At 42.9% G+C, this 237,549-nt stretch overlaps 12 protein-coding genes and 1 long non-coding RNA gene across 23 annotated transcripts; 7 read left to right on the forward strand and 6 right to left on the reverse strand.

Annotated features, from left to right (window-relative positions):
- The first annotated feature begins 11,450 nt into the window (after window positions 1-11,450).
- LOC143152178 (kynurenine/alpha-aminoadipate aminotransferase, mitochondrial) lies at window positions 11,451-19,556 on the forward strand. The gene is made up of 8 exons (XM_076322004.1): window positions 11,451-11,834; window positions 12,317-12,504; window positions 13,357-13,527; window positions 14,986-15,246; window positions 16,290-16,469; window positions 17,409-17,535; window positions 18,326-18,534; window positions 18,887-19,556. The coding sequence occupies exons 1-8, from the start codon at window positions 11,741-11,743 to the stop codon at window positions 18,959-18,961; spliced, it is 1,305 nt and encodes a 434-aa protein (XP_076178119.1). The 5' UTR covers window positions 11,451-11,740; the 3' UTR covers window positions 18,962-19,556.
- Window positions 19,557-47,561: 28,005 nt separating this feature from the next.
- On the forward strand, window positions 47,562-83,719 carry Otp (orthopedia homeobox). The gene is made up of 6 exons (XM_076322076.1): window positions 47,562-47,610; window positions 55,751-55,891; window positions 56,753-56,934; window positions 76,729-76,906; window positions 77,712-77,891; window positions 83,394-83,719. The coding sequence occupies exons 1-6, from the start codon at window positions 47,565-47,567 to the stop codon at window positions 83,717-83,719; spliced, it is 1,053 nt and encodes a 350-aa protein (XP_076178191.1). The 5' UTR covers window positions 47,562-47,564.
- A 4,524-nt stretch (window positions 83,720-88,243) lies between these two features.
- On the reverse strand, window positions 88,244-93,547 carry LOC143151902 (peptidyl-alpha-hydroxyglycine alpha-amidating lyase 1). Of its 2 annotated transcripts, none has more exons than XM_076321395.1 (6): window positions 93,290-93,547; window positions 92,967-93,156; window positions 92,233-92,862; window positions 91,739-92,149; window positions 91,494-91,598; window positions 88,244-90,084 (listed from the first exon to the last, which is right to left on the reverse strand). In XM_076321395.1, the coding sequence occupies exons 1-6, from the start codon at window positions 93,383-93,385 to the stop codon at window positions 89,876-89,878; spliced, it is 1,641 nt and encodes a 546-aa protein (XP_076177510.1). In that variant the 5' UTR covers window positions 93,386-93,547; the 3' UTR covers window positions 88,244-89,875. The 2 variants fall into 2 exon arrangements, with proteins under 2 accessions (XP_076177510.1, XP_076177509.1); XM_076321394.1 differs by having other exon boundaries at window positions 91,389-91,598.
- Window positions 93,548-106,660: 13,113 nt separating this feature from the next.
- LOC143151965 (NAD kinase 2, mitochondrial) lies at window positions 106,661-110,559 on the reverse strand. 3 transcript variants are annotated; one of them, XM_076321525.1, is made up of 6 exons: window positions 110,211-110,559; window positions 108,841-109,138; window positions 108,438-108,761; window positions 108,258-108,342; window positions 107,913-108,177; window positions 106,661-107,850 (listed from the first exon to the last, which is right to left on the reverse strand). In XM_076321525.1, the coding sequence occupies exons 1-6, from the start codon at window positions 110,242-110,244 to the stop codon at window positions 107,618-107,620; spliced, it is 1,239 nt and encodes a 412-aa protein (XP_076177640.1). In that variant the 5' UTR covers window positions 110,245-110,559; the 3' UTR covers window positions 106,661-107,617. The 3 variants fall into 3 exon arrangements, with proteins under 3 accessions (XP_076177640.1, XP_076177643.1, XP_076177641.1); XM_076321528.1 differs by having other exon boundaries at window positions 110,215-110,558; XM_076321526.1 differs by lacking the exon at window positions 110,211-110,559 and adding an exon at window positions 109,547-109,761.
- Window positions 110,560-111,437: 878 nt separating this feature from the next.
- Window positions 111,438-154,965, forward strand: LOC143151879 (uncharacterized). Of its 4 annotated transcripts, none has more exons than XM_076321356.1 (11): window positions 111,438-111,945; window positions 126,563-127,070; window positions 143,114-143,422; window positions 144,145-144,369; window positions 144,633-144,941; window positions 146,582-146,881; window positions 147,502-147,807; window positions 148,424-148,726; window positions 153,828-153,972; window positions 154,052-154,212; window positions 154,456-154,964. In XM_076321356.1, exons 2-11 carry the CDS (start codon window positions 127,001-127,003, stop codon window positions 154,791-154,793), a joined length of 2,466 nt encoding a protein of 821 aa, XP_076177471.1. In that variant the 5' UTR covers window positions 111,438-111,945; window positions 126,563-127,000; the 3' UTR covers window positions 154,794-154,964. The 4 variants fall into 4 exon arrangements, with proteins under 4 accessions (XP_076177471.1, XP_076177470.1, XP_076177468.1 ...); XM_076321355.1 differs by lacking the exon at window positions 111,438-111,945 and adding an exon at window positions 122,752-123,169; XM_076321353.1 differs by lacking the exon at window positions 111,438-111,945 and adding an exon at window positions 122,752-122,904.
- Vlet (COMM domain containing 10 protein valette) lies at window positions 154,942-156,261 on the reverse strand. The gene is made up of 4 exons (XM_076321362.1): window positions 155,933-156,261; window positions 155,772-155,832; window positions 155,336-155,699; window positions 154,942-155,249 (listed from the first exon to the last, which is right to left on the reverse strand). Exons 2-4 carry the CDS (start codon window positions 155,798-155,800, stop codon window positions 155,049-155,051), a joined length of 594 nt encoding a protein of 197 aa, XP_076177477.1. The 5' UTR covers window positions 155,801-155,832; window positions 155,933-156,261; the 3' UTR covers window positions 154,942-155,048.
- Window positions 155,778-157,978, forward strand: LOC143151881 (putative methylthioribulose-1-phosphate dehydratase). Its single transcript, XM_076321361.1, has 5 exons — window positions 155,778-156,303; window positions 156,528-156,622; window positions 156,697-156,965; window positions 157,048-157,249; window positions 157,332-157,978. Exons 1-5 carry the CDS (start codon window positions 156,274-156,276, stop codon window positions 157,450-157,452), a joined length of 717 nt encoding a protein of 238 aa, XP_076177476.1. The 5' UTR covers window positions 155,778-156,273; the 3' UTR covers window positions 157,453-157,978.
- On the reverse strand, window positions 156,582-159,480 carry LOC143151880 (CWF19-like protein 1). 2 transcript variants are annotated; one of them, XM_076321359.1, is made up of 4 exons: window positions 158,695-159,480; window positions 157,949-158,603; window positions 157,555-157,879; window positions 156,587-156,923 (listed from the first exon to the last, which is right to left on the reverse strand). In XM_076321359.1, exons 1-3 carry the CDS (start codon window positions 159,306-159,308, stop codon window positions 157,580-157,582), a joined length of 1,569 nt encoding a protein of 522 aa, XP_076177474.1. In that variant the 5' UTR covers window positions 159,309-159,480; the 3' UTR covers window positions 156,587-156,923; window positions 157,555-157,579. The 2 variants fall into 2 exon arrangements, with proteins under 2 accessions (XP_076177473.1, XP_076177474.1); XM_076321358.1 differs by having other exon boundaries at window positions 156,582-157,879.
- A 603-nt stretch (window positions 159,481-160,083) lies between these two features.
- On the forward strand, window positions 160,084-162,345 carry LOC143152456 (protein phosphatase methylesterase 1). Its single transcript, XM_076322599.1, has 8 exons — window positions 160,084-160,308; window positions 160,471-160,663; window positions 160,725-160,834; window positions 160,919-161,155; window positions 161,392-161,457; window positions 161,547-161,869; window positions 161,948-162,080; window positions 162,162-162,345. Exons 1-8 carry the CDS (start codon window positions 160,163-160,165, stop codon window positions 162,178-162,180), a joined length of 1,227 nt encoding a protein of 408 aa, XP_076178714.1. The 5' UTR covers window positions 160,084-160,162; the 3' UTR covers window positions 162,181-162,345.
- On the reverse strand, window positions 162,309-165,949 carry LOC143152455 (kelch-like protein 5). Its single transcript, XM_076322598.1, has 9 exons — window positions 165,197-165,949; window positions 164,890-165,051; window positions 164,470-164,783; window positions 164,233-164,328; window positions 163,966-164,155; window positions 163,515-163,902; window positions 163,226-163,438; window positions 162,990-163,161; window positions 162,309-162,902 (listed from the first exon to the last, which is right to left on the reverse strand). The coding sequence occupies exons 1-9, from the start codon at window positions 165,423-165,425 to the stop codon at window positions 162,822-162,824; spliced, it is 1,845 nt and encodes a 614-aa protein (XP_076178713.1). The 5' UTR covers window positions 165,426-165,949; the 3' UTR covers window positions 162,309-162,821.
- Window positions 165,950-166,590: 641 nt separating this feature from the next.
- Window positions 166,591-196,280, reverse strand: LOC143152454 (mucolipin-3). 2 transcript variants are annotated; one of them, XM_076322597.1, is made up of 4 exons: window positions 196,228-196,280; window positions 169,470-169,743; window positions 168,565-168,850; window positions 166,591-168,473 (listed from the first exon to the last, which is right to left on the reverse strand). In XM_076322597.1, exons 2-4 carry the CDS (start codon window positions 169,610-169,612, stop codon window positions 167,007-167,009), a joined length of 1,896 nt encoding a protein of 631 aa, XP_076178712.1. In that variant the 5' UTR covers window positions 169,613-169,743; window positions 196,228-196,280; the 3' UTR covers window positions 166,591-167,006. The 2 variants fall into 2 exon arrangements, with proteins under 2 accessions (XP_076178712.1, XP_076178711.1); XM_076322596.1 differs by lacking the exon at window positions 196,228-196,280 and adding an exon at window positions 169,838-170,020.
- LOC143152458 (uncharacterized) lies at window positions 170,157-215,004 on the forward strand. 3 transcript variants are annotated; one of them, XR_012993577.1, is made up of 6 exons: window positions 205,673-205,723; window positions 205,823-206,109; window positions 211,742-211,996; window positions 212,093-212,142; window positions 212,229-212,370; window positions 214,644-214,777. It is a non-coding gene; the product is annotated as an uncharacterized LOC143152458 (long non-coding RNA). The 3 variants fall into 3 exon arrangements; XR_012993578.1 differs by lacking the exons at window positions 205,673-205,723; window positions 205,823-206,109 and having other exon boundaries at window positions 211,566-211,996; XR_012993576.1 differs by lacking the exons at window positions 205,673-205,723; window positions 205,823-206,109; window positions 211,742-211,996; window positions 212,093-212,142; window positions 212,229-212,370 and adding an exon at window positions 170,157-170,245 and having other exon boundaries at window positions 214,644-215,004.
- On the forward strand, window positions 171,005-183,219 carry Ktl (BTB/POZ domain-containing protein Ktl). Its single transcript, XM_076322600.1, has one exon. The coding sequence runs from the start codon at window positions 171,529-171,531 to the stop codon at window positions 172,267-172,269; it is 741 nt and encodes a 246-aa protein (XP_076178715.1). The 5' UTR covers window positions 171,005-171,528; the 3' UTR covers window positions 172,270-183,219.
- Window positions 215,005-237,549: the final 22,545 nt, after the last annotated feature.

Genomic DNA, 237,549 nt, shown 5'->3' on the forward strand with positions numbered 1-237,549 from the left:
CTAAGTGGCGATGTTCAAGTAGTTAGAGGAATATTCTCACATGAATCTCGATAAAATTATTCTCTCGTTGTAGAACGTTGAACATTCGGAGAAATTCGTTGAACATTGAGAAATTTACCCTTTCACAGTTGAGTAAAATGATCGCAGTTGAATAAAATGAGGGTTTTGAGGAGCGCGCGTTTCTTTTCGGGCTTGAAACTTTTGTGTTCCGTGTCGACCAAAATTACGTCGTTGTAGCTGCGAAGAATCGAAACGCATCGCGCAAACAACCCCCTCTATAGAGGGGGATGGGGGGCACGTCGATTCGGAGTGTCGCGAATCAAAAGTGCTTCGAAGAATCGATTCGTACACCGATCCGTTTGATTGCCACCTCTCTCTCTCTCTCTCTTTCTCTGCGGATGAAAGGAAAATAGTTTCTTGCTCTTTCGAGGGAAAAAGCAAAGCCGGAAAGAAGAACGCGAGAGGGACGACTTGGAAGCGTGTTGCCTCATTGTCGCAGTCGCTCGAGGGGGAAGCGAGAAATAACGGTCCCCCGCCCCTCTTGTCAGCCTCGTGGTGCGGCTTAGAAGAGTACAATGCTGTAAAACCGCCAGCAATCCGCTTACCAACGTGACATCTTTACGCAATTACCAATAATTGGTCGGTGCTCGGGCCAAAGCCTCGTAAACCTAATTAGGATAAAGAATGCAATCGGAGACGTTCCGAGGGGAAAGCTCGTTTCGTTTGTCGACGACGATAAGGATTCGAATGCTTCGCGGCTGCCGGTACGCTCGCGCAGGATTCCACGATCAAAAGGGTACTTTTGTTATTTTATCGCGATCATTGTTGCTCTCGTTTTCGATTTTTTTCGTTTTAAGATGTTTTTGTCTCTCGTTTCTCGATACGAATTTTTCGACGTTTGGTTTTATCTTTAGGTCGAAATATCAAGTCAGTTTTACCACAAGATATTCAGGTGTTACAAATGACCGATCTGTTCTCCTTTTGCAGTTTATGTAATTCTTCGTTCCTCGTTTCGTTCGTCAACGAAGCTCGTTATTTCAGAGTCTTTGAAAACTAATTTTTCTTAAACGTTCGAGATTTCCGATTGGTGCATCATCGACGTATCGACCAGTCTTGTTCATTACCGATACTTTGCGAAATTCAAGAACCCACGTTTCGTCGCGCGACCTACATCGATTCTCGCGAACGAAGCGATACGATTCGGAGCGCGATTCTCCTCGCAGTTGATTAAAAACCGGACCGGTGAGATTAAATACTCGAGCTCGAGTGCCGCGACGTAGTTCTTGATCCATCGTTCTCGTCTTTTAGTTAATAATAACGACGATCTCGCCCACGCGTGCACACGAGGTCGTCGTCGAGGAGCTCGATCGATTCACAGGGCGCGAACGTGATAATCGCATTATCGAAATCGAGTAATAATCAAATGAAAGCATTTCGTCCCGACCCAGATGAGCGTCTTAACGAAGTTCCACCGAATGATCAGCAATTATCGGTCCTTCGGTGTAATTCCGTTAGCCAAGCCGAAGTTGGAAAAGGCGCGAACTAAAAGCGTGGTTCCGTCGAAAGGTCAAATCAGATTTCACTGCTCGACGACCGGGAAATCCTCTCGATTAAATCAGAATTTTCCCCTTTCGCGCGGCGCCAATTTCGTAATTACTCGAACAACGCTGGAAAACTTCTGGTCTCTGGACGACGATTGTCTCGGGCCACGAACAACGCTGGAAAATCTCGAGTCTCTCGTCCCCTCGAATACACTCGTACCGCGGTGCCATTTTTCTTTCGTCGTTACGCGACGAATCGAGACGTAAATTCGTGATCACCCTTTCGCGAAAAACTCGAGCAATCTCGGGACGTGGTGTCATTTTTTACCCGGTTATCCGAATACGAAATCGCGTGGCGCGCGACGTTGAAAAGTAGATCCGGAAAGTCCATAAAACCCGAAGCGAAGAGATCCTCTTCTCCGTTGGTACGAGAAACGCGAGTTCGCGCTCGAATTGTAACCGATACGCTCTCGTAAGGGAAACCGAGATCCGTTGATACCGTCATCCGTGTCCCCGAGCACAATAAAATTGCCCTTTGCTTTCGTTCGCGGGTCCTAGACGCCTCGCGTCTACCATACCAGCGACGAGGAAACGGTTGACCTAACAAAGGAGCGTGCGCGCGTTCGCGCGACCGAGAGAGAAATAGAGGAGTCGTGAAAAGGTGAAACGAGGGAATCGACGCGTAGAACCGAGACGAAAAGACAAACGACGAAAACTTTGTCGAGGAACGACAAAGGTCGAGAAAGGAAGACGGAGCGTGAACCTGGTGGGGGAACGGTGTGACGTACCGGGTCGTAGGGGGGTGGGGTGGGGTGGGGTGGGGTGGGGTGAGAAACATACGTAAACACATGTTGTTACACTTGGGAAAGCACTTCTGTTGGAGGGTCTCTTTCTGAGACGGCTTATACCGTGTCAGACGAGGCGAAGAAAACCTCTCTTACTTCTCGAAACGACGTGTGGCGACAATTCTATTGTGCATTCCATTCGGTCGGTCGCTTTGAGATACAAGCACGCATACCACCTCCCTTTGTCCCCGCCGTGAACGCGGAGAAGGTCAGGCCCGCCGCTACGGGGTGGAGTGGGGTGGACGCTTCACGGGGAGTGGGGAGAGGAGATGTGTATAGCTGCCCCGAGGATTACCAGAAGGTGGATAAGGTATTTTGACACCCCGTATAATGGCGCGACCGCGGGGCGCACCCAATTAGGTAACGTCGGGGCGTGAAGGGGCCCCGGTTCCCCGCAAGAATAAAGATACTAAACTATCTCGGCGGCCGCGGGGCACCCGGTGAATGCACGCAAACTTTCGGGCCCATTCACCCGCTTCGTTTGGGATTTCTTCGGGAGAATAACCGATGTTTAGAGAGACTACGCGATTTTAAACAATGTGCGTTTTGTCGCCACGAAAACCTGCCACGGTTCCATGGGCCATTATTCCACCGGGAAGATTTACCCAACGGTCGCGGGATGGGAAGACAGATTTTTTTCTCGAAATATCTACGCCAGGGCCCGGTTTCTCCTCCTCTTCTCGTAATTTACCGTCTCGCGGCCGTGGAACGCCATTTTGGATCTTCGCGCTCCGAAATCTGGTAGAGGGAACATTTCTATCGACCACCCCTTCGTAAGTTGTCTATTTTTGTACACGATCACACGATACGTAACACGTGTCTCTAAATTTATTCGCAAACGTTACAGTATCTTACGAAACACGCTCGGTTCGAGCAAACTCTAGATGTCGCGAGTGAACGAATCACGAGATTGAATATCTTTCTCACGAACGTTAAAAATACTCCGAATCTCGTGCGTGGAACTCCGACAACTCCTCGTTCCGTGTACATCAGTGTTCCTCTTCACCGGGTACCGGGATTCTTTCCGCCAATCGCGTCCCGTGGCTACGGAAGGAAATTTCTTCGAGAAGTCTCGAGGAGCGTCGTGGAATACTCGTGGAATCCAGAAACGGCAACGCGACGAGGCTGCTGCTGCTGCAGCGGGAAAATAATGAAATTTGCAGGATAATCGGTAGGCAATTCATAGTCGCTGAGTGGTTTCTATTAAGGCTAACGACAGCCGTCACCGGAGGGGCCACGGAGTCCTCGAAGGAAGACAATCTCCCGTGAGGAGATGGGCCTTTTTTTCGTTACCCTTCGCGCGCCACGGCCTCACCTCCCGATCCTCGTCTCGCTCTGCTGCCAATCGCGAGGATCTATTTCCTATCGACGGACCCGTCTCTTTCTTTTTCACCTCTTTGCCCGAGCGAACCACCTCGCCAGCGACGCGATTCCTCCTCCATCACCTTTTCTAGCTTCTTCCCTCCTTTCCGTGTCAGACCTCCTCCTCCCCCGCTTCGTCCACTTTCTTTCGGTCTCTTTGTCGAACCTTTAGCCTCGTCCGTCTGTTCCTCTATCCGTGTCCCCGTCGTCGGCTCTCTTCCTGTCTCACCTGTGGAGCTGAACGGGGTTCAGGTGGGAAGCAGGCGTAAGCGGAATCGTCGGAGAGTTGATTTTAGGTCGGCTAATGTCGTTTCGCTTTTAATGAACTTCTCCGTTCGTTAAGTACGTTTCTCCATCTCCGTCTTGCCAATCCGCGGAACAACTCCTTCGTCGGGGATCGGGATTGGCCGATTTGAATTTTTATCGTCCGGGGATCGCGCGATCCCTCGTCTAGCGAGAGTTTTTACGATACTCGATCTCGAGACTCTTCGAGAGGATTCGGGAACCGGAGGATCGTTTCGTACGGAGTTTCAACCTCGAAATTTGCAACGAGATCGTTCAATCGATTGTTGTAGGAACGAACGATCAGAGTCTTGAATACTTTGTACGATAGGATTTCCTAGTAGCTAACGTTTTGCGCTCGAGAGTTTCGTTGCATTTGTTTCCGCTCGAGTGGATCGTTGGAACGTTGAGATTCTCTTGGGAAACTTTCCGTGAAATTTAAAATAATTATTTTGAAATTGTGTAGCAATGATCCAGGAAGATCCAATCGTTTTCCAAACGGTTGTTTCAAGAAGCAGAGTTCTAGGCTCACCTAAGCAGCATTGGAACCTTCTATACTTGTTTCTAGCAGCTTGTTTCTCTCTTGCAGCCGTTCTTGATGCAACAACAAGATGTCGCTACCATGGAAGCTAGGATCGATCTCGACATCGGTAGCTTTTACGGAAGACATCGATCATCGGAAGACCTTCGAAATTAATTAAGACATCCAAGGCGAGCAAACGTTTGCAATAATCTTTCTAATCGTACGATACGCAACTCGACGAAGGTTTCCTTCTGTTATCGTGAAATTGTCAAGTAGCGTCGATCGTTGCATCACACGAAACGAATAAGTATCTCGTACGCGCCTGTGAAAATACACTATCGTCGAGACGAAAATCTTGTGCAATTTTTCACAGGGTCGGTAGTGTCTGCAGTTATTCCTAGTCTGCTGACAAAACTATTATCCATCGGGGATGACGAAACTGTTACTCGTTGGGAATCATCGGGATCCGTTGAACAGAGTCTTATGAAAGAATTGTATACTCTTCATAAAAAAAAAAATCCCCTCGATCGATCCTCTCCACTGTACCCTCTCATGGAAGAATCTTTGAAAACGATCGAGATTCACCTCGATCTCTTTCGTACGCTCTAAATATTTGATCTTCGAGTATCGCGATAGGTATAATTTCCGTATACCGATTATCAACAACGATGTCTCGTCTCAATGATAAATTCTTGTCACTCGTGAACCCGATAACCCTGTAACACCCACTAATTCACGATCCTTTTCAGAGATTAGATTAATTATCGCTGTAAGAAGATTAATACTTCTCATCCGCTGGTTGCGTTTTCGAAAACATTACTTCGTTCGTGAAACGTGATTCTGGCCTCGTCGGAGACCTATATTCGGAGAACGAAAGTGTCGCGTGGAAACTAACGCTCCCGAGTCGAGAGTTGGTGAAGATTGTACGATAATTCTGTCGTGTGTGTGCGTGAAAAAAAATTATCGTTCTGTCCGGTTCTTGTGTCAAAACGTGTTTCGAAAGTACGCCAACTATCACGGGAATGACACACGACGTGGAATGCTCGAGATCGGGCCAGCTGTCGGCACGATCCTCTGTCATTGATGAATCGGTCGAAGCTTAATGAACTTTTTCAATCGATACGGCTAATCAATGGAAGAACGCGATAACCCGGACTCCGTGTACGTGTGTATTGTTCCTTTTGGTACGGTGGTTATTATGATCGGACGCAATCTCGCCGACGTCCGCTTAGATTCATCGAAAAACGAAAGCAGAGAAACAGGATCGTCGCGGAGCGAGTACCATCGTTCTTGTTAGTGGTTACTTCGAGTTCCACGGTCGTTGAACGTCATCGAACTCGGGAAATTCGTGCGCGTTCGTAAATTACAGAGGGTAGGTCATGGACACTTCTCGATGAAACATATGCAACCTCGGAAAACGCTGAACGAACAAATAAACAATCGAAAGGAAACTTGTAGCTCGCTGGTGTTCTCGAAGTTCTGTCTGAGAATTCTGCAGACTCTTCGAAAAATCTTCGAAGCTGTTTCTCGCTTTAATTCTCGATCGAATTCCGGGAAAACTTCGCAGCGTTTTCTTCGTAGCGATGGCACGATTCGTTGGAAACACCCGCGAGAACGATTTTGATGTTTCGCAAAGATGACATTCTTTTTTCTTATTCGGAATTTTTTTGAACTGCGTCAAAGTGGCGCGATTCGGAAAATTTCGCGCGAGCGTTTTCAGTGAAATTATTTTGATCAGTGTTCGTGGACACGCAAAAACTTTCTGGTGTACACATGTCCGTTGGTGTGCGAAGTAAAATTATCGAGTAAATTAGCGAATCGGTAAAAATATGAATGATTTCCCTGAACTTATCTAACCGATATAATTTAGGTGTGACCGTAATGCACTTTTTACCATGTGAACCGCGATATCTTTATTTTGCCGTTACGCGCGTTCCCCGAGTTACATAATCTGTTAAATTATTGCGATTCCATATTACTAAGGTAAACAAATATATCTGCTGTTATTTTGCATATTTAGATTATTTTGATGTCTTATCGCTGCACTTTTTCTATTTTCGAACGATTCACGTGCCTGCGTTTTATTTATCGTGACGAACGCTTCGACTGTTACCAAACACTGCGTACGATTAAACATTGCACCGGATCGAGAGAAAATTATTTCCTACTCTTTCACATTTTGACGAATCTTATTTTTTTTCTTTTTTTTTTTTTTAATAAAAAATAAATACCCGTCGCGCGTCTAGAAATTCAAAATCGTTGCACGAAAAGTGTACGATCGGTTTCTCCGAGGTGTATATAAACAATTGTTGCTATATGCATCTTGTACTCGTAGATAGCCTCTCGAGTTGTTTTCAATGGCATCGTTTAATTATCTTTGTAGTCACCCTATTTTTCTTTTCCCGAGCGATAGTCACCGATACATTTTAACCTTATTTGGTTATCTGGAATTATCTATTTATAAGAAAAAATGCCACCGAGACAAGAAACGAAACTCTGATGTCGCAAAGGTTACACAATGCTCTACTTTAGTCCTAGTGAATTAGCTCATTTTTAAGTTTCACTAGGCAACTTCGTTCTATCATCGAACGAAACAATTCTTTTTTCATTTCGTCGGTTTGAAACAAAGAACGAACATTTGGAATCGTTATTGCAATATTGTAACAAAATTAAACTACGTTATCTTCCTTGCGTCGTTCTTGTAATTGTCTAAATATTACTCGAGGGTCTTGGACAAGCATATTATTGTTCTCGGAGGATGGTGAAAGAAACTGTAGGGTTGAAAACTTCACACGATAAACTTCTGCTCGATTCGACCGACAATGTCTCTTTTTGTTTTCCTACAATAAGCTCGCTTACTAATCGTGAATATTCTTAATGTATGTATCTGTTTTGTTAAATAAGGACATACAATGTTGTTCGAGGAAATGTACTGTTCGGATAATGTCTAAGTTTACTGCAGTACGCAGATATTTATGGCGATAGGACTTTGTTACTTTCGCTCGAATATTTTCAAGCAAGTCGTGAATATTGTATAATATATCGAATATATTGCGTGTCTCGAATATTTTGGAAGTCTCGAATACTTTGACAGTCTTGAGTACTTCGATGGTCTTGAGGTACTTGATGTACTAATCTTAGAGGTCTCAATTGTTTCGACAGTCTAGAACACTTCGACAGTCTTGAATATTTTAAAGATTTCAAGTATTTTCACAGTCACGAATACCTTGAAAACTTTGAATACTTGAAAATTCTCGTCTATTTTGAAACTATCGACAATTTTCCTAATCTGGAATACTTTGACAAGCGTTTCGAAAGTCTCGAGTACTTCGAAACGTCCAAACATTCGTCAAACCTCGCACTTCTCGTTGCTACTCTCGCAAATATCGAATTGTTTCGTCTGGCGCTAAAAATTGTCGATCGAAAGTACGCGAAACGTCTTCGAGTATTTCGAGATTTCGTTTCTCAATTGGAGACACCTCGAAAATGTTCCAAATCAATCCTTAGTTATTCCCCTTGAAGCGTCACCGGTCCGGGAAAAACGCAGTCGCGTAAATCCTGCTCGTTTCTTGCATCAGAACGATGCTTACGAAATTGCAAGCGATAAATTAACGAAGTAAGAAAAATAAAGAAAGCGGCGTGCTGCCGAGATTTAGGTGGGAGTTGCTGCGAGGATACACGCGTATGTCAGTAGGGTGACCGATACGCGGAAAGAGGGAACTTATCGACGCAGATTAATTAACTTTTATTTCTTAGGCGTGTGTCTGGCACGAGAACGCGTGTCACGATTCGTTGAACGTGCGTCGTGAATCTTCCTCCTTTGCTAGCTACCAAGAACTCGACGAGTACTTCACGTTCGAGTGCTCCAATAACACGAAACAGATACAATCGACAGGTCTGAAAAAATAGTAGTATACTTGAATATACTCGAATAATTTCTTGAATATACTACAATATACTCGAACGATTTCTTGAATGTACTAGAATATACTCGAACGATTTCTTGAATATACTAGAATATACTTGAATGATTTCTGGAATATGCTAGAATAGACTCGTATAATTTCTTGAATGTACTAGAATGTACTCGAATAATTTCTCGAATATACTAGAATATACTTGAACAATTTCACGTCACCTTTTTGGCAATTCGTGTGGTCCAGTGTACAATAATTTGTCACTGTTAAGGACTCGATAATTGCTTCAAAATCGAGTGCTCCAATACTCTGAGATAAATAAAATCGACGAGGTCCGAACATATGATAAAATGTAAAGTACAATTTTATATCGCGACGAGAGAAACAGTCTAACTGTAAATATTTGAATAATTTCGCATTAACGATCCTTTGTCAACTCGCATCGTTCATCGTGGTTTGTCGCTACTTATCGTTCAATTGCGTTCGAGAATACGAGTGTTTTTCAAATTCCCCCTTCGTCGTTGTATCGAAACGCAAAATAGCGTTTCGAAGCGTTCTGCCCCTTTGTTGTTCACAATAAAGTGTTTCTGTCGAAACGTTTAAAGGTACAATCGAAACAGGATACAAATTTTTGCCTTGGAACATCGATAAGTCGTTCCGCAAGAAACGTCTTCGCGATTCATTTCGTAATCGGCAATTAATTTCGCGCGGATGGGTTACGAGTGTTATCTGCGAATGAAAGCAGAAAATTTTTGATCAAACTTTGACTAATAACGGTCACAGTGCTCGCTATAGCGACTAATCGCTCGTGGTCGTGCCGCAGAAATATGGAAATGAAAATTAATATAGATTTATTTATTATCATAGATAAATATATGATATATTTCGAAAGGATTTTGAGAAATTGTCGAATGGAACTAACCGAAATTAACGAGAACATTTCCATAATAGAAATTTACGTATCGGTTGTTCTTGAAATATTCAATCTTTCTAATAAGCCGCTACTGTGTTGAAATAATACATATGTACTTCGTTTAAATACAAATTTCACAATATTTTATATATTATAATTCGCTATTTTAGACTCGTCATTTTCGTAATACAATTTTTCGGTGTTATTATCTCAGTAACGAAGCAGCCATTATCTTTCATTTATCGACTAAACGTCCATGTATTCGATATTTTCTACTTTCGGTTGTAGATTTATATAATTCTATTATTGAAAGCAAAACTATAATTCTACGATAAAAACTATAAATCGTCGAGTTCAGATTTTGATTCGTTCAATTATTGTCTCTTTCCAGCGACGTTAAACTTTTTCAGCAAACGATTCAACGAGTACGACAATATCGAACACGGATGTGGCAAGTTTTACGATAAGAACGAAAGTTTCAATTTCTTTTTTTTAAATTTCAGAAACATTTTTGTCTTATCGGGTATTTTTTTCCATTCATTGATTATAAATATTTATTTCACGCAAATAGTAATACGTACACCAAATAATTTATTCGTACACACGATAATGTACAGAAAAAAATTGACTTACAAATTGTTAAAGTAATTACCCGAACGACGATCAATTTTCTGGGTTACGGTTAACAATACACGGAACACTTTTGCGTTTCGAACATTTAAATACGTAATATTGAATATGTTTTTCCCCATATCACCCAGACTCGATATCTACGGAGTCTTCGTGAAAAGTTGGTATCGTTTATGCCCCGAAGGTGATTTCATTCCTCGTTATCAAAAACTTTCGAAAACAGAGAGAAAAAAAAAGAAATTTTCATTCCAGTCGTAAACGGTTTAAGCCCGTTTCGTTGTTGCTACGTATCGAAACAATGAAACGAAGCGATCGCGAACCTATTAATTTTTCTTCGTCGAAATCGATCTCCACGATGAAAGAAATTTTTATCGATTCGTTCGTTTCTTACAAGTTCTACCCACCATTTTAAAGTTGTACTTAAGGGTGTCGCAACGTCCTCTGCATTTTACGAAATGCACGAATCGTTTCGGTTCGATATCTTCGGCGGGGAAAATTTCGTCGATTCTTATTTTTTCTTTCTCCTTCGACGAATTCCGATTACCAGCTTAAATTCATACCCGTGATGTCGCAACGTACGAATCTTACTCGTACGATTGCAGCTGTAATTACCGAGAAACAACATTGCGCAAACATTGAGAAGTTCCGTTTTCATATGCGTCACGCAGCTCGGAAAAATTGAGAAGCGACACATCGCCGGGAAGGAGTCAATGTCGCCATCATTTTCATCATTCCATTCACTACGACGTAACACGGATGTGTATTACATCATGGCCGACAATTATTGGAAATACTTTCGTCAGAACTTCGTGGAGTCTCTATCGATCAGAAAATTGTAAACTGTCCCTGAATCGGTTGTAAGAAAAAAAAAAAAGAAAGAAAATACGTAACTTTCGTTGACGTAACCGATTTCCTTGAACCGTTTATTTATCAACACGTCGATGATTTCCCCGCATGAAAAGGGCCTTGGTTTCGAAGATTCGATCGATCGAAATTTGCATTCGAACCCTTGGTCGTTGATCGTGGTCACGAATGTTCGAAGACTCCTCGTAATCGTTTCGATCGCAAGACGTTCACGAAGAGTGCACCTGTTGCACGGAAATTGCATTCTCGCGACAACAGGGCTCGTTGATTATTAATTCGTTCCAACGACGAGGTGATTCTTTCGGGAAAAATTCCGATCGAATTTCAATTCTATACAGGTGCGTTCTCCTCGGGTTTTAGACCATAGGTACACGTGTTCGAGGTAGCCAGGTACCTTCAAGAATTTTCAAATACTCGAAACGTTCGAACAAATGTGGAAATGACCGGTCACGTTATTAGTAGTAAATAATCCGCTAATATCTAAGTGCGTTCATTTTCGAATACATTAACATTATCTGACGCAACCAAAGCTATCGCAAAATATAAAAGCCGGGTGAACGCGGGCGGGCTGTCATTGTTGATAGTACCGGCGTTGGTATTTCATTGAAAAGAATGAGTTGTTGAGCGTTCTGTTTTCTCTATCTTGGGGTAGGTTCGCAAACGTGTATCAGATCGACGACGAGGAAAGAAGAGAATTTTTATTTTTTCACGCGTATCGAGTTTCATTTTCGCAACGTTAAATTTCTATTCGTTGAATCGATCAGTTTCGTTCGCGGTAGACGAATTCGTGACACCTCTCTGATCGACACACCGAAGATCCAAGTGTTGAGAACAGTGTTCGGAGGGTACGTCGCGAAAGAAACATGCACAAAACTAGGGATAAATTCCAAATGGATTATTCGTCATTCAAAACGGAAGTCTCTAAACGGAGGAGATCCGCGACCACCAGGGAATTAAGTAAGAAGATTACTTTAACGATATTATTCATTGTTGATGAGACAGTTTAACCAGTCGGTCGCTTACCGGAGTTTTCTTTTAAAGAAACGTTCCCTTGTTTCGTTTGTTAAATATTCAGAGCCGAGTCGAGAAGATCGCATTTAAGTGTCTCTATTCTAAATTTCGTATACACGGTTTATTTATTTCAATCTTTGTTGTTTCGATGGCTGCGCATATTTTTCGCTCGTTTGTTCGGTAGCAATATTTGTTGAATATGACATTTCCTTTCGCTGTTAAGGAAGTGTGTTTCAAATTTTCTACTTCGATAGATAATTATACTTAAAGGCAGATAGGGAAATGTGTTTGAAATTGTTTTTTTAAATTCTTGTCGTGTTTTTCCCGGGACTTTTCTACTCCAATTAACTCGAGTGCGAGAGTCGAGCAGCTAAGATGATTTTCAAGAGAAATTATTAACGAAGGTTCCTTTATTTCGTTTGTTTCAGCGAAAATAGCGTATTCCATGCAAAAAACCGCGGTATCGTTGGCGGAGGGAATGCCAAACGAAGAAACGTTCCCTTTCACAGAAATTTCCATCAAATTGAACGATGGATCTTCCTTCACCCTCAACGGAAGTGAACTGACCGACGCTTTGCAGTATATTCCTACTCAAGGCTATCCACCGTTCTTGCAGGTAATTAAAAAGTTGAATTCTATTAATCGAACAGAGTTTCCAATCTTTTCTGCCGAGTAATCAATTCTTCCGAGTCCCTCGATCGATCGTTAAGATTTTGTCAAAAGTGTTGCGAATCACTGTCGTTAATATTTTGACGTTACTTGTACATCGCTCGTTCGATGATCAAGAGCACAAAAAGAAATGCTTATTACGATAATAAACGACTTAATACACTGTAAACGAAAAAAAGATTAATATTTCGATTAAACGCGTCTAGTGTGTGTTATAACGAGAATATTGGAAATTGTAAAAAGATCTACAAAAGAAAATTTATATTGGCTCGCCGAGAGTTGCACGGATTTAAGTTTAATATTACGAGTGAGTTAAGTTTAAAGTTTCTCTCTTTCTCTCTCTCTCTCAAAGAAAAAAAAAATTGTACTCGAAAAGAATTACACGGTCGAGTTTGAGATCTCGAAAGAAACTGTATTGGCTCGCAAAGGGTTGCACTGAAAAAAAAAAATAAGACTTGTATCAGCTTGTGAAATGTTACAAAGTTTAAGATCGCGAGAAGATTGTACGCGTGTCGTAACAAGGACGGTATTATTTTAAGTATCCTTATTCGCTATTATTAGCTGTTAGTGTATTCGCTGTTATTATTTACTTATTCGTTGATTATTAGCTATCAACGATGTCAAAGCTGACGCGAAACGTGATAAAATCTTGCATACGATGGAATCTCGATTCCTGTTTATCGTCGACCGCGTGCCGGATAATCGCTCCTCGGTCTCTTCTTCGTTCTCCTTTTTTGCCCCGGAATAATGCAATTGCCTCCAACATGTTTAACGACGTTGGACATTAAATTGGTTTCAGACCCTGAGGGAGTTCCAGAGAAGGGCGCACGCACCTCCCTTGTGGGAGAGCCGCGACATTATGATCGTCTCCGGATCTCAGGACGGATTAAGCAAAACTCTCGAGGCTATAATCGAGCCTGGCGATCCGTTTCTGGTGCAGGATCCTTTTTATCCAGGCGTGGAAGTTGTGGTCAGTAATTCTCTGTTGTTCCCTGTTTACCTTCGATCTACTTTAAGGGTTTTTCTCATCCCCCTAAGGATCCCACCACGATACAGGGAACTATCAACGATGTAAATTTCATCCCCCTCGACGAAAAAACGATTTCTTCACCGAGATCAATTAACTTCTCGATGGTTGATCGTCGTACAGTGTACGTTTCGGAATAGTAATTTATAGCTAAGCAGTTAAAAAAAGAGAGCTCGAAACATTTATTGTAAGTAACAAGTGTTTAGTGATTAATGACTCGTTCTTGACGAGAATAATTAGATGTTTTTTCATTCTTGACACGCACTTGTCACGGTTTTATCGGTTTTATTTCCATGCTGTTGTAACTTTGTTTAAATTTTATGCCCATCGATCGTATAATTGTGCTTGTTCGTCGTCGACGCGCTGATATTGAAAATAGCTCGTTTAAAACCGATAATTAATCGTTTCTTCTTTTTTTTTTTTATCATATGGACGTATCCGTGCTCTCTAGAATTTTTTGTCACGATTCTGTTGACATATGGCCGATAAGCAAATTGCAAATTGAGCGTTTATGCTGATGTAATTCTGTGACTGAGTTATGGTACACACGGTTAACGATTAAATTGTAAGGCAAGGGGTTGAGAAACAAAAAGTGGAGGGTGTGGTCCCGGGTTGCATCGTGTCGTAGCTCTTGTATTTTAACAGGCTTGAACACTTTGATAGTCTTGAGTACTTTTAAAGTCTGGTATACTCGAATACTTTTACTATAGGGTACCATAGTTTTGGAAGTCTTCGATACTTGCAATTAGATACTCTCAAATACTTTTATAATCTTGAATATTTCAAATGTCTCGAGTACTTCCAAAGTTACGAATACTTTGATAGTCTTGAATACTTAAACAGTTCTGAATACCTTTATAGTCACGAATACTTAAAATGTTCTGAATACCTTCATAGTCTCGAATACTTAACAAATTCTGAATACCTTTATAGTCTCGAATACTTAAAAATCCTTGACTTTGAAAGTCTGGAATATTCAAATGTTTGGGTACTACAGTTTTGGAAGTCTTCGACACTTGTAATTAGCTACTCTCGAATACTTTCATAAACATGAATATTTCGAATATCTCGAGTACTTCCAAAGTTACGAATACTTTGATAGTCTCGAATACTTATTAAGCTACGAACACTTTGCCAGTCTCGAATACTTAAAAATTGCTTCACACCTTCACAGTCTCGAATGCTTAGAAATTCTTGAATTGTTCAAAATTTCGAATCTCTCGAAGGCCTTGATCATGGTAGCGTACGATTACCGATTGCAAGGCGAGAGGTTAAAAGAAGAAGAGGAAGGGTCTAAGAAACAGGGGGTGTGAGTCCAGGGTGTATCGTATCGTAAATCTTGTTCACCGAGGAACGCCTATCATCGAACGAGACTCGAGTGGAACCGTTTCTCGATTACAGGTTACCCCGCACAAGGCCGAACTGATCGCCATTCCCCAGGACGAGGAGGGCGTCGTTCCGGAAATTCTACGGGAAACCTTGAGGAACAGGGAGCTCTCTGGGAAGAAAATGCCGAAGATAATGTACATAAACGCCACCGGGTCGAATCCCACCGGCGTTGTTATCCCACTGGAGAGGCGGAGAGAGATCTACAGGATAGCCTGCGAATACAACTTCCTGATCGTGGACGATGATCCTTACCATTTCATGCACTTCGACGACGTGAGTAGCGTTTTTTGCTTTCTCCTTCGCGATACCAGGAAACATCCGAAAGCGATTCGGAGAACGATTCTTGAATTGTTCAAAATTTCGAATCTCTAGAAGGCCTTGATTATGGTAGCATACGATTACCGATCAATTGCAAGGTTTAAACGGTTCGATGGTCCCCTAAGGTGTCACTGAAATTTGCAACCACCCTGATTTTTAGCTTACTTTGAAGTTCTTTCAAAGCGAATGAAAAAAGTTAGAGTTTCGGTAAAATTTGACGAACCACGGTTCGAAATCGGGGAGGAAATTATGTCGAAACGAAACGAATATTTCGAAAGTGCTCGAATAGGTTGATAGTCTTGAATATTTGGAAAATTTCATAATCGTTCGTGTGTCGATGTCATCGGTGACATTGTTTTCCGCGCGGGAGGGAATGTAACGAGGATTTTTTTCGTAAAATCGATTTAAATGAATTACGGTTACCAGAAGAAGAAGAAGAAGTAAAAAAAAAAAATTCGCGTAACACCGGCGGTCCACCGATAATGGAAATGAAAAAAATACGCGATTCGAGAATTTTCATTGTCTCTGAAAACGAACACTTTACCGCTCATAATGTCCCGCGTCACTTTGAGTTTCCACCGCCGTGTATTATTTCACGTCTGAGAGCTCGCAGTTTGGAATAAAAAAAACTTTACCGCGCGTGGAAGAATTTTATTTCAACGAGGCCGCTTTCACCGTTCGTATCTATACAATTTCATAAAACGGTTCGTAAGCGATTCTCTAATTGCTCCGACAATGAGCGGTGCAAATCCATAAAATTACTCGATTCCCCATTATACGTTATTAATATTTGGCGAAATTATTGAAATCGTCGGACAAAATTCAATATAGAATTTCGAGTAATTACTCGGCGCATTGTTTTCGAACTGTTTTTAAATCAATCGTTTTCTGGATAATCAGAAGGGACGAGTGTTTGAAACGACAATTAAATTTTCAAAGAGAAGCGGAACCCTGTTCGCGGCCATGCCGTGTAAAAATGCAACAATTTTTCTTCGTAGACGGAACCAAAATCGTTTCTATCGCTCGACACGGAGGGCCGTGTGATCAGGTTGGACTCGTTCTCGAAAGTGATAAGCAGCGGCATCAGATTAGGATTCGTCACAGCTGCAGCGCCACTGATAGCGAGCATTGAGCTCCATTTGCAGAGCAGCCACCTTCACGCCCCTACGTTATCGCAGGTTGGTAGAATCGTTTTTCGTTTCAATCGCCAGTAAAGTCGTTTCGTCCCCTTTAAATAGAGAAATATCAACCCCTACGCGAAACAAATTTCACACTCGGTCTCGATGTTATCGAGGATGGATAAACTGCAACGAAAAGTGCATCGAAATTCTCGATCAATGATTTCCCATTTGTACTTCGAGTTTAGAATCACGGACGTTTTCCAAATTATACTTAAAATTATCGGAAGAAATACTTTTCCTAACAGAGAACAATCACCCTTTCCAGTTTACATAATTTTTGAATCGATAATGTTCGATCAAAGATAAAATCCTTTCTCAGTGACCCGTCCGGCTTCGAAAAGTGAACAATTTGTAAACGAATAAAATTTCAACCCTATCTATTGCATAAATTTCTTCCATATTCTATCAATCTTGTTAGAGACATACTTTCCCAAACGTAGGAAATAGAAAAGAAAAAAAGAACATTTAGATACTTTCCAACGTATTTAACCGACACCGAAATAGTTAAGTGACCCCGAGAACTCGTTATCGTTTCGCCGTAAACAAAAATTTTTTAACCTTGATCGTTATAATTTTCGCGGAAGGCGAAACCTCGCAAGATGGCCAAGTAGCCAACGAATAAACGTACACGCATCGATATCGTCAATAAAATACATGTCACTGCACGCTTAACGAAGATATCGTCCGGAGAGCACGCGTTCGCCGTAAATATTATTCTACCCGGTTGTGACGAAACACGGTGAAAAAAAAAAGAAAAAAAAATATATGTGACTGCCTCGCACGACTTCTCGCCGATAATCGTACGACGCGCGTGTACGCAGTGTCGATCGTGGCGCGTGTCACTCTTATCGCGAATATTAACACCAGATCGAACCTTATCGACCCGTCACGTACCACCAGAAAACGATAACGCTCGTTTCACGACTCTTCTTCTAGGTGATAATGTACAAGCTGATGAAAATCTGGGGTTACGACGGATTAATGAATCACTTCAAGTGGATAAGGTGTTTCTACAAGAAACGAAGGGACACTATCGCCGCCTTGGCTGAAAAACACTTGAACGGTACGCATTCGTATAACAATTCGCTTATCGTTGGGGGAAACCCCTATTGAAAATTGTATTTGTTCCTTTTTTGATCGATTACCATTTAACGAATCCTTGAAACGGTGTTTCAATTTACAAGTAGTGTACCAATACTGGTATCAATGGGAAATAATCTGCAGAATTGAATATACGATAGGAATAATATATTTTTTAATTTGTTCTTTATGTGGCACACATTTACCGGTTCGAAGTGGAGGGTTTCCTTCTTTGTTTCTCTAGCTATGGCTTTCGTTCGATTATTATTTTTTATTTCGGTTTTTCGGAACCTGTAGAATTTTTTTAAATATGGTAGGGAGACACGAAAATTGAATCGAAAAAGCGATTGGCTCTTTCTCCGCCATAGTACGATTTGACGAAGAAATATTGGAGACAGTGGAGGATACGTTGACGATCAAAATTTATTGTTTAATTTTTCGTATTTCGAAAAATGCTCACGAGTCTACGGATCCATTAAATCTGCGTTAATTAACGTTTCACGTAACTCAACATCGATCGAGTAATTAAATCGTTCTCGCAAAGTTGGTATCCAGGATTCGTAAATATTCTTAATATTTAATTCGTTTCATTGGCTCTTGAATGGCGGCAAACAGGCAACGTTTGCAATCTATTTAATCAATTTAATTACAATTAATCTCCCGTGCGCGGCGAACTCTCGACAGTCGACTCATAATCTCTATCGATACACGGAGTTTGTTCAGAGTTAATTGATATTACGACAAAGACGATGACGTTTAACTCTGCTCCGTAGGTCTGGCAGAGTTCACCCTACCGAAGGGTGGCTTCTTCCTGTGGATCAAAGTGCATGGGATCGAGGACACTTGGAAGATGATCATGCAACGAGGAGTCAAGGAAGGCGTCATCATGGCTCCGGGAGGAGCCTTTATGGAAGATCCCAGCAAACCTTGCAACGCTATAAGAGCGAGCTTTGCCAAGGCTACTTATGAAGAAATGGACATTGTACGTTGCATCTCGATTGTCTAGTTTAAATCCACGAAATATTTTGTCTCTTTGATACGATAAAAAGTTAATTTAATTTCTCGAAGCTTCGTTTCTCTAACATTTGCGAAGATAAAAACTGTTGACGAAAATGAGACAATTTTTTATTTTTAATAATAAGTTTAAGGAACTTTGAGGAATTATTCCAATTTTCGGTTTTCAATCGGTACTGACAATTTATCATTAAGAGATAACGCAGACGTTCGACCAATTTCTCTCGGTCGATCACATCGAACAAAATCTTTCGTCGTTCGCGATCATTATCCTTGGTCGGTAAATGTTCATCGATTTTTCATTCGTATTCTCTTTTCAGGCGTTGGAGAGATTGGCAGAATTGATCAGATACGAGTTGCAAAACAAATATTCTATCACGTGTAGAAATGTATAGCGTTGACAAGTAGTATTATTATTTTGTATGTAGGTATCTAGCGTTTACGATATTACCGATAGTATCTAACGAACGACCGTATCGATAAAACAGGAGGTAGAAAACGAATCATCGTTGGTAAAAACGAGATCGTGTTATCGAACGGGCGGGAACATTTCGACGTATATTAACTCGGAAGATAAACAACTACTTTTACCATTCACGGTGCTAAAAACTACTTAAAAATATTATTCACCTCGTCCTACCGAGGACGCTGCAAGACCAAAGTTTCTACTTTGCTTTAATATTTATAATTGCGTATTATAATTTTTTTTTTTAAATCATCCAACAAGACGAAACCAAATTGGCGATATTTCATGGTAATCTTTCGGGGAAACTCATCCTTTCGTCCTTTCAAAAATTCATCCCTACTCATCGACATCATCATCTGTTTAGTAACTTCTTCTAAACATTCGATATAAATTTCACGTGCACTTAACCAGCGTTGAAATTACCAGACATTCGTTATCGACGCGTATATGTATCAGCGAGATTTTCTTCAAACGTTAAACTTCGTGTAAAATTACCATTTTGTAATAAAATTCCATTGATTATACCCCACTGTGTTCTCTCGCTTCTCCTTCTTCTCGAAAAGCGTTCCTCCGATTTACAAAAATATTAAAAAACGACACTTTACGCGTAACTTTCTCGACTGGATCGGGAGAAACAAATGGCAGATTGGAAAGGGTGAAACAGCGCGAGGACGGAAAGAGGTAGTTAGGGGGAGTGCAGAGGGATTGGGGTAAGGCGGACAGGAACTAGACTCTTTCACTTAACGCTAAACATCTTAACTACCAATTAATTGGAGCAAATTAATTCAATCTGGTTCGATACAAGCCGTGGAGATCCGTCCTGCGGCGGACACGCTCCCTCGACGTCCTACTCGCGTGCTGTTTGCTCTACGTAGGATTGGTCGCTCCGGTTGCGAAGTTTTCGAATAATCTTTACCCGGTCGCTCGAAATAAACGGGAACAACGAGTTTCAGCTTGACAAATTTTTGACGGCAGTTATTCCTCCGTATTCGGGAGCCGCTAAGAATAAACAAGAAAATAACGCCGCGTCCCTCTTTCCCGCGACGATCGTTCGCCGCCGCGGTTTATCGATTTCCTATGAGGAATATTTTCCAAAAAAATGAAACACCGAGTTTCACCAACGCGTCGCGATGACAGTTATGGAATTCCACATCGGCCACCGAATCAATTTGATAGAAAAATTAACCAGGTTTACCGCGAACGCAGTCCGAAAGGAAGACAAGCGAATACAGGGAACGTCAGCGTAAGCACACGTTTCGAAAAGCTCGATCGCACGGTTTTTATTCTCATTCTCGAACAATCTTGTTCCAATGTATCCGATACAAACGCAAAAATCTTTAAACAGTCGATGAAAGAATCTTCCGGAAAGATCTTTAATTTTCTTTAAAAAAAACTCGGGTTTTCGTATTCCTCGAGAAAAGTACTTTTCGTTTCCTCGTGACTTTTCCAAAATTAACAACGTCCAATATACCTGATACAAAAACCAATTTTCCAATAACAAACAATCTAGCTTTGCGTTTTCTTCTTCCGAAGACTGTTCTTCGTTGTTTCTCCTCTACGTTTCTAAAACTTATCGAAGTCGAAATACAAGACACTCCACCGTGATCGAGTACCGAAATGTATAAATAAAGAAAATAAATCGCACGGAACGTGAGGTCGCAAGCGTTCGGTGTTATCGGTCAGAGAGGAAAACCAACGAACGAGGTTAATACACGCGTAATGATGGATTTAAGGCGGCCAAGCTGTATGTGTTTTCCCTGACAGGGTGAACGAAGGGAAATCCCCGGGCCCTTCGAAGATATAGTGTATATTAAAAGACGTTTCTGGGGGCCGTTACAGGGGATGCACAGATACGGCCGATCATACGAATGGCCACATTTTCAGGAGTGGGATTTCGGCGCTAGAGACCGGTTCACTTTCGTTTTCCTAGTCGGGGATCATCGAGGTCAGTTCTGCAACTTTACGACCCTCGATCGACCAACAAATACGACTCGCCGATAACGCGTTCCTCGTGGTATCGTCCTGCGATGATAAATAACGATTTCGGGCCTCGAGTTTGTATTATCGAAAAAACGGATGCTTCGGAAGCTTGTTCCTTCGAGCGTTATATTTCATCGGTTCTATTGTATCTCGATGGACAGATCAGGATCTTTGGAAAAGTTCTTGCAACGATCGTTGCTGCAAAATTCACGTGCATCGTTACCACGATGCGACGAGGGTGATCTTGAGAATGATTATAGGGTAGTGTCGTGGATACCTGGATTTACTAATCGTGGATACGCGATTTTGAACGATGAGAAGTGTCACTTCTCTAAACTCTAGACTACTCTAGATTTCTACTCTAAAATTCGACTACTAGAGTACTCTAATCTCTAGAGTACTATGATGCGAATAAATGTGACTCGATGCAATTGGAAGATGAAACACTCGTAGAAAAATTTATCATAATCCGTGACTATAATCGCGACAATTCACCCGAGGAAATGTTCTTCGATTTTTTTAGACAGTACTCGCGGTAATTACATTACACTCGTTACCGGTTTTGCGAAACGTAGTTACTCAATTTTTTAATTACGCGTCAGCTTCTTCCTATTCACTGACAATAACTTTCGTATTTTATTATAATACCAGAGCGGTTGGTGCGTAATAATATTTTCTACCTAGAGACTTAAAGAAGCAAGGCTCCGTTACGCGTTTAACGTAAATTACGGTGGCCATTCGAGACTCACCTATGTCTACACACCGTGTAAAAAGCAAAAATTGAAGTTAGAACGTAACTTGTCCCGACTTCTACGACCAAAACACATTTACCCTCGGATGAATGTTTTTTTTTTCGAGTATCGTTAATGTAATACCTATTCTCAGATCATTGCACAATCTGTATCTTTGGTATTTCTTTGCAACGATTAAATCTGCATTTATACTCTGCAATTTTATATTACACATGCTGTACGAATATTATCGGTGATTACAACTCGATTCTTTTTACAATCGATCGATTACGAGACGGTTCGAGAATAGAGCATCGAAGATACCGAACAAGATCACCCGTGACGATCGAGAAACGTTTAAAATCCAATCTCGGTGGGAAAACCGCTCGAGATTCGTGCACCGCGAACTTCCGCGCGCGGTTTCCACGTTTCGAGCGTTTCGTCGATCCCGCGTCGGCTCGCTCGGAAGCGTTATTTTTCCAAATCTAGTCCCCTCCTCGTTCCCGTCGTGGACTCTTAAAGATGTGCGGGTTATCCAGCTAGGAATCGTGAGTCTCCGGGCGGAGGATTGACGCGTCGTCGCGAGAAGGGCGTTGAAAAGAAAAGAAAAAAAAAAGAAAAAAGAGAAACGAAAGAAACGCGCGTGGAAAGCACGCTGTAAAATTCTCTCTCGCGGATTCGAAGCCGTAGGCCGCGACGAAGCTCTCGTATATACTCTCCGCTTCTTTCCGTCGCTCCTCTATTCCGCTTCCCGTGCGCTACGAACAGGAAGGGGGTTATTCCCCGGGGGTAGGTGAGATCGCGAGAGGTGAGATGCGGAGGCGGCAGGAGGGCGAGTCTTCGAACGAAGGGAAGAGAGCGGGCGAAATGAGAGCGAAACCTAGCCGAGGTGGATGAGAACGAGGATGGAGAGTAACAAGGGGGCGGTACGGGGGTGACGGGGGTGATCGGAGACAGAGAAACTCGCGCGTCGAGGGAGCGTGAGAGAAAGAGGAGGGGACACCGGTGAACGGGGAGGAGGTGGAGGAGGAGAAGGAGGAGGAGAAAGGCACGGGAACGAACCGAGCGAGAAAGGAGAGAGGTTGGCAAGGGTGCGCGAGGGGTAGTGCAGTTTCGTGTTGGCATTACTCTTGATTTCCGTGGTGACGTCGCTACCTCGCCTGGCCTTTCCTCCTCCCCCCTTATTCCTCCTGACTCGCCCTCTTCCACCCGCCTTGACTTCTCCGCCGTAGTCGGTCTCCACACCCCCACACACCCTCTTGTGTCTTGTGTTTTGCCGTTTCTACCCTGAACGGGGTGGGAGGTTGCCACCCAACCAACGATACGGAGAAAGAGCCACCTGGACTATCCGGTGAAGATAGATCTTCCCGAGACGCCCCCCTCCCTTTCGACCGACCGACTCCCCTCCCCCGACCTATACGGGGGCGTCCGGCCACGAAACAGAGCGCGCAAACACCCCAGCCCTTGGGTTTTCTCGCTTGGAACGAGGGAGCGAAATAAAAAAAGAAAGAAGAAAAAAAAAAGAAAGAGAAAGAACCCTTTTCGCGCACACCACGCGCTATTATACATCACGCTCGAACATCTACGGGCCACCCGAAATCGCGTTACACCGGGGATAATAAAAAATTAAGGGACCCCGGGACCGTCTATCCCCGGGGTTGCTTCTAAGCGGGCCACGTCTCCGTGACACGCGGCGCGGAGAGCTAACCGGATAAATGACGGGTAATGAGCCCGAGGTTGAAACGAACCGGATGTTACCCGCGTAGATTTCAAGAGTTTTGCCAGATGAGAATCGAGAGGGATTCGGGAGGTTATTTGGAGATGCGAATACTGATTTTTGAACGTTGGAGTTTGAAAGAATGGAGGTATCGAGAGGGTACGGTTGGTTTTTGGGAGGGACGAAGACGATTGGGGCTGAGAAGAAATGATTTCTGGAAATGATTTCTCGACGTTGGAATTCGAAAGAATAGAGGTATCGAGAGGGTATGGTTGGAGGGACGAAGACGATCGGAGCTGCGAATTGATGATTTTTGAAAATGATTTCTCGACGTTGGAATTCGAATGAATAGAGATATCGAGAGGGTATGGTTGGTTCTAGGAGGGACGAAGACGATCGGAGCTACGAATTGATGATTTTTGGAAATGATTTCTCGACGTTGGAATTCGAAAGAATAGAGGTGTCGAGAGGGTATGGTTGGTTCGGGGAGGGATGAAGACTATTGAAACTGCGAATACTGATTTCTGGACGTTGGAGTTCGAAAGAATAGAGGTATCGAGAGGGTATGGTTGGTTCTAGGAGGGACAAAGACGATTAGAGCTGCGAATAGATAATTTGTGGACGATGGAAAGTGCACGGAGTACCACGAAAGGGTTAAGGGAATACCGAGTTAGCTCCGAGTTTAATCGAACAAATATTACTCGACGAATAGAGACTCTGCTGGCACCGATCCTGACGATCGATCAACGGTAGCCTAGATGTCCCGTGACAACCAGTTTCAAACCCCGTAACATCTCCCGTACCGTTGCATTTAGGGGAAAAATGTATACCGGCGAATTTATCGTGAATTAAATTCCGAAACTTTTCAATCCCGTGCGGACTTTCGATAGAATCGATAATAACCGAGATACAGACCCCTCCCGCGAATCGGTGGTCTCTGTCCCTCGTAAAAAAAAGAAACTCGAACACGGCGTTGCGCAAAGCGCCGAAATAATTCTTACTCGCCTGAGCAATACCCTCGTTCCGAAAAGTACTGTTCACCCGATCCCTGATATCCTCCAGAATCGTGGAAAGCGAGCCTCGGGCGCGCGATATTTAATTTTCCGCATCGAGAAGGTTACCCGAGGTTTTTCCTTTGGCACCGACGACGTCGTCCTCGAGATCCAAGGGATAGGAGGTTGCCGCAGACGTTATATCACGCGTAAAAATATCTCCGGTGTCGAGGGGTGTGGGAGAGGGGTGAAGAGAGGAAAAAAAAGAAGCAAAAAAAAAAACAAGAAAGGAAGAGGATCCAGCTATACACGGGTCGCGCTCCGAGGTAAACTCAAAGAGTGGTCGCTACCTGTTTCACCTCGGAGACGCTATCTCTTATCCCGGCTCCGTCGTTAGTTTTCCTAACGTCGACGGAAAAGGCGGGTGCGTGTTACGAAGCCTCTTTATTTGTCCGGGGTGCACGTATCTCTCGCCACCCCCTTTATCCACCCAACACACCCCCGTTCGAACCCCCTAGTCGTCTCCTCGCGGTAACTGATTTACGTCCTCCGACGTTACGTCGCGATCGCGATCGTTATGAATTCGTCCAGAACGATACGGACAGCATTCGAGACGTACTATTTTCGAATCACCGGTTATCGAGTGCTATTTACGAGGCTCTCTTCCGATTTTTAAGTGCTTTCTTGCGTCGTTATTCCGCAGACTTCTTCTTGAAATTGAATTAAACCGTTTCCTGTTTGTCGTTCGCTCGGAATCGAATTTCGTACCGTTCGTTGATCACGGTTACACCGAGACGTTCGTTTTCATAGAATCGATCGTGTATCCACGGCTGGCTCGGTGCTAATGCGACGTTCGGTACAGTAAATTAAATACATTAACCGTTACCCGGCGATGAAACGACCAACGCTCGGGAAACACCTTGGGTCTACCTTTAATAGGTGGACAGAGTTAATTGAGAGCCCGTGGATTATACACGGTTTCTTTTCCATCGTAATTAGGTACATTGAATCGTTCGTACGTTTCTTGGAAAGTACGCTCGATCGGAGCGAAAAGTTAGACATCGATCTTTCATCGGTATTTGGCTGTTATCTTTTCACGATGACAGGTGTTATTTCGAGCGTAGACTAAGCGGAAGAGTCTAATTTGTAGTATTCGTATTCACGAGTGAGATCATCGAATCTGGAAGATGTTCATCGTTTACAGAGAACGGTGATTATAATTTTCATTTCACGGTGACGAAGGAATTGAATATCGGGAGAGCTCGCGACGAGTCGTTTGAAAAATTTAACGCGACCGTAGTCCGTTGTAAAATAATTGCGATCCGCTCGTGGTTCGGTCAATAAACACGTCGAAAATATGCTAGTTAAAATTACAGGTTTGTTCGTTGGTGGTTCGTCGACCAACGATTCGACGATAGTTTTCGCGAAGCGCATCAAAGTTTCAAGCGCGTGCAACATTTGCGATCGATCCACGGTGAGATACTTTCGACAAATTTCACTCTGCAACTCCAAGGACACCGCGAGTACCTAAGATAAACTATCGACGATACAACTCAAAATGAACATTTGCGTTTGTAAATTGTTTGCTGGAAAATTTCAAATCGAAGTATTTACTCGACGATTCACCGATTAACTTCCGATTAGGAACATCTTCGATTGATTTTGGCTTCGTGATCACCAATGACGTCATCGGAGCCCTAAACGTAGAATTTCAATCGCCATTTATCGTCGATACGTGTCGAATAAAAATAATTACGGATATTTTTCAAATTCAGGAGAGAACGATTCTGCTTTTCACTTTCTTTGAAAACGATGCTGATAAATATTACGTATCGTTGAAATTGTACATCGTTGTTCGTATTATTTTCCCTCGGAAAGCATACGATAATTGACCAAGGAACTACTCTGGGTCTCCAATAGTTCTCCAGTACCAAAGAGTCCAAATTTTGAAAGATAATTCCATCGTTTAAATCAACTCGGTTAATTTCCAGTGCAGCCGTACAGCTTCGTATTTAGAACGACGAAATAAAATATTACCCCGCTCCATACTTTCATATCTGCGAATATAAATTCCTTTCCGTTTAGTATAAATAGTGAAAGATCATTTAATAACTCCTGAATAAAGCAGAGGATATTACCATCGGTTGGGTAGATGTTACCTGGGCGATAAGAGCGTCTTTTTAACACTGTCCTTCGAAAATAACAATACTTTCGTCCAAATTCATTCAAATACACATTCGAGAATATCAATGGTCTCGCCTAACACGTCGAAAGGTAAATCCCCCAACTTTGGATTATACCAGCGGTCTCCCTTATTTTTAGCCCGTCTATAAATCCGCACAGTGATGCCAAAATCTGCATCCAAGACTTTGCAAGTGTTCCGTAGTGTGATTCAGTGGTACCGAAATCTATTCCAGACACTTTGCCACTGTTCTCTGTAAATCCAACGACAGTTACCAAAGACCGTGTCGAGCCAAACACTCGGAAGGATAAACTCCCTGACCCTGAATTAAACCACTCGTCCCCCTTGTTTTTGGCTCGTCTATAAATCCTCGTAGTGTGCATCGGATGCTGTCCAAGTGTTCTTTAGACATCTAACAACAGTTACCAAACAATGCGCCACATCGAACACTTCGAAGGTTAAGCCCACCACCCTAGATCGAACCAGGTGTCTTTCTTCCGTTTGTCCGGTTCACGAATCCACAAGGTGCGCTCAAAACTTGCACCCGTCACTTTGTGAAAGTGTTTCACCCTCGTTTCTATCGTCCAACAATCCTCACAGACGATTGACGTCAACACACTATCGACGAATCAAAAGATCGACGTCTTTATCAAAGACGAATTCCTCGAAGCGAAAATCGGCAGGTGAAACGACCGATACGAAACGGGGCCTTAATCGAAAAGCCGATCGGGAAAGGTTCACGGAACAACGTGGAACGCAACGATAGGACGAAAGGGGTGTGGGTGGGTGAGTCAGGGGGTGGGCAGAGGGGGTTTGGATCGGTGTACAATATAGCCCCGCGATTGCCCAGTAAATATCGGGGCGAGGTTATAGCCGGCTCCGCGGCCCGTAAACCAAGACATTAAATTTTATAATATTGCGTCCCGTCTCGCTCCCGTCCCTCCTCGACATCGGCCCCCCTGCCACCAACCCCGGCACCCTCTCGCTGGTTGTTCGCCTACCTGGCCCGCGCCCCCCCTGTTCGCGAGCGGCGGGTAGCGCGCGCTCGCGCGCTCACCGTGCTTTTATTGGCTATTTACAGAGGAAATGGCCTCTAAATTAACTGCAGACTGCCGGATTGCTACCTATATCGAGCGGCCTCGTATAACGCCTCGCTGCTCCCGCCCGTTAAGATCAAAATCGAAATGACAGACCGGCGACGATTAATTTTCCCGCGCGCCGAAATAGAGATACCGCACTGTGTTCGGTGCACGCGCGCCAGTTACATCTCGGGAAGGTGTCGCTTGCGGCAAAGGTGAGAAAGAATTGTGACTAATTCCAGGAACGAGAACGAAGAAGTTTAATTAATTTGCGATTTTTTTCTTTTTTTCGAGCGTTCGATTTTTCCCGAGGAATTCGAGGGAACAGTTTTGAGAGCTACCAGCACGAGGGTTCGAAGGAACTCTTTCGAGGGGGTTGTTGAGATTTTGTGGAAGGAACGAAATTGATGTCGAAGATATTAAGTTAAAGATGTTCAAGATATTAGTCGAGTAGATACGGCGACTTGTGTATTATTATTTTTTTTTTTTGAACGTTGAATGCAATCTATGGTGCATTTCGGTCGATGTCAGGGGTGATTCTTGTCAGGTGCGAAGAGAACGATCTTCGAACGACCTTTTGCCATATTTTGATACAATAAATTACAGGTTCGAAATACTGGGTACTACCTGGAACTTATTCCAAAGTACGATTACTCCATTAACTTCGGGCGTCAATATCGAGGGTCATCGTTGCGTCGAGGGCCCGGTAGCCTCCTTTAATTGCACCGTGAATTTTTTATCATCTGGTTAGAAGAAAATTCACGAGGTTTAGGTTCTTCGGCTTAAAGAATCGACTGCGTCTGGTGTACTTAAACTTTTATGGCGAGTAACAAGTTTGATATTGTTGGGTGGAATTTCTCTCTTTCTCTCCCTCTCTCTCGAAGCTTCTGTATTAGGTGAACACGAGACGATTGGCGAAAACTGACGTTCAACTTTTCGCAAGCTCGATACGATATTGCGAACCCGAATCGAGCACGGAAAAAAGTAAATCGTCGTCGATTTCGTTGTTTATGATCGGGAACGCGGGGCATAAATTTGCACGAAACGAGCCACGAAGTTTCCATCGAGAATATCGAAGTGGACAGAACCCGGTGCCAAATAAATTTCATATCTCAATTAGTTTTTCGGCCACGCGCCGTCACGTGGCCCGAACGTTCGGCCCGCTGCTCGCTCCATTTTCTCCCTTCTGGTTCTTCGGCACCCGTTGGCAGGGGCGTAATTCAAACGCAAATATATTAAGTGTTGTCTACGCCGAGGCACCGTTTGTCCGTTCCGTTTAGCTCGATAAGCATCCGTTTCACGTGCGAGACGCGATCCCAACTGACAGGTACGAGCGCAGGTAACAATTTCGGGGGCACGGTTTCCGTCGATCAATCGCAGCCATCTTCTATACGCGATTATTAATGAAACGAGATAAGATTCGACGCTCGTCGAGAACGCGTTTATTGAATTTTATTCATTCTCGAACGAGGGAGTCTTTTAAATTGAAAAAAAAAATGTTTCTGTGTCTAGTTGGGCGCAATGTGCAATTATTGACAAAATGAGGGAAGACTCGAACTCAACGATCGTGGATCGAATAGAAAAGTACGTTGATTTAAAAAGAAAATTTGTACGTTTATGGAAATAATTTCCAGGTAGGCATTACCGATATTTTCGATTAGAAAAATTGGAGTACAACGTGTAAGATGAACTGTAGGAGAAAAATAAAAATAGATTATCGATCGATAGGTCCGAATTTCTCTGATAAGCGTTTATCGCGATCGATCGATGATATCGTTCCAAGTACAAATCGAATGATCTGGAACGCAGCCGCAATCTCTGTATTCCCTACGCAAACACGATCAGAAAAGACATATGTTTGAGCAGTGTAATATATACATAGTTCCTCCTCGGACACATAGTCCTACAACATATTAACAGCTTAGCCGGTAAGCCTTTTATATTACATTTTTCCCTCTATGGGGTCTCCTAATCCAATGGGGTAGCTGCTCGCCCTATAACACGGGGGCGCACATAGCGAATTTGACCTGAATCGAAGTTTAACCCAGCGAGCGTACAGAGGAACCGCAACTTCTAAGATTCGTCTAAATAGATACGTAAGTGGAAACATATTCTACGTTGCTCGTTAAAGCTACGAATTACTATCGATTCGTACGCAATGTACTCCAACTGTTTGCAGAAGTTTGCCACCGACTGGACTTTAGAATTATTCACTGTGCACCGATTGAATACTTATTACGTTCGTGTAATATTCTTCCAAGACTAATCTGCATCGTCGATTAGATCTTAAAATCGCGATACAAACTCGATACTCGTAATAAGATTCACTTCGTTCAACTACCTTACGGTCACCAACCATAAACTCCTGTGGGGTTAGACCTTGACGATTCAATTCCTCTCCTAACCAGAATGGACGTAATCAGAATTTTTCTTCATCGCGGAAATTTGATTTTCCACGCGCCTTTTTTTCTTTATTCAAGCTACGGAGACCTGACCTGCCTCTACCAAAGGCAATAATCTCTCTCTAAATCTTATCGAGAATAATATCGTTAATTATAAAAAAAAGAAAGTTTTATATTCGACAATGGTTCGAAGATGACCGGAGTAACGCACGCTAAAGAAACGTTCAACCAGGTCGAGTTGGACGAACAAAATTACCTCCATGTTTCTACATGGCCTGGAACACTACGTGTGCAAGTTTGACCACTCATTGCGCGCCGATTTCTCGCCGTGCAGAATAGACGTTCTCTCGTGCACGATGCGTCCTGCTGTGTTTGGCTTTACAGGCACGTAAGTCACGCGTCGAGGGATGATTCCGCGTTGCGTGCATTTCGGGGCAAACAATGGGCCAACCCCGGTCAGGGTGCGCCCCGCAAACACTGCCCAAGCGACGAAGTTATGTCCATGTTGTTCGAACACCCCCAACGAAGAACCACGGACAATAAATTCACGGTGGCGGGGTGTCGGGTCAGTCATTCTACTTAATTGGGGCTTCGGGCGTGAAACGTTCGCAAAGTCAAGTCGGAGGAAGCGACTGTCGGATCATCGATGCGCGGACAACCATGGGAAAAACACCACACCGCGATGGTGGATCGCTCGTGAAGGGTTCTTCGCTGTGGATATCTTTGGTTAACCACACGGGGCACGTTTCAAACATTTCTTGAATGGAAAGTGAGATTTCAGTAGGAGAACGATGAAAAGTTTCCTCGATTTTGTTACTATGTATTTTTAATCCAGTAGACAGTGGAATGTTGAAGTACGAACACCTATTCACGAAGTTCTCTGCACGTAGAACGATCATCGTCCTCCGAGGAAATAGTTTCCGAGGACCTGTCGTAACACGTGAGATACAATTTCGGGCGATACGAATAAATAAGGATTGTTCTGGAGAAATTTTCCCACGGAGAGCACAGTGGTGCGGGTTACTACGCAATGGTGTTGATCTCTTATTCGTATCTCGGTCGCAGGGTTAACGAAGAATAGTGGTTATCGCGTTTGGAACAACTCTGACTGCATCTTGGTCGTTCTTGCGGATACCAGAGGGACAAGTAACACTTCTGTCCGTATCTGGACGATTCTGCAACGATGGATGCGTTTGAAAGCACTCGAACTACGTCTCGATCGTTCTTTCGAAGATTAAAAGACAATACTTCCGATCCGAGTGATTCGGCGACGATAGTGGCGTTTGGAACTACTCCGATCCGACTTAGTCGTTCCATCAGGCACTAAAGAGACAATTAACACTTCCGTCCGTGGCTGGACGATCCGTTGCTCCGCGCCGTGTGTAAGAGTACATCAAAATGCAGAGCATTGCATCCGTGCACGTTCAGTAGTCAAGAATTTGACGATACGGAGGGGCCGGTAATAAATCTTTAGCCGAGACTTAAGTTTCGAAGTAAATCTTGCCACGTTTTAGCAGTAAGTCCAGAGCTCACCGTGGAAAAGGGATCAGGTATACCGACTTGCTGGATAACAGTCTCGCGCGATCTCGCCGACAGTGTGGCGGCTGCGTAGGCCAGTAAAGGTGCTAAATCCACTTGCGACGAGTTTAAAATCGCCTCTATCGCCCATACTGATGTGTCTCGCCTTAATCCGCTCGTAGTGGCGAAGCGGGCAACTCGCCCGGCTCGCGAATGCGTTATTCGGACGCGAGTCTGCCGGTCGATGTCTTTCGAGACGAGTTCTCGTTTTCGTCCTGCGAAATTCCTCGAGACAATTGATTACTCTTTGCCGATCGAAGAACCGTTCAATGGAAAATTCTCCTCGTTAATTATCAAGTGGACGAGATCACGGGAGAAACGAGTACGGTGTTGAATTTGATTCGATACGGGATTTTAGCAACACCATCGTCGAGAAAATCTCGTACGATTGTTCTCTTTCGGTAAACGTTGGACGATGTTGGTAAATTTATTTTCTTAAAGTCGCGTCGGACTTTGTCGGCATTGTTAACGCAAGACACGGATCTTGATTCAACGAAACAATATACCGATACTCGATTATAATCGGCACCGTGGAAAGTTTCGAGCGTTTGGTATTTTTAGTTTCGGGTTATCGTGTTCCGTATAATTGTATCCACCATTTACGATATATTATCGGAACGCTAAATAAAACAGGGTAATTCGCATCGGTAAATTGGCGTTGATATCGTATTTCGGAAGGGTTCCCGCCGCAACTAGATCAATGATTACATCCCCTGGAATTTCGTTAATTGTTTACCACCGACGCGAAGATTAACCGATTGAACAGTTATTTCGATTTCCGATCCGTGAGCGTTCCGTCGGAGCGCTTTCGATCGAGGATCCGTTTCGAAGTTTGCGCGAAAGAAAATCGTCGAAAGTGGAATCGCGAATAATCGGCGAATGGATGGAGGGGGATAATGTTTCGGCGGGTTAGGAGAGAGAGCAACGTGATTCAGATATCGCCTTCTTACGGTAATCAATTTCCATTAACGAAGTCTCGGCGCAGTCGAGGGGGTAGGAGGGCTCAGGGGCGAGGATCGAGGAAACGCAGATAAAGAAAAACCGAGAGACAGGGGACAAATCTGATACTGCTACCTCGTAATCGAGTATCGGACATTTTTATGCGAACGTTCGTCAGCAATACCGAATACGTTACTCCTGGGTCATTCGATGTCGCATCGATCATTTTTCGTAACCGGGGTCAGGGATTTCGAAATCGCGAAAGGGGCGTACGTCATCGTTTTTCCTTTTTTTTTTCCGAATTCGTTCGAAAAAATACGACACCAAACCGTGCGGATGAATTTTTTATCACCGAAACTCATCGATCGTATCGAGTCCCCCTTCACTTCGTTCTCCTCGAGAAGAATCGATCTTTCGAATTCGATAAAAGAAAATCATCGAACGTACGAAGATACGGAACGGAATTGAAAAGTATCGAAGAATGAAATTAATCGGAGCGACGACCTATTTTATTTAACGTCAAAGGTAACCGAAGTCGTTCGAGGAACTCGGTATTTTGTAGGAAATTTCCTCCGGCCGATCTTCTCTCGGATTCTTTAAGATAGCAATAAACAAATCTGGGATAACAAGAGAAGTGTCGGAGCGTCCCCGATCCTTTCACGGGGAAGTCCGTGAGCCGAGAAAATTGAAAAACTTCTCGGTAAAATTGTCCCGCCACTACAACTTGCACTAAACTTAACCTGTCCCCCGCTCAATACATTCTAAAAACTAATTAAACTTTGGACATACACAAGAAGAGACCCGACCACAAGTTTCCGTTGAACGATTCTCAGGGGTGGATTAAATGGGAGTTCTCGCTCGCAAAAATGCTTGTAACTGAAGGCTACGGGAAACAAGTATAATTATTGAAATAATCAGGATTTCGATCGAATCCTGATTTTCCAATCGTTGGATAAAAAGTTGAGGAAAATTACAATTTTGTCTCGATCAATTTACGATTCTCGTGTTCGTCGACTGCCCGGTATTTAACGATGTATATTAAGAACGAGCCAAAGTGGAAATATTAATTCGGTCGACATCTCTATCGGTCTGCTTGGAAAATCCCTCTCCGATGAAAATAAAAATGAATAAAATGTTCGATTAAAATTCATAATATTCGAAACATTCGTAAAATTAAGAGTTCATATGAAATTTTAGTTTGTACAATTTGCACAAACAATATTTACTCCGGATATTTCCCAGTACGTGGAGCTTAAACTGAAACTTAATTTGTTCAATTTGTGTATTAATTTTTACACGACCCTCGACAGAAGAACCCCTTCCCGATAAAAATCTTCTTAATGAAAATCTATAATATTGGAAATTTTCGCAGAACGCGGAGCTCGAATAAAGTGTTTGTTCCGTCAATTTACCAGTTTTCCCGAATCGACGATCCGCAACCCGATTAGAGAGGTTCTCGTTCGAAAAATAGACGTTTATTTCATCGTATATTATCGTAACTTCGATACCTTCGTCTACCATTGTTACATATCGTTGGTACTTGGTAGATGAATATTAATTTACGTTCTTCTACCCCGGTGTCTCGATCACCGAGCACAGTGATTCGCTTTATTGATAGAAAAAGATGTCCACAATTTTCCTACGTTACAAATTTCCCTTCGCGTTCCCCTTGAACGCAAGATGCTACAAGAATCTCGTCTGCTACTTCGAAACTCCCTATCTGATCGATCCTGTAACCAAAATAATATAAACCACTCCTCAACGACCATGATGACCGGTGATTCGATTTTGGACTGCAAACATCCCCCTAAGAATCTCTCCTTGAAACACAGTATATTGAACAGATAAAAAAAAATATCTATCCAAGGAAACACGACGCCTTGTTATCCTGTAACCAGAACCAAAATGATCTAAACCACTCAACGACCATGATGACCGGTGACTCGGTTTTGGACTGCAAACACCCCCTAAGAATCTCTCCTCCTTGGAGCACGGTATCTCGAAACGCTAAGAAAGAAAATAAAAATACCTATCCAAGGAAACAAGGCTCGACCGGAAGTTGTCCGACAGGAGGCGCCGTCGCCGTAAAGCCAGGAGCAGCTGGTTCCAGCCACCCAACACGCTCGCGTAAACGCGCGCAGAGCTCCGGGGGCCCGGTGCGGCAATTAAGCAAAAGCTGGCCGTTCGTCGAGTGGCAAAATATTTGCAGAAACCGTGGCATCGCCGTTTGGAAACTCGTTGTTAGCCGTAACCGGAATGTGAGATATGGCTGGAACTCGATCGACGTCCAAATGAAGCACGCCAGAGAGTCGAGCAAGTGCCTGGTCGGATATTATAGACCTGTGAACGAGGCTGAGGGGGCGGTTGCCGCGTTAAATTGAAACGCTCGAAGGTAACGTCTAATGAAAGCATACGCGCGCAGCTAATATCCGCCCCACTAGAATGTAATAATTTCGGAATGGTACTTCAGAGAGTGGCCGTACTTCTCCGACAAAGGTTTAAGCACGCGTGCGGAGCTATTCGGAATCAGCGCGTTGCCCGGAATCACCTTTTACCCTTCTCCGCTCCTCCTCCTCCTCCCCCTCCCTCTTCATCCGTTCGACGAGCGTAAAAGCACCCAGCCACCACCCCCACCGTCCTCCCGTCGTCTCTACGCCTGCCGAGCTATAGGCGATTTATTAAAAAGTTCATTCAATAATCCAGCGCGCTCCGTGATACGCGCGTTGATTTCGTTAACCCGTCGCGCTGGCTTAACGAAGGGCAAAGGCCAACCGGAAAATCAAAATTTGCACTTCGATCCGATTCCTCCGATAATCGCACGTTTCTCTACGTTTCCACGCAGAGGGTACGATACCGTTGCGTTACCTCGAGCCTCTTCGCTTAGTCCCGATTTCGGAATCGTTTTAGTCGCGGTGCTGGAGCTCGGATATGGATTGAAATTGATCGCGGAACTACGATCAATGCTCCCCTTGTTCGCTCGTCCCCTTTCTTCCATCTTGGAAGAAAATTGCCACCGATTGGGAAAACGTAGTAACTCCATTTTGGCGATCGTAGAGCGCCCCTGTCTCCGGCGAGATTTCGTTTCAAATTGGATGCCAAAGTCGGCTAGGAGTCGACTCTCGGGCACCAGTTGGGCTTGCAATCGGATATCTATATCGCGTGGAACGAGAGTTCCACGATGCACTCGAGATCTTAAGGAGAGATCATTTTTGTCGATCTTTCTTGTCCTTTGGACAGAATCTATAGCGATACGATATTTCTATTTCTCGAAGCTTCTTTCAAGGTGAACTTTAATTCCTCCGTAGGTCATTCCAAGGCGAAGATTGTTTCCAGGTGACCTTTAATTTCTCCGAAAGTAATTTCAAGGCGGAGATTACTTTAGGGTGGACTCTAAACGCCATTTTCGTTCGACCGTGTAGAAAAAGGTAGATTCGATTATTCGTAACGCGATAACGCGTTGAAGATGATCCAGTGATTGAACGTTGCGCGGATGGGTAATTGGATTGGTGGAAATCTATCGCGGGGAATTCGACGATCAATCGCGATCGGATATAGACGAGCGGGCATTTTGGAAACTCGGCGTTGAAAAGAGTTTTCAAGTGTTCCAGGTAGAAGCGCTCGCGCGCGCGCGTGCTGGCGCACGTAGAATGAATTTCGTTGGAGGACCGTTTCGGTGCGATCGTGTGCCACCGTGTTTGTGTGTGAACGCGCGAGTGCGCGCGCGTTCGCACCTCTCGTCCGTGGCTCGACGGCGTAGGGTGGGGGCACGAGAGCATGTGGGTGCTGTAAGCACAAATTGCCACAAATTGGAGAAAATTGAATGAAGCTTACAGCTTAACGAAGGCACTAAATCCTTGTGGAACGACCTATCTTAACATGCAGCCCATTTTCGTGATAAGTGGGGAGATGTCGTGCGTTTAAAACACTCCATTGACAAATCGCGATCAACTCGATTCCTCGCGATCAGTCCACGGGACGCGTCTAAGAGGCTGCTTGATCCCGCCCGCGGCGGAACTAACGCCATTTTTCATTTTGCTCGCGAGCACGATCACGTTTCTTTTCAGTGCCCTCTTCGTGATTCTCTTCCTTTCTTCGATCTTTCGACGTTTCTACGGTATGGTTGTACGGTTCCTCGCCTTTCTCTGTATTTTCAAATGTTGTCAGAGAACGACGATAATCCATAGAATTGGCCAAAGTGATTGCGCTCGACGCGTTTGCTCTCTTATCGGTAATGCGACAGAAACGAAAGTAAAATTTAACCATTTCGTACCTACCAATTACGTTCTTCTATCTATCGTCTGTAACAATGTCGACCATCCGAACCAAACGGTAGAAAACTGCTCATTTAAAAAAAAAAATAGGATACCACCCTTCCGTAAAAATGTCGTCTCCGAAAGAAACCCAAGTTCTCGATAAAGAACTGTATTTAAGATGTCGCGGTTTGAAACGTTAATTCCTGCTACCTGTAACTTTTCCACGCGAGTGGACGAAATCGTCGTCGAGATTAATATTGCTCCACGGTAAGAGATCTCCTCGATCGTTGAACAAATCGAAATAACGTTCGTTCGGAATCCCCGAGGTGAGCGTTCGAAGTTCGATAGAAAGTTTCCCAGGCCCCGGTTCGAAAGGAAGCATTTTATTGGAGTACCGGGCTCCTTCGTTAAAGAAGCCTCCAGTGTTCGCGGAGGATCGAGAATCGAAGAGGAGTAGAAGAGGAGAACAACGAGCAGGGAGGGTGTAAGAGGGAAAGAGGCAGGTATAGACGGAACTGTTCCCTATTTGTAGCAAACAGGAGACACTGACGAGAGCCGGGCAGGCGTGCTAGACGTGGAATATGTCTGGCGTATGTGGAGAACCTCGTACACTCCCTCGGGATTGTTATGGGGGCATTCCGGCTTCTGGTATGTAATATCAGAAATTCCTGTCTACCTGTGTGTCGCCTGTTGCCTCGTGCACGTTGTTCCAATTCGAACAGGCGGGGCACACGGTGCGTCGCGAAAGTGGTATTACTTCTGCCGGCATGGAGGCCCAGGAGGGTGAAGCTTGAGTGCTCTGCCCTCTGATTCGTCGAATATTCGGAAGGCGAAACTATGCGGGTCCTACGGCAAAAATTAACTACGAGCGACGTATCGCGGATTTTTCGTTTAAAACGCGACCAAACGAATACGCGCTACCGCGAGAGAGACGGCGAGGGGTTTCTTTTTAACACGATTTCGCTGCAACGTTTTCGACCGTTTCGCGTCGCTCGCGACAACCGCGGAGAATTGATTCTTCTAGGACCTTTCCGCCTCTTTCTTCTCCGCGAGTAACTTTTTAAGCGTTTCAAACGTACCGCGTTAAGTGGTGGTACATTTACGATCGTGCCTCGAATACTGGACTTTGTCGCGACTGGAAGAGTACTCCGATAGCTTTGAAGTTTATTTTTTTTTTTTTTAGAAAATTAGATCGAGTGTCTACCGTATTCCCTGTGATTTCTATTATTTGTCTTTAATAGTTAGTTCGAGAAAGGTACTTCGAAAGATTCTGTCGATCGACTGTGACAAAATTACAAAATTAGATCGAGTGTCTACCGTATTCGCTGTGATTCCTATTTTTGTTTAACAGTCACTTCGAGAAACTTACTCCGAAAGTACTTCTGTCGATCGACTGTGGTCCGTTACAAAATTAGATCGGGTGTCTACCGTATTCGGTTCGCTTCCAGTACTTTCACGGTAGTTCTTCGAACTGGGTACCGAGTTCCTTCGATATTATCGGCATTGAATTTGGCTGAGCGTTAAGTTGTAAAAGTTCCGCCTGCGGAAGAAACGCGTGCTGGATCGGTTGCAGCGAGGCCTCACGGGACGCAGAGAACATCGTTGAACCGAAAGCGGACCACGGTCTCGCAACGCGGAAGGGTAGTTTCAGCCAGAGGCATCGGTTGTCTGCATTCGACACATTGTCAATTTGCCGCCGCTCGTCTCGCCTATTTAAAATCGATCGCGTACAGACACATATGTCTCCGCTCGCAAACACATTTCCCCAAGTGTTTCGTCGCTGTTGCCATTCATCCCCCAACGACGCTACGAAAAAAAAAAATAAATAATAAACGAAAATACAACGCGTCACCTTGCACGAAAACGCATCCCCCTCAATGTTTTGGAATATTTTTTCATTTACTCGCCTCGAAATTAATTCCAAACGTCCACCGTGGATCCCGATCAATCTATTCGTAGTTCGTCGAGAGCGCGGCAATATTTCAGCTGTTCCTTACGAAAACATGTTGATCTTCTCTATAAAGAAGTTTCGGTGTCAACGAGATCTCGACAATTTCGTCACGATCGCGAAACTCGGCTGCTCGAACGAGAACCGAGTGTATTCGTGATCTCGAAAACGTTTCGATTACTAGCCGAATCTAAGTTGCACGCCACCGAGATTATACAAAGTGTCGATCGACGTTTACGAACGTTTCTTGGTTGATCGAAAATTTGAAACCTTCTCTACCCAGACGAACGTTACTTTCGTGAACTTTGCACAACGTCTACCATGAAACGAAAACCTACCCACGTTTTTAATCACTGTACAAAATTCGAACGATTCGTTGTCAATCGACGAGATCGCGCAAAGAGATAATCGTCACATTCGAGAACCTTTTACATCCGTATACCGACCTAAACGCGATCGCATCGTTTCCGCGGCGAATCGTTCCCTCCAAGAAAGTAATCGTTCGTTCGAGGTACATCGAAGTTGCACGGGCGTGGTTTGCGGGAATAATTAAACGGTAATCAACTTTTTCCAGGATGGAAATACTACCGCGCGTGCACGTCGATGATGAAAAAAGCTGGCGGCGACGAATATTTGAAATATGTATCGCCGGCGAGGATTCCTGCGGTGCACGCGCGAATCGCGGCGCGCATTCCCCGTTTATGTCTGTTTCATTAAACCCGGAGAATTCCGGGGTATTTTTGGAAACGCTGGGAATCGAGCGAAACCGCTGGTTACACCATTTTCCATGGACGGCTGGGTTCGTTTCGTCGAATATTGTCCGCGACACAGGGTGAAAATTTCTCCACGTGATCGAATACTGGGAACCGGCGACGTTAATTATCCTTAATATGATTAGCGATGTATTTGCATATGCCGACCCGAATGTTTTCGATGCGTGCCGCCTGCACTCGTAAACGCTGCTCGAAAGGGGGCCGCGGTGGATAGTACTGGTGAACCGCGATGCAAATGAGATCCAGCGAAAAGAATCGGTCTTCTAATGGTCCTCGATGCATCTAATTATCCGGTCGTTCCGGTGGACAATTCCCTTCGATTTCGAGGGTTGTTCGAACGCGCGCGAGATCCCGCGTAATACGTACACGCGCGGACAGTGAACGATTTTAATATCGATTCGGAAACGATTCGACATCGATGGCTACGAACGATTCGTTTCCTGTACTTCCATCGACGCGATCGAGAAACTTACGGTACGTGGACACGATAATTGGAAATACAACAATAGCTACTCGAACGGTAGGAAATATTCGAATTTTGGTACGATAGAGAAAACATTGATTTTCAAGGAGTCGATACTTGTACATTATATTTTACGAATCGTACGAAAGTAATCGTTGCGTTCGATTCGTCTGTCATTTGTCCGGTGGGAGTATAAATAAAGTTATCGAAATAGTATTCAGATCGATGCACTCTGCGGTTGAGTGCATACTGAAAAGTACTATGGTTCTTTTCGGTAAAGTCAAAATGGTAGTTTTTCCTTTTCTTTTTCAACGCAAAGAAGCTCCGAGATGTAAAAAATTAACGATACCGGTCCGCTTGGACCATCGTCGTCGATCCTATGGAAAATTAAACTACACGTTTGAACGTGTTTCGAGAACCGAATATTAATATTAACGTTTCCTTCTCGTCCGTTTCGTCTGACGTTGAACGTAAGGCATCGAACGCGCTCTCAAAGCGCGACGTCTCCGATATTAACTCCGCGTTGTAAATTATTTTCATATTAATGCAAGAATGCCGAACAGTCGGCCAACGAAGCGTTTCCGCACCGTGTTTATTAAATTTCTTTGACATTCGCTCCCTTCCGTGCAATATGGCGCTTCTTGGCGTGTACGCGTGGACGTTCTCCCGTGATCTACTTGGCGAGGAGTCGCGATTTTTCTGGCGAATATTTCGATCGGGTATTATCTTTCTTTTTTCTCTTTTTTTTACGTCAAATTAACGACTCGCGCGCGCAATTCGTAAGTCGGGTGCTGATCGTTTTGCGAAACCAACGACGATTACGCTCGCCGCGCGCGAATCGTACATTTAACAGCCCCGACAAAAACAAATTTCGGTTATTTGTCGGCCACGTAGTATTTCACGTTTATTACGAACTTACTTCCACGCTGAAATAACTGTACCAACCGACAGGACGCGACGCGGCGCGCGCGTCACCGAACAAGTATGAATTCTCGCTTCGACGTTCGTTGTATAAAGCATTTCGACGTTTTTTTTTTTTTTTTCTTTTTTTTCGGAAGTGGATACCACCGAAGCGGAAATGTGCCAAACCGAACGAGAGCGATTGAATGTTTCCAGCGTCTAGTTCCCGGATCGAGTGCTTCTGATAATCGAATCGCGTAGCGTTCGACGCGATCGAAGGAAATAAATTAACGACGATTGAAAGCTTCTACGAACGTTTCTTTTTACACGATCTTTTGATATGTGATTACACGCGATCCGAGTACTCGTGTCGTTCGAAATCAAATTTAACGCGTTGATTTCAATTCCTTTTACCATGCGTTTGTATTTACGGTTCTCTCCCGGGGTGAGGGAATTTTCAGCGTTTCGAAATACAAATTACGCGAACGAACAGTCTGAAAAATTGTTCTCAAAAATCTGGTCGCGTAATCGCGCGGAGAACCAAAGTTCCGGCGGACGTGTGCTCACGAGCGTGCGTGTACACACACTTACGGGCTAAAGTTAAAAAAAACTTTAGATTTACACGGGTTATCACGAACGGTTGCGTTCAAATGAAAATATTACGAGTTATATATCCGCACCGAATGCAAAGTTCGTGTTGCATTGTTGCGAAGAACGTATTACAATTATCGCGACATTCGTTTCACTCGATGCGCTCGATAAATGTACGAAAATATTCCACTTTTTCGATAGACGTGCTTCTCCGCGATCCTCGAATTGTAAAATTAGATTTGTTGTAAAGTTCAGATTATAATATCTAGTTTATTATAATATGCAGGGATCTCGCGTATCTAGTAGTAGTGACAGACCATAGTTTCGATAAGTATTAACAATTTTTTGGTATAAATAATGGCCAAAAGTATCGAAATATTCAAAAGTATTCTAATTTAGAATAGTTATTTAAGATAAGAACAAGTAGAATACTTTAACAAGCAACACTTTTGTAATGCGTATGAAAGTTTGAGACTGTCGATGGAACGAAAGAATGCGATTGTATATCCGATATATTAGCGTATTTAAATAAATTCATTTTGAGCGAAAACAGAACTTTTTCTTTACCCGTTATACTCTTCCGTTTCCGTAACTCACTCCCATCTTATTGTCAAATGTATTGCGCATGTTCCTGTAATCGTGACGTTATGAATAAAAACATCATAGTTACCTCTTTCGCTGGGCTATGATATTCCACTGATACGAACATCGACATTCGAAAAAATTACATAAAACGGAAAAGGGAATACCACGAGGACGAGCATGTTGATAAAAACGTCTGAAAAAAACGCAAACTTTAAGAAAATTTTCGATTTTGGAACTTTGGTATCAGTAGAACATGATATGCGAGGAGGAAACCGATCGCCTTTGCAAATTTCTCAATATCTTGATGTTTATTTATCATAATTATTAACAACCATCGTAGGACCATAGTTTAAACAATTATTAACAATGTCCAAGTATAAATAATAGCATAAAAGCCATCAATTTCTTGAAATATCCGCTTAAATCGTACAAATAAAATCGAAGTAACGGTAAGTCACCTTGTCGAGGGTATAAATAGAACCCCGGCTGCCGAAATTGTCATTCGCCCGGGAGCCTCCGCGGCGGACGGAGCTCCCCTCTGGGGGACCTAGACCCTCTGGGCCGGGGTGGCATGCCGCGGAGAGGGGCGGTACCGCAGCGTACTCGCGGAGGATCCGCGGCGGATCTGCGCGGACCAGCGAAGAGGAAGTTGATGTAACGATATATTTCAATAAATTAATTAAGTAAAAAATAATTAACTTTTTTCTTTTTACACTTTATTTACCTTCCCTCTACTCCCTCTACAACTTTTGCTAAAATTTTTCCGAAAATTCTCAGAAAAGACGTCATTTTCGCGAAATTCCGAAAATTCTCAGAAAAGACGTTATTTTCGCGAAATTCCGAAAATTCTCAGAAAAGACGTCATTTCCAAGAAGTGGCACGATAGGAATACCTCCTCGCACATCATGTTCTCCTGATACCAAAGTCCTGAAATGGGCGAAAAATTTTGGCAAAGTTCAGAAGTTTTCTAAAATTTTGGTCCGAAATTCAGACTTCGGTATCAGGAGAACATGATGTGCAAGGAGGTATTCCAATCGTGCCACTTCTTGGAAATGACGTCATTTCCAAGAATTTCCTCTAGGCGCGAATTTTAAACGAGTTTCTGTACTGTTTTCGAGACTTTGGTATCAGGAGAACATGATGTGCGAGGAGGTATTCCAATCGTGCCACTTCTTGGAAATGACGTCATTTCCGAGAATTTCTGTACTTTAACTGGAATTTTTCACGGTTTTCGAGACTTTGGTATCAGGAGAACATGATGTGCGAGGAGGTATTCCAATCGTGCCACTTCTTGGAAATGACGTCATTTCCAAGAATTTCCCCTGGGCGCGAATTTTAAACGAATTTCTGTACTTTAACTGGAATTTTTCACGGTTTTCGAGACTTTGGTATCAGGAGAACATGATGTGCGAGGAGGTATTCCTATCGTGCCACTTCTTGGAAATGACGTCATTTCTGAGAATTATCGGAATTTCGCGGAAATGACGTCATTTCTGAGAATTTTCGGAATTTTGCGAAAATGACGTCATTTCTGAGATTTTTTTGAAAAATTTTAGCAACGTTAGAAATTCTTGGAGTAGGGGAAGTGGAAATAAAGTGTAAAAAGAAAAATTGCTAATTACTTTTTAATTACATCGACTTCCTTCGCGCTGGTTCCCCACAGGAGCAGCTCCGTCCTCCGCGGGTCCTCCGCAAGCCCGGCGCGGGTCCGCGGCGTTTCCGCCCTTCTCCGCGTCGGGCCACCCTCGCCCTGAGGGTAGAGGGCCCCCAGAGGGAAGCTCCGTCCGCCGCGGAGGCTCCCGGGCGAATGACAATTTCGGCAGCCGGGGTTCTATTTATACCCTCGACAAGGTGACTTACCGTTACTTCGATTTTATTTGTACGATTTAAGTGAATATTTCAAGAAATTGATGGCTTCTATGCTATTATTTATACTTGGACATTGTTAATAATTGTTTAAACTATGGTCCTACGATGGTTGTTAATAATTATGATAAATAAACATCAAGATATTGAGAAATTTGCAAAGGCGATCGGTTTCCTCCTCGCATATCATGTTCTACTGATACCAAATTTCCAAAATTGAAAATTTTCATAAAGTTTGCGATTTTTTCAGACGTTTTTATCAACATGGTCGTCCTCGTGGTATTCCCTTTTCCGTTTTATGTAATTTTTTCGAGTGTCGATGTTCGTATCAGTGGAATATCATAGCCCAGCGAAAGAGGTAACTATGATGTTTTTATTCATGACGTCACGATTACAGGAACATGCGCAATACATTTGACAATAAGATGGGAGTGGATTACGGAAACGGAAGAGTATAGTGGGTAAAGAAAAAGTTCTGTTTTCGCTCAAAATGAATTTATTTAAATACGCTAATATATCGGATATACAATCGCATTCTTTCGTTCCATCGACAGTCTCAAACTTTCATACGCATTACAAAAGTGTTGCTTGTTAAAGTATTCTACTTGTTCTTATCTTAAATAACTATTCTAAATTAGAATACTTTTGAATATCTCGATACTTTTGGCCATTATTTATACCAAAAAATTGTTAATACTTATCGAAACTATGGTCTGTTGGAATGAATGCGATAACGATCTTAAGGGTGCCAGATGTCGATGTCAGTTTTAAGAACTGTCTTCGTATTGGCAGGGAAGGATCGTCCACCATGCGGTCAACGGTTTGGCCGTTTTCCTTTTGGTTTTTCTTTTTAGTCGAGTTCCAAGTCCAGAGTCAGAAAGACCACACGACACTGTCGTCGTTCACATCAAGTCATATCACTGTTTATGCATTTGTTCGAACTTTATATTCTTATATATACAATAACTATACTACTAGATACGCGAGATCCCTGCATATTATAATAAACTAGATATTATAATCTGAACTTTACAACAATATTAACGGTCGAATATCGCTGAAAAGTGTATCTACGGTACCGTAGCATCCGTTGAACACTTTCTGTTGGTGTATCGTTACTTCAGCTAGTGCAAAAAATACTTCGCGACACTTTTCGAATTAGTCTCCGTAACTGTCAAAAGATCTCGTAACGGTAACGTTCTTATACCTATTTTCATTCTCACGATTTCACGTTACAGTAACACCAAGAGTATCCCAAGTGTCGAAATTAAAAAATGTTGTTTTCGGACAAGTGTTCAGTCTACCAATGGTAGTACCTCGGTATACATTTGAGCGCACTTTCGTTTGTTGAGTGTTACTACTCGTTTCTATCGTACAAGTGAAAACTTGGCGAAGAGTCGCGTAGACGCGGTTAATTCTACGAAATGAGTAACCGAGTAACGCGTAAATTTCGTAAACTTGGCGTTAAAAGAGCAAGCTACACTAATACACACCGGTACCAACGTGGACCTCGATATTGGTCGGCGAGAGTCCCTCGTGAACGGTCCGCGAAATTTCTGAAAATCCCCGTCGCCGAGACGACAGGTCTCACGCAGTTTTCCCGTTTGGTTCGAGACAATGATTCCCGATCGTCCCGATAAATATCCCCAGCGAACGTGCGGCCGCATTATACCGTCCGCGCTCGACGTTACGGGCTCGTCGAGGCGATGAACGAAGCCGATGGAACATCGAGCGCGTCAATACCGCGAGCGGGGCAAAGGGAGCGAGCGTTTCGCGGGCATATCGTCGGGGCGGTCTGACGTCGCGTCGGGGCGGCCGACTTCCGTCTTCGCTCGACGCCCGCCACCTTATAAAAAGGGTAGCTATTGAATTAAAAGGACGCAGCGAATAAAGCGACCGGGAGAGCTACGCGGGAGAGCGTATAGCGTGGAACGCGTGGGAGGGAGAGTGATACAGAAACCTGGCCTGTGGGGAGGAGAGCTGTGGGGATGGTGGGGGAGATGAAACGAGGACGGTGGAAAACGTGGAAAAAAAGGTTGGAGGAAACGAGAAGGAATCCTCTTCTCTTCTTCGCCCCCACCCCCACCCCTCCCCATACCGCTCTTCCCCCGTCTAGCCCCGGCGCCACCCTATACATCCTCCTCCTCCTCCTCGTCCTCCTACACCTCCACCTTCCACCTCCTCCTCCTCCTCCTCCTCTCTCCCTCGAATCCACCGGACGCCGTGCTCACCGGCCATAAAAATAAAATTTCAATAAATCTCCGACGGGAGGTAAGCTAGTGGGGCATCCAGAGGGCGGGCTACTCGCTCATTGGAGCCCGCGTCCGCGGCGGTTACCGCCTACCGCAAAACAGAGACAGCCAGACTACGGCGTAACCTGGATAGAGTTTACGCTCGGATATGGACAGCCCCGCCAACCGCCGTGGTCCGCCAAGCGGAGAACTCCGCTTCCACTGCCGGCTTCTCGATTTCTTTTCGCCCGGCTTTTTCCCCTACCATCTCTCGCCTTTTCTTCCTTCTTTAGTTCTTTTCTTTTTTTTTTCTTTCCACTCGCTTCCAAACCCCCCCGCAGCAGTTCCCTGCGCGACTCACGCGCGGGAATAGACAGGCGCGCGCGCCTCTTCCGCCCGTTCTTCCGCGACTCTTCTTCGCTCGAGCGTACCCGTCGTCTCGCTATGACCCCCACCAGTCCCCCTCTGTGGATGTACCTCGTCATCGGTCCCGACCGGTGTTACCGGAAGTCCACCGATTCGATCGAACCAGTTTCGCGAACTGGTTACCAAAGACTTTACCAACTCTGCCCCCCTCTCCGCTCGGTACGAAGCGAGGTGAGGGGTCGAAGGAGCTTCGCGAGACGGTCGTCAACCGGACGGAACGAAAGATTGAAATTTTCACGATCGAGCTACCGAATTTCGTACCGTTCGAATCGTACACCTACCCGTTGTTAACCAAAACTTACCCCCGGATGGAAGTTCGTCGTTGGTCAGGACCTGCCAGGATTCTCCCCGACGAACAATGCTCCCCGATAGACCGAGTCGTTGTTCGCGTACGTTTTCAGGCTTCCCTCGCAGCTAGCTACGTTCCTGGCCCCTGCCGCCGCCGCCACCGGCGAGTTCGAAGCAGCGGGCGATTTAATATCACGCCCACAAGCCGGGGGCAGGAGCGAGAACTGGCTGGTTCGAGCCACGGTGGAGACGGAGAGGACGACGTTGGAGGGTGGTTCGCGACTAGAGAGAAAGAGAGACAGAGAGAGTGAGAGAAAGAGAGAGAAGAGAGAACGAGAGAGAGAGAATCCGCGTCGTATCGGTGAGCAAAAGGTGGGGGAGCTCGGATATGGCAGCCAGGCAGTCCGCTGTTTGCCTTGCTGAGGCACAGGCCGTTCTCTCGGTTACGTCTCGAGTTTATACTGTCGCGCCAAATTCAGTTTAAATCGCAGTATCCCCAGGTGGTGTACGGTCCGGGCGCCGCTTCTCTCGAGGGTGATATTCGCGGTGACACGTGGGTTCCCGGTACCGCGTTCTCTGTGTGGGGGTTAAACACCCCGGGAAACGGCATGCTCAACAACATCTCCACCGCCGGTTCCGTACACGGTATTTCCGGTAAGTATCGGCACGAACCGCGCCGAGAATCTCGTTTACGGACGAGAACGATTCGTCACGGAGTTTCCCTGTCCAGAAGCGTCAATGGAACATCGGTTAAGGGGTGTTGATCGTCACCGAGGTTGCACGGATCCTCCGTTGTACCATGATTTTCTAGAGAAACTTTGGTCGCAGGATTCTCTTCGTTTTGGAGTTATCTAGAAGCATCAATGAAACGTTGGTTATCGAGGTTGCACGAATCTTTCCTTGTCCAATGATTTTCTAGAGAAAATCGCAGGATTCTCTTCATTTTGGAGTTATCTAGAAGCGTCAATGGAACGAGGGTTAGTTGTCACCAAGATTCTATAGATCCTTCCCTACTGATTTCCTAGATAGTTTAATCGTTCGATCCTCTTCGTTTTGGAGTTAACCTCTCCAGGAGCGTCAATGGAACGTCGGTTAACGGAAGTTGATTGTTATCGAGGTTGCACGGATCCTCCGTTGTCTCATAATTTTCTAGAAAAGGTTTAGCCGCGTAAACTTCTTCGTTTTGGAGTTAGCCTGTCGAGAAGTATCGATGGAACACAGTATCGGTTAACAGAGGTTAATTGTCACCAGGTTGCGTAGATCCTTCGCTACTGATTTTCTAGAATAGTTTAATCCCTCGAACCTCTTCGTTTTGGAGTTAACCTGTCAAGAAATATCGATGGAACACAGTATCGGATAACAGGGGTTAATTGTCACCAAGTTGCGTAAATTCGTGATTTTCTAGAGGAGGTTTAACCGCGGAGTTCTCTTCATTTTAGAGTTTATCTTTTGAGAAACATTAATGAAACGTGACGAGGGTTAACAGCGGTTAATTGTCATCGAGATTGCGTAGATTCATCGTTATTCCATGATTTTTTAAAGAAGATTTAATCGTACGATCGTCTTCGTTCTGGAGTTACCCTGTCGAGAAGCATCGACGGAACAGTGACGTTGGTAAACAGGGGTTGTACACGGGGATGATCATCATCCAGGTTGCACAGATGCTTCACTGTTCCACGATTATCTGGAAAAGTATACTCGTAAGATCCTCTTCGCGAAGATTCTCCTCTTCTGGAGAGAGTATTGGAGTTTTTCCATTGAGAAACGTGGTACCGGTAAAAAGGAGTTGATAGTCATCGAGGTTGCAGAGATCCTCTGTATTATTCGTGATTTCGTAGAAAAGGTTTAGTCGTGACTTGTAATTACTTGTTCCATGATTTTGTAGAAAAGCTTTAGCTGTGATTGTATCCACCTGTTCGATGATCGTTCAGTTTTTAATCGAATGTGAATTAGGGAGATGAAACGATGGAAAATGGTACATTGATTGGAAGTCATCGGATGAGAAGAATTCGAATCAAATTTTCAACAAATCTTTACCTATTCTTTAAAAAGTCTGGTTCAACGGTTGTGGACTATACAATTGTGCACTATTCGAGAAAAGATACTCTGTGCCTTGGTAAACACGAGTTTCTCAGCTGGAGGGTGCTGGAGGCTAGTTCTTAATGTTACTCGAACACGTATTTCTTTTCCTTTTGTCCTTGTGCAATAGAAATTGTACGCTCACGAATGTTCAAACGCCAGTCGTCGCTTTAATTGTTCGCAATTCGTAGAAACGCATCGATAGATAGAGCGATAGACGTTTTTCACTGTTGATCGATGGAGCTGGGTGCTAGAGATTGATGTCGGATTTGCACGGGTCTCTCTGTCGTTCTTTCCGCGATGTTATTTCCGAATACATAAATATTGCTCGTTGTCCCGACTGTTCAGCTCGTAGGCGAAGATCTCGAGTCTTTTCACCGAAGAGGAACACTTAATGAACAATGATTTCGGTTATATATTTTTCACCCAGTGAGAGTGTTAGACGGTTCGAACGAACATCGAATAGTAGCGACGGAAAACGATGGACCTCGTCGGGGATGCTGCGATCCTATTTGCGCCAATAATTCCAATGATCCATGTTATAGATCGTACATCTCGAAATCGACCATTAAAATACCCAATTCCCGTTGGAAAATATTTTCGGAACGCTCCGTGACAAATTTTTTAAACACGCGTGTAATTTTCTGCCGCTTAATTATTTTACGACGATTCCTTGAACGAGAAACGTAATCGCAATTTAGATGGAAGATCGAGTGTTGCATCGAACGCGCGAGACTTGAAACGTCACGAAATTGAGACATTATTGTCGCGCGTGAAAAAAAATCTTTCATGAACGTTTAAAGAGCAACATTTACCGAAACTGCTGGAATTGCGCAGATAATACGACCGTCCGCGTTTAAAATGTTGTTAATTATGAAAGAACGATTCATGTAACACCGACGTAAAAATTTGTTACAATGTATTATACATAATCCTGTTGCTTCTATTAGCGAGCTTCTAATTCGCGGTTATAATTCACGATTAAGCAATTGTATTTATTAAACATTTACATTTTTTTTACGTGGCGCGTTAAATTGTCGAAACGCGCGCAAACATCGTCAAGAGTAAAATATCGATTTCATTATTTAATCTCGTCGCGAAATTTCGAGACACGCACGAGGCGCGTTTCGACCGTCGGTGCGGGTTCTCTCGCGCGTTTCGTGATTGTTTCTCGAGGATCGGATAATAATTCCTTTTTTGATAACCGAACGACGATAATTCATAAACGATAAAAGTTCGATCGTTTCAGGCGACACGTGGCGCTTCGAATTTTTTCGCAGAAACAATCATTTCGAGGCACTCCGTTGCGATTCCAGACCGAATTAGATTATCGAATTCCTCGTTAAAAAAACTGGTCATATCGAATCCAAAATCAATACGGTTGTTTCCTATTTAGCGAACCTATTAAATACTTCATTCCGTCCAAAATCATCGGGTCGTGTATCGCCCACACCTTCATAAAATATACAAATCCGAGATCAGACATTATTCCATCTCCACGTGACTCTTAATCGAATTAACAAATGTACATAGTGTATAAGATTTTATTTATACGCCACGTAGCTGAAAATTTCACGCGATTTTTCTTCGGAAAATGCTATGCAAAATTACTATCGCCGTTACACGAACGCGACTAATTCCCCTGTCGTTATTTCGTCCTCGATCGCGATTCCACCTTCACGATTTCCATTCTTTTCGGTAATTGTTCGTCCCGACAACTTTCTCGACGTGGACTCTCCCCCGTGACGTGATCCACCGATGAAACAATCGTCGAAAGTCTTCCAAGTTGTGAAAAGTGTGCTCAATTTGCTATTCGTAGCTACCGGAACGAAAAGTTATCCGGTAGAATCGCGCGTCGTTCGATGACGATCCGTTGTATTTTCTCGAATACTCGTAAAACGAAAATGAAAAAGTTTACCCAACCGGGCTGAAAAAGTAAAAACTTGGCACCGATAACACGTGGCGTCTGCGGCGCTCGTTCTGCTTCTCTCTCGCTCAAGGAAACCGCTTCTCGAGTTTGATGACCTTAATTACCTCAACACTGATTACATTAGGCGGGAAGTTAAGGAACGATTTAGAGTTGGGATGTTGCCAGTGGTGGAAACTGAGAGCAGGGCTACGCATCCGAACCTCTCGAAACGCGACGATCGAACCACGGACTTTTTTTTATAGATTTTCAAATTATCGGGAATCTTCGAGAAATTTCCACGGTTTTCGTAGAATTTGAGATTCTTTTTAAGGACGCGCTCGAGACTCGTCCCGATATTTCTCTCGTTTCTTCGAGTCGACGAATCATAGACACGGTAATCGTTGCAAATGTGCCCGATCTCGAGGAAGAAACGCGATCGGAGTAATTTCATTACTCCGGTTTAATCGCATTTGGTGCAACGTCGATGCACTCGCAACGCACCGAGGAACGATGCACCGATCGGACCCGCGACGTCAGAATGGCGTTCGTCCGTCACGGTCGTTTCCGGATCGTAATGTGATTTATGAATTTATTAATCAGACGTTTTCGAGCCGGCGGTCCCCCGTCAGTCATGAACTTTTTAAACGCCCGTCAATGCATACCGCGAGCGTCGTTATTGAAGTCATTCTCGTCGGCGCGACGCAACACTAAAACCGCGAGTATACGAATAATTTAATATTCGAGTATTTTTCACCTGTTCGTACTCCGAAAACGAAATCCAAGCGTTTGAGTGTTCGAGTATCGTTCGTTGGATTGTCGTGTATTCGAACGTCTCTCGGTATTCGAGTATCGGTCGTGGAATATTCGAAGGTTTGAATATTATTATACGAATATTCGAGTAAGATTTGTAGAATATTTTGATTCGATTGTTACTCTTCGAATATCACCGTTTGACTATTTGAGTATTTCGAATTTCGTTTTTCGAATATTTCAATACTCGAATATTGTTACGCTAATATTTCAATACTCGAACATTGTTGCGCTAACATTGAACGTATCTGAAACGAAAATAATGTTCAAAAAAGAAAGTTGCGCTTACGGAATCTAGTTTTTACCATTCACGTTACACTACTCGAATAGAATGAATCTCCGAATAGGTAATTACTCGATCGGTGTACAAAGTATTCGAACAGAGTGTTCCATTGGTGTAGGAACGATCAAATGTTCCACCGGTATCCGAACGGTCGAGCATTCGAATCACCAGATAGTGCGAATATTCGAAAGAATTCTGAAACGAAGGAAATGAATTCCGAACGAAGAAAAGGACAAGGAAAATAATCGCGAGGATGTTACCTGGCCCGCGAGAGCCTCGGTCCTTATCATTTTAATTCGATTATAAGATCCGATAATCCGATCGGCCGGTATAGGATTAAACAATCATTCTCCGCGCTAATAAGGGGCAAAGCACCGCGAAACAAACACGGAAGGTGTATCCGTGGACGCTAATCCTTGCGTAGGAACAACCTACCGTGCCTCTCGTGGCATTGTTTATAAATTTTCGCCGAACGGCGTGCAATTAAGCGAATTAAATTCGTGGACTCGCGGGCGCGTTTATCTCCCTTTTATTTTAAAATTCGAGAACGTCAACGTCGGTATTCGTACGCGGTGTTTACGCTTAGTGAACCTCAAAGGGCGGAATAGTTCGCTGCCCCGTCGCGTTCTTTGAATCAAAAATTCGTGCATTTTCCCGCTGAACAAATTGATCTCAATCGAGACGAATTAAATTACAACGGGATCGCGACGCGACCCGCATCGGGACAATTAAATTTCCCGCGTTCCTTTTCCCACCCGGCGGTGTCCGCGTACGCGTGTTCTACAGCGTAATCGCGTTAGGAAGAAGCGGTGAAGGGGTTCGCGGATGAAAATAATTATTAAAAAAATTGACGGTAAAAATCTGGTATCGACGCGCTTGTTAACGGTGTCCGTCTCCCTGTGTTCCCGCTGCACGAGCAAAAACAAAAACCCGCGATGAAGAGATCAAAGGAAACCCACCGAATTTCGGGGCGAGAGCGAGGGTGCTCGTAAATACCGGGTCTCCCGGTAAAATCGAAATAAAATCATCAAGAGCCATAAAAGTAAAACGGAAATAAAGACCAGTCATAAAGTTCATTCATACGGAGCTACCCATTGAGTAAACTTGCGAGCTGCACGGTGGTCGGGAGCCTCGTCGTCTCGTTTCTTTAAAGGTACGCTCACGAGCCGAGAAACGTCAAAATCGTTTCACGATTTATTCGATTCGACGTTCGGTGCGTGTCGTTTGTTTCTTACTCGTCGATAACGCGTTCCCGCGATACGGTTTCCACCTTCGAATTTTTCATCTTCCTCTTCCTTGCACACCTTCGAGAGGATACTTCCCGTACGCTCGAAAATAATTTCTCTTCGAACGGAATTGGACGAAGAAAGAGCAAAGATAGGAATTTTATATCCACGAGACTTTAACGAGAACGAAAGTCATTCGAATGCACGAGTTTGCTCGATCGTTGATAAAACACTCGATAAGGGTGGGAATAACTCTTCGTAACGATCCATAGAATTTAGAGAGACACGCGTGTCGTTCGATATTCCTGAGATACCGCGGATCCCATTAACGCTGTGCACGCACGAGCGGAAAATATCGAGCCGATAAAAACGAACGGATTTCGGGGGCTGACATTTGCATAAGTTAGGAAAAAACGAGGCTCGCGCGGTCGTTCGTGTTCTCGAACCCGGCTCGATTTTCCCACGAAAATATGGGACCAGTGATCGCGTAACTATTTCCGCGATGGCGCTGCGCCATTGAAATTCCGGACTGTTAACGTTATTATGCATGTGCGGCTGCATTAAACATTTTGGATACGAGGCGGACACACCAAACCCCCCGAATGTATCACTATTAACGACCGTGGATTATAAAATATCGATGCAAAACTGCCGGGTTCCGGTCCTCGTATTTATGTAACCAATAAAATTCCACACGGTTAGTATATTATCGTTCCGAACGCGTGTAACTTCATAACGCCCCGACGTATGGGTTTGGGGACCTAATTAACAACCTCCGAGAAATCGTGTGCGCGCCAATCGCGGCGCACGCGATTCTTATGTGAAAATCGCGTTTTTAATCGGTTTGTGGAGCGATCGTAAGATCATTTTATCAAGTTTTTAAACGGAATACTCATTGTGTCCGAGTGGTACCGCTCGATCGACGCGCGACTGTGTATTTTAAGTAAAATTCATTCTGCGTTCAAAATTTGAAAGACGAGTGACAATTTTTGAAAAGAAATTTCTTTTTCAATCGCGCGATAGTGTACGTATACACGTCGGGGTTGAATCTACTGCAGAATGCTCCGAAGAATGCTTTCGAATAATGTTCGCGATCTTCAATTTCATTTCCACGATAGCAATTCCGCGACTCGTCGTTTCACGCGATACTAAATTCCGATCAATGGTGAAATAAACTTTATTAAAAATTCTAATCGGTGTACTCGAATTCCATCCAGGACCATACTCTCCAGATCCCCGGCACAGCAACACCGTGACCCAACCTAAACTAAACCCATACTGCACAATTTTGTTCCCACCGCGCTTCAACAGCTCCGAATTAAATTCAGAGTCTTTTATGGAAGCGAAATGTAAAAGAGCGGTCGTCAAAATCTCGCTAAAAGTTTTACAATTATCGTAGTCTATTCTCTATTACACAAACTGTCGAGTTTTCATCGTATTCGTCTTTCTGTCTGTTGCGACTATTCTAATTTCTACGAAACGTACCGGAATATTTCTACAGGAATTGTTACATTTCCTAAATTATGTATTACTTTTTCAAATAATATTCGTCGCTCGCTAGAAGGTTCGCCATCCGTACCCTGTCCCTCGCAACTACTCCAATTTCCAAAAAGGGAACCGCAATACTTCCACAAACATTCCCCAAACCGAAAACTACTTTTAATAAATTTCCAAAATTCTTCGCTCGAATAATCTCGTCGATCCAAAGATCAGTCGCTTCTAATCTCTGGAAATTACTCCAATTTCCAAGCAACACAACGATCGTTCCTGGAAAACTTATGAATACTTTTGATAAATTTCCAAAAATTCTTCGCTCGAATAATCTCGAGCGAGTCGATCTTTCGCAATTGCTCCAAATTCCAAGCAATCCGAATACAATACTCGATACAAAAATGTATATTCGACTTTGAAAAAATGTTGAAAATTCTTCTGTCGATCTGGTGGATCGAAAGATTCTCCACCCCTTGCCTTAGACGGTCTCCAGGCCTGGAACTAGTTTACCCGGTTGCGTAAGCGTCTTCGGCGAAGGAGCGCGGACGACGAGCGATGGCCGCCGCGGCGAGCTCGCGATCGCAGTGACGGGTACCGGGGTACCGGCGTGTGCAGGCGTGTTCTAGCGGTCCTCCCACACGCTCGTGAAATTTTCTTACGAGTACCGAGCGATCGAGAGCTCGTGTTCCTCGGGCTCCGTTGCGTGCGTGTGTTTGCTCACCTAGAAGCCGGAGGCCGGTGACGATTCTCGCACCTTCGTGCTAAGTGGTCCGCGCTCCCCTCGCCGACGTTCGGCCGGCTTCTGCTCCTATACAAATTTAAACTACATAGAGCAGCGAAAGGGAGCGAGCGAGAGCCTTGCGTCCAGGGGAGGGGGGCAGGGAAACGAAGACGAAAAAGAAAAAAAGAATTAAGAAATAGAAAGAGAGAGAGAGACGGTAGAGAGGAAACTGTAATGGCTCGTCTTTTTTTTTTCTCCGCGTTTCGCGTTCGCAGGAGCGAAGGATCTTCACGCGCAGGACCTGAAGAGGCACGACAAGTTGGACGGTGTGCTGGAAGTGAATTTGGGGACCGGATTGTCCGCCGGCGGTGGCCTCACGCTTCATCAGGAATTAATCATGACCATGCCTGGCGCGGGTAAGCGTTTTACCGTGTTCGTGTTCGTGTTCGTGTTCGTTTTCGCGCGTGTGTCTCGCTTATTTTTCTTTTTTTTTTCCTCCTCTCCCCCGTCGACCGGCCCTCCTCCTTCGTCACCGAGAGACGAACACGAATTTCGAGCGCGCGGTTTATGAATTCGAAATTTTTTTCCCGGACGGTCGCGTTCGCGCGCGGTATCACGGACGAGGCTCGTGAAGTATGCACGAGTCGTTCGATACGGAAAGTTAACTTCGCGGTGTACGGTATATCGCTCCGCGTTATCGCGGAAAATGAAACGGAACACTCGCAAATGAACACGATCGTGGTTTCATTTGTTCGTTCAACGTTTCGCGCGTTTATATTCTGATTTACGCTTTGACGATATTCTCGAAATGGTTCGAGATCGGTGATGCGGAATTTGGAAAAAAAAACGGTGGGAGAATATAAAATGAAGGTAAATTTCTTAGAGAATTTCTCGCGTCTCAACGATCGATTTGGAAGCACTTACCAAAAAAAAGTTGAAGAAAACTGAATTAAATCGGATCTTTTCGATGCATCTTTTGCATTGTAACCTGAAGTCTCTTAAAGAGAGTGCAGAGAATGGGCGCGGAGAATATATTCGAGAATAATTCGAGATGCAGAGAAAAATGTACCGATGGTTCTCAGAACCTATTTCGGTTCTTAGAACCGTCTGGTTGAACCGTGTGGACAAAAATGGACGCAAATGTGTCGCGTGACGATTGATTTCGTATTATCGTGAGGTACCGTAGGCGTCCGCGCGGCCGAGTTTCGATCGATCGGATTAATAAGACAAATTAATCGGCCGCGACGAAGTATTAAAGATTCACCCGAACGTTCTAGGAAACACGACGGGGCTCGGGCCAGGCGATGCTAAACCCGCGAAGCAGAAACGACATCGGACAAGGTTCACCCCGGGTCAGCTGGATCAGCTCGAGAGGTGTTTCAATAGGACCCACTACCCGGACATCTTCCTCAGGGAGGAGATCGCCGTGAAAATCGGTCTCACGGAAAGTCGAGTACAGGTAAGTGTCACGAACCAGATTTCAATTATTTTTTCACAGCTTCGTCATTACGACTTCTCGCGGACTTCGAGATCGAACGACACTGTGATTTTAATTTCGATTCAACCCCCTCAACGTTTTAGCGAATTATAATAGTTTATTGTAACGAAAACGTAATTTTGTTCCGTATCTTAAAACTATACATTAGGTTGTTCCGAATGTCATTTTGTTTTTTTCGGTGAAAATGAAACACGATTTTTTCAGAGTGTACAAACATTTTATTAAATTACATATTCTCCATTTTGGAAAACGAAATCACTTGAGGAACAATCCAATAAAATGATCCACGTGCTCGTAACGTACTACAAAACAAGTGTTTTCGAACAACGAATATTACTCCAAAGATATTACTCTGCGAGGACTATTATCGAAGTTACTATCGGAATATTTTATGTCCTCGATTACACTGTTTTACGTGTACAGTTTCGTGTGCACTACTTGTACGATATCACTGTTCGAGTAACACTACCCTTAAAATCGTTCGTAGAATATTTCCCTTGTTTAATTTTACTTTCTCGACAAGGAACGCGTTTAATAAGCGTAACTAGATGCTACCGCGAGTGTCTCGAAATCAATTTCACCGGCCTACGGTGGCTTTTCGGATTAAAGTGAAACTTGGAGTAGCACTAAGCCGTCACCCTACGGGGTCTCGAATTTTGGTGGACTCCGGCTCGCTGCGGAGTAACCGCAAAACTTTCCGGAATCTTTCCCCTCCTCCGTGAACATTCCCGTATTCAAAGATCGCCGCCGGATGACCGTGGAATGTTGCTCAATTTGCAACCACCCCCGATTTGCAGCTAGCTTCGGTCGAATACGATCGTACTGGTCGCAAGATATTCTACGATTGAATTTCTAAGATCTTACTGATAATCTAACATCCCTTTGTACGTTTCCACGTATCTCCGATCGCGGTTAATCGCTCGCGAGATTTAATAATCGAGTAAATATTTCAAGAGAAAAAAAGTTCATCCCAGGAATTCTAAACGAATATTCGTAATTGAATATCTCGATATCGCGACCGATCGTACGATCGATGGATACCGTTAATCGATATCGATTCCCTCAAAGGGCCCGAGACTCTCCTGTAAAATTACGAACAAAAAGACGAGGTGTTTTCACAACTGCGAAATATTTGATACTTTATCGACAAAATTCGAGGATACCATCAAGCTCGGTTATCGATCTGTATTCGACGAGGAGTTTAATGTCTGCACTTTCTCCAGCGTAGGCATTGAAATCTATTAATTCTTGCGTAAAAATTCGATACCGCGACAATCGAGAATAGACGAGCTAGACGACACCGTACGAAAATATTCCGCAAAGTTTCTCGACCTTTCCGTCCGATGTAAATACCAATTTCGTCCGGTTGAATAATTAATTTCGATCGCATTTAATATTCCCTTACGGCGGGTGGAGAAGAGAAGAAAAAAAAAGAAAAGAAATATATCTCGCGTTGTTACGGCGACAGAGGGACTTACGGTTTCACGACAGAGGGACGAAATAATGCGAGTTCGTTGCCGTCGGGGCACTGGAAAACGATCGAGAAGTCGCGGAATTCCACGAGTGATTGGCGTTTAAACGTTGTTAAAGAAGAAAAGTTGGCCGCGCGTTTAAAGTGGAAATTGATAAAGCCGATACTCGGTCTTGGCCGAGCGGGGTTGGTTCACGCGTTCCCCTCGACCGTCAGCCGGAGCTTTTTTAAGTCTCCGGGGCACGTCTAGAAAAACGAAGCTAATAGAAATTCATGAAAATTTTATTCGGAACTTGGAAGCGTCAGTCAAGCCGGGCGTCGCGTTGCATATCAAGCAGTTCCTGCTCGTCTTCTTTTCCCGTGTCGACACATACGTGGAGACCGGTATACGCGACGCCTTCCGTATGGAAATTCTGCCATGCGCTTCGTTAATTGTGCGAAAATTCACCAACTTTTCCTCGATCCTTTAAAACTACGTTTCCACGTTTGTAACCTGTGAAGTATAAAATATTTTCGACTATACCTACGCAGTCGTTGCTTTCAGAATACGATAAATCGGTTTCAATATCTTGTTGTTCGAGAACGTTAAATTTCGTTTGAAAAAAAAAAAATGGCGCGCGATGGATGGATGATGCCGACTTCGCGAAACGACGCGTCTGAACAAATTCGAGCGTCCAACGCGATCATTAAGAAACAAAGGGGACGTTTATCGGTGTAGAGAGAGAAAGAGAGAGAGAGAGGTGGATGTCGAAGGCAAAGGCAGTACGCAGGTAGTCGAAGCGTTTTCGAACAGGCGGCCTGGACGAACAGGCAAAGGAGAAAGAGAGAATATCCCGGTCGGTCGGTGCTCGGGGTGGCTGGTTGCCTAATTGAAAGAGGTTTTCCGTGGGCGAGGGTAGACATCAGAGCGAACGAAGCGTTTCCAAGGAAACCTGGCGGCGGGCTCTCGCGTGGAGAGGGACTCAGGCACCAATGGGGACTGCCAGGGAAAGGCGCCGGCGCCCAGCGTCGCTATACTATCGAGCGTCGCTATCAAAGATTTCTTGACTCGCCATGGCGGACTCCCGTTGCTGAATATTTTCAGGAGGCCACCCCCTAGGCCAGGCCGTTTTCGGACGATACCGCGTGCACACGTGGCGCGACCACGTCGTGCAACCACTCTGTCTTTCACCAGAGGGTTGCAGAGGAGGGGGTGATCCGTCCACCAGAGAACAATTTTTATCATTGTAGAGAAGATAGAAGTAATAAATGCGAGAGAGTAACGGAGCGAAGATTTAGGGATGATTGTTAGGGGGTGCAGGTGATCTGTTCATCGGTGAACAATTTTGATCGTCATGGACAGAGTAAGGGTAGTAAATGCAAGAGAGTAACGGAGTGAAGATTGGAGGAGATGATCTGTTTACCAGAGAACAATTTTTATCTTCATGGACAGAATAACAATAGTAAATGCAAGAGAGTAACAGAGCGAAGATTTAGGGATGATTGTTAGGGGGTGCAAGTGATCTGTTCATCGGTGAACACTTTTTATCGTCATGGACAGAGTAAGGGTAGTAAATGCAAGAGAGTAACGGAGTGAAGATTCGAGGAGGTGATCTGTTCACCGCTGAACAATTTTTATCACCGTGTATAAAATAATATTAACAAATGTAAGAGAGTAAGAACGTGAAATTGGGGGACGCAGGTAATCACCAGCGAACAATTATTATCGTCACGAATCGGGATATTTATAGTCGTACGGTTCGAATAAAATTAAGAAATGTAGTAACGAGGTATAGATTCAGGGATGTATCATACATACATTAACGAAGTTAATTATTTAAGGCGGCCGAGAATGGGTTCGACGAGCTCGGGAAAAAATCTGAGTATATTTTTAGGCTGTCAATTTTATCGACAAGGGTCCAAATTGGGACGAATTTAAACTATACTCCGGAGGAATAATATTTTTCTGCTAAAAAATTGATCGATCCGGGAGAAAAAGTACTAACTGCTCTCTGGATAGTAATTATACGTGTCGTCGATTCTTTTTGAACTTCGATAAGTGAAATAAATAATGCAATCTACTTAAGATGCAGACATTTTTCAAGAATCGAGAAGCTCTCTTAAAAAGTATACGTAACGTAAATTTGATAACCGATAAAATTCAAAGTTCAAAATATTGAAAATCCCCCTACGGTGATATCGATTCGTTTGTTTCCCTACCGGATCATTTTCATTCGAAACGCAACGGATAACATTGTTGCGCGTTTTCGTAGCTACGCTTGCACACGATCCGCGCGAATACGTATTAAACACCGTGGAATCATTGACTTCGAAATACCGGGAACGAGCGTCGAATCGATACTGGTAGGAAAAAATTTGACTTCTTCGTTCGGAACGAAACGAACGAAAACGCGCTCGACGCTCGCACTCTGAACGATGGTATTGCCGCGATAACGAGCAGAAGCGGCGATGCAAAACGCCCCGCTCGCGCGGATACATATTTCGTTAAACGAAAGAAACAGTAAATGCAGATCCGCGGCATGCACCGGGAACCCGTTACGAAAATAATCAAACGGTTCTAATCGGGGAATCGGCGTAACCTGCTCGCTATTAAATTATGTTCTCCATCCGGCTAATTGGCGATACCAAGGATCGTCGAAAGAACGAGTTTCCGCGCTTATAAAGTTTCGCGGGAAATTTTCCGCAGCGAACGATCGGAGACTTTTAATCGGGGCGAAATAGTCGGAAACGGAAACGCGAGGTTTCCCGAATGGATCAGCCAGCCCACGGTGGTAAAAATTAACCGACGGCCGTTTTAATGGGATGATAGCGTTAGTTAACGGAGAAGAGCGGGGTATTTCTAATTACCAGGAAAATACTCGGTACCACCCCACTCCACCCCCTCCCCGCATCCCACCACCTCACCCCATGGTATAATGAAATATTACGATTTATCGATCTCTTGTAATTTATTACTACTCGAAAAGAGATGTAATTGCCGTTCCGTCTCTAATTGTCGTTAATTAACAACTATTATATTGCTTGCACGATAACACATCCCCGGGACTGCTTTACAATCAACAATTACTACGGCGTTGAGCATCCGCGTTGGCCGATTTCGAAATTATGCGAGGCATTTAATTACGCTCTAACGTAATAACGTTTTCAATTGTACGGCACTCGTTTAACGTGGCCGTGGCCAAGGTCGCCGTCTCGAGAGTACGGGAGGAGGGGGAGGGGCACGGATGCAATTTTTATCGCGATAATTTTACGTATAATAAACCCCCTTTGGCGCGAGATACAACTTGAACCCCATCCCCCGGTTCGCGATCGGTGGAAATAAAATAATCAAAAGCCGGCGACTGGTATCGTTGAAAAATTCACGCACCGCCACGCTGACCTTTCGCTTCGTTTAATTATTAATAATGGGTGTAATGAATATTACGTTAGAACGATTTTTATTATATCGGGCGAAATATAGACGCTCTCTATTTATACCCTTCCTTTCGTTTATTTATCTTTCGCGATCGGAAAGCGTACGGAATAAAAAGTGTCGATGTTACCGGCCAGAATTTCTCGCAAAAATTTACCAATAAATTTCATCATCTTGTTCAAAGAGAGTCCATTACCCCTTTCGCTGCGTATATATTTTCAACCCCCTCCCAGAGAAAAAATAAATAAATAATAAAAATACGAACCGTAACGCGGAAAATAATTAACGAAATTCTCGCTAAAAAGGTTTCATCCACGAAACAAAATTGTTGGTGTTGCGCAACAAGCAATATCGGTGGATGAAATTTCGACAAACGAAAATTAACCCCCGCGGCGCCGTGTACACTTCATTAGTACGTTCCAGATTCGCAACGTTTCCGCGTTACATCCGCGAAACGATCGCGCACCTCTCGAGGAACTTCCGCGAGCTTTGTATTTTTACAGCGGGGCGCGGTTCAAACGTTTCAACAAGAAAACATTTCTATCCAACGAGGCGTTCACGCGACGCCATTCCTGGTGATTTTACAACCACGAGGAACACAGCCGACCTAGGGGTGGTGGAAATTTTTTAAAACACCCCCCCGCGGTCGAGTATCGCGAGGAAATAATAAAATCGTCGCGCCGGAAAGGGGCAGGAGGGATACCCGGGGGGCGAAAATGCAGCGCCCCCGCCCCCGACACCGCCTCCCACTCCTGTGAAAAAATCCAAGCGATATTCGAAAATTATTCGCCGTTAAAACGGCGATTCGACGGTCATAAATAATTTCGGGAGGCTTGTGGAAGCGCGAAAAAAAAGAAAAAAAAAAATGCTATCGGGTTGCGAGCTCGCGTCCGGTGGTCTTTTTTCCCTACCACCCCCTTCGGAACCCCCATTGCGACCAGGGGTCAATGGCTTTTTTGCGCTCGCACTCGCTCGCTCGCTCGTTCCGCGATGTACAATTTTAGAAACGAAACGACGCGTTGTTCCTTACCGTCAATCATTTCTAGAATATTAATTAACCGCTCTCGATGCTTCGAATAAAGCTCAATCATCCGTGGGGGTCAACGCGGGCGTGCAGACAAAAGCTTTTTTCAGCCGGACATTTATCGCAAAGCCGACAGTCTATTTTCGGGGGACACGTATTGGCGCTTTACGGTTTTAATTACGCGTATTTTAATCCACGACCAGGAGACATTTTCTGTTTTCAGCCGCGCCGCCGCCACCGCCGCCACCGCCGCCACCGCCACCGCCACCGCCACCGCCACCGCCACCGCCGCCGTCGACGCCGACGCCGCCGACGCTGCAGTCGCCATCATCGCCATCGCGGCCGACGCCGCGGAACGAGCTTTATTAGACCTGCACACAGCCGATTTAAATTTAATCATAATGAAGGGGCGATTAAAATTGCAATCGTCCACGGAATAGAACCCATAGCGGCGGGCAGTTAACGTCTGCTAACAGGCATTTAACTTAACTGCCTCAGGTAACTGGTCGTTTCTAGGCTGTGAAGGGTCCTTTCGATTACTGCTGCCCGGAAATTTTATGGGGTACGACCTTCTCGTCGATGGCCCGGACCTGTGCCGAAGCTACGGCCCGTTGCCCGCCACAGAGAGAGGGGCTGGAAAAAAAAAAGCAAACCGGGGGTGGTGGTGGTGGTGGTGGTGGTGGTTGTTCGAGCGGAAACGTTGTCTCCGAACTGCCCTATTCCATTTCGCGCTCGTTTCCAGCTCTCTTTCGTACCCCGTTATCCTCTGTCGCGATGTCTTCTCTCGCGAGCGTGAATTAATACACCGCTTAATGGACGCAGCCTCGACCGAAAGGAAAACTAATGGTTTCTTTTTTTTCTTTTCTTTTTTTTTTTTGGAAGGTTGTTTTACGATTCGCCACGAAGCGATAAGATCGGTAGGAACGCTCTTCAGCGAAAGATTGCCCGGTTTGGTGAGAGAGAACTCTTTCGTCTGTAAACAGAGAGAGTGTTTCCGGTTTTAATGGATAAAGTTCGCGTAGCACGTGCACACAACGTTTCGAAGAATTTACACAAAGTTACGGTACACAGGAACGTTAGATAGTCGGCGATTAGCATCGCGTGTCGGTCGAAAAACAGACGAAGGGGCAGGGGGTGGGGAATTTTTTTACGTGGATAAACATTTCAAGGGACGGAGGGAAAGTAAAATTCGTTGTTGCGGTTTTTAGTACGACGATCTGACTCAGACAGGGTTGGGGAATTTTCTTTTTTTTTTGCCCGCGCGAATAAACACTTTAAAGGGCGCGAAGAAGGTGAAATTCGAGGTTGTAGGTTTTAATTAGCCGAGAATCTGACCCAGACAGGGTCGAGGAACTTTTTTTACGCGAATTGGTGCTCCGAAGGACCGAAGGAAAGCGAAATTCGAGCTTTGTTAATATCTCAACGAACACTGCCGTACATTGTATTATTCACGGGAAGCTTAATCCGTATCAAAACTTATTTATTATCAACGAGTAAAAGCTGTTCCTTATTTTTAAATCTAGCACGGACCAAGGTTCCACGAATTAAACGTTACGAAGCCGTTTGTACTTCCATTAGAACTCGTTTCTCGCTCGATGCACGTTCCTCGCAGACAGTTTAACTGTACTCTCACAAACCGAGATTAAAACGTCAATTAGTCCAACGCGCGAATAATAATTATTTCTCTCGTTCCGGCACGACTGTACCCACTTTCGTTAAAATCGGAAACGTGCTACCGCATCGAGAGACACTGCGTATCCGTTTCCGCATATCCGAATGATCGACAATCGTGCGTAAAATTCCCTTTTAAAATCTTCCAGAGACCTGTCCCTTCGCTAATCGATTTGGTTTACTTCGGCGGAGTTCGTTCCCTCGTTTCGTTTCACGGAGAAGAAGTATTAAATCCGGATAACGGGGACACGAGGAAGTTTATCCGGGTGTTCGTTGTCCCGATTCATTTGGGGTGGGTTGGGGGTAGCCGATCGAAGTCGAAATCTGTGTCTGTAACCACCTACGGGGGCATTTCGACTGCTAAAAGTCACATATGCCGTCCTGGGAGACGGTCCACGGTGGCGAATGTTGGGTATTGCTTTCAAAGTATCCCACGGGAGCTGGACGAATGGCGGTGTCATTCGACCATCCTCGGGGACAAACAAGTGACTGCACCGGGGGTAAATGTAGTTCGTTATTGTGTTGTCCTGAGAAATGGGAAATGGTTTCAGCGTTTCGCTCGAAAAGTTGGAGAACGACGACGACGACGACGCTCGAAACCCGAGGCGTCTTCGCGCTCGCATTTGCAAACTTAATTCCTCTCCGTCGTCCGCGAGGATCCGTTTCCCGGTTAATAGAGTTTTTATTTTTAATAATACGCCGAGATACAAATTTTCATCCCCTGTGATCGCGGGATGAATCTTCTCTCTCCGACGATCGGCGATGCCTCTCTCAACGTCGAATTTTCTTCTCGCGAACAATAGAGTTTTCATTTTTAACGATACGTAAAAAAGCGCGTAGAGGGCTCGCGAGTTTTGTGGAAATTTTCCAAGGAGATTGCAACGAAAACTTTTCTTGTCATTTTCTACGTTACTCGGGTATTGTTCCAATTATTCATCGATACGGATCATCGTTGCATCGCGGATAAGTTTCTCCTTATATCGATAACCGCAGCTGTGCATATTGTGTGCAACTTTACGAACGTAATACAGAGATTCGTTAATCAAGTTGAAAAGAAAAATTCTTCGAGGGATCATTCTCCGGGTAGAATTTTTAATTACGCGCTACGGGCACGTGATGGTTGATTCCTTTCTCACGGTATTTCCACGGTTCGCGGGAAATAATTCGTTCGATTGATCTCACTTAACGCGCGCGCGCAGTAAACAATGGAGAAACAAAAACTGGTGAAAAAAAGAAGAGGAAGATGAAAAAAAAAGAGAGAAACGGGGGAGATAGGATAATATGGAATTATGGCCTCGCGTTGAATCAAGTATCGAGAGCACACGGCGGTATGATCGATATGCAATTTTCCATCTGCAAAATTTCCGACCGTAAACTATCACTGATCATTTACGTGGATGCGTCCAGCGTATAACCAGACACGTGTACGCGGCAATCGAGTGTTTTACGATGGCGCATCAAACACGCGGCCGACAAGTTTCGTCGCAACGCGAATCACTCTCGATCACTGTTCTGTCTCGTATTAAATCACTGCCACATTGTTTCTGGCCGAGTAACGTATGAAAGCCATCGAACGAATATCGAACACACACCCGATGGTCGAGGCGAGGCGTAAAAAATAAATCAACGTCCATGCCTACGGCTACGAGAATAAGAATACACGAGCGCAACAGACATCGGTCTAATATTAGAAAGGAAACGATGGAACGCGCGAAACTCTTTTGCACGCGTTACGGATAAATTATCGTGTCACCGGGAAAACAAATCCGAACCCAGAGTCGACGATAGATTTGAAATATCGATGCCTGATTGACCCACCCCATCCCATCCCCTATCCCTCCCAACTTCGGTTTCTTCTGCGTTGAAAATTCTATTTCCTTTTCCGTTATTTATACGTCCGAGGATAGATTTTGGTGTAAATTTTTACGCGAGAGACTCGATCGAGACCGCAGACAACACCGTTCCTATTTATACGCGATCGACACCGAATCCTAAAAATTCACGCATAAATTTAAAAGGACAAGAGAGCTAAGCTCGACAAATTTTCAGGACCAGATACATAATTGGGTGGATATTAACGTCCGCGGCGAGAATATTTTATCGCTCGCCACTGTCCAGATATTGGCAAACTATTACTGTCAAAATTAGACACACTTGTGTCAGTCATCCCGGGCATTTATTATTAGAGACTGGACGTCTTCGAGGCAACTATTTCGGGCATTCTTTGCGTTAAGATTAATGTAGTGTTAAGATTAATGTAACGGCAAAATAGAGAGCGCATTGTTTTATTGTGCAATAGCTACTGCGTTCGTCGAGTCGAAATAATTCTACACTTGCGTAGAGATAATTTTCTTCTTTTACTAATATCCTTCCACATCTTTCACCGACAATCTTTTACGAGTATTAAATTCGTAGAGCCATGATAATTCTCCTTTTCTAATTTCCAACCACATCGTTGGAAAGATTGTAATAATATCATCCTCGATGATCATAGAAGCAAATTCGTAAAGTCGTGACAATTCTCTTTTCTTTTCAAACTTTCTCCTACACCTTCTACCACACTGACGCGCACACGTTACGTTCTAAGATACCCCCTACTATCGAATAACCGAGTAAATCCAAGCAATATTATTATTCTCAGACGATTCGAGAGCACGAGCGACGTCGTTTCTCGAATCGGAGGGATCGTCTCAATGAAATAGTAAAAGTTCAAAGGGAACGTGGCGGCAACTTCTGCTGCCTGCGACCCCTCCAACGTGACAAACGCTTCGGCCTACGCGGCTCGACGAAGATTCAACGCGTCTGCTATGCAGCAGCCTATGCATTTTAAGGGAGGGGTGATTTTTAATGCCGTATAAATATGCATAGACCGCGATATTAGCTCTTACGTGTCGCCGGCCGAAAAATATCACGGCCGGCTACCGCACGCATACGAACGCCACCGCGCGTATCACGCGAGCGCGTAACCCAGCTCGCGAGCGTACACGCGGAGAGAAAAGCATCACCGTGTACACACGAAGCGGCCGGCTGTATAGAGGAGAGAACGTGGGGTTCTCAATGGATAAACTATGTCGCCGCGATCACCCTCGGGAGCATCATCTAACGCCCATTTTGTTATGACGTCTACCGGCCCTGAATAATTTCACACCGCGCGAAAATACACGACCGTGAGGAGGAGCGGGACAGCAGGGGGATGAAACCGATCACGAGTCCCGATTTTCACGGCTGGTTCGTCGCTGGAAGCTCTCGTTACGTAGTCCCTGGAAATCGCGACATTTTTTGCGCGCTCGAAGCGTACAGTGTCTCTCGAAAGTTTTCAAGCATCCCTCGAACTTTCAAACAAACAACGACCGGGTCTCCGTAACGGTAAGACTTATCTTTACACCGTTTACCGAACTGTGTGTATAATTTTCGGAAGGGTATCGATTATTAGAAAGAGTGTCTCTCTGAACTTTGAAATATATAATAATAATTTGATTGTGTATTTATAGATTTGGTAATTCGCGAATTGTAATTGCTATTCTTTCGACATCGTTCGGAATGTGTATCTTTCGTAAGATCAGTCCATCGATTTTGTAAAGGGCGTCTCACGACGAAACCTTATTAACGGTGACTGGTACTCTATTGGAAAAGAATGAAAAAAATATCAGATATAGGAGTACGCGTAATTTTTGCGAATACTTTTAAAACCCAAGCTCTAAATGCGAAACGGGCGAATGGAAACGGATTCACCTGTTCGTTATTCGAGATCGACGAGAGTGATGAATGAAACTTACCGTTGGCTGCGCCAGGATACGAAAGGAGAGGGATTCCTCGCGAGGAAATGAAATCGTAGAACGAAATGTTTCTCGCGCGAGATGCCTCCCACGGCTTTCAAGAAAGTCGAGACAGTGGACGATTGATAGATCGTCCCGTGGTGAACGTACAGCGCCGTAGAGATTTTTGCGATCGCACTTACCCCGTGGGCAGATAAATCCAGCTCCACGAGCAATTCGGGCTAATTTCACGACAGCCATCCCGTGGCAACGATATTGCGTCCGTGAAACCATAATAAGGTATAAATGGATCAAGTTCACGGTTCACCGTCACACGCGGGCATCCCGCGTCTGCACTTTATCGGCCGTTTCGCGAACTTTACGAAGCTACGCGGCCGGACATTTTATTTTTGCAACACCGTCGACCGTGTTTCTTTGAACGTTTCGAGAGAACCATTTGGGATCGTTCACCATCGCGAGTTTACAAAATTAATTCGATCGATCGGTAACGGTGTTCCGTAAAAATGTTAAAAACGCATCGGTCCGTGATTCATACGAGGCGAACAAGATTTATCAAAAACGTCGCGCACCGAGCACACCGTGAGGGAGATCCGGCGAGAAGTTAATTTCAAAAAACAACCGTTGCTCGAGTTTTCGAGGGTGATCCTCGAATTTTAATTCCGCGTGACGTTAGATCACGACGACCCACTAATGGCCCAACGAAAATGTCCCTACCGACGACGTAACGCAGCGTGAAACAGTAGGCGGTCCGGGTAATGCGTCTTGCCACCCTCGGACAGGAGCCCGACCACCGTCATCAATCAGGCTCGCATCGCGCAAACTTATGTAGTATTTATTTTCATTAAATATTAGCCACCCAGCGCCATCTCGAATCGGTTTTTTCTTCCCTCCGTGAAATACGGGAAAGAATATGGTCAATTTTTAGCCGATCTAACGGAAAGGAACCTCGACGCAACCATTAGGCCAAATAATCGCGTGTAACCGTTCCTTAAGATTCAATGTCCCGACAATGACTTTAGAATGCATCGGTTCTGATACGGAACGCAACGCTGCGATCGCATCGGGTAAAATTAAAAATAAAAGTCCCGATTCTTTTATTCCCAATCGACTGTACTCTCGGCCAAGCGTTTCCCAAAATATCTAAAGTATCGTTATCTTCGATCCCGTGATTCTTACCCGTGCGAAATAATTCAAAGGAGAACTTTCCTTTTCCATTAATTTCGATGTCGTCGAAATTCGAATTACTGTTCGGATATCCGTCCCTTGTTTTCGTATGTGTATCGTACACGTTCGAAGATGTATCCGTCGCGTGGTAACGTACCATTTTCCATAAAATTGTTCCACGCGTAGAAGAAACGAGTTAAAATTCCACGCTCGGCGAGCCGTCTGACTCGTGGTCCTCCCGTACCACTTCCGGCGCCCGAAGATTCGCCGGGATCCGTTCTTGAGGGATGAAAGAACGACGAACGATGAATTAAGTTTTCATCCCGCGGTAACGTTTCGGCCCTCGGCTCGTGGAAGATCTCGCAAGAGAAACGTTATCCCGCGCTGCGGCGATTCGGGGCATTTTTCCGCGAAGCGAGTCGAACTATTCTTCAATGGCGTGCTGAAAGCTACTTCTATATATCTTGGGGTCTTGGCCAGATCCCGCCGCTTGCCTTGATGGCAAGCTCAATTTATATCAGCGCCCGTTGAAACCCCCTTTACGAGCTCTCGCCGCCTCTCCCTCCTTCTAAACCTCGCCCTAACCTTTCGACCAAGCCCCCTTCGTCCCGACTCGACCGCCCCGAACCTTTTCTTTTTTTTTTCTCTCGCCACCTTCGGGGCCCCTCCGAAAGCACGGAAACTCTTTCTTCTCGAGTTAAACCGGGGCTATTCGCGATTGGCGCGGAGAAACGGTAAGGAAGAAGCAGTTCTACGGATTTCTGTCCCTTATCGTGCCCGTATCCAGCGTTCCCGGCGCTTGGTAACCCGGGTTGCACGGTATTTTCGGATATTACGTCGGTGAACGCGCCGGATCGTTGATTAAAGTCGAGGAGAAATTCGTGGAACACTCGTCGAAACGAGGAAAAATTTGTCCGGGAGAAAAGTACGGGACGATATTAAATTTAGCACGGTGAAAGAGCGTTGTATTATTATTTCTAAAGAGCCAACGATGCGCGTAATTACACCGTACCCGTGAAAATAAATATTTGTAACGTATAAAGGTTGGTAGACTCGTGTCCGGTGGATAAAAATTAATTTTTCCTTCTTTTTTCTCTCGCTCTCCATCGATCATTGACGTAAATTTCTGCTCGCCGTGTGTTTTCGCGGGTTCTTAACAATGTTTCTCGCAGAACATACCACGTGAACGTGATTCGTGTTTCCTTCGACGACGCAAGAAGCGTGTTTATCCGACGATGGAGGTATACACCCACGCGGTTGACATTGAATTTACATAAACGATTATCTACGCGCGTGTATCGTTACACGCGAATCCACGGACTGGTGAAGAAACTGAAAGAATTGATTCGCGTGAATTTAAAATTGCAAAATTGATAATCCGTTATTCGCGCGCCCTTTGTCAATCTGAACCGTTTCGACGTTTCTTTATTCGAACAGGATTTTCTTTTATTTTATCGTCCCCGATCGATTGAATTTTACGGAGCACCGAACCGTCCCCGCTTCCACGTGAATCAGTTTTTAATTATCGTTTGCATTAAGCACACCTTGCGGTAAAATTTAAATCGTATTACGATCGTTCCCGAATCGACGGAAATTTTACCGTTCGATTATGAAAATGTTTCGTTGCGCAACGCGTCCCGAAATGCCGGGGAACTTTGCGCAATTTTCGTAAAGCGGGGACACAAATCCAAGGGGTGGGAAGTTCGATGTTTCGTAAAGTGAATAAATCGAAAAATACTCGAAGCATTTTAAACGGGGAAAAATGTGCACCGAATGTCGTCGATTGCATCGCGACGATCTCCACGATGAAACGAGTCTCTCGTTCCAGATTCGACCGGCGAACAGAAATAAGTTTCCACGCCTGAAACATATAATTGCGAATTTTATGCATTTATTGTGCTCCCTGGTGTAAAAAAAAAAAACGTGTGAAAAATCTACGTTTCCGTCAACATTTTATCGTTCCTTTCCCGTGCTGCCATCATCCCTGAAATTACACACACATTTTAATAGATACCCTTAAAGTCAGTGCTAGAAATTCCCTTATGTATGCAGGAACACGAGGCAATATTTTCAGATAGAATATTCGCTCGTAGATTCTGATCCAACGTCGACCCCGGTGATCATCGCGACTGATGCTGATTATTCGAGAGCATTTGCGTTCGCTTCCACCCTCGCCGTGATTCCAGGTGTTTCCTGGGAACAGCTGCCTGCGCGGCGCACGCGCCTCCGCAGCGTGCGGTGATTGATCAATTTTTAAAAAGCAATGTTCCTAATTGACCGACCGACCCGTCTCGAACTGAGGTATTATAACCACGAAAGGCATCGGTCTAGCCACCTTAGTCATCGAAAGGTGTGTTCCGTGGTGTTCGATCGAGCCGGTTGGCTTCGGGACCCTTTGCCTTTCGAAAACTCGTCGATACGTTTGTTAACAGTCGATCCACGCGTCTGGTTAACCGTTTCGACGAATTCTCGACCCATCGAGTACCAAATTTATCCTTTCCTCGAAATTATACTTTACTTTCCCCGGAATACACTTCAGCCGAATTTGGAAGAATTATTTTATTCGTTAGAAAATATTTCTTCTTTAAATTATTACCTATCGATAGAACCGATGTCTAGCGTAAAGCAACGGTACCGCGCAAGCTTCCACGAACATTCTTTTCGAGTGGAAAATTATACCGAGGGCAGATTGAATCGATTTTACGTAATATTCGAGAGCAGAGAGATCGCGAAAATTATTACGGAATATTACAAAAAGAAAATTACGGTACACTTTACCGGGATCTGAACCTCGTATTTTTAAGAGCACGTGATATCCGAATAAAGTTTCATAACGGTACAAAAATGTTCTCTCGGATAAGTAGGACATCGGTATTTAACGGGTTAAAACGTTTCGCTCCTTACCACGTGGTATAATTTTACATTGCGTTTTCGTGGTACGCTGGAACCATTCGACGATCGCGTCGATGACAGTATCGATGGGGACCATCGATTTCCCGTCTTTCGACAGCGGTGGTGAGTGATTTTTAAGGTATATGAATTTAATGAACGATAATTCATCGAGCACGCCAGGCACGCAATTAACGCTGAAACATTTCGTACGAATCGTCTTTGTCCCCGTGTCATCATAGGGGACAATAGTTCCATTCTCGTCATAGCGCACGCCGTATCGTCATACGCGTAATTAACTTCGAATTAACACAATTTCATAGGTATCTACGATCCAACGGTGATCATCGATATAGGGGTGCTTCAACACGCACACGTAGAACGATTCGATGATCGTTATTAACGGAAGCGCGATACTATTTTATCGGCTTGAATGGAACCCGAACAAAAGATTATAATAACGATTAAACATCTCGATGCGCGGTCGAACGTCAGAGCTGCTACTACTCATCGAAATTTCCTGGATTCGAATATTTTGGAAAATATTATTCGAGTATTTCACGCGCTAATTAAATATCTAAATATTAAATACCTAAATAGCGTGACGCGAACCACGAATTTCTTAAGTACATCGTTCTCTTTTAAAGATTCTTCTCGTTTAACATTCGAATTGTGATATTCAACAGTTCAAGTATTAGGATAATAATATTCGAATACCTTAATATTCAAAGTTCATTGGTGACATTTGAATTCTATAATATTCAAAGTTTATTCGTGACATTCGAATTTTCTAATATTCAAAGTTCATTGGAGACATTCGAATTCTCTGATATTCAAAGTCTATTCGTAACATTCGAATTCTCCAATATTCAAAGCTCATTGGTGACATTTAAATTCTCCAATATTCAAAGTTTATTCGTGACATTCGAATTTTCTAATATTCAAAGTTTATTGGTGACATTCGAATTCTCTGATATTCAAAGTCTATTCGTGACATTCGAATTCTCCAATATTCGAAGTAACTCTCCACACTGTTTGAATTTCACAAATCGACCGAATTAAATCTCCCCGAAACATTTCGAGAAAGAGATGGAATTGCTCGAAACTGGCCTTCGAATGAACAATTAACAATTTCGTATTCGGGAACGCGTTTTGTTGGTTCGGTGCTCGAAAAGTTCGTATTTCGGGAAGCCCCGTGACCAAGGGAGGTTAAAACTCCATCGCGTCAAAGCGCTCGAAACTTCTTTGACCGGTTCCGACGCGCGGCAACCGATATCGCGCGCGCTCGACGAAAGCTCGCGTTTTGCGTGCAGTTATTTCGTAACAGGAGTCATTAGCATTCACCTGCGTTAATTAACGGAAGTTCTGCCGTACGTGCACGTAGGCTGCATCAGCCACTGAGAGAGGAGGGGCGCGCACGTGATAATGCGCGATATATGCCTCGACAGTCCCTTGGTGCTTTTTCCCTCTTCTGGTTCGCATCGTCGATGCTCACGCGGCGTGTAACAGCGAATTATCCACGGGCTTTTAGCCGTAGCTCTGCCGTAGTTGTACCGTGAAATCGACGCAACCACACCCACCCACGAGCGCCGCAAGAAACATTGACATCGCGAGCAAGACGAAAGGGATCGAACCGGGGGACTGATTTTGCATATCCACTTCGAATCGATGCCCGTCTCGCGGGAAGAAACGAAACCTGTACTCGTTTCGCGAAATATCTCTCCAGATCTCACGATCTTCGATTTCGAGAAAAAAAAAACGGATGTAACCATGGAAAAATATTAAACGGGTATTTCTTTTCTCATCGACCGATATTCGGAGAACCGATTTACCGAAACGTTTCAAAGGCTAACGAAGATGGAAATATAACACCGAATGCGCGATACGTTCGATTTTTTACGAGCAATAGGTGCGAGTAAAAATTTCATCGAGTTACAGACGGCGCCGCAATAACCGAGGAGGTATTTATAAAATTGAAATCCGTGTCAATTACGAGCTCTATGAAATTTTCATTCAGACCTCGCGATAGCTCGTCAAAAATCAAACATTTCTTCTATTCGACATTTTTCCCGTGTCGCTCGGTTCATGAAATATTCAAATATTATAAACAGGAAACCCATCCGCGACTTCGATCCCGGTTTCACGCTCATTGAGCGCGAACATCGACCGATTGAAAAAGACACGTGTCGGTTGATCACCGATGCTCTATCACGTTTGATCGAGATCGGGGATCAATCCGTGCTCGGACGGTTTCATCGATGAACGGCTGCGCCAATGGGCTGATCTATAGACACCGATTCGATCCCGACGCACTTAACACCACCCACCTCCGATGTTTCCCGTCACGAGCTGCTATCCTTGAGAGACAGCGGATGCGACAGATGTTCCTAAGATTCAACGAACACGAGACCAGCCGCCACGGAAATTTCTACGATACGAAGAGGACAATGCGCATCGTTCGTCGCTTCGTTAAATTGGAATCTTCTTTTCGCGAACGGGGTTCCAAGGCCCCGATATTCGCTACCATTCTCGAAAAACAGCGAACGAGACAGACGTTCCCAGTAAGACGCACCGAAGTCTAATTACAAATCGAACACCGGGCAAATTTCTACCATTCGAGGGACAATGCTCGGTAAATCGTCACCTCTTCGAGAGAAGTGTGTGCCTGGAGGCGAGGTTTCCCTCTTGGTTCGTCAAAGTCGCTTACCCCGACAACCACGTAACACGACTTCCGTCCGTACGACTGGCATCGTGGCCAACGATGGCAGTTTTCCATTCTCTCGAAACTTAGTGGCTCATAATAAACCGCCTTCGCGCGTAGAAATCCGACGATCGCTTTCCGTGGCAATACCTGGAGTACACCGTAGCCTGTAAATCCCATATATCCAATTAGATTCGTATAATCCCTGCATGTTAGCAGAGGGTGTCTCCACCCCCGTGGCTACACGAGCGTCTCGTTCGCTCCTGGCCGTAGAGGCGAGACGCGGTCGCTGTTGCTCTCGCGGGTGTACGCGCTCGGTACGTGCGCGTCGGAGGCGCAAGCGCGCATCGCGCTCTAATGCTAAAGTACTAATTTATGGGCACATATGAGATGGCTATAGCGCGCTTTACCGCGCCAGGAAAGGGACTGTAGCCGCACGGAGCCAGACCGGCCGGGTAATGGTGGAGCAGGGGGGGGAGCGGCGGCGTACCGGCGAGGGGGTTGGGGCAGCGGGAGGGATGTAGGACGAGGGTATATCGGAGAACACAGGGGTGGGCTTTGCATGCGATATCAATAAATCAAGTCCCCGGGACCCGGGCAGCTTAGGGGGCCACTACGTGGCCAGAATCAACAGCTCATAACGTCGCCTAATAGCTACTCGCCGTGGGGTCGAAGATATTGTCGTAACGCCCAGGGACATCTTAACGTCTTCCGTCCGAAATTTGCTGTCGCGCGACACGTGAAAAAGAAAAAAAAGAAAGAATCACCCACCGAGAGGAGCAGATACCGACCGAGACCGTGGTTCGGTTACGGGGGGGAGTTCCAGGAAACATTCAGGATCCTGCAGTTCTCGGATCTAGGCAGTTCTGGGATAATTCTTGGAATGTTACTCTTCGCTTCGCGCTTGTTACTACTAGAGATGTTGCTGTTATATTGCGCGAAAGACTCACCGACGAATGAACGGCGACGAAGACTCTGGTTGGTTCGTTGCTCTTGGATTATGGGGTGTTCGAGAAACGGTTGTTCCCGGATTCCCTTTTTCTCATACCTGCAATCATTATTATTCCAAGTATACATCGTGCAATGTTTGTACGTTTCGTTTTTTATCTACCGAGGTCCGTAATGCAAAAGATATTTTCGTAATTAGAATGAAACATTTTGATAGACAGTTCGGGAATAACGGTAAGCCGAGCGACTGAAATGCATAATAGTTTCTGGAACACCCTAATAATAGTATCTCGCTGTTTCACCCGGTGAAACGGTATGTTTGTTCCTTTCCGAATTAAAAAGCTTCTGTTTACCGAAATACTGCGCGACAATTATAAGCATACCGTGAATAATCGTATTACATCTAAGGATTAGAAAAGATTCCTTAATATAGCTTCCGAAACCCGATGTTTCTATACTCGGACAGAAGCGTATCTAATTCCGGGTTTCGAGCGATTTAACTCCGTCGTAGGAGAGTTCGATCGGAAACGAAGGAAACTTACTTTGCTTGATAAAAATTACCGACGAGGAATCCAATGGGCGTAATCGATAACGGAAATCGATGGACGACTCGGTATCGATAACGAGACGGTCGATGGCCGTTTGTCGTTCGCTCCAGGTGTTTTCATTCGCGGTCTCAGCGATCGAAACTTGTTCCAGGTGTGGTTTCAAAATCGTCGGGCAAAGTGGAAGAAAAAAAAGAAGCACGCGCCAGTGTTCCGGGCACGGGGTACGTTGCTGCCCTCGCACGGTCTGCCACCATTTGGCCCGATGAGCTCCGACCTCTGCGGCGCTGGAATGTTTCACGGACCCGCTGAAAGATGGGGAGTGGGAACAGGTCAGCCCGTCAACGTTACCCCGCAATTTGCATATGTCAATGAGCCGAAATTCTCGGGAAAAAGGCAACGGCCGTGTCCGTGTTCACGCGCCGACAGAAAACCCCCGCGGTCGGTCTTTATCAGATTTTATTGTACCCTGGAAGATGTCAAGGTCGCGGTTATAAAGTAATATCGTGCTAATTGTCCCTCGTAAAACGCGGTATCAGGCTCGCCAAAAACGACGGGGGTGGAAACGAACGGGGGTGAGTTATTCTTTCGAACGCAAACGAATCGCTCGATTTTACATTAATTCTATTAAATTCCTCGCGTTGTTTCGCTCGCACGCGCGTCGTCTTATCACCGGGGGGTTCCACTTCGGGGTACACCGGTGTCTTACCAACTTTCGACAACGGAATGCTTCTAATTTAATTCCGTGTGTTTAATTATCCACCGGTAGGTATCATCAGTTCTGCGAACATTCGATGACACGCGTATCGTTTCACGAACCCCCTCGTCGCGTACGATCGACGAACCTCTGATTTACCGAACCGAGATGCGTTTTTATACCATTTACCGTATTGAAATCGGTAGTTATTCGTAAAGAAATTATCGTAACACGTTTAAAATAATCGAGACGCGCAACTACCGAACCTGGAATACCCTCTCTATTAAATATCAATTGGATAATGAATTACATCAGCGTTCGGTCGGAAGTAGAAGGATTCGATAGATTCGAATCGTCAAATTTGATCGCTGGCCGAGGTCGTCCTTTTGGGACGAGCCAACCCGATTCGCCTTGTTTAATCGAAACCGCTTGTTTTACAGGTCTCGGACAATTGGGGCAGGGGGGCATGGAAATGGGCGGTTTCGGGCAAAGTTTAGGGCAACTTGGCCAGCAAAGCGCGAGGTGCCTCGGCTCGAGCTTGGGTCTTGGTAATTCTGGCCTCCCGATCAGCAGTCCGTCGCAGACCGTCTATCAAGCTAGTTACGGACTGAATTCCCTTGGTAAGTTAATCCCGTGCGTGGACCCTAGAGCTGCGAACGGACTCCAATGCTCCAGCTTTCGATTACACCACCAAGAGTAAATTACTTTTCACGTTTTACCATCGATTCCTCGTTTCTTACGCGCCAACGTTTCTTAGGAAGGTTAGAGGTGGCTCACAGGACCCTACAGACCACCACCGTTAGCGCGATACCACGATTATCGATAACTGTACGAAAGATTTTCTATTTCTATCGATCTTTCAGCGAGTTCGTACAAAGCCAGATTAATCTTCGGGTATAACGAATCTTCAGGTCGCAATTTCGAGAAAACGATCGACAGATTAGTAACTCCTCGCGGATGAAATCTTGCGATTTTTGTAACTTAACTTTTTCATCGAAACAAATCGAAAGAAGCGAAGGTACATCGTCGATCGTAACGAATCTATTTACGCGTAATTAGTCTTCCTTCCTGCGAAGCATTCGACTTAATAGAGACACCTCGGTAGTTCGTGATACAAAGAGAGAAATCGATAATATTTTATGCAGTCGGATAGGACGACAGGTTGTTTTATAACACCGTGATTCTACGAGGTGTCGTTAAGAGGAGTGTTCTAGGATAATAAAGTTTTATGTGTTGGCCTTTAAAGCGCGATTTGGGCCGGCGAGGCGGCGGAGGTATCGGCTGCGAAACGGATCTTTAGGAGAGGAATATTTTCTATCCGGGAAGAGGCGAATATTAACGCGGCGTACAAACGCAGACGCTTATGGGCGGTTCGATAATCGTCTTGCCAAACTTTTGGACCGTGGCCCCTCTAAAAAAAGAAGACGACGTGCAAACAGTATCGAGGAACCCGGTACCTCTTTGACGAAGTCGTTAAACGTTACGGTGCATTATCGCTCGAAGGGGTTATGCGCCTGCATATAAGGAATTTGAGACAGAAACATAAACTCCGTCCTCTCGTCTGTTTACGCAGGCAAACTTCGAGCCCGGTCTCGCACCTAGGTGCGAGATCTTTCGCTGTATGTTTACCATAACATCCCGATGCAACCTGTCTTGGTTGAGTTACGCTTCACCTTATCCAGGGACCTTGTACCTTCGAAGGTGCCCGAGAGACGAGGCGTGTGTGAAATTCTTTGTCTCACGAAATTCTGTCCGTCGCGCGGCCCGATACGTCCGAAACGTTTCGAAGAGAACATAGACGCCGAAGAACCGAACAAGTAAAAGACCAACTCTACTCCCGAGCCCTCTTCGTTTGTTTTTTAACAGCTCCGGTGTGTTAACACGCGGCCGGTACGAAATTTTCTCGGTACGGTTGACTTTCTTCCTTGTAATTATTAGACCGAAGAATGGAAAATGGTCCGAATGGTATCTATTCTTCGTGAAAGAAGTATCGATAAGGAAATTGACGTTTCGAGACATTCGCGGCGAATTTGGACGAAATTTTTACAGCGAAAAATAGATACATTCAAAAGAAGAGGCAATTCGAAGTTTCAATAGAAACCTAGCTAAAAGGAGATTCGTAAATGAAAAATTTACTCGTTTTCTGCATCGATCTTCGCAACGAATAATTTTGATTATCAATCGTAACACTTGACTATTTTAAGCTTCGAGTTTCTCGAGTCTGTGTCATCGAATGCTAACTTCTTTTCGATAAAATTCAACTCGTCTAGGAATTCGTCGAATATCGATGAACGCTCGTCGTTGTTCTCGGAGTCTCGAAGAACGAGCCGGTCTCAAAAGAACGATAATGAGAATTTCGATAATCCGGTTAAAGAAATGTTTCTGACTAGTGTCTTTCTCACTTAACCATTTCTATATCCGTTTCGATAACTCATATTTAAAAACATCATGTCGGATGCTGCCGTCACCGAATCCATATTGACACGTATAAATGGATTAAATTCGAGCGGATATACCGGCACCGTCATTTTCCGAGGTCAACAACTCCTAAGATCAGTTTTTACGATATAAATTTTCAACGGACGGGCATCGAATTCCATTCGCTTTCGAATTTCGCTTCGTGTCGTCTCTCCGTTTCGGAGTGCTTATTTATAATGGATTTTCTTGAGCGTCTGACGGATAATTGAAAAGCAATATCTGCAACAAAGACCAGCGGATCGGAAATAGACGCCGAGGGACGGTTGAAAGAAAAAAAAAGAAAAAAAAAAATACTCGTCCAAGCTGGGCACGATTATTTTGCTGAAAATGTCAAGTATACGCGATGCAGTGCCCGGAGGAGACTTTGTTTCTATTGATTTTTTACGTGCAGAGCGCAATCCGGTTCGACGGGTGATTGAAACCGGAAAAAAAGTACAGGGAACTTTGGTCGAACCTGTGATTTCGAAATGGAATTAAACAATACGTTATGCGAGTTAGGAACTAGCGCGATTATCGAGGAATACCAATGTACCGCGAATTTATTTTTAGATTTGTCAACACGATTCCAAACTAGATTCGATTATTTTCTGCAAATGTTCTGCTCACGTATTATCGTTCCTATATCCGATAAATATTCTAACGATATTATATTTCGTTTAGATTTTTCGCTAAACCGTGAATCGACGGCAGACTTTATTTCTGTTAACTTTTCCACAAAGCCGCGATTGCTTCGATACGTTATTGAAACTAGAAAGAAGACTCCAAGTATGATCGATAGTTCGACCTCGAATCTAATCAAACATTGGCCAACACAAACGGATAGTAAACTCACGTCACGGTAAAAGAGTCGAGAAATATTATACATAACTTTGTTGAGATTCCTTGTAAATCTGCGCAGACTTCGTTTCCATTAACTTCTACCTGCAGAATTGGACAGCCTCGAGGCATTATCGAAACTAAAGAAGCCACCTAAAACACAATCGATAGTTCCCCCTTGAATCTGATCAAACATTGTCCAACCTGAACTTGTAAATCCAAGCAGACTTTTCGTTAACCTCTACCTACAGAGATGAACAGTCTCGTGGCGTTAATCAAACTAACAAATAGACCCAAAACATGCGCCAGCTGGCACGTTCGATGATTCGGCTCTAAATGCAATCAAACATCGACCAACGCGAACTGGCTTTCAAAGATCGCCGAGACTCGCGAATTCGCGCAGACGTCGTTTCAATGGACTTTTACTCGGAGGACTTCGACTCTATTTATCGAAAAAAAGGACTAGAAAAAATCCTCGAAGCACGATCGACGGTTTGACCTCGAATTGGAGCGAACATCGTCGAACGCGAGCGGATGTGTCTCGCGCGAAAAACGGGGGGGTACTCGCGGACCGTGTGGCGAAACTGCCTTTAGTTGTAGCACAGTTTCACAATGTACGCGGCAACGTGAGCGTGTCTGAAACGCGAACACGTACCTGTGTACACACGTAACACGTACAAGGTGTCAATTATCACGTATTATCGCCGCGGGGCAGGTAGCGTCAACCGAGAGGAAAAAAAAAGTCGCCGTTCCGCAGCCGCGATTTACCATCCGCGCGGTTCGTGTGGACTCGGTTTAAGGTGGTCGCCGATACCCCGGTGCCTGGACCGTGGTTATCCGCTTTTACTCGTTGGTAATGTCCAGGGCAAACACCTTTTAGAGAAACGTCTTATTTATCGGTTTTCGATGATGATTAGCATCGAACGGTAGCGCGACCGTGGCACGCCGGTTTTCGAGTCGATTACGGAGTTCTATTTTGTTTATCCCCGTTCACCGTACGCCCGGGCAAACTGACGTCTACCAGGTGTGAATTAACTGTGCCCGAAAATGCCCGATTTTCGTAGTCGCTCGCCCGCGAACGCTTTTGAAATCGGTGGACGACCGACGAACTGGTTTCACGAACTGGGTGTGTACCTCTACGAGGAGACTTCACGAGGAGGGCGCGAAGTATAGGAATCGTTAACTCGAGTATCTTCCAGAAATAGATAACTCTTGTTGGACGGTTGAGGGTTTTTTTTACGAAGGATTTGTTGTTACTTTTAGTAACGATCTCGTGGTTTCGATCACCTGTCGAAAATTGTAAAAAGCAGTGTCGGAAATGTTCCAAACGAGGGACGAATTTATCGATATTCCTGGAACGAAACTATCGGTGGAAAAATCGATCGGAATTCTCGCGAAAGCGACGCAAAGAATGTTACGTTGATCAATATTTGATCGAACGGTTGTATTAGAAATTTAAATAATTGTTTCGGATTTTTTCTCTAATGTAAGAACGATTCCGTGAAAATCGCGGAGCTTGGAAAGGTCGCGCGACTCGGCCAAGAAAACGCTGTAAAATGACACTCACCGGTGCCATTAGTTATTCCATTCTTTCCGTGGAGGCTGCTAAAAGGGGCGGCACCATAGTCCTCCGCAAACTTGTGCTCTCGCCGCGATACCGCCATAAAAAGATCCCCTTTCCCCGTTGTCTCTCGGCGTGGCCACCAACGTGGTGCAGGAAGAGGCGGAAACGACTTTACGACACCCGGTAGCGCACCCCACGCACTTTGTGAGCCTACCGTATTAATATCTCCTGCGAAGAAAGGGAAACGTTCCTTCCTAGCGCACCTGCGGTCGGTATCGCACCTGTAAATTACGCTACCTGACCGAACCAAGGGATTCGTGCCTGACTATTCGACGAGCAGCTAAGAACAATGTTGCGTCGACGACAATAACCGCGATCGCCTTCCAAACTCAACAGCTTCGTCGCGACCTTTGTTCATCCTTCGTAAATTAAATCGTCCGTAAACAAACCCGTCTTCGCCCGACGGAAGCCGAGAATAAAATAAACGCGAACGTTCACGGTTGTTCGTTGTTCCGTCGTTCGATGGTTCGCGAAAAAAGTATACCATAAACGCACGAATCGTAATGTCGACGTTGTTTTTAGTCGCGGACGATTCTTCGCAGATTGGACCGTGTTTAGGTGATTCGAGGAGGGTCAGATTCTCGGGGGATTCCGATAACTTTCGGTGATGCAATGTTTAGGGACACAACGGAGAGAGCCATTAGTATGGGAGACTTTAGTATGTATAGCGCGACAACTTGGAAATGATCCCTGCGATAGAAGTCCCAGTGGAGTTCGTTTCGCTTTAGAAATTGTGCCACGGATTTTCTTCGCGAGGTCGACGATCTTTGATTTGAAAACATTAGAAGGGACTGGTCGGATTGTTAAACAGTGTCGTCAGTTCCCTCGCTCCCGCAAAGTTGACGTTCGCTTAGAAAACTAGAAGGGAGAAATTACTCACCGAGTACTGTCCTTGGAAACAAAAACTGGTGAAGAAATTATGCTCCAGACTTTGAAAACCATTACCTTCTTCTCTCCTCGCGTATCGAGCATCCCCAGTCGTCATCGACAACGACAGAAAAAATCCCCGAACATCACCACCCGAAAGAAAAACGTCGTACCGTCCAAGAGGAAAATATCGCAACGCTTTTGTTTCCCGACGCATGCGTTAGGTGTAAGCTAGGTCTGGGTTAGGTCTGGGTTCAGCGAGGATTTAATCGGCATTTAGCTGAGGAACACAGGGACGATTTCGACACTGAGAGGTATGTTATTTCCGACTTTGCAGGAGGTGTGCACGTGACAGCGTCCCAGGGCTCCCCTCCGGGTGGTTCGAGCGTGGGTCAGGGTGGCGGGCTGAGCGCGGCCTTGAACTGCGGCCAGGGCTCGCCGGGCACGACTTCCGGAAGCGGAGGCGGTGGCGGCGGCGGTGGTGTATCCTGCGTGGCCGGCGACGTGAACGTGACCGAGGCGTCGGATTGGAGAGGCGCCCACAGCATCGCGGCGCTCAGGCGTCGCGCCTCGGACACGTCGCAGCAGTACAGCCCGCAACCACCGCCACCAGGTGGACAGCCGCAGTACGCCGACAACATGCTGTACAATTCCGTTTACTGAGGTGCTTACGGTTTACGCCCGGTATTGACTCTACGATAAGTTCTTTCGGGGAAACAGTTCGGAGGATGGTGTACCAACCGTCTCCGATGGACAACGGTTCCGAGCGGTCAATGTGCAGGGTAGCGGGTCGAGGTAGACGCGTGACGAGACGGAAGACACACGTTGTTCGTACGACGAGGAGCCACGTCTTCCGCTCGAGGAGAGTGGATGATCGTCCCTCGAGAAGCATGCATTTACGTTCGCGACACCGGGTGTACGCTTCCATTTTCAGCGATCCCGACGATGGACAGCATCGTGGCACGGGATTCTGTCCGTCGTGTTGTGTCTCCGATTCGGTACTGATCAGAGAACGAGGGCAGGCAGGTACGAGGACTAAACGCGTCGACACGGCGGATCGGAGCGATTCGACGACGAGGACGCGCGTATTTATCGTGACTCTGTCCGTAAGTCGACTCCTCGAAGGATCCAGACTCGCTCGTAAATACCGTACGACCTATCTAAACACGATCCCAGTGCGCGTTCGCGTTTGTTATTATCCAGGCCTGAGACGCGACCTCCGAGCCGTCTTAGTCGCAAACATACGAGCTGCGTGTATTATCTACCCGCCTGTGGACCACGTTCGAAACGGTATCGAAAACAGGGACACGGTTCGCGGAACATGGTCGAATTCTGGGATCGAGGAAGCTACAACGACAACGAATTTTTGACGATTTCTTATAATCCGTAATCGCGGGGGACACGTACTCTCGGCGCCCGGGGGCTGATAAATCGGTTCTCGAGTGGTTGCAATCGGAGAGGGGGAGTGAATTGTTTCTTTTTTTTTTTCTCTTTTTTTTTCTTATCGGCCTCGGCGGAGGCGACAGACTCTCGCTGAAAGTACGTTTCTTCCTTCGACGATACGTGTGATCGTGAAGTCCAAGTAACGAAAGAGAGTGAGAGAGAGAGAGAAAGAGAGAGAGAGTGAAGGTTTCGATCGTTAACAAGAGGTAAACTCGAGGAACCATTGATAGGGAGATAAAGAAGCTTCGTTACGCGAACACGTAACGCGTGATGCCATCTTCAAGAGGATTCGTGGTCGCATCGAAGCTGTGCAATGCTGAGAAGACGCGGTGGTTACTTGATATATGCATGTGTCGACTTTATCACCGATACTCGTCGGACGATTTGCCGCGGTCCATGTATTCGTGACGTTTCAATCGAAGATTCGAAAATAAAAGTCTCAATTATTGCTCGGTGTACGGCAATTATTACAAAGGTGGAGTCGTTCCGAGGATTTTTAACGTTTCGATCGTTTTATTCCGGTCCTCTTCGAGAACGGTACAACGAGCGAACGATCCGAAGAAATAACGCGGTACAACGTAAAGAGGAACGTACGAAGAAGCAGACACGTTTGTACAAATGTGCGCGATAGAGAAACTGTAAAAATTATCCACGATTGGACGATATACTTGCGTAATAAAGTGTAAGAAGTTATCGGTAATATTATGTACAGTTGTGTGTTCCTCTTTTCTTTGACGTTTGTGTTGATAAAAAAAAAGAAAATGTTGACGTAATATTATACACTATTGTTGAGCGTTGTCCGACCATGGGTAAAATTTATCGTTTTTCTATCGTGCGCATTCACACAAACGTGTTTACCTTCCTTCACCTTTCTCTAATCCAGAGGTGTGCGCCAGGCCTCGAAAATTTCGAGTCGAGACGAAACGAGGGACTCGAACGACTTAAATAAATGACAGATATATACTTGTATTATATAGGTATATAGGTATATAGATATATAGGTATATAGGTATATAGATATACAGGCATATAGATATATAGGGATATCATATATAGGTATATAGGTATATAGTATATAGGTATATAGGTATATAGTATATACCTATCATTTACGCAAGTTTTCAACATTTTCGAGAATATACGATAGAGATCTCGATACATTCGAGATTTTGCGCACCCGTGGTTTCGCCGCGTTAATTTTTCAAAATTAATTCGACGTTACATCGTTTCCCAAGAGGATCGGAATCGGATGATCGAAGCGCTCGGATGTGCGCTCGGGATGACTCTGCGTTACGATAACGAAGATTCCAAAAAATTTGCACCGGTACGATTGCATCACCGGTGCACCGAAACGATTTAATTTAATCCCGTGACCGTACACCCAGCGCGAAAAGGTTTCTCCGTCCAACGACGCGTGAATTCCACCAATCGGAACGCGTGTTTCGTAATTCGAGAGGCTCTTCTCGCGCGAGGTTCGAAATCTTCGCCCTTATTTCGTCCACTGTCTGGTGTATCGATCGTACGTAAGACGCAAGTATAAACGATCCGTTAACGTTTTGTATTATATCTAATTTCCCCTCTGTAACGACGAAAAACGACTGCTGCGAGCTTTATTTACCATGAGGTCTGAACGAACGATCCGAGCGTCGAGCTCGGCGTTTAGACGACGAATCGCACGCGTCGCGGAAACGGTGTAACGAAAAAAAAAGTATACGACAAGTTAATATAGTATTATGTATGGCATTGTAAATATAGGAAAAAAAAATTGGCGTGACAGATATTATATAGATTACGACTAATACGATTAAGTTTTGCATACGACGAGGCGGCCGGTTGCTTATCGCTCGGCTATCCGGGTAACAGGATACGTACACGATTCGTGGTGAACTCGCTTCCGGAGAACCTCGATTCGATTTTGTTTACGCCCCCATCCACACACCCCCGCCAACCCCCTATTCCGACACACACTTATTTATATCTATGTATAAAACGTAAGGGAGGAGCGTGTTCGCGCGCGACGTCCCAGTTCCGAATCTTTTTGATCTTCGTGCAAGCGGAATAAACCACCGTTCAACGATCGCATTGAGCTTTAATAAACGACGAGTCGTGTAGGTTAAATCGCGAAAAAAAAAAGAAGCTAGTCTTTCTTTGCTCGGCTTTTGTACTTGGAGCGCGGACTGGATCGATTCTCGGGGCGGTGAAATCGAGGGAAACCCCCTCTCGAGAACGCGAGGAGGGGGAGGTGCATTGAAACAAGGAATTCTATTCGCTTCGGGAAAGCCAGTGCGCGGTACCTACGTAACGTCGCATCTCGCGCGAAAGGGATAGGTACTTTGTGTAATTGAAATGCAGCTCCGTATATTGCATTCGCGAATAACCTCCACTAGAACGCTATAAATATAGATTGTTCTGTTGTTGTACACCGAGGCGTAAGTTTTGTAAATAGAGTAATACGTCTAATAATTAATAATAATTGAACATTGTAAGCGAACATCTCCCCCGGCCCCCCCGTTACGGTCGAACGAACGCGAGTATACTTGGACGTATTGTGATATTTTGGGCCCCGCCGCTGTTCCCGTGTTCTTTTTCTTTTCTCTCTTTTTTCTTTTTTCTTTTTTTTTTCTTTTTCTTCTCGTTCCGTTTCACTTCTCGTTTGTCCCCGCAAACAGCAACGAGCCGTGCACACGATATTGCAAGAAAACCGAAAAAACCGCGGTACCGGTAGCGCTCCGCGCGTGACAACGCGACGAACGTCGATTATTCTAGTTACGAATTTACGGTAGTCTTAGGAGGTAAAAGTTAGTGATAAAAATTATGGAATTAACGATATGCAGTTGTCAGTGTATTACTACGAAACGTATACGATTTTTAATGTACAAAAAAAAAAAAAAATAATAATATAGCCGCGAGGTGACGATGTGTTTCCCGAGAACTTCATCCTGCTGGTGCGATTATGTGTTCGGGATGAGCGACAAGAAAAAAAAAAAAGAAAAAAAAAGAAAAATACGATTTGTACTCGAACTGACTCCGATTCCACGCTCCTCGTTTCGCCCCTATTGTTCTTTATTCCCTTTCTATTGATCCCGCGACGCATAATATTTTCTACGCTACCGACTTGCACATTTTTATACATATTTAAATAAGATCGGGCACTGTAAACACGACGATAACGACGACAACGACGACGGCACACGAGCGTGTCCCTCGATATTGCGCCGTGTTTCTCGTCGTTAACGCGCGAAAGATAAGAATTATTTATTTATCGTCCGCGTGCGCGGATAAAAAGTCATTTTAAAGGATCGATTCCCCCGCGCGAACGTCGCGCTTGGCCGACGATCGATTTCGCGTCGCGCGAGTAGCGTTCGCGAGAACGCGACGATCATTCCCCTCCTCCCCTCCACCCCCTCCCCCTACCCCTCCCTTGTTCGCGTATTTACGCGCGAACGTTCTTTTCGGGCCCGTACGTTTGCGATTAAACAAAAAGCATACTTGATAGAATGTGTCACGAAAGAATGGATTGACTTTATCGCATCTTTAACACAGATCATTATCGTCGATGACCTTAATTAGTGATAAATAGAAGAATTTTAATTTTTATCGTTGTATAGTTGTGTATAGAGGACAACTAAGTGTGTAAAATAAATCATTATCAAAAAGTCAAACTCCTCATAGATTACCAAAAATCCGGCTCGGAGACCGAATCCGACAGTAATGCATGAAAAAGTTTCGGTTGGATACGTACGGTAGTACAAACACGCATTTTTATTTGAAAATATACATTTCCATGTTCACGGGTACATATATCATGTTTATGGTAATACACGTATAAGGTGTAAGCAGAGTATTCGAAATGAAACGAATTAAGTACTTCAACTTATGGTCTAACATCGTTCGAATGTGAAATCAAGACTCGTGGGTCCGTTGGAAGACCGGAAACAAATAACGGATATGTACATCGAAGAATTAAATGCATCGAAACTTACGGAATTCAACATCAGGTACTATTAGAATACTGTTTTTATCGAACATAGTCGTACGAATGCTAATCTTTAAAGCTTGAAGTATAGAACATCAAGTGTACAACGATAAGAGTACGATTACACTTGGGATGAAATATATAGATTTTGCAGTCCTTCTCCTTGTATCTTTAAAGGGATATGTCAATGATTTACAATATTTAATTACATAATAGAATTTGTAAACGGATATTGACAGATAGTATGTATAGCACAAATTTGGTCACTTTCCAAGTATCATTTGCAAGGCCATTAGTATCAGGTAAGTTATAATATACCGAAACAAGTATCGTTAGAGTTAACTCTTTTAAATTTCAAACATATGTTAGATATATTGATATATTGATTTTACTTAATGTTTTCAACTAACAAGATATTTTGCGTTTTTCAATGTATCGATTACCACTCTATATCGACATTAACATCATCGAAGAATAAATAATTTCATGCGATATGAAACGTATTAAAAATAAAAATTGTTCAGTCTGTAAAATATCAGAATACGATATATAATCTTCTTCAAAAAGAATTTTAACTCCTAGTTATGTACTTGATCTTCGAACTTAACGTCAGAGTATTTAAAATATATACTTCTCGTCTAGAAATATACAAGTCTTACAAATTAAATATTTTGTTTTTCGATAAACGTACACACAATCGTTTAAAAAACAATTCGAAAAGATCGGCAGTTTTTAAAAAATGTAGACAGTATCGATCAATTCAAAATTCGATTAATCGAATAATCGTAATCGCGCGTGTCGATCTTAATTATTAGTTTTAAATACACACATATATCGTATATTGTATCTGAGTATATCTTGTCTTTCGACGAAAAGGAGAACATTTTAATACTTTTCCGGTTTTAGGTATTATTTCAAACGTATATTAGTTATATTTCTTGTAAAATTGAATCGATTAGATTTGAACATGCGACAGACGCGGTAGCAGATTGAAATGATCGCGCTCGAGTACTTTCGACCATCGTCGACTGCAATCGGTTAACGAACAGTGGCGCGAGTTCGTACCAGTCAACGGCGAAATCGTAACCAACGATATCGGTGGTTCTTCTTCCCAGTTATATAAGACTATTCAGTTCGTTTTAATTGAAATAGCTACGCATACTTAACTGAATAAGTGATACGCGAGTGTTGGAAGGCAATAGACGTGAGGCGTACGTTGACAAGTCAAATTACGTCAAGTAATTTGAACGTATGGTTGCAAAGTTTAGCATGATGGCGTTCCAGATTTGAATTTGCATGCAACAGGCATCAAGTTGAACGGAAAAATAGATCGACTGTTCAGAGTTTCAGGTAAATTTTTGTAAATTGTACGCTTGTCACGTCGAGAACGATCGATCCCATTAAATAACCCTCGTTAAACTATTGTCCGGATGCTCGTCCTCCGAGGTTTCTGGTTCCGTGTTCAATTTACTAAAGTCTCGCGGATTCGGTCGTTTCTCCAATATCTTGAAATTTTTGCCTCTTCTGCCTTCCACAAGACTCGATAACTTAAAGATTTCTCGCCTCTCGGCATCCCAGGGAATTCTTTTTCGCATTATTAATAAACATCCTGTTTGTAAAAATAATCGAAATTAGAATATTTTTAATGTCGAACTTCAAATTCACTCTCACTCAATAGCAATGACGCCAACGAGCTACTATCATTATTATCATTTCTATTCGTGATTCGTAATCGTGAACAAAAAAAGAATGCATTGCGAAAACAGCGAAGAATGGCGTAAAATCTAGCTGCTATATGATTCTAAGCATCGTGCACTATATTACTGTCCAATACTTACGTGAACATTGTTGAAAGCTAAACAGGATAATACGCGGGGCAATAACCGAAAACATCGTTGAAATGAAAACACGTATATTTTCGTTTACAAGATATGAACATTTAAAATAAATAAACGATCAGTTATTATACAAGAGGTAGAACATAAAAAATGCAACGTTTCGAACTGGGGCACGCGAAAGATACGAAAAAATCTTAAGAAAAATTTAAATCTCATTGCCAAGTATTTCAGTTTTGCAGTTATACAGTATAAAGTTCAATAATAGAACTATAAATAAAATATATTTTTACACTGGTGCGATCACAGAAAATTGTAAACAATATTTACACAATAAGTACCTAAATTGTTAAATATTCTACTATTTAAATGGAAGTCAAGCGAAGTAGATGGAATGCTGATCAATGTTAAGTTTACAGTTATACTTTCTGAACATAAAATCCATTCGTCCGTATAAAATGGAAATAAATATTAATCTCAATATCAAAATCGTAAACATAATTGGAATAAAAGTAATGATCAAAATAATACACAACCTTTTGATCACATTTAATGCATATTTACAATCCTCTTGTACTGGCCCTAGTTTAAAAATATTTGTCCACAATAACTTCTCCAAAATTAGTTACTTGCTTCAAAAATATATATAATTATAGTTATTCTGCATATATGTACATTATGATTTTTCTCTCTAAATGATAAAACAGCATTATGGTGCATTAAACACGTGCAAAGCCAGTACAAAAGCTTGTTAAATTTTTTGCAGCAAGAAGGTTAACAATATTTAAGAAAATTATACAAAAAGTAATCAATTTCTAAACTCTCGACTCTCTAAAAGTCATTCATCCTTCCATCTCTTATTAGCCATTTCGGAAGTTACGCTTTACTAAATAGCATGTGATAGATTAATAAGATTAAGTACATCTGATAAAGTCACTACTAAACACTGGATTCTGACTAAACTAATCGACATGCGTGCACAGATATTACTTAACAACTCAAAATTAGTCAAACAGATACTGTTATTCGACTAGTTTTGAGAATTCAACAGCAGATTCATCATACTGAAACAATCTACCTCTTTTTTGACATCTTGCTACAACTGCAGCAATTGTTACACAGAGGACAATAAAAATGACTGCTGCTGTAACAAGGGATAAGACTAATATTGCTGTTGTAGTACCTCCAGTGGAAGGATTGTTAGTGTTACTGTCCATTAAAGGTGAAGGTTCATGACGAGCATTTGTATTTATCACTAAACTTCCAGTTTGCATCGATGCATTTATATCTGCAAAAAGAACATGCAAATGAACATAGTTATTTTTTAGTTACATGTTTTTATCTTCCTACAAGTAACAGGATTTTTAAATCCTGCAAGTACTGCAGAAATATATCCTACTTAATTCTAGTTACTCAAGAATTTCTCACCTTGTAGAAATCTATACATAGTGTGATTGTTCAATTCCACTACATATATTTCAGACCCATTTTCAGTCACAGCTATATCGTGTGGCCAGTCCATATAATGATCTGGTCCAAACTGAGATAGTATATTTCCTGAATTTACATCAAGAATAAATCCTCGTACATGTACATTATTAGTTTCATCAGGCCCACTGATCAAATAAAGCTTTTCTTTAGCATATGCTACACTATAAATCTTTGTACCAATTACAGCATGTTTATATTCTTTGTGGAAGGTTCCATTGTTTGCAGAAAATGATAAAACTCTACCATTTTCTCTATCAGCAACAAAAATTAAATTGCATTCGTTAGCAAGAGCTAAAGCATGTGGTATATAAAATGCATTTACTGGAGGAGTTTGCGCATACATGCTTCCTATAATCCAAAATACATCCATAATATTGTAATTTCATTTATATTATTATTGAACAAAAAATGTATGACTAACATAAGCATACCTTCTTCTCCCCAATGTCGACCCCATTCTAGAATTCTTTCTCCTTTTGCATTAAATTTAATAATTCTAGAATTACAATAACCATCGCTGACAAAAAAATCTCCATTTTTCTGTACAGCTACAGCCGTTGGTTTACAGAATTTTCTTTTATCGTTCCCAGGTTCAAAAGCATCTCCAAGAGTTAGTGATGGCTTAGGAGCAAGATTTGGTAACAAACTATTGAAATTATGATTATCAAGAAACATTGTTTTTCGGTTATACTGTCTTTTCCTCAACTTTGTCATATTTGTCATCCGTGCTATGTCTTTAGCATCAAACTTAAATACTTGATGTAAGGCAACATCAGTAATCCAATAGTTCCCATCTGAATCAATTGTTAAACCATGTGGCAAGTAAAACATACTTCCACCCCATTCTAACAGTTTCCTTCCAGATTTATCCAAAAGAATTATGGTGTTTTTCAAAATTGGGCCTTCATCTGGATTAAATCTATTATTTCTATCAAATGTAGTAGAACCCCAGACTCTTGAACCTCTATGAAGTACTCCAATATTGCCATTTGGATCTATAGATACCGATGATATTTGACCAAATTTCAAATTGCTGGCCCAATGAGAATCCCATATTATATCTATACATTAAAAAAATAAAAATGTACACAAACTTATATATCTTACATTAACGGATAAATGTCATTTATTAAGAAACACTATAAAATTCAGCACTTTTACTCACTTTTATCAAACAAATCCGAAGGATGTACTTCAGAATCTGTTACAGTTTTTGATATATGCCCATTGTCGTACGACGAAAGTGGTGAATCCCATTGCAATGATAAAGAGGCTTTATCTTTCTCATCGTTATCACTATATTCAGAATATTCATTAAACCCAAATTTCTTATCAGGTAAATGTACTGTTCTATGCTGTAACAATATTTGTACTATTTATTCCACCATTCACACAGACTTTAGCAAATAATTTAAAACGTATTGTTTCTACATGTTATACATAAATGATTCTTAATTAAATTAACATCCAACCTACTCTTTTATTTACCTGAAGATTTAGATAACTTTGGGCATTGGCTTTAGCAAAGATTAAAATTAATAAAACTGAAATGCAACAGGCAATGTCATTTTGTAAATGCATCATTCTTAAACGTCACAGGCATTAGATGCTTCTGATCTCACTTTATTTCATTCAAATTGTTTTAAATTGTAGATTGAAATTACACATCATAGCGTAATCCTACGAATTTAGTAATTTATTAGAGGGATATGGGTCATCACAAGCTTGCAAAGTACACCTAACGCCACGCGTATCTTCACTGACGTATGCAACAGGGAACGTGAATAGCCATCTGACGGTAAACCGATGGAATACATCTAACAAACTAGGATTCGTGTCTATATGGAAGATTCAGGCTATTCTAGAGTGCTTTCTCCCAACAATGAAGATGTGGAAACATCCATATACAGAAAATGGAAGCCATAATTTTTGTAGTTAAAAAAAACTACTAACATAGATCATCCAATCTATCCGAGAAACTGATATAACTCATCTTGCAGACACATATTTAAACATTTTTACTTCATGCTATAATGTGAAGTATTGATTGCTTTCTATACACATTAGATACGATGTATATACCTCCTGTGTGAAATCTGTAAAGACATGCTATATTATTGTTTAACTAAAAAGATCTTTAAATAATTAAAATAACGCAGTAGAGAAATAGCTATAAAAAGTTATTTATTGATCTCAAATAATACAGCAATCATTATGAGTGGGATTTATTATATGAACGTTTAATAACATGTACTCTACATTCTAAGAGACGAATGATCAAATAAGCCGTGGAAATTTTATATCTCTTTCTTTGACATACAATTTAGTATCGCATAAAGGAAATTGAAGGAAAATAAGAAATCTATTCGTGTTAATTGAAATATTAAATATTGAAACTTTCATACGCGTTACAAAAAATGTTCTGTTACAATATTCCATTTATTCATATATTTTACGAAACTAATCTACGTTCGCAACTAATTAGCTTGGCATTAGATTTATTCTTTTATCTTGAGAGACTATTCTAAGTTCGCGACCGATTAATTCTGTATTACTCAAGATAAATAATCCTTTGTTAGAAATGTAGATCGAGATACGTATAATGTTTAAGATATATGAAAAGACCGAAACACGGGATAGGTAGAACTGGAAAAGTATAATTGCTATAAATTATTATCAACTTAAACGTCGTTCTGAAACTCTTGCGTACTAAATTTACAAATTTCATACCTGAGGTATCCTCGATCCCCGCGACTAAATGTCAACAATACTATCCAACAGCAAGGGTCAACGACGCCGCGATCGTCCGTTCCGCGAAATTTGGTTTCAATGAAAACACAGACCATCCCCGCTCAAGGTCTAACAGACATGACTCACAGACGTAGATCGTCTTCGGTCCGTGGATCAACAGGATAAAATATATCAAGAGACGTGCGAGTATCGAGGTAAGTGGACATTATTCACTAACGTTTAATCTTGTCTAATCATTCCTAACACTCTCGTTACTTTCTATCGGTATGTTGTACAATATTAATACACTTTTAATTGTAAATTTAACTAACGCGAGTGAAACAATTAAATCGTTTTCGTTCTTTTTCCCTCGTTCGTACGTCAGCATTACTTTTCTAATATTTAATAGTGTCTAATCATTCCTAATACTTCTGCTGCTTCCTATTGGTGTTTCGTCTAACATTAATACACTCTTAGCTATAAATTTATTAACGTAAGTGGAATAATTAAATCATTTCAGTGATTATTCCTCTTTCGAAATTCATTCGGAATTCAGTGACTTACAGTAGAAGGCCATTGTATACACGACAACCGACAGAGTAAGACGTGTCGAGAGACGTGCGAGTGTAGAGGTACGTCAGCATTAGTTTTCTAAGATTTAATAGTGTCTAATCATTCCTAATACTTCTGCTGCTTCCTATTGGTGATCTGTGTAATATTGATACACTTTTAGTTATTAATTTATTAACACGAGTGTAACAATTGAATCGTTTTCGTTCTCTTTTCCTTGTTTGAAGTTGAAACGGAATTCAGTGACTTACAATAGAAGGTCGCCATTGTATACGCGACAGCCGACAGGATAAGACGTGTCGAGAGACGTGCGAGTGTAGAGGTACGTCAGCATTAGTTTTCTAATAATTAATAGTGTCTAATCATTCCTAATACTTCTGCTGCTTCCTATTGGTGATCTGTATAATATTAATACACTTTTAGTTATTAATTTATTAACACGAGTGTAACAATTGAATCGTTTTCGTTCTCTTTCCCTTGTTCGAAGTTGAAACGGAATTCAGTGACTTACAGTAGAAGGTCGCCATTGTATACGCGACAACCGACAGAGTAAGACGTGTCGAGAGACGTGCGAGTGTAGAGGTACGTCAGCATTAGTTTTCTAATAATTAATAGTGTCTAATCATTCCTAATACTTCTGCTGCTTCCTATTGGTGATCTGTATAATATTAATACACTTTTAGTTATTAATTTATTAACACGAGTGTAACAATTGAATCGTTTTCGTTCTCTTTCCCTTGTTCGAAGTTGAAACGGAATTCAGTGACTTACAGTAGAAGGTCGCCATTGTATACGCGACAACCGACAGAGTAAGACGTGTCGAGAGACGTGCGAGTGTAGAGGTACGTCAGCATTAGTTTTCTAAGATTTAATAGTGTCTAATCATTCCTAATACTTCTGCTGCTTCCTATTGGTGATCTGTATAATATTAATACACTTTTAGTTATTAATTTATTAACGCGAGTGGTACCATTGAATCGTTTTCGTTCTCTTTCCCTTGTTCGAAGTTGAAACGGAATTCAGTGACTTACAGTAGTAGGTCACGCATTCAGTTCGTAACAGTTGACAGGATAAGACGTGTCGAGAGTCGTGCGAGTGTAGAGGTACGTCAGCATTAGTTTTTTAAGATTTAATAGTGTCTAATCATTCCTAATACTTCTGCTGCTTCCTATTGGTGATCTGTGTAATATTAATACACTTTTAGTTATTAATTTATTAACACGAGTGTAACAATTGAATCGTTTTCGTTCTCTTTCCCTTGTTCGAAGTTGAAACGGAATTCAGTGACTTACAGTAGTAGATCACGCATTCAGTTCGTAACAGTTGACAGGCTAAGACGTGTCGAGAGTCGTGCGAGTGTAGAGGTACGTCAGCATTAGTTTTCTAAGATTTAATAGTGTCTAATCATTCCTAATACTTCTGCTGCTTCCTATTGGTGATCTGTGTAATATTAATACACTTTTAGTTATTAATTTATTAACACGAGTGTAACAATTGAATCGTTTTCGTTCTCTTTCCCTTGTTCGAAGTTGAAACGGAATTCAGTGACTTACAGTAGTAGATCACGCATTCAGTTCGTAACAGTTGACAGGCTAAGACGTGTCGAGAGATGCGTGAGCATGGAAGTAAGTTAGCATTAGTTTTCTACGATTTAATCGTGTCTAATCGTTCCTAATACTCTTGTTACTACCTATTGATGTTTCGTATAATATTAATACACTTTTAATTGTAAATTTAACCAAAGCAAGTGAAATAATTAAATTGTTTTTGTGCTTTTACCCTCGGTCGGAGTTGAAACAGAATTCAGTGATTTTTAATAGTAGTTCACGCTTTCAGTTCGTATTAGTTGACAAGCTAAGACGTGTCGAGAGCATAGAAGTAAGTGGGCATTAGTTTTCTAATATTTAATAGTGTCTAATCATTCTTAATACTCTTGTTACTTCCTATCGATGTTTCGTATAATATTAATACACTTTTAATTGTAAATTTAACCAAAGCAAGTGAAATAATTGAATTGTTTTCGTGCTTTTTCCCTCGTTCGGAGTTGAAACAGAATTTAGTGATTTTTAGTAGTAGTTCACGCTTTCAGTTCGTATTAGTTGACAAGCTAAGACGTGTCGAGAGCATAGAAGTAAGTGAGCATTAGTTTTCTAATATTTAATAGTGTCTAATCATTCCTAATACTCTCGTTTCTTCCTATCGGTGTTTCGTATAGTATTAATACACTTTTAATTGTAAATTTAACCAGAGCGAGTGAAATAATTAAATTGTTTTTGTGCTTTTACTCTTGTTCGAAGTTGAAACAGAATTCAGTGACTTTTAGTAGTAGTTCACGCTTTCAGTTCGTAATAGTTGACAGGCTAAGACGTGTCGAGAGCATAGAAGTAAGTGAGCATTAGTTTTCTAATATTTAATAGTGTCTAATCATTCCTAATACTCTCGTTTCTTCCTATCGGTGTTTCGTATAATATTACTACACTTCTAATTGTAAATTTAACCAACGCAAGTGAAACAAATCGTTTTTGTGCTTTTTCTATTCATTACAAAGTGCGGATCTATATAAATCAAATCGTATCTACGAATTAAATTGTACTTTTCGGTAAAATATTTCGACTTCACTTATCACTTAATTATAAAGACAATATTTGCTTCGATGAATGTGTTTTACATTTATAGTTTCTTTTGTTGCAGATCACCAATGGTAGCGATGGTGTCGTACTACTGACGGACGCTGTTACACTTAAGGATCATTGGTAAAATCTTCCAAGTAGTAAGAATTACAAATTATATTTCTCTTTATTCATTGCATATTTGTAACACGTATATGTGTATTTTATTTCAATTGTCTGTCACTTAAGTGTCATTTATCGCGAGCATATGTGTTTTCGTATTCGATCAGTGCACAAATCAAATAAAAATAGATTAACTCGAATCTAATTTCGATTTCGATGCGAGTACCAATTTGATAATTGGAATAACTCGTATATTACTGGATTTCGGTCGTGGTTTTATATTTTTCCTTTGCAAATAATGTAATCAATGTACCATAAAATTATCTCTACGAACTCATCGCAATTGCGTTTGCGTACGCGTTTCGGATGCGAGTTTTTCTACGCGTAGCCGCGAATTTACGTGTCTTTGGAACACGAGTAAAAACCGATCGACTTTGATCTTTGCAACGAGTTTTCCAATATCTATGAAAATCGCGATATGTATTTCTCGACGAGAATGAACACGTTCGCAAATTTAATACCGAAAACCCTCTATTGAATAATTGCAAATTAAATCAATTTGTTGCTTGGCACGACAAAGTGCAAACCATTAGGAACAAGCAGTATTTTCTTTACAAACGCCCGATAAACAACTCCTCCCTTCCTCCCATTTTTTCTTTCAGCAATTTTGACGGCCGCGCGCAATGCGGCCAGTAGAATCAGTGTTTGTTGCGTAAATTTGTAATGTATTTCGGAGCAAAGTGGCTCCGAGTAGAGTCTCGTTCAGAGTTTAGGTCCACGCGAATTAGATTCAGTATTTCTCGCGTATTGTAAATTCTTTCCAGAGCATCGTGGCTCTCTTTGCTCATTGTTCGCTTTTGTTCGCCGGCTTTGATACTCGGTCGCGTTGTTAATTTAGTTTATTTTTTTTCTTTTTTTTTTTCTTTTTCTAATATCTAAAATAAATCGTCACCGGTATTAAAATCGGTGCATCATTGACTCAGGAAGGGTCTCGGGCAGTCCTCCACCAGTGACCAACGTAAGTATCTATCGCCACTGATCTTAAATGCATGCGTATCAGCCCTTCCAGTTTACTATATGTGTTTTCTGATTTTTTTAGTTCCAGGGTCCGAAGACTTCCACGATGACATCTGGCTGGGACATCGGGCCGGGCTCCACCAGCGACCAACGTAAGTATCTATCGCCACTGTTCTTAAATGCATGCATATCAGCCCTTGCAGTTTACTATATGTGTTTTCTGATTTTTTTAGTTCCAGGGTTCAAAGACTTCCACGATGACATCTGGCTGGGACATCGGGCGGGGGTCCACCAGCGCACAACGTAAGTACCTATCTGTCAGCACTAGAATTGAAACCATTTTGAAACTTTAGAATCAGATCGTCACGTTTTTTGATTTCTTTTTGTTACAGATCCTCCACCTTGGGTCTACTACGATGTCACGTTGCCGAGGTATTCACCAGTTCGTGTTCTACGATCGGTGAGTCGCATGCAATTTTGTATTCCTCCGGTCCTCGATCATGTCGTAGGACGAAAGGTCCGAATCGACACGGGTGACCGGTTGTATTTATATTTCTTGATTTTTGCGAGTACAGTGACCGCGAGTATATTAACCATATACTCGCGAGCAACGATATTTCTGGTTTTACTTGTACGTATTTCTTAGTTGAGGTTGTAGGGCCTTCTTGTATACCGCGTTCTTTATACCGCGATATAATTATTTAGCGAAGAAGTCGGATACCCTCCGACTTCGCAATTCTATCGATTAGTATTACGCGAAAACGATATTGTCGAATATTTGATTATTTTATATATTGTTCGAGTCTCGCGTTAGAATATTATTCGAGTATTAACGTTTATCCGTAGCTTTTATGCTACATTTTATATACAAGAAGGCATTTCGCGATGGTTAGATTTCCAAGTCAAAGTAACAGATTTGTACACAATTTTCCAACTTTGAAATAATTTACTTTGACGACGAAATCGACCAAGGGTTATTCAAATTTTTCAATAATTAAATATTCTATATTAGATTTTCTATTATTCAATTCTAGTTATTCAATTTTTTCTTACGAATAATTCACTTACAAGTAACTTCTTTGCATAGTAGTATTTTTCAATTTTCTCTTGATTTTTCACAAATAAAAAGTCGAGTCATTTTATCGGAACGAAAGAATAAAAGAATCTCGTTAGATACTAGTTAAGCTAACCACACGTTTCTAGTTGAGGATTTTCAGCATAATTTTCCGTGTTCGTTGCCTGAACTCGTTCAAGTGCCCAGGTGCTACTTGCTCGAGCGAGGGCAACGGGCACGATGACTTCTTAGTCCGTAAGATTAATAATAATAATATATATGAGTGTCTGACAATGCGCTGGCGTATCGTGCACGACGTAATTACCACATGTATGTGTGGTTAGGCTGTGGAATTGCGTCGTTTCGCGAAATTATATCATAGAGACCACGAATCGAAGAATACTCTGTATTCTTGTAATATGACTACGTCGTATTATCAATGACGGTAACTATCTATATTGACTTAACTTTTGCTATTACATTCACGCGACAATTATTCACGCGACGATTGCTCTCTTTAAAGAGCCACGCGATAAATTCTTACGCTCGTTACGAGTAGATATACGCAAAGATCGCCAGCCATTGTCAGACAATTTCAGGAACTTGGTATGTACCCTTAGAGTGTGTATGTTGTGATAAGCTCGGGTGTCGGAGGCGTCCCGGGGACGCCTCCCTAGGTTAGGCTTTTGCACCCGGGCGTTATGAATGAGAACCGTGGAGTGCTTGTGTTTGAGAGAATGCGTTTTGCCATTTTTTAAATATAGGTCTAGGGAGGTCAGGTAACTTACCTTCTCGTATGTGTGCTATGAACGGGTAGGTAGGGCCAGGGCAGGTCGTCACATTCTCAATTCGGGTAGGCGCGTTTTCGCGTGACGTACCTGCACCTGTAGGACAATTCGAAGAATCGATAGCGAAGCTGGTGCAAACGAATAATATCGTTTGCATCTAGCGTAGCTTTCTATTCTTCGGGTTTCTCTGCTTTAATTGTTCGCGGACGCGGTCGCGTCGAATTAGGGCCTCGAAACGAACGAACGCTCGACATTCCATTTGTTCACGCGTGCATTGCACGACCAACGATTTCTGAATCGTTTGCACGGTCGCACGCGTTTTGTACGCGGATTTCGCGAAACCGTAGGGTTTCAGATCGGGCAATGCCGCCCGAAGAGAGAACAGGCTGGAAGCCGAAGAGGCCCTAGACAAATCGTCTCAAGAGTGGGCTGCAACGAATGACTCTCCATCTTCGGATGTATCTATCCGAGGATGGAAAGTCATTACTATTACTATTTTGTCACTGTACTCGCACGTAATTCTGTAGTAGTTAGTTTGTTTGGCACGTGTACACTTGTGTGTACCACACGTGCCGTGGCACCTGATCCCCCAATTATATCGGGCAATTCGTAGTTTAATTAGCGTTGCGAACAAGAAACCATCACGGTTTGAATTAGCGTTGCGAATCAGAAGGAATCGCGATTGCGATTAGATACATGGACGAGAAATCGTCACTATTTGAATTAGAGTTGCGAACAAGCCATGATCGCGATTTGAGTTAGCTTTGCGAATGAGAAAGGATCGCGTTTGAATTAGAGTTGCGAACAAATACCAATCGCGATTGCAATTAGCTGTACGGACGATAAATCTTCACGATTTGAATTAGCGTTGCGAACAAATACCAATCGCGATTGGAATTAGCTATACAAATAGTAATTATAGTTCGAATTAGCGTTGCGAACGAATATCGAGCGCGTTTGCTTTTCATTTTGCGAGATCTGAATGCAGATTGCATTTATTTCTAAAATAGCGTTGCGTTCGATGAGTACTGACCGATCGCGATTACTTTTAGCGTTGCGAACGTCGAATATTGATCGCGGTTTGTATTTGTATTTTCAATTAGCGTTGCGATATCGATCGATCGCGTCTTTTTTCAATTAGTGTTGCGATATCGATTGATCGCGTATTTTTTCAATTAGCGTTGCGACTCCCTAAACGCCCAAAAATTGCCACTGGAATCACCATTGGAATCACGAAACAGCTGAATCAGCTGTCCAAGACGTGATTCACCCGCAGTCTGAAATGACTGCACAAAATAACTATTAATGTTAGCGTTGCGTATTATTTAACAAACATTGGTGCACGGTATTCAATTAGCGTTGCGAACTATAAAGCGCCCTAACGTGGTTGCTTTCGGGAGTCTTTTCATTTTGCATTTTACTATATATATTAGTGTTGCGAATAACGAAGCACCTCGCGCGATTTTTATTGCGAATTTTTTTTATATTTCGATCAGTTAACTTCACGAATATGAAAGCAACCGATTTGGTTGCTCTCGGGAGTATCTTTCTTTTTTCTCATTACTATATATTTAATAAAGTAGTGTTGCGAAAAAAGCACGGTCCACTCACGGGTTTGTTTGCATATTTGAGAAGTGGACCATATTGCAAATAAATTGCAATTGTCGCGAAAGTCGAGCGTTTGTAACTGAAAATACTGCTGAAACGTAGAATCGTATCTGAAATGTAATTTTTACGAATCATACATATTTATTACACATTTGGTGTATTTGTATAATAATTCTGGTACGGTGCCAGTAAAACGATGACGATGATAAATTTAACGAATTATTGTAGCTTCTACAATAGAGGGTATTCGTTGTTAAGTTTGCTACGGGATATATTATTTTTACAAGCGTAGTTGATTTACACAAAAATTAGTGTAACGAAGTAGCGTATTTATTTTATAAATATTCGAAGTTCTTTGCATCGATCAAAGTCGACTCGCGACCGTTGCGTAATTTAATGAAAAATTAAAATACTCGTACCGAAAAAGTACGCAAACTGCAATTCGATAGTTTGTATTGATAATAAATTTTCAAGTAGAGTCTATATTATCGCGTCGTTATCGTTTACTTCTGGATGCAAAAATAATTTAGATTAAATCCAGTAAAATATGATTATTCCAATATCAATGACGTTAAAAATATTTTTAAATTTGTGGATTCTCGTTAAATAATATATAAAATAAAATTGAAATTCAATTTTTATGTAACAAAGAAACAATTAAAATTTTAGTTTTCCGGTGTCAGTGTTATTGTGATTGACATAAAATACCAATTTTGACTGTGCATAATTTTTTTTTCCGTCTAATAACAAATTTTATTTTCAGCCATTTTCTTTCTTCTATTTCTATGTCTACTAATCGACAAAATAAGTTCTGTTTTAGGGTATGTGTGTATGCATATTTTGAATTGGGACTACAGATAAGCGCAAAGAGGAATGACAAATGTAAAGGAAACGGAAATGGAGTGTGAGAAGTTCAGAATGGAACTGCAGAGGAAAAAATGGTAAAACTTATGACACTGCGTCTAATATCTTTCAATTTATGTTTCAGGACAATCATCGTGTCACCGATCACCAAAACAAAAAGGAAACATACAATGTTTCCTCGCATATTTCTAGATATTTCCATTAGGTAGGATGAAAATGAAATTAGATATTTAGTTAGGTAGACTCTTAGGTATGACATTGTATTTAATACCCACAGTTTATATTTCAGGACAATCTCCGTGGTACCGATCATCGAAAGAAGAAGGAAACATATAAGGTTTCCTTGTTCTTTTCTAGATATTTATATTAGGTAGGATATGAATGAAATTAGATGTTTAGTTAGGTAGGCTTTACTCGTAATTTAACATTAGCTTTTATATAGGGAGGATATTACTATTAAGTGCAATTTAATGAGGTAGGGTTATGCTCCATTTTGCATTGACTTGTACTCCATTTTGCATCGACTTGTACTCCATTTTGCATCGACTTGCACTCCATTTTGCTTCGACTTGTACTCCATTTTGCTTCGACTTGTACTCCATTTTGCTTCGACTTGTACTCCATTTTGCTTCGACTTGTGTCATAGTTAGCCTTTTCAAGGCAGATTCTTCTGAAAACTTTAACGGTTGTTGGTTCTTCGAGCAACGATCTAACCACGATCGTTGCTTTGTTGAGTCGTATGTTAGGAAAGTTGTAAATCAAAATTCTGTAAATGGAGGGTGGTTGGGTAGGGTTAGGGTAGGTCTCCACACGCAGCAACCTCCACGTGGTGAGACCTGGGCAATCTATATTATTTAGTATGTAATTACTAATTACATTATAGCAGTATAATGCAATTATTAACTACATACAAATAACATGAGCGAATAGCTGCGGTCTTTCTTGTAGACTTTACCGTAAACCTAGTTTGATTCTTGTGTACATCAGTGTATCTAAGCTAGACAATGTTTCATTCAGCCATTCGACGTATCATTTGCATTTTCAGTCCTTGACTTTCCTTCGTTACTCAATCGCTGTAGCAATGTAGAATTCGGACAGTAGAAACGCGAGTATATGGTCAGACAAGTGGATTTGCGAATAAATGTTCAGGCACGTAGTATTATTCCGTACATGGTCAGACAACTGGCATATTGTCTATAGCTAGACAAGTAGTATCGCCCAGTCTATTATCAGACAAGTAGTATCTCCCGTCTTTGTCAGACAAATGGTATAATCCCGTTCCCGATTAAACAAGTGGTACATCCCAGTCGGTTGTCAGACAAGTAGTATAGTCCCGTCCATGGTCAGGCAATTTGGTATATCCTGTCCATGGTCAGCCAAGTAGTATGGCTCCGTCTATTATCAGACAAGTAGTATGATCCCCCCGTTTCGTGGTCAGATAAGTAGTATGACCCCGTACATAGTCAGACAATTGACATAACCCGGTCTGTGGTCAGACAAGTAGTATTACATCTCATTTATGGTTTGCACGTAGAAAATGTGAGTCTATGGTTAGACATGCAGACATGCGTGTGTATGATCAGACAGGTTGAAATGCGGTTGTATGAACAGACTATTAGACATAAAGAGAGAGTTAGTAAATTATTGGCCAGATTGGAGGATGGGGTAATCATTTGCACTTCGAATAAGCGCAGAAACATTAAAATTATGTAATTTTTAACGAAGTTATAGCTATTTTGCGAACCCCTTGTTTTTTCAATACTTGCGTTTCGTTCGTTAATCGGGCACTGTAGCAACGTAAAATTCAAACAGCCACAACTTTGTTAATACTGAACGCAGATTATTGCTATGATGATCAAATTAAAGCTTAAACATTCCGCTTCGTTTGCACTATGGCCTATTTTATTACGGTCTACGTAGGAGTAAGGAAATCGTCAATTAAAGACGGTGTTTTCAAATTCTACAAGTTGCAAGTATTCGAGGTGGCATTTTGCTCGTAAAAAATTAAGTTTGTAAATTATTGGCTAGATTGTCGGAAAGAGTAATCATTTTCCCTTTAAATAAGCGCAACGTCATTAAAATAGGGCGATTTTTAACGAAATTATAGCCATTTTACGAAGTTCTTGCATTTTCAATCGTTGCATCTGTTTTCGGTGGTGGCGCCGTCTGTGGCTATTGGGCCAAGTTTGTCGAGAAATGATTCCTATTTGCATCGCTAGATGGCGACTCAAGGACTATATTCGCTATTTTGCAACTTTAAATTTGACATGTGCAAATTTTGTTGCACATATACTACAACTTGCGCCATCTGTGGCTATTGGGTCAAGTTTGTCGAGAAATGATTCCTGTTTGCATCGCCAGATGACGACTCAAGGACTATATTCGTTATTTTGCAGCTTTAAATTTACATGTGCAAATTTTGTTGCACATATACTACAACTCGCGCCATCTGTGGCTATTCGGCCAAGTTTATCAAGGAATAATAACTATTTATGTTACTAGATGGCAGAACGATGCATATTCTATTAGGTTTAAATCATTTTTTTTACATAAACAAACAATTAATCCGAGTAATTTAGAAATCTAGGTTGAATCAATTGATGTATTTTTAAAATAAAGCATTGTTTGTGATGTAATTTACAAATAAAGTATTAATAAAACAGATAGTGATTCGATAACACGAATTAATCATTCTTAGCGTTGCAAGTACTCCCATTACTTGTTTATTTATGTTAAGAAGCGATTAAAACTGATAGAAAGAGAATATAGGCCTTGAGTCACCATCTGACTACGCAAATAGGAATCATTCCTCGACAAACTTGGCCGAGTAGCCTCAGATAGCGCCATTTTTATTATACGTGCAACGTATGAACAATTTAATTATATTAAATAATTTTGCAAACAGTTAGAAATTCTCCGAATCTTCTAAAAATTGCCTTTCAAATAAGCGCAATAGCATTAAAATAAGGCGATTTTTAACGAAATTATAGCCATTTTACGAAGCCCTTGCATTTTCAATCGGTGCATCTCCTCGATGATGGCGCCATCTATGACTACTGGGCCAAGTTTGTCGAGGAATGATTCTTATTTGTTCCGCCAGATGGCGACTCAAGGACTATATTTGCTTTTTCTCCGTTCTCTTTTTCGCTCATTTTAAAAGGAAATGATTATACTTGTCGATTCTCTGAAAAATAAATTATTAATTCAACTAAATTCAACACCGAGCTAATCGGCTGTGAACTTAAAATAATTTCTTATGTTACACAAATATTTTGGCAGAAAATTTTTGTAAAGCGCATAAAAATTGTGAGTATTTAGTAAAACGTGTCGTGTAACACAAGTAGATTTCTGGGGTCTAAATGCAACTTGATCATTCCTCCCTTAGAATATGTAATATTTTGTTCACGTATTCGTGAACACATCTATTTCGGTTTTTTATTTTAGAATAATCTGCAATCTATTTATTATGTAAGACTATAATTAATAGTATTCAAGCACACGGGGAATATATAATACATGCATGTAACATGAATCGCTTTAATTAATGCGATAATTAGAAGTATAATACAAACAGCGTAATTCTGTATCGCAAATAGATTGCCATTTAAACATAGATTGTAACAAAATTCATAAATATAGTTTATTTCGTTCGTGTATACCGATTATACCTATCGTTCACCACATTATAAGTTTCGAAAATCCATGTTATCAATTTTCGTGATTCTTCCTTGTAACGTGTCATGTAAAACGGCATTATTAACATTGTTGTTTTAATTTAATTATCTTATTTGTTTAATAAACTTGATAGTTTAACAGTTACGATCTTATCTTGAATGTATAGTTTGTTCAAGGCAAAATTATTTTCCATCTTAACGTTTTTGTTGATCGAACCTATATTTCTGAATTTAAAATCATAGTATGTGAATTACAACTCTATAAAATTAAAAATGTATCATGTCATAAAAAAATCAAGATGACCTTGATTCTTTTTTTAATGGCTAAATATGTAGCCATTCAATATCTGACTAACTTTTGTTAAAAGCATATTTTTTGGTATATTAGCAGAAATGCTTGAAAAATGATGATCAAACTTAAAAGTTACACCTTGTTTTCAACTTTTATATTGGTCCTGTTACTGTATTTCTATTGAAAGGCGGTATGCACTTAATCGTGTACCTGATTGGGTTAATTGTTTATTATGGACATACACTAACGAAGTCCAAAAATTGAATTCTACTTAACATTAAATTAAATGTCCATTCCCAGCTATAAAACAAAAACATTCAACTTTTCTCCGTTGCTTCGAAAAGTTACATAAGTACTGTTGCACATTTTGGTTTCCCTTGATTCTTTGGCTAGTAGATTATGATCTATTCATCTACACCCAAGTTATTTCTTATTAACACTTTGTGAGGTTAATTTAATTTTATCTTTAATAGTGTATGTGTAATCTTCAATCTTGAAGGCTTAAATATTGTAAAGAATCTTCAGGATAAGTCTCTAATATTGCTGTAGTTCCAAAATTAAAAGGTACCGCTATGCCACCGTCGAGAACTAGACCGCCATTGAAACACTGTGATCTTGCTGTTAACGTGTGACAAAATCCACGAGAATGCAAACACTTTGGTACAGGCCAGTGATCACTTACTATCATGTCCCTTATAGCATAACACATTTTTAATTCACCTAAAACACGAAACAGAAATTAGTACATATTTTATGATCACATTGCCACCCAGCACACTTACTAGGATCAAAACACAAGCTACTATTAAATAAGGAGCAAATTTTCATAATTTCCTCGGTATTAAAGTATCGCGTTTCATTTGTAAGATTCAGTATCTCTTGTACTATCTGTGGATTGACACTATTTATTGATTTGTGCCAAGATGTTGATCCCGTTCCAGTACTAACACATAGTCCAGAACTTTTTGTCATGTGATACTTTTTTTCAGCATCTACTTTAATGAGCAAATCACTTGTTCTAGCTGATAATGTTTCTGCTATAAAAACCTAATTACAGAGAACAAAATTCTACTAACATTTAATGACTCAAAAAATACATGTAAGTATCAAATGAAAATGAATCTCACTTCATTTAATGCTAACCAGGGTAAACGTCTCTCTTTTGGTAAGCTATTGCTGGGTATTTCTTCCTTCATGTCTTGTGTGTAGAATCTATAAATAATAGAAAATAAATTAAATGTTAGATTGTATCCAATTTATATAATTTATATATTATATAAAAAACTAAAGTGATTCAGTTTTATTACTTTTCGCCACCTGCAACACGACCTTTTTCATGCGTGTGAAAAGGAGGTTCCCATATGGCATCTCCCTTTAATGTTGTTCGAATTCTTCTTCTCATTATTACATAATAATGACCTGCTTTTAGCTTTTCAAAAATTTCAGGTATTCTCTTTGTATATTTTGGTGGTAACATAAGAAATCCTTCAGACCCTTTTGGATATGAATTAATACCTATTATTGGTTTTTTGTTATTGTATATCATATTTGATGCTAAAAGAAATGTCCCATCACCACCAATTGGAAGAATTAAATCAGCCCAACTAAAATTTGATTGGTCAAGATTTTGTCTGTAACACATTTTTAATCGTTTAATATTGTATTGTTAATAGTTATTCTATTTAAAATATTTATAAATATTATATTTACCTGCTTATTATCCTATATTCTATGTTCATCTTTCTCAAAACTTCAATTACTTGATCTTGCACATTTTTTGTTGCAATGTGAGTAGCCAACATAGCATCATAATTGGAACCTCTTTCCAATAATTTCAATTTTAACTGTGCTTCAGTCAATTCTGGTTCTCGTAACTTTTCAAAGTAATATCGTGACAATTTAGCCACAATAAGTACACGCTTTGGTACAAAGCTAGATGCATTTCTTAGGAATAGTCGAAGACCAGTGCCAACATAGTAGTGGCATGGTTGTAAAAATTGTAAAGTTCCTAAAATTGTACAAAATAGAAATATAAATTACTAGTATCTGTTTTAAGAATTTTATTATGAAATAATCATAAAAAATATTATATGAAATGATAAAACAAATTTATATCTTGTTAATAACTAACAGATACTTTTATATGTTACAAATTTAGTTTTTGAACCACTTTTCATGGTACACAATTATTATATAACATTACATTCATATAATACACTTAATAAACATTTTTTTTGAATCAACCAAATTTCTCTCATATTAATAATAAAATATCTCATTTAGAAAAATTCAAATTATTCTGCAATTTATTATTTTGTTCAAATGCTTTAAAATATAAAAAATCGTTCAATTTTTATATCTCGACGTTTCATAAAATAAATACAACCAAAACTTTAATATACTGAGTATAACATACTTATTAACAAATATGTAATAATCGAGCTACACCGACACGGGGATTGTTCAGACTACCAAGAAAACGTTATCAACGTGATGTATCAGATTTGAACCAGGCTTTTACTGGTGAAAGTATAGAAAAATAAAGAAATTAACTGTATAGGTTATTATTTCTGAGAAAATAATAAAAAGAATTTTCAAGTTATATGTTCAGTAATATTAAATTTTTGTAATAATGATAATATGATTAAGCCTGTAAAGACATTAGGTTCGTGTTGTAAAAGTCGACAGTTCATATTCCTATATATTTTTTTAAATCTTATCTGCGCTTCTTAAATTAATCTTCCTTTTTATTAAAGCATTATACCAATTAAATTAAGATTGAATTCTCAAAATGCTTTCTAAGTTAATAATTGTCACACGTTTTTTTTGATAGAAATGTTAGTTTAAACAAAATATACGGGTTATAATCAGAATTTAGCACTTTTTTTTTAACGAATAAACACTCTAGAAGAAAAAGTCCTTAGGGTTAATCTCTATAAATTCTATACTTTCACTGATAAAAGTCTCATCCAAACTAAACACCATCGTTATTTCAGCAAGTCTTTTGTTTTGCACGTATTTATTAGTCTACTGACATTACGCGCTGTCGTCGGTAGGATTAATAGTTAAAATTCACTTACTAACAGATCTTTGAAGATGGCTGCACGTCGTCATTGTCGAAAAACTTGTGATAAATGTGTACAAAGTATAATATAAAAAAATGGCATGAAATTACATTAAAATATCCCTAACCTCTTTGTCAGCGCATGGAACTTTTATCAAAGTCTAAAGTCATTCATGTTTTTATGGGACTCGACAAGAATGGCGCTGATATCGTCATTTTCGATGCCCACCCCACTACACTATACGTAATCTTTGGTAAAATTGTTTAATACAATCAAGGTATAAGTAATGAATGGAATTCCCATTGTGGAAGATATTAATTTGTTCTTTTTGAAACGAATTAGCACGCCGAATGCGTTTCCTTCTTTTCCACAAGTTTCTAGTTGTTGTATGGCTAAAACTCTAGATGGTGTTACTATAACGACCCGAGTAGGAGCGCAGGGTTTTTATCCCGCGCATTCCACGATAGAGCGGTTCGAACGTTTTGAAACTAACTTACCGTGATTAATCTATATACAACTGTCAACAGCTGCGGAACATTTAAAGTTATAAATAAGTTATAAATTCAACGAATAAACTATTATTTATTATCGTTGTGTTTTTATATTACTTTCGTAACATTTATCGTGACTAGTAGACAGATATCGGAAATCATCATCAAAACGTAACGATACATGCTTAATGAATAGTGTAATGGATCAATAATAGTGTAAATGTTCAATATCGCGGAATCTTAGTAAATTCTCAAACACCATCGCTAACCGTTTGCACGCGAAGATCGACAATGTCAATATTCTCACCGTTTCCTTACGTTTCATATTTCCATTATCGACTGCAATTTTTTGTAAATTTCGCTCGAACGAATCGATTAAGGTTCTCGGTTGGTACTCCAAATACCGAGATAGTTACAGACTCGATTAACCTGGCAACGTTAACGCAGCCGTGCATAGAACCGTTTTGAAAGTAAAATTAATCGTGCGAAACCTATCCTCGCACGTGAGTCACAAGGATCTCGCAATTATAACGTCATAATTGAATCATAGAGAGCGCGTAAGAACGATCGCGCGCGCGCGCGCGCGCTTCCGTCGACCAATGAAAATCCATTTCGTTCTGCGCCACGAAAAAACAAGTACGATAGAAAGAAAACAACTCGCGTGGCCAGTTTTCGTCGAGAATTAAAGCGATCGAAGCGCGAAAGTAGTTACAAAGCGATTATCAACGGTGGTCGCGCGTGCCTCTCGATTCGATTGGTTTCGAGTGCGAAGACTCGTAACACCTATCCGGCGATAAAAGTTAACGACTTAATGAAAACGTCCAGTTAATGGAAGTTGCGCGTCGCGGCTTTGAATAAAGGAGCGCGAATTATTGGCGTTACTCGGAAAGATGATTTCGTTCATTTTTTTTTTTCTTCTTTTTTTTTTCCACGGAATTTCCATAACCGTTATGCCGGTGCGAGATAACAATGCAAATAATTAACCACCAATAAAGCGTTTCCGGGCAGGTTGTGCAACCGAGTGTGTGCGTTTGTGTGTGCCTGTATGTGTGTGTACGCGACGAGCATCGCGAGAAAATCGTTTCGCGCGAATGTTCAAGGTTCGAGCAAAAGCATCCACCTTTCGCTTCGGTATAATTACTGGACTGAGGACTCCTCCGTTGTTTCTTGTTGTTCGTCTCGAGGTTGCTCCTTTGTGACATAAGTATCGACGACCTAGAAGCAATAACCGTTTATTCGGCAGCCAGCACCGTGAAACGGTAATCCCAATTTCTGACAGTTTTTTCAAAAATTTTTCAACCGTTTTTAAGAACAATACGTTAAATTCTCGCGTATAATAGCGAGCGTTGTTTCAATTCCGTTCAATCTCGAGAATTGAAATACACAAACGACCATTTCATTATTTACATCTGGTAAGTGTACAGCGGTGGTGGCTTCTTCGTGACCTTGATTTTGATTCGTCCATAGTACCGGAGTAACGTAATATTTCATTTTCGAACAACAAATTACCGTTTAACGACCGAAGATTACACACATTTAGTTCATAATTACTCCTCGATCTCGGCGACGATTAACGATTATTTTTACTACGACTTCGAAAGACTTTGACTATTTTTTTTTTTTATCTCGGTAAATATAATCTTTTACTCGTCAACGAGTATTTCCAACGTCGAGCCAATTTGAAAATTCAACGTAACATCATTTGTGCTGGTTCGTTAACCGATTGAGATAGACCAAAAGCGATCCGTTGTTAACACGTTGACACCGTGACAGTTTTTCGTACTAAGTGATGCAAAAAGTAGAAAAATTTATCGATGTACTCGTTATTTTATAGAATTACCAACGCGAGTGATAATTCACTCTAATTCAAACTTTACATTAGAGTTCGTGTCCTGTAAGCGCTTGTAAGAGAATCTTCGTAACTTTGGAGCATCGGTCACCGTGTCAATTGCAATGCAATGTAAAGTTACGATTAAACGATAACACGGTACGTGTTATGTTTTCTGTAAGAGAAAAAAGAAGAAGAAGAAAAAATAATTTCCGCGAAATGTTCCGCTCTACGTAAAAATGTACACGCCCGAAGCGCATTGAAGTCTCCGCGATTCAGCGCGCAGTAGAACCCGCGTCCGGATTACAATCGGTCGAAGATTGATAACGGCGTTGGTTTATGTATTTCCACGTGGAGAATAGAACAATCGATCCGGTGCTTACGACCGGTTACACGTGTCTCGGAATAGTTGCAACTTTCTGAATCGGTTGATTATTACGTTGACTCGTAAAACACTCGGATGACGACGACGGTACCAACCGTGGCTTTGTCAGCCATAACATTCGACCAACATGGGCATAATTTACCCCGCGGTCTCTACGATCGATCGTCAATTTGCATACGACGAATCTCCTTTCGACCCGCATTGCATTCGATCGTTGTACAAAGTTAATTTATGCGATGCACGAAGACCGATGTTTCGTGTCGGTCTATTTGAAACCTTCTGCTTGGAACAAAGTTATTAGAACTCGTTAATCAATCCATCTTGCCGCGGATCTAGCGGGTGCCGCGGTTCGAAACAGGCCGCGATAAGTCGCGAAAATAAAAAAAAAACAAAAAAATTGTTTCGAGCTGGTTTTAAAGGGTGATTACGTTGCAGGAAGAATTTCCTCGCCGACGACGCTTTATTACGAGTTCTCGAGGTTACCGATGTTTCCTTACAGCCAAGTACACTGGTCGTACTTGACATTAATAACCATTCGATCATTATAATAACACGACCTTAAAATCCCGTAAAACTCCGGAATTAACAAACCGTTGGGACCGCTTCCTTTGCTATTGTTCCAGAAACAATCGAACGGACATTGCGATTTGTCGGCGGAGCGTTTTAGAAGACGCGTCGCCTACGTGGGCCATCCCGCGGAATATTTATTGCGGAAGATCGGTGATATCGCGTTGAGTATCGCACTCAGGAAATAGAAATACGTAAAAAAAAAAACACACACACACATCGGTGACCTTAAAGAGTCTAGAAAAAATCGCATTACGTAGATAATTATTTCTTCATCGGGAACGTGGACAGTTTCTACTCGTAATGAGTCCTTTCGTAAAACACAGAATCAAGTCCTTATAAAAAAATATATATACATCGATATTTGGTAGAAGAACCTCTAAAGAAAAATATTTAACCATCCACAATTTGTGCTCAGCAATTGTTTCCCATCGATCCAACTAAAGGAGGCAATCACCCAGGTGAAATACGTTGTACAAAAGAAATGAAACGTTACAAATTTCGCGCGAAATAATTTTTCATATCGTCGCGACTGGAGTCGATTGCACCTGACGTACGTTACGAAGTAAACCGATACTTAACGGTACAATATTTCGTACAATTGGCAACCGAATCAGATCCCAGGGAGTAATTTTCGATCGAGACACCCGGTACACCGAGAATCCGTGATTCCGTTCCGTCGAGTTACACGGAGGCCCCCCGATATTAAGACTAATTAACATTACGACGATACGATTTCATTCCGCGCACAATTAGCGGTAAACGCTCGAGCGCGCGGAGGAGACGCTATTTTTGGTTCGGCCGTTAGCAGGTTTCAGCGACGTGAAAAATATACGCGGCTCGCGTACCGCCCCATAGGAACGAGAGAACGCTTATTACCGACCGTTCGCGGAGAAGAAGCGTGTACCCCCACCCGTTCGGCGCGCGGAATTTCTTCGGCTCCTCACCCCCCCTCGTCCGAGCCGTATTATGCGTTACAAGTTCGATTACATTTTAACTTCGCGTCCGGCGGACAATGTTCGTGGGAAATTCTTTTCGAAGGAAATCCTTTACGACCACGAGACGGAACACTCGCCAGACCTGTAATAACATCGCATTTACCAACCGGACCGATAACTATAATTTCGCGCGGGATTGAATCTTTAATTGCACGGATCCCCGTGCGACGACGATCAGCTGGCGCCAGTCGAGAAAACAAGAATAACGCGCGCTCGCGCGAACCAGCCGCGCGTACCATCTCCACGAGTCGCGGATTTCCAGCGCGTGTATCGGTTCGTTTCCTACGTTTCTTTCTGCGTGCTCGCGCACGGAAACGGCTCGCTTCCTATTCGAAAATAACACTCGTCTCGCGAAGATTGCCGCCGCGATTATCGTGCCTGTGAAACAACGCGACGAACGCGGGGAAAAAAAGAAAAAAATGTTTATCCGCGGGGGAATATGTCCGCGAGGATACAAATAATATCTCGAGTCCGCGCGTAACGGGGGGCGTTTTCCGCTGGTCGCTGATTTGCATTTTTTTTTAGCGTGCCGGTGAATCGTGAAATTTTTACGACCGATACAGGAACGTGGGTACGAAACTCGAACGCTGTTAACGTTTCGAGGTATTCGAATCTCGAGCGAACTTTAATAGTATCAGGTCGTTGGGAAAGTTGTTTGGTTTTTTTTTCGAGTGAAAATGAAACACGATTTTCTTTAGAGTTTATAAACGTTTTATTAAAGTATGTATCCTCCATTTTGGAAAACGTGACGACTTTACGAACAACCCGATAGATATTTAATTCCAGCAAAGAATACACGTGTGCGTTCATACACCTCTCGATGTAAGAAGAAAATAACGAACGAGAAAATAATGAGCGATAGAATACCGAACACGACCACTGAACCGTGAAATAATATTTTTTATTCAACGGATGCGGTTTAACGTATCCTTTGTTGCTTTACCGTGTCTCGATAACTTCGTAAGCGAATTCAGCAAGAATGGAAACGATCCGTGTGTATGGAATCGTGCGAGCTGCTTCGGTTCGTCTCACACGTAGCCATTTTTATGCGCTAATAGACCGATTAAAATCAATTACCCGTTCAAGGCCAACGAGAAGTTGCCCCCACCGTTCGAACACTCTCGAGCGGAACAGAAGAGCGAATCGGTGTATCGATTATGTTTGATCAATTCGTACAATCGGTTCCCATTAGCCAGCCTGTACACTGGTACTTTTTCTTCGAAGAAACCGTGTCATCTTTCATGTCGTTACTTTCCTTCGGCGAACTCAAAGGAATTAGAATCCACCAACTTGGAAACTTTCTCGTTAATTTTCGCTTCATTTTTACCCGTCATTGTATCCTCTCGATATACAAGGTGTTCCAAAGAGATAAATTTCGTGAAACAAAGAAAAATAAAATCCCAAATGGGTGTAATTTACAAAGAAAATCGTATACGTTTGTACGAACTACGTCCCTTGTTTCGGTATACTAAATTCCCCCCTGAAATTATTCCCTACATATCGGGTTGTTTCATTTTCACCATAGAAAAAAACGAACAACCCAATAGAACGTTCTGTACAAAAGAAACGCAATCCCTTCATCGTTCCCTTTGGTACAAAATTCGCGTCTCTCCCGGGAACAATGTCAGTGGATGAGCCAGCTATTGACCTTAACACGGTAGCTCGGACGATCGTGTTCGGTTTTGTTATGAGAAAAAAAAAAAGAAGGAGGAAAAAAAAAGTGGCGTTGTATCGCGACGATCCGTATTGCGTAATGCACAATTCCCCGCGAATTAAGCAACGATAAGCGTTCACGGCGTCTTCGGCTCGGCAATTGTTGCTTCGCAGAAGCGCCATTACGGATAATCGTCTTCGGCGCGATGCAACTGACGTCGGGTTAGAAAAATCCGACGCCGGCATCCGAAGGCGAGCGCTTCGATTTTGCACTTCACCTTGCGAAAGGCCGCGCTGGAAGGACGGGGCGTTAAATTATATCGCGTAAGAAACGCGCTCCCGGTGCTCGAATATAACACGTGGAACTCGAAATCCCCCGGGTGGGAAATAAATACCGACGCGACCGAACGGAGCGATCAGTCAATCCGCGAATCCGTCAACGCGCCAGAGTTTGAACGATATCGAATCTCGCTGGTCGACCTGGATACACCAGTCGCGCATCGACATTCTCGAGGATTCGTTATGGAACGAACGTTACTCGGTTCACCGCGCAAGCGTTTCTTCCATCGTAATCAATTGTTTTGCGAGTACGTGGACCGTTGGCGAGCAACGAAGGAATATTTCTCTCGAGCATCGGTCGCTCGATTCGATAATTTACCAACGCTGAAAGCTAAGGGACGTGGATCGACATCGAGCGGTCGTAACTTCGATCGTAACGTGCTTTTCGAATGGGAACGTTCGTTGGTAATCCAAGTGTCTACAAGCTGGCGAAGTATAAATAGTAAAAAGTAAAGTTTCTTTCTACTTGGAAGTTGCAAAGTTAGAAGTACCGGTTGTCGTCGCGGAGAGATACAAATTCGATGTTACTTATCTTTAGCCTCGCGAAGAGTACGTTTGTAAAAGATCGAATAATAGACGCTTCTCGGTTTTAACGAGGTACACGCGGATTGAAATAGTTGGAGGATTGAACACGGTGTGTTCCAGTTTTGCGAAGAGAAATTTCGACGAAGGCCCCATCACCATCGTGATGCGGATCGGACGAGCGAGAAATCTCAATCGTGGAATCGTCGAATATTCAATTACGCAATTCATGCGCGGAGAGGACTCGATTATCGAGAGCGAAAATCACGAGAGCGCGTCGGCTTCGAGACGAGGAGCAAGATCGAGTCGATCCTACGGTCGGGTTCGCGCGAGATTCTTCGGCGTGCAAGTTCAAGGCTCCGCGAGCGATACGGATACCTGCAAGGTCACCGAGTGTGCAAATACCGTGATTATAGCCGCGTACAGGTGCAGCTGCTTTCTCATTGTCGGCAGATGAGACCGGCTGACGTAAACGGCGCGTGAAATCTAAACTCGCGATGACCACGAACGAGGTACCTGGTCACCTCGTTTGCGAAGAATTCTTCGATAAGCGCTACCGTTCAGCGTTTTCCTCGTGCTATGTCCGACTCATTGGCTCCGATGAGTCGCTCAATGGGAATAACAGAGTTAATCATCGGATCGGTTGTCGCTCACTCGACCCCGAAATATCTCTACCGAGAGAAACAGGCGAGGGCCTCTCCTTCATTCATAACCTCGTGAACCTAACAACCTAGATCGGGGGAACACGTCGTACCGGTTTCCGCTTGACTTTCTCAATTTCTTTTTCTCTTTCTTGGTCGGATTTTCGTGCGAGTTTCGGCGAGACCAGTTCGCGCGGGCTGCTCGGGACTATTGGCCTCCGATGCTTAGCAATCTCGAGAGGATTGTAGGAATCGGTGAGAAGATGTCGTGATAATTGATTTTCTCGGGTAATCCGAGTGTGCTTTTAACGGATTTCTCTTTACAATTTCACTTGCCGTCGTGCGAGCACGTTTCTAACGCGCAGCATCGATTCCTTCGAGTTATTCGAATCACCGTGTTACAGAATCGTTCGAATCGTAGACTATCGAGGTATTTATCGAAGTTGCGATCGTAGATCGCTCGAGACTTTTCGGAATCGAGGTGTAACGAACTTGGAATCCTAGCTTCTCGAGATATTTCAAACTTGGAATATTAGATCCTTGAGATACTTGGAACTTGAAATCCTAGATTCTTAAGATACTTCGAACGTTAAACCTTGGATCCTTGAAACATTCCACACTTGGAATTCTAGTTTCTCGAGATACTCCAGACCTGGAATCTTGGATTCCTAAAATATTTCACACTTGGAATTCTACTATAGATTCTCGAGGTACTTCGAACTTGGAATTCTACATTCTCGAGACATTCCGGATCTGGAATCTCGGGCCCTTGAAATATTTCAAACCTGGAACTCCAGATACTTGAAACGCTTCGAACATGGAACCCCGGACCCGTGAAATATTTCAAACTTGAAATTCTAGATCCCCGGGGTATTTCGAACTTGGAATTCTACGGTTCTCGAGATATTTCGAACTCGAAAACGTTCAGATCGCGTTTCGAAGTTTGCCCGAATTTTCGTTCGCCGCGTGAGCTCCAGTTTCGCTTGTTGCTAAGCGACCCTTCGAGGTTGCATCTGTCGTGGTCCCACCGTGTCTATTTCCCCCAAGTACCGGTTGCAAGACACCGTCGGTGAGACTGTTTTGAAAGAACGAGTTACTCGTTTCGATCCCACCGGCCGCTGACGGTGTTGCGTCAGGTCTGGGTTAGTCACCCTTTTCCCTTGTTTCGAGAACGACGGAGCACAGTGTGGCGGTAGTTGGCGTGGAAATAACGAAACAATTATTTTCGAGGTCACGGTCGGATCGCGCGCCGTGGAAAATGTATACCGCATCGATTATCTTCGACGCGGCGTAACGTACGCGGGAACAGTCGACGATAAACCATCGTGTCCGATGACGCCGATAAGTTGGATAGAAATATCGACCAGAGGTGGAGGAGGAGGTCTGCGTGTAATTATGCAGACTATTCGTTTCGTGGGTTCCGGTACCATCGCGTATCACTTTGCAACTATTCAAGCCGCGACCGGGTTCGCTATTGTTTCGAACGCTATCACCAGCAATGGGACCAAGTTCACTGTGTAATCTGGCGTCGTAACCCACTAACTCGAAAACTTTCCCCTTGATTTTCCGCTCATTCTTTTCTATCGTTGCAACCAGCGACCGATACCGAGTGCGATATGCACTTGTAAATCCAAAGATTCACAGAATTCGAGCGCAACGCGTAAGGTGTACGCGTATCGTGCTCGCGAAATATTCGGTGGCCGTTTCGAAAATTTATAATTTGATACAATTTTGGGAAACTTAGACGGAATTGTAGACGATAAACAAGATTCGTTTAAATTTTATTCTATGCTACGATTTTATATATTCATAGATTTATTACTTAAATTCGACTGTGAAACGTAACGTATTCGTTTCGTGAAATTGTAATACGAGATGTAATATATATGTATAAAAGTATACGATAGCGATGTATAATTAAATTATCTGCAAAAATTACAATATTGGGTTTCGACGGTAGCCAAGGAAGACGATTCGAAGTACAATTTCTGGAAGCACTCGTGGAGAATTGAATCTGTCGTTTTCAGATTTGAGCATACTTTAAAGATGCTGTCTTTTCTTTTCAAAATCTTACCGAGAGTTCGAATCCAGTCGATGTTCGAACTACTTGTGGCTTACTTGAGCCCATCGCTAGCTATCACGTCCATTTGTAAACGTCGTTTCGTGCTAGTTGGTAACTGAATTTCGCGCTAATTCCTCGTACTCGAAAGACGGGGGTTAATTGCCGTGCACCGAATCACGAAAATTGTCTAGCAAACTTAGCAGAAGCCCAATCTCGAATCGAAGTTCGCTGTTTCGGGCACTGCGGTCTCGATGAAACTTTAACCGTACCTCCTGTTAGGTGTAACCTATCGTTGTATAAATTTACGATATTGGAACAATATCGGATCATCCTTGCGCTTTGTTTTCTACGCATCGAGTTACCTGTGTTGGATAGAATTCACTTTAACTCTGCTTAGAGCCGCGTCAATAATACGTACCGTGTATCGTAACATGTGGGACCCACTTCGGCGTTGGATCGGGGGCACAAAAACAATGAAAAAAGTTTATATAAACGCTGATTCGACCTTGTGCCCCGAGTTACGGCCATTTTTGTATTCCAGCGACGCGTAGCTGTTTACCTTTATAGGAAGTGCTCGAAAGGGAATTCCATTACAGAACATAACCGAATTCGAGCGATTCGATTCGTGGAACAACACAGTTCGACAAGGTCAAAGGGTTATCGAGAACTCGTCGAGCATTGTGTACAAACAATAGGCACAGTTCACGATTTGGAATTAACGAAATGCAAAAATGGCCGTAACTCGAGGACAAGGTCAAACGGGGCACACGTTTGTATATATATTTTCCATTGTTTTTGTGTCCCCGATTCATCGTCGAAGCGGATTACAAGATGTTACGATACACCTTGTGTATTGTTCGGAATCGTTTGCTCGCGGATTAAATTTTGTCGACTTTAACCGTGACCTTGACAATGACCTCGCGTTTAGAAATTGTTTCTCGGTCGAGTACACGTGCCGGTGTTGAGGTATTTTCTAAATTGTTACGTAATTGAAATTTTTTACTTATTTATTCCACCATTGGTTCGGTATCCTTTAGTATGGGGGAACGTAATACAATAAATCTTCATAATAATTGTCATTATTCGTGATAGACGTGTTCAATGATATCACCAAAAGAAGAATGTACACCGTGGTAAATAATTTTCAAAATATTGTATTTTCGGTTACGAGTTGTAATTTTGGCACGTTGTCGCGATCGTTGTATCGATTACGTTCGTTTCTTTCCTTTGAATTCGAAAGATTCGACACGATCGATCATTGTGAAATTCATCGGACACCAATCTGACAATGTTACCAATAATGTTCGACGTTTCGACCGATTGTCGAGCGTTACAATCGCTTCTATTATTTCCGATGAGTCGCGAATGTAGTTAAACAGGTATCGAACTAGATGTAATTGATAGGTATACGATACGACAGTCGCGTGTCTCTCTAAGTTTCAAATTGTTCGAAGACATTCCACGGGATGGTGCGTCGCGAGAATATCGATTTCAAAACGTAAACGAATTTCAGTCCCATTGCCGAGTGTTAGCGATTGGGTAGAAAAACGTACGCAAGGTCGTCGATTAATAAACTTGGACAACGAAACAAAGCGACCGTGAACGTTCTTTCATCAAATAAACACGTTGGGTCGATAACGTTAACGATTATGTACACAGTTATATCGACGCAAAAGTTATGACTAATCAACAATATTCTTCTTGCCGAAGAAGGAGAAAACAGTGATTAATTACGATAAATGGTAAAAGTTTGGAGAATAAACACGGGAAACGACGAAAATAGAATTTTAAGAGTTCGACGTAGATATTGCGAAACGTGGAAAGAAGAAGAGAAATTCTCCATGTGTGCAAGTTGGTCTAACGCATACTAGTACATATCGATACACTGTGCACTGGGAGCACGTAAAAATCATTTGGATAAATTTCTTATCGATTATTGGTACGAGCAGCTTCGTATCTTACGAAAATAATCTCGATACCAGAATGAAACGTATCGAATAGTTTCGATGGCATCGATTCGGTATCGTTCCCATCGCTACTACGTGCTCACGACTCATCCGTTCAGCGCCATCAAATTCCCCGTGTAAATAGTGATGGGATCGATACGATTAGGTATGAAACGATATTCGAGCAAATCGGTAACAAAGTGTCTAATAAGAAGTATCAAAAGGTACCGAAATCTCGGGTAATTGGTACCAATTTTCGATACCAGTACTCATCCAACGAATACCTGATCGATTCCGTACGATGTTACCGTAAATATCGTAAGAAATCGGTACGGAACAACCGACGAGAGAAACTTTCCCAATTGAAATACAAAACTATGAACTTAATAGTACTTTCGAGAAAACACCAAACGTGGTACACTTTCGAGAAAATATCAATCGCGTATCGAACCTTATTAGATACCAACGTACTCTCGGACGTACTCCAGATTCGTATCCGCCTACGAGTAAAACAATTGTCTTCGATTTCATTCTCAATGTAAAAAAAAAAAAAGAAATCTCCAATTTGAAGATCAACCTCGTCCGAACAGATTAAAATCCCATGGTCCACCGTTCGGACGCAATCGATTCGGTATCGTTCCCATCGCTGCGCGTAAACCCGGTTCAAGTGAGCCGCAAAACCCTGCTCCGCGCCAGACGCTGCAGCATTCCAGGCCGCCGCGACGCGCGCGGTCCCTCGCCCGGGCGTCGCGTCGGGAGCAAAAGGGTGCATCGAAACAATTCCCCGGATACACCTGATTCCCCCAGGTAGCCAGCCGGCGGAGTGTACGCCGGTGGTTTCCCCCTGAACGATCACGGGTAGTCAGGTGGGAGGTGGAAAGGTGGAGTTACCGGTGACGAGTCTCGGCGGGGCGCTCTCGCGCGCTGTCTCTGGGTAGGGGCCCGTTGGCGCACGGTGAGCCGTACCCTGGTAACATTGGACCCCCACTTGCGACTACCGAAGTCGGAGGCGCATACGACGTCGTGCCGACACCGAGAGACACCGACACCGACACCGAGACCGACACCGACACCGAGACCGAGACCGACACCGACACGACGCCGACCGGCGACCATCGGTCCGTCCCACCGTCTGCAGTTGCAGTCAGCCACGGTGCTCACGATCGAGCACGCGACATTCCGGCTCGCGCGGGGGATTCCCGGCGTTTCCCTTGGACACTAGACGCGCGTTTTCACGTCGTTCGCGAGCCTGTCGGCCCCGCCAGGGCACGTCGACGGTGAGTCACAGGTGCCACGCAGCCCGGGCTAAATCCGACGCGCGATGGATCACGTTAGACCTCGCGCGTAGGGGGGAACCTCTCGTACCGGTGGGACTCAGACCCGACCCAGACCCACGTTTACGCGACTGGTGCGTACTCTCGACACCGTGTCTCCAATCGGTGACGGTTCAGAAACGAGAGAAGTGAATCTCGACGAGCGAAACAAGTGAGGTTACCCGCGAAACGAACCGGGTATACCGAGGGCGCGTTGAAAAAGTGATCAGTGAGTAACGAAATCACCGGATCCCCGTGAATTCTCCTGTGAACCGGAAGTAGGGAGGTGTAGGTACGCGGCCGACGAGGCTAGACGCGTCTCTTCGCGACGAATCGAGCCGGCGATTAGACGCGACGTCACAGATCCTTAGACACGGCGGAGGGGGAATTTCGCGCGCGCGCGCAAGCGAGCGCGAACCAGCGCGAGCGGGCGCGCGCTCTCCTCAGCGTCAGAGGGCACCGCTTTCGAGTTTATTTTCTATTCAGCGGAGCCGAATAATTCGGAGGGAAAGCGATATATTCACAACACACAACCGCTGTTCGTCTGACTTTCGAAATATTCCTCGACTTTTTGCCTTTCTATTTGCGTAGGACGTTCAACACCGACAAGGGGGGCCCCTAGAATCGCGACGATTTTCCCATGTACGGGGACAGGGAAAAATCGCGATTACTTTCGCGTGTAAGGGTACCGTGAACGTTGCGACGGTTTTCACGTGTAAGGGTACAGAGAAAAATTGTGACAATTTTCAGGTGTACAGGTACAGGGAAAATTGTAACGATTTTTATGTGTAAAGCTATAAAGAAAAATCGCAATGATTTTCGTCTGTAAGTGTACGCTGAAAATTGTAATAATTTTCACGTATAGGGGTACAGGGAAAATTATGACGATTTTTACGCGTAAGGGTACAAAAAAAAATCGCGATGATTTTCGCGTGTACAGGGAAAATTGCGATGATTTTCACTCGTAAGTGTACGGTGAAAATTGCAACGATTTTCTCGTGTAAAGTTACAGGGAAAACCCGCGTAACGATTTTTCCGTTATTCCAGCGTTCCGCGGAAAGTTCAAGGGGAGTTCGCACCGCTTTCTTAAATCGTTATTTTTAGCGCGAGTGTACCCCGGGGTCCATTATATGGTAATTGCCCGCGGCGCGTATTCGACGAGTTGCGTTTGCTTCGCGCTCGAGTAACTTTGACATATCGGGAACATAATTGGCCCGGACACGGTGCCGCTCGTGCCTCGAACTTAACCACGCTCGCCTAACCGAACCACCGGGACGATAATCGGGCTCACGAGTGGTTACGGTTTCCCCGAGAATCGTTCGAAATTTTCCGGGCCCCCCTTTTCGACGATTTCTTTGCCTCGTTCGTTCACCTTGTCGACTCGAGTAATCGTTTACGGGGCGTTCATTGATCGATACTCGACCCGTTTCTTCTTTATTTTTTGCCCCCTTCCCCTTTGAAGAAAACCCGTAAATTTGTTTCTTTTTCGCTTCGACGTTTCGACGCACGAGGTGGGTCCACGGCACAGGTTTTTCTCTCGATCGGTTCGCCCGTCACTCGTAAATATTTGCACGTTGAAATTTTATTTTTCCCCGAACGCGTGACCGGTCTTTCGAGACAGCACGAGGTCTCCGGTCGATTTTTACGCGATTCCGTTTACGATCGTGTGCAATACGTTTACGAGAATCTTTCTAACGTAATTGCGAAAATTGTTTGCCCCAACGTGACGAAACTCGAAGCCGTTATAATTTTTATACGACGTAAAGACGATACGTCGCTTTCCTACGAGTCTTGCACACGAATTACAAAGTTTAAATAATACCGTAAGGCATCTCGAATCGATGGTCATTTATTTTGCAAGCGAAGGGACATTATTCGCACTTTGAATCGTATTTTTCGATCCCCTAAATCGTTGCTCGTTTCTTCGTAAATTGGTCCCTTTCCTCGTGATCATCGAACAGCCTGGAAATTGTTGAAATATTAACGATATCCTCGTTTTCTGTGTCCAGTTATTGCGAAATTTCCACACAACGCAAAATCAAATACGGAGACATTCCTAACGAGGCATCCACGTCAGCTATTCCACGTTCAGGGTTAAATTTTGCGCGCTATAGTTCGAGAACTAGGTACTAGAAACTAGAAGAGTAGAAACTTTTGACGCGTAAAGTGCGCGAGCTTGACGTTACGAGGTCTTGGTAAATTATTTTGTCGTTTAGCGCGCGGGCTCGCGAAACTTTGTTTTTTCGACTTTGTTTAATATTCGCAAGGTTTTTGCGGTCATTGGAAACACACGTTTCGCGGTGAAATGGTTCGAGGAACGTCGTACGTATTTCTCGATGTTCTCGAAACTTTTCCACCGATTTACGGCAAGCGTTTCGCGAACAACAATCAAGATTAGTCGTTGAAAATGAATTTCAATCACTCGGAGCGACGGTGACAGCATCGAATCGGAGTTCGAAAATTTCACTCCGTGGATCGTTGCTTGCTTTAAACAGAAATTCACATTTCGCGTTGTTTGGACAGGACATTCTCTAAATTTTTAAGTGACTGTAAACACAAGATAGTAATTTGAGGACAAACATTAAAGGTGTATGATTCATCAACCATATCAGAAGTATTCATTGACGTGGTATCTGCATTTGTTATTTGTCATTGAAAGCGACGCGAAGGCCAGATATTACCCAAAAGTAGGACACAAACGTCAAGGTCGACGCAATGATGGATCCGCAAAGAGTAATTAATATTTAATATCGTCAATTCTTCGAGTACCTATTTCTCGAGATTTTCGATATACGAATAAAAAGTATCACCGACAACTACGTCGAATCGGTTCCGAATGAACATGGAACGTCTCCTTCGCGAAGAATACTTGCATCGATTACCGATAGTCTACCAGATAAAATTTAAAAGAATAATACTTTCGTGCAATTTCCACCAATGTGAAAGTAAGTGATAAAAAAAAAAAACTCTATTCGTATCCAAAATCCTAAATCCTCAAACGGTATATAAAAAACACTTGCCCTTGAAATTTTCATTTTCGTTGGAATTATTGAAAAAAAAACTGTCACCATAAAATATTCGTAACTTATGACCAGGGAATAATTTTAAATTTTTCGCTCTTTCAGCCAGCTTAAAATACAATAATTTTCACTCCTTGCGTACCATTTTTGTTTCCCTATGACCAAAAAAAAAAAACACACAAAGTTGGTATTTCACCGGCAAAATCGACCGATCGCATTAATACCCCTGTTGGTTTCCGGTTCACGAATCCGAAGGGTCGGTATAAAAGTTGATCTCGGTGGCGAGCTGGAGATTGGTCGCTCGGATCAACGTCACGTTGCAATAACGGAACTACGTCATAAATTGGCGAGCGGACTTCGTGAGCAGGTAGCACCGATAAAAATTTCCTGGCCACTTTGCGTCACACCGGTTTCTCTAAGCGATGGCCGGTCTCGCTTGGTCTCGTCGTTGCGGGTTCCCTTCCACGCGATTCAAGAAGGTCAAGTACTTTTAGACGATCCTTCCGTTATCGACGTATCGTTGTCCGAGCGGTCCCTCCCGGTCGATCCTCTCGAGGACGCGGTTCTCTCACGTTAATGGAATCCTTCGTTCTTCGATCTAGAGAGAGAGATAAAGAGAGAGAGAGAGAGGACGGAACCCGGATCGTCGATCGTCAGGGAATCGTCGACGCGTACCGAGAGAAGATTCGACGTCGAAGATACGAAAGATCGCGACGAACGTCCCGCGGGATCCGGGGAGCAGAAAATCGGGATCGTTGGGAGGAAAATCGTCGGTTTCGCACGCGTGAGCGCAGGGCGGAGGGCGCAGCCGCTTCTTGCAACTCGAGGAGCGGGCAGCAACGTTTACACGCTCGTGAAACGGTGTGACACGTAGGTGGGGGGGTTTTACATGCGTCATCGTCGTGCGGGTACAAATCGCACGCGACGAAACGCTTCGACGGCAGTACACGTGCGTGACGACGCGCTCGATCGGTCCTGCGGAACACCACGGGGCTTCGATCCTCTTTCAAGGACGCACGGTGATAAATGCGGTGCCGGAGATGACGCCCTCCGCGTTCTCCAAAATGGTCAACCGGCTCGTCCTGGTGTGCCTCGTCGTCGCGTGCAACGGTGAGTACTCACGATTCGTTCTAATGGTTTACTATCTGCTTCGCGAATTGTCTGCGAAACGAGTGCAAATTACGGGGACAAGGAATCGTAAACGCGCGACAGTTACGGGGACGGAAAGAGTTAGGGTACAATCGGACGAAAGAATTAGGTTTTCTTACCGTTAGATAGTTAATCATTTGTATAGTTAATGCTCCATGGATACAGCCATTTCGGAACTTTGTGTTTTTTTTATTGCGTGTGTGTATAGGCAGTGTGCGATAAATCGTTGAAGAGTGGTTATTAGTTACTGTAACATACATCTCTTATTTTTTATCTATTATACTCGAACTAAAATTTGCATCTGTCTGTCCGTATTGGTATTTGAAATTTTTTTAAATTCTATGTAAGTGATTAAATTTCATAGAAAATAGAACACACGCACGTTGAACACTGCCGAAAGCGGATAAAAGCACGACGGATTTCACGACACTGATTTCGAAGATATTCGATATAAAAATTGTACCGAGTAAATTAAATAATCAAGTATGGTGAATGGGAAGTTTAAGACGTTGATCGAACACAACGAAATAAGCGAAATATGCAGCCAGTTTTTTTACAGTGCTCTTGAAAGTGTAGATACAATTTGAAAAGAAGTGAATCCATTATCAGAGATTATTGGACCGGTATAATCCGTTCGAATCGATGAGTTTCCCCCTGTTATCGAGAAATTTTATCTAAATTCATAGACAATCGACAGGTAACCGCTAAAATTTCCACGACGAGTTTTGAAAGCGATTACACACCGGAAATGCCTGGAACGAGAACGGGGAAGTATCGCACACCACGGTTATTGAAGAACCATGGAATTACAATGGATAAGTGGTCCACCGATAATTTCCACGCGAGATTGCCAATTAAACGCACTCGAAGCCGCATTGAGTTGCCGCGATTCCTCGAGCTTGACATTCCTCTCGATTAAAGACAGACATTTTTTTTTTTTTTTTTCATTTTATTAGATTGTTCGGAAAGTTATTTCGTTTTCCAAAATGGAGAATATATAATTTAATAAAACGTTTATAGATTCTAAAAAAATCGTGTTTCATTTTCACCAAAAAAAAACGAAATGACTTTCCGAACAACCCAATATTTACCGATAGACGATTTCATTGAAAATATCACGTATTTCCCGAGTAGTTAATAATTCGTATAGTTAATGTTTCATGGAAACAATCATTTCGGAACTTTGTGGCGAGTAAATTTAATCGTTGGAAAAATTCTCGTTCGGCTGGAAATCGCGCGTCGAAATTTCCTCAATAGTCGAAGAAATTCCAAAAATTCGAATCGACCGCTCCCCTTGCATTTTTCGTTGCACCGTTGCCGAAGTCGAGAAGCTTGTTTCCTGTTTTCGAGCGAATCGCACCGGAAGTATCCAATCAGTTCCGTACATTGTCTCGAGCGACACTATCGAGGTGACGACAAGCAATTTGCCGCGAATCGAACCGTTGAACAGCGTGTAATAACGTCCCCCGGTACGGTGTACAGTATCGAATTAATATGCCCACGGGCCACCATTTTTACGACTTCGAAGGCCTTAACCTCGACAAGGGCCACGTAGCCTTTAAATGTCTTTACAGAGGTTGCATTCGAAATGACTGGCCCGAGGGCAATCGCTTTTGCTGTTACCGTCTCGCCTAATAGCTCGTTGCTGGCCCAAACTGTCGAAACGCTACGTACGGTCGTTTTCCGGGGATACTTTCTACTTAACGTCACTGAACCGGGTGAAATATAAATATGATCGAATTACGGAATCGTGGTACGATGTTCCGTAACGTGCGCAGAAACATGGTACCAGAGAACGAACGAAATCGCTTGAATTTCCGAGATAGGGAGACATCGAGTTACCCACGTTCCTTCGTTTCGGATATCGCTGGTTATATAATCCCAAACGAAACTTCATTATCTAAATCGCGCGGGTTTCTTCGCATATTTAATTGCACACGGATTCACGGATTTCCGCCTCGGACCAACCGATACCTTTTTTCAATTGTATAAACGTTAATCTGTACATGGATAGAGTCGTAGAATTGCATTTATTTTTTTTCTTCTTCTTTTTTTTTGCTCGCGACAACGAGTAAAATAATTTGTTCAATTTTAGCTACAACTTTTGAAAAGAAAAAAAAAGTGTGCATTCGAGGTTTCAAGATTCTCAACGAGGACGAGTTTAACGTTTGTGGCGCCTCGACGAGTTCTTTCCAATCTTCGAGGTAGCTTCGAGTTGGTAAATTATTTCGTTTTTACTTCCGTAGCTGGTCCTACGCGCTTCCGCTTCGACGATATTATTATTTCCGAACGCGTACACCGACCAGTCATTGACGCCAATTTCGCCTCGGACCGTCTAATGCGTTTTTCTAACGACTTGCGTTAAAGATTCTCAACGAAGACGAGTTTAAGGTCTTCGACGGTACCGTAGGCGTTCTTTCGAATTTTCAAGGTAACCTTCGAACTAATAAATTGTTTTCTTACCACTTCCGTAGTTCGTCCTACACGTTTCCGCTTGGTTGCAATTATTATTTCCGAACGCGTACGCGGACAGTCCTCGACGCCAATTTCCGTGAAAAATAATGCATCTAGTTACTTTTATCGCTGTTTATCGAGTTTCTATTCTGTTTCTGCACGACGTTACTCTCAGGAAAGAAGCAAAACCAACAGAACCGAAATTAAACTGGAAATTTCCACGATTGACGGATAAAATCGCGTTATCGAGTTTTAAATTCCTTTGATCTCGCCGCTGAATTCTTCGTTGTGCAATTTTACTATTTCCACTGAAAAAAAAAAATCAAGTAAACGAATCGTTTTACGCACGCACGCGAACGTTTTACACTAAACATTATCTTGTACACTATTCAGCATTAAATACAATATGAGATACAAATTTAAACTTCCTTTGGAGCTGATCGACTCCTTCGAGGAATTAAAAATTTGTTCCTATAAACTATATCTAAACTTCTCTTACTCTTCTAACGAATATTTACTATATGCAATTTTTATTCGATGTAAAATACAATTACAATACATATCTCATCTCACGTACCCAAATAATCTTAATAAAAAAGAATAAAATTTCCAATTGAACAAACTTTTTCGCGTCAGTTGCTCACGCACCTCCAAGGGAATGAACAGTTCGATCGTCGTTCCTCTCCAGGCGACGTCAGTTGTATTCGCGCGTCTAAAAGTACTGATTACAAAGTTGTTTAATCGACACGCGAAAGGTTCACGATTTGTAATAATTATCGATACATTGGAGATTTCATTGAACAAACACGGATATAAAATCACTGGTAATTCGTTTTCCAGACGTCGTTTTCTGCAACGTTGTATCTTTTAACGACAGCGTTCTTATCCGGGGATGAATTAACGCGATCGTTCGAGCGGATCTGGCATGCTCGACGGCGAGGAAAACTCGTCGCGTGGAAAACGCGCGCATCGTTCGTTTCTTCCTCTCCTCGTGTTGTATACACCTTGGCAGTGAAATCCAGGCGATTCTCTCTCCGTGGCGATCCGTCTTTCGGGATCTCTTTTCTCTTTCCACGTTCACCGGGGTCGCGACCGATTCCGTTTCATTGAGAAGTTCGGCACGGTCGATCGTTGGAAGCGGGCACGCGCACCGTGTCCTGTGCGTCGCTTCCGCTACGCGCGAAAATTTATGTCGGGCCCGGTGCGGGCGTTGAATTCACTTTCGTCGAGTGCGCGGTGTCGTTAGAATAACAAACGGCTCGGCGACGATTTTTCAACGGCGACCCAGCGAAAACGACGACGATCTCGTGCCGAAAGGAATCAGACCGAGACGCGTCGAGAGGCATCGCCTAGAATCCTCAGGCTGGGACGAGTGCTTCGCGGGCGTTGCTTCTGGTGGATTTCAGTGCCACTGGAAACACGACCCGGATCTGCGTCGAGATGGTCGTTGATTTTCTTGAAATGGTTCCAGACGGAGATTACAGACGATCGGGGGGAGTTTTCTTTCCCCTATTTATAGAGGGAGTTTTCTTTCCCCTATTTACAGGGGGAGTTTTCTTTTCTATCTTTTTATTTAGCAATAGTTTTAGTCGTAAGATTGTAAATGTAGAGTCATTGGTAAAGATTGTCTGGAATTATTTTACAGATGTTATCGATCGTTTTAACAGCCTTTGCTCGGATAAATTATCTATCGATTTATCGGGAACTAATTAGAGAAGGTTTATCGATGAGTTCAAGTAACAAGAATGTTGTATGAATTGTATATCATCGCGAAGAAAATATAATGAGAATAAAATGTAGGTGTAAAAAGTATCGCGGGAATAAAATACAGGTATAAGAAATACAATGGGAATAAAACATAGGTATAAGAAATGTACTAGGTCAAAGCTTGGTAGATCCAGGACAGAATGCGGTAATATTGTTCGTTGCATGGAAAATATTGTCGCGTGAAACAAATTTCTTGAAATTAAAGTAAGAGCCTGTAAAACGTGAACGGTCCCAGGTGCCTTTCCATCTCTGAGAGGCTCCAGGTGTCGGTACGACAGGTGTACGGACTTATTGCGCATTATTTTACTCGCAAAAGTAACGACCTGTCGTTTAACAAATCTAATCGAAAAGTAGTTTATCGTCATAGGGGTATCATCGTGCATTTAACGATTCATTGTACATCAAGTTGCAACGATAAACATGCACGACAGCGATGTAATCGTCATCCAACGCGACTGCGTCATTCGAAAGATTGTACAATAACTTGTAAATACGTCATATTTATCGTTGAACCTATGCGACTTGTGTTGTTCGTGTAACACGTTTGAGAAGACTCTCTGACAGAATTCGTTACGCGTAAGATAAGAACCATACGATAACACGGAAGATATTAATCTCGAGTAGTTTTAATAATTTAAAAAAAAATTTTTTTTAATAATTCCTTCACCTCGTTCGAGGTAACTACCGCTTTTGTACTTGTAGGAAACTCGTCTTGACTCATTTTACGCGTCTGTATCGTGTCGTTGTTAATGTACACTCTTGATAAACTATTCGATAATCGATAAACAATTACTATTATCGCGGATACAAAAGAAGGCAGAACGGTACACAGAAGGAGGAATAAGTAGAACGGAGGTAATTGCCGCGAGAACGTTTACGCGTCGATTAGAGTTCGCAAACTCGGAACGATGCAAATCGAAGCGATCGAGCGTAAAGAATTCGCGATCGTGTATCACCGAAGAAAAGGATCTCGACTCTCTCTCTGTTCCACGGAGACTTTCGAGCTCGATTGTAGAAACGCATCTCGTATCACCCATGGAATCGATCACACTTGAACTCGACGTGAAGTTTGCGCACAAGTGTCGTAGGTATCGCTCGCGGATCGAAACCAGTTCAATGTCAAATCTCTCGCCGGTGGAGTTCGCCACATTCTCACGTTACAAAAACCGGAGATCACCGACGATACAACCGGGGGATCGGTAACAGAGGACAGTGAACTAACGCCACTTTTTACACCGTCTTTCGTAGATTCGTTAACGAGTATCTTTCGATGGCACGAAAAACAAGGAAACTTTCCACCCGGTCCAGTTCACGCGGAGGAACGATTACGCTTCTTTTCGCTTTCGAAAAAAATATTCGCAACGATGAAAGAATATTTTTGAACGCGTGCAACGGCTGTACGACAACAGGATGCGGAGAATTTCGAACGATTTCGCGTGCACGAACGTCAATTATCAAGAACAGCGTCGATCTTGGATACGATAATAGCGGCTGCGGTGTCTCGTCGTGTTTCGGCGGGTTTTGATTTTTTCCCCCGATCCTTTTCTCGATGCTCTTCTCGTAAAGCATCCGTGGTCCGATGGGGAGAACCGGCATGTTCGCTGCCCGAAAGAAACTGGTTCTCCAGCGGGAGGGTGGTTAAACTCGATGCAATGCGTGCATTTAGTGAAACATCGCTCCGGAATGCAAACACGTGGGGAAGGGTAGGAACCTTGCATGGGAACTATCGGCGCGATCCTGCGTTACGAGCCACGTCGCTGAATTTTATATGTTCCATCAGATACGATCGTTTCGCTCGCCGGCTTACGGACGTTTTCTTTTCATTTTACGTAACGTGCACGTTCGTTATCGAATGATTTGTTTCCACTCGTAATTACCTCTTTCGGCCGGTCTGTTCCGGGTCTGCTCGAATTCGTTTCGTACGAATTCCGAGACACCTCGTACATTATCGGGAATTTGATTTATCGCGTCGTGGCATCGATCGAAATTATATTTATCTCCACGAGCGTCGATCAATGTTACAATTAATCTATTCGATTCATTATCGTCGTGCAATGCATCTGTTTCGTATGGTGGATACGTTGTATCAAGGTTGCGACGTACGCGGAAAAGTTAATGCAAATTCGCTTAATGCGAATTACGTGGCATCGTGCGAAGGTCGCGCGCGAGCAAGCTCCTGGCGGTGTCTTTTATTTCGTTAAAAGGATCGCTGTCGTTGTTTCACGGCAGACTCTACTCGACTCCGTGAACCACGCTCGTTACACGAACCGATCTTAATTCGATCCTCGCGAACAATTGTTTCCTTGTTCCGGAAGCGTTCACTTTGAAAGCTTAAAAATTGTATCGCGAGGTTCGTTTTTGGACGAAGAAGTTAGGTACAGGAATAATTGTCGAATAAATTTCAAAATTTAAAAAAATCAGTTTTATTTTGTACAGCTTTCGATTATTTCCGAATAAAATACTCGCCAAGCGATTATTCCGAATTACACGTCACGTGTGAGGTGGTATTCTTCGTTTAAAAAATTGAACGTAAAATAGAAAAAGCCAAGGTGTTTTCGTTACACGTTGAAAGGGTGGCAGCGAGGATTCCAAATTTTGTTATTTCGATAATTTCGCTTCGGAACCACGCTGCTATCCACGTAATTGCTCTTTCTCACGCGACTCTTCGAAACACGCGGGAACGCGTTTCTCACGCGCAAACGCATCGCGTGCAACGAGATCGTCAAAAACAAAAAAAAACAACACCGTCCTTAACGTCCCGTGAACGACGCTCCGTCTTAACGAGTCCTGCGAGCGAAGGGTGCGCGTTCTTGCGTATCCTGAACACCATCGTCGGATTCTCGCGTCGTTTTTACACCATCTAGGGGAGTTCTCGTTGCTCCGTCTTTGCTCCGGAAAGAGGAAACGTATTTTTAAACAAAGGAAGAAAGAACTTTCCGAAGGGAGGACGGAGATTTTATATTTGTAAAATAGTAGAAAAATTCACAGAACTTTTTAAAAAGGAAAATAGGGATCGTTATTTCTCGATCCTATTATTTCAATTTTTTTAATTCAATTTTCCTTTGCCAAATTCCATCGCTCGAGTGCTATCTATGTTTTGAAAGTACACATTCGTGCGCAGCTTTTACCGATAACGAAGACTAACGCTCAAAAGATCAAAATTAACTAATTAACCGCCTTTCTTCGATTTTTGAATAACATTCCGGTCTGCGTTGCTTTTCCAAATATTACCACAAAATTGTGGTACTCTTATCAAAGGAACAGTTCCTTTTTCAACGTGTTTACGTCGTTTTATAAATAGATTTGTATCTTTTTGATAAGTTCCGATTCTATATACGTGTTCACCGGCGAGATAACGAAATAACGAACGGTGCGGGACTCGAAGACTGGTCTTTGGAATATTTTTAACTGTTACGAAATAATTGGCCACGTTTGACACGCGTTTGTGCATAGACGTCGAAAAACACGACACGTGCTCGAAAAGCTACGAAACGCGCTGTTAACCGGTCGTGGAATTTTTATCGATACGTTCCGATATTGACGCTCGAGCTTCCGCCTTGGTGAACGTTTACGCAGCCTCTGAAAACATTCGAAGACCAAAGGGATTCCGCGCTGGAATCAATATTTTCCTTTTAACGTGTTCCACGTTGGCTGCCTCGGTGTCCACCGGGAACGGAAGCGCGTCACTTCGATAGATTTCCGGGGTTGGTTCCAGCCAAGGACGAGTCTCGAGTGGTGAACATGCACGCGCATCGATGAACATCGACCGTGATCGTCGCGCGTCGATTGTTCGCGCGGGAACGTCGATTAAACGAGTCGAACGTTCACGGAGTAGTTGGTTTTGTAATATACCTTGAGAAACTCTGACGAGAGATACCACCAGCCTCGGGAGAAGAGGAAGTTGTCTTCGAAGAAAAAATAATTGCTGAATTTCCTCGATCGTTTGTTTCTCGAGGTTTCTAAATTTTTCTCAAAAATTCCACCGCGTGGAACAATAGTAAAATTATCGCTCGTACGACATCATTTAATTTTACCGAGTGAACATTTTTCGACGGAATAAATAAAAATAATAAATAAAATCCCAAACGATCGGTCCACTCGAGCAACACGAGTTACCGGATGCAATTGTTCCCAACGGTTCCTTTCTCGTAGAATATTAAAAAAAAATGATCTCTTCAGAGTTTCGTTACCTCGAAATACTTTGGTAATTTATTTCCAGTGACAACGCGTGTCACCGTCACCTTGCATCGACCAGTCATCGTCCGTCTTCCTGGAAAAATATTTCTCGTTTGGGCAATACTCGTCTCCGTAGCGTTCCGGTCACTTTCTTCCTGAATTCCTCGGATCTGAGGGACGCGGTCGAAACCTTTCCCAGAAGTACCGGTTCCCCGAACCGTGTTTCCGTCTCGTCAGAGACGTTAAAACCCAACAGAAGTAGAGGAAAGTTTTACTCTGAAACGATAATTGACGTCACGTTGATCGAACGCTGGTGAACCGCGCCAAAGTATCCTCCTCCTCCTTGTTTTCCCGCGAGAGCGCATCGTCGTTTGCTTGGCCGCGTTGTTTCGTTTCGTGCATCGAATTATGCGTCGAGATAAGACACGTTACGGGCGCAGGCGTCTAAAAAGGAACGGTGACTCAGTTCGCCGATAATACGGACCTGCGTCAATTTGTTCCATTAATCGCGATACGAGTATGTTTGCCAGGTCGAATGATTTATGAACCCGAGGTGGTATTTTAAGTGACATCATTGGTGATCGGATTAAGCGTATCGCGAGCAATGTTGAAACTGGTTGTGTTCCGATCCTGTACATCGTTCGTTGCGAAAGGAGGATAGTTATCGGTATCCTCGTGGTATTTCTACGAACTTTGGAAAAGTAATTAAGACGCCACGGATGAGAAATCTAAAACGATTAGTCTCTCGGGGACGTTTCGGTTCGTCGAATCCATCGAACGTACCGTACAGTCGTTATTATTCAATTAACGAGCCCGTTAACGAAATTTTGCGTTTATTTTTCGTACGAGGATATTCGAAAGATACGCACGAAACGCACACGCGAAGCAGAGACTACTCGTTACGTAATGTGTATCGATATCCGTAGGCATCGATCCCGATCGATAGCTGTGTAGGTTGTGTTACCGGTCACATAATTACGAGACCGCTTAACGATCGTTTCTTACACCACGGACGGACAAATATTAATTCGTGTAACTGTTAACCTTTGCCCGCGTTAAATGTAACTGTTCACCGATTACTTTACGATGCTCGATCACCGTCGTATCGTTCGAACGTATCGACGCAATCCGTAAACATCGCTTTAATTGACTAATCGTTGGCCGAGAGCCTCGGTGTAGTCTCCAATCGGAGAACAATATCCAAGATACACCGGAGGCTTGAGTTTCGCACGATGTTCGTCAGCAATGTCGAAAACAATTGATTTGTGTAAAACATTCCGTGCAAGTGAGTCAAGGCGCGAACCATTAAATTTATCCTCGCGAACGTTTCAACGATGACTTTGCAAACATACAATTATCGCGCGGGTGCACGACCATTTACATTTCTTTGATTAATTATTCGTTAAACGAGGTTTCGTGTTAGATACCTCGTTCATCGTTTGGCTTTCTATTAAATTGTTACTCGCTACCAATGACCCCTAAGTGGACCACAAGTATTCGCGATGTCCTCGTGGTCGAGAGTCGACGCTCAGCCGACGTCACTTCCCAATCTTTCGGTCACGCGACGCTCAAAAATTGATATTCAATTAAACGATGTCTCACGTCGCAAGGTGCTCTCTCTCTCGTTCATCCTTTGGTCTTTCGAATAAATTCGCGTTTGATTAGAATTCGCTAGTAACGATCCCCGAAGTAGAGCGCAAAAATTCTCGGCTTTGGCGATACCCCCGCGGCGACGCCCAGCCGACGTATTTTGAATTTCACAACGTCTCTACGTGGGAAAAGAAATCGTTCTCTAATTGTCCTCACGGAGACATCGGTGGCGGGTTAACGACCGTCGCGCGCGCCCGTATCGGCCCGTTCTTAATTACGGAACGAAATCCTCCCCGACGAGCCTCGAATCCTCCTTTTTCCGTTCTCTCGCGGCCGCTTCAAGAGCCACTCAGAAACCGCTGGCCTTGTCTCACGGTCGATAATCTCGAGATGGGATTCCATTGTTGTGGAATTAGTCACGGTAAGACTTGCGAAGATATACATCCGGGATGTGACCCCAGCCGACCGGTTCGAATACCCGAAATACCGATGTTTTCGACCGATCGAAACCTGGACCACCTACAACTATACGTTAAACGATCGGTAATATTCGCGTGTAGATTTCTAGATGAAAACGTAATATAATTGTATAAGTGCTTGGCGATGCTTAGTTCCACATTTCAGAAAAAATCAATGAATTGTGATTGTATTTGCGGGCAATTTCTTCTTAACGTATTTCCAGAACTATTGGGAATTGAAATGTTCCATGAAAAGTAGTTTTCTCAAAGATATAGGTTTTTGAAGTATATAGAACGCACAGATATTTTTTACTACGACTTTGAACGTTGATGGAAAAAATCGTGTATTCGGGAATTCACTGAATTATTGCTCGAGTCTTCGATTCTTCGAATCTTTTCTTCCACAGATGGTTGGCAATCGAGACGTACGAATTTGTAATCGATGGATAAAGAAACGAGAAATAAATACGAACGAATGACTAGTTGGTGTATAGATCGTTAACGTATCCTGGATATGTCTTTTTCTCGGGTAAAAGTTTTGCGAAGGAAATGACTCATAAAACTTCCAGGTCGTTCGTCATAGGCCATAAATTTAAATTGAAAGGCGCGTATAGCGTGGAGTTTCTGTCGCCTCTAGCGCGAGGAATCGATGAGAAATGAATTACCTAACTGACGATGAAGATGGTACGGTGGTAACGTACGAAGCACGAACGGTTTAATAATATATTGTACACAATTCGACAAGGTTTTATCGAAGTAAACTTTTAAGGGTGTGAAACACTTTCATTCGTGTCGTAGTTTTCCAAACAGTCTTCGAAGAAAGTCGACAGAATCCTTTCATGAAAAATAAATCGCGCCGGTTAACGATCGAAAATTACGTGGCGAGGTATCAAGGACGCGAAAGAAGAAAGTAAGAAAGTATAAGAAAGTAAATTGCGGCCTTGAGCCGTTCGAATCTTCCTTTTCCTCTTATCGGATTCATTTTCCGGGTTATTCGTGTCTCAGCCACCCCTTTTAACAACATTCCACACTCTTTCTCTTTTTCTGCACGAGACTTTCGATGACATCGCGACGAGGAAAGTGAGAAAATAAAGATTAGGGAAATTAGGTCCCAACCTTTCTTTTCTTTTTCTCAGTTTCATTTTCCGAGTCATTCGTTCTTCGCTTCTTGTCTTACGATTTATTTTCAATCGAAACTTGTCTATTTAATTGCAACCGCAATTCAATGCCTATAATTCTCAGAAAGAACACTAAAATATTCCTCTATGCATTAAATTTATTTCCAAGAGTGTGAAAACCATTTTTCGGTGGATGTATGTAGTAAGAATATAGATGAAAAAGAGGATATACTTAGTAATTGATCGTCGAAGTTGTATTTAACCAAAAAAAAAACTATTCGGAAAAAAGAATCTCTTCGTTTCCGTTCAAGGGGTTTAACGAAAATCTACGGTAAAGAGTCTTTCTTGCTGTTGTCCGAGTGGAAAGATTGCGAGAAAAATGCACGTGCATCAATTCGATTCGAGGAGTGCTTCGACTGTTCTATTAATATATCCCTATGGTAGCACCTGCACACACGATACCATCTTATGCAATAATTCTCACGGCTGACTACCGCGATGTCAAACGACGAAGGATGTCGCGTAGTCGTGTGTGAGCGTCGTTTTAAAATGCGGATCGCGCCCATGGTGTACGTAAATGTGAGCACGAGATTCCGACGAAAATGGTATTCGATACCTGGAAGAAACGAGAAACGAGGAAGTGGTGTTTTCTAGTGTCTATTGTCCCGATGGACGAGAAATTGGCGCGGTGATCCATCACGGACGAATCGTAGTTGACTCGAAGAAAAAACATTCTTTTCAACGAACATTCCAAATATTTTCCAATCCCTCGTCTTTGTGTAAACTTTCTTCTTTTCTAATACACAGAATGTTTACTGTGTAAAGACAAATGAAACATGTGGTTCGAACGCATCGTTCGAAGCTGCACCTTTGGATAATATTGTTTCATTCTATAACACGATGTATATAATTCAAATAATTGGCCGTCTTGTGTTCCATTGCTCGGTTCTAACAAAAATGTAGATTGTTCGATATCGAACGAAAGCGATCGAAACCACGATCAGTTCTTTCGACCATCGAGCATTTAATTAAACAACATTTTCGATCCCCAACGTGGGCCCTCTTCGATAGAAAAATATCTTTTCTACTCTTTCAGTTATCCTATTGGGTTGTTCGGAAAGTGATTTCGTTTTTCAAAATGGAGAACGTATAATTTAATAAAATGTTTATACACTCTGAAAAAATCGTGTTTTACATTTTCACCAAAAAAAAAAAAAAGAACGAAATGATTTTTCGAACAACCAAATATAATTTACTCTCCTTGAAACTGTTCGTTCGAATAGATTTACTCGGTATTATTGTCATACTCATTGTCTCTATTCGCGAGACACGAGTAAATAAACGAATGCAGAAAACAGCTGCTCGAAAGTCGAAGAATATGACGGGACGTCGAGTCGATTTAGGTCATCGGTTATTATAAGAATCGACGCGATTCGAAGATGACTCCAGAACGATACCAGGTTGTAAGGTTCTGCGATGCAGCCGAATGTAAAGTTATATCGGTGGCTACCGGTGCGCCCGAGCCAGGCACGTATCGCCATAAAACCGCGAGCCGATGAGTGTGTCAATGTAAAGTGGAAACGACCTTCCAGTGTCAGCGACCACTTTGCTCGTCTTGAGGACGAGCACGCTGCGGGGAGATGTGCGAACGTTACGAGACAATACCAAGGACCAAGTTCGGTGGACGCGTATTACATACCGGCCGCGTAGAAAGTATGGAAGCAACCGCGCGCACTTGGTTGGTCTCTCGTCGAGAGAAATTCGACCGTGATTGCTCGTCGGAACAAAAACGACCGACTTTCGGACCAATTAACGATGCACGCTCGCTAATTGCCAGATGCGGGCCTGTTCGTTCACCGAGACCCGAGAGACGATAACTTCGATCCTCGAGTTCATTTTTCCGATCGTAATCGATTTTTCTACTAGGAGCGTTGGCGAACCGGTCGATCCGGTACCGATCGTGCGGTGAACGCCTATGGGCGTTCGAAGGGGATAATCAACGAACGCGAAAGCAGGATTTCCGCACGCGGAAAAGTGTTATGCGGTCTGGATCACTAGAAGGGTGGAATTTTTTCGGTGAAATATATTTCGTGTGGGTTTTTACCGAATTGTTTAATGTTTAAATATTTTAAGGAATGTAGAGATATGTTATAATAATGGTTGTATATTACAATGGTGTCCAGTAGAGTTGAAATTAGATTTTCTTTTAGAATCGATAGCAAGTGTTATCGAGTACGAACACACGGATTATAATATATTGCGATTGTAATTAACGACTGAGAATGCTCGTAGAGAAGTTAACGATTTTGCGATTCGTTTCGGATCTGCTGGATCGAATCGGCGGAAAGTAATAGGTAGACATCGAGGATCAGGAAATGTGCACTTTCGAATCGTAGAATAATCATTTTAGCGTCGATTGTCATCGACATTGTTGAGTTCTGAGTCATTATTGTTTCGATTAAAAAAAAAAAAAAAAGAAACTACGAAGTTGTAGGAGGAAATGTACTGTGCTGGAACGTTAGAATTATGGAAATTTTATTGTGTTTGCAAATGGAAGAATTTTTCTATTTATAAAAATGTAATAACAATCGACAATGATGCACTTAGTCGCGCAATTGGTGTTCGTTATTGGTGAAATGTATAATTTGATATTCCGTTGGCGATCGAGCTTTATCGTGCTCGCACATTTCCAGCGGTTCCCCTTTTTTTTTTCAAAAATATTTCATTATCGATCCGTCCCTGGGTCTATTTGCACATGGTGACAGACGCGCGACGCAAGGCGATTGTCTACGTGACTGTCGTAGCTTCCTGCCCGATGTGTCCTACATATATGTTCAGCCGAGTTCCTTCGGATCATGGTGTAGTTAAAGGTAGACCCACACTCGTAACAGAACGGAACACTTATTTCGAGCAGTGAGGGCAAGATTTCGAGGCATCTGAAATTTCAAAGCGTCCGAATCTTTCGTGGTACGAATTTTTACGGACAAGACTTACCATCTTCGTCCTTGGTACCGATATCGATAATGTGTTAAACCTCTGCAATGCTGCAATCCTACAATGCTGCAATGCTGCTGGTAGCCTTAACTACTAATGGCCTAAACACTTGGAAGACTTATGGTACACTTGAAGTGTACCTAAAGCTTTCTACAATTTTTAGACAATTCTGTATCAAAGAATCCACAAACCATCGATCAATGCAAACTTTACTTATTATTTTCATCTAGATCAGAAGACTTATTAACATTTCAAAGATCGACTGTAACATTATTGCACAATTCGTTTACCTGTCACGCGAAGCATATTCTCGTTACTTATTATTCGATATATTTACTTGAAGAAACAATTTTAACGAAAAAAGTGCTGTCTTTGTATCGTATTAACTGGGTATAAGATTTTTTTCGTATAATTTTGTAAGATCTCTTCTCGGTATTTTAAGCGAGACAGCGAGTTCTTTGGCTCGAAAACGGGTCTCGATTATCGTCGGGAGGGAGATAAAACTGAAGAAAATAAACAAATTCGTTTGCGCGTATACGGAAGATTCGAATCGTGGCCCCCTAAATTAAGGCGTGAAACGAAAACGTTCTTAACGGCCCCCGTTGCACGCTCCACGCATTTCAATCCCACGAATCCTTCGATTCCGAGATATCTCTAAAAGCCTCTTTATGGACGGCCGGTTGGCAATTTAGAGGAACGTGATTGTATTGTGGATAGCTGTCAAGGAACTCGGTACAGTTCTGGAAGCGTCGAACATGTTCGACGAGTTACGAAGCACTCATCGTTGCTTAAACAAACCACATTCCGGACGATTTCCCTAGCCGGAATTTTTTTTAAACGAGACGTCTATGATGGGCACTCGAGTTCGCAAGACTCTTTCTACGATTGCTTTCTTCGACATTCGAACAACGGAGTAACTTATTGAACGCAACCTGTGGAACTCGAGATAAGGACTTTCCAACAATTATCCACAGTACGACAATTATTAAATTAAACGATAAATTAAGATACTTACTAACTCTGGAGGATAATGAACCGAAAGAAGAATTACGATCCTACGAACTGGAATTACGATCTTAATGGAGAAATAAATATACGGTACTTGGAAAATACTTTATCCTTTTGAAAGGTATTATGACAAACACAAGTCCCGGAAGTACATTTATCTTTCCAATCCAGATCGTAATTTCTCTTCTCGTTAATTATCCGGAATTCGAGTCATTTCCCGGGGTCTTATTCGACCCATCGCGTTCTCGCGATACGTTACTTTTTCTCCAATAAATCGAAGCTATTGCAAAAGAAACGATTATTTTACGTATTTTCTCAAGTTAAGGTCGCAAGTTTCATCTATTCGGGACGTATTTGAAACCGAAAGATTTCGTTCGCGTAGCGAAACAGAAGCGTCAAGGTAAAACCGGTCCTGAATTTTGTTTTTACGTGCTCGTAGGTGTTCCAGTAACGGAAGAACCCGATGAAACCACCACGATTAAAAATGTCGGTACCAATTCGACGATCATCGTCGATCCTGAAATCCAAGGTCACTCGATGGATGACATTTTACCAGGAACGAAGGCACCACCGACCCCGGTGATATTTGTGGACGTTCCGGTCCACACGGAAACGGAACTCGGCTCTTCGGTGCTATTGGCATGCAGAACCGCTAATCCTGTGGCTGAGTGCCAATGGTCCTGGCAGCCATTGCCGCCCGTTCATCTGCCGCTTCCGGATATCAGTGAAAGCCCAGCGACTTCGACGTGTTAGTTCACATCGATCACCATTACTTTTTTCTCTCGTTTCGGTAGAAGTTTATCGGGATCCGAAGGTCGATCCGTGGCTACCTTAAAGCGTTATAACCTTCGTCTGATGTACACTCGAATCATCGTACGACAATTTTGGCCAAACTTTGGCCTTCCGATTTAAAATCAAGGCGTAGGATCTACATATATGACTTTCAATGAATTCACCTCGGTTGAATTATGGCCGGATATTTATTAGCTCGAGACTGGTGATTCTCGGGGATTAATTTTACATTCCTTGACCGCGAAAGGATTAGAACAATCGTTGCGAAAAATTACTATTCCTCCGAAGGTTGATGTTCATCGAATGTAATTGTTCGAGACCTCTCGAGGGAATTTGCGCGAAACTAGTAACAGGTGTTACGTTCGTTGAGGGGAGCGTACTCGACCGAAGTAACTTTTTTATTTTATTCTCGTGAATTAAATTCGCGTTCGCGTCGCTTCTTTCTCCACGATTGCGTCGACGGATAAAAACTATCGTCGCGTTCAATAAATATCGAGCTTGCGAGTACTGTAACGGAGCGCAAACGTCGCGCGAGTGATCACCGGTTCCGTGCCTTTCTCCGTTTCGTTCGTAATTGGAATAACCGTCGGTCCTGCGATCAGGATTTCACGTCGGATCAGATAGTTCCCGCGTTGTTCGTGTGCAGCGTGTTTATTTGTGTTTGCTTGTAATTTATAGCCACTACGGTCTCGGTGATTCAGACGACAACCACGCCGACTACCAATCCGTTGCCGGTGCGACTATTTCCTGCCTTCGGGAACAATAGCAACGACTGTTCCGTAAGATTCTCGAGTACGAAGCACGAGCAGACCGGATACTGGACCTGCGCCGCGAGAACTTCCACGAACGATCCTTTCACCAGCACGGAACCTGCCAAGCTGAGCATCCTCAACGAGAATAAGGGTACGGAATGTTTCGTTGTCACCTCCACCCTTCGTTCGAAAATCAAGTATCCGTAGATCGTTCGTAGATCGAATTGAAAATTGGCGCGAAAATGTCAAATTTTGAAAAGAAAGTCTCTTAGAGACAGACGTTTCGTCTACTTTCTTCGTGACTCCAATCACTGTGACCGCTTCGAGGGTTGTGTCTTTCGCACTTTGTTCAATCGTATCTTTCTTCTTCGAATTCTACAGAAACGTTAAGGGAATATACACGCGTGGTTCCAGGTCTTCTGGTAGCGATAGCGAGACACGATAACGTGGTCGAGGTACCAGCAGGATCCTCGGCGCAGATAATGTGCCAGATGAGGTCACCCGTCCGCGAGTGTCAATGGTCCTGGCGCCAGTTGAACCAATCCCAGCCGTGGAACCTCGAGGTGAAACGATTCCCGGCGTTTGGCAACGACAGCACCGATTGCAGCATCAAGTTCAAGAACGTGTTGCCCGAGCAAGAGGGATACTGGACCTGCGGAGCAAGGATCGATCCCAACACCTCGTTCACCCAGTCGAACCCGATTCGGTTTCTGATATCGGAAGGTGAGAGAACGAAACTACTGTAAGCGACTCGTTTAAGGATCTTATCACCGACGGAGTAACGTTGAACTCCAGCGCGAAAACGAGGTCCGAAAATAGTGGAAAGAACTATGGTCCTATTGCGTAATTGTAACTTCCTTGCAATTGTTGGATAATCGAGCCTCTAGAGTTGTTCGATACTCGATGGAGAGATGAGAGGTGAAAGAGTAGAATTATTTCGAGTGTCTACTCCTCGTTGTGGTGGAAATTAGGAAGTAGAGTCCGAACACTTGCTGTATGTACTGTGCACGACTCGCAAAATGTCCCACGAGAGTATACAGGGACTTCGAGTTGTATCAGAAAGTACACGTTTTATCTACTTTCTTCGTCACAGAAGACGAAGCAATTAGTACACGTGATCGATTTGAGGGGCGTGTCCCTTGTACTTTGACCAATTGGACACGCGTTCCTTCCGCGGGTCATCTTGTCAGCCGTGCACAGTAGCAGTGTTGATATTGATGAAATTTACGTATCACGAGGCACAGTACGTTTCGTTGTCGAGCGATCGAACAGTTTTATTTGTAAAATTACCCATTTACAAACTCGTATTGAATTTGAATACATATCATTTTGAATTTTACAGTATAATTAGCAACCGCGGTGGATTACCAGCGGTAGTAACGCAATCAAGGACAAACGATAAATTCCTTTCTTTCGAACGCCATTCGAGCTTGCGCATAATTTACATAATCTTGTTACATCGCTTCTCCTTGCATTCGAAAGTAAACATTCTCGTTAGGAATCCGAAGATTCCAAGATTACTAGTGGTCGTTACGTAACGGAAAATTAATCCAACTAAATCATCGATATAGAAATTGACCCTCTGTAACCCTACGCGAGTCTGACGTCACATAAACATATAATGATTTTAAAGCAAATGTATAGTATAGTCATCGACGAACCTTTTTACGAAAGCCATTCCTTACAATTTCTCGACACGGATATACTTTCAATTTGTCTTTTGGCTTGTTGCGCAACTTTTTACAAAAATTATAAATAAATTGGCTCACGGAGGGTCAAACCTTCCTATCTAGTTACGTTTCGGTCCTCATCGCTGTACAAAGTTTAACAATCTTGCATTTTTCACCCACACTGATTTCAATCGGAGCAATTGGAAAAAAAAACTTTGATCAATATTTTAACTATACTTTTATTTATCAAAATTACTTCCTTACAAAAATATCGAACATACGATAAATACAATACTGTTTATACATTTGCACAATTTTCTAACAAAATTTCTCTCGTACAGTACGCTGTTTACAAATACATAAATGCAGATTCGTCGCGTTTCGCACGGTATTTATTATCATTATGTGTACACGAGCAACATCTGGAACGTCTCTTAGACGAAATACACGGCGCAACGAAAACAATGCGCAAACGAGACGAAACGATATACGGCTCGCGAGTCGTAACACGATACAGTGTCGGGTTACAGGCTCGTAGATGTAAACAATCTACTAGTCGCCTCGTATGACTCGAAATTGATAATCGTCCCGCGTAATGTGTAAATGGATCCAGAAGTTCGTATCGATGTTTTCGTACGATCGACGAAACTCGTGTGTGTGTCTGAGTTTAACATCGCCGCTCTTATTCCGCAGTCGAATTCGTACAATTGTCCAGAGAGATTCAAGTAGCGTCCGGTGAATCGGTGCTGCTCAGATGTCTGGTGAACAAACCGGTGGTACAATGCGAGTGGTCCTGGAGGGCCTCGAACTCCAGCCAGGACCCGTTGCTGGTGAAGAAGTTCAACCCGAACAAGGACGCCGAACACGACTGTTCGATGCGTTTCAAGAACATCCTGTACGAGGAGGAAGGTTTGTGGACGTGTGGTGTTCGATTGTCACCGGATGGAATTCTTCACGAGGCACCACCTGCGACCGTTAGCCTCTTGCCCACAGGTAATCGTCGGTTTAAACCATTTGCATATCGAGAGGCATTCGATGACTTGGTCCAATTTCTCTAGAGATCGCTAATCGTTAAAATATCAATTTTATTTGGTTGTTTGGAAAGTCGTTTATACACTCAAAAAAAAATCGTGTTTCATTTTCACAAAAAAAAAAAAAACGAAACGACTTTTCCAACGATCTAATAAATACAATTTTTCTAGAGATCGAAACGCCGCGTCTTGTTAAAATATCGATTTCAAAGCGTTCTTTTGCGTCGAGTTATCGTTGCTGAATGATTATCGGTGTGAATTGCGCGAAAAATTCGCGAGTGTACGAATCGACGCGAAAAAGGATCGGTGTCGCGTGCTTCCCACGACGAACGAGAAAAAGATTCGCGTAAAATTTTTCTAGACGAGGAAACCCGTTCGAAACGTCGCTTCTCCGCGAAAAGAAAACGGACTCTCGATGTCGTCGGGTACGTTCGAATATCAACGAGGTGTCCCGATCGGTCGCGCCGGAATTTCTAGAAATTCGACGAAGTAAAACGTTGGCAAACAACGCACGAGCCTCGCGCGAATTTATCCGCCGGAACGTGCCTTTAATCGTTCGATTTATCTCGCTCGTTATTCCAGCCAAAGTCAGCTTCGTTGAAATGCCGACGGACACTTCCGCGCCGATCGGTACGGAGGCCACGTTGAAATGCATAACGAGCAGCCGCGTCGAGAAATGTACGTGGACCTGGAAACCGCTTCACGGAAACGATCCAGGAATCGTTGTACAGGAATTCCCGAGCAACGGCGACCTTGGTAGAGATTGTTCTCTCACTGTGGCGCGCGTGTACGCCGAAAAACAGGGTCAGTGGGCCTGCCAGGTGTCGATTAGCTCCCTCAACACGGTGCTCACTTCTCCCTACGTCAAGCTGACCGTCTACGAACAAGGTAACTTGCTTTTCGATACTTACGAGTCCGTCGTTTCAACGATTAACACGGTTCACCGTTCACGGGGAAGTTAATGTTCTATGGTATGTACATGGATGTTGATGTACGTGGAACAAGATAGGGTAATTTTGACTTTCCATTAACAGAGACAGAGACACGAGGGACAGAGATTTCTTTTATTAGAAATAATCTCTTTCAATTTCGTTTATCGTCGCTCCGATAATTCCGTGGGGCTGGAATTTGCTTCGTTCGCGTACTCGAACGATCAACGCGCGAATAACTTATTAAACTTATTAAATACACGAATAACTTGTTAAATTTAACTTATTAAATACACGTTTGAGATTATTTTAAAATAAACTCGATCTTATCCGTCGTATTGTGCAATTTTGTACACTGAAACGCTACCGAATGCAATGGATGCTCCCTTTCTACTCTGTCCAATCAGACCGCATTCCTTCCGCGTGCCATCAAACGATACGCGCACAGTAATCATCCTGATCTACCAATGTTTTCCTTTCTTTAGAGAGTATTAATAGAAAAAGCGACACTACCGACAAGGATCCGTCGATTGCTCCCGTTTCATCGTACATTGTGTCACCAACCGATGTTTCAGACGAGGTGAAGTTCTCTGAGCTCTCGCAGGACATCCAAATCTCGTCCGGTGGGAGCGTGTTCCTTCGTTGCGTGACCGCCTCGGCCGTGGAGCAGTGCCGATGGTCCTTAACGCCTGTGAACTCGAACACCACGGTGGTGGTGAAGCAATTCCCGGCTGCGGGTAGCGAGGCAAGGGACTGCAGCGTCCGGCTGAGCCACGCTCATGCCGAGCAGGAAGGACTCTGGACCTGCGGGGCAAGGATACGCGGTAGACAGAACTACACGGACGCGCCGCCGGCGAAGCTGAGCCTCCTGGAACCAGGTATCATCGAATCTTGAGACGGATTCGTGGCAATTCCTTCCACGGTGAGGGTGTTAAGCATTATCCGATCGATCATCGATCCTCGGATCTGTGGTCGACGCAACATCGCGATATCGTCGAGTGTTTCTTCGCGAGGAGATCGAAGGAACGGTCCAGAACGGCCATAGATCCCGAACAGTGGCGCAAACGTTGCGTACACGTACGCGCAGGATGAGTCACCCGAACACCAGGCTACGGAGCAGTTTTCCAAACCGTCCATCTTACGGAAAGTAACATCAAAAGGACTTGGTTAGACTATCTATCGCAATGGTACGATAGTCGACTACGTTTGTTTCTTTTTCTTTTCTTTTTTTTTTTTTTTTCAAATAGAATCGTGACCGTTCCACGTCGAAGGTCGTACGCTGGGAGAAGTTGAACAACAATCGTTGACGAGGATTTATCTCCCATTGAATCGTAATATTTATAACCATTGCGACGTTACACGCCGATACGTATCTACGAGCGTCTTGTCTTCGGTGTCTTGTTTTTTTCCGCGTCGAACCGAGGACTCCCCGTGGTGGGAATCGAAAGGTTCGGGTTCGCGATTTTCCCGGTAACTTCGCGAGATGCGCCCGTAACGTCGCGAAATACGCGATCGGGACACCCAGGTCGTTGAGGGTGTTGACGTTGGACTCTCCGCGACGTTGACTGAAATGATTTCGATTCGAGAGACTCAGCCTGCGCGACGTGTACACGACGTGTGCACGCGACGAACATTGGCATCGAGGTCGCGCGGATGAACGTTGAAAGAGACGCGGGGAAGCTTCGTGGCGACCAAGTGCGGAGAATTGTGCTCGATCGCGGTCCTTAGGAGCTGCGATCGGAAGGAACCGAGGCGAGGATGCACGGTAACGTGGGTAAAAAAAAAAAACAAAACTCGAGAACATCGACGATCGATCACGGATCTTGGGACCACCGTAGGACTCGCGAATTAATCGCGTCTAGGTCCCTCGAAGACCGTTGTGGGTGATGGCATCGCGGTGGTGATGGAATCTGCATGCCGTTCGAATAAGAAAAATAAGAGAAAAAAAAAAGAACTTTCGTATCGATCGTATGCATCTACGCGCGACTCTGTATGCGGAACGCCGTCCACCGGGGAATCGGTCGTAGGCCACGTGTGTTCTCCACGAAGTAACGAACGTATGGAAAACACGTTCGTTTTAACATTTCGCGAAGCTTGCTCCGTTCGATGTTTATCGAGGGATGGGACAATAGGCGTTCGTTTCTTCTAGGTGTTTATCGTTCTCTCTTCGGTAAGAGACTGCGGTAGAGGGTCTCCCGTAACTCGTGAGAGCAAGTAGAGAGATTGTACAACCGAGAACAACGACAAGTGTTTATATAGTAGCGCTTCGGTTGTCGTTGGTGGAGAGACAGAACGAATTTTGCTTTTAAAATTACTATTTTGCGTTTAATATTACTATTTTACGTTGAAAATTTCTCACACCTCGTGAAAGGAAAACGGACAACACGCACGATATTTGTACGAACTATTTCTCGTTGTTCTCGGGTGTACCGCAAGTTACGGGACACCCTGTACGATAGTTCGTCGAGGATTCGGTGTGTTTGGAAACGCGGGAAAAGAGAATAACAGAGATTTCATCCTCGTTATGGCGACGTCCGTCGTTCGATCGCATTTGCATTCGTTAGCATCGAATCTTCTTAATTTATCGCGCGTTCCGTCGCCTCTGTTATTGTTTTTCGCTCCGCGAGCTACCTCGCCGAAGATTTATCGGTTCGTGAAGCCAGACGACCAACGGCCGATCGATAATTCCATCCGTCTTCTTCTTCGAAGATCGGCTAGCCATACACTGGTGTTCTTTTCGCGTGGACGTTGTTCAAGCGAAGGAAAAGAAATTGTTCGTCCGTGAACTCGGAAACTGATTCTCTTCTGTCGTTCTAACCACCGTCGGGACCAAATTCGACGTACGAGCCGGTGAAAACCCCACTGTAATTATTCCACGCGAAAAAACGAAACCAAAACGCGAAACAACATTTTTCGAAACGACGCGTCCTTTTCGAGAAAATCGAGTTTGAACATTTTCGGAGCGCGCGCGAAAGAAAAATCAATCCCAGGAGAATATGCCAGCCGTGGTCAGACGTGTCCAGTCAGCCTCTATCGCGCCCGAAACTATGAAATTACTCGACGCTGTCCACATTCTACTTACAGTATTCCCCTTAGTCAAAAATCAATCTTATTACTCGATATATACTCGATCGTCTCGACCAGACGAATTTCGTTGTTTACATTAATTGTAATAATTCAATTCGATACTCGATAACGCGTGCAAGTTTTCCTTTCTTAAACGTCTTACTCTATTACTCTACTTTCGATATTGAAAAGAAAACCACGCGGGGGAAAATTGTATTCTATATTTTTTATCGATCTTATCTCCCGTTGCATTACCAGTCGTCACAACGTATACAAAAGGAATCAATCGACTCGTTGTCCACCGACGGAAAATTTAAAACGATCGCGACGATACGCGAAACGACGAAAATCCGTTCGCGGTGCACCGATCGTCCACCCGTACGGGATTCGTTTTTCTCGCGGAAAGAATGCCAATGTATGTTCAGTCAGCGCGTACATCGCCGGAAGTAACGTCGAGCAACGCGAATCCGCGAGATACGCATCGATAACGATTCACTTGGACCGTACGATCGACTTGTTCGCGGTCCCTCGATCACGACACGGTGTTTCTAAATCTCCCTCGCTGTGGAGCTGGGGAAAAATGAAATCTTTCGAGCGTACGTATCTCCCTCGTATCGGGTACGCCTCGAATAAGCGCGCACCATTTCGTCAAACAACATCTATCGCTCAATGTCATTCACCTTTTCTTATTTATATGCTCAACGGCAGGTCTACGCTCAAATGATTTCGCATTTAGCATAGTTAGTAGCCGCGGTTAGGTTACGCGAAACGGTAGGTATGTATCGTTATGTGTAAGTGTATTCGCGCGAGCGTTCTGGCTGCATTTCTTGTCATTCTTCGTATTATTTATTGTCGAAAGCCGCTACGTACGAGCGGGGAAAGTGTTCCGCGCGAAACGCGTCCGTGCTTCGTGAAAACTCGCACGCTTCGCGGCCGGAACCGCGTCTCAATTCCGACGATCTCGACGCGCGACACTTTCGAAGGACTCCGAGAACCATCACGCGGGGGTTGTGTGTATGTGTGTGTACGTTATCTCCATCGACGAATCGAGGAGTCGATCACTTCGAAGCGACCACGCTCCGCGGAAAGATTTCGGCGCGAGCGACCGATTTTACCGCGAGAAATCAACTTTGGGGGCGCGAAACGGTGGTTCGCGCTGTTCTGTACTGTTTTTTGTTTTTTTTTTCTTTTTTTTTTAATTTCTGTTTCTTCTCTCTCTCTCTTCTTTTCATACGCGACGTTTTCAGAACTCGCGACCGCGTTAGCTGGTAATTATTTAAAAGACTACGCAAGGAACTCTAACGTTTAAGGTTACGAATATTTATTTGTTAAGCGATTTAGGTACTTTAAGAGACTCCGCGGTGTGTGCTATAGTAACGATTAAAAAACGCCCCGTTTCTTCCGGACTGCGAGGGGCGAAGCCCTACGCGATTATGGTTGGCGCTCGACGGAAAGGAAAGTCGAGCATAATCGATCCAAGACCAACCCAGAGACGACGTTACGGTGAAATTTTTGTCCGTAATTAAGCGGAACTTTTTAGAATATTACGATACACACGATATTACTATATACTCATTATATCCAACTACATGCTAAAGTTAACGCTAAGTAGACAATTTTTACTGTTAAGCTACTCTCGTTTATATATACGTATATAATATATATGTATGTATATATATATTAAAAAAAAATATATAATGAGAGAACGACGCAGCGTTGTCGTTACTCGGTTCGGATACCATTCGCAAAGTAATAACCGTAATTTGAAGCGAATCAGTCGCAATCAGACGAGGCACGAATGACACCCGAAACTTCCACTAGGAAGGGACTTTCGATCGCGACGATTGTTAATCGAGAGGAGGGGGCATTCAATTACGGATAACTCGGGACACGATGTGTGCAAATGAATCAAACGTAGAACGCTTCGTTCGAAGTTAATTAATATCTTCGTGTGCCATTGAATTACTGTTAAGTTTCCAAAGTGAGCAAGCAATTCGTGAATCTGCACCGGGGGTGGATCGTGCGTTTGAGCGTCAATCTCCGGCATTGTAAACGATTTCTTTGAATAAATGGTAATACGAAAACTGCGGCCTTCCTCGTTATCATTGTCTTCGATATTAACAACCGATCACGTCGGAACGTTCGTATCTACAAAATTGGAACGTACGTACCTAGATTACGCGTACGCCGAACGAGCGACCGAGAACGAAGGTCCGAGCACTATCAATTGGCCGCTCAAGGCCACCGAGATACTATCCCCACCGTACCGTTTGGTCAGTCCCCACCACCACTCTCGCTCGCGTCGCTTCGCGTGAACCCGCTCTTCGTAACGCCCGACAGAACACGAAAGTGGTCTCGAGCGATCAATTAGGTCCGTTACCGACCGTGATCGAATAATTGCCACATTTTTCGAGAAGTAAGTGTACTTCGGGTACCAATTGTTCAAAAAATTGGAGACAAACCAGCATTGGAAATTCTATATTTTGAATCGCGACACTCGAACACGATTGATAAATGTTAACGCCTCACGACGCTATAACGTGAGTGAGAGTCTCTATAGCGTTAAATCGCCGTAGAACGTTTCTTTCGTACCCTAAAAAATGTGACAATCATAAAAGTGGACTGTTTCGCGTGTTCGGTCTATCCACTATATGTATACACACGTACACACACCGAACACTTTTCACACATTCGACACACTTTTCTCATTGTCTCCTAGAAGAGAATACCATGTCACGCGGTAATCGCTTGCGCACAATTCGAGCACTGAATGCACATATGTCGATCTATGTTCCTTTGTCGAGGGACCTGCACTGAAGAAGAGACATCAACGCTTTCGGTGATTGGGGTAGGAAAGATGGAACGGACCAGCGACAAGAAACATTGATTATAAAAGGTATTGATGATTTTTAGAACCAGTGACTATGGCATTGTGGGCTACGCCCCATCAAATGGTCACGCTAGCGTGTAAAGTGGAAACTGTGCTATCGGAAGTGCAGTGCCACTGGATCCATGCGCCGAAGATTCATATACATCAGAACATGACCGGTATAAAAAGGTAGCTTTTTAACTTTGTTACGCAGACTCGATGAAACTGAGACCTTAATTACATTCCCTTGTGTTGTTCGATATTTTAGGCATAACATACAGATGGACTACGGTACAGGGGTTTGCACGCTGCAATTCAAACCGGATCATTCGGATTTAGGGCAATGGATATGTAAATTCACCGTCGCTAATGATTACGGTGATGAAGAATTGGGAAGCGCGTCTCTTGTTCTATTGAATAGCCTAAGCGGTGCGTATTATTAAATTTGCAAGCGTAATTAATATTGTCTTTAATGTAGGAACGAGAAAAACCGTAAGTGTAATTAGTGTGATTGTCCCATTGCACTTAAAAGCATAAATATATTCATACTTTTTGTAATAGAGGTTTTGATAAACTTCTAGATTTTTTAGTCGGTAATATTTATGAAAAAAAATATGACGTTTCTTACATCTACTTATACAATTGAATTTTATGTCTGATTTGATGTTATAGATGAAAAGCTGGGATGGATAGTAGGCGCTTTGACGGCTATGATTTTGTTTCTGATGATTATTGTAGTTGTTTTGGTAGTTTGCAAAGCACGTTTGTTTGTCAAAAAGTCATCACGAATTCTGGAAACAGTATCTCCATTGGAAAAGAAACACAATACGCGATTGAACCACGAACGATATTCCCAGAATCCAAGAAAAATAGATACACAAATTCCTACTCAAGATAATCAAAATATATTGAACATTGATAACATTCTACCCAACAGAAGTCCGCATTTATATGAACGAGTTGAAAAATATAGAAGATCATCAAAAGTGTATGAAAATATTCGAATGTAAGAGAAGTCACTTTTGTTCTTAATTCAACTGTATCATAAAATCAAAACTAGCTTGTAATGTAAATAAAGTTTTAACGAAGTATATGTATATTGTAACTTACAATTACGCATAATAATTACTCGACCGAGAGATATTAGGAAGCATGTAACGATTAAATACGTTTGTAATAAATAGGAAAAGTTAAAAAATATATTTTATATAATATTAAAAGTTTTAGCGACAATTATAAATAATAATAACTATTTCTTCTTAAACTTATTTAAGAGCATCTAATTGTGACTGTATCTTTTCTAAATTCTGATACAACTCTGTTAGTTCCTTTTTATCGAATTCAACGGTTAATTTAGATTCCTGCTCTCCTGTTAAATTCAATTGCAGTAATGCCATTGGACGCACGTCCTTCTTAATAGTGGAAGATGCAGCTTGAATATTTAAACACCAATCTATATCTTTAACCTGAAACAAAATAATGAATATAAAAAAATTGTGCTGTTTACATTTTATCAAAGTATGTGCATTGAATATTTATCTTTATATTATACCTGAATAGGAAATATAGACTTCTGTTTAAAATTATCAATAATGCATTTACCATATGTGACCCATGCATTCAGAAATATTTGAACCTTATCATCGTTAGTTTTAAAGGTATCTTTTAAAGTGTTTTCCAAAGATTGTGATTTTATAATGTTACAAGCAGCTTGCTTATAAATTGATATTATTGCATCTAAAAGGAAAACTAGATCATCTTTATTTAAGTCTAAAGAAACCAATAATTTTTCTTCTTCTTCTTCACTGAATATCTTTGAGTTAACATTAGATTGCAGTGTTTGACAAATACGATTTATAAGTAGTCGAAATTTACTATTATCTATTTGATTTGCTATTTTTAGTCCTCGTTCGAGCCTAAAACCAATAATGCAAATATTAACTATCATGTGCAAAGTATTTTAGAGAATTCAAAAATTTAAATACTACCGCGGTGTCACAGCGATCCAAGTTGCCATGTTACTCAACTCACTTATAGGTTAAACGAAAACTTTAACATAAAATGTTGAAAAAATTAAAGAACATTAAAGAACATCACGACCTTAGTAATAGTTCCACGAGTCAAACATTCAATCTTTCAATAATATTACCTCTAACTCAATTTCACATCACAATTTATGTGTATACTTTAGTTGACGTGTCATTTACAAAACCGTACACTTAAAATGTTTATAACAATTAAATTAATGCTACATTTATGAACGTAATGTATGCAGTAGATGCATATCGCAATTTTAAAAAAGAGATCTTATTCAGACTTATTTTTTTCTAATTATAATAGCTTGCACTCTGCCCAGATTTATTGCACACGCGTTAATGCCATGCGCAAACAGTGTCCATGTTGTGATTGCTGAATTAAAATTGATAAGGATTTTACACTCGCATATAAAACGAGTCACAATTTATTTCAAGTTGCTCATACCTATTAAAAATGGCTTCATATGATGATAAGTATGATAAGGTATTATGTTTAAAATATTGTGTTATATTCATTTCATTTAGATAATTATATTAAACTACTTTTTTATTATCACAAATCACACCCAATTCGTAAACATGAATTTGTTTAATTCATTATTTTATTTTAATCTCTGATTGTTCGTTACTTTAATCCTAAAAAATGTGTATAATAAATAATTACCATTATAATATACATATTTACATGTAAATTATTCCATTTTATAGGAACACCCAAGAAATTTGATTCCTGAATTATGTAAACAATTTTATGATCTTGGATGGGTTACTGGTACTGGTGGTGGTATATCCATTAAACACGAGTCTGTATTGGTTTTTTATCAAGTTATATTTAATGCGTTTTTATACCATTAATATTTATTTATTGTTTTTATAGAGATAAAATTTACATTGCTCCGTCTGGTGTCCAAAAGGAACGTATCTGTCCAAATGAAATGTTTGTACAAAATATTGATGGACAGGACTTAGAATTACCACCGACAGAAAAAAAATTAAAAAAATCCCAATGTACTCCATTATTTATGTGCTCATATTTAAGAAGAAATGCTGGAGCTGTGATTCATACTCACTCAAAATTTGCTGTAATGGTAACATTACTTTGGCCTGGAAAAGAGTTTCGTATTACTCATCTCGAAATGATAAAAGGTATAGATTTAGATAATTATGTGAAAAAGATATGGAATTGTTGCTATCATTTATGAAAACAAGTTAAAATAATATAACACAGGTATACGGAATCAGAAATTAAACAGGGCATATCGTTATGACGAAGAATTAGTAGTGCCAATAATTGAAAATACTCCATTTGAGGAAGAATTACGCGATGAATTGGATAAAACTATTGTAGCTTATCCAGAAACATGTGCTGTATTAGTACGAAGACATGGTGTTTATGTTTGGGGTGATTCATGGCAGCAAGCAAAAACTATGTATGCATCTGCTATTTTACTCTAACTATTATGTATATCTTTATTGCTCTCATCTACTAAATATATATTTCTCTTTTTGCAGGGCAGAATGTTATGATTATTTATTTGATATTGCATTACAAATGAAACAAAATGGTTTAAATCCACTTGCAACTCCAGAAAACTATGAATTAAAATACCAAAAAAATGAAACAATGAAATAACATTATTCTTATTTTTTACTTTCATAAATTGTAATAAATTACTCTTTCTGTATATTTCACAAAATCGTCCATTTATAAATGTATATACATATATTACAATACCAATTAGTTGACGTCGTACACATTTTCAAGTATCTAAATCGAATGGTTGAAATTCTTTCCTAATTTTGTTTGCCAATTCAATTTCCTCTTCTTTGTCCATTTGACAATCTTTCCAATCAATTCTGTCATTGATATCTAAGATTCTATCAGATGCTAATACTTCTCTTCCAAATTGGAGTGGAAAATCTTTTTTAATTCTATGATACAATTTTACTCCACTTGGCAATTCTACATAAAAATATAGAACACCTGGTTTTGCAATTTGTTGCAAATCTGTATGTGTGGGTAATTCGGATATTTTAAAATTATTACATTCTGCCATTTCCTAAAACAAAAACATTAAAAAATGACTATTATTGTATTTTTATCAAATACTGATAATAAAACAATTTACCTCAAACATTTCTTTCAAAGCAGGTGCCAGATTTTTATGAACAGGTATAACTTGCAGCTGACAATGAGATGTTTTGTAATTACGTTCGAAGAACACAGGTACTTTATCCATAGTGGCATAATATTTTGTTATAGAATTTCTATACAGATCCATTTCTTCTTTTACTTCTTTTGGTAAAATAGAAAGACTCTGGTGATGTGTTATTGGTAGAATTAAAAAATGATCTTCGACTAATCCACCTCTAGCAAGGGCAAGATAAACCTCAGATCCAACTGATATTACTAAGTGTTTAGAAACTTCAGGACTTGATAAACAAAACCAGCATTTTGCTTGATCAAATTCAGGTTTTGGTCTCTTAATAGGTCCTTCTAAATGCCTTGATCTCTTTGTGATTTCTTTAGAATCCATGTCATAAAAGAATTGTGTGCGTTTTGGTTCTGTCTTCTGTGAAGAAGGCTCATTGTACAGCATTGATTTAGGATAAGGACTCTCTGTTTCATCTGTAGTTTTCATAACTAAGTCAGATAAACGTGTTCTGTCAACTGGAGTCAAATTTAATGCATACAGCCACTTTTTTTTTTGGGTATTCATTACAGGTGCAAGTGCTATAAATCTCGTTGCTATTTCAATGTTACCTTCTTGTTGACTTTGATTTCTGAAAGTTAAAAAATTAAATTTATAATTAAAATTTCAAATTCAATTATAAGGACATAAGTTTTTTTATTGCTAATGAAATATTTAATCACCTATAAGGTGGTCTTTCATAATGAATTCCCTCTAATGCTGATACATGATATCTTGGCTTTACTTGTACAGCCAACCATGCAATCAATTTAGAACCCTGATATATAAAATTTGGTTTATTAGGGTCTAAATTTGTTATGCCAAGGGGCCAAGGAGAAGTTAATAATATGTCAATACCACGAAAACTGGGCTGACCTCGCAAACAAGAATTCTTAATCGATATAACATCATTTTCATTGAAACATGTAGATTTTGCTTCAGAAGAATTGCTTTCTGTACCAGTCACATAGGCTATTTTCAGCCCTGAACTGGCAGTATAAACTCCACGTTTTCCAAGATAAGTCAGATTTTGACATATTTCACAACCATCTTCGTCTGGATAATTCTCTAAATCAATTTCTCTATTGGCGCCAATAATATACGTTGGAACTGGAATATTTTTTGCGCCATTTTTATATATCTCAAGTTCTATATTATTTTCACCGAAAAAATTTCCAACGCATAACAAAAAGTCAAACGGACCGCTTTTTTTATTAATAGCTTCAACTTTGTTAAACAAAAACTTAAAGTGACCTTCCACATCTCCACAAATTAACACTTTTTGTTTTTCACTCATGTTTAATAATATAACCTATACCAATCACTTAATAAAAGTATTTACAACTGACACGATTCCAAAAATAAACCAGAAGTTTGTTAATCGTATAGATAGAATAATTTTCTGTTAGCGAGATACAAATAGGTACATTTATGTAAAAATAAAGTTTTACAACATTGTTTTACCGCATTTAACGTAAACAACTTCACAGATCGTTTAGATTCGTTACTAGATAACTAGTTCTATTTATTGACGTAGTGCTAAAAAGTTCCTAAACACAATAGTAACTTTAGTAATAAAATTATTGTAAAATGTCAAATATAAAGATTTTAATTCAGTTTAATGTTTAATTGCAATAGAAACTTATACTCGATGTTTTAATAATATTTTATTTGCTCCTTATACTCTTGTATGTGAATTATAGAATATAGAATGTTTTTTGAAATTTTTTATTTGATCATGTTGCTAAAACGTTGTCACATCAAGATGTAAAAATAAACGAAACTTACTGCTACAATATTTTCAAGAAAGTGTTCTACATTTACCACCTTTATCGACTACAGTGATCTGTTGAACAAAATTCTTATAACCATCGTTCTTGAACGAAGTGGTCACTCCAAAACCATTGATATTTTATGAGGTTGGTAATTCTGATTGTGTGATACCAGTTTCCGTAAGATGAAATTTCTACTCTATATCTTGCTGTGCTCTAGAGTCCCTGTGAGTCGTGTAATACAATCTTTCATTGGATGCTAGCTCTATTCTATACCTTGTCTGTGATCGCAGGTAGTAACAACTTAAAGCTGTCAGAACGTATTTTGGCATTGTTCGGACGTGGTTGTAGCAACAATAATATAGTTTGTGATGTGTTTATGAAATTAATGAAAGCAATCGTAATAACAAGCAGTATTATTACAAAAGCAAGAACGCCTGCTAATACTAACATGTCTTCCCTTCAAAAGTCGATTTTAAAGTCGAAACTGCCACCGTCGGGTGTCAATTTTGGAATCAGCGCTAGGTTAGTTTGTTATGATTCATGTAAATTTGTGATCTTGAATGAAATCCTCTTACTTAAAAATTTTTTGTCAAAATGACTTAATAATAACACTGTTTTGGTGTATGTTTAATATAAAAAATTAAGCTGATAGACACAGATTCTTTCCATCTTTCTAATTGACAGGATTAGCAAGTCAAAGGGATTTCAACGTAAGAGAGATTACGAGCCAGTTCAATGGATTCCATATTTTGATCATTCCGAGGACATAAAAATAGGAAATGACACATTTCATATTTATACCAAGGGAATGGAAGGACCGACGTTAGTATTGTTACATGGGGGTGGTTACAGTGCATTAACATGGGCAGAATTGACTGTAGGTATTGATTATTGTTTCTATGAAATATAGAACAGCTTGCATATTTTGTACATTTTAGAAATCACTTATGGGCATGATAATCTGTAAAGTTATGGCAATTGATCTTAGAGGTCATGGAGATACATGGACATCAAACGAAGAAGACTTATCTGCAAATACTTTAGCAGAGTAAGTAACATTTGTAATTAAAGAAATCGAATTATATATTATACATTATTATTGTATGATCTGACATTTTTACTTGGTTATTAGAGACGTTGCAGCAGTTATAAAAGTGGCAGCACCAGAAGATAGTTCTATAATTCTAGTAGGTCACAGTATGGGTGGTGCAGTAGCTGTTAGAGCTGCACCATTAATCCCAAATTTGTGTGGGTTAGGGGTTATTGATGTTGTTGAAGGAACAGCAATGGATGCATTAGCATCTATGCAAAGCTTTTTAAGATCTCGGCCATCTAGTTTTAGTTCTATTTCACAAGCTGTAGAATGGTGGTTAGTATTTTATATTATTTTAAAAAGAATAAATTATTGCATCTTCCTCTTCCTTTTCATGTGGGTCTTATAGCTGACAAAATTTGCTACTCTCAGCACATTTTTCAGAAGCAAGACATTTTTGGCTAATCCTGTACAAACTAGAATGTTATTTACTTCTTTGATATGTTACATATTCGTGTTGTATAATCAAAAATGAGATTACAGAAGAATGTCTCTAATTATCCACATTTTAGTGTACGAAGTGGCCAAATCCGTAATGTACAATCAGCTAAGGTATCAGTTCCTGGACAAATAAAGAAGTTAGTATTTATATGTGCATGTTATATCATTCATGTTTCTGTTACTAACTTTTCGCTATTTTAATACGATGTATTTTGCATTGTTTCAGCAACGAAACTAATAAATTAGCCACTCACGATATTGATTCGCTATCACAATCGTCATGCGAGTGTATTGCAGAGACTACAATGTCACGGGAAGATGTTATACAAGAAGAGGATTCTGTAAATATGCCACCACCACTTCCACCAACCACTACCCTAGCTATTAGAAAATATGTTTGGAGGATAGACTTGTCTAAAACTGAGCAGCATTGGTTTGGTTGGTTTAAAGGATTGTCAACAGCATTTTTAAATGTACCAGTTCCTAAGGTACTACTGCTGGCTGGCGTCGACAGATTAGATCGAGAACTTACGGTTGGGCAAATGCAAGGTGCAGCTAACGTATTGAACGTTACAATTTATGACAAATATTTTTTAAGTATATTAAAATTATTGTTTCTTTTATTAGGTAAATTTCAAATGCAAGTATTACCAGCATGTGGACATGCGGTACATGAAGATGTACCAGATAAAGTAGCAGAGGCTATTGCTACTTTTATGGTTAGACATAAATTTGCAGAACCAGCATCGGACTTTCCACGGTAACATTTATATAACAATTACAAGAAAAATGTATATTATGTAATATTATATTTAATTACTACTTTTTATATACATTTCAGAACATTTCCTGCTTGTTAGGGTTGCATGAAAAGGTACAACGAGTGTATTTGTAATATGATTACAAAAATTCAATGAATTAGTTAAAATGCGCATTTTATTTATTTAAAAAGGGTATGTTCACAAAATATATGAGTACATGTGTAAATAAAATCATTATTTCGACAAGAAAAATAAATTTGTTCTTACATACACTGGTTGTTTCATCTTCTCTATGCATATAAATTTAAACCTATGTATTCAAAGTTTCTAAAGCTATATTGTCATCTGTACAAAGATGCAAGTAAAAAATATAATAAAAAAAAATTGTATTAAAAGGTTCTTAAGGCTACTATTCTAGTCTACAGTTATTTCACTTTCAAATTTCTAATACGTAAGTATAAAATATTGTAACCGCAAATATTGTATCTGATAATGTCGCATTGTGGCTGAAGTAGTGCACGTCGTGCTATTACAATATATACAAATTTACGGCAGTACACATCAACGTACGAAATTTTAACACAAATATTGCTATATTTGTATCGAAATAAGTGACAACGGTAAGGCTGATTTCAAATTACAAGATTATGACACTTATAAATTCGTTTGAATTCAGAAAGTAAATTAAAACACTTCCTTTTGTTTTCAAATTCCATATTCGAGTGTTCTTGATCGCACAATTAATTGTCAAATCCAAAACCAGATGAATTCTTTATAACAACACACGGTGGTCCTGCACGACCAGCTTTTAAAGAAGCAACCTTAAAATTTATTATTTTGTGATATCATTTTTATGTTTCTTAAAGTGTATTAGAGTTAAATAATATTTTTTTTAAGCTCATTCTTACCGATTCCCAGTCGTTAAGATGAGGATCATATGCTTCAACAAGTGTGAGGTATTGTTGGCCATCATAGCCTCCTACTGCCATAAGTCTATCACCTAGCACACAAACACCAACTGCGTCCCTAGGGACGCTCATTGGAGCTATCATTGTCCATGTATCTGTTTTAGGATCATACCTAACAATTGTCAAATATTATAAAATATTTATATTGATCAATTAACTGCATTCTTTGAACATACCTTTCAACACAGTCGAATCTACTGGCATTGGGATTAGTAGCAGGTGCATCATGACCACCCAATGCATATAGACACCCATTTACTACACCTACACCCACTCCACCTCGTCGTTTTGACATTGGTGCACATGGAGTCCACTTATTTGTGTGTGGATCATAACATTCCACAGTATTTAAACATGAACTTATATCCCTTCCACCTACAGCATATAATCTAAAAATGACACACATATGGTACCACACAATTATGTAATTGTATATCTAACAGCTTCTCTGATTTAGAAGCTTACTTATCATTTAATACAGCAACACCAACTGTAGATCTTTGTATAGACATAGAAGAAACAGAACTCCATTGACGCGTGGACGGATCCCATCTTTCTACCGTATCGAGAAAACTCCAACCATCGTGACCACCAACAGCATACAAAGGTCCACCTAACACGGCTACACCCAGTCCGTGGCGATGTACATTCATGGGAGATAGGGTACTCCAAGTAAAAGTAGAAAAGTCAAAACATTCGACTGTATTTAATGTTTTCAATCCATCCCTTCCACCCGCAACTATTAATTTTCTATCAACAATAGCAGCACCAAATTGAAGTCTTCTACCACTCATGGTGGCTATTGGTTTCCAAATATTATCACGTAAAGAGAATGCATCTATAGAAGTAGCACCTAACAAAAACAAAAAGGTTAAATATGTATTGATATTTCATTGTTTTCCATGAAGTCAATTACCCTTGTTAGCATCCATTCCTCCAACAGCTAACATATGACCCACTGTGGCTTTTCTAGGTTTCGTACGTCCTGACTGAAGTAATGGTCTACGTTCAGGTAGAAGATGATATTTGAGTGCTTCCATGACTAACTCCTGTGCCACTCTTTGATCTTTGAACATTTCATTACTTTCGATATTGTCTGCTATAAACTGTATAAATTCAAGAATGCCTACTCAAATCTATAATAGATGTAGTTTTTGCAAATATGTAAGAATATTTAACTTACCGCAGGAGATAATAGAGGTAACTTTACAAGACTTAATAGAAGACTTGCATTTTCTCGTCTATTTTCTGGATCGTATTCCAACCAAGTCATAAGTGCCTGAAGTTAATAGTAACAGGTAATAGTTCTTCCACTTCAAGCTTTGAGTTTAATCAAATGATAATCATGGAAATTGAGAATTAAGTTATCTACGTAATATTACCTTAATTCTCTTTAGATTTACATGATATAATATCTTACATGAAAAATAGTTTCTTCCGAAGGAACATTGAGATCTTCAGATTCTAACAGTTTGGCAACTTCTTTCGCAGATAGTAATAAAAATTCTTGATTTTTTGTAACTTCCATAAAATGTTTAGTTGTGTATGCATGAGCATGATGTAATAAATCTGGACAACCCTGTGTATCTGCAAACATTCTTATTCCTAGACAATTACTTGGATGAAGTTGCTTTATAAGAAATTGACAACAAGCCTTAACAACTGGATTCAGCTGTAGCAAACGTGCAGTTGCTAATAGAGTTTCTACGCTATCTTCTCTTAATTCTATGCAACCTATATTTCAAAATATAAAATTAATTTGATAGTATCTATAAGTTATTGAACTATTGATTTCATACTTGTATCATATATTCATTGATTTTCTTTTTAAAAGAAGTACCTGTATAACAATAACAGACTAAAGCCCACAAAGCATCCCCATCTACTCCCATTAATTCAACTTCACTTTGCGCCGATTCTCTCAGAGCACTAGTAAACATGGCAGCAAAATATTCTGAACCAGCACTAAGTACTAAACGATGTGCTGGGAAACGTTTGGTTCCTAAGTAAATAACAAAACAATAAATGCATTTTTTATTATGATTTAAAAACCGTAACTTTACTTTCATATTAATTTAAATTTAAATGATTCGCTATGTTATAAATATCGTTTGAGGACAAAGCAATTTGTATATAACTTTGCTTACCTGCAATTAATGTGACATCTGTCAATTCTTGTTTATGTAGATATTTCTCCATGACTTTGAGACTGTTCTCTGCATGTTTTGATACACGAAAATTTTCATCTTGTGAAACAGAAATACTTGAAACCATACTCGAAATACTATGCTCACTGGCAGACGCTTCTTTGTTTGAGAATAGAAGTTCCTGCTCGCCTTTGTTCATTCCTGCTCCCGTATGACTTATTCTCGACATATTCGTGCAATAAAGCTTTGACAGATATTCGTATTGTAACACTGCGTTTGATTTCTTCAAGGCACTTGACTTTATGAAAATTTAGACACCAATATTTCAATTTTCATGCGATCGACAATCTGTGGTGTAGTAACGCTTGGCAGTAACAGTGTTGATGCCGCGCTTCACCTTGACAGTTCGAGATGTAAACTGGATGTAAACAGCGAATCGCATTTAGGTACGGTCAGTGACCACCTCTGTTCATTTCTTAGGTCAGTGCACTCTGTGTACTAGATTCGTGCACGAGGTGTATATAAACAAACAAATGAACGTATTTCTTCGAAATTACAGAAAACGGGATATCAATTTTTGTAATTATAAATATTTAAAATATTCTATTATTTGCCTTTCTTTTAAAGATAGCGTCGAACCAGTTGCATTCGTCGCATAATAAGAATTTATAAAAAAAATGTACAGTATTCGTTTACTTTGTAGTTTGTTACTAATGTCAATTACAATATAGTCTGTATGTTAATGTGTGCAGGTATTTCTGAGGTATGAATCAGGTTATTGCGCCCCTTTATATATATGTATATCTATGAGTTAGTTAAATGCGCGTATAACAGTGTTCGAAAGTGTACATTGCTACATGCATGATTCATTCGAAATCGTAAAATTATTCGTAGTGATTCCATTTATTGGTTAATACCTGTAAAGGGAATATTCAAAGGAGGAAATATGAAATGCCGGTTAAAAATATTACAATTTTATTATACTTCATTGTAAATATATTTTTTTGAATAACACAGGTCCTTTCATTGTATTCGTTCGTTTTAATTAAAACGCATTTTATAATTTCTAAATTGTATATAGCATTAAGGTGCTATGTACATATATACATACATACAAACGTGAAATTCTTGCGTATATGTCGGAAGTATAAGTTACAAGTTTTATGACACGTATTAATACCTAACGATCTGATAAGTTAGTTATCTTTTTTGAGATTATTACTCTTATATGCTATTCGATTTCTAATACGAATGTCTTTTTGTTTTCTATATAATAAACTACATATTTAATTAATTTCCTTTGGCTTTTCTTGAAAAATAATATTTTGGAAATGTCCAAGTATATACAAAATTGTGCATCATATATATATATATATATATATATATATATATATATATATATATTATCTTTTCAGATGACTTTGGCATGTTACAGTTTTGTTTATACATGTAAATGTTTACCGATAAGAAAAAATACATATTTTTGCACTGTTAAACTTTTCGGCAGAGACATTGTTTATCTAGAATTATTTTCAGTAGCATTAATACTTGAAAATTATACTGTATTAATAACGACGTTGTTATTCCATGTTATACTGCCAAAAATGAACGTAAATTTATTATTGCTAACACTTACACTTTCGGCAATCGTAAGACATACTAATGGCAGGCAAATGGATGCAACTACAGCGCTCAAAGAAATGCAATAATTTCATAAAAAATACTTTATGTGACAAAACTGTCGTTATAATACCGTGTGTCTGCCGTGGAGCCGTAATTTTTATCTAATACATTATTGTCCATTAGTGAACTATATACAGATTCCTCCCTCACATGTTTGTTCTGTTTTTGTTGAGAATTCTGTATTTGATCCTGAGAATGATCCGTAAATGGTTCTTTTCCGACAACAACAAAAGCGATCGATGAGTTCCGTCAAATCGCTTCTAACGGAAACGTCCCTATAGAGACCGCTAGATGCTTCGTCTGTACATGCCGCTATAAAAGTTTGCAAATCGTTTTTCGGGAAACCATCACGGTAATAAATCTTGATTGTGTCATAAGCGTCCATTATCACAGAAATGAATAAACTTAAAACCACGTAAATGTACAGTGAAATAAACGTGTACAAATAGATTCTAAAGTACCACCACAACATTGGCGATTTAAAAGACGTTATAGTAAATGTTGCGAACATATCGTCGCCATTTATAAGAGAGAATAGACATTCCGAAGTGGTGGCGAGCGATCGGAATTTTATGTGATACGGACCAAAGATTAACCAACCACAGAACGTGAAGCCAGAATAAATAAGAATCGCACATAATAAAAATCTTGCGACCTTCGGGGCAGCTTTCTTTAAAGTCAAAATAACAACGTTATATGTTTTAAAAAATCCGAGGTATCGCAATACACCAAACCAAACGAGTAAATTTCCAGTGCCAAGAAATATGCTACATATATTCCAATGATCACTACCCGTCGATAGTTTTCGTTCTATTTGTTCTTTTATAATCGATCCAAATATAATTAAAAGATCATTGATGATAATCATTACGTACCACAAATTTAAAAATTCTAACTTTCCTTCGAAACTCAACAACGTGCCATATGTTTTCCTGAAGAACTTCATTGTTTCGAACTTTAACAACTGTGCTCGATATATCGATCTGGAGCACAAAGCAAGAGACAAGGTACAAATAAAAATTACTAGTAAATTTAACAACGTTCTCAAAGCTGCTTCGATGCGACTGCCCATGATGTAATGCGTATCGCCTTTACATTGTAACCTATTTGCCGTGGCATCCAACGAAAGTAACATTTGTCCATCGAAATCGCGATTGTCGAAATCAATATCTATATCAAATTGATAACAATCTGGTGCTTTTATGGGACCAGCAACTTTCAAGTTGACCGTTTTTAAGGCGAATTTTAAATGAACGTTCAGAATAGCAGAGAAATTTACATTGACTTTCTGCGCGGATAAGAAGTGTTTCGACGTATTAAATTCATTGTAAAAGTTTTTACTTATATTTACACAAGTTTCTACGATTTCTTTATCAAAAATATAACTTTCATTAAAACCAAATATAATACCTTCTTTGTATTGGTATAAACATAGAACAATAGGGACTATCGTGTTGTCTTCCGTGATGTACGAATAAGATCCAATTGCACTATCGATGTTATAGTACCCGTTCAAAGCATAATCTATCGCACTATAGAAATCGTCTTGTCTATAAACTGCCAAGGGGCCTGTTGCCGGTGGGTAAGGAGGTACCTGAAGAAAAAAATAAGTGTCAAATGTAACCATAAAACAACTAACGTTCATACCGATTATTATACATACGGCGTTTAAAACAATTAGTTACCTCGTGAATAGCATCCCATCCTTCGAGAAATAGGTGCGAGAAAGCTAGTCGATTGTTCCAAGCATAGTTTACGTGTGTGTAATTGTTATGTGCAAATAGGCATAGCTGTACAGTGACTAATACAATTTTAATAACTTGTACTGCAAATTTATACGGCAAACGACGTTTCGCTTGCCATTTTTCTATCGGATTCATAAAGAAGAATTTCAATTTTCTACGCATTTTTTCCTCCGCGAATGATGTCATATTGCAGATAGGTTGATCGGCTAGATTCGACCGGCGATGACTATAAACAAAAGAGAATTCCCAATATAGATAATAAATGTAAACTAATTTTTTCATTTAATTACATTATTATGTAAAATACTTTATCGTTACATCTATATTCTAATTTTATGGCAATTGAATTCCGAAGATCACAAAACAGGCAATAGCAAGTCAAATTAGGCACAAATGACATAGAAAGCGGAATATATTTGCTGGCTTATCGTAATAAACAATCCGTACGATACAGATAAAATTGAAAAAAATACTTTCTAAAATGTTTCGTTAATTATTTGATCAGAAACGTTTCAGTATCTTTTAACTCGTTTGCAACGATCCTGTCACACTTACACTTGTCAAAAGTATTAATATGATCAAAACAGATGTTTTATACAATTCTTTTACTGCAGCTCGATTGTTCGATAAAAAATTCTAAGAGGATACCTACAAGTTTAATTATCTATCGCAAAGGTACGATATCGAGTGCAATATTCTGTTGTGAACGGTGCAACGGTTAACAAAGGAATAACGTTCATTATCGATCAAAGATCGTACGAAAAGTGGCGAAAGCCGACACGGAGATTTTATCGAATTGTGCGATCAAAGCTCCGATCTACGAATAGTGCAATCAATTTACGAACCTTGGACCGGTCGCATTCTCATTGAGCAGTCCGTTTTCACCATTCACATCATCCTCGCTATCTGGTCCACTGGACCACGAATGACTCTTGAGAATATTGCCCTTGGCGTCTTCTCTTAAATTTCGTTTTCGTGGCTCCGACATCTCGTACGAATTGTTTCCTACAACGGCACTTAAACAAAACCGAATCGTCGATCGTGGATGTCCTATCCCGCGGAATTGTCGCCCCAATTTCCGACGGACGATGAAAGAGCTAGTTGTTCACATGCGTTGATCTGCGTAGTAACACAAGAAAGATTATTGAGCGACATCGATTTTGAACGCGCGGCGTGCTCTTTTTACCGTACAAAAGTAACGTTCGCAACGTACTGGATCGTAAGTCGTGAAAGAAGGCGATTGCAACGATTCGACGTTATTAGCAGCGGCCATCGCAGGCCATTCGACAATTCAATTCGCGTACCAAGCACCGAGCACGATGAGTTCGACTGATCGGGGCGCTACTTCGGCCGTTTGTGAAACCAGTTGATTGTAGCGCGGTACGAGCGGCGGGGAAGAACGCTAATTGTCGGACAATCAAACGTGTTTGCCGTCACAAATACCTGACGTCTTGTTCCTTGATACGTTCTCAAAGGCGCACGGAGGGGGAATCGTATCGCGTACGGGGCAGAAAACGCGCAAGATTAAAATACTCGTTGAAATGCTTTCAAGGTCGGTAAAGGTTTACCGACATTTACGTTTCAACGGTTGGAGGAAGACCGTCGTTCGAAATCTCGCACGGTGAGTACCGGCGCTCGTCTACCCAACGACGCGCGAACATCGTACGTAATCTCTTGTATACTCCACCGCGATTATTATTCCCGTTCGCATCGAACTACCGATAAGCGAGTATCGAACCGTCTCGGATGTTGAATTAATATCAAAGAGCGTATCGAGGGGGAGAAAGTTCGGGCAAACAAAGGCACCTCGTTCGGGCAGGGAGTCGTAGCTGCGCGCGACACGGAACAGGGGACTCTACCGTTTCCTTAAATTCCTTATTCTCGCACAGGCGAATCGCTCGTTCGTGATCGCGCGAAAATTCTACACGGGGGGGTGGCGGTGGTGTGCGCGCGGCATCGCGAAACGTACGTCTCCCGTGCCCGATGGAATTCAACCGCGTTCGCGACGCTCGAAAGTGGGAATTTCGGGTGGGCGGACGCGGGCACGGGCACGGGCACGGGCATGGGCACGGGCACGGGCACGCGGTCACGCGATATGTCACCGCGCGCGGTGATCGAATGACGGAAAAGGGGGTTGCGGGTGCGCGCGTTTCTTCCTCTCCCGTTCGCGAGGATCGGCGCACGCGTAACCGTTGCGCGTACTGCGCGAGCGTATCGAGGGGAGGCCTACGGCGAAGACACACGAGAGTGGTGCGTCCTGCCGCGCGCGCGAAGTACCCTAGGAGAGAAAGCGCAGCGACGGTGCCGAGCTAAGCTCGGCCTTCCTCGACCGACCGTAGGCGCAGTCTCTCGTCAGTCTTTCTCGTTACTGGACCCGAGACAGAGGCAGAGCACGCTTATTCGGTGTGACACTCACAGCCCGGTCCTCAGTGCGTGGTACGCCTCGTTCTACGCAACGCACACCGTATTCACGGATTCGCATCGCAGTTCGGCCGTTCACGCGACCGTTCGCGTTGCCGTGTCTCCGAGTGTCACCGAGTGTTGCTTCTGACGCGGGGTGCAGTCCGCTCGTGCAACTCAGGAAACGTAAACACGGACCCGAAAGAGAGATAGATAGATAAATAGAGAGAGAGAGAGAGACAGAGAGAGAGAGAAACAGAGAAAGACAAAGATAGACAGAGGAGGACGTTATTTCCCAATTTTTTCACACCGTTATCCGGCGAAAGGCACACCGAGTCGCGTATAAAAAACAACGTACCCCCTCGTATAGACTTGTGACTGGTCGTTACGCGCGCCACGCAGTCACTTGTCCCACCGTAACCAGCCGGTGGCGAGTATACACGAGTCGCATTTCGCGGGACGTTGCGCGACCGGAGCCCTCGCGTTCACCTATCGTCAGTAAGCATGGTGGATCAACAGCAGACGGAGCAGCAACAGGAAGCGGTGCCGAGCGTGGTGGAGTTGAACGTGGGCGGTGTATTTTACACGACCGCCCTGACCACACTCACCAGGGAGGGTGATTCTTATCTGGCCGGTTTGTTCTCGGGGAAAACACCGGTGGAGAAGGACGCGAAAGGGAAGTATTTCCTGGACCGGGACGGTGTCCTGTTTCGTTACGTACTCGATTTCCTGCGCAATCAGGCGTTGGTGCTGCCCGAGGGTTTCCGCGAGAGGGAACGATTGAAGCAGGAGGCGAGTTTCTACGGTCTGCCGGGATTGGAGCGTGCGGTGACGGATAATGGGAAATCCTCGGTCACGGGGAAGAGATCACCGGGATACATAACGGTCGGTTACCGCGGTAGCTTCGCGTTCGGTCGCGAGGGTCTACCGGACGTAAAGTTCCGGAAGCTGTCGAGGATCCTGGTGTGCGGTCGGGTGACACTCTGCAGGGACGTCTTCGGCGAGACGTTGAACGAGAGCCGTGATCCGGACCACGGGAGCTCGAATCGTTACACCTCCCGGTTTTTCTTGAAGCACAGCTCCATCGAGCAGGCGTTCGACATGCTACACGAGCAAGGTTTCGAGTTGGCCGGTAGCTGCGGATCCGGGACCGCGGGCGGCAATTCCGAGCAACTGAAACCGGGAATGGACACCGAGGAGAACCGTTGGAATCACTACAACGAGTTCGTTTTCGTTCGCAAGTAAATTCACCGACAACCACACTGTTTCTTCCTTGGTACGAGAGTTTAGCTGAAACCAGATTCCCACGGGTTTGCATGCCCCCGTTAGGCGGGGAAGTCCCGACGGGGGATCGACGACGCGCAACTAACTACTCCCGCCAGTTACGAGAAAGAGAACCAGAACGAGGAGATCTCTTACCGAGGACTCGACCACCGACACTGGAGACGCCACGGATTCTCGAAGATTTCTTTTTATCATCCGCTAACGCGAACGAAAAAACATTACGAAACAGAGAAAAAAAAAAGAGTAGACGAACTTTTATCGTACATTTACGCGCAGAGGAGAAAACTTCGTCGAGACTCTTAGAGACGAGGACGTTGAAAATTTCACTTTTAAAAATCACTTCTCCGTATTCGTTTCGTTCGAACGAACGCGATCGTTGTATTCTTTCCACCACTCTTTTTCCTTGGAAGGTGGTTTTTCGTATATTCACCAGCCCAGGGAAAGGGAGGAGGGTCTCGGTTGAAATTTCCAGACACGTCTCGCGCTCGTATATAGAGTTCCGCGTCGGAGTAGTTGAACCGCCGGTCGAAGTACTTCGAAAACGTAACAAAGCCAAGTTCGTTTAGCTTAATTCCGCGGGACGAGGACTAATTGGCTGTGGTACGATGGTAAGGTGGGACGGAGGAAACTTCGAAGACGGTGAGGGCGTGAGGGGGGATAACGTCCGCTCGTCGAGGGTCTTTAAAAGTTTGTTTTAACGCTCGATCGGTTCGTCGAGAGCGCGAGGGTCTTGTCCGTTTGGCGATACGGAACGGTTCTTGGAGAACCATTTCGAGAAACGAGGATTACGGGGAAGTTTCGAGGAGCGAGGATTTTTGGGAATTTGGGTACACGGGACGTCCCGAGGGAACCGGGATCTAATTATACGGTTTATTTGCGACGACGGGGGAATTATTTTCGAGAGAATTGAAACGGTCCCGAGGGACGAACGGTGAGAGAGAAAATTATTTTCCAAGGTCGTTGAAACGACCCGGGGTCACCGAGATTTGTCGATATTTCGTTTCACGCGGAAGTATCTTTGCGCCGAGTCGAGCTCGCGCACCGAAATCTTTAAATCGAAACTTCCTCGAGCTTCTAGGTTTCGAACACCGTGACAGCGACGGAGAATACTTCTCCGAGATAGTATCTTCGGCCCGGGACGCTCGCTCGAGATATTTTTTATTTCGCGCGATGGTATTTTAATATTAAGCCGACCTCGTTCCCCGAACTTTGCGAATTAAAGTTTGTCTCTTTCGAGCCTCCTCCGAGTGTCTCGAAGACAACGATTTTACGAACGTACACGGATCGTGTTTGTTCAACGTACCGCACACGTGTGCAAAGTTTACTCGCCGATGGATTACCTCGGTAATTTATTAGCGTATCGATAAATGTTTCACGATAGGTTGCAACGGAATAATTAAGACTTGTGTACCATCGTGGTCGCGGGACAGCGTTTCGAGGGTTAAAATCGATTAAAAGAGAACAGAAATCGACGATGAGTTCGTTTCTAACGCTGTGTCTGGAGTTTGGTCGCTTTTGCGGAGTTCGAGGTCGGTTTAAAGTCACGATCTTCGATGTAATGTCCGCAACGATACGCAGAAAAAATCGGGTACAAGTTTTCGCGCGAAAAAAACAATCGGTGACCCCGTGACTTCGGGAAAGAAATTTTCCTCGAAATTTTCCTCTCGTAGAATACTAACGGGACACCGCGTTCGCTCGTTCGCTCGTTGGATATTATATTACTCAATTACGAATCGAAAAAAACCCTTTTTCGCAAACTCAATTACGCATCGAAGATACGATCGAAATATTCGGTATCGTAGATCGGAGTCTCCTCGAAGCACGGATCGCTACCCTCTTCGAAGAGAGAAAACGGTATTCGGAGCTGTCCGCTCCAATTTTATTTAAACAAGGGAAGGAATCTTCGGGAAAATGTTAACGGAGAGTTTACGCCGCTCCAACGTTTTGCATCGAATCGATTTGAAAAAAAAAAAAAAAAATGGGTACGAGAACCGGGTCGAACGGTCGGGATCAAGCAGAAGGGGTGTTCGAGCCCGTGATGTTTCGTCCCTCGTCGATTCCATCGTTATCGTCGAGGAGTGGAGGGTCGGGACGACGAGATTCAAGATTCAGCCTCTCCGAAACAACGCTGGTCGACTGTTGGTGGTTGAAGTTCGATGTCGGACAGGTTAAATGTGTCGTACGGGAACGAGCCACGTGTGTATGTACGTATCGTGTAAACGTAGATTGTGTGTACCTAGGTACAAGCCAGCACGGTGTTAAACGCATGTCGAGCGATCCGAACGACCGCGTACGTCGAAAGCCGCTCCAAACGATTCTTTGTTACTCGAAGGCGCAACTGGTCTACGTGTCGCGTACGTAAAACCGTGTGTTGTAAGGCATAGAAACGTTCTCGCGTGGAACTTGACGAGCGTTTCGTGTCACGGTGAGCTTAGAAAATATTACTTTTACGGATAGCTGTTGTTTTCGAACCCTGTACACCGATACGTAAAATCCTGTCGCAACCCATAGAAAATATTACTCTTACGGATAGTTGTTATTTTCGAGCACGGCTACGTAAAATCGTGTCACAAGGTACAGAATGTATTACTTTTACGGACAGTTGTTGTTCACGAGTCGTACACGGGCACGTAAAAACGTATCGTAAGACACGGAGAATGTTACTTTTACACATGGTTGTTATATTTTCAGTTGTCCACGGGTACGTAAAATCGTGTTACAAGGCACGGAAAATATTACCCTTTACGGATGGTTGTTATTTTCGGGTCGTACGCGGGGTATGTAAAACGTTGGGTCGCAAGGTATAGAAACGGTCGCTCGACTTTCTCGCGGGGAATTCTATGTTTCGCGCGACGGTGAGCTTGGAAAATATTACTTTTATAGATGGTTGTCGTTCTCGAATCAGAGACCAAGTACGCGCGAACGTGAAACCGCGTTGCCAACCACGGTGATATTTCTTTCACGGATGGTTGTTAGTTTCGAATCGGAAACGAAGCACACCTATAAGTAAACCGCGTTCCGAGACACAGAAGCGTTCGCTCGACTTTCTCGCGCGGAATCCGACTTTCTCGCGCGGAATTCCCGTGGAATCTCCGCGTCGCGGCGAGGAAAATATTACTTTTCAAAATAGTCGTCGTTTTTCCAATCAGAAACCAAGTACGCGCGTCAATCACGAAAATACATCTTGGGGACCATTATTGGAAACCGGAGTGTAATTCTCTAATTATAATTTAATCGTATCGTTGCTCGTACCTTTGTTCGGTCGATCGTTAGATTTTGGTCCTTGAACTTCTTAAAAATTTCTGAAATTTCCTCCTATCTTTCGATCGTTAGATTTTAGTACCGAGCGATGGCAATATCGAGAAATTCCCCGGAAAAAGAAATCTCCACGTAACTTTCGATTACTATATTTTAATCCTCGACGGCAATACTTACCAAGGAATTTCTTACAATCTCGAGTAATTTGCTCGTAGCTCTCGATTCTTATACTTTGATCCTCGATGATAATACCTATCGGGGAATTTCTTACAATCTTAAAAAATGTACCCGTAGCCTTCGATTCTTATATTTTGATCCACGATGATAATACCTACCGCGGAATTTCTTTCAATCTTAAAAAATTTACCCGTAGCTTTCGATTCTTATACTTTGATCTTCGATGGTAATACCCATCGTACTTATCGTAAGAAACTTATCGATAAGTATTACACCATCGATTCTCGGGGAAAAAGGACCAGAATACGATCGAAGAAAGCGTTCTCGAACGAACAAATACGTCTATCAATTTTTCTAATTCCCAGCTCGTTCACCGCATACGATCCGAATCAATTTCTTCGTCCAATAAGAAACCGGTATAAAAAGGTTCGTGGATTCTCGGCTTGAAAATTGATTCAGTCGCGAGTGTCTCGAAACGCGCGACGTTTACCGAGACACCCCCGTGTCGTCGTCGTCGTGGAAAAATAGTAACATTTATCGCGTAGTCACCGTGCAAAGGACGATTTCCGCGTCTCTAACCGCGCAGCAGCTCGATCGACGTCCGGCGTAGTTTTCTCGTCTGGAAATCGCTAGACGTCCCGGAATCGTTTGATCAATACCACGGCGTCTAAGCGCGATACGGGGCGAAATTTTCCCAAAGAAAACAATGCGAGCGGTCCGCGCGTACGTCCGTTCGTCGATTTCACGAAGGGGACGAGGAAACGAGACTGCCGTCGGCGACGCAACGACGCCCCGCGTCGCGGTTCACCGTTTCACAGGGAGAAATCGAATTAAAACGAACGAGAAACGAACGATCGTTGTCGTTGTCTTCCACGGTTTATCGCGAAAACGATTATCGCGTTACGTTCGCATCGGATCGATATCGAGAGATACGCGAGATTCTTCCATCGAGGACTCCTTTGTGCGGAAAATAAGAAACGAAAAGTATCCGGGAGACGTTCCGCGATAACAACGGAGTCTCTCGCGCGAAGCCGAGCGATATTCACGAACAACAAATAGAAAGATCCAACGCGAATTCTCAACGGTGAACGGATCGTCTGGATTTTGCCGAAGCTACGGCAATTTTTCAAGATGAACCAGCGTGATCGTGTCACGGGTCGAACAAATGGTTCCTCCCTTGCCGGGAAAACACAGCGAAACCGATCCTCGCGCGGACGCGCGAGTTTCGCCGGGAGTGTTCGCGCGTGTCACTTGGCCCGCGCTCGTCACGCTTCGTTTTTTCGTATTTTCAACGTATCGCGTACACGGTCGGATTGATAACGTTCACGCGTGGTCGTTCTCCCGTTAAGAGACAATCTTATCGGCCTGGACGTCGATTCTTTTCTTCCATCGAGCTACTTCCTGTCGGAGCTCGGGTAGAATTACTTACGGCGCTCTGCGCTCGCGTTTACCGTGGGATCGTCGCGACGACAGTGGTTCCAATTTACTCGGGAAAACGCGATTAAAGTCCGTCGGGTGGTTCGTGGATTTTTTTTTTTTTTTTTTTATCGCGAAATAAGTTGGATTTTCCGGGGGTTTTTCTTTTTTTTTTTTTTATCTTCTTTTTCGGGAAGAATTCGCCGAATTTGAATCTCGAGGTAAAGTTTCCATTTCGGAGTAAAGGATGTTCGCACGGAGGATCGTACGATTCTTGAAATTTATTTAACGGTCGCTTCTTGATTCCGTTCTCGTTATCGAACAGTTGCTATACAAAATTGTCAGAAGCTGATAATAACAGCAAGTTTGAAGCACGTCGGGTAAAATAAATTCCGTCCGGATGGAGATGGATCATTTAATTGTTTAAATTGATTTAACGTAACTCCAAAATTTCGTTCACGTTGTCGAACAGTTGTTGTATAAAATTCGCCGAAGCCGACAGCGCTTCTATCTGCGTTCGTAAGTTTCGAGCACGAAACTTATCGTGTCGGATAAAATAAATACCGTCTAGACGGAGGATTATTGAATTTTTAAAATTTATTTAATATCACTTCTTGGCTTGTTTATGTTGTCGAGAAGTAGCGACATAAAATTGCGAAATGCCGATACAGAGAACGTTTATATTTCCGCTCGTAAGTTTGGAGCACACTGGATGAAATAAATCCGCCTAGACAGGGCGTTATTAAATTTTTTAAATCGATTTAACGTTACTTTTGAGTTTGTCCGTGTTATTGAGAAGTTGGTTGACGAGTGAAATTGTCAAAAAGTTAGTCGAGACGGCGTGTACGTTACCGGTTAAAAGTTCGGAGCATCGTTTGATATTTGAAACGAACGAATCTTTTTTAAAACATACACGAACGTTTTATCGGGAATATTATTCTTACTGTAGGAAATTATTTCAGTACGATTTGAATTGAAAATTACGATCGTATACGGAACTGGACGTTTTATCACCGCGTATGGTTTATATCGTAATACTGTTGTCACTTGCGTATAAAAGAGTATATCGAAATGAAACGTACAAAGATAGTATTCGGTAAAATAACGAAACACTGTACTTCGTTTTTCTTGAGAAAGAGCAGCCGTGCGCTCGCATACTTAAATTCCTTATATAACAGGCTGTTAAATAATGCAAGTTTTATGGATTCTGATCGATATCGTAAAACTCTACAAGTTCTTCCGACTTGTATTTTTCCGACTGTAATTTTTCAAATTTATTTATACGACGATAAATTATTCGCTGCAATTTGCTTAATGCAAACATAGAGGCTGTTCCAATATGCATGCGAATTCACCGTGGTATGTTTATACATCACGATTGAGTTCTGCGAACGAGGAATTGATAAATCAACTTTCAACGATAAGGAAAAATCGTACACGATAGCTGACCAATGGACGATTATCTCTTGTACACGTGTTCGTATATTTCGGAATTAACGATTTACTTGAACAAAAATCCGTGAAAGCTTACGCAACGATCCGATTTAAAATTATCGACGCCCGGCTCTGTTTCGTGTCACGAAGTCACGTTACATTTCCGAAATACTCAAACGGTTCGACCAACAGAAAATAATAACACGAAACATTGCAAACACGCGAAATCGAGAATACGATTTCAAAATTTCGAATTCGATACCATTCTCTTTCTTCTTGCTCGAAGTCTCGTTATATATTTCGTAAACACTTCACTGAAAAGCAAACCGTGATCAATCGATGGACAATCGGTGGAAAATTATCACGCGAAACTTTAGAAAATTGTGCAAATCGAAAGTACAATTTCGAAATAAAATTCCTCGCGCGTTTCGTGACCACTGTGCGTCGAAGCTCGAAACGCAACGGAATCGAACATCGTCGAGGAACCGGAACAAGGGAATCGATGGGAATCGGAGCGTTAACGTATCGCCGATGGTCGTCCGTAGTTTTTCACGCGCGCATGGAAAACGTTTCCCGAGGATACAGTTCTCGTGTCGCGTTTCACGGTGACGACGATCGCTCGATCTCGGTGACGGAGTTTCCTTCTTTTTATTTTTTTTTTCGCGAACGAGCGATTCGAACGGTGTCCTTTTCCTCGACGCCGATCCGCGCGCACGAAACCGATCCCCCGTCGGCGGAAACGCGGAATTTTCGCGATACGTATCCGTTTCCCGAAATCTCGCGCGGCTCGAGCGGAACGTGGAAATTCGTGTAACACGGGAGTCGATCTTTTGTGCAACGAGGACCGTGCGCGCCGATATCATGCACGACGTGTCAAAGAACGTGTATACGATAGACGATCGAACCGTGAATCGTTGGAATTCCGATCAACCGAGCGTGTTAGGTACACTCGGTTAAACCGCGAAGGTCAGTTGCACCGGTCCGCGAAAGGGAAATGTCACTTGCACAGAGACACTCGCCGGCGAATGTCTCTTCGGGATCGATCAAACGACACGCATGCGTTAAAACGTGTCGACGAGCGGAATCGCGAGAAGCCACGATTTTACGGGAAATTTACAAAATTTTATCCCTCCGGTTGTTGTTGTTTGTTTTCCTTTTCCTCTCGCGTTCTCAACTCTCGGTACGCGGCGAGAAACGCTCTCCTCGATATTTCCGCGTGCAACGAGCACGTGCCACTGTGTTGAGCAGATAACGTTGTACTCGGCGCGATATCGTTGTCGACATCGCGCCTGATTCACCCCGGAATCGTGAACAATGGACAGATTTAGAGGTGAATTTCAGACTTATCGGCGCGAATCATCGCGAACGTTGCGTCCGCGGTATTATTTATCGAGGAACGCGAAACTGCGGTTACGAAACGCGCCAATTCGGAGAGACTCTCTCGAAGAGTGTCCCGGGGATCTCGCGATAACAAGTATCCGGGGACGTGTTTTTCGCGTCACGGGATTGTTCGCGAGTCGACGTTTCGTAATAGGGTTCAATTTATCCGACTTGCCCGCGACGCGTATTTTCTAACGACAGTTTCATTTACTTCGCGGAACTCCTTCGAATAAAAGTTCCGAGACAACGGTTTCCATGGAAATCACGCTCGAGTTATACGACCATACCGCGAGAACGCTTTTGGGGAATACTTGCCGCGGAAATACAGCGAGAGTAACCTTTGAGGCGAGAAACATAAGAAAAATCGAAGAAAAAAAAGAAAAAAAAAAAAATAGATATTCCACGAATAATTTCTCTCGATTACTCGGTATAAATAGGGTTCCAAGGTCCGTTGCGAGGTTATCTAGAACCGCGTTAAAGGGTAAAAAGAAATCGCTGCACGGGGCGGTTCGCGGACAATACGCGAGGGTGCGGTGAGGAGTTTGCGTAAAATTGTCCGGAAAGTTTGGAGATCCAATTGGCCGTGTTCCCAATATCGGTGTACCTGGCTCGTAAGGGGATCTTCCGATTCAAGGGGTGTGTACCCAATGTTGCCGGTTACCACGGACGTATCGCTCGAATCCCCATTCCGGAAGTCGTTGTAGTACCGAACGATCCGTGGATACCGCGGGATCGTCGAGACCCCGATCCCGTGGATTCTCGCGAGACGCAGAGCGGCCTTAATTCGTGGATTAGGAACGGCGCACCGCGGGTTCCGTTCCCCGTGAAAGGAAATGAGACTGGAGCTGGGCAAATGGAGAAAACCGATCGAACTGGTAACACGTTTAACGGTTCTACGAGGTGCGCGATTCCTGGCGCGTGTTCGACCGCCGGTGACGCCCGATTGGCTCCGTTTCTTCCCAACCCTTTGGCTACGAAGCGCGGGAACGAGGGACGGTCGAGAAACTCGCCACCCCGTGTACAAGTAACGCGTCATTATTCTCGTTACAATCTTCCGTAAACGGTCGCAGAGAATCTCGCGATGTATACTAATTATTTTTCGTTTCGTTCGCAACGACCGGATCGTTGTAGAAATTGATTAGTTTGAAATCGATGGCGGTTCGACAGTTATTTAAACAGGAGGTCGGGATTTTTTTGAACGTCCCTCGTGTACACTTAAAAGCGCGAGAGGTTATCCTGGGAGATGTGCAGAGTGTCTCGGCCGAAGTGTCTATGTACGAAATATATGTATGATTTCTTAGCGAGACAGTATTATTAAGACAGAGGAGATATTCAGGTGGTCGTTTCTGGTCGCGACACCCTGTACGTAGTGCGCGACAAGATTACTGCGTGCGTACACGCCCTGTGTATTCTATTTACTAAATTTATTTTCGTAATGAATTGCTTTTAATCGAGTTCACGAGAAGCAACTTGTAACGAACGGTTCCGTAAGCCAGCATATCATAATAACTGTTCTCGTTCCGTACACCGTGGGCGCTTTAATCCCGAACGTGTGGTAGTCGAAGGGTTAAGGGTGCGTTTACATTTATCGAACGATGGCGAACAGTGTTCGTCCAACGTTCCAAATTTCAAGCACGAATGAAAACAATTACTTCGTGATACTTGATCAAAATTTGAAGTGAAAAAACATTCCAAAGACAAGGGGTGCAACCTTTTTCAAAATAAAAATCGATGTATCGACTCGAAGGAAAGATTGTAAATTGGTCGTAAATCTTTCGTAAAACGAACTTGATCTTGAATCACCGTGTCTCTGGAATATTCGAAAAAAGAACTTCTCTGGCGTAATTCCAGAGAAGGGGCACTTGGCAACGCTGAGATTTTTAGCTTCCGGCGAGTCACGTGTCGGTCTAATTTGCCTTCTAAAAAAAATGTCAAAGTCACCGATACGACAAATCTTACTTTCACCGTTGAGATTCGTTGCTTAACCGTAACGCGTTCCCCGGGTCTCTTTCGACCCATCGTGTCCACGCAATACATCGTCTCTCCGCAATCGAACGGGTGTCCATAAAAGCAGCGTACCTCACGTTTCGCAAAAAGTGCAAAATATTTGAAAACAATTCGTATTTGACGCAACACGCGTCCTTGTTTCACTTTCGAACGCGAATACGACGATCTAGTAACGAGAAAATAATTAATCGAGCTTTACCAATTTTTCAAAAGGCGAATTTTTAATGTTCGTTTGGACACTCGTTCGATGGAAACTGTTCTCGTTGTATTATAAATCCTCGCGTTCAGTTATAAAATTTCCGACTGGTGTATTCGGTCCTCTGATTGTATCGTAGTAAGCGAAAAGCACGAGTTTCGATACGTTCGGGGTTATTTTTTCGTCGAAAGACTTTGAGCGCACGGTCGAACGGAGAGAACGTTTTAAGGTTAACGGGATCGAAGGGTGTCGCTCGTTCCGAATTCACCTTTAGCGGCGACTGCGTCTATCGTGCAGATTGTACGGAATTAGTTTTTTCGGGTTTTATTCGTTCGCCGTCGGCTCGCCGTATGTAAACCGTCATTGAAACGGATTTGGCGAATAGAAAGCGAAATGTCGCGTGCACCGTTGGCGAACGAACGCGTTAAAACGCGAAGCTGGATATCGGGCACGCAGCCAGGATTTTATTCGGGCCCTTCAGCCGCGGCTGAGCAAACAGCTGGCTCCTGTGTGCGTGGATCCGCCTTGAAACAGGAGGAAACCGGTGCTCTCGTTTTTTCGCGCGTGGAACTTTAAACTGAGAAACTGTTTCTCATTGTACATAACAATTTTCGAGGGAGTTATCAACCGGTACCGAGATCTTTCGTGTAACGAGAGGGTTCGAGCGGAGGAGGGGGTCTGGGAGGTCGAAGAAGAAGAGAAGGCCCCCTCGGGCGCATTTCCATCGAGAGTCTTTCTGTTTCTGGTTCTCGTGGAGGCGTTTGCACGAAATAAAGTGAAAACCGGGTACCTCTAAAATGTTCTCGGAACCTTAATGGCGGAAGTGATCCGACCGCGCGTTGCAAATCCCCTACCCCCCCTTGCATCCGCATAGGCGTTCGCCGACACGAGAACTCGCTTTCGCGTTTGTTCGTCGAATGTACACGCGGCTTTAATGGTATTAGGTAGCGTGTAAGACGATGCTACACTGTGACGATACTGAAATCATTGTACATGTATATACATAAAATGGAGAGAGGAAAAATAAAAGGATGATACGACGACGAGGCGAGTGGGATTACTTTTCCTCGGGGTTTGTCCCTCTACTCTCTCTCTTTTTTTTTCTCTCTCTCTTTCTGTCTTTCTTTTTTTTTCTCTCCCTTTCGCTGCCTGTCGAGGATTGAATGTAAGCCAGGGATCGTGAAATAGGGTGGATGGTAACACGGTACGCTTCGTGTTACATTCTTCCGTGTATATTGCGAAGCAATTTAGTAGGGGATGATGTACACCCCCGCGCGGGTGGGTCTTGTCCGTCGCGTTTCTTCGCTTAAATTATTCTTTCGATAAGTTTGCGCTCAAACGTTACGAGCAACGTTTCGTTGTATATTTGTTCGAAACGGTGGTCTTCAATGATGCATCATCGATCGCCACGGCGAATTCAAGCCGAACGAACGAATTGTTTAGATACACGATGAACGATTACCCGGGTAAATAATCTTCGTGTTATCGGCACGTGAAACACATTGATCGAAACGGGCGATTGATTAGCTCGTGACCAACGCATGAAATTTAATCGGATCGATTTCGAACAATGATTACAACGATAGAATCAGATTGTTTCCATTATTCGGGTTAGCCGGAAAATATGAATCCTGAAGGATTAGGGCTACTATTTTTTTTACCACGAATATTAAATATACGTCTGTTAAAATTGCAATGGAAGACTGAATGAAGTTTTCAGGTGTCTACGAGTCTTCCATCTTTTTAAAGATTGTTCCGTAGTATCGTTTTATTGCTGGTAAAAATCTTTGTAATTTCCAGAGAGTGGCTCTTAAATAATCAGTTCCTATCTTCCCTCGAACCATCCTCTCGATCTCATTACATTACATAATCTCTTACAAACACGGTGACACAATCCCTACTTCCAGTTATTTCTACGTAATATCTCTCGGTTGTGTTACATCATTCTTATAAATAAAACTACCGACGACAACAACGCTTACTCCTCTACTTGGAAAAACGTTTACGACAAACTCCCATCTCAATTTTACAAAACATTTCAAGCACGCAGCGTTCAATGTCTCTCGATTCAGGATTTAAAATTACATCGTAGAACCTCGTACCCGCGAAACTGTCGTTCGTCGTCGTCGCGAAACGTTTCAAATTTGTCAAAAATCGTTCGATTTCGTACCGAGGGACCGTATTATCGCTAACGGACGACCTGGTGCGTCGATTCGTGTTTACGAGTAACGAACATGGCGACGATACGTGTGTCCCTGTGTTCTCCCCTGGGAGGTGCTCGAACGTTTCCCCACACAGGAGACGCTCGTCGTGAAAGAGGAGATTGCACGTTAACGAACGTCACCGGAAGTTGCCGGATGTAAACTCGATTGCCCGCTTGAATGGAACGCGGCATCCGCGGATAGACTTTCTGAAACCGGTTGCACCGAACCGTGGGGGGAAGCAATCTGTTGCTTAGTTCTCCATTCACTACGACCAAGAGGGAAATAAATATCGTCAACGTAAACGACACGGACGAGAGAGGATCCTTTACAACGATCATTAACGTCTTATTGTACCCGTTCGAATCGTCGCGCGATATTCCAGCTTCTACAATCGAAGTTGTCTCGCGACTCCCAGATTTCAGCTGGCTGGCATCGACAAAAGAGATCTTCCTGCCCGCGTTTTGCGAACCTTTCTTCGCGAACAATTCGCGTAATTGTTCCCGACTTTGTCACCAGCTCGTTCGATTTCTAGGTCGTTCGTTAACGTACGAGCAATTTTCATAGCGACGAGAAACGAATGTTTACACCAGCGGGTAATACCGCTTTTTCGATCATAGCAAGAAATCCAATTCATTTTTGCACTTCAACTACAAGAGTAGAGAAGTGAAATTTGAATTATATTCGGCGCGAATTTACTTCTTCTTACAATTTTTTCCAACCTGGACACGGTGATTAGATTTGATTTAAATTTCAACCAGTATTTAATCCTACGTTCTATTTTCTTCTCTCCGCTCAATTATATTCCGCAAAGCATCTCATTTTCTTATTCCACGTAATTACGCGTCCACTTTTTCGTTCTCAGCACCGCGTTACTTCCACTTATTACCGTGAAACCATTCGACGTTTCGAATATACGTATATTTAAACATACGCTCGCGTCGGATTACATCGTTTCTTGGAACGGGTTCAAATTCCATCGGGTGGTCCCCATTGGACGGTTTTATATTAATTTCACGTGGAATATTTTACGCAAAAACTGTTCCATTCCGCGCGAAACCGTTTCCAGCCGTCGTCGTCGTCGTCGTCGTCGCTTCAAAGTCGCAATTTCACCGATCGATAGGCCTTACAGGACGTTATAACGTAGAGATTTCCACCGAGGGGGGAAGATTTTCAGTTCGTGGCGCGACTGTTCGATGTTCCGATAATTCGATCTTTAATTATCGATTCGTGGTACGGCAAATACGGATCGCTAACTGGTTCCGTGGTGAATACTCGTGTTCTTACGCGAGAAAGATTTGCATACCTGTTAAATATTAACGGCGTGTAAACGTATTTATCACCTAACCGGGGACCGGTATAGATTTTATTGGGCCATTAATCGGGTAACGTTTTATCGGTGATTCGTATCGGGGCTCACGAAACGTCCAAGGTTTACTCGCGCGTTTCCACACAAATTACCGAATAGTTCGCCTCCCACCTAGTTGTAAATGGAATATTCGAAATTCCATCTCTGCGGGCATCCCGGGATTCATTACCTCGAATTTCCTCGGTCGACTCGATATTATCCCTCGGCATCTCCAATGCCATCCCTGTTTCTCCGGCTGGCCATCGATCGAATCGGATAATTATAACGGCGGCGGTTACCGATGCGGTCTCAACGACGATTACACGGGTGAGAATTTCTGTGCAACGGATGCAGCTGCACGCCAAACCCCTCGCGGTTGCGTGCAATCGCGTCACTAACCGACGTCCTTCGACCGAACAGGAGGGATTGAATTCATTCTAACGTTTCGAGATGCTGATTGACCGACCACCGTCGGGAATTATTGAATTATGTTGAACGCTGCCGTACGAACGCATCGATTCGCGCGCGTGACGCGACAGTGGCAGGTATTCATTCGTTTGGTAGTGGTAACCGCGTGATTAAACTTATAAATAAACAGAAATAAAAGGAAGACGTCGTTTCCTCGATGTGTTTATTTTAAAGCGGGATAGAGCGATACCGCGTCGCCACGGGGAAACGAATAAACGGAGCGGTGCTTATAACGTAGAGGAACGTTCGCGCGTATCGTGGACCACCTAATTCGAGTAGCTCGATCATTTTTATTGCGAACGATAGAATTTAAAAGTATCTCCGAAACGACGACAGAGAAGAGGGGGTTGAGAGTGTTCTGTCGTCAGTGCGCGTGCTTCGAAAGATCTCCAAATTAATTTTCCCGAAAACAAAGCCGCGTGTGGTGATCGGTCTGTATCGGTTTCCACCTTCCCTTCCGTTCCATCTTCTCATTTTTTGATAAAAAACCACGTAAATATCCTACTCGAGAAACTTTTAAAAGCTTACGCAGCTCCCGTAGGAAAGGTACGCAGTCTTTGGACCATAGCTAGCCTCTGTGCAACCGCTGCATACCGCGATCGTTGCATTTGGGAAATAAGGCTCAACTTTGCGCAACTATCCAGGGCTGTAACTTTCGTTGCATACCTGTTCATTGTACCGAGGATACGCGGGCGATCGTAGTAGCAATTTAACGAAATATATTCAACGCACGCGAGCAGTTGCCTCGGTTTACAATAGTTCGGATAACGTTAAAACCGACCCGAATTCCCGGTGTTCGATTCGCAACTCGCGTACGAGTTCGATGCTCGAAACGCAGCTCGCAGTCGTTGCACGGTTAGAAGTACCATTCGCGTGTATAAAGCGAACGCGATTGTCGGGACGCGATTGGTCCCTCGGGGTGATCCGGAGGTGGACAGATCGCTGGAGGTGGAACTCGCGGATTGATGGATTCGCGGTGGTTTTCGATTTCGAGTCGCTGACAGCGTTTAATTGGCGTAATGTACTCGATTCAATTGGAAAAAACAATCGGTTAGAGTTCGAAAATTGATATCGACCGAAGTGTATTCTTTTTGTTCCGAAATCGCAATATTTCAACGTTACGTCGACGTCGTGAGCGATTCACCCTGAAAAATAATTGTTCGCGCTCGGTGAAGTCAATCCGCGGTGTTTTTTCTTTTCTTTTTTTTTTATAATACATCGCGCGTCGTTTTTATCGAAGAATGAAATCCTTTTCATGAGCGCGACGTTAGAGAGAAGTTACACCGAGTATAAATTCTTATCGGGTTCGCCATATTCTTTGAAATTTATCCCCCCCGTCGATCACCGTTTCTTTTTTTTTTTTTATTTTCCAACGCTTGAACAATTTCGTTCGAGAGGCTGCTCTTCGGGATCAAGATGCCGTGGAGAACGCCTGTTCGGAACTCGTCGGACCCTGGACTCCGAAATTCGGAGAAAAATGGCGCTCAAAGACGACTCGTTGGCAGGAGTGCCTTTTATTCGCGCGACGAATACTTTGATCGCGAATGTATTTCAATTAAAGGGACAAAAGGGGATACGCGTTTTTTTTTCTTTTTTTTCTTTCTTTTATTATTATTTTCAACGAGAGAACGAAGCTTTCGCGCGTACGAATTCGCGATAGAGATGGTCACGCGACGAGTTAAAACACCCCGATGGAAACGCGAAAAGTCTTCGTTAATATCGTCCACGTTCTTGCATCAGCCAGCACGAACAACATCCCCGAGAGATTGGCTCTTCAGCCGAGTGCTGGACGGTAAATTACTTCTGCAATAATTACCCACCCCAACGGCCAATTCACCAGGCTCCAGTTAACGAGTACAAAAAAATCAGGGCCGTCGAGTCACGGCGCGGATGTGGGTTGCTGTTTAGAAAGAAATTGCTTCGTTTCTCGTTTCAACGCTGTTCCGTGCGCGCGTCTCGCGGCAGATAGGGAAGGGTGTTGTTTGGAAACCCACGGACCAGTGGTTTTCAAAGTTTTCGAAAGGTACCCACCCTGTAGGAAACAAAACGAAACTCCACCCCCGGAAATATCCAGGTAAAAAGAAAATCTTTCCTCGAATTCGGCCGAGATTAATTTCCTTCCGATGATTTTCATCGAACGAATCTTTCTCTCGAAGGAGAAAACTTGTTTGAGAAAATCCGGAGAATGGACATTTGTTGAACGAATTGCTTAAAACGAAATGTATTAATGCAGAGAGAGTAATCCACGTATACAAAAAGAAGCGTTTCCATTGATTAATTCGCTGCTGTCAATTTTTACCCACCGCGTGTATTCCCCTTCTTGAATAGAAAAAATTATTCAAAAAAATCCTCCGGATTATCTAAGACACTATTCCCCCTGTAAATGTATTCCCAGAAACTCTATAAAAGTCTTCTCCTGCCCGGTAATGTTTCCTCGCGCTCCCCTTCGTGTGGTAAGAACACAGGGGTCGCACCCCCTTAAGAAAAGGCTCTCACCCCTCGAGACACGTAACCGGAAAGTATTTCCATTGAATTGATTCAAAATGGAGTCTTTTTCGTCAATTTTTATCGATCGTGCGTCCTTCTTTCGCAAGAAGTTGTCAAAAGAAATCCTCTGGACTGTCTAAAACGATATCCCCCCGTAAAAGTGTCCCCGATACCTCCGTAAAAGGCATCCCTTTCTCGGCAATATTTTCTCGCGCTCCCCCTCGTGTCGTAAGACAGTTCCCCCACGAAGGGGGTTCGTAACGTTCGAATTCAGGGAAGAACGTTGAACAGTGGTTGACGCGTATTGTCGCAGGGGTAATCGTATTTCAATTTGCTGGATCCGTCTGGTTCGATGGCTCGAGTTGGACTGAATGTTCGTTCAGTTTGATCAATAAAAGTAGCGCGCAGGCGTTCTCGAGGGATGCTGCACGGAAGCCTCCGGGTCCTTGCCCCTGTATTCCGATCAGGAATGGGATAACCGATAAAGAGGGACACGAATTCGAGGGGAACGGGAGAGGGGGTAGGAGGCACGCTTCCACCGCGATATCCTAACCTCGGGGAAAAAAAGAAAAAAAAAAAAAAAAATGGGGTATCACGCGCGTGCACTTGTCGCGCGTATAACAGGGTGAGATCTTTGGACGGTTCGAGAGGGTCCCGGTGGATCTTGGCGTCGCGCGATCCGAAGCTGTTCTTTTTCTTCGTTTACAAGGGTGTTCGCTCGTTTCTCCTCGTACCCCTTCTTCGTCGTCACCGCACAAAAGAAGCAGTTCCCTTTGTCGCGAGCGATGCATTCTCCTTGTACGCTCGCGTGTCTCCTCGCGAGCAGTGTTTTCGTTCTTAGCCGCCAATTACCACCGTGACGTTACACTCTCGCCCCCTGTATCTCGGGGATTTTCATTAAATCCTGTAACGGGGACTCGATTTTCTCGTTTACCAGCGGTGAGGGAGATCCCGTGTCGAGGAGGGTTGTTTTATTTGTATTTTTTCTATTTTTCTCTCTACTACGATCGGAGGGAGAACGGTCTTCCTTCTGCACGAGACGTTGTTCATAACAAGGAGGCTTCGTTTTATCGTACTCGCCCATCCACCTTTCGAACAGGGTCCACCGTTCGAGGTAAAGGCCGAAGGGACGTCGTTCGTTCGGAATTACCGGGAGTCGATTGATCAACGTGTTCCTAACCGAGCTTTCGGTTCCACGGAGGTCCTTGGAAGTACTGCAAGGACGTTAATAAAACGCACGGTATTCGTCTTCCGTGAAATTTGTAACGTTAGACGTTCACTCGAGAAACTTTCGACCGTTCCGGCAGGTTGAGAACGAGGAGGTACGGGGCGATAAATTCCGTTCCGCTTTAACGGTATTTAGAGCATCAAATCCTGCAGGAAGATTGCAATTTTGCCTGTCGCCTATCGTCGACCCCCATCCGATTTCAATTTTACCGCGCCCTATTTCCCGCTTCCACGAGTCGTGTAAATATTTCACCCCCCTTCTCCCATTCTCGAGATACGTACGAAAATTATTAAAATTGTGTATTTATCCGCACCGCGGTCGGGAGTGCTAGACAAGCCGGAGTATTACGAGCCTAGGCTGTGTCCGTAGAGTGTGCACAGGTGGAGAGCGAATGTTTGGCGCAGCGGGGGGACAGGAGGAAAATTAAGAAACGGGGAACCGAGTACTCGAGAAATTGGGAGCAAAGTACTCGAGAAATCGAGTGAAAGAACAATCGAGAAAGCAAGAAAAAGAACTCGAGTAATCGAATGAAAGAACAATCGAGAAATCAAGAAAAAGGACTCGAGAAATCGAGGGAAAAATCACTCGGGAAATCTTAAGAAAGAACAATCGAGAAACGAAGAAAAAGGACTGGTGGAATCAAGAAAAAGGAGTCGAGAAATCGAGGGAAAGAACACTCGAGGAATCAAGAGTAAAGAGATTAAAAGAATGGAAGAAATCTGAAAGAACTTGTAAAAATGAAGAAAGAAAATCTAAAGAAGCGAAGGACAAAGAATTACCGAAGAAAATACACTCCGCGAAGTATGGAAAACTTCGTTCCACGAAAAATTCCACGAGCAATACCTTTCGACCGTATTTGCGATAACTCGGGTCGAAAACGTGTAATTACGAATCGCGGTAGCCTTCCACTTGTCCTTAACAAAATCACCGAGGCGTTCGTCCAATTACTTCCAGTTACGTGTTTCGACGTAATATCTCAGGCTGGTAACGAGCCAAAGACGCGTCCTAATGAAATTTATCTCAAGTTCGTCAGCGGTGGGTGAAACGTTACAGTAGCTGTTATTTATTTAATCGCGGTTAGGCCACGCTTTAGTGTCGCCTCGAGATACGATCGGTTTGCGACAGGTAGTGCGGTGATAGGGTTAATGGCGGCAGGAACGGTGACTGGTGAACACAATGGGACGACAAAACGCGCGATCAATCTTCGCGGTGCGATCGTTTCGAATAAACCGTATTTCGGCGGTAACGTTTAAAAGTATACTGAAATCGAGGGGGACCGTGGTAAGGGGCACCATTCGGCGCGATCTACCGCACGGTTCCCTCAATCTCGTGTTATTTACCCACCTGGCGGTGTTGACTTCTCTTTTTGTAATTCACCGCTCTGTTGAGCCGGGATTGAAAGAAGTCGCTTCGATTCCAAACGGGCTTCCACGGAATTTCGTGACCCGGAAAGCCGTCCTCGTCGGGAATCCAGGTTTTATTAAAAATTCTCATCCCCCTTTACACCATGAAATTACTCTGCCCGGGGAACCACCTTGTTGCGAGATTTTTAGCGATTCTGCGAGTAAGAATTTGGAGAATGGCGGGGAAAAGGGAAAAGAGAGAAGACAGATTGATAGATAGGGAGAGGGAGAAAATAAAGCGTAATGGAAAGGACGACACGTTCGTAGACCCCGTTGAATGATATTTTAGGGGTCCACCCTAACCGAGTGTCGTACGTGTTCAGCCTCGAGTATATTTGCTTCCTCGTTCGTAGATCCTGTTTCCCTGATTTTACGACGCATTGTGAAGGTCGCTGGAGAAAGATAGGCCGTTCGGTGCTCAGATGGGTGAATTCCAAAACGTCTGGAAGGAAAGTTTACTCGTCGAGGCGAGTGTTTATCAGATCTGGACGGGTTTACTTCGCAGCCGGTACACTCCTGGTATTCAAATACTCGGTCATTTCGGTTTATGTACCTTGGGGAGCCTCGAACGGCGTTACTTTCGAGCGTTTCGCGACCCCTCTAACTTGTTTTCGTCGGGAGATTGGTTCGCGCTTACGGTGAGCAAAAAATTAAGACTTTCTACGATCGGGCGTAATTAAACGAATCCGGGAAAAATCGTTGATGTACGTCGTTACGCGAATCTAACGAAATTGTTGAAACAATGTGAAAGCTGTTCCAACTAATTCGGATCTTAACTGGGATCTAATCCACGACTTCTGTAGATCAAGGTGAGTCGACGAGCTGGAGTGTTCGATAATTTTACGAATTGTACAACTTGTCGTGTGTTCTTGATAGCGTAACGATAGGAAGAGAATGGAAATCGAGTGTCCATATTTTATGAAACACCCTGTAGAGAGAAGAAGCTCCAGTGTCGCTTGTTACCCTTGATATTGGCTGTTTACGGATTAATTATAGGTACGTGGAAGTCGATGAGTCTGAGCTTGTAATAAATTAAAGCAAAAGATGGAAGGTTTATTCTATACCTTCAGGAGATTTTCTTTTCAAATTCATCCCTTCTGAACCTGGAATACCGTTAAATTTATTCTATCCTAGTCGGATATAAAATTTCCTATCTAAATTCGTTCGTTTCGAATCTGGAATTCTATTAAATTCACTCTATCCTAGTCGCTAACGTGTTAGATTGAATTAAAATTAAATATAGAATTTCCTTTTCAAATACATCCCTTCTGAACCTGGAATACCGTTAAATTTATTCTATCCTAGTCGGATATAAAATTTCCCATCTAAATTCATTCGTTTCGAATCTGGAATTCTATTAAATTCGCTCTATCCTAGTCGAGCACTGGTTAGATCGAATTAAAATGAAATATAGAATTTCCTTTTCAAATTCATCCTTTCCAAATCCGGAATTCTGTTAGATTCACTCTATCCTAGCTGGATATAAAACGTGCCATTTAAATTCAATCGTTTCGAATCTGGAATTCTATTAAATTCGCTCTATCTTAGTCGGGCGTAAATTTCAACGAATAAAAATTAAACCCAGATTTCCTCCACGCTTCGAGAAAATTTTCCTCTTAAATTCACCTGCCGCGAACCCGGGGTTTCATTATATTTATACCATCTTAGCCGAGCACGAGTTACAGTGGCGCGTGCAAATGGACTCTCGAAATTAGAAGTTAAATACACCGTCACTCCGTGGAAAATCCCGATTGCGTTGGTTATTTAGCCCAGAAACGTTTCCAATGTAACCGAATATCGTGGAGAACCGTTCCCTTCGAGGACGAGTGCCGCTCCCGATCGATTCTCACGCCGGAAACCCGGTTCACCCTCGCCCTTAAATTTCTGACCCTTTTCAATCCAATCGGCCGATGGATCTGACCCTTGAACTGTATTTAATAAAAGGACAACCGCTATTTGCAATCTACCGCGTGACCTTCTGTTTCGTATTTCGAGCGAACTCGTTGCAACTTACGCGGAAAAAGTCCGTCAATTTTTATCGTGCTTCCTGTTTTCCGTTAACGCTTGTTTACTCTCGTTCGATGCTTCGTACTTCGCCGAGATAATGCGCGACGAGCGCGAGATAACGAGCGGAACGGTTCGAGATTGTTCTCTCCTTTCGTGGCAGCGGAATTAATTAAAAACACCGAATCGATCTCGATCCGTTTCGTGGGGTTACCGAGAGAACGAACACGATTGCAAAAAAAAAAAAAAAGAAAAATAAGAAAAAGAGAAAAAAAAAGCAGAAATTTTAAATAATTCAATCTCGCGAACACGCTGTTCATCACGGCGAGGAAAATATGTATTTTTCCAACGAGAGATTGCATCCCAGGTGCATTAACAACGTTTCCCGATATTTTCGGTCGAATTAGGGCGGCGCGGAGGAGACGAACGGGAAACGAACTTTTAACGCGCTCGTGGTCCCTTATTACTATGCTAACAGCGTCAGCCACGCGTCAAGCCCTCCCCAGGGTTCAAACAAATTTACACGCGACGATTTTCATTCGTCGTTCGTAGGAAAAAGTACCGTTTCGTCGACGGAGCTGCTCCGTCCGCGTAATGTTTACGGACGTTGCGTAAACGGCCGAGATAAGCCCGAAAGCGAACACTCGCGACCATGATTCCGGGTTACGACTGATTACGGTTGAATGATGCACCGCGCGCCATGATTAGTCCCGACTATCTGCGCGGCGATGTTCGGTTAATTATTCAAACGTCGATTAACATTGGTACGACCCGGGAGGAAGGTGTTCCACCGACGTGGCCATATTAACGTGACACACATTCCTCGATCTCCATCCTCCTCTCACAATCAAGGAAATTAATCATGTCTCCACGGTAAACACGAGTCGCGAGTTTTTCCTTTCTTTTCGTGTTTTATTTTCTTTTCCTTTCTTCTTTTTTTTTTTTTCTCCTAGAGAAACAAACGCTGGTCGAGTGCGTCTCATGGCGAAAGTCATCCTGTAGGGTGTACTCGGACGAAGAAGGGTACGACGATGAAGAGAGAAAAAAAAGGGGGTCAAGCATGTTTTTTTAACCGAGCCTAACAGCGAAGTTATGTCGTTTCATCTTTCATGCGAAGCAGGCTTCAACCGCCGAAGCAGTCGCGTTCTGGCATATATTTTCTTTTTTTTTTTATTTTTTTTTTTACCAAGCGATTCAACGTCTCTCTTGGCCACCTCTTCGCATCAACGAGGGGTGTAAGGGGGGCCAGCCTCTCAATGGAGCCGCACAGTTTACGTATCTCGACGTGGAACTCGACGATACGAAGAGTCGGCGCGCACTCGACGTGAAATATCTCGTGTCGTTCGAGAAACGGAATTTTTAAAAACATCCCCCGTATGCGAGTGACTCCGTGACTCTTCTGGTACCGTACTCGCGGGAGCACGTGTTAATCTCGCGGGAAAGCCAGTCGGTCGGTGAAAAAAACCTTGAAACCTTCCACGCGGTACCCTCTGACCTTCCGTTGGCTCGCGTTGTTCCCCGTTGTTCGCCCACGGTACGAAAGGAACAAAAAAAAAAATAAATAAAGGAAGAAGGATAACAAAAGCTCGCTCGGGGGGGTGGCTTTACGTCACGTGGGCAATGATTTACGGTTTTTTACGCGCGTCACGCCCACCCGGACGCACCGATACGAATAAAACTAAAACCAACGCAACGGAGTTTACGGCCATTAAAGAGCCGCGACCCACATTACTCGATTCCGAAGGAAGATCGTAAACGTTGGAACAAGGGGCGCGGCTCGAACCCCATGAACGGGAGAAACTCCTGGAACGCGAAATTTATCGCCAATTGTGCTCATTATCGATCATTTATGGACGAAAGAATAGACGAAATCGTCGAGAAAATCAACTTTACCGATAACAGACGCTAGGTGGTAGGGACCGTTGTAATTAACTTCTGCATAAATCACAAGGGAGGATTGTGATGAAATTTTGCACAAATCACTCGGGGAGGATTCTAACGAAATGTTGTAGAAATCGCAGGGGAAGGTTGTAATTGAATCTTACGGAACGTTCGTTCGTACGATCTGAGAATTATGCTTCTTTCGGTAAATTGTTTCATAATGGGGAATTTATTAGGGAATACTTTTTTTTTAAATATTCTTTTGTATCGAGTTACAGGAGTGTATTAAACGACTTTCTTTCGAAACACTTTTCAATATCTTTTGTAGTTTAAGAATTGTACAGGTATGAATAAAATAAGGGTTGCGATGTATGTATAGGGTGTTCTCTCTTGAAGTGGAATTAGTGATAACGAAATACGGGCGTAGCTCCAAGGTTGGAACAATGAACATTCGCGCAAAGTTTCGCCAATATCGGTGTCCAACAATTTTCAGTTATCCCTTGTCAACCGCACGCGTAGCCCAAAAATTTTGAAAATCAATTTTCCCCGAGAACAAAGCCACGCGTGGAAAAATGTTTCATATTTTTCGTTCGGTTTTAAACGAAACCTGTATTGGTCCAACAATGAATTTCGTCGGATCTGGTAAATATTGAATACGAAAAAATGTATGGCAGAATCGGAAAATGGTCGTAGCTCGTGTGAAATTAAACCGAAAATAAGATTTTTCTATACGTGGTTTTGTCGTCGAGAAAATTAATTTTTCGATCGATATTATATACCATTAGATGTCCGTATTCGCACACGCGTGGAAGTGTATATGAAGATAAATAAATATAATACGCAATGCGTGAAAATATAATACAATGCGCGAGTTGCGAATAGAAGTGCTGTTGTGCAACCTAACCTCAATAAGTACAAGTCGAAAGTAAGGTATAATGCAAATGGAAATGTAGCGTGGTAATTAACCTTTAAGATATCGAAGTAAACACGAAAGACACGATCAATTATAGAAATGTCGTAAAGTTTTTTACCTTAAGAACTTTTCTAATTATGTTTGACGTCCGGACTAATTGTCGAGCGTTGTTATCACTATTTGTTTTTTATTTTATTTCCGACGAGTAGCTAATGTAATTGAACAGATATCAGGCTTGACGTAATTGATAGCTATTGATGCAATACTCTCGTGTCACGATAAATCTCGAACGTTGTAAATTCATTCCTTAGAACGATTCGATACGAGAGTGTCTGTTAATTCTACAATGTTTATTAATGTAAATAGATGGAATACGGAATACTCGGTACCATCGTTTATAAACGTTGACAATGGTGTCTGTTTTTCGTCTACGTTACTATCTATTCTCTACGCGAAACCGGTTAAAACAGATACCATAACACCGTGCACGTTCTTGGACACCGACACGAGTAGAAACAGTGACTAATGGACAGACACGCCCGTCAAAGCACACTGAAACGCACGCGTGCACGATGAATTTTGAAAATCCACTTTCTCGAAACCGAGGCTTCGTACGAAAACATTATATTCCACATTCTCGGTTAATTTTTCCACGGAAAATCAGCCTCCTATCGATTTTACCTCGAATTTTGCCGCAGTATCTTCACAGCCACCGGGGAGCATTCAACGACGAGTGGTCCATAATGAGCCTAATCGGCGATAAATTTCACGTTTCATGGACTCTCCTCGAGATTTCGAGAACTCGTGGTTCGGGCAATTATTCATGGAAGAGTCTGCTTTCGAAAAGTAAGCGATATCAGCGAGCCTGGCCGACAAAAGCGCCAATGGATCGATATTGGTTTCCATTCAAATCAGACGCAGTCAGTTGGTACAGCGCGTTGATATATTAGGTTAAATAACACGCTTGGATTTCTTTTTTAACGGAGCGTCGTTGTTACGACTATGTTTGCACAAACAATGTTTAATGAGCGGTGTGGGTCCACGGTCCTGTTTCATAACTTTTCATCGTCATACGGGTCGTGTGTACACACCATTGGCGTAAACGCGTCTCGTTAAGGAAATGCAAACTGTGAAATGTATGAAAAGTTCGGAACAAACGTCGCGAAACTATTTTGAATAACCCTTTATAATTCTCCCGACGGTATTCATTTCTTGCCCCGCGTTTCTTGCCAACTATTTGCTCGTGACGAAAGTTCTTCACGTTTTATTACCAGACACGCCGTATAGAATCTTTTATCCTCGGTATAACGTTATCGAATTATATCCACCTATCGCTCCATTCATCTCTCCGGAAGATTCGTGACGCCTACTTTCCAAAATTTCTATGGAGCTACTGTGCGGAGTTGAGAAATTTACCTCTGAAAGGAACTGTGAATCGTACCGGGTCAGAGGCTTTGGTTTGAATTTCGAATCCCTGAGAGTAAGCAAAAATTGCTCGATGCTGTCCATATTCCTCTTCTACATAATAGTACTGTACGAAATTGAAAAGTTGACCTTTGGAAGGAATTGTGTACGTTTCATCGAATTGTATTTATTTATTGCTCCATTAATCTCTCCGGAAACTTTGCGATGTCGTTCTAAAATTTTTATGAAGCAACTGTTCGTAGTTGAGAAATTGACCTCTGAAAGGAACCGTGAATCGTACCGGGTCAGGCACTTTGGTCGAATTTCAAAAGTCCGTGACTAAGCTCGACGTTATCCACATTCCCCTTGTACACGGTAGTATATTCCCCTTAATCCAGGCTTCATCGTTCTCCCAACTACACTCGTGGAGTTAATGATTTCGTCTCGTGGAAGTAGCTCGTGATAAATAACATCCACCTAATCCACACCAAATGGATACCAAAACTTTCTCGTTAAGTCCGAGCTTAGCAATAGATAATGGATCCTCGTTTCGACAGAGTCAAGATCGTTTGCGTTTCATGCTATCGCGGAGAATCGAACTTTCATCCCCAGTGACCAACACCTTCGAGTAGGGGTTTCTCTCGTTACGTCAGAGGAGTAAATTGCAAGTGGAAACTGGGATTGGAAGGTTGCTCCCCGTACCGTTGGGAAGTTAGGAGACGGTCGAAGACCATAACGTCGACGTTGAACAGATCAGATTGCACGGTTACTTAACTCTCTTAAAGCGGATTCTCTGTAACGCGGTAGCCGGGTCGGTTCGGACCCACGCCAAGGTAATTCTATCTAAAATCAATATCAACATTCGTCCGGATTATCAAATTATTTTTTATTACAATTTTCTTAAATATAACCATTGTTATCCAATACGGTGTTTCCCAATTTTTAAACTTATAATATTTATTAAAATTATTAATATTTATTCGATACTTCTGTGACCCACTTCCACTTCCAATGACTGTGTTCTAATGAACGCACTTGTACGCAATACAAACTTCTACATATTCTACAAAAACTTTAAATGTAGCGACGGATTCGAACGGACTAGAAACCGATTAGTAGTTGTCCGATGGAACAGGAGGAATCGTTATTCGTTAAAAGCTTCCGTCGTTCATCGTTTATGACGTCGCGGATAGGACGCGAACCGTGCTATCGAGCGTCTTTTCGTTCGAGCTTCGTCTATCGATTATTCGCGTTTAGGTGCAGGGTGAACGAAGATTAAGAAAAGAATGTCCCGGGGAACCTAATACGTATTGCCTTCGAGGGTCGAGTGTTATTATTCCCGTGGAACGTCGCAAACATAACGTCGCGGGATCCGGCTCGTAAGGGAGGTACCGAGGGACGAGAACAATGGCGCGACATTGTAAAAGGGGCATCGAGAATAAGATCTCATCTTCGTGGACGAACTCCTCTCTTGTGCGTACAATAGAATCCGGGAGGCTAAATCCGTTTCGCAAACCGGACACACGGCCATTTACCGAAATCCTGTAATTGCGCTCACGGAGGTAGGAGCAGAGGTAGGAATCTTACGACGAAAACTATTCAGACTGTTTGAGCGTTTAGTATGCAACGATGAGAACTCGATTAATGAAAGACAAATGTTTTCCGAACGCTCGTGCGCCCGGTGGAAGAGTTGAAGCGTTTCACGAGCGAGCGAAACTTTTTAACGACACTCGTTCGCCTTTTGTAAGCGTAACCCCCGGTTTAATGATCTCTCGACCGCTCTTGATAACGTAAGGTATCATTATTCGTTAAATGCTCGCGCAAAAGTCGTCGCCGGTTTCGCGAAACGAACCCGAGAGTTAAACGGTGTTCTTTCTCGCATAACGTCCTCCCGTTATTCATCGTCTATGGTGCCCCTAGCCCAGAGAGAGAGAGAGAGAGAGAGAGAGAGAGAGAGAGAGAGAGAGAGAAACCATCGAGCGTACTTTTGTTTGAGTTTCGTTCGAGCATCGATAATTCCTGTTCAACTTTAAAGAGCGCGGCACTACGAAGAATTTAATCCTCGACGCGAACGACGCCGAACGGGGCCCATAATTACCTCGATATAGGTAATCTTGGTGTTGATCGATGTTGAATCAGCCCGGTGCAAGGTAGTTCGAGTCTGCTAATGACACAGCGATCAACATTAATTAAAGTATGCTAATTTCAATTATCATTGCCCCGTTGTACCGATTAATGTACGATTTTGATATTCTCTCGAACGGAATCAACGTTTCCCAACGATGGACACCGTTAAGGATTATCGGGAGACGTTCAGGTATAAATATCTCGATCGTGTTTCTTCTCACCGGAAATTCCTTTCTTTATTACAACCTGGACGTATTGGGAGACGTCGAACCGAGATGAGAAATACTTTGAAAATTGCTGGTACCGGATATTCGGTGGAAACTCCACTGTATCTGGAATTTCGATTTGCAGGGTACCGAATGAAACTTCCACGAATTGTATTTTCTGTCGTCTCGGTGAAAATTCGTACCACGCGCGGACTCTGTATCCCGCGGTTAAAACGCTCTTGTTCCGTGATTCCTGCGGAGACGATAGTTTGCGCGGATTCAATTATTTGTATAACAGTTTCTCCGTACAGCTTCTCGAATACAAAAATCGATGCGACAGTGGTGTGGAAATAAGACGCGGTGCGAAGCTCGTGTCGATCGAATTTTCGATCGTTCCCTTTCTGATTTCCTTCCTGTTCCGTTCTTACGTGGTTGAATCAATTCGTCGACACAGGGAATAGGAAACGTTCTAAATTTAGAGGAATTTGGAGCTCCCCGATGGAGCTGGTTCTAGCGCATCGCGTGTCCATTCGCGAAATTCAACCACGCGGCAATAATACCCTGGATATCGGTTGGGAGCTCGTTCGAACGTACATATGTATTTCAGGAACGTAATACCATGATGGATTATTCCATCCATTATTTCCAATAATGCGTCATAATCCCTTCGACATTGCGGAGGGGCGGGGGGCCCGATGCGAGACAATTTCCCGTGGAACGCAAACGGCGAAAGTATGCGAGCGAAACCGAAGTGCTCGAAACCGGCGAGCGAACTCGCATCGAGTTTCGATCAACGCGGGATCGAGTGGATCCACAGATATCGGAAATATCGTATACGAGACGGTCAGAGGGACGAAGGGCAATCGGGTAACGGGGCCACAGTTTCATCGACGTACCAATTTCGTTCGATTCGTGCAATCCCGTGTTCATCTCGCGTTCCTCGTATTGACAGTGTCTAATTAATAATATTCTTCCCCCTTTGACTGTCTTTCGGTAATCAGCGCCAGCCAGAGGCGATTTGCTCTTCAACCACCGATTCAATATCCACTCGCCGCTTTCAGCCGTCATTCCAGCTCAATTACACAGGATCTTGACCGAACATCGAAGCCTGGTAGCGTTTAACGAATGCGATTTTCGAACAAGTTGGTAAAAAATTGAGAGACTGTTTCAAATGGGTGACTATGCGATCGGTTGAGAAGCTGTGTTCAAGTGTGAGCAATCTTTGGTGATGATCCTGGAACGATAATTAGTTTCACTTTTCGCGCGAGGATGAACGCTTGTCAAATCGGTGAAAGTGTAGCAAGTGACCTACCGCTGACGTTACTCGTGGTCCGGACCTGCTACTGCTACTACGCCGGGATTGATCCAGACTTACTTAAAACGAGCAGTCAATCTTCGTACGTATTTTTCAATACTTGTGCAATAATAGATACTGTTTTTATATATTAGTATTTGTACAATAATGGATATATGTATGTATAAAATTTACTTTAAAGGCATTCTAGAATCAGATCGATGCTTTTTCGTTTTTCAAGTGTTGAATCGAAGACTGAATTTGTCCTCTGTGGATAAATTTTCGAAGAGGGAATGGTAGAGTGCTGTTGCAAAAAATAAGAGAGATCAGTCCTCGAAGAAATTGCGTGTCGTATGCGGGTCAGAAGCTTTAGTCAGCCTTCGTAAGGTTCTATGCAAACATTACTCGACACTGTCCCCATTCTACTTACTCGTAATACCACATTCCCCTCGACTCAGGACTGATCATTCTTTCTCCCTGCAGTACATGTTTTATAAGCGCGAGCATGCCACGAACGACACTTCAGCGTCGCGCAGTGAAAAACAAGCTTTGTTCCTCCTTCGTGGTGCAGCCTTCATTCAGATACCCAACGTTGGTTTATCGTTTATCGTTTATCGTTCGACGAGGGCTCGAACACAGCTCTACACCTGTAGCGGTCTAGAGGAAGTGCTTGTTCCGTATTGTGTTGATATCCAGGGACCGTGTCTTTCATAAATCTTTGATCTCGTTAGCGTCTACCTCCACCTTGTAGCTTGTTTCGAGACCTCGATATTCCCGATTCCGTTTAAAAAGATCACGAGAGAAAAGTGAGAATCTCACTTTGTTCCTTTTCATCGGTTCCGTTTCAGGTCTCGCTCGAAACGAAAGGTAATTTGCATCACGGTGGCTGTGCTGGAAATCAAGTAGAAAGAAGGATTAGCTTTACGAGTCGCTCGAATTTTACCCAGCTCGAAGTTTCAACGATAATTGCAATCGGAATGCGAAACCGATAATAAAATATAACTCGTCGGCGAACCGTTCTCAATGCTGAAAATACTACGCGGAGGTGTGCGAGTTAAAATATTTATTCATCGATGCACGTCGAATTGTTCGGATTAGAAAAATTGTTCAATCGTCGTTAATCTTTCTCCGTTTACAATTTCTCTTATTTTTATCGCCCTAAAATTTTACTTTCCTTTATCCTTCCGCAATTTTCTATCCGTTAGAGATAACAGGCAGATCACATTTTCGTAAAATATATTCTTTATTCGTTAGAGATAATAGACAGGGTCTAACGCTTTCTTTGTCGCGGGGTTAGCAAGGCTCGAAAAAGTAGGAAGAAGAACTTCGGAGCGGATTCTAAGAGGATGCCGGCGTATCGGTGTGATTTATGGGGTTGAATTAATATAGGGCACGGTGATTCTGAAATACCGTGGTGTTCCCGGATTAACTCGATCGCAGTTGCGTAAAACGGGAAACCGCCGCGCGGTGCTTTCCATTAAATGTTTTTTCTCGTCTATGGTTTCTAATTTCGGCCCGCCTCTGATATTATGCGAATTAACTTTTACTCGCGGGCAACTTTTACGCCACCATCGGCAACCAGAACATAGAGACCATACGACGGAGTAATTTCCATTTCGCGGCGGATGGGAAATTATCAATTTATACGCATTAGCGGGAACGCGGTTTCTTTTTTTTTATTGGCGCAGAAAAACAAAAACTACAGATTAGCTTCGCTCCGTGCTCCATTACGTCGTTTAAAAAACTTCGCGCGATTAAATGATTTTACTACTCGATAAATTTCCAATTGCATACACTTTCGTAAAATATATCAGCGTTTTGCTGTATCTTTTATATGCATCGTTATTGATTCTTTCAACGCAATTTTATCATTATATTATTATAGTAGGTTGTTCGGAAAGTGATTTCGTTTTCCAAAATGGAGAATATATAATTTGATAAAATGTTTATACGCTCTAAAAAGATCGTGTTTCGTTTTCACCAAAAAAAAAAACGAAACGACTTTCCGAACAATCCAATATTTTACACGCGTCGTGATTAATTTTTCAAGAATTTTATTCTTCGAGCCGATCTGTTATCGAGGTCGAAGCTTTATTCGATAATGAATAAAACTTTCGGTAATTCGCGATGAATAATAGACGAGATATTCACCGAAATGGCGAAACAAAGCGACAAGACAATTCGTACGAATAGTATTCGACTCTGTAGGGAAAAGTACAATGGCGGAGAGATACGTGTCGACGGGGACTAAGGATACATTATACTTCAGAGTCGCTTTCGTTTCTTTAAATGGAATTTAACGTCTTCCTCCTTTATGGAACGAGTATCACTTTGAAGATAGCTTCGACGAAACAATGTTAACCTCTCATCGAAGAAACGGGGGCTGACCTCGAGATATATCCAACAATTCTATCTGAAAGTACGCCTCTTCCTTTCGAATCAAACATTCTTCATACGAAAGCTCTTCTCGAACGTTTTGATACTTTGTGGACAAACGGGTTGGTTCGTTTCGCAAGAATTAATTTGCTTAATGGAAGACACAAGCTTTCGTGCAAGAGAAACTTTACGCGTCTTCTTTTTTTTTTTTATTTACCTGTGCCTTTCTTCTGGGCGTTTCTTCGTTGTTCTTTTACCTTTTTGTTTTTTTATAATATTGAGCACGCGAATTGATAGGTGGTCTGTGTAAAATAATAAGTTGCTTGGAAGTTGTACTATGTATATATATTTATTGTACATATTGCAACTTATACATTCTTATACATTCTTATACATTCTTATACATACTTATACATACATATACATACATATACATACTTATACATACTTATACATACTTATACATACTTATACATACTTATACATACTTATAACTCATATATACCTATATATACTTATTATAACCTATAAATTATATTATACATAATACGCTAATAATACATTATACGGAAGTCAAATTAATCGTGAATAGAATCGCAGAAAAAGTGTATTTGATTATTTCGAAGGTCCGCCAGAAGGCACGCAAACACTCCCGCGAGGACGTTAAAAGAATGAACTCCCTTTATTTGCCTTCCCTTTAATGCTTCCCGGTGATTTCGCTAAGTATCATTTACTTATTGATTCTCGATATATCCCCATTCTCCACGGCTCACGTAATTTTCCGGTTGCGAATTAATAATTGAATCCAATCGCGGAGAACCGTGCTCACGTCCGTCCGGCTACCGAAACGCGTTTGCCGAGCGTGTAAATTTTGTAGAATTTTTGATTATTTAAGTTGCCCGACTCTTCGACGGAATTCGGTATAACACGCAACGCAACCCGGCTCCCGTACACGTTCCAATAACGTTGAACGTTAATTCGGACATTCTGCAATATTAATAGGGTGTTAATTTCAGCGAGTTCGCTCGACTTCAATTCTGATTTCGAACTTACTCCGGCTTCGGAGCGATTAACATTGAACGTCCATTCCCGTTGTAACTGAACAAATTTCTTATTCCTGGAAGAAACTTTTACATTCAAATTTATCAAAGAATTTAAATATTTATCACGCGTACCGTTATTTCAATCTCAGCGACGGTTTGCGAATCGGAGCGATTAATTCTCAACCATCGTCCAACGGAAACGAGTTTTCAATTTAAAAAAAAAAACCGTTCGCTCGCGTATCCATGCAAAGATCGAATTCAATCGAGATATCAATTTTTTATCCTTATTCTTTACGCTGAGCGAAATTTCGCGATTATTTCACGCTCGGTTGTCACAATTCGTTAAACAAAAATTACCAGTCTCCCCGTTTCGTTCCTCTTCGATTAACAAGACCGGGGTTTCAATTCCATTGAAATTCTAAATTTGCTCTTGGCCCACGTTTAATCCCGCGTATAATTGAATAGTTATTCCATTAATTCGACGCGATTTTCTTGAGCTTATTTGCACTAGCTGGTACAATTTCCAGCTAAAAGCAATCAGGGTTTGCGGAATCGAGGTGGAGGGAGGGGAGAATCAACGAAGCGGAGTAAGACAGCAATTCCATTCCCCCGGATCATTTGCTCGGCATGGATCATCATAATCCGACACAATCAACATGGCCGGTTCCGGCCGCTATTAACGAGCCTTCAATATTAAAACCGAATCTCACGGAATCGAGACGCGCGGGCATCGAGTGAATAATACAGTGTTCCGGTGAATTTCTCTTGGTCACGTGGCCCACAGTGACGTTTTTGTCGAACGTATTGCCCTGGTACACTATACGATAAATTCCTGGGGATTTATGGAAGTCAACCGTGCACAGCTAGTCGTCTTGGTGATCACGAGACTCGGAGGAACTGTATATAAAGCTGAAAAGTGTTTCGTCGAGTACGTATCTTCCGATACAACAGATGGAGGTGTTTCAATCTTTCTTAAAAAATAGGTTTCCTCTGGTAAAGGAGTGATTAAGAAGTGGGTCTTTGTTTTAGGTACTCCATTGAAGAAATTTCAGGGTGAAGTTGTTCAGACTAGAATCTTTTAGAAAACGTAAAAAGATTGTTTGGATTTTATTTTGCATCGTGGAAGATGGAATAATATTTGGTTAACATGTTTGTACAGAGTAGGTACGTCTCTTCCAATACAAGTTGAGGTGTTTTAATTTTACCTCGAAAAATAGGTTTCCTCTGGTAAAGGAGTGATTAAGAAGTGGGTCTTTGTTTTAGGTACACCATTGAAGAAATTTCAAGGTGAAGTTATTCAGACTAGAATCTTTGAGAAAACGTGAAAAGATTGTTTGGATTTTCTTTCGCATCGTGGAAGATGGAATAACGTTTGGTTAACATGTCTGTAGAGAGTAGGCCACGCAAACTGTTGCGAACTGTTTTCTCCTGGAGCTATTAACCTCTTGCGGTCCTGTGCCGTGGTGGACTCGCCATTGTATTTCGCAGCAGCGTGTTCTGTGTCCAGTTCAGCTCGACATTGAGTTTTATGCCAATTGCTACGTGTCCCGGTAATTTCGAGTATACGTTCGCGTTACATTACGTTTACCAGATAGCCTGGTAGAAATCGCGGCAGAACCGTTAAGGATTATTAAACTATTACTCGAAAGTGTACGATAAAATTTGATCATCCTCGGCTTTGTTCTCGAGGAAATGAATTTTAAACACTGTCTAAATACGTGGTGCTCGTTGAACGATAATTCGTTTCGTCGAATAAATTTTGCCACGCGATTATTTCAATCGAGCACGAGGTACACTTGAAAATTAATTAATTTATTAAGAGCGAAATTGCTGGAAGTGGCCTCCACCTTTGTTGTATGCACAGTTGCGTTTCACCGTATTGTCGATGCACGGGCTCTCGTTATTATCAATCGATCTCTTAACTCTCGAAACGTTCAAGTATTTTGTTCAATGACGTATAACGTGATCAAGTATTTCGAATCGCGATCGCACGATCGAACTTCTCGTTCGAGTTGTTTTCCTTTGCCTCGTTGAACTTTACCAATTGAGAAGTACACACTTAAAGAAACACGATTGGATACGTGTAAACGAATATGTTAAGCATCTGGAGTGTTGTTAAGTACACTCGAGTTCGGTGAACATTCAAAGTCGATCGTTCAGGAAACAGAGCCTCGTTCGAACAAATTTTATTCCGCATTTTTTATTTACCTTTCCACGGAAAATCGGTCCCTCTAGGGACGGTAACCCGTTTGCAATATACGATATCAATACCAGTACTCTTCTTCGTGCAATTACTATTAAAACTCTACTGCGTGTAATTACTAATACTGCGTACGATCACCGATACGCCTGTAATTACAATTTTGGGAATACATTGTCGTTGACGTGTGAAAAGGTAGGTGAACTGTGTCAAATTGGTAGAAGCGATTAAATTCATACGGACCAGCTGCAGCGAGAGCTACGACGATAATTATAACCGCAAAGGGGTTAAGGACAGCGCGAAAATTCTTGTCCAGTTATAATAATTCTCCTTGGTAATAATCCTGGATGAAATAGAGCGTGACGGTATATGTGTACGCGCGTGTGTCACTAACAACGTGTATTTGTGAAACATATTTGCAGGCACTGGGCCTCGCAAATTTGTTCGAATAAATTTACATTAACGTCCAGTTCTGCGAATTACCGCGCCATCTTTGTCAGCAATCTTCGCGTTCTTTTTCACGAATGTCTTCCACTTTCCGCTGGAAACCAGTTCCCAACGATAACTTCTTGCTACCGTTGGGGCAGTAAAGTTGTGTCGGCGAAGACTCGCTGGGTACTCGATTCTACCGTAGTTTCCATTTTGTTGGCCCTACTGCCTCGGTACGATACTAACCTAGAATTTAAATTTCGGTACGGTTGAAAATGTGGTGGACAATCGAACATCGGTGGTATTAAATATCGCGATCCGCGCGAAATTGTTATTATTGTCGCTGCAATCGCGTGAAAGTGTAACTTTCGAGGCAGGAATACGATTCGATCGAGAACTCGTTGCAAAATCAAAATGGTGGACTCTTCGTGGTGTTCAATTCCCAAGAACACCGATTACCAGGATCTCTATTTTGTAACTCGGATCCCGGAACCGTTAGAAGTTTCTAGATACGTGTAAGTTTTATCTTTTTGAGAATTTTTATTCGATGAAGAATCACGACAGGTTAACGAACAATAGGTTCTAACCTATAAATACTCCTTGAAACTTTCTCGCAGATTAACCTTCAAATGCATTTTCTCGTCCAGCGTTGCATTTCTATCGCATACCTTTCTCCATTTTAATTTTCTTCCCAGTCAATATCTACTCGTTACAATTTCTGCGTTCAAATGTAAACTTTCTTAAAAATCATTTCTCCAGCCAGTATCTACTTACTTGGACCAGTGAAACAATTTTCCCCAACTTTGTTCGCAACCTTCGAAAGAAACTAGGCATTCGAGGATCGAACTCGAAACTCTCCTAAAACCTCGAAACGTATCTATGTCACGTGAGTGATAACCCTTATCGTTCGGAAAAGGGCGTGGAGCACGTACGTTCCCATAAAAATCGATAAAACTTTCCACGAGTTCCAGTCGGTGTACTCTTACGACCACAAAACGACGAACGCGCGAAACTCTTCGATTTCGATTCGCTGTCGACGCATTCGTCGATTCGCGCGAAGACCGTAACAAGCCTGAACTCACCTGGGACAATTTGAGAGACTCTCTCGAGTGGTTCCATCAAATTTTTCGAAACTTCCAACTCGGTATTTGACGCGTCCGGGCTCGTTCGTGTCTCGCGATACTTTTCCGTTCGCCCCGAAAGGAACCGAGCGAAAGAAATTTCTCTGGAAAAGGTCCATGGATATCAAGGGGGTAGGGGGTTAATTTAATATGCGAACAGTGAAACGTGGTCGACGAGTCTGGTCGCGAAACCACGAGCGTGATAAGTATTTCAGTATCGCGCGCCCCGGGGGGCCGCGTGTAGTAGAAACCGGATAGTGGGGGGCATAGGGGGTCGGTTGGGGGTGAAAGAAAAAAAAGAGAAAACCAGTTTCCGTGCACAAGGACCCCGGAAGCGAGTGTTGCGCGAAATAATGCAAAAGGCGGCTTTCTTTACATTTTACATGGAAGAACGCGGCAACCCGAAGGCGCTGTACTCCCCTCCTCCTCCTCCGGGAGGTGTGGTGGGGAGAAGTAGGGGGGTATAAACGGTCGTGTCACAAGGGGTCGCGGGAGCCCCTTTCCACGGTCGCGGATCGATAGAATTGGGAACGAGTTAACGAGCAGGGGCCAACGATAAGCGAGACACGACACGAGAATACTGTACGTCGTGTAAGAAAGAGGGCTTTTTCCATTGTAAGAGTCGACGGCCACATAATTTATCAGGGACGGGAGCAATCAACCTTATTCTTTTCGAGCGTCCGACTCGCCGATGATGGCGGCACGACTGTGTACGAATGCGGAGCACGTTGCGTTTCGGCTCTCGTTAAAAGTCAACGGGCTCGTTCTACTTCGGTACGCGAGCTACCGGGGAACTGGATCAGAGGGAGGGGCGAGTCTTACCTAATTGGACTACATTAAATTCCCAACTTTTCGTACGTACGAAAAAAAAGTTCCAGAGAAGCTGAATCGAGGATTAATTTAGAAGTTGCCCTGGGAGTACCACGGGAATTATCGTACTTTTATATCGTATTATTATCTTCTTTGTAATGTAAGACGTCGGGTGTTTCGATTAAGTGTCTCAGGACGAGATATCCATCTTGATGATTCGGTAGAGGGACCGGTCTTATTTAATTGGACTACATTAGATTGCCAACTTTTCGTACGTACGAAAAAAAGTTCCAGAGAAGTTGAATCGAGGATTAATTTAGAGGTTGCCTTGGGAGTATCTCGGGAATTATTGTAGTTTTATCCCATAGGTATTATTATCTTTCACTCGTACTGTACGAAATGTCGGTTGTGCCGACATTAAAAATTTCAAGGTGACGTCTCCGAACGAAGACGGAAACTAGTACAAAAACCGAGTATTATAATATCCCCCTTGATACCGTGCCATTTTTGTTTCGAATTCTTTCTCTCCTAGAACAAACATCGGTCGAGGACTCGTTCCATCTTGGTTCGCGAGCTACGGGAATTCCGTATAATAGTTTGATACTCTTTCGAATCGCGAAGTGAAATATAGCGTTTTCTTTTCGATAAAAAATCTCAAGGTAACCTCTGCGTCTCGACGACGAAGCAGAACGGTAAGGAAAGGAGGATTATGAGAGGCAGTGTTCTTTTTCGTAGATTTTTTCACAGAACGTACGCCGAGTTGGCGACTCACCTTGCAGACGATCGAACAACGTAACTTGTAGGTAGTTTCGTAATATAATTGCACCGGTTTCCTGTGTACCCTTTATCCTCGAAAATTGAACGTAACAGGATACACTTCGGGCACAGGGAACATCAAAGTGACCTCACGCTTAGGGGTCAATAGTTATTTAACAATTGAGAGACTCCTTGATCACGGGGTAGCGCTAGAACTAGGCCATTTAATCCCTGCGCTTTGCCCGGGGCGCAATAACTTTGAGTCAAAGCGCAATAGAGGAACCGGCAAACGAGAGAATTCTCCAATGATGTAGTGCGCGCTGCACCATCCATGCGGAAACCTTTCTTTATTTTTACCATCGTTACGAAATGTTGACTCCGCCAATGGCTGGAAATGTACACAGTATCCTCCGGGGTTAAATGTAGGTGGTTAACGTTAAACACGGATAAACGCAAGCGGAGCTACGTAATAGGGCAGAGAATAATACGTTACGGAGGGGAGAAAAAAAAACGAACGGTGGGTAGCGTGTGGAAGTAATGGAACGGTCGAGAAGATTAAAGAGAGCTGGAAAAGGAGTGGGAACGAGGAGAAAGGTAAATGTAACCAAATACAAATATTTAAGAAGCGTGTATAATCTGTTGCTCAGGAAGCAAGATAGGATATTGTGCGCGATAAGAAATATAAATACAGAGTGATACATATGTGTGTACAATGTTGACCAAGAGTTGGGGATCAACGTCCAAGTGAAACGTCACAAGGATATCGACGAGAAAATTATCTTTATCGTTGTTTCGAGAAAATTACAAAAATTACCAACGAACCGTCGTTACCGCAAGCTGAAGAGATTTTTCTTCCAATTCCGTCAAGCTTTACGTCGAGACTCTCGAGATTAACTCTGGTGCGATTCTTGGGGTCGTTCTCGACCCGTGACGCCTTCGCGATACATCTCGTCTCTATAATTAAAACCATTCCAATAGATCCATCTGGACGTTCTTTTTTTTACTTCACCAGTTGTATCTCGAACTTAAAAATGGGTAATTTTCGACCCGAAGACTTCGTACGTTTCGAGTATTCAAATACGTTTCGCATTCTTGGGATCACTATCTCGACTCGTGACGCCTTCGCGATGTATCTCGTCTCTGCGATCGAAGCTACCCTGACGAAAATTCTTACATGTACTCCACTAATTTTATCACTTGTTTAAAAAACACCAGTTCCATTCGTACGACGTATTTTCCATCCCTCCTCGGCGTACAGTCGAGGAACGCTGCGCGAAGGTCGATTGATATTAACGGCTAGACGTAGAAGTTGACACGGCGTTATCTTTCAATCTCCCCGTCTCGCGGATCGTGTCCGTGGCTCGGCTTTAAAACAATGAGCCTGTGTACCGCGTCGCCTTGAACTTTCCATCGTTGGGCTTTCAGCGCGCGGCGCGAGTCGAGCAAGGGCCATTCGCGTGCCTCGCGCTAATTGCTGGAGCAAGGTGACGTATTTTAAGGAACGTAAACCGTAAGGTGTGTACCTTGAAACGCGAGGACTCGAAACCCTCCTTCTCCGCCTACCATCCACCACCACCCCCTCCCACCCTGCCTGGTTACGAGGACGAGTTCCAAGCGTTCCTCGCGTGTCTGTCCTCCTTCTCGCTCCTCGGTATCCAGGAACGAATGGCTGCTTCCGGCGTGTCTCGTCCTCCTTTTCTAGGCTCGTCCTTGCGCGCCGCGGGTATCTCCTTTCCCCGAGGCTCCATTATCGTCGGCCTCCGTTTTCAACATCGACGAGAAGAACCTTCCCTCTCACGATGAACCTGTCCCAAGGATTATCGGAGACGGCGAGATCCCAGCTCTCTGTACCGTTAACGTTTTTAGCTGACCATCTTCAACTCCCTCCCACGGTACCACCCGTGCCATCTCGACGCCATTAGCGGGATTCTTTTCGCGATTTTATCAGCCAGCGATCCCGTTTCTTCACCCTCGATCGAGACTGTCTTCGACAGCTGGCGCGATCGATCGATCGATCGATTTTTCGCCCGTATCGCGCGAAAGGTAGCGACAACAACGGAAAGTTTGCGTACAACGAGGAACCGAGCGAAATCGAGGAATGGAAGTGGAGGATCTATGGAGGTGAGTGTATCTAGAAAACGATACAACGATAAGGGGTAATAATATAACGAGATAACGATACTTCGGGGTAATAAGAATGAATATTATTGTTGTAAGGGTTTGCCTAGAACGAGGGATCGAACGAAGTGAAAGAACAGGAGGAAAATGTAAGAAGAGTAATAATAACAGTAGATTGTCTCAAAGGTGTTCTTGTTGCATTCTTGGTGTATTGTGATTATTTTCTATTTTCTAGAAATCTTCGTGTCAGTTTCCCGAAATCTTCGCGTGTCTACTGTGCGCGGTTCAGAAGATGACCGCGTGAAAGGAATTTGGGATCGTGGTGGGTCAGACGATTTACTCGGCCTTTGAAGTCTCGTAACTGACCTCGACACACGGTAACACACATTCACCTTACACCTTACACTGTATTTCTCTCAATCCAGGAGTTATATATCCAATTCCCAGCTGCACCTATACGTCGCGAAGTTGATCGTTTCGCCGCGTGGAAGCTCGCGATAAATAAACACCCTTCGAATCCGCACGCAGTGGGTAGCGAAAGTTTCGGTCGGTCGAAGCCCGGATCGTAGGCGACAGGTAATGGGATTTCGATCGAATCGTTTGACGTTTCGGTGACCAACGTTCTACGAAACGGGGACTCTCCGGTTACCTCGGAGTAGTGAATCGCGTGTGGAAACTCGGGTCAAAAGGTTGCTTCGCGTTGGAAGCTGGAAGGTAACCGAGGACCGTACCATCGACGTTAAACGGATCAGGTTGCACGTTTGCTCGATAAAGAGGCGCGCGAAGATTACGAGAAGAAGTTTCGGGCCGATCCGATATTTCGCGATGGTAAAACATTCTCTATCGAAATACTCTCTGCAACGAGAAATTGAACAACACGATAGAAGAGAGGGAATATTAGAAAATAAACGCATAGAGATAACCCATTTGGAAACGGTAGAATGGGAATGGGATAAAATAATACATTCCCTGACGAGGGGAAGGTACACTTTGCGGTAATAATAACGAAACATTCTGTACCCGAGACGTGGAAGTACCGATATGGAAATATACAAGAAAATTCGAGCATCAAGGTGCAAAGATAAATTTTCCGGAAAAGGATACAATGAGAACGCGATAAACTAATGTATACCGAGAGGAAGCAAAAGGAAAGAAACGTGGAAAATAAAGGGGAATAAAATAAAGAAGTATCCTAGCGAACGTATTCGCGAATGCACCGAGTTTGCACGCGCGAAACGTGTTTACTTTCCCTGGATTGTTTCGCGAAGACACGCTCGTATTTCGTAACGCCAATTTCGATGAATTCGTGCTCGTTAAAGAACGTTAGCCCGTGTCGAACAATCGTTCGCGCGAACGCTCCGTGGTAATTGGGTCTCGAGTGACCTGTTATCCGCGGCGATCGCGAGCGTTGCGCGATCGTGGTGGTCGCGTGATTTTCGTCGGTTTCCGCAACGTCATCGCGAGATCGTTAATTCGCTCGAATCGAATTTCAATCGCGCGCGTGAACGTTCTCGTGAAAGCAGTCGCGTTTAATTACACTCTTCCTCGTCGAGGTTCCTCCCACCGGCCCTTCATCCGTTGACCCACCCCATGGAAAGCTCCGACAGCGGCTTTTCAGAATTATATCACGGTATAACTTGCACCGGTACGAACTCGGGGCGTGTTTACCTCGCTTTTCGATACATCCCCCCCTTCCTTTGTTAAAATCGATTCGCCCTCCCGTTCCGGAACAATCTCCACCTTCCTGTTAACGTTATCCCGGGATTTCACCCTTCTTCCGCGTACCCCTGTAGCTTACCACTCGGGAGACGAGGCCTCCGTGCGGATTTACTCGTTCGAGCAGATTTTGGCTATTGCGAGAGAGAGAAAGAGAGAGAGAGAAGGAGAGAGGGCCCTCTTTGCTGAAGTTTCACCCACCATAGGGTCAGAAATTTGTGGACGTTGCTCAGCGAGCGACAAGGACCAAGGCGAACGATTTTAACTCCACTTCGTGCCACGGCATAAAGTAGGCTCGAAAATGTGTGTCGTAAACACTCGAGATTCACTCGAAGGAAGGGGCGTCACGAGGGTCCTCGTCCGCTTGGAACCAGAGGATGGGGGTGGGTACATGTTGCCTCGTTGGAGGAGGATTTAGGAACGAAAACTGTCCGAACGAGTTGGTCGTTCCTATTGAATCGCATTAAAAATTAAATTGTATATCGCGTTGTTGGCCGCATCCGATACGGTCGTAGTGGCCACGGTTCGCGTCGCGTTTTCCCCAATTTTGCCTCGTTTTGTTCGACGATGTAATCGTGTAATTGCTCGGCGGATCTAAACGAGGAGATCGAAGGAATATTGATTCCTTCCGTCTCTACGGTTTGGTAATTTCGTTTGTATTGCGCGTCGAGAGAGATCGATGGAAGTTTGATTCCATCTATCTCTTTCCGAGTCTCCGCTCGCAACAACCTCCACGTGGTGAGACCTGCTAATCGGTATTATTCTCGACGAACAATAATTCTTCTTCGCGGTTAGTACCGAGCTAATCGGCTGCGAACTAAGAATAGTTGTTTCAGATATAAGAAAAGTAGAAAACAACATTCTTGTAATACGTATAAGAGTGTGAATATGTTAATGAAACGAAAAAATTCGTTTTTACGTTTGTGACCTCCAGGTGTGGGTCACGTGAGGTCATCTGGAGGTCACTTGGGGTCACCTGGAGGTCATCTGGAGGACACTTGGAGTCGCCTAGAGATCATCCGGAGGTGACGTGGGGTCAGCTGGTGGTCATCTGGAGATCACGTGATGTCACGAGAGTTCATCTGGAGGACACCTGGAGGTCTTCTGGAGTTCACGTTAGATCGCATGAGTTCACTGGATTCTCCCGTTAAAAATAATGGCTTAACGTACCATTTCGATAAAGTATTCTTCATTCGCGATGGAATTGTGGTCATTGAAATCCAACCGACACTGTCAAACCGACACGTACCGATTAACGATTTAAAAAAAAATACAACTTCTACGCGTATTGTGTAAATTAGAAGAATTAAAGAAATATTAAATTAATGTACTAAATAGGCAATTATTACTTTCAATGAACTTGACTTAGTCATTTCGTTCGTACTACGTATCGAGGGAAATCGGTGGAACTTTGATTCCATCTATCTCTCTCCGGGTCTCCACTCGCAGCAACCTCCACGTGGTGAGACCTGGTAATCGGTACTATTCACGACGAAAGCAATTCTTCGTCGCGGGTAGTGCTGAGCTAATTGGCTGCGAATTTAGAATAGATAGTATATAAGAAACAATTGAATATCTTAATAAAAAACATTGTTGTGACGCGCCTTAAAGACTGAGTACTTTGGTCCAATGTAACAATATGAATGTAACATTAATGCCTGTCAATAAACTCATTAAGTAAGACACAAGTAGCATTTTCATTTCTCCTTCTGTTCCACTTCCTATATGCGAACCTGAATTATAAGCCAACGGACGAAATTTTCAAGTTTTAACTCACGGAATTCCTTGCTAATTACGTCCTTGTCAATATTTCGCAAAAAAAGAATAAATACTCGGCGATTAGGTTCTCCTGGTACCAAAATTTGCAAATCGGACAAAAATGTTAGAAATTATTCGAATCCGGAACTATGGTATTAGGAGAACATGATATGCGAGGAGGAAACCGTTCGCCTTTGCAGATTTCGTCATATTTTGATGTTTATTTATCATAATTATTAACAACAATCGTAGGACCATAGTTTAAACAATTATTAACAATGTTCTTAGTATGAATAATAGCTTAAAAGCCATCAATTTCTTGAAATATCCGCTTAAATCGAACAAATAAATAAAGTCGAAGTAATGGTAAGTCACCTTCTCGAGGGTATAAATAGAACCGCCGGCTGCCGAAAATTTCATTCGCCCGGGAGCCTCCGCGGCGGACGGAGCTCCCCATCTGAGGGACCCGGATCCTCCGGGGCAGGGTGGCCCGGCGCGGACCCGCGGCGGACGGAGCTCCTCCTCTGGGGGACCTCGACCCTCAGGGGAAGGGTGGCCCGACGCGGACCCGCGGCGGACGGAGCTCCTCCTCTGGGGGACCTCGACCCTCAGGGGAAGGGTGGCCCGACGCGGACCCGCGGCGGACGGAGCTCCTCCTCTGGGGGACCTAGGCCCTCCGGGCCATGGTGGCCCGAGGCGTACTCGCGGAGGCACCGCGTAGGATCTGCGCCGACCAGTGCGTGTGAAGGAAAATCGATGTAACTCCAATACGTTTAAATAAATTCATTAAATAAAAAATAAAATTTTTCCGAAAATTCTCAGAAATGACGTCATTTCCGCGAAATTCCGAAAATTCTCAGAAATGACGTCATTTCCAAGAAGTGGCACGATTGGAATACCTCCTCGCACATCATGTTCTCCTGATACCAAAGTCTCGAAAACCGTGAAAAATTCCAGTTAAAGTACAGAAATTCGTTTAAAATTCGCGCCTCGGGGAAATTCTTGGAAATGACGTCATTTCGAAGAAGTGGCACGATTGGGATACCTCCTCGCACTTCATGTTCTCCTGATACCAAAGTCTCGAAAACTGTGAAAAATTCCAGTTAAAGTACAGAAATTCGTTTAAATTTCGCGCCTCGGGGAAATTCTTGGAAATGACGTCATTTCCAAGAAGTGGCACGATTGGAATACCTCCTCGCACTTCATGTTCTCCTGATACCAAAGTCTCGAAAACTGTGAAAAATTCCAGTTAAAGTACAGAAATTCGTTTAAATTTCGCGCCTCGGGGAAATTCTTGGAAATGACGTCATTTCCAAGAAGTGGCACGATTGGAATACCTCCTCGCACATCATGTTCTCCTGATACCAAAGTCTGAATTTCGTACCAAAATTTTAGAAAATTTCTGTACTTTGCCAATTTCGGGACTTTGGTATCAGGAGAACATGATGTGCGAGGAGGTATTCCTATCGTGCCACTTCTTGGAAATGACGTCATTTCCAAGAATTTCCTTGAGGCGCGAATTTTAAACGAGTTTCGAGACTTTGGTATCAGGAGAACATGAAGTGCGAGGAGGTATTCCTATCGTGCCACTTCTTGGAAATGACGTCATTTCTGAGAATTTTCGGAATTTCGCGGAAATGACGTCATTTCTGAGAATTTTCGGAATTTTGCGAAAATGACGTCATTTCTGAGAATTTTTTGAAAAATTTTAGCAAAGTGAGGAATTCTTGGAGTGGGGGAAGTGGGAAAAGAAAGAGCGACGGTACGGCCCCTCTCCGCGTCGGGCCACCCTGGCCCAAGGGTCCGGTTCCCCCCCCGAGGAGGAGCTCCGCCCGCCGCGGGTGCGACTCGGGCCACCCTTCTCCGCGGCGGGCCACCCTGGCTCTGAGGGTCGAGGTCCCCCAGAGGAGGAGCTCCGTCCGCCGCGGGTCCGCGTCGGGCCACCCTTCCCCTGAGGTTCGAGGTCCCCCAGAGGAGGAGCGCCGTCCGCTGCGGGTCCGCGTCGGGCCACCTTGCCCCGGAGGATCCGGGTCCCCCAGAGGGGGAGCTCCGTCCGCCGCGGAGGCTCCCGGGCGAATGAAATTTTCGGCAGCCGGCGGTTCTATTTATACCCTCGAGAAGGTGACTTACCATTACTTCGACTTTATTTGTTTGTTCGATTTAAGCGGATATTTCAAGAAATTGTTGGCTTTTAAACTATTATTCATACTAGGAACATTGTTAATAATTGTTTAAACTATGGTCCTACGATTGTTGTTAATAATTATGATAAATAAACATCAAAATATGACGAAATCTCTCAAGGCAATCGGTTTCGATGAATGTTTGTTCATTTCTGCGATTGTTATTAACATTTACAATGTTCTGAATATTAATCGAACAATGTGCATCTTATTTATGCACTACAAATGATTAAGTAACTTATAGAAATTGAGTTTGATTAAGATTCGAAGTAAAAACGTGTTTCGTAAAGTTCCAAAGCATGGAAAGTAATAATTGTCTATTTGGTACATTAATTTAACATTTGTTTAATTCTTCTAATTATACTATGCGTCTAGAAGTTGTATTCTTTACTTAAAAGCGCCGAAATGCAATTAATCGCTTTTCTAGTTAGAAAAATCATCGTGATAAACACCTGTGAATCGATAATCGATATATGTAGCCTAAAGTTTTTCAGTTGGACCTCAATGAAAAATTTCATTGCGAACAAAGAATACTTCAACGAAATGATATTTTAAGCTATTATGTATTCTAGGACATTGTTAATAATTGTTTAAACTACGGTCCTACGACGGTTGTTAATAATTATGATAAATGAACATCAAGGTATTGCGAAATCAGCGAAGACGTACGGTTTCGGTGACTGTTTCCTCCCTTCCGCGATTGTTATTAACATTTATGCATGTTCCTAATATTGATCGAACAATGTGCATCTTATTTATGCATTACAAATGATTAAATAACTTATAGAAATTGATTTTGATCGAGATTCGAAGTAAAAAGTGTTTCGTAAAGTTTTGAAGCATGGAAAGTAATAATTGAAACGAATCGTGAAGAGAGGAGGGCTCGAGTGTTACGTTTTTTTGGGCCCTGTGAAAGAATTTCTAACGATTTCTTATCCTAATAATAGCACTGGTGGTAAAGATATATAACGAATTTTGAATACTCGTGTACTTTGGAAGTGTACGAGCTTCGATAACTGCGATAAACTATCGCGAGAAGAATTAATATAGAATTTCGCGCGCGCGAAAGAAGGAAGTGAGCCCGGTGACGAGAGACGGGACATCGATGACCTAAATCTGACGACGTTATCGGTGTCGATGCGTGTCGCGTGAAAAATGATCAATTTATCAATTAGGCGACGTATCTACGCCGACCGATCGTACGTAGACTCGTCTAGAAGTTAGACGTATCGACGCGTACGCGGGGTACGCGTTAATGCACGGAACACCAGGATCTCGTCCCAGGAGTAATTTCACCCAGCTACGTATCACATGAAATAACAATCCGAAAGGCGTTGCGCAAAGGTGCTCGATAAAAGGTATCGAACATTTATTTGCAGCTTCGAGCTGCGTGGCTCTCCCGCACGAAGAAGAACCTCCCCGGTGTTTATCGAGTATCTCGGTTTTAATATCGCGCACGTGTCTTCATCGACTGGAAAATACTTCACATTTTCTCCCCACTATCGATTCCTACCGCGTATTTTTACAACGACGGTGCATTTATCTTGAGACGTCTTAATGGACAAGAACCTTTTAAATTTATTACACGTCGCGTAAGAAACCTTTTCTCCATCCGGACCGAGAACACGGAATTCTTTCTCGAAAACCCAGGCAATGGGGGAGGGGAAGGGGGAATATTTTAATTCGCCACCATCCATCGCGACAGGGTCCTTCTATTTGCATTTTTATTTCACCGGCGCGTAAAAAGACCTCGGATTTTTCCAGGAATAAATGAATAACGCGTACCGCGAACGACAGCTTTATTTCGGTAAAAAAGGAGAACCTTTCTCCGGTGGTTTTTTTTCTTTCTTTCTTTTTTTTTCTTCGAGAGAGAAGCAATTTCGGTTACTTCGAAACCTTGGAATACGTTATTTTTGCGTAACGGGATAATACGGAGATAAATTGCACCGTTTCGATGCCTCTGTCACAATACGTCCGTATAGAGACGACGATAGTGTCGCGCGAGGAGAGCCTCGAGCGTTATTCAAAAGATTTCGGTGCTCTTTCACCCGTCAGCCATTTTTAAATTAGTTTCCCGTCAATGGAGTCCGCATATTTCAACGCAGAGATGCATCCGTCGGGGGAAAAGACCGATTGGAAATAGTCAGGTAGAGGGATCGATGGAAAGTGGTATCGAGAAGAAATAAGGTATTGCTCTGGGCTCCATTACGAGCATTTAATGAAATTCTCGGATATTCCGAAGCCGCATTTTTCCGCCCGCGGGGACATTGTCATCGTCGTCGTTGTGCTCGTCGTGGTCGTTCCTGTCGCGGGGCCTCGTCCCCGGCGAAACGTCCACGGAAATGTATCGATTACGTTCACGGGACGCTAACGAGAACTTTTTATTCCACCCAGCTTTCTGTCATTAGCCGAAGCGATAGTTTTTCGCGTGCACCGAAATGGGAAAAGAGTCCGTGAGGAACGTCGACGGGGAGAGCACAGAGAGAGAAAAAAAGATAAAGAGGAGAGAGAGAAAAAATTGCGACGAAAGTGGAAGAAAGGCGACGAGTACGAATAAAAAAAAAAAAAGAACGAGACGAAAGGAGTCTCTTGATTATTCTTTCTTTGAGATCTCGTACACAATGGCCGCCCGGTTTCGCGAAAGGGTCGATCAATTGAACGAAGAATTTAGAAATTAAGAAGGTACCACGTACGAGGGCACTGCCCTCGAGGAAGGTACCGATTACGGTGACAGGAATAATAAATAGTTGAACGTTGGTTCGAAGATCTTTGTCGCGTAAAATTTCCAATTTTGAAAACACATTTTGGAATCTGCACGATAACCGTCAATTTTTGATATTCGCTCACGAAATTTGGTGTGAACGTAGCAGACGAGTTCATCTTTCGTCTAACGTGGCTTGTTTTTCGTTCGTTAATTTTCCAGGTTCTCGTTTACCAGTAAAGGAGCAAGCATCTAGATAAAATGTGTCTTTTTTTATTTCGAGGTAGAGTAACTTTCCTGCGGTTTTTAAATTGAACAGTTGGTCTATCACGAGCGCCGGTTAACACGACGGAATTGAATAAAGTTCCATCGATTCTCAAATTGGAAAATTGGAAACGAGATTAATTCGCGCGATAGTTTTTCTTCAATTTTTCTCGAAGCTGTCTCTTTCACCGATACGAACCTACACGCCCCCTTAAGAACGAAAAACTCAACGGAAACGTTTCAGTGAACGTTTACGGTTCTTGTTAGAAACAATTACCGCGATAGGATGCAATATTAGCCGGCGATAGTCGCGGAACTATGACAAGGGGTCTGGGAACTTTTGGTTAGCTCCATCGACGTTAATTATTAATATATTCCGTTTGCCGTTTTAATGAACCGACTTACAATGTCTACGGAGTGTCGACAAGAGAAGTTGAACAAGAAAAGGAAGGAAAAGGAATTTCGAAAGTTTCGTATTCGCGGTAATGAGCACTCTCGAGGGAATTGTACATTTATCGCGAAACATGGTCAATATTTCGCATAGTGTCGCGCTAAGAACATCCGAATTGACGAATAATATTCCATCGGGTGGTTCGGAAAGTTTGGTTTTCTTTTCGATGAAAATGAAATACCATGTTTTCTTTAATAAACGTTCTATTAAATTATATATTCTCCGTTTTGGAGAACGAAAACACTTTCCGAACGATCATCGAGCGAAAAAGGTGGTACGAGAATTCTTGTCTTCTCGTGGTCGAGTCAACGTCGATCTGTTGCCCTCAATGAGAAACAGATACGTTCGAGAAATCCGTGATAACGAGAATCAATAATGGACGTTTCAATTGACAACGTCCAATAAACTTTCGATCGATTTCGTTCCCATTTTCTATTTGCGCGACGGGGGTGTAACGACGAGCGCGTTTATCCGTCGAGAATAACGTTGTTAAATCTCTGAATAGCTACACGACCGAAATAAACGTGGAATCCACGTCGTGGCCCGCGAACGATTATTGTGCCGCGGTGGTTGCCAAGTCAAACACGGTAATCGGGAACTTAAAGACGGAACCGAGCAACAAGAAAGCGGACTGGCATTGGTATTCAACGGTAATAAGGAAAATGGCGCCCGGTGGGGCCGAAACGTGGCCGTTGAAAAGCACACATCCATTACGTTTAATCCGTAACAGTGACAATTCGAAGATAAAGTGAAACGCGAATTAACCAGTGCGTCCCTTATCGAATACATTTTGTCCCGTTTACCACCACCGTGACCTACAACTACCAACGGACCTACATACCTTTATTAAATCGTGTAACAGTTGCGCAACTCGAGTAAAGTTAAAATTCAATACACTTCAAAGACCTTCCGTACTAATTTGGACACCGAGACCCGGTACAACGAAGAAACGACCGCGCTTCGAGAAAATTGAAACGAATGTATACGTTTCTGGTCGTTTCGTTAAACTTCGCTTCGAACAACCACCGCGTTTACTGTGCCAATTTCGGCACTTCGAGGATTGAAGAAACGCGGAGCACCGTGGAACATTGAAACCGATGTGTACGTGAAATTGAATCGAAATTTATTATTTCGCGAGGAACGACCAGTGCTATAGTAACTCGACGAGATTCGCTGTTTCTCGACCAGAGAATACACTCGCACTTCTAGATGCTTCGTAGACGGTGCTGTAAAACCCAGAGAAACGATAGAGCATCGAGGAAATTGAAAAGAATATTGAAATTCTTCGTTTTACAACGAAATAATGGACTTGCTCTACCAGACGGTTCGTACACGGTGCTAAAAAATCGAAAGAGAACGATACAGCAACGAGAAAGTCGAAGAAAATATTAAAACTCGTTATTCCTCGATCAAAGATCGTACTTGCTGGTCTAGAAACGACAGAGCATTGAGAAAGTTGAAAAAAACACCTAGAATTACATCTAAACTCCACTATTCCACGGACAACATTATTCAACCGTCACAAAGAACCTAGACACCGATAAAACAACGAAGCATCGAGAAATTCGAAAAGAATATCAAAATTCACCTCCATCGAAGATTGCGCACGCTCTATCGGACGACTCGCGGTGTCAGCCAAGGATAGAGCATCGGATGGAATCGGAACGAAGTCACGTCTAAGATCGAATCGAAGTTCGCTCGATTCCTCGAACAACTGCACCTTGTCGTGCCAACGGAAGCACGACCCGTGTGTTCCAGAACCCGAAGAGGGTGGAAAAAAAAATTCCGAAAGTAGACCAACCACTCGACCAAATAAAAGCCGACCAACGTTACCCTCGCCTATGTGTGTTTACGTGTGCGTGTGGTCGAACAGTGGCGAACGTCCATTCATAGAAGGGAACACCAGCTTACGCGATAATGCATGCTCGTCAACGTTGCTTTAATTCCGCAAGATTTCCGGCATACCGGCGCGCAGCTCGCCTACGTCCACCGACGCGGGATAACACAAAGCGTTTCAAACGGGGGACAGAGGGGGTTGTGGGGGCAGAGAGAAGAGATGCATGCGTCGCGAGATGGCCAACCCCCTCTCCGTTGCATCCTCCTTTGCCAAGTATTTACGAGGGATAACTGGACCGCTGCTTGTTATTTCATTCGTTTCGCTCGTATCGTGGGTAAACAATCGGACAACAACGGGGGAACGAGACTCGCGAACCTTTTCCTTTTCAACGAATGGGACACCGAAATTCAGAGGAGACGAAAAGCTGGTGGGGACCGACCGGATGCTTTGAAATTCACCGGTACCAGCCGAACGGATCCGGTGCCACCTCTTTGAATCATCCACGATGATACGTATTTTGTTTCTCCGCTGACCAAGAAGCCCCCGGGAAATCATATCCTTTTGCAAGGTACCCGACCGCGGGATTACACGGTTCGAGTCTCACTTCTGTCGGCCTGGCGACGTCGAGATCCCTTTAGCTCAAAGACGATTCGAGCCAACCTTTGAACGGCTCTTCCCGTTTATTTGTAAACGAGACCGAAAACACAGGGCACGATGTTGATCGCGAGGCTTGCTTCCGTTTCCCCCGAACCTTCAGGATACCAGACTTTCGCGATGAATTTTCTACTCTCGGGGAGAATATTTTTTTGCGGGGTGGGTAGAACGAAGATCTGACGTCGAGAAGCTGTTGGAGCGTTCAGAATGGGCTTTGACGATTTTTAATTTCGTACCTTTGGAGAATATTTCGTTTCTGGGAACGGTAACGGAGAAGGTAACGATGTAGCGAAGCTATCGGAGGATTCAGACTGTTGAAAAATTTGCTACTATTCGGAGAATATTTATTCTTCGAGGTTCCAAGACCGAACGCGCGGTGTTGCGAAGCTATACGGGAACTGAGAACAGAATGGCAGAGAATCTACCCTTTGGAGAATATTTATTTCTGGCGAAGTAAAAGTAAACGTACGGATGTAGATTGCTAGAAGCACGGTGTTTGTATTCTATACCTCGGGGAATAGGACGATTGCAACTTCTGTACTTTTTGGGGGATATTTATTTGTAAAAAAGTAAAAGTGAGCGCACGTTGTCGATCGTAAGAACCATGAAGCCTATTTTCTGTACTTCAAAGACTGGATAGTAAGTTATACTTTTAGGGGAATATTAATTTTTGGAAGAGTGAAGGTAAAGGGGATACAATTACAAGGGGATACAAGTACAATGGACCGGAAGAAAATTTAAAATTAATAAAGATTGGAAGTATCTGGTTCGATCGACATAAAAAAAATGGTAAAACTGAAACGAATCGCAAGACGATGAATCGCGGGTTGGACGTTATTTTGAAATTACATTTTATTAAATATATTTGTTCCGTTCAAATATTAATATACTTATTGCTATATCGTTCTCGAAGACGAGAAGTTTGATCAGAAACCTCCCCTTCGGATCTTTCCTTTTGACCACGTGAAAGAAAGTAGGCCAAAGAGTTACGAAAGTGGTGAACAGAAATTCCTCGCGTGTTTACAGTGGCTACAGAATTCTTTCTATAAATCTCATTTTCTTCCAAGGAACCTGATATCCGAAAATTTTCGAGCAATAATACTCCGTTAAACTTCTGTACAGGATGTTCCAAAACATCTAGCCACAATCTTATCGTTTGGATAATTTATAAAATTTACGTGCTAAAGCCCTACGTTTCTTCATTATTTTTCCATGATCTTTATCAATGTTTCAATTGTGTACACGCACACGAATTAAAGAATACTGGCGCCGCGTAATTGAATAACGGAAAAATAAATACAGGAACGAAACAATAATACAATCCTGCATTTCGATGTCTCTAACGAGCAATTCAAAGTAAATTGCTCGTAGTTTCAACTCCACGGATTCGCTTGTTAAATCGTTACAAACCTGGCACCCTTTCCACACGAATTAAAAATGCTCGCGCCGGCATAATTAAATAACAGAAAAGTAAATACTCACACGAATGAAATAATAACACAACCACGCGTCTCGGTGTTTCTAACGAGCGATTCAAATTAAATTACTCGTGTCTTCAACTCCGCGATTTCGTCTCTTAAATCCTTACGAGCCTTGCATCCTTTCTACGCGTAATTAAATAACGGAAAAAAAATACCAACACTAACGAAGTAATAATATCCCTAACGAACAATTGAAACTAAATTATTCGTATCTTCGACACCACGATCTCGTCTTTATCCCTTAGTCGCGAAGTTATCCCAAAAACCATTTTGAATCTCAAAGTTATCGAAAGGGCGCTCCTCGGGGAAGAAAAAAAAAGATTGTTCGTGGACGCGAAAGTTGAAAAATTAAACGTCGCCGAGAAATTACCGCTACCCGGACCGTCGCGCGATCCTGGAAAAAATTCCTCTCGCCCGGTGCTTTAAAAACATCCGCCCGGAAGTCCCCAATAACCCACGGTGCTTCCGACTCGGCTACTTTTGACCAAACGAGCGAGTGTTTGCCCATTTTACACTCGACTTTGCATAAGAAAATGTTTAAACGAGTGCCGCGGTCATACCTAAGAGCGGTTCAAATATTTTTCCAGCTTCAATTTTCCCCGTTTGGGGTCGAAAAGCTGCACGCGGGCTTTTGAACGAGATTCCTCGGGGAAATAAGTGCTCTTCGATTTCGAGTAACGCAACGAGCAAACGGACAGCTGCTTCTCCTTCTCGGTAAACCCGGTAAAAAAGGAAATTAAACTCCGTTTGTGGAGATTCGGCGAACTCTCGAGACGTCTCGAGGCGTCGGTTGCACCAAGTTGCACGAACATCGACGAAGATGAGCTTCCTGCGAGAGATGAGCTCCGAACGAACGTATTTAGGAGGAAAGTTTCTTCCATTTTTTTCCACGTGGAGACTCGCGACACCGTGAACCGACCTTGTTGCCGTTAACGCGTTGAAACCGTCGCGAAATAGAACGACGCGTTGTATTAACACTGAGAAATCTTGCGCGACGAGGTAACGCTTCTCCGACGGAAGCACGGCAGTGCAATAATCGGTTACCTCGTGCTATCCGGTGGTATTAAAATCCACTTAGCCTAACAGTTTAATGGAAAAGTCGTATACGCGAGAACGATTCTTTTTTAATAAGATCGAAATTATTCTCGAATTCGACGGTGGGTGGAGAATTTTTCTATAAATTTCTAAAAGAATTCTACCGAAAGAAATTAAACCATGTTTGCGGAGACTCGGATGGATTCTCGAGGTTTCTCGAGGCGTCGGTTGTACGAGGTCGCGCCAAGTCGGACCAGGTTGAATTTCCTGCGGAAGAGTAGCACCGTGGCCACGGTTTTTGATACACGAATTTACGCGAAAAACTTCGCTTCCTTTTTTCCACGCGGCCCTGTTTTGCCAACACGTCCATACGTCCCGTTGGAGCTCGCGCAACGCTAGCTGAAACGCTTCAGCGTTTCCACGGTACACGTGTTACACTCCCGACCCTCCAGTTCGCGCATATTGCTCGACGTTACGAGCTGCCGGAGTGCCATTCAAATTTCGCGAGTTTCGCGAGCAAAGGATTTTCTTGCCAAAGGTGCGCGGGGGGAACTGCTCTCGTTACGACCACGGGTTCATTTGTTGCGGCGGTGATGAAACGAACTTCGTTTCAACTTTCTTACCTCGAGAGGGTAGTTTTTTGGGAAACGTTTTTCACTAACGTGGCGAGTTACTTTTCCCGACACGGTACGACGAGATTGATCCGTCGAACCTTTGTTCCTTGAAATTCCAGCCGGTGGAACTGTTTCTTTGGTTGCTACTTGGTCATTGAAACGACGAAACGGTCGATTTTTAAGCGTATGCCGCATAGAATACAAATAGAAACGCGAAAGTGTGAACCGTAAAATCGATTCAAAATTGAAGCTCTGTCCTGGATAAGGGAAGTTGTGGACAAAAGTATGGGGTAAAAGTATTTTCCACTTTTGGAACGTTCGAAGTTGCATTTTGTTGCGTTCCAAAATCGAAACAGTGATATCGGAGGAAAAATTAAAAATGCATCCTAGATAATTGTAAAATCGTTGGAAAGATTAAAGTTGCATCCTAGATAACTGTGAAATCGTTGGAAAGATTAAAGTTGCATCCTAGGTAATTGTAAAATCGTTCGAAAGATTAAAGTTGCATCCTAGGTAAGAAAAGTCACCAACGTTCCTTCGATAAATAATTTTTCTCAAGGAATCCTACGATGCAAGAGAATTCCCCTCTGTAATGTCCAACGTCGCGTTTAATTGCATTCCAACATTGGAGCAGTTTTGTCAGAAGGTAGTCGATCCAAAGTTTCACTTGGCCTCTTCAAACACGTTATATATTTAAGTAATTAGGATATTAAATTTAATCGCTCGCGGTTGAAACGCTTTAGATTCCTTTTGCAAATTTAACGTTGCAATTAAGCACCTTATTCAATATTAAACTTCATCGTTCATTCCTATGGAATTATGCGCTTAGTAAATTTTCACACATTTTCCCGCTGCGAATATGAGACTGGCTCGGTGCTCGTTTCAAACGGGAAATTATATATCGCCGTGAGTTTCCTCGTTATCGTTTTTTAAGAGGATCGAGACGTTACTTTTCCGATTGGGAAAGAAATTGTTTGAAAACGACCGTTCAAACAGGGGAGAAATTTCATTTTCTTGCCGGAGAGAACGATTTGTTATTCGATGAATAATTTTTGTTAGGACGTGGAATAAAGTATTCGAGAATTCTCCGGTGGAGAACGGTTTGGTTGCTGGCTGCTTTCGCGACTCTACCGAGAGAAAAAGAGGAGAAACGACCAAATGGTCTCTTTCTGTTTCCATCCACAATGCCGGCGACATTTGCATCCTAATTCCACGTTGCATCCATTTCCGTGATCCCGTTCCAAAAAACAACCGTACCATCGTGTATACACGTGTACCGCCTTAATGGCGGGTATCAAAAAGCACGTTCCATAATTCTCTCGCGATTATCCACGGGATAAACTTACAGGACTGTGAACCGACGTGTTGTCGTTAACGCGTTGAAACCGCCACGAAATGGAACGACACGTTACATTAACACTGAGAAATCTTGCGTGACGAAGCAACGCTTCGCCGATGGAAGCTCGACAGTGTAACGACCAAGTGTCGCGTGCCATTGCGCCGTATTAAAATCCACTTAACCGAACAGTTTAATCGAAATGCGGTACACGCGAGAACGATTCTTTCGAAGCGATCGAAATTATTCTCGAGTTCGAGAACGTTTCTACACCTTTCGAATAAATTAACCATCGTGTTCAGGGACACGTGGAATAATTTGTATATATTTAAAAAATTAACAACGTACCGGAAGATGTATAATCGTTGATCGTTCTCAGGTGGTGGAATTAAGATTTCGACGAGAACGGAATTGTAAATGAGGGTGGTAGAAGGGATGGATATCGTACAATACAATTTGAATATTTTAGTATCGTTGAATATTTTCGATGTTGTGAGCTAAATACCAATCTACATTCTTTAGTAGCTGCACGAACAATCGACAATTGAAGAAATTCTTCGAGAGAGAATTGTGACAGTTACAAAAAATTATTTCGAGCATGAAATTTGTCTACGTTTACACAACGCCCTCCGGATTTAGGTTCAGACAATTCCGTAAAAGGGACAAGCCCATTTAAGAAGGTACAAGAAAGCTTTATCAAAACCCATTGGATCCAGGAGGCTAAAGTTTCGCACAGACGAATACCGGAGCTTCCCAACTGAGAACGCTGCGATTCAAGCGCTGAAGAAACGTAATCTGTAAATACCGAGTCATCGTGCATCGCAGACAAAATGGCGTAACCGTTTCTGTAATCTCGAACGATAATCTGAAATGTACTCTAATTCTTATCGTTACGAAAACGATGATTGTCGATCCACATTCCTGTTGATCTCTCTAATCTTCGAAATCTCCGAGACAATCCGTTAACGAGAATTCAAAATACTTGACCCGCGTTCTTAACGTTTGATGTAATATTTTCTGCTTTTTCGTAATCGTTCGATACATTTTTATTTTCTCTACCGAAAGTGCGTAAATGGTGCAATTTTTGGTTATTTAATATTTCGTAACGTAGACGTCAGACTTTAAGAAAAAAGGTCATCCAGTACCTACAAATAGGGCAATATTTCTTATCGTTTTGTAATCGCGAAATCGTTTAAATTATTATACCACTAGTCATAAACGCGCAAAGTCGTATCATTTCCAGCGATAGTGATTAATGACGCACAAAGTATTTTTGCGAGAATTGCGTCAAGAGAAACATAGAATATCTACCGTAGAGAAGCACGAAAGGAATTTTACAAATGTAATATTTTTCTTCGCGAAGTTCTCTTAGAAGAATTATTCTTTCCAACAGTCGTATTGATTACGCTCAAAGTACGAAAGAAACATTAAAGAAATGAAATTATTTTTCTTTCGCGAAGTTCTCTCGAAATTAAAATTAATTTCGACTTATCGCGATTCGTTGGTAGCCACCCGCAACGAAGCAGCTGTCTTTCGGCGCAACGACCGGTTTCCTTTAATTCTTGAGTATCGAGGATCGGGTTCGAGTAGCCGTGGCAGTGTAGTACTCTCAGCGCTCTACTCTCTACTCTCGGCCGGGTTCCCTCGAGCGAGGCACTCGCGTCGAAAAAGACCCGTCGGCGTTTTCCCGCCGTGACTTATCCACGATGGCGACGATTTCCATCGACGTGACCGCGAGGCGGTGTGTCTCGACAAAAAAGAAAAAAAAGAAAAATTTCCAACCGAGTCCATAAAAAAAATGACAGCTCCGGTCCGAGATTTTCGGTCGACCATAGTCCCTCGAGAATCGTTGCAACAGTCCCGGTGAATCTACCATTTATAGAACGTCTCCCAAAAGTCCTCTCCCTTCGCGGTGCACTGCACAATCCACGTCTCCGGCCGAATCTCCTCAACTGTGTCGAATCTCCTCCGAGCTTCGTCTTCGTCTCGATGGAAGATGAAAACCCACCCCATTCTCCCGATTTAGCCAACAGTGAGTTTTTCGTCTCTCTCGAAACGAGGTAGAAGCTCGAAGAAGATTCGACACGTTCGAGGAGACTTTCGAGGAGACGTGGCTCGAGCAGTCTCGTTCGCTCGACGGAGGACAATATTTCTTCGAATTAACGATCTGATTAATGGACCGATAAATAATGTCTCTCCGAGTCCTCCGTACAGGTAGAATGAGCTTCTTCGGCTCTGGAAGCTTCTCGGGCGCTTAACGAAGCTTTGGAAACATTTTTATTTGTTTTTTTAACAGCGAGTCGTGGCTCGAGGCGCGATCGATGCAATTTTTCTCCCTCGAGTTCGCGGCAATTTCCAGCGTGCCGCAACGTGGATAATTTTTTTATCAGCATCGTCACTTCGGTAATCGTACGCGTTCAAATTTTCAGCGATTCGTTCCCTTCTTTCATCGTTTCGTATTTTTCAACGAAAAGTGTACTTTCCCCGAGTATATGGTTACCTCGAGTGAAAAATTATCTTCGAAGTTACTCGCAACACGAGATAACGCAAAACGTGTTCAAGATCGAATAATATTATTGTATCTCGTCCTTCGAACTATACATTACACCGCTTTAGTATTTCCCTTTGGTATCGTCTCTCTTTTATTTTTCTTCACAAACGGTAAAGTGTATTCGATAAAGATTGAATAATATTGCTCGGTCTCGTCCTCGACACACATCCCTTACTTCCCAATTTTTCGTCTCTCTTTGATCTTTCTTAAACAGTAAAATGTATTCGATAAAGATCGTACAATATACTTCGATCTCGTCCTTCGCACTATCGTCCTTGACGTTGCGTCTCCCTCTACGATTTTCCATCCCTCTTTCATCCTTCCTCGCGAACGATCAAACGTATTCAATAAAGATCGAACAATATTATTCCATCTCGTCCTTCGCTCCACGTACACACAATACTACACCTCTCTTTCTATTATTTCCCATTTCTCGTCTCTCTCTTTGATTTTTTTTTTTTCTAAAAACGGGTCGACGAAACCTTGTACCATACGTACGTACGACCCAGAAGGTGTGGGGGATGTTTCGCGCGAAACATCCGATAGGACTCACCCTCCTAAGTGCACTTTTTATGTCCATCGTGCGCGGGGCCTCGTAAAAAACCGAAACGGCCTCGTTCGCTAAACGATTGATATTCCGCGGGGAGCCGAGCCCTAAGAATATCATCCGTCCTGATTCAGCCGTTCGCAATAAATATCCAGCGCGAGACGGCAATATCGGTCGTGTTATGGACGAGCCAGCCCGCGCGGCCAATATCCGCGCGAGATGAAGCGACGCGGGCTTCGAGAGCTTCGTAAACCGTTCGAGGGGCCAACCGTAAAACTCACCCCGAGAGCTTCTCGCTAACCCCGGCCCCCTCTATCCTCGTGTCTACATCGCAGCCGGATTTTAATGTATTCCGAGTGTTTCGTGTGCACGGAGCGTACTCGCGGATCTTAATTGAAAATTCTAGCGGTAACCGGTCCGCCTCAACCATCTCTCAACGTCTCCCTCGAGCACGAATACGGTGCGACCTCTATGGTGGAAATCGAACACGATCGGTGCGTATCGGTGTTCGAGTCTTTCCGATTCGTGTTCAAGCGATCGGGTCGTTCGGAAAGTAGTTTCGTTTTCCAAAATGGAGAATATGCAATTGAACGAAATGTTTATACACTCTGAAAGAATCGTGTTCTACGTTTTCACCGGAAAGAACGAAATGACTTTCCGAACGACCCAATATTTTACGTCACGATTGGTGTGTACTCGTGTACTCGCGAGTCGTTCGTTATTTTGCATCACGGTTGATAGTGTCCAGGTCAGAGGCGAGGGAACGATGTACGTTGAGTTGTAGGGTCGAGTGGAAAATATTTCAACGGGGGTCCGTAGGATGGATTGGGAAATGGAGGAAATCGTGAGATGTGAAATAAAGAACAGAATCTGAGAGCGCAACGGTGGGAAAGAAAATTGCGATATCGAGGAAGAAGAAGTATGGATTGTTCGTGAAGTACTCGAGGAGAGACCGAATAGGGAGACACGTGCGGGGATGTTGAAATTTGTATTTATATTTTAATTTGTACCCAGCGTTTAAGTATTCTCGTACCGGGGCAATATCGATGGATATTTTCCTTTCCGTCGCGGACCAGTCTGCTCTCCAACCGAACAAATAGCGCTGCTGCTGCACCGTAATTTATAGATTCCAGCGCCACAAGCCCCCGGAGTTCTCGATGTTTTTTGCAGCTCGTGGTTCCGCTAGATTAATTAACCTGCCAATAGAGCCCCAAAACTGGGCCAGCACGAGTCGAGAAATCAGTATTTGTACTTACATTGTAATTTTAACTTCTTCCCTACTGTCATCGATCTCGAAACGCAAGAAACATTCAGCTCTACTCCAAAACGAGGACCGCGCACCGAGAATTTAATATTTATATCCGCATCGTAATTTAAACTTCCCTCCGTTTAAATATTTTTATCCGACACCAGCGTTCACCTCTCTGTCGCGAACTATCATCCATCTTGAAAAGCGAAAAAACATTCCAGAGTGTTCTCCGTGAAATTTCCAAGTCCCTTCTACCCTAAAATTGAGTAACGCGCGCCAAGTAGATGTTCGTACCTTACAATCGCAATTGAAACTTCCCTCCGTTTAAATATTCTTCCTCCGTAACACCATCGTCGCGTATATTGCCATCTGCTCGAACCCGGTCTACACCCTTCTGTCGAATAAACAGCCTCGGGAGCGTGTCGTAATTTGTAGATCGTGACGCTACAAGCGTCCAGAGTTCCCGATCATTTTTCCAGGCTGTAGCTGGGCAGGATTGATCGAGCCAGTCGTCAATGGAACCCCTGTCAGGAAGTTGCGGAGTTGATCGATCGGTTCGCGATATATTTAGGGTATCCTTGTTCAGCGTTACGCTAGGTGACCGTTCGAAACGGCCGATGTCGTCTAAAATTAGCGATTCTCGAGGATAAAGGCTCGCACGATGGAAAACCGTGGTAATCGTCGTAAGGCCAGGGTCGATTTTTTATTCGGTGAATAGGGAATGGCGCGAGGCGCGGAAAGGTTCGCGAGTTAGGGGTGTTCTCTTGTAGCGGCCCCGGCGACCTCCGTTGTCACACGCGATGAGCGTAAAGCATCGATCGATACCGTTTCCTCGTCCCCTACCACCTCTGGATGTAGGAGAGCTGTGCGGTAACGCGAGCTTTTTGGATGATCTCGCGGCAGAAACGTGGCGAACCGAGGGGCGGATTTCTGGCAGGAAAGGGTTGCGGTCTAACCTGCTCGAACGCGATTAGAGTATGCCGACGCGATGATACCGTCAGCCTCCAAACAACCGGGGATCCTTAACGAATTTTACACACCTCCTGGTCTCCTATATTCTATTTTACTCGTGGAATAATTTCCAATTGTGAATTAAGAAAGAAACTTTTAGTATTTGTGCATTGTTAATATACCGGTTATTTGAGCGTTAATATTGAAATTCGGATCGGAGAAGGTTAATCGTGAGTAGAATAATTTTCAATTGTAGAATACAATTTTTTAGTTATTGTTGAAATTCAGTTTGGAGAATGTTAATCGTGAGTAGAATTTTCCGCGAGAATGGTCTTTGTTATATTTACCGCGGAATTTATAGTACGTTTTTATTTATCACGAAGAAGGGGCACCGCTCGAAATAAATCGAAACATCGGCGTAGACGGAAGGCTTCGTTTTTCAAGGGAATTCGCCTTAGAAGTGAATTATTCGACTGTAATTCGACACGCTGAGAAAGGACTCGGGTGGACAGTGTTGTAGGAAGGTCGGAATAAAATTAACCGAGAAATAGTAACGAAATTAGTACGAGCGAAAGAAAAACGAAATTGACGATCCGGTCCGTTGATCGAAGTCACTCAACGTACAATGCGATTTAAGTTTCTTTTGGAGAGTAGAAAAGTAATAATTTAATGTCCAGATATAATAATTTAATGTACGTTCGTCCCAGTTTCGCAGCTGGGAAAGTTTTTTATCCTTCCGTCCGACTCGTTTCTCCGGTAAGGGCGGGGATCACGAGTAAGTTCGTTCTACCACGAATAATAAATAGATAACAGGGGTATTCTTAATTTAAGGTAGTTTGTTCGCAAAGAGCGAGATTACATTCCCGAAGATCCCGGAGTTCGAGCTCATCGCGAACGAGAATAAACTTTATCGAAATGAATTCTTGCAATTTCTTCCGGTAAAGTTTCTTATCGACCCTTTCCTCGTTCGAAACTTTGAATCTTCTTGCTTCCCGGCCCTAGGGGGACGAAGGAACGACGAAAGGGTCGTATGGTGGGGAATGGTGGGCACGCAGGGGTTGAAGTGACTTACACGCAAACAATTTCCAACGTTTTAAGCGTTCTCGCCAGCTTGCCTCGCTCTCCTTTATTTCATCTCCTCTCTTCAGTAACGTTACACCTTTGAAAAAAGAGGTTTACGGTAGGTAGACATAAGTAGCGTTTAAATCGTTAGTTTTTTTGTTTGTTTTTGTTTTTTTTTTTGTTTTTTTCTTTTTCGATTCTTTTCGTGTTTAAGTCAATCAATTAGACAATATTATGTACTGAACCTCGCGTACCAGCGATACGCGACGAGTTTAGGCACTTTTGAACGCACGCACGCGATACTAAACACCGTATGTATGTACGTGCTTAGCCCGTGTACTTTGCACCATCGATAAGACTTATCATAAACGACGTTCCTCGTTTCCTAATATCGTGCACTATCGTTCCTCGTCTGCGTCAGCGTTAGTTTCTTTTTTTTTTCTTTCTTCTCTTCTTTCTTTATCTCGTTCAACCGTCACATACCCGTCTAGCGATCCGCGAAGCACCATCCGATCGGAAACAATCGTGCCGATAGTTCCCCCGATTTCATCCCCGATAGGCCCTCGACGTTCTTCGTCTTCGTTTTCGTCGTCCACGTAGCACCCTTTCGACGTGTCTCGTTCGTTCTCACCGACGCTTGCTCAACGACCGTACGATGACAACAACAACAACAACAGAATCGTTATACCTAGAATAAACATCTCGTTCCTGTACTTAGAGTAGCGTTTCTGTGTAAACGCAGTAATCGTGTGGATCGTAAGCATCGCGTTTATCACAGACATTAGCTGTCAGCTTTTGGACGTTTATGGTTGCAAATTATAGGTACGGAAGTCTTTGAGTTCGATATCTCTCCTCTTCCGTGGCCAACCAGCTTCCTCCTCGAAGTGTACCTCCGATGTTTTCGATTCGAGGACCGCGCGCGAAAAATATCTACGATTTTCCGGAAAATTCGACGCGTCATTCGAGATCGAACACCGGTTACGATCGATCGCGCATAATCTCGATCCCAGCTCGATAAACCGAATTCGCTACGTATCGCTATCGCTAGGACACTACGGCAGAGTCTGAGCACGTGTCTCGGCCGGTTTGCACGTGACACTAATCGCGCGTACGGAACCAAGTCCCCCTTAACATCGATAAAGTCGTCTCCGATGAATCTCGTCACCTTGGAGGAACACATGGTCTCGGTGTGGTCGCCTAGATCACTCCGATACCGATAAAGTAATCTCCGAAGAAATCTCATCATTGGCGGTAACATCTGGCGGCGAGTTCGTGTTTGCTCGAGATCTAACACCGATAAAAGCGATCTCGGGGAATCTCGTCACCTTGGAAGAACACTTGGTCTCGATGGGTAGCCTGTGTCCGTCCAAGGCCCCGTGATACCGGTGAGGGTGGTCTCGGAGAAATTTCGACATCTTGGAAGGACACTCGGTCTCGGTGTGTTTGTCCAAGTAACCCCGACACCGATAGTCCTGGAGGAATCTCGTCACCTTGGAGGAACACTTGATCTCGGTGTGTTTGTCCAAGTAACCCCGACACCGATAGTCCTGGAGGAATCTCGTCACCTTGGAGGAACACTTGGTCTCGGTGGGTAGCCTGTGTCTGGCCAAGTTTCACAACGACACTGATAAAATAGTCCTGGAGGAATCTCGTCACCGTGGAGGAACACCTGGTCTTGTGTGGGTAGCGTGTTTGCGGGAATGCGACGAAAAGTAAACCTAGCCGTTGGCCTAGACCTCTGGTCGTTAGGATGCCGCCGTGTATCCGCGAAAACGTTCCCGTGCTGGACGAGGACCCCTTTGAAGCAAATCTCATTGCAGCAGACCGTTTCTGTCGTAGCTGGCGGATTTGAACGCATCCTCGACCAGTTCGGTCAGACACCTCACCGCTTGCAACAGAGCCGCCAGTAGCAGTGACAACGATAGAGAGATCAGTTTGCTAGGCACGAGGGCGTTGTCCGAGGAACTTGGACCTCTGCTCGATATCTTCTTTCGCTTCCTTTTGTCGAAGCTCTTGCCACCCAGGGACTCCTTCTCCTTGTCCTGGGCCCTGTCGTTGGGTATTGGCCCCCTTCTGGGCCTGTTGGGCGATTTCTCGCGCGATCGTTGCACGTTCTCCGTCGCCGACTCTTTGGTAGCTCGCGTCCTCTTGGGATCGTGAACACCCGACACGGTGAACGGTCTGTGAGAAGCTATGGACTCGATCTTCCTACGAAAGTCCTCCGTCCTGGCTTCCATGATCGTCCATCGTTTGTCGTCTATCCCCTTTCCGTTCAGAGTCTTCGAAAATCTCCCGCGAGGTATCCGTAGCGTCTCCTCCGACCTGGCCTTCACGGACAGGTCCAAAGAATTTCCATTCACCGGATCGAAGAGGAGATTCTGCAACGAACTCTTCCCCGTCTCGTGCTTGTCGTTGGTGTCCAGGTTCGGGAACGCGGAGTTCTCGTCGAGAGAGTTCGTTCTGCTGTGACACTTGTCGCGACAGAAGAGCTTCTTCTCCGCGCAGGTGGTGTTCAGATTGTAGTCGACGATCGTCTCCTCGGGACCCGAGTAGCTGAGACGTATGTTGTCCTTCGCCCCGTCCAAGAGTATCCGTCTGGGCAACGTCTTGTTCAGACTGTTGGGGATAAAGTTCATGGCTTTCTCGTTGCAGTTCGAGTTGGTTGTGTCCTCTTCGTATATGGTGGAATCGTTGGCGTAGTCCAGTTTCGTGCGATCGTCCATCGATTCGGAACGATTGTTCTCTTCAGCGTTGGCGGTGTCGGATGACTCTTCGTTGGAGGCGTCGAATGGCCCGGCGCCGGCGTCGTCGTCCTCGTCGTCGTTGTCTTTGATCGTCAGATTCCGATCCACCCAACCCTCCTCCTCTTCCTCCTCCTCCTCTTCCTCGTCCTCCTCGTTCTCCTCCTCCGATTCCAGAGACGAAGGTTTCTTCGTCTTTATCACCGGGACGATCCCGTCGGCGTAGAGGAGGCCCTGAACCTCGTAGAGACTCTTCTCGATACTTGGACTCTTGTACAAAAGATTCCTCAGCTCCGGTATGTCGAGGTCTTGCACGTGAAGCAAGTTCTGCTCGATGTTCATAAGACTCTCCTCGATTTGTACCAAACACTGCTCGATGTCGCAGCCGGGCTCACCGTCGTCTTTGTTCTCGGATTTGTCGCTCG

This window comes from Ptiloglossa arizonensis, chromosome 10, assembly GCF_051014685.1.
Source record: "Ptiloglossa arizonensis isolate GNS036 chromosome 10, iyPtiAriz1_principal, whole genome shotgun sequence".
In the NCBI taxonomy this organism is placed as follows: domain Eukaryota; kingdom Metazoa; phylum Arthropoda; class Insecta; order Hymenoptera; family Colletidae; genus Ptiloglossa; species Ptiloglossa arizonensis.

Coding starts and splice junctions, on each gene's coding strand:
- LOC143152455 (XM_076322598.1), bottom strand. CDS start 165,425: ATGTCGAGAATAAGTCATACGGGAGCAGGAATGAACAAAGGCGAGCAG. Junction 164,156..164,232: donor TACCTCTATTATCTCCTGCG/GTAAGTTAAATA, acceptor GAATTTATACAG/TTTATAGCAGACAATATCGA. Junction 163,162..163,225: donor AGATTCGACTGTGTTGAAAG/GTATGTTCAAAG, acceptor GACAATTGTTAG/GTATGATCCTAAAACAGATA.
- LOC143152456 (XM_076322599.1), top strand. CDS start 160,163: ATGAAATTAATGAAAGCAATCGTAATAACAAGCAGTATTATTACAAAA. Junction 160,309..160,470: donor AATTTTGGAATCAGCGCTAG/GTTAGTTTGTTA, acceptor TCTAATTGACAG/GATTAGCAAGTCAAAGGGAT. Junction 161,458..161,546: donor GTTCCTGGACAAATAAAGAA/GTTAGTATTTAT, acceptor GCATTGTTTCAG/CAACGAAACTAATAAATTAG.
- Otp (XM_076322076.1), top strand. CDS start 47,565: ATGCTCAACAACATCTCCACCGCCGGTTCCGTACACGGTATTTCCG. Junction 55,892..56,752: donor CATGACCATGCCTGGCGCGG/GTAAGCGTTTTA, acceptor CGAACGTTCTAG/GAAACACGACGGGGCTCGGG. Junction 56,935..76,728: donor TCACGGAAAGTCGAGTACAG/GTAAGTGTCACG, acceptor AACTTGTTCCAG/GTGTGGTTTCAAAATCGTCG.
- LOC143152178 (XM_076322004.1), top strand. CDS start 11,741: ATGCACAAAACTAGGGATAAATTCCAAATGGATTATTCGTCATTCAAA. Junction 12,505..13,356: donor GCTATCCACCGTTCTTGCAG/GTAATTAAAAAG, acceptor AATTGGTTTCAG/ACCCTGAGGGAGTTCCAGAG. Junction 17,536..18,325: donor GGCTGAAAAACACTTGAACG/GTACGCATTCGT, acceptor TCTGCTCCGTAG/GTCTGGCAGAGTTCACCCTA.
- Ktl (XM_076322600.1), top strand. CDS start 171,529: ATGGTGGATCAACAGCAGACGGAGCAGCAACAGGAAGCGGTGCCGAGC.
- LOC143151902 (XM_076321394.1), bottom strand. CDS start 93,385: ATGATGCATTTACAAAATGACATTGCCTGTTGCATTTCAGTTTTATTA. Junction 91,599..91,738: donor TATGTATAGATTTCTACAAG/GTGAGAAATTCT, acceptor TTCTTTTTGCAG/ATATAAATGCATCGATGCAA. Junction 90,085..91,388: donor AGCAAGATGTCAAAAAAGAG/GTAGATTGTTTC, acceptor TTTTACAAACAG/GATGTTTATTAATAATGCGA.
- LOC143152454 (XM_076322597.1), bottom strand. CDS start 169,612: ATGTCGGAGCCACGAAAACGAAATTTAAGAGAAGACGCCAAGGGCAAT. Junction 168,851..169,469: donor GAGAATGCGACCGGTCCAAG/GTTCGTAAATTG, acceptor TTTTGTTTATAG/TCATCGCCGGTCGAATCTAG. Junction 168,474..168,564: donor GATGGGATGCTATTCACGAG/GTAACTAATTGT, acceptor TTTTTTCTTCAG/GTACCTCCTTACCCACCGGC.
- LOC143151881 (XM_076321361.1), top strand. CDS start 156,274: ATGGCTTCATATGATGATAAGTATGATAAG. Junction 156,304..156,527: donor ATGATGATAAGTATGATAAG/GTATTATGTTTA, acceptor TCCATTTTATAG/GAACACCCAAGAAATTTGAT. Junction 156,623..156,696: donor GGTATATCCATTAAACACGA/GTCTGTATTGGT, acceptor TTGTTTTTATAG/AGATAAAATTTACATTGCTC.
- LOC143151880 (XM_076321358.1), bottom strand. CDS start 159,308: ATGAGTGAAAAACAAAAAGTGTTAATTTGTGGAGATGTGGAAGGTCAC. Junction 158,604..158,694: donor TATGAAAGACCACCTTATAG/GTGATTAAATAT, acceptor TTTAACTTTCAG/AAATCAAAGTCAACAAGAAG. Junction 157,880..157,948: donor CTTTGAAAGAAATGTTTGAG/GTAAATTGTTTT, acceptor TTTTTGTTTTAG/GAAATGGCAGAATGTAATAA.
- Vlet (XM_076321362.1), bottom strand. CDS start 155,800: ATGGCAACTTGGATCGCTGTGACACCGCG. Junction 155,700..155,771: donor TGGATCGCTGTGACACCGCG/GTAGTATTTAAA, acceptor TATTGGTTTTAG/GCTCGAACGAGGACTAAAAA. Junction 155,250..155,335: donor AGTCTATATTTCCTATTCAG/GTATAATATAAA, acceptor ATTTTGTTTCAG/GTTAAAGATATAGATTGGTG.
- LOC143151965 (XM_076321525.1), bottom strand. CDS start 110,244: ATGACGACGTGCAGCCATCTTCAAAGATCTGTTA. Junction 108,343..108,437: donor CGTGTTGCAGGTGGCGAAAA/GTAATAAAACTG, acceptor TATTATTTATAG/ATTCTACACACAAGACATGA. Junction 108,178..108,257: donor CCTGGTTAGCATTAAATGAA/GTGAGATTCATT, acceptor CTCTGTAATTAG/GTTTTTATAGCAGAAACATT.
- LOC143151879 (XM_076321356.1), top strand. CDS start 127,001: ATGACGCCCTCCGCGTTCTCCAAAATGGTCAACCGGCTCGTCCTGGTG. Junction 144,942..146,581: donor TCGGTTTCTGATATCGGAAG/GTGAGAGAACGA, acceptor CTTATTCCGCAG/TCGAATTCGTACAATTGTCC. Junction 146,882..147,501: donor CGTTAGCCTCTTGCCCACAG/GTAATCGTCGGT, acceptor TCGTTATTCCAG/CCAAAGTCAGCTTCGTTGAA.